General features: G+C 39.4%; 7 protein-coding genes across 12 annotated transcripts; 4 read left to right on the plus strand and 3 right to left on the minus strand.

Moving 5' to 3' along the window:
• The first annotated feature begins 8625 nt into the window (after positions 1–8625).
• RAB39A (RAB39A, member RAS oncogene family) lies at positions 8626–15411 on the plus strand. Its single transcript, XM_079303108.1, has 2 exons — positions 8626–9115; positions 14924–15411. Exons 1-2 carry the CDS (start codon positions 8793–8795, stop codon positions 15348–15350), a joined length of 750 nt encoding a protein of 249 aa, XP_079159234.1. The 5' UTR covers positions 8626–8792; the 3' UTR covers positions 15351–15411.
• An 8913-nt stretch (positions 15412–24324) lies between these two features.
• CUL5 (cullin 5) lies at positions 24325–56276 on the plus strand. The gene is made up of 19 exons (XM_079298723.1): positions 24325–24704; positions 32112–32221; positions 34519–34618; positions 35974–36150; positions 36924–37065; positions 38087–38232; positions 38310–38390; positions 39583–39676; positions 42957–43087; positions 43848–43955; positions 44539–44603; positions 46582–46714; positions 47236–47367; positions 48014–48137; positions 48877–49052; positions 49169–49330; positions 49981–50099; positions 51373–51496; positions 52621–56276. The coding sequence occupies exons 1-19, from the start codon at positions 24681–24683 to the stop codon at positions 52813–52815; spliced, it is 2343 nt and encodes a 780-aa protein (XP_079154849.1). The 5' UTR covers positions 24325–24680; the 3' UTR covers positions 52816–56276.
• Positions 56277–59392: 3116 nt separating this feature from the next.
• Positions 59393–72861, plus strand: ACAT1 (acetyl-CoA acetyltransferase 1). The gene is made up of 12 exons (XM_079298752.1): positions 59393–59502; positions 61339–61386; positions 63665–63782; positions 64560–64655; positions 65710–65810; positions 67408–67551; positions 69261–69411; positions 69926–70021; positions 70693–70806; positions 71184–71248; positions 71898–72055; positions 72488–72861. The coding sequence occupies exons 1-12, from the start codon at positions 59443–59445 to the stop codon at positions 72606–72608; spliced, it is 1272 nt and encodes a 423-aa protein (XP_079154878.1). The 5' UTR covers positions 59393–59442; the 3' UTR covers positions 72609–72861.
• Positions 72862–74089: 1228 nt separating this feature from the next.
• On the minus strand, positions 74090–95449 carry NPAT (nuclear protein, coactivator of histone transcription). Of its 2 annotated transcripts, none has more exons than XM_079298691.1 (18): positions 95296–95449; positions 92129–92247; positions 90883–90943; positions 89392–89464; positions 88889–88932; positions 87946–88176; positions 87365–87449; positions 86222–86354; positions 85638–85729; positions 85467–85554; positions 83705–83801; positions 83154–83285; positions 80706–82409; positions 79303–79418; positions 79101–79209; positions 77997–78054; positions 75180–76320; positions 74090–74440 (listed from the first exon to the last, which is right to left on the minus strand). In XM_079298691.1, exons 1-18 carry the CDS (start codon positions 95330–95332, stop codon positions 74363–74365), a joined length of 4398 nt encoding a protein of 1465 aa, XP_079154817.1. In that variant the 5' UTR covers positions 95333–95449; the 3' UTR covers positions 74090–74362. The 2 variants fall into 2 exon arrangements, with proteins under 2 accessions (XP_079154817.1, XP_079154816.1); XM_079298690.1 differs by having other exon boundaries at positions 79044–79209.
• An 8-nt stretch (positions 95450–95457) lies between these two features.
• Positions 95458–151287, plus strand: ATM (ATM serine/threonine kinase). Of its 3 annotated transcripts, none has more exons than XM_079298647.1 (63): positions 95458–95551; positions 97295–97395; positions 97481–97593; positions 98792–98937; positions 99352–99516; positions 99969–100134; positions 100400–100638; positions 101399–101562; positions 101800–101969; positions 102514–102885; positions 103402–103596; positions 103935–104030; positions 104503–104728; positions 104861–104992; positions 105697–105822; positions 105945–106034; positions 106966–107134; positions 107777–107976; positions 108540–108622; positions 108721–108879; positions 109317–109392; positions 109531–109661; positions 110020–110140; positions 111226–111402; positions 112132–112301; positions 112531–112777; positions 113358–113476; positions 114739–114865; positions 116085–116284; positions 117518–117692; positions 119207–119371; positions 119622–119754; positions 121616–121711; positions 122413–122584; positions 123012–123153; positions 123800–123976; positions 124330–124498; positions 125986–126073; positions 126420–126575; positions 127301–127409; positions 128204–128292; positions 128387–128489; positions 129559–129707; positions 130693–130797; positions 131303–131422; positions 132684–132918; positions 134278–134445; positions 136433–136552; positions 137882–138099; positions 138803–139010; positions 139521–139634; positions 140044–140202; positions 141342–141480; positions 141861–141943; positions 143193–143333; positions 144200–144316; positions 145449–145598; positions 146306–146471; positions 147683–147769; positions 147847–147961; positions 149478–149541; positions 150217–150353; positions 150478–151287. In XM_079298647.1, the coding sequence occupies exons 2-63, from the start codon at positions 97324–97326 to the stop codon at positions 150659–150661; spliced, it is 9204 nt and encodes a 3067-aa protein (XP_079154773.1). In that variant the 5' UTR covers positions 95458–95551; positions 97295–97323; the 3' UTR covers positions 150662–151287. The 3 variants fall into 3 exon arrangements, with proteins under 3 accessions (XP_079154773.1, XP_079154774.1, XP_079154775.1); XM_079298648.1 differs by having other exon boundaries at positions 150481–151287; XM_079298649.1 differs by lacking the exons at positions 95458–95551; positions 97295–97395; positions 97481–97593; positions 98792–98937; positions 100400–100638 and having other exon boundaries at positions 99380–99516.
• A 14628-nt stretch (positions 151288–165915) lies between these two features.
• On the minus strand, positions 165916–179464 carry POGLUT3 (protein O-glucosyltransferase 3). The gene is made up of 8 exons (XM_079298737.1): positions 179107–179464; positions 174313–174510; positions 173814–174100; positions 172839–173055; positions 171295–171491; positions 170157–170351; positions 169054–169158; positions 165916–168205 (listed from the first exon to the last, which is right to left on the minus strand). The coding sequence occupies exons 1-8, from the start codon at positions 179333–179335 to the stop codon at positions 168080–168082; spliced, it is 1554 nt and encodes a 517-aa protein (XP_079154863.1). The 5' UTR covers positions 179336–179464; the 3' UTR covers positions 165916–168079.
• A 4232-nt stretch (positions 179465–183696) lies between these two features.
• EXPH5 (exophilin 5) lies at positions 183697–218770 on the minus strand. 3 transcript variants are annotated; one of them, XM_079298665.1, is made up of 7 exons: positions 218550–218770; positions 202026–202183; positions 197983–198054; positions 197736–197880; positions 193110–193158; positions 191380–191506; positions 183697–189819 (listed from the first exon to the last, which is right to left on the minus strand). In XM_079298665.1, the coding sequence occupies exons 1-7, from the start codon at positions 218666–218668 to the stop codon at positions 184514–184516; spliced, it is 5976 nt and encodes a 1991-aa protein (XP_079154791.1). In that variant the 5' UTR covers positions 218669–218770; the 3' UTR covers positions 183697–184513. The 3 variants fall into 3 exon arrangements, with proteins under 3 accessions (XP_079154791.1, XP_079154792.1, XP_079154793.1); XM_079298666.1 differs by lacking the exon at positions 197983–198054; XM_079298667.1 differs by lacking the exons at positions 197736–197880; positions 197983–198054; positions 202026–202183; positions 218550–218770 and adding an exon at positions 195761–197416.
• Positions 218771–244035: the final 25265 nt, after the last annotated feature.

Genomic DNA, 244035 nt, shown 5'->3' on the forward strand with positions numbered 1-244035 from the left:
ACTATGGATCTTCCCAGTAACTGCCCCTGGCTGCTGCTGTCTCCCCCTCACTCAAAAGCAGAGTCATAAACCTGCAGATGGGTCTCAGATTGGCCACTGACCTCACAGCCTCTCCAGTGCTTGGTTTGACCTCTTGGTCCCTCCAAGAGCCAACTGTCAGACCACTCTGGTCTCCCTGGTTTCCAGCCTAGACCCATGGCTTCTCCATTTTATGGCTTCCAAGCCTCCTCACCAACTAATCCAGCTTGATATTTGCAGGTGTGCACACTGATACACATCCCTTCACAGCACACAGTCTTGTCCAAAAATGCAGCATCCTCTCTCGATACAAATTTATTTCATCTGCAGTTGCTCAAATCATACCTCTCAGGTGGGCTGTTACAAAGATCACTAGAACAGGAGTTACAGCATCCAGTAGTGGTTTTTTTTCCTTGTCACTTCATGTTTCTTGCCCTTTTCAATTGCTGCAGTTTGGATTCCTCCCCCAGACTGTAGTTCCCTCAGTGTAGTACCTGCTCCTGCAGGGATGCCTTCATGGATTGCAGTCATCTCAGGATGTCTTCTTGTGTGTCATCATTTGTACCCTCACAAATCTCCCAGCAGTGGCTCCTCTTTCTTAAATGTGTTTCACACATGCTTCTGTACTTGGTTCAGGTTTTGGCTTGTGGTGTGTTGGTGGTATGCTGCCAAGGCAGCTGGAACCAGCAGTGGCTGAAGGGCACACCTTCTCCCACACAGCTCGCCCCTGTAGCCCCTCTGCTGCCGAAACTCTGCCTGCTATGCACTGTAGCACAGTGTAGCATTTTCTTTCAGCTTGAGGCAACTCACAATCTTTCGAGTTAGGAGCTGTACTTAGAAGCATTCTCAGCCTCATCTCAGGTTTCCCCAGCCTTCCACTGCCCTCCAGTGGGTAGTGCTGCTTGTCAGCTTTGTCTGCTGTAGCATATATGGCAGCTTTAAGGGGTTTCCTTTCCTTCCACACCACATCCTTAAGCAAACAGAAAAAGAGCAACATGCATGTGAGTGACAGTGTTTCAGGTTTGAACACTGAGAATCCCTAAAGGGCTTTGATTAATTCCTGCAAAATCAGAGAGCTTTTCTTTTGAACCCAGACACATTCTGGGGCATAAGAACTAGAGGCGTGAGAGTAAAGATGCTCAAATTATATTTGAGAGATCCCAGAGAGGTGTTAGGGTGAGGTTTTGATATGTTGATAATAGGTTTTCTTTCCATTCCTGGTGTCAGAAGGTCTGCTGAATTCTGTTTCAATTCACAGTGTGTTTTACCCGAGATGAGGAGCAGGATTTCACTGATGGAAGGCTTGTCTGTATTTCTTTCTAAGGAGCTGTCTACTCTGGGATACAGGCATATTTCTGACAGTAACATTAACTGATTCAAGAGGAATAGCAGAAGTGAAACCCTCTTGGGAGGATGGTCAGGAGCTAATTCTTAACTGGACTGCAAACAAACCCTCATGGTAAACACCCTTCTTCCCTCTGCACACCTGTCCCCTCTCCTTTTGTTCTCCCATTCCCCCACACCATGCAGTGCACTCAGTCCCTTCAGTGAGGCAACGGCCAGTGCAGACACTGGGATCAGTGTTTAGTGGTTCCTCCATCAGCAGCAGTCCCTTTAGAGTCATGCCTGGTGGGCCCTGCTCAGGCATGGTTTTTGCTATACTCCTGGTCATTTTTTCCTTCCCTGCTGGTGCTTCCTGCCCTTTCTAAAACAGATGTTTCAGAGGTGCTGAAAACCCATCTGGTGGCTCAGTGCCACTAAGAATCTTGGCTAATGTGCTCAGCTGTGGCCTGTGGTGGGTCAGGAGGAGACTGTGTCCAGTATGTCTATGACTTTCCCACAGAAGCTCATCCCTATAGTCCCTTCCCCAATCTGCTGAGTATGTTCAGTAGACATTTTACAAATTATATGACTTCCCTGTGCCATGGGAGAGATGATGCAGTGAAGTGGAGCAGTTGGGCAGGCTGGCATTGTGGTTTCATTCACAGGATCCTCATTCTGCAGGAGACATGATGCAATCCTGAAGGGAGCATGGGTGGGTCAGTGTGGTTGTTCCTGCCATGCTGTGGTATCCTAGCACAGGAAGATGGGTGGGTCTTGCATTTTCCTCACTCATTTCAGCTCCCTGAGCTCAGAGGCTACAGAAATAATCCTGCATGCTGGAGCAAAGTCATAGGGCTTCCCTCCCCAGAGTCATTTTTCAGTTCCCTCCAGTTACCCCAGTACCCTTCCATGTCCTTACTTATAGGATTGGTTAGACAGTACCTCACTGATGATTACACCACTTGTTTTCTGATTTGTTGTTTTCCAGTTCTTGCTTCAGTTACTTCTGTATGCTTTCCCACTTCCTGATGATCATTGGTATAGGTTGGCTATATGTATCCTTGAGCACACCAAAGCCACCCCCCACCAGGAATGGAGCCCTGGCAAAGACCCCAGCCACTGCTATCCTTCAGCACAAGCATACTGACCAGTAACCTATTTACATAGGTCCAGCTCCTTTTGTCTTCTTTCTTCTCTATTTTTTCATACTCATTCCTCCCAGGTCCAGTTTGATCTTTCCTTCTCCTGTCTTTGATTTTTCCTGTAAACATACCATAGTTAGTCTTGTACAACTCCAAAATATTCTTTCCAACTTCCCATGGCAAGTCCTATGGTCCTGTAGGCAGTAATTCTCTCTGAGTCTATAAAGACATTGATGGGGAGTGTCTTCAGTTGAGTCAGCTGGGGTGCCACCCCCAACCCCCAGGACTGGTGACTTCCCTGTTCCAGTTCCTGCCAGGAGCTCATTCAGCTCTGGTGCAGTTACTGTCATTGTGTCTCTGCTCCTTTGTGTTCATGGGAATGAGCCTTTAGTCACATAACCTAATCTTTACCTAATACATGAATGCTGTACTCATTTAGGTTCACTTCTTGAAGTTCTTTGAGGTAAAAAGTCCCTGAACAGATAGTAGTCTAAATCTGACCCCTTCTGATGATTGCCCTAACTGTGAAAATTTTGTCCACTAATTTCTGCTAATTTCCTTCTACAAACATCTTCTTTATTCTAAATATTCTCATGTGAGGCATGCTTTTTGAGCAGAGACACAGCCTCTTAAGTTTATAAGAAATTTTACTCACTTTTAAAAGGCTTTAAATTCCTGTGGAGAGAGGACCTGTTCTACAGGCAATCAGTCTACCTCCAGAGGACACAAGATGGGACTTCAACTAGAAGCATAAGGGATGGTGTTCTGGGAGAAAGACCACGGGTCCTTCTTCCAATTGCAAAACCTAAGACAAGCCTTTACACCAGAGGTAGGAGTGCAGGACAGCTGTTGCTGCTATTTGAATAAAAGCTATCTCTGCTCTACACCAGGCATCCCATGGTCACGAGGACACGAGGTGTGACACACAGTTTGCATGAGTGGACAGGTAAGTGGGTAATGATGATTCCTGATCTGCATACATTCCTGATCCCACACAGATCAGAGTTTCAGCCCTGCCAGTCCTACACTGGTAATCCCAGAAGTCACTCATTCTTACTGGTTGACCTGCTGGTCTATGGATGATAGTTTAGTTTCCATGTATTGCAGTTCTTGTGCTTCAGCTCCTGCATGGTATTAGATGACCACGTGTGGTGTTGCTCCCAAAGGACTGTCACTTAAACAATTTCATGCCTTTCATATTAAATCTTTGATACAAGGTAGCAATGGCTCTGCTAATCACACTTGAACCTGAGGCCAAGGATCTTGATTTCCTCCATCCCAGAAGCAAATTAATTGTTCCCACCAGAGTTTCTATTACCCTCCATCTAAGCAATGTATAAGAGAAGAAACATTGCCTGTGCTACCAGTTCATGCTGGATTCATCAGTTCAAACTTGGTAGATGTTATCACAGTTTATTTGTCTGGGCAATTCTTCCACATAGGCTAAACTCAGCAGAACTTACCATACAGGGAAGTTCTTTGTTTAATATTTGCCAGCAGTGCAGCAAGATTTGTTTGCCTGTCCTAAATTATCTCAGCAATCACATTTATGAAGGCAATTAAAAATAAAACACCTTTTAAGAAATTATCACAGATTGCATCTGACCAAAAGTAGGACTCTGTGAAAAACAGATGACCATGATAGTGGGCCATGACCTGTAGGATTCCTTCAGATATGCAGTGCTAACAGAAGAAAGTACCTCCTTCATCAACGTGCCCAAAGGGTCCATGGCACAAATCCCAGACAAAGAGCATTCTTTGTTAGTGGAAATCTATATTGTTTCACACACCAGTATTTCCGAAACAGAAAAGAAATATAGGAGACAGACTTTATCAGAGCAAAAGATGAAAGAATCCTAGAAGGAATCATTCCAAGTGGCAAATGGAAAACTGAGGCACGAGAACAAATAATTCATTTGTTTAGTGTCGTAGAATAAATTTCCATTTGGGGTTTGGTTCTTAATCTCACCTAAAGGCAATCTAATCCTTCCTAAATACAGGTTCTCAGGCAGTTTAGGCATTATCTCTGAAGTGTCAATGAGCATGAATTCACTTTAGTATTTTAGTGGAGCAGGTTACATGTTCCTGTATTTTCCTGACACTTTACTGAGTTAGATGTGCTTCTGTAACTGTGAATGTCTAAGATGCCATCTCATCTAAGATGCCATCTCAGATGTCTAAAATGGCAAGATTTTCAGAGCTAAATACCTTCTGTTGCTCCTGGAATACACAGATGTTTGGGAGGGAGATACACTTTTTGTAGTACATCTTATCTAGGCATGGCAAAGATCAAGATGTGAGTCATTGCTCTGAGTATAACATAATATTCTGAACATTTTGAGGGAGGAGATAGTTGGCCAAGAGGGCTGAGACAGTGATGGCCCTATAGTTCAGGTAGACACTGTTAAACAGTGTGGAACACAGAGAGCTTAAGAGTTGATGAGATGTGAGGAAGAGTATAAAAATATCTAATGTTATAAAGCATTTGTTGAGTAAATACCCAGTCCTTGATTTTTAGTACTCTGTTAAGTTAGGAATTTTTTTTTCCCCAGGCTTGTCTTTGAAATTATGTTGTAGGTACTTCTGGAAGATCAGGTCTGAACAGTTAGGAGAAGTTTTTCCTGTCCCAGGTGGGTGTTTCTCCTCTTCACTGAAACTGCCTCTGTGACTTAATTCAGCTGTGGGGTAGTTTCATTTGCATCATCTCCACAGAGCCATTTAATGCCTCACAAAGTGGACCTGAATGTAGATATTTATTTACATATTCATTTATTTTTCTATAAGTCCATTCATGGATTCTGATCATTCAGTTGGGAAAGCTGGTGTTTTCCTGAGGTTTGTACAATGTTTTTCTATGTACATATTTATCTCAAAACATAAGGATCACCCTCATCAAACAAGGATATCTTCTGAGAAGTTGTCATTTAAGACATATCCTTCCCACCATAATGTGAGACCTAGCTGGCTTGATAACATCTTAGAGGAAGGAAAGTCACTGCTCATTAGTAGGGAGTATCCCACCTCCAGTACTATTCTATCAAAAGAAAAGAGCTTGCAGCAAAAAAAAAAAAAAAAAAAATCAATAGTTTGCATCTATTGAAACTTGCTCTGTGAAAAAATGAACAGCTGTACCAGCCTCCAGACTAATAGCTTAGGCAATTAACACAGGCATGGATGGCATCTTTCTTCCAGACTGGTCCCTCAGTTCTCTTACATCCTTGGGTGGCAGCGGAAGGTGTAGTTTCTCAGTCACAGGGGTTGAAAATCAATTGCTTTTATCTGTGCTTCTCTAAATTTCTGTGTAAGCATATGAGCATGTTCTTCAGGAGTGTTGTGCTCTATGTAGTCACCTATCCAGTTACCACCACTGGAGAAAAATCCATGCCAGGTCAAAAATCTAACAACAAATGAGGAATTTTTAGATTGAAACATCTTGGATTTCCAGCTTAGTGCAGTCATAATGGCAATAATGGAGAAGATTTGGCAGCTTGGGGTTGTTTGGCTCTTTTATTTTTCCACAGAATTTAGGTTTGATTTACCCTGCCTGGGAAGAGCAGATTGAAGCTGCCAATGTACAAGAGACAGAAACTGAAAGAAAGTCAGATTCGTGTTGCTGCCTTAACCACTCTGATCTAACCTTCTCAACTCTTCAAAACAGCAGTTTCTGATTGCTTCTTCTGACTGCTGGTCTGAGATCTCTGTGAGAAGTGCATGCTCTCAAGGCCTCTGCACTCACTGGTAAATGAACAAAAACTGAGTGACTTGGCCATAAAATTCACCCACCATGTTCACTTCAAAACAGACAATACAAATGCAGGTTCTTTAAGTAGCATTTATCATATGACACTCAAATGATCACAAATGAAAATAGAAGTTTTTGCTTTAGATATGTATATACCACAGCCTTTCTACAATGACAAGCTTAGCTAGACAGACCAGACTGTGGAATCCTGATAATACTTGGAGATATATTTAGCTCAACTGTAAATGCCCTAGGCAAATTGACTTTACTCACCTAATGGGAATTAAATGAGCTGTATAACTCAGTGTGGGGTTCTTCCAGCCCAGATGTGCAAAGGACAGCAATCTGCTGTGCGTCTGATCTAGGTATTATACAGTGAAATTTTTCAGTTTTCACATTTGGCAAGTCTCAGAGCTACTGATATCATGTACCTTTGAATCTCTGTTTCATATGTGAATACTTCTTGTATATAAGTGCCACTTTTTTCAGAACACTTAGGAAAGATTCACAGGAATCACTTGAAATCATGTCCAATGAATGACTGCAAGAAATGTACTGATTTCAGCCTTATGAGGGTTCATTTATCATTATTAACACAGTTTTACTTTAATTGTTACTTAAAGGAGCAACTAGTCAAGTACGAGCTGTGCTCAGATTGTTTTAAGAAGAGCTGGTGAAAGTACACGGGAGAAATGTACAGAAGTCAGAAGGGAACACAGTCCGAGACACATGCAGACTCAGAATCACTATTACCCAGGAACTGACTGGACAGCCTGAAAGGTCCCTGGAGAGAAAAGATTCTTGGAGCAGTTGGCATCTTGCAGCTTCAGCTCAGCATGCTTAGCAAGATAAATCCCTCTGGCAGCTCCTGGCTGAGCCTTTTACAGCTTCTGGACTGCCAGGCCACATCTTTGCCAGTAGGTTCTGAGGTCATCTGGATCTGCTCCCCAGGGCCAGCCACTCATTCATATCCCAGACAAACTCATTTATGAGCTAGCAGACATCATCTCCCGAGCAGTGCATGCAACCCCTCTTTTGAATCCTGCCCTTAGTCTCACTCATGCTCTCTGTGGAGTTGCAAGATCTACCTATGAAGGAAATGTACCTGTCTCACAGTGGTGACCAAGTAGCATGTTACAGTACCAACACCAGACTCAGGCAAAGAGAATACTTGTAGCAGCAAATTGTCCCAAAGACTTACAGAAGAAATGTGGTTTCACATATGCCTCAAACCAGCCACAGGTGCTTAGGGGTTTATGTGTGTTTGTGTCCAACATGGACATGTTGGAAAAAAGAAATTTCTCCCATCTTCTCTCCCTGTCGTTTTCACTGTCAAAGTGCCTATTCATATCAGTATCCACTTTCTGCTGACCTTCTGCCAGCAACAACCTACGTCCCAGCTATCCCAGCCTACTCAGCTGGGTTTTCAGGCTCACTGCCCACAGCTCCCTCACTCCAGCCCAAACTACAGAAGAAGCTGATGCAATTCTGTTTACCAGAAGTCCAACAATTTCCTTTTATTTAGCTCTAATGCCCTTACCAGCCATCTGAGGACTGTTGGTGTTTATTATCCCATGTGGTTCTGAGACTCAAAATTAATCTGAGGAATCTATTGCTCAACAGATTTATCATAACAGATAGTCAGCTGAAGATCCCAGAAGAGCAAAGAAAATTTCTTCTGACACAATTCTTCTATTACTTTGGGTAAAGGCACTTTCACCAAGGCCAAATACACGCAGTTTGTTCCACTGGGAAATGAAGAGTGTATGTCCCTGTCATTTCCAGTATCATGTCCTTTCTCTAGGCAGCTTTTATGATTCTCTCTGGGGATATCTAGATTGCTAGCTCTCCTTTTCCTTTTGCCACTTTCTCAGCTCATCACTGCAATCTGGCACTTGTTCCTCTCTGTTGGCCTGCCCAGCTCCCACCTCAGTGGACACTTTCACCCGGTTCCACCACACTCCCCCAGTGTTTCCTTTCTGCTCCCGATTCTTTACAAAAGTCATGGTTTAACAGTCTCTCCCGAATTTTGCATGCCGGCCTGGTGCCCTGCCCCAGCAGCCGCCTTGTCCCGGCCCAACCCTGCACTTGTTGCCCCGAGGGGAGCTGGACGCTGGGCCCGGGCCGTGGCCGCAGGGCAGCGCTCCCTCGGCGCTCGGTGCGGCGGAGGAGGGCCCTGTGTGTGCCGCGCACATGACGGCACGGCGGGAGGGCGGCCCCGGCGGGCGGCTCGGCCGCGCCACCGCCCAGGGGCGGCGGAGGAGAACCCAGCGCACCGGCGGCAGGGCCGGGGCGGCGGGAGCGGCGGGGGCAGAGGGGGCAGAACGAGCAGCAGCGCCACGGAGCCGCGGCCGGAGCGGGGCAGCAGCGCGGTGCTGAAGGGACAGCGCCCGCCCCGCCCCGCCCGGGCAGCCGGCGGGGATCGAGGCGCGGAGCCCCGGGAGCGGGGCGGGGGTACCTGGCTGCCGGCCCCCGCCCGGAGCGGAGGGCGGTCGGGTCCGTCCTGCCCCCGCGGGAGCGGCGCCCCGGGCCCCGCGCAGCGCCCGCCGCCGCCGCCCGCCGCGCCGATGCCGGGCGTGGGGGCGATCGGGGCGCGGTGCAGGCACCGGCCGCGCAGGAGCCCCCGGAAAAGCCCCAAGGCGGAGCCGGGCCAGGCCGGGGCCGCCATGGACGCGGCCATCTGGATCTACCAGTTCCGGCTGATCGTGCTGGGCGACTCCACCGTGGGCAAGTCCTGCCTCTTGCACCGCTTCACCGAGGGCCGCTTCCCGGGGCCGCTGCACTCCGACCCCACCGTGGGGGTGGACTTCTTCTCCCGGCTGGTGGAGATCGAGCCCGGCAAGAGGGTCAAGCTGCAGCTTTGGGACACGGCGGGGCAGGAGCGGTTCAGGTACAGGACCTGAGATCTTACCCACACCCCCTCCCGACCACTCCCCAAATCTGCCGACCTCCGGGCACGCCCTGCTCCCCTCCCGGCCTTATACCCTCCTCATCCGGCACATCTCCGGCCCCAAAGACTTTGCCTTACCCCCCTCCCAGCACATTTCCCTGCACCCTTTTGGTTGCTGTGCCCCAAACAGTCCTCCACCCCATTGTTTGCCGGTGGTCCTAGCCCTATGGCCCACCATCCTTCTTGCCCCACTGCCCACAAGTTCCTTCCCAGGAGTTTCCTTCCTCACCCTTTCCCTTCAGACACACCAGGGAACAGCTACCCTTCTCCTCCCAGCTCTCACTGTACGGTAACAAGTGGCCTTACCCTGTTTCTTCTCCCCCCCTCATCTTTCCCCTGAAGTCCTGCTACAAGAGGCCTCTGCCTAACTCTGCATTTCTTACTTTGTCATCACCTCCAAACTCATCCTCCTCTGCAGTATTTCACTCTGCCATTAACTCTCCCATGCAATCTGGAGACCAAGCCACCTCCCAGCTCTTCCTCCTTCCAACCCAACAGTGCAGCTGTGGCAGCGTGGAAGCCACTGGGCAGCCAGCTAGAGTCCCTTATTAGTGTTTTATTTGCCTTCTGCACCCGCTGTGCACTTATTGTTGTCAGGAGTCTTCGCTACTACTGCTACCATTTATAATGTAGCTAAAGTAGCTCAAATGCTGCAGTCAGTATTAAGTATTCTCTTTTCTCCCCTGTGTTACAAACAGTAGCAAAACTACCCTCTTTTCCTCCTTAGAAAAGTCTCAGTCATTTCCCAGTTTTACAAGTTGATACTGTCACTCCCTCATTTTTGTGTCTCACTGTTGTATCTGTAGTGCTTGTCACTTCAGCAAGTTGTGCATGGATTTTAGTTTGGACTTCGGGTTCAATAGATATGAAATATGGCACAGGCAAACGCATAGCTCATCTCCATGTACATGACCCACACACCTGTTGTTACTGGAATGCTAGCAGGAGGATTGAAATGGGTCCCTTCACTGGCCAGAATCAATTCCTCCGGGCTCCGTCTTCTGTTGCAACCGTTGTGCGGATTCCCACACCCAGCTGAAAAGGTGGGATTGCACTGTTTTACTGGGGGACAGCAACTTTTTTTTTTTCCTTTGTAATAAGCATTAGAGTGAAACAACAACTTTCCTGGATTTGCCTGCATCACAACTTCAGATGTATTTTTGCAGGTAGGGTTCTGAAGGGTTAGCAAAGAAATTAACAGTGTTAATGGAAAGCTCTTAGCATTTTTCACCCTCTTTGTGCATTCCAGACAGAATGTAGAGTACTTGTACATAAGGGACTAAGAGTGTATAACCTCTTTATTTTGAATTTGCTGACAAATAGCCAGGATGGCCAATGACAAGACACTGAAAGAAATGCAAATGCACAGAATCTTGCATACATTTAAAATCAAATTAGGGCAATCCTTTAACACCGGAATGCTCAGGGAATATATACTGATGAGTCATGCAGTCAGCTGCTCTTAAATTTACCTCTGTGTTTTTTCTAATACTCAGAAGATACAACCTGAAGAAAGTAGCTTTAAATATTTGTGATTGTTTTTCTGCTAAGAGTTTCTTGTCAGTTGGTATACTTGTGGGTATCATAATGTTTATGGTAAAGTCTGTTTCACGTTTAGTCAAATAAATTATAAATATTTTGCTCCATTACACCACAGGTTACAATGTTGAATTCTGTTCTCTGCTAGTGGAGAACACTACAGATCACAAGCAAAGACAATCTTAGGGAAGAGCTAACTACTCCGAAAAGTTATCTAATACTGGGGAACACCAAGCAGTTTGCAGTTCTGATTTCCAGTTCTGATCTGGCTCTCTTGCATTGGGATTTTAAAAGAGGTAAAATCTGTCTTTAAAGCTCCCTGGGGAGTTCCCTGCATGCAGGACAAACTACTGGCTGCATAATAACCCCTTTCTTTTGGTCCCAGGTATTAGGGACATTCCCAGGGGAGGAGGAAGGTGTGACACACCTGCCATCACACTCTCTTGAAAGATATCATGTACTTCCTTGGAGGAATTGTTTGGGAAAATTTCTTACATGTCTCTAGCTCTGTATTTGAACTGGATTTCACGTATTGACTTAGAAATCATCTTTAACGTGCTCTGAAATAGTAGCTATTGAATATATTTACTTTTACATCAGTCAGGCATCACTAAGGAGAATCTCCCATTGTCTGAAGTGTCACATGTACAGTAACAACATAATCAGTAACACTTTTAATATCTTACTAGAGCAAGAACCTACAGACTTGCTTAGTATAGACTCAGGTCTGTAATGCAGATTAATATAAGTGAAAGGCACATCCTCAGTTTCTTTCTGTCTTCAGATCAGTCATTTAGAGCAATCTGCTACTTTGTCTGTTTTGCATCATCTACTTTGCTATGGTCTTTGTTCATTTAATTTTCCCCTATTTAAATCCTTAATATATAAATCCTTGAATATAAAATTTAAATATATTTAAATTCTGAAACCTCCAATGCCATAAAATGCTTGGTAGTGGTGCTAAGACTGAGAGTTCATTTCAGTAGGGGCAAAATATGGTGGGGATGGTTCCATTAAACCACTTTTTAGTAGAGCAGGATATTAGATACATTCTGTTTGTAGAACATCTTGAAAATAAAACACTATCCTATTATTTTTCACTAAGCAATATGGACTTTCAAAATTAATACCATTACAATGTAGTCTTTAGTCATAGTATAAAAATAACTCCTCAAAATTAGATAAAGCTTTTAGTGAAAGTTTGGTCCATCTGGTAAAGATCAGTAAGATCATAACAAAAAAGAAATACTGTGACTGACTTAAAGCCTCCCTAAAACCATAGTCTGATATGATTATACAAAGAATCATAGAATATCCTGAGTTGGAAGAGACCCACATGGATCATCCAAAGTCCAAATCCTGGCCCTTCACTGGATGACCCCAAGAATCACACTGTGTGCCTGAGAACATTGTCCTAGTGCTTCTCAAACTCTGCCAGGCTGGTGCTGTGGCCACTTCCCTGAGGAGCCTGGTCCAGTGCCCAAATACCCTCTGGGTGAAGAACCTTTCCCCAATATCCAACCTGAACCTCCCCTGACACAGCTCAGGCCATTCCCTCAGGTCCTGTCACTGTCACCACAGAGAAGAGATCAGTGCCTGCCCCTCCTCTTCCCCTCACAAGGAAGCTGCAGACTGCAGTGGGGTCTGTCCTCAGTCTCCTCCAGGCTGAACACACCAAGTGACCTCAGCCACTCTTCACATGGCTTCCCCTGGAGGCTTTTCATATTTGCTGCCCCCTTTGGACACTCTCTCTAGTTCAATGTCTTTAATGTCTGTCTTTCACCCAAAATTACCCCCAGCACTGGAGGTGAGGCTGCCCCAGCTCAGAGCAGAGCAGGACAATCCCCTCCCTTGCCCAGCTGGCCATGCTGTGCCTGATGCTCCCCAGGACAGGGCTGGCTCTCCTGGCTGCTGACTCATGAAATGTAAAAGCACTGGGACAGGTGTGGGGAAATGGTGGCATCACCACCCCTGAAGTTATTTAAAAGATGTGTAGGTGTGCCCACTCAAAGAAGTGGTAGAGTGGTGGACTGTGCAGTGCTGAGTTAACAATCATTGTCAATGATCTTAAAGATTTTTCCCAGCCTAAAAGATTCTGTGGTTCTATAGTCCTTTTCTCAGATTTTAGAAAACCACCTAACGATATTGTATGCACCAAGGTTTCTTTACAAATTTTGTATTGCTTTTTTAAAAATATTCTCCAATATATTTACCCAGCTTTTGTGATGTACAGCATGAAGTTACTTTTTAGGATACTTTTTAGCCTTCTCCATTAAAAGCAATGCGTACGCATAATTCAATATAATAGCTTAGATCATCAGTTACTGTAAATTAGCACATCTCTGCAGAAGGGACTTGCAAGAGATGAGGGCACTGGCTGCTGTGTATAAGCATCCAAAAACACACGAAGGACTGTGTTTCAGCACTCCGGTTCATAGATACACGATATAGCATTTTTTCATGTAGAAATACTTGGCAGATGATGCATTGCATTTTCAATACTAACCTACTTTCTTTCCTGGCTAATGCATTTCTTTGTTTTCAAGGTTTGGGTGGGGGTAGGGTTGTTTGGGTTTTTTTTTAATGAAAGTAGGTTGTATTGGCTCTCACTTCTCCATATCAAATTGCATTTTTGGCATCCACATTTGCTGGTACTGGAAGTACCTGAATTATTTTTCTGCCTTCATTTTTGTTTGCAGACACTCTAGAGGAAAAAAATGGTTAAGGAAACTAGAAGCAGATCCTTATGGCACCTTTATTGAATACTTCACAAAATGTGACACCCCTCACTTCAAGTCTTAAGAAATTTTATGATACAGTGTGCCATTTTTCATATCCAGATCTTTTAAACTTATCTGAGGTTAAGATCATCCTGTTGCCTTCACATTCAGTGAGACACTACATGGACTCTATTGCTGTGAATGTAGAAAAGATCTTTTAAAGTATTAGGAGAAACAGTCCCTCCCTCTTATCTAAGTAAAACCATTTCAAATGCCGTTTGCTGTGGCTAAATTAATTTAGATATGCCAAGAAATCTAAGTCTTCTTTATCTGTGCACTTAGCTATCTGTAAAAGGACTATTGCTGCTAATCATACTTCTGTGTTCAAAGTGTTATCAAAAACTCCATGAAGTGTGATGAACCGAGAATTGGAAGGAGCTGCTGTTATAGAAAGGTGTGCTGTTGTGTACAGTTCATCTTGCTTCCTAGTTATATATTTATGCCAGCACCTAGTGCTTTTGTATATTCCTTGGTAGGGTGTCACTTCCTTTAAAATCTCTCTTCTCACCTTCTCCATTCTCGACTACAGCTCATGATTAGAGACTTAACATAATTGATTAGTTCCTGTATCTTTCACACACTCTCTCTCTACATTGTAGCTTTTTTCCTTATTCTAGAGCACATTAATTTTTTTTTGCAACCAGAAGATGAGTTTCCTACTTCCAAAATCCCTTCCAGTGAATGTTCTAGACCTTAGACGGCTCAAAAGTAGAAAATAACTCTTGCCAGCCCCCATGCAAAAAAATTGTATATTTATAAAATATAAAGAGGTTTTGAACCTCTGTGTGAGAGAGATGCTGGAGGAAGATGAGTCCCTTACCTGTAACAAGTGTGTGTTTGCCAAGTTCACTCAAAACTTTTGGACAGCTTTGTTCAGGAAGTTTCCTTTCTCTACCTGCTACCTGTTGACTTCTGCAAGCACAAAGAGTTATGATTGTCTATACAAACATTCTTTTAAAGAATCTTTCTGCAAGGAATGCAAAAGGATACGCTTGAACATTGGCAAGTTTGGGCTCCAGGTTTCTTGACATATGTGTACATATTTCAGTCTAAAAAAATTGATTAGAACAAAGTGAAGTGCATGTTTATCTGAAGCTGAAGGACTCAGACTTTACACCAAAAGTATATGTCTTCTGTGAACCTGTCCCACAGTTTGCTAATAAAGACCACTTTACAGAATAATTTAGCATTCAATATTTGCCCTAGAAGTTTTGGGTTCAGAAATGTTTAAAAAGTGAATTTTGAATGTAGGAAAAAAAATAGTAGTCTAGTAGATAAATCAATAAATTTCAATCAGCTTTAAAAAAGAAAAGTTATTTAATAAAACTTATAAAAGACAAAAACACATTGCCATATGGAAAAGTAATTGCTTTATGAATAAAGTGAAAATGCAATTTAATTTTCCTTTTTCTTTTTTTCCCCTTCATAGATCAATAACACGCTCTTATTATCGCAATTCTGTGGGTGGTCTATTAGTATTTGACATCACAAATCGACGATCTTTTGAACATGTGAAGGACTGGCTGGAAGAAGCAAAAATGCACGTGCAGCCCTTTCAGATTGTGTTCCTGTTAGTGGGACACAAATGTGACTTAGTGTCACAGCGCGAGGTTACAAGAGAAGAAGCTGAAAAACTGTCATCTGACTGTGGTATGAAATATATAGAAACTTCAGCAAAAGATGCCACAAATGTTGAGGAGTCCTTTACAATTCTTACACGAGACATCTATGAACTTGTGAAAAATGGAGAAATCTCCATACAAGATGGATGGGAAGGTGTCAAGAGCGGCTTTGTTCCAAACGTTGTACATTCATCAGAAGAAGCTGTAAAGCCCAGGAGACAGTGCACCTGCTGAGTTTGAAGCATGCCAAAGAGCCCATGGGGTGTTTAGAAGATGATGCCAATCTAAATGGCAACAGCAAAAAAAAAAAGAAACAATATTAGATCATGGCTTAGCTGAATCACAGAACAGTAATTTGGTTTTGTATCCTTCTGTCTAGGTTATAATCCGTAACACTTTAAGTGCTTTTTTTTCTTTGCAGAGTACAATAACTTTATATGATCTCCAGGAAAATAAATTGTATATTGCTAAAGGGAAAACTAATTCTATAGCAAGACATTGAGAAAGTGCAATAATCATCTTGATGACATCCTCGCTTTGTATTTTGAATATTGTTTAAAATCAAGTCTTGTTAGAGGAGGATCAGATGAGCTCATTACTTGTGTTCATCCTGCCTTAGCATTGGACAAGAAAATATTATACCTTATAATTTTTTAATGTGATTCTTTATTCAAGTTCAGGGTTGCTAATGACCATTAATGTTAGAATGCTGTAGAATTTGATAATAAAAATACGTCTTAGGAAAGCAAACTGAAACAATAGTGAACACTTTTGATATGACAATGGATACAAGCCTTACTAAAGAAAAAGAATGTTTTAGAAAGATTATTTATTTGTATACAAAAAATGGGGAATAGAAACAATGAATTATTATTAAATATTTTCTGAATTGCCAATGAAACTAAACATAACATCACATATGATCCAGCTGTTATTTGAGTTGTATACAAAACAGCTTTCCCAACCACTGGAGTTACATTTCAGCAGCCAGATTCTTAGCTGGGTAAATGTCATCATCATACTGATACCTACGGAATTACATTAATTTATACAAACAAATTCCATATTAGCTTTAAAAAATAAACCTGCTTCTAACTAGAAGTAAAAATAGTTTAAAAGTGCTGCAACTCATGGGAACCCAGGCCTTAAATTTGAATAGAGAAAGGATAGTTTTATTTTTAGCCAGCAAATGTTAAACTGTTGTTTAAAAATGGAAGATTTTAAACTAAAACTGCTACAAATAGAGCATTTGGAGAGGAAAGAATTTCTAAAGCAATGCTCATCTACAGAGGGTAAAGTTAGAGACTTTCTATTCTAAGAAAGAAATCCGTAACAGCTTTTAATAACAGTAGAAGAAATCTGTGATCATGTAGCATTTTACTGAGCTTGGAGTCATCTTCCTACTTCTCTGAATATAACACACTAGCTTTATGCAAACTAGGTCTAGCACGTAAACACCAAATAAATCTATTTCTATTTTATTGTAGTAGTATGAAAGATGACTTGATCTCCAGAGTCAATAAGCATCTACAATTTATCTGGCATACTCATAACCACCAAACCTCAAGCCAGTTATCTTCATATAAAAGTGTGTCATCATGTACAATTCTCCTTCTTCAAGATCAGGCAAGAAGTCTATGTAATCTAATTTTCTTCTTCAACAAGCATACGATTGGTTTTCTCTCAGGTTACTTTTATATTCTTTCACAATCCTTTTTCAAATATTTTTTAGTATGGAGACAGGTTGTTTGGTTTCAGTTACTTTATACATTTAGGGCAACTAAAATCATTGACTTCAAAGGGAACTAAAAGTTTAAGGTTTTCTAAAGCTCAGAGTCTTACTTGCACTGAGGTGCAGTTACACTATCATGGAAGGATACAGAGGCCTTAATATAAACAGGAATCAGCCTTAATTCATTAGCAAATAGAACAGTTAATTCTAGTCTCAGCATGCCACAGAGTAATTGCTGTGAGCCCAATTCTCTATTAAACTAACATGTATTGACACCAAATCAACTTTGTTTGGAGGATATTTTAAGTATATACTTCAGTTCTTTAAAAAGTAAACATGACTACAGATGCCAAAAAGTACTGCAGACTCAGGCTGTGTGCATTTGACAGTGATTCTCTTATGATACGAGGCTTACATTGTGCATCTCAGAAGATCTCTTCGTTGTTTAATGAATTTATTTAATTAAATAAAACAGTGAATGGGGAGTTAACAGACCCAAAGTCTACCGCTGGTTCACTGTGTGTTTCTGAGAAAGGCATTTGCAGTTTTTGTGCCTCACCTTCTGTATCTCAAATACAGAGAAGACTGTTCTTCCTCAAATTCACAAAGACTGCTGAGACCAAATTAGTCTATATGATCTTCAGTCCTGGACTCTATCCTCTGTGTGCTACCTGCTTTTGAGTGTTTAGCACCATGGGATGTGGATACTGGTTTCTTTTGACATACCCAAATAACAATAATTTAAAAAATAAATTTAAACCGCCTTATAAGTGCCAGGTATTGCTGTGAATCTACATATCATTGCATATTTCATTATTTTTAGATTAAAATCTTATATCTTAAATTTTTCTTCCTAAATACTCTGGAGCCAGTGAGCTTTTCATTCTGTATGAAAAATGAGTTGTACTGGGGGAAAAGGACTGGGAGAAGAGGGGAGCATAGGGGAGGTATGCACAGAGAAATAAACAATCATCAGAACAGAGCCTTAATCTCTGTTGTCAATGTTGTACCTGTGGTGTCACATTTTTTACACTGGGAATAGAGCTTTTAAACAGATTCAGCTGTGTAAAGAACTTGGCAATGCAACTAGAAGTTCACTACATTTTGAAGTACTGTGCACATAGTTGTCTTATTTGTAATTCCTAAAAATGTGGATTAACATGTACTTTCAAACATTGTCTGTCTTTATGATATATTAAACCACTACTGTATCTTCTCACTACACACTTGCAGTTGATAGAAACGTCTGATAAACAGACAATTTCTTGAGATGCATAATTTTCTTTTCAGATGCTTTGCAACATGATATGTAAGTAACAGCTTGAATAAGCTGTAGAATGAGTTATAGTTCAGCGCATGTATATTCTTTTTCCCCCCAAGGAAACATGAATATTGACAACAGAATTAAATTCCCAGAAATTACAGAAATTAGATAACTCTTACTTGGTAGCCAAATTAAAAAAATAAAAAATATTTAATAGGAAAATACAAACTTTGCAAATTAAGATTTGGTCAATCCAAGTTAGGAAGTGGAAAATGTTGAAAAACCTTGACAAAGGTTTTATTTGGATTCACAGTCCTGAAAAATTAATGGATAAAAGTATTTTGGACTCCTAAAATGTTTAAGCTTTCATTGCTTTTATTTTAAGTTTGATAAAGAAGAGTAAATATCTTCATCTACTCATTAAAATACTTTACACATGAATTCTTAATATGTTTTGACTTGTTCATAATTGTATCTGTCCCATGTAAGAAGCAGAAACTATCTTCATACCTTAGGAATCAACCAAGGAAAAGATTTAGAGGTGGAAAATGTTTTGTTCATTTATGCCTTCAGTATGGAATAGACTCACCAATCTGACTTCAAACTGGTGGCTGTCTTGTGCTCACAGAAAGTGATGCAGGCTTGACTGAGCCCCAGGCATGCTGTGCTGCCCTGTGCTGAGATCCCTTCTGCCTCAGACGAGCAGTTAGTGGTACCCAAGCTGCCTGGCTGAAAGCGAGGGTGGGTGGATGCACCATGATCATGGATATTTCAGTCTCAGCACTTCAGCTCTCTTAGGGAGTACATGCTTCATTGCCCTCTTTTTACATAATTAACATCCAGAAAGACTGCTTTTTCCCCCACTGAAGATCCCAGCACAATGGGAGCTCCTTCAAATCTCCACCTTTGATTTTTACACAGAGCTGGCACAGCAATTTCAGCAGCCTTTATTCAGTCTTGAAGAAAAAGAATGAAGGCTGAGGGTTTATTCTCTACCTAGGCATGGAACCTTACCACAAACATGGTGGACTGTTTAGGAAATCATTAAGTATAAAGAAACAATTAACAGCAAAAATTTGCATTGCTCATTTCTCAGAATCTAGAGACTATCTTTCAAATAAGTAAATGAAATTAAAATTCTAAAATTCTAAAATTAAAATTCTAAAAGAGGAATCACCCATTGCCCACAGAGGCTATTGAGAGTAGCAGGCTCTTTGTGGATGGGTAGGTAAATCTTCATTTAAACTCAAACTGAGGAATTCAAAATCCCTATTCCAGGATGTTAGAACGGATCACTGTCTTTGAAAGCATCTAATTCATTTACTTCTCAGAGAAAGTAACATTTTAGGCTAGGCCTGAGTTATGCAGGGATAGATGCTCAGTGTGTAACCAGCAAAGAGATGACTGGAAGCAGTGCTGGGAGCCAGCTGCCAGCAGCCCCCAGCAGCCTCACAGGCTACAAGGGCAGCTCAAACTGAGATTAACTGATCACAGGCTGCCAAGAGCTCACCTTGCAGCTGAACAGCTTCTACAGAAAGGTAACAGTAAAAGTAAAAAACCCAAAATTTATGCACTGTAAAGGAAAGCAATGCCTAGGTAAAGAAACTGGCATTTCAGCTATAGTTCAATTACTGCCATTCCTCACTGCTGTGGCTTCAAATCTGTGCAATCTATGCAAACTGAGTTTTCCTGCTCCATGAAAATTGTGGAAGGACAAACCAAGCTTCCTTTACAATAAAGTCAGTCACCAGAGAGAGGGCTGCACAAGATATGGGTGGAAGGAGGACACACATCATTTCTGTCATCCCTGCACAGCCCTGGGGGAGAAGTGAGACTAACCAGTGCCAGAGCCTTTAAGACCCTGTAGAATATTCATCACTGCAGTGGGACTTGTGGGATGAAAGCAAGTGCCAAGGACCTGGAGTAAGCACAGAGATGCAGGCTACTGATTCCCTAACTGCAGCACTCCCTAAGGCTGGGTTACCTCTGTGGCACAGCTGCAGGAACATGTTGGGTATAGCTCTATGCTATGGCTACATTGCATAGTGTCTACATTGCATAAAGGCAAATGTCTACATTGCAGGATTTTTGCCCTTTCACCTTCTCCCCCATGTGGTTTCTTTACAGGAAGGGACTGCCAGAAGACAAATCTGGCACCAAGGTCTGACAGTAAGCAGGGCAACAGTTGACAATTTTAGTGGTAGTTGCTAAGTTTTAAGGTACTAAAAATGAGGGGAGGAATTGTGGAAAATATTCCAATCATAATCTTAGTAATAAAAACCTTTCAGGGCTGGCACTGCTCTGCAGCACTTTCGAGAATTGTCCATTTTGGTTAAGTTTTCAATGCCAAGGAAATAGTTCAGCCATTTAGTAATAATTTATATCAGTTTGTCATTTAAAAATAATTACTGCATATTATTCAGGGAGAAAAGTTTTCTCTGTGCAGATCATTTTAGTAATTTTGCTGACATGCAGCTTGTGTTGTATGTCTTAAATGAACGAGCTATGCCAGGACGTAACTTTAAAATGCACAAGTCTCAAATCCCATCAATCAGACCACTGAAATGCACAGTTCATTTTACTGGAATTTTTCTCTGCTCAATTCTCTGTGGAAAAGAGTCAGATTCTCAGAGAAACTTTTAAAACAAAAGAAAGGCAAAGATTACTGAGCACTGAAAAAGAGATGCATATGTGAACAAGTGTCAGAAAAGTAGAATATGTTTTTTCTTGCAGTATCCTCTTTCACTCTACCATGCTTCACAGCCCAACTGTAGCTCCCTGAGCACATAGTGAATAGAACAGTAAATTTCTAGCTGTCAAGAAACCACTGTGAGATCAAATCTAATTCCCCACAGCAGTTCTCCACAACTCTGTGCTTGGGCGAGAAACAATGGCCACATTTTGCCTAATGCATACCATGTGCTTCTCTGTGTCCCAGGAGGAATTTGGCCCCAACAAAAACCCTCCTGCAGGTTCTGCCTGCAAAGTCACTCTGCACCACCCCACACCATCCTCAGTGACACTCAGGATAAAAAGTGTAAGGTTTTCCAGCAAGGAAACTATGAGGGAATAGCACCGCGGTCCAAGAAATACATCAGAGAAAAACAAACACCAGGGAGAGAGGTTATTTAAGCTGAAGGACAATGCTGGCATGAGAACAAAGGGATCATACTGAGATGCACAGGATAGGTGGTTCTGGTGACACTAAGATAGCAAAGCCTTGGGCTGCTTTAAGTGAAAGCAACAGTAATCTTTACTGCCACATGCAGGCAATTTCTCCAGAATGCCATTGTTATTAACTGAAAAGGTGATGTGGAGCCCAGATAGTAAACACCAGCATTGTTTGCTTACTTGCTGAAATGGAAGCAAGCACAGGAGAGGTTTGGTCCCTGACAGTGATACTTTTTTCAGCTACAGGTAGATGTCTGAGTGTTCTTGCCCTTTTTAAAGAATCGTCTTTGGTGACTCATGGCACATTTTGTGCAATGAGGTCATTGTGACAGTCCACAGCGGTGATAAACAAGAATTTTCCACTGAAAGAAAAACTGTAAGTTTTAGTATCCCTACTGAACATAACTAGTTTGATGGGAGAAGAGCTTAAAATGGACTAATCAAGCATCACATGTTTTTTCCTTTAATGGACTAAGGGACAATTAGAAGAAACTATGTTCATCTTATTGGTTCATCTTATTGGTTTCAGGGCATTAGAACAGATCATAAAAACACATATTTCTCTCTGATGCAACTCATTCAAAGCCTGGAATCTGTTTACTCCAAGACATCTAGAATATTATGATGGTATGAAATTCACTGATCATCCAAATCTTAATGAGCTGTTCCTTGCAAATCACTTTGAGGCAGTGCACATGTCTGGGATTGTCATTCCCTCTGCCTTTTACAGTCCATGCAAAGGATTAAAACTGTAGGCCAATGTAACACCAATCAATAATTAATATTTTCATTACCAGCAGAATTTAATAATAATTCATTTGCAATAGAATTAAAGCAAATACAACAGTATTGTATAACGCTGAGCACTGTCAAAGCAACCTGAAGTGGTAAAATACTATAAAACCTTAAGACTCATAGATGTCTTTACTTCCCAGAAAATTCATGCACAGATCTACAGGGAAAAAAACCAAACCAATTACAATTAATTTACTATGTAAAACATTTGCATGTAAACCATGCAAAATTAAATGTACACTATTTTTAGTATCAGTAAAAAGCATCAGTGTTTCCTTGTCTCTACTTCTCAGATGTTCAAGTTCTCTTTATTCCTGGCTAGCCTATTCACAATTACTGCACAAGAGCACATTTGGGCAGGATGCACAAACTCTCATACTCAGTACAGTCGTTGCTGACCCATCCAGGCCAGCAGCATAAATGTTACATAATATTTACCAGGTGCTTAAGGGGACTTAGAAAAGATCCCTGGTACGCTGGTGCTGCAGCATCCTGGATACTCCCACATTTTTGTGGCAACATTTGGTAAGTTTGGATGAAAAGTGCAAATACAGAGAAATCCATCATTTTCAAACACAGCATTTTAAAGCATTGTCCAACTTCATTTAGCTTCAATGCTGGTTAAGCAAAATTTGCAGTTATAGCATTCTAATTATTTGTGTTGTGGTTTTGTACTCTAAGCTTTTCATCAAAGGGACTTGAGATGAAATTGTCTATAGTAGTTCATTTTCTGGCTCTATGTATCAAAAGCAGTTATAAACATCATTGCATTGTGGCATTAATAGCAAACATATACTAAAAAAAGAAACTAATAGAAAACGAAACTAACAAAAAAAATCAAATACTTGGAAATGCTCGTGTTTTTTAAGGGTTTGGGCAAAAGAGAATGAATCAGTTCACAGAGTAATGGCTCACAGAAATGGCTGCTTCCATGTGACATTCCGTAGAGTGTTTACCTGTATCTCAGCTTCTCTGGTGCTTACATACCTGTAACAGGCTGGGTAGAGGAGAGGCTGAAGCACAAATGCACAGTGCACACATTTTACTGCCCCTGCTGGAGGCCTCCTAATTCACATTGCTGTAGAATACATGTGCAGTGGAAAGTGTATAATATAATTAGATCTATATTGCATAATTATGTACTACATGCAAAACTGTATAACCACATCCATTATGCATGCAATAAATACCATGTACTTAAATACTGATAGTATAGAACATATAATAACAGAAAAGAAAAAAAAATCATTAACTAATTGGAGCATTTGGAAGCTGGAAACCTTGTCAAAATAGGAGATTATTCAACATCTCACTTTCACTTCTCAATTAAAAGAAGGCCTTAATATAACTATCATCATTTATTCTTTTAATGAGGCTGCAGGCCACATTTGGTCAGCATTATCAAAACTTCCACAACAGTATACATACTCTTTAAATATTTTGTAACAGCTTTTCTTACACTTGAAGGTCCCTACCTCTGCAATATGAATTTATCTTCAAATCCCGTGCCCCAGGAGAGGTGAAGGGAGGGCTGCCATTGCTGGTGGCCAGTGGTGTGGCCGTCTGTGCCTCAGGAACAGGAAGCATCAGCTCTCAGGGCTCTGAACCTGTATGAAAACTTGGTGAAATTTACTTCAAGGTACATTTTTAGGCAAAGGCCAAACGTTTTAAGAGAAAAGTGAGATTCTGTTTTATATTAAAAAATCCTGACATTTTCCAAATCCTTCTCAAAATGTGCCTAAGCACGGACTTTTTCTACTAAATATTCCCTTGCGTTGGACTCCGAAGAACCTTGTGCGTCCCTTCCAACTCTGAAGATGCGGTGATGGAATCACAGAATGGGTCAGACTGGTAAGAACCACAGGGGATCATCTGGTCCAACCTCCTGCTCAAGCAGGGCCATCCTACAGCACACGATTGTGTCCACACTCTTGCTGAATTCTCCAGGGAGGGAGACTGCAATTTCTCTGGGCAAACTGTCCCAGTGCTCCGTCACCCTCACAGCAAAAGAAGTTCTTCCTCATGTTGAGGTGGAACATGTGTGCCCTACTGAGGAGAGCTTGGTCCACCCTGACACCCCTCCTTCAGTTAGTTAGTTAGTTAGTTAGTTAGTTAGTTAGTTAGTTAGTTAGTTAGTTAGTTCTGTGCTTACAAACCGCAGCGCCCCGTCCGGCGGGGCCGTGAGGGCAGCGGCGCCGGGGCGGGCGGCGCGGGCGGCGGGCCGGCAGGGGGCGCTGCAGGCGGGCCCGCAGCCGCGCTGGGCGGCGGGGCCGCTCCCGGCGCCGCATCATGTGGGCCCGGCCCCTTCCATGGAGCCGCGGCCGCCGAGCGCCGCCCGGGCGGACGCCGCCATGAGGCTCTGAGGGGCGGCTGCGTGCGGAGCACCCGGCCGGTCCCAGCGCTGCCGAGCTCCCCGAGCCTCGCCGCGGGACAGGGAAGCCCAACGCTGAGGCCGCCGCCGCCGCTGCTGCCGCCGCCGCGGGTCCGGCCGGGCGGGCGGGCGGCCCGGGGCCATGTAAAGCGGCAGCGGCCGGTGGGAGCCGAACCGAGCTCGAGCAGAGAAGCCGCCGCTGCCGGCCGGGGAGGCCCCGCAGTGGGGATCATGGCGACGTCTAATCTCTTAAAGGTGAGAGCGGGGCCCGGCCGAGCGCTGCGGGAGGAGGGGGGAGGCGGCGGGGCCGGGCGGCCCTGCGGGTGGCCGGGGCGGGCAGGGCGCTGGGGACGGGGCAGGGCCAGGGTCGGGCCGCGGGTGCCGCTGCCCGGAGTTGCCGCTGGCACGGCCCCCCCGCAGGTGAGCGGCCTTGGGCTGCCGGCCCGGCCCGGCCCGGCCCCGGCGGCGGCTGCTGCCAGCAGCGCGCTCCCTGCCCCCGGCTCTCGCTTCCCAAACGCGCCGCGTTGGGAAACAGCGTTGCGTCGCGCCGATAGACAGGGCACGGTGTCTTCTCTTTGTTTATTTAGGAAAATCCGGGCGTACGGAAAATGAGTTTTAAGTTAAACAAAGAGTTGGAAAATGTCTTCGCTGAGGGCAGGTGCCTTTAGTGGTGTGGCTGCCGTCTTCCAGTTTTTTTGTTAACTGCAGTTTTCCTGCAAAGGAAAACTCCTGGAGGCCTTTCGCTTACGTTAAGCAGCTTTGCTTCTGTAGTCGTATGTTTTCAAGCACTTTCCCGGCGTTTGATGTCAGATGTCAGTCACCCCAAGCTGCCGCAGGTTGGAACAGAAGATTTCAGTGGGACAGTCCGGTGTTTGAGCTCAGGACTGCCTGTCCTGATCTCTGCGGTATGTATGAGGAGGAGACTCTGTGTGGCCTTTGAGGCCATGCTAGCACAGGGAAGATGGGCCTGGCGTGAAACCAGTGTTATTAATGCCTCCTCTAAGTGTTTCTACAACACCGCTTAACTACCGTGCTAAGAGAGGCCTAGGGCAGGCCTCCTGCTTAACTTGAGGCGTTGATAATTGAATATATATGTAGATATAGGCATAAACATGTGTTCAGCACTCTGTATTATAGTTCAGTGTGGTCCTGAAGAAGTGCTGCTTGGATTTTTTTTTAACCTGACCTAATTTGGATGTATAAATCTAGCCTGAATCTGCTGGTTTTATTTATTGCTCTGAGACATTTAGTGTGAAGAAATGAGAAGTAATTTATAATTTATCCCCTTGTTTCTTCCTGATATTAAATAAAATCTCTATGTTAAAAAGATATGTTTAAAAAATCTTCCTTGAAATTGAAATGTAATTGAAAGTAATTTAAATTATTTCCTATATATTTTTGTGCCTTAAGAGGTTGCTAAATATTTAAGCAGATAATACTTAAAAATAATTTTAAAATTTAAAATTGAGGAACCCAAGAACACAGGCAAGAAAAAATTAGAAGAAATGCCTTTTTTTGTGGGAAACCATGTGCTCAGAGCCGGGCTCAGACAGTTTTATTCACTTGTTAGTGTTTTAGACAATCACTTTGTACATTTGAACATATTTCTTGAAAGTCTGACACGTGCTTTGATGGTACATGGTGGAGGGATAGCCCACAGTAGATAGGAGAAACAGGCCTGCAACTTCTGTCAGCATTGCACTTCAGCTGTTTGGAAAGAGCAGTAAGGAGTAAAAACAGAGGCCTTGGCTTGGTGAGGTGGCTCTTGCCAAACTGAAGTCTTTGTTAACTAGCCATGTTTTTGCCACTGGCCTTTGAGTCATCAATATTTGATATTGACAATAAGATAAATATGCACAGTGTTTTTTAAGAAAAAATGCTGCAGAGAGTTATCTTCTAAAATAGGCCCTTCTGGTCAATCAAAGTGTTATTAAGCACTTAGCTTACTAATTAGGGAGTTTTCCAGTGACAATCAACTATGATTCTCACTTTACAGAAAGAAAGATTGTACTGTGATTTGACTTTGTTTATAATGGCAGGATAAACCAGTGTGAGAATTAGAACTAGGTAAAGTCCTTTGTTTCCCAGTTCCACTCATCAGAGTTCTCTCCAAGAAGCAAACTGTTGATTCCAGGTCAGTGTTGCCTGGCAGTGCCTTGTGCCTTCTGAGTCTGTCCAACATACTTCTGCTTTCATCTTTAAGGCAAAAAAAAGCAATGTCTGGACACAGTAAAAATCCCAGGATAAGAAAGGAGACCTGTTAAAATCTTTTTCCCATATTTTTTCCAAATAAGCCTGCATAATCAAATCTAAGTTTGACAGGTCTTAGTTTTGCCAACGTGAACACGACCTGAGCATTTTCTTTTGTTTTCCTTCATCTGGTTCAGCTTTCTGAATAGTTGAGAAAATGAACTGAAATATTCCTTTCTAATTCTATTAACATATACTAGCTGAATCCAAATCTGACTGGCTGTCATAATTTTAGGGGGCATCTTTAAACTCCACTAGTGTTTAATTTTTCTAATTGTAAATTGATTTTTTTAGTGAGAAGCATATTCTTGGAGAGCCTTCTTTAAATGCAAAATTAGAATGACCAATCATGTTGAATCCTGGTGAGACAGAACAGCCTGTAATGTGATGGCAATGCTGCAGTACTTAGTAGGAGCCATTACAGGGTCAGCTGGTGCCTGCCCTACCTGTAGCAGAGCTGCTCCCCTCGTTGAGGCAGTGGCTTTCTGGTAGGTGACCAAGCCATTTCTGGCAGAGTCCCCTAGAGGTTTTTGTCTCAACACACATGACACTTTTAAAGTGAGGTACTTCTTTTCAGGGGCCCTGTAGGCCTTGTAACTTGTTCTCTTTGCAGTGATGATATCGTCTAAACCAATTCACCCATGTGACACTTGAGTTTTTCTGCAGTTTGCGGAGCAGAAAGCACCTCAGTTTATTGTAGGACAAAGAAAACCTGTAGCTGAATCTATGCTGGCAGATCTTGACACTATTGTAGAGCATTTATGGAGCTGCCAGCAAATGCAGGAGTCTATCCTTGCAAGATGAACTCCAGCGTGAGCCTGATATTAGGAAAGAAGCAGTGGAGGAAGCAAGAGTTTTTCCCTGTGCTTAAATGAAATGAGAATTACTGTTTACCTTTGCATCAGTTTCAACTGTTTGTCACTGACAACTAGAAACACATTTGAAGTTTTTGAATCTTTTGACTTGAAGTATATGTTTGCAGATCTGTATTTTAAGTTTCTCTGTTTTTTCCTGGGTATTTCCATTTAGGATATCCTTAAGAAGCCAGTGAGTGTTGCACGCTAGTTGGTTACATACAAAAGCTTTTCCTGTGGCTACTTTTCTGCTTTGAGTAGAAACTTGCTACAAGCATTACACTGATTTTTAGAGCTACGTGTAGCAGAGATTAATGAGACAGTGCTTGTTTCCATCTAGGACATCACATTTCCTACTCCATCCCTCTGTGAGCTGGCTTTAGTATAAACAGTGTCTGAAAACAATGAAATTGTAAAGGTGAAGATGTTACTCAGATGTACAGTAAGAACTAGAGAACACTACTTTCCTACAGTACTGTGTAGAGCATCTGGCAGAGACCAGGGCTGAATTTCCATGTGGCCTGAAACAAAGAGAGTACACAGCAAAGACAGTTCCAAAGAACTCTCTTTTGGGGTTCAGAGGGAGAGTAGCATGAGGTTTTGGTGTATTGCCTTGCCTTGTTGTATCTGTTATGTTTAAGTGCTTATGTGTAGAATTGAAGAACAGTGAAAAACATATTGTGTGAAGTAGTATGTATTTCAAGTAAAATGTAGTGTTAAAATGGAACTTTAAATCTTTATGAACAAATTTAATGAAGTAAATTTTAAAACAAAATATTTCGTAAGTGGAGTTATTTTTCAAAGCATTAAAATTTAAACACTAGAATGACTACTTAACCAGGCTGTGGCTGTCAGCTGTAGTCTGTGTTTTCAGAGAAGATTTGCTGAGTGGAGTAATTTTATTTCATCGAAGTTATGCCTTATTGTCCTGTTTACCTTTCCTTTGGAACTGTGGTTGGAAGCAAAGTAGGAAAGAAAAATTGCTCAGAAATTGCATGTGTGACTTTGGTAACAGCAAAGAATTGCCACTGTTTGACCTCCTCTTCTACTATAAAATCTGTTTTCTCTTGTGCACAAATAGAGATGGAATTAATGAGTGGGAATGATACACGGTGGGTGGTATTTAATGCCCCTTTCTTATTTAATTACTGTATAAAATTGTAATGTCATGGAATCGTAAATCTACCTAAATGATGTTGCTGTAATCTTTTTTGATTTCAGTAAATCTTTCCATACTGTCTCTCAGAGCATCCTTCTGAAAAAAATGTCCAGCCCACAGCTGGATGAACACTTCATGTGATGAGTGAGCAACTGGTTCATTCTAGGGAATTGGGTGATGTCAGACTGGAGACCTGTCACAAGTGGAGTTCCACAGGGCTCCGTCTTGGACCTTGTGCTCTTCAGCATCTTCATAAGTGACTTGCACACAGGACTGGAAGGGACACTGAGCAAGTTCCCAGATGATACAAAACCAGGAAGAGACACTGACTCCTTTGAAGGCAGGGAAGCTGTGCAGAGAGGCCTGGACAAATCAGAGGGCTGGCAATCACCAACCAGATGAAATTCAAGAAGGAAATGTGCCAGATTCTGCACCTGGGATGGTTCAACTCTGGATGTACAGACACACTGGGGAATGAGATGCTGGAGAGCAGAGCCATGGAAAGGGACCTGGGGGTCCTGGTCAGTGGCAAGTTGGGCATGAGGCAGCAGAGCCCTGGCAGCCAGGAGAGCCAGCCCTGTCCTGGGGGCATCAGGCACAGCATGGCCAGCTGGGCAAGGGAGGGGATTGTCCTGAGCTGGGGCAGCCTCACCTCAAGAGCTGGGAGCAGCTTTGGGTGACACAGTATAAAAGAGACACTGAACTATTGGAGAGTGTCCAAGGGAGGACAGCAAGGATGGTGAAGGGTCTTTGAAGGAAAGGACCCCCTTGTGGCTGAGTCACTTGGTGTGTTCAGCCTGGAGGAGACTGAGGACAGACCCCACTGCAGTCTGCAGCTTCCTTGTGAGGGGAAGAGGAGGGGCAGACACTGATCTCTTCTCTGTGGTGACAGTGACAGGACCTGAGGGAATGGCCTGAGCTGTGTCAGGGGAGGTTCAGGTTGAATATTCGGAAAAGGTTTTTCACCCAGAGGGTGTTTGGGCACTGGAACAGCTCCCCAGGGAAGTGGTCACAGCACCAGCCTGGCAGAATTCAAGAAGCATTTTTGGACAATGTTCTCAGGCATATAATGTAACTCTTGAGGATGGTCCTATGGAGGGCCAGGAATTGGACTTGTTGGGCCTTATGGGTCTCTTCCAACTCAGCTTATCCTATATTTCTGTGAATTGTTTATTGAACTTAAAGAATAATTGAGGAGAGTTTTTTATCCATTAATTTAGTTTCATCTTCTGCTTAATTAAAGAATAAAGAAGTAAATGTGGAAAAAATTACTCCTGCATATAGGAAACGAAGTTCTAAACTTCTTAAACTTCTCTAATGGGATTTCAGGATAAGCTTTATTTGAGGAATTATTTTTAAGTAGGCAGATACTGGTTACAAGTGGACATGTGGTTTTTTGAAGTTGAATTTTATTTGTGCTTCTTAGGATTAAGTAGGTAATCACAATCTAAATCATATAAACAGTTGTGTTTGCATCCTCCTCCTCCCCATGTCTTACAGTGAAATTAATCTTATTCACAAAGATAGAGCATTCAGGTTATCCAGCTCTGTTCAGGTGAAGAGCTGATTGCACTTCTCAAGAATTGCAGAACAGATTTTTTTTATCTGTTCTGAAAAACTTGAGCAGTCTGCGATGTTTCATTCAAAAGGAAGACTTTTGAGGAAGTTGTTTGTACTTTTTTTATAATTCCTTTTCTGGAACTTGTAACTGTTAAGTAGCTGATATTTTATGCTCATTATCCTTCAAAGGGAGACTTGGAACAGATGTATCTGCAAGTAGAAGCTAGCAATTTTCATGGGACTAGGAAAGATTAGAGCAATGCATCAAACATTAGGAAGTAATTGTAAAGCTGCCTCTGTATAGGGGAAACATTTAGTTGATGATTTTCAAACATGATGCATTCAATTTATTTTTCTTTTTTTGCAGTGGAAAAGAATAGATAAAACTGTCTCTGAATAGGCAAACAGTTGTATATTTTATTTTTTTATGTTGAAAGCTTTATGGACTTTATCAACAGAGGCTGATTCTATGGAAACTGTGTTCAGTACCTACCACAACACTGTGGGGCCTCCAGGTGCTGTGGCTGTAAATGGTTGCTGTGGTCCCTGTTGTATCTTTGTAGCTTGAAGATGAGGTATCATTGCACTTGAGAACACCAGGGGATATGATTGTCAAACTGTGCTTATTCTGAATACATAAGAATAGATTTAATTGTAAATTTCCATGTAGAAATTAATAAAAAGGAGGTGATTGAGGGAGCTTGGTGTGCTGTTTGTGCTTGTTTATCTGAAGAGGTGTTAGTTGCAGAAGAGTGCACTTACCAGAATTTCAAACAGACTGTATTAGTTGCTATTTGGAGAGAATTGTGTCCAATGTAGTATTTCTAGCCAAGACAATGATCTGTTCAAAAGTAAACAGTGTGCTGGAACATAACCCTGCCGATAACTCAACCAGTAGTCTTTCTGCCACAGAACTCTCAATCAGTGTATTCTTTTAATTCTTTTAATTTTAATTATTCTTTTAATAATTTGCTTAATTATATTAAGCAATTAATTATTAATGCTTAATTATATTTGCTTAATTATATTAAGCAAATAGAATCATAACGTGGTAGAACTACTGCTTTTCTCTCAAAGTTGTTGTATTGTTTGAGTTTTTTTAAATAATAGAAGTTAGTCTGAATACTGTTGTGAGATTTTTTGGAACAATCAGAATTATATGGGAGCACTTCATTTCTTTAGCTTTTCTCTTAATTTGTGTCATAAGTTTGAGAAATCCACCTTGGATTAGATTTTTCAGCATGGTGTAAATAATTTTTGTCTGCACCAGCGGTAGTTTTGGTCTTGTGGCCAGTTAACCCACAGGAAGGGAGTCTGTGATACAGCAGCTCCTGCGTTACTCTGCTTCCTTCCTCCCTCTTTGCTGCTGATGCCAAATGCACAGTGAGAGAAAAAAGGTACATGATAGCATCCATAATACCATCCTAACTTCTGTCTGCCATTTTGATCAGGGAAATCTATGCAAGGCAGGTTTGCAGCTGCCTCCTGACTTCTCCTGTAGGTATCTGGGTTGGAACAGTGGAGCTGCTCCAAGTGTCATCCATGTTGTCTGTGTATAACTCCACTGACAGCTGAAGAAAACTGGCCAGAGCTTTGCACTGTAGCTAAGGCAGTGATTAAATGAAGAAATTGGCAGTTTCTTTGAAACAAATAATAGCTCTGTCACTTCTTAAAGTAATACTTATTGTGAAAAGTGTTCAACTGTGGTCACGTAGCTTAAATGCTAGGTTATGAGGAACACCTGAGAAAATATTTTTATGTTAACTGTAGAAACTGCAATCCTTAAAGACAAAATAAGATACTGGTTTATTAACAATACTTTTTTGTTGTTTCTTTTAGAATAAAGGTTCACTTCAGTTTGAAGACAAATGGGATTCCATGCGCCCAATTGTTCTGAAACTTCTTCGTCAGGAGTCTGTCACGAAGCAGCAATGGTTTGATCTGTTTTCGTAAGTAATTTTTTTGTATTTTACTCCCTTCTGTATGATGGGAATACAGTTACTGAACTACTCCTGATACAGACAGAAATTATGTGAGAGATTGCGTGGAAACACAGTGCAAAAATACAAGTTTAAGTTTTATTAAGGAATAAGTGTACCAACATCACTGTAAGTGTGCAAAAGTAGAGCTTTGTTGAGATTCAGGTCTTTGGAAGTGGGATGAAGAAAGAACAGCAGAGCTTTTGACTTCAGCCGACCATAGTAAACAGCTTCTGTACTTGCCACAAACTTTTTGTTAGAATTAGAGAGAAAATGTTTACTGCTGTCTCAGTAAATTCATTTAAAGGCTGTTTGCTGAATGTTACATTATTCTGATTTGAATGGCTTTCTTCTAAAATAACTGAAGTAACAGGGTGGTGCAGTTTAACTGGTATAATTTGAATACTTTTTTATCCTAAGAATGAAATATAAGTTTTTAGACAATGTTGGTATTAATGTGCTTTCTATAAACCCTGCCATTTTCTTCCTTCCAAAAAGCACAAAGTTGCTTTTCCAGAAGTTTAGGTGATTATTTTTTTGTGGCATACATTGTGTGATTTTTGCAAATATGATATGGAAGCGAGTTACAAAAGAAGTATATCTAAAATAGTCTTTGTCTCAATGGAGTTGTTTGCCCTCAGTTACAGTAGTAACTTAAATCTGCAGACTCTTCTTTCTGTTTTTAAAATCTGTGACAACAGTAGGTTTTCTTTGAAATGGAGTCTTGTTGCACTCTGTCTTTATTGCTCTTTTTGATGAGGACAATGTAGTGACTCTTTTCACTTAGTTTAATGCACCTGTCACACTTTTCTGCCAGCCGAGAGGCAAGGTAATTTAACATGTGATGGGTTTTAGTATCTTATGATATCTCTGTTGTAGTAGTTGCCAGGGACGTGGTATAGTTAAGGTCAAAACTCAGTTCTAAATAATTGCTTTAATTTTTAATAACTAGTTCAATAATTCTTGACTGGAATTGAAACTTTATATTTGTTGTTTTTTCTTGTAACTGAGTTACTGAATAGAACTTAGGTAACTTTGGGGCTAGATTAAAGCTATGGAGGAAAGGATCCCACTTCCCTTGGTTTATATTTTTGGACAGTGTTCTTTGTTAAGATTTTTAATAAAAATGCAAAATCTGTAGGTGTCTTCTACATGCCCTTTGAATATAATTATCTGGTACTGCTTTTTTTTCACTGCTGTCAGGAAACAATGACATTCTAAATACAGTAACACCTTTTCTGCCTGTGAATGTTGTGTAAGTCTCACCAGTTAGAGGTTAGACCTCTGTAAACCTTGGGCCAGCACCTTCAATCTGTGTCAAAGGAACTTCTGAATTTTGTCTTTTCAGTTAAACTAAAAAAGCTGCTTTTGTGTTGAAATAAGTGTATTCATTTAATAGGAAACAAAGTAAAAGCTTTAGAGTATAGGGGTTCTTTTCTGCAGAGATGTGGCCTTAGTCCTGAAAGGTGGAAGAAAAACCAGAGGATGGTAATGAGTCAAAAAAGGCTTGTTAGGCCATGTTATATTTGATATATAGTTAGGAGTGTAACTTGCTTTATTTAGTCTTCAGTATGGAAGGAATAGGCCTTAAGATACACTTGCTGGGCTGTCAGGTAGGAAAAGTTTCATTTGAATGTTGATTAAAATGCAGAATTTTACTTTGCAGTGCTGTTTAGTAACTTTTCTCAGTGCATTTGAAAGTGGTAGCATTTGAAAATGTACCACTGTCATGAAATGTTTTGAGTGAGCTTATTAAGCTAATTAAATCGTCTTTTAAATTACCTGATCCCTTAGGGTTCAGATTTCTCACGAGGAAGACCTATTGCCTTTGTAGGATGTTCTAGTGCTTGGATTTTAAAACTGTCAGGGAAGGCTGCATGTTAATGATAACATTTTAGAATAGCATGGGTTGAATAGTAATGCTGTTACTGGCAAGTGATGTCTGTCTTTGTCAAAGAAAATATTTAAAATTTGCCCTTAATAGGGATTATTGAATAGGTACTGGGAACAGAATTGTCTTACACATCTTCTTGACCATAGTCTTGTCCTAAATATGTTGCAGTAACTTGCTTCCTTCTTAAAGCTTCAGTCTCTCTTCTGCAAACATGCTTTCTCCCATGTGTCACTGGATCTAGTTGTGTGTTGTTTAACAGTGACAGATTAGAAGTGTATTAATTTCTTAGACATGATGAAATTATGATTGTTTAGGCCTCATAGCATTAAATTTTGAGTAGCTTTTACTAAAAGGTGGATAAATTGTTTTCTAGAGATGTACATGCAGTTTGCTTGTGGGATGATAAAGGTCCAGCAAAAATCCATCAAGCTCTGAAGGAAGACATCCTTGATTTTATTAAACAGGCACAAGCAGTAAGTTCTTAATGTTTCATAACTTCTATCTGCATTGTTAGAAAAACAGCCAAATAATTCTTGACTTTCATTGAATTTAAGTGCATTGCTTTTTTGCTTGAAATTTTGTGATGTTCTGGAGACCATAATTGCCCTGAAAACTTCTGTTGACAAAGAGAAGAGCCTTGAGCACTTGCCTGGCTCATTGTTTTCTCAGCGTGCTTGAAGCTGGGATGGGCAGTGATTTCTGTGTTACAGTAAAAAAAAAACAACAAAAAAACCACAGCATTATTTTTCTTTATCTAACAGTACTTACAGAATTTTCTTCTACTTGAAAACTTCTAGAGGCAGAATTTTCCCTAAGAAATTAGTCTGTAAAAAAAAAATATATATACATATATATATGGCTTCAGTGCTATTTTGGCATGTTCATGGATGGCTTTAAAATAAGCCATATGTACAGTGTACACAAAATATCTGTGCTATCAACTCAGCAAGCTCAACTGTCCAGTTTTATGGGCTTCCCTCCAAACGAGTGACACTGTCAACAGACTCAAAGGAAATTCATGTGTTTGTAACACATACTACAGAAAACATCTTTTGCTATGAGGGATTTTAAAGAGGGAGTTGTGAAATTAAAAAAAAAGAAATTCTAAAGCATCATGTGACAAAGGTTTAGAAAGATTCTGTACACTTTTATTTTATCCTTTTAATTAAGTGATTTACACCACTAAGGCTTTGCTTCAAGGAAAATAGTTTTTTACAGAGGTCTTTGTATAACCAGGCCTATAAATGTTGCTTTTTAAGTTCCACAGCTTACCTGCTTACATGCATAAATGCAATGCTGAGCTGAAGCCTTTTGATGTGGTTTGTGTTGGCTGTTATTTGAGAGACAGTTTTTTGGGTTTTTTGGCATTATAATAGCCAGTGTGCAATGTAGCTAAGTTCTCAGGCTTTAATAAACTATACATGTAAACTATCTGTCTGGGTCTAATGAAAGATTAGTAGATGCCATTGAATCAAAACTTGTCACTGTATAGAACATAACACAGTCCTTATAGGCTTATGTTAATGATTTTTTTTTTATATGGTTGTACTAGCACATGACTTTAAAGGAGAAAAAAAAAAACGGTTAATTTAGAAAATTTGAACTTACTGAGTACTTTTTTCCTGGTGTCTTTCTTTGCCTTTTAGAAATGACCCATATGACATGGGTTAACTAGTAACTACTTCAAGATGACACTTCAATACGTACTTAGTCTGATATATCTATATATTTGAGTTTTATATGGGGAGTTATCTTCAATATAAACAAAGCCCATGTTTTGTGTATAAATTGACTTATAAATTCCCACTTCTGCTTGCCCCACCTGCAGAGAGTGCTGAGTCACCAGGATGACACAGCTCTACTCAAAGCCTACATCGTGGAGTGGCGCAAGTTCTTCACCCAGTGCGACATTTTGCCCAAGCCCTTCTGTCAGTTAGAGATCACTCTGATGGGCAAGCAGGGCAGCAACAAGAAGTCCAATGTGGAGGACAGCATTGTTCGAAAGGTGGGTGAGCTGTACTGCTAGAGAGCTTTGTTGCACAGCTGGCCTCAGTAACAGCACTGAGGGCATTCTGTAGCTCCAGATGAAATTGCACCAATCCTGTAATATGATGCAGCAGAATTAGTAGCAATCACCAGAAATAGTAAATCACACAATGGAGTACAAAGGGGCACATTGAGTGATGAGGATTTTGATAAGAGCCTCCATAACTAGTCTTAAAACTTTGCAGTGCTTAGATGAGATGAAGAGTTTTTTATGAAATACAGTGCATTACTTGCATACTGAACTTTCTTCTTGGATAAATGTAATGGAAAACCATCAGTCTTTTTCTTTATGTAATTGTGGTGTTAGTTGAGTTTTTAGTTTTGTCTAAGACTGTGCCTGCCAGATGGTAAATTATATTTGGGTGTTTGCCTCAAAAGTACCACCTGATATTGCAGCTCCTGACATGTTGTATTGTTGGGAGGGTTGCTTGACTGATTACCAAGAACTGTAGAAATAATAGAAAATTATAGAATGAATATTTGAATTCAAGACTGATTCCCTTAGCTGTCCAGTTACATAAGGTAAATTTAAAATGTGAGCTGAATATGGATTCTATAACAAGTTCAGAACAAGATCAAGTTCTGATGTGGCTGAACTGTGGTGTATGACCTGAAAATTACATTATAAATTCCTTGATTTCTGTTTCTGATGTCTTGTATTTCTTTTCACAAACTTAGGTGTGCATGTACCTTTCTGACAGGATTTTTTTTTTTTTTCTTCCTGATATGCAGCTCATGCTAGATACGTGGAATGAATCCATATTTTCAAATATAAAGAATAGACTTCAGGACAGTGCAATGAAGCTAGTTCATGCTGAAAGACTAGGAGAAGCTTTTGACTCCCAGCTCGTTATTGGAGTTCGAGAATCATATGGTATGGCTTCTTGCACACACTGATCTGTTGCCTCCTCACTTTAGTAAATGAATTTTCTTCATGGAGAGTTGGCAGTTGTGGTGGTAGGGTTGGAATTATCTCAGCATTTTGTATTGATTGTTTTGTTGTGCTTGTTTATACATTATACCAATTAAGTTTTGTTTATAGTCATTAGCTTCTAAGTGATTTCCCTGTGTATCTGTAGTTATTGCAAAATCAGTGTTTTCAAAGAGTAGGGTACTTTTTGAACTTTTGGGGTGGCACATATAACTTAGTCTCTACTCCTTCACATGCTGTTTCTGATTCTTTAGATGATTTGAAGAAGAAATGCTAAGCAGCCTACATTTAAGAATTTCAGTCTTTTGTTGCAGAACAGATCTGTGTTTCTGAAACTTTTGTGATATTTCACCTTTGCCTGCTACTTTTGAAAGCTTTCTAGCCTGTTGAACTAAACTAATATTTGCTAAGCCAGCTTTTTATAGAAGTCAAGTTCTAACTGTTTTTTAATGACTATTAATTTCTCTGTCAAGTTGAGAGGAAAGTGGAAACTCTTTTCCAAATATTACAAAGCACTGCAATAAGCTTGCTGTACCTATTCTTGTAAAACAGGGGAAAACTCTAAAGAGGGAGACATTGTGATTCCAGGAACACTTTCCAGGAAGCTTTTTGTTCCGTCAAGTGGAGAACTTTTCACTTTATTAGGCACTATTCTAAGCTTTTTTTATTCCTTCCTTACAATTTTGCAATTGTGTGTGTATTTATGGTTACCCAGTTTGAGTGTCTGAAGTGCTGGAGCTAAGTATGAAATTTTTTTCCAGTTTGCCATAGTTGATCTGAATGTTTCTGGAAACAAAGATTGGACAAATTTGGTTGCCTTTGTGATCAGAGTCCATTTATCAGATATTTCAAATTGCTCAAGTCATCCTTTTAATACGAGTCTCATTCTCTCATTGAAATTTGCTTATTATTAGCCACATAAATTTCCAAGACTTGGGAGTAAGTTTGGACTTTCTCTTTGCAGTTAACCTTTGTTCTAATCCTGAAGATAAACTTCAGATATATCGGGATAACTTTGAAAAAGCATATTTGGATTCAACAGAGAGATTTTATAGAACACAGGCTCCTTCTTATTTACAACAAAACGGTGTACAGAATTATATGAAATATGTAAGTAAAAAGCTCTGTTGTAACTTTGTACTGAACATGTTAGTACTCAAAATGATTGCTGTTCTACTTTTGCACAGGCAGATGCTAAACTAAAAGAAGAAGAGAAAAGAGCACTTCGATATTTAGAAACAAGACGTGAATGTAACTCTGTAGAAGCAGTGAGTATAATGTGTAAAAAAATTATGTATTTCATAGTTATATAGTGTTATATTGTGGTTTTTCATTTTATGTTACGGTATTATTTGATAGCAGTAAATTGAAACTGTTTATTTTTTGGTTTTTAGTCATAAATTATTTGTTGCAAAAACATGTATTACTTTCAATCTGGTAATCTACAATTTCTGCAAGTGTTTAATAGTACATTGTAGATCCAAAGTTAGAACTGAAGGGCAGGGTTTTGTTCTTTTATTAGTTTTTGTTCTTTCAGTTTGCGTTAGGTATGGTGGATTTGTTTTCCTATGGTTTAACAGTGGATGAGAATCATGTTTGAAAATAAACTGTCAAACTGTTGGGCAAGAAATTTCTCAGTGCTCATGTAGAACACCTGAAAGAGTTACTGTTCATTGCAATGAAATTTCATAAAAAATGTAATATATTTCCTCTTAGGTCATTTAATATATGGCCATTTAATATAAAAGATGGGGTTTCTTTTTTTCATTCCCCTTCTTCCCTCTTCAGCAGTTTTTTGCACAGTTCAGCTTCTAGAGGAAGATTTAACTGCAGTGAATATGTCGCAATTGTATGTGTTGAAATTAGTTCAGGAAACAGGTTATTTTAAATAAATACCTTTTAAATCTGACCATTGTTTTGAAGTGGATCAAAATGTGCTTTACACCTTTTGTTAAGCTGTGAGTCATTCACTTTACACAGGTATAAATTGTAGCCAGCATAAAGAGGCTGACAAAGGTGAGATGGTCCCAACACGTACAGGCAGTTTCTGTTCTAGACCTAATGCCTTGTTCAAGCCATCCAGCCTGGTCCAAATAGGGTATGCTGGAATGAGAACTATTCTTAGCTCTTGGATGTATACTTGGAGATGAAGTAGGGTAGTTACTGTTCCAAAAGTGGTGTCTCCCTTGAGAGAAAAGAGTCGACAGAAATACTAAGCTCATTGTTGGTGGGAGGACACTTTGCCACATTTACTAACCTAAACATTTTGAAGAAATATTGTTCCTGTTTAGAACAGTTTCTGTTCAAACTGCACATATATGAATCCATGAATTAGTTAATTATTTTACAGAGCTGATTGTTGAGAACAGGCTAGATTTTGTGTCATGGCAAGCTTGAGACACATCAGACTTCAGTGTTCAGATGGCTGCTTGAGCTAATCCTGTGTTTAATGTATTTCAGCTCATGGAGTGCTGCGTCAATGCCCTGGTGACATCTTTTAAAGAGACTATTTTAGCTGAATGCCAAGGCATGATCAAACGAAATGAAACAGAAAGTAAGTGGCTTCAAGAGCAGTGCAGGGTGAACCCTGCATGAACTGCATAAAAATAGATTTGTGTGTAGATATATCAAATTACTGTTTTTAATAGATGGTGGTAGTGTTCCATATAAAAATATTATTGCACATGAACAATCCCACAAAAATTACCATCATTGATTCATATTTTTTCCTATCACTTTTGAAATCTATATACATAATACTCTAATTTGAATGAGTGGATAGATCTAATCTTGCTTGAAGGAAAATAGTTTGTGCTTTTTTCTTTATTTTTTCCTACAATTACATGCATCATATTGACAAACTGGTAAATGCACCTTATGTCTTTACTTTCTCTTTGAGTACTCCAGATACAACACATTTCCTCTTTGTTTCACCCCACTACCTCTTTACACCTGAGAAAAAAATGAAACATTTCTTTATAAATTATTTTTTTCTGAAAGGGAGGGAGAAATTTTTCTTACTCTGATTATTGATGCAGGACCTGTAGGTCAAGTGAACCAAACCTCTGCAAGGTGTTCATGGGTTTTATAGCCAGTATATCAGTGTGAATATTGAAAGTTATCTCTGTGTGCCTTTCAAAAGTTTTCCAAAGTTTTTTTTAACTCTGCTGCTGAAGTTGAGAAGTTAGTGTGGTTCAGAAGTCTTATGTTGGTCCTGTATGATAAAGCAAACTAAATATGTCATTAAAATGTTATAATTCAGGTAGGAAAAAAAAGTCTGAAATCACAGATTAATTTTTCTTTGAAGTCTTGGTATTGTGCAGCCAGGGAATATTTACTTATGTCTGTGGAGGTATTCATTTCTATGGAAATGAGAGAACTGTTTTATGACTTAAAATATTTTAGAAAATACTTCTAAAGCCAGCATTTAAGAAAATATTTGACCTCAAAACTATGTCATACTGATCTGTTCATCTAGTAGCATGATTTCTGGCAATAGTCCAGAGCTAAATGTAGAAAGCAGTGAAATTTGTTAGGAGTATATATTACAGCCTTTGGGAGAATGCAGGAGGCTTATGTAAATGCAGAGCTTCAGAAGGGTTCATCTGCCAAAGGACCTTTCTTTAGAAAGCTGTTATATTCACACAGCCCTCTCTTGTGGCTGTGTCTGTCCTGTGGTAGTGCTTGCTTGCAGGGCACTTCCGTTCAGTCTGTAAGAACTGTTTCAAATGCTTCAGTGAAGGATGCAGGTGCAGATGGCTGAAAACTAATTAAAGACTGGAGCTATACATAGTAATATATACATCTGATAGTGTCCTCTGCTGTGCTTTGCTTATGCATCTGACTTTCTGATATTATCTGCCCCAAAGATTTCAGTGATGTTTTCCCGATTAAACAGCACTCACAAAAAAAGGGCTGTTTTAATGGGGATTTTTGGCTATGAGCTGGGCACATACTTTTGTTATATTAAGTAATATTTACATGCTGTGCAAAGACAGGAAGGAATAATGTTTTCCAACTGAAATCTATAAAAAAAATGTCATTGCTTGCAAACACTTCAGAATTGACTTTGTGTTTTTGTTTGCTTATAGTATTAGGGAAGGGAGGCCTAAATTTTCTTCTTGAAATGCCGCAGAAAGAAAAAGTATCCTTGGTTTTCATGAATACAGAATGAAAGGAGACTTTAAGTGCCCCAACAACTACAGCATTGATTTCTTTACTCTTCAGTGTCATGATGTATTCTGAGAGAAATTCCAGAAAAATACTCCTTTTGGTTTTGCTACTTGGAAATCTGTCTTTGAAGAATTTATGTCTTTTTGGATCCTGTAGTCTCAGGGATGCATCTGGAGTCTTCCTTTACCATTGATTATTAAGAGAAATCACTGATTTTTTTTTTTTTTTTAAGTACTTATGGCATCACTACTCTACAGAAACAAATGTGAAGTCCTTTAACATATCTTTTTGTTTCTTTTTTTGCCCTTTTTTCCATCTTACTCTTTTTAAAAGCCTAGATTAAAAGATCCAGTAAAAGTTGAGCTTTTTGGACTTTTTGTATGTAAAACTGTGCTGCCATTTGTTACAGGAGATCTAAATTGCACTGAGAATGCCTCCAACTACTTTTTTTTTCTGATTTCTGAAACATTGTCATTCAGCCCATTATGAGTTGCCTGTAGTGTCATTGCAAGTTCTTATTCAACATTGTTTGTAGTTTCCATTCCCTAATTTGCATTGTTATGTTCTAAAAGGATTTTTTTTCTTCTCTGTGCTTTTCTATTTGCTTCTGCAGCAGCTGTTGTGGTACAGATGATGGTAGCATATTTCATCCTCAGTGGTGTGGGATATTGGTGTTTGTTGCTGACAGAAGTAATGCAGAAGAGAAAGCAAAGGCAGGGCCTCTGACTTTTCCTTGTTCACAGTAGACCTAACATTGAGGAACTAAGCTAATCTATAAATTTTTTTCTATCAAAAAAGAATCAGAGTCCATTTGTTCTACTTCATGAAGCAAAGTCCTTTGCCATGCTGAGTTCAAATCCCTGCTCTCTTTGACCTGATGATCTGGTGACCTTAATCCCAGTGCTCTTTCTGGACAGCTTTGTCAAGATGATTATAGATATTTCAGTATACATATATATATATATATATATATATATATATATAATTTTTTTTAAATCAGTATTGAAATATCTTCAACAAGTATAGAAAAAGTATACAAATAAAGCACATCACTTTTTGAAGTTTTTCCTGGTAGCTTTCAGAAAAACTAAATAAACTCTTTGAGAAGAAGATTTCACTGTTTACATTAGTCAGTTTTGGTTACTTCAGAACTTTGCAAGCTTTTATAAAACAAAGTATTGTAAGTGATGTTGAAACATACACAAAGATAGGTGTGTTTGGCTTTAATTTAAAATTCAAAAATATCTTGAATCCATACAGTTTCCTGCATAAATTTCTGTAGGCTTCCAACTGAGAAACATTTTTGCAAAGGATTTGAAGGCAGTTAGAACCTGGACTTAATCCAAACTGGCATTGGTTCAGGGGGGTCTTATTCAAGCTTGTCATATATGCACTATATGTACTAGCATACTATATTAGATACTGTATGCATAAACAAGTATCACACTGCAATAAATATGTTTCTTGCCTTCAAAAGAATCTTCTTGTGGGACCAGAATTAGAACGGTACTTCAGACATTTTTCTTCTTAAGAGATGAATTGGATTATCTGTTCATCACATATTTAATGTTGCATTTGAGATATGCCTAGTAGAAATGCAGTATATTTGGGGTTTATGCAGGTCATTGACTGGTGGCTTCATCAGTATCTGTATCTTTCAGAGTTGCATTTAATGTTTTCACTGATGGATAAAGTTCCGAATGGCATAGAGCCTATGCTAAAGGATTTGGAAGAACATATTGTTAGTGCTGGACTTGCAGACATGGTAGCAGCTGCTGAAACTATTACTACTGTAAGTGTTTTGGGTTTTAGTGAAATAACAACAGGAAAACAACTTTGCAGAAGTTAAATATTCTCTCTTTGTGGGACAAATGCATGAATGGAAATAATTTTTAAAATTTTGTGGTTAGAAATTAAATTTTGTTCCACTGAAAGTTTGAAATGTCCTTAGGATAACTTTTTATTCTTTATGTTTTCAGTTGTGGCTTTAAAAAGTGAATTTAATTTTTGGTAAAGGTTATAAATCAAGTGCATGGCATGTTTATACAATACAGTTATGCTAGAATCCTAATTTAAAAAGCCTAATCAGTTTTTCAAGAATTATAACTTCTTGATAAAATTTGAAATACGCTTTCAAACAGAGTGGTTGTTCAGTGTGGAAATTACAAGGGTTTTTTTCCCACTGTATTTCTTCAGCTTTTTATCATATTTTTGTCTCTGGGTTCTAGGAGGCCTAGGTGTCTGCAGAAGTTAGGATGTGGCATGTGTCTTATTGATCCTTGAAAACATCCTTTAAAATAAAATGTTACTGTATAGTATTTGAAAGTTACAGATTTTTAATTATTTTTTTATATTGGAAATACTGTCCTGAAAGTCTGTGTTTAGGCCTACATGCTGTAGAACTCTTCAATCCAGAGACTAAAGATAGAGTGTAAATTCAGAGTATGCCGGGTTTTTAGAGTGCAGCATTTTTACAGATTAGGGAATTATGTGTATGTTCACATTGCATTCTGTGGAGCCTTGGTTTTTTTATTTGATTTTTGCCTCTTTAGGATTCTGAGAAGTATGTAGAGCAACTGCTCACGCTATTTAATCGGTTTAGCAAGTTGGTTAAAGAAGCTTTTCAAGATGATCCAAGATTTCTTACTGCCAGAGATAAGGTATGTGTTTCTGCTGGTCTTTTGTTCACTCTAAGAACTGTTGCAATTTCTATTATATCTCCAAAACCTTTCCCATTCACTGTTAAATTTAGAAGCTGCTATTACTATATTAAATATGCAGACTAAAATATTGATTAAACTTACTGCCAACTGAGGAGCTTTTAATTTCTGTTGTAGTGCTGCATTAAGTCACATATATTCAGCTTTCTAATGTTGTAGAGCAGATTAGAAGATGACATTTGTATTGAGAACCATAATGTCTGATTCAGCAATAATTTGTGTTTGGAATTTACTTTGTATTTGTTTCACGACTTCAGACATGCAACCTGTTTCATGTAATGCCTTGCTAAGTTGTTGTTTAAAGGAAACTAGTATGGTAGTGGAAAAGAGGAAAACATCAGTTTATTGGGAAATTGAGTCATAGAATTTGAACTCTCAAACTGAAAATAGAATCTGCAAGCTTTGGGCTAATAAAAAAATTTGAATTAATTCTATGGTACATTAGTGTAAAAAGAGATTAAATCTTTGCAATTCATATCAGAGAGAAATGGAATGAAGCACCAATAATCTAATTATTTTTCAGGCGTACAAAGCAGTTGTGAATGATGCTACAATATTTAAACTTGAATTGCCATTGAAGCAAAAGGGGTAAGCCATGTAAACTTTATGTGAATCAAGGTTTTTTAAATGTCTCTTCAAAAAGTAATGCTGTGTTTAAAAGGGCTTTGTGTTATTTGCATTGTGGAATTTCAGATTGCTTATTGACCTTTGGTAAGACTCTCTTTGTGTAGAAAGAGATCAGTGAATAGCAGCCTGGTTCAACTTAAATTTATTTGTAGTATTTGGGGATCTGTTCTTTTATATTGTGAGTCAGTTTGTTAGCTGAAATTCATACTGGCTTCCTGGATTATTAATTCCACAAACCTCAGCTGTATAACTGCCACAACTTCAGCAAAGGTCCTGGGGAAAAATGAGACAGTAATCTTCATGGGAATAACTGTGGCTGATTAAGGTGTAACCATCCACAAGCTGTTTTCCACCTCCTCTTGTGCCAGTTGTGAGTGTGACCTGTCCAGCTGTTGCATTTTTGTTTCAGTGCAGGATTAACCAGGTTAGTTTAAGCAACTTCCAGTAGATTAGGCAGACCTGCGTGACTCAAGAAGAAGGACCATGCTTACAGTGCCCGCTCTGCTAACTCAGCCAAGAGAAGGTAGCAGTCAGTTAATTGATTGTTAACATTTACCATGTGATGTGCCACTTGAGTAGGAATTTCTATGTGTTTAGGTGCTTGGGATTGCTTATATATAGTTTGTCATCTCGTTTACTATGGAAACAGTTTCCCTTTCCAATTGCTTCTAGTTAGGGGTGGATGGTTATAAATACGTGACCAGCATCTTGGTTTGCATTCTGGGTTTGGTTTTTTGGGCAAGCCTGAATAGGAATTAGTCTTTCTCCTTGTATTTATTTGGGGGAATGCTGTCACGAAAGACTGGATCCCTGCTTTCTATACTTTGCATAGATGTAGGTAAGGTAGAGGAGTTTCTTAGGTATCTTCTTACAGTTTCCTTTCCTCTGGGACCATCCCAATTGATACCTCATTCAAACTGTTTCACTCCTAAAGTGAACCTGGCATAGTGGATTGTTAGAAACCACTGTGATTGTGTCTTCTGTTCAGCATTTTTCTTCCTGAGCATTTTGAAGTTGTCTAGATATGCAGCCTGGTTTGAGCAAAATTAAACTTCATCTTGCTTAGTCTTCTGTAATAGCAAAAAGATTTGTGATCTGCTTGTACTTCAAATGGTCTTTAGGAGGGCAGAAGACACTAGCCTGCAGACTACTTCATGAATTAAGAAAAAGGACAAGTTGTCTGAAGAGTGTTAGTTCTGTCTATACTAATCAACGTGGGGATGAAATAAGGGACAAGAAAACTAGATTGCTGAGCTTGCTGTGGGCTCTTGAGTAGCAGTCAAGTTGGTGCCATCTGACTCTAGGAATAAGGATTGGTCCTTGCCATTTGGTTTTATTTACCATTCTAGACACAGGTTTGGAATGTGACCTGTGCTTGAAGAATTTTGAAGAACCACAGTCTGTCTACTCTAGTATCTTGTTCAACTTCAGTCTGCATTTAACCTCCTAGCTGTTAGTCCATCCTTTACAGCTGTGATGAATTAATATTATCCTGTTACTATGTGTTAGATGTGTTGAGTATTGTAGTCTGTGAAGTGTGGTACAGGAGGCTGTTCTTGAGTCCTTATTACAGCATACTGAAGAGATGAGTGAAACATTTCACTGTAGCATTTGTTAATTCTTTACTGGAATACTTCTTTCCACGCAATATTTTGTTGGGTTCAAAATATAGTTTCACCTGTATCCTTCATTGTTACAGTTCTTGTAACAAGGAATTAAAATTGTAATTAGTTGAAATAAGCTATAGAAGCTGTCTGAAAGTGTTTGGCAGTACTTATTCTTTCAAAAAGAAAGGATGTTATCCCTAATTTTTCATTAGTTTAACGAGGATACAAATTCACTGCCAGGATCCTTGCCAAGGGGATCAGGAGAGAGTGGTCTGTCTTGTTAACAATGTGACTACCCCAGAATAGCAGGATTCTGTTCTTCTTTTATCTAGTGTTGGATTGAAAACACAGCCAGAATCCAAATGCCCTGAGCTTCTTGCTAATTACTGTGACATGTTGCTAAGAAAAACACCACTAAGCAAAAAACTAACCTCTGAAGAAATTGAAGCGAAGCTGAAAGAAGTGGTATGTTTTTGCTTTCTAATTCTCAATTATTCTGAAGAATGAATTTGTTTAATTTATTTGTTTTATTTCCTGATGTGGGTCGAGGCCTTGATCTTCAAAAGCAGTTATGTGAGGTGTAATAGTAGGAAACAAGTTTATCATGTTATCAAGTGTGTGCTTAAATAATGTAAATCGTTCAGTGTTTCATGTGTTCTCTGTATATTGGTATATTAAATTAATGTCGCTATGAGACTGTAACATATTACAATAACATTTGTCTAGAAAGTAATACAAGAGATTTTTACTTACCAGTGTCAATGTCTTTTTTGATTTAAGATCATTTCTTGATGTTTGACAAATGAAGAAATTGAAGGTGTGATATTATGAAACATTCATTTCTGATGTCTATGATGGTATTAACACAGTTGCGCTTAAGGCAATGTCCAGTTGCCTTTCTCTAGTCATAGTCTACAGTGCCATTAGATCAGCATTCAAAGACTTGTCTGGGTGCAAATAAATACATTAAACTCTATTTTTGACAGCTTTTGGTACTTAAATATGTACAGAATAAAGATGTTTTCATGCGATATCACAAAGCTCACTTAACAAGACGTCTGATATTGGATATATCAGCTGATAGTGAAATTGAGGAGAATATGGTGGAATGGCTCAGAGTAAGTAGTGTCACATCTTTCTTTGGTCATGCCTCTCATCCTGTGCTTGTGATTAATTAATATTTCACGCTTGAATTTAAATATCCTTCTTGCTTAGGTGGGTTTTATCTTTAATAGGAGGCCATTCAGGGCATCTTATATTTCCCTTCTATCACAGTACTTTGTGAGAATAAAACTCTTTGGCTTGTCTCTAGCAGTGGCGGTGATAGATTTTAAAATATTTCACATACAGTTATCTAAAGATTTCATATATTCCATATGCAAATAAGAAAAATGCAGTGTAGTTGTTTAATTACATAAATAATTTGAGATCCATTCTAATTTTGAATTTTATGTAGATTAGAATATTATTTGCATGCCTTAAACATTCCTTCAAATATCAGAACTCACGGGTTCCTTAATGCATGCATATGTTCTTCAGCTCTTGAATTTCTTTAAAAGAATCATCGTATGCCCTTAAGGGATAACTACTTATGATCCATGCAAGAAACCCTTTATATTGCATTGCAGATTCACTATTACTGTCAAGTGATGATAGCAGTGTACTTCTTTGTGCTCTTAATTTATTCAAGCTTATTATTTTAAAAATAAAGCTTTTTGCTCATAGTTTTCTGTGTCACATTTACTGTTCTGTTTGTTTATGTAGGAAGTGGGAATGCCAGCAGACTATGTAAACAAGCTGGCTAGAATGTTCCAGGATATCAAAGTCTCTGAAGACCTGAACCAGGCCTTCAAAGAAATGCACAAAAATAATAAACTTGCTTTACCAGGTATTGTTTTCAAATAATTTGTTACTTTTTATTTCTCTTAGTGAAAAATAGCTCTGTGAAATCTTAGGTTAAAAATTATGTCAGCTGCAGGTTGAACAGTCTCCATGGCTGTGCACAATCCCTAGAATGGAAATGTCTATAGACTCTGCTTTCTCCAGCAGTTGATACTAGAGCTGTATCACTCTGCTGTGAGTTGTTACGGGTTTTGCTTGTGAGCAGTCTTGTAGATAGAGATTCCCTTCTCTTGTAGACAAATTGCAAGCAAGGGCTAGAATTGACTAGGTGAATGCCTGAACCGCCTCCTTTTATGCCCTCATCATTCTTCAAGTGCTCCATGCTGTGCTCCTCCTTTATCTGCCAGCAGGAGAGCTGGATGCATTCTGTGAAGAACTTAAATCATATTCTGAGATTGTTTCACTGATGAGAGAGGCTGAGGAACATTAGGTATTGAACCTACCATACTGAAAACCCTTGAGTAGTGCTTATAAGTATCAGCTGTAAAGCTGCACCAGAGTTTGAGGTCTGCGGCATCAAGCCAAAAACGCAGGTTTCAATCAGTGCTGCTGGCAGAAAACCAGTGGTGCGTAGAGTACCTAATGTTTAAGTAGGCAGACACCTTGCAACTGTCTGAAAATTCAGTCCTTGATAATTGTGTTGAGAGTTGGGAAAAACCCCAAAACATTATGGCTTATCTGTCTGTAATACCTGGAGATTCATATAATCCAACACCGTCTTACAGCTGACTCTGTGAATATTAAAATTTTAAATGCTGGCGCCTGGTCCCGAAGTTCTGAAAAAGTGTTTGTCTCGCTGCCCACGGAGTTAGAAGATCTCATCCCAGAGGTTGAAGAATTTTATAAAAAGAATCACAGTGGTAGAAAGCTCCACTGGCACCACCTCATGTCCAATGGAATTGTAAGTGTGTAGTTTTCATTGTATCAGTCTTAATGACTTCACTTTGTGTATTTATCACAGTGAGAAAGCTTGTGATCCAGACAGGCTTATAAGTAAAATTTTCATCCTCTTCACAGATAACATTTAAGAATGAGGTTGGCCAGTATGACTTGGAGGTAACTACATTTCAGCTGGCTGTGCTATTTGCGTGGAACCAAAGACCCAGAGAGAAGATCAGCTTTGAAAATCTTAAACTGGCAACTGAACTCCCTGATGCAGAACTTAGGAGGACTTTATGGGTATATCCCTTTCTCTTGAAACAGATTGCTTCTTGATTTTTGTACTCTGAAATACTGGATTAGTATTTTTAAAGCACTGTCTGGTAACACTTTGAAACTGAAATGTGAATGCCTTTCTTGGCAATTAATCAGTTGTAGTGCTGGCTCCTTGCACTACTGCTGAGCACACACAGCCTTTATATTAACATATTCTCTCTACCCAGTGTTACTTCACAAGTTTTTGGAAACTGCAAGAATTTTTTGACCATATGCTGCCTACAGCACAGAGTTATGATTCTCTTTTGTAAGTGGGTCTGGTCTAATTCTAGGAAATGAGTGGCAGCTGGTAAATACATGTTGCTTAAAAATAACTTCAGTTTTTGCTTTAGCAGACTTCTAATTATTTAGCTCACGAATAAAGAGAGAAATAATGTAAGTCAGACTTAACACCACTTCTGTAGCTGTGAGTTTGTGTATTTTACTACTTTGTATGATTTTGCCCATTTCAGAAGGTAAACTGAGTCTCCTCTCTGACTTTACTAGTTCCTAACAAGGCTACATGGTTCCTTCACTACAGTCAGCAGAATTATGGTTGTAGAAAGTAGTTGTTTCCATTTAGAAAGTCTGGTGTTTTATTTTCATTCTTTCTCCCCTTTCCCTTTTTTCTGTAGTCTCTTGTAGCATTTCCAAAGCTGAAACGTCAGGTTTTATTATATGAACCTCAAGTCAATTCACCCAAAGACTTTACAGAAGGAACCCTCTTCTCGGTGAACCAGGAGTTCAGTTTAATGTAAGATGATGTTTGAAAAGTAAAATAACAATTTCCTGTTTTATAACTAAAGGAATTCAGTTTTAACTTAATCTTTGTTCTTGAAAGTTCTCAAAATTAACGTAGACATGTGCTTTGCTGCTTTACCCTCACTTATTTTGATAATAGTCATGTAGGTGGTTGGACTAGATGACCTGCAGCAGCTCCTTCAAACAAATGTTTTTATAATTCTAATTTTTGGAAATTAAATTTCTTACACTTAGGGATGAGGTGCAAAATTGGAGGCTTTGTTGTGTCCCAGTTAGCAATAAGTCCATAAAATTTCATGGAAGACAGCCTGTAATCAGAGCACTAGTGCTGTATTGATTATTTATTACACACATATACAGAATTTCAGAAATAGACTGGTAAGTTAACAAAAAAAGGAAGTGAAACTTCTTAATAATATGGTGTGCTGTCAAGAGCCAGGAGTTTTGATGTGGTTCTCACCAGAGAGGAGTGTCTTTATTTCTGTGAGAATTGCAATACTCTTTTACTGGTGCTTTGAAAGCCTTTGAGCACAAGGTAATACAAAGAGAGAATGTCTTAAGGATTACATACTAGGTTCAGCATGGTTTACTTGCTTCTACCTGCCTCTGCTGTCAATGACTGATGAGAACTGGCTCCTTGCTAGGAACCTCAAATTTTGTGCCTCATTCTCAGCAGCAGCTGGACATCTGGGTCTGTGGAGAAAGAAATCAGTGATAAATCTGCTTTCCTGGGGCTTAGTTTGTTGTCCATGGCCATAATGCTTACTCCTGTCGTCAGGATTCTGAACTTTGGGAAATGATGAGGGGACATGACATGAGGCTGTAGAGAAAGTTTGTGGGTGATCACTGAAGAAGGCCAACACCTTTCTTCATTGCAGTAGCTGGGTTTTGTCCCAGATAGTTCTTTGATGGAATATCAACTAGCCAGATTTCCTGAACTTCATTGTAAAACCTTCCTCCAAAGATCCCAAAATTTATATAATTAAATTGAAATACATTTTTCTGAAATTCTCTTGTTTCAGCTGCTGGATTTCCTTGTAATGCTTGCTAGCATTATTTAGGTTTCATTGCACAGAGGCATTGGCATTGAATTTTGATCTGTCAGACAGCTCTCTCACTGCTGTATTGCTAATAACCTATAAGTATCTGATCTGTCATGGTACTTGTTACTGCTGTAATTTCACAGGAATTCTGTCATTGAAAGTGTTTCGGGTTTTGTGTTTCTTTTTGTTTATGCTCACTTTCGTGCTTACAACTTTTTTCAGAAAAAATGCTAAAGTTCAGAAAAGGGGCAAGATAAATTTGATTGGTCGATTGCAACTTACTACAGAGAGAATGCGGGAAGAGGAGAATGAAGGAATAGTCCAGCTAAGAATATTGCGAACCCAGGCAAGTAACCTGCCAGAGGAACACAAAACTCCCTTATTTCTTTTGTTGCATTATCATACTGTAATTTGTTGTATTATCATTACATACTGCCCATAGTCAGATGTTGGTGTATGAAACGGGTGCATTCGAATCCCAGGAAGTCACTTCTGTTGTATAACTCTGAATCCCTGTGAATACCTGATTTTGCATGTGTGTTTGTGCACTTGTAGTTTTTAGCCTCCTGTTCTGAAGTACCAGGCCATCATCCTCACAGAGGACAAAGCAGATATTAAGCAGGTGGTGAAGGTGTAACAGCATGGGGTGGGTGACAGCAGCAGGTTGGTTGACTGACACTGGCCACCACCATGAATAAACAGCATTGTTGATCTTGATATCTCTTTGGCCTGAAGAGAATAATCTCAGAGGTGGGATCATGCTGTAGTAACAGTACTGTGACTTCTCCTAAGAGGAAATGTTGAAAAGTGCATCTTAGCTGTACAAGCTGCAGCTTCCTGCTGTGTGGTTGATAGTCCTTCAGTCATCTACTACGTCTAATCTTTTGAGCTGACATTTTTATGAAAGTCTGAATTTTTTCTGGCATCAGGGATCAGCGCCTCCAATGGAGTCTCAAAAATCCCTTTTTACCTTCCAGTTTAAGGTCTGTTCTATCAGTCAGGTTGGATTGCAGGACATGCACATTGTGAGTTGTACCATCTGATGTAGCATATGATGTGACCATTCTGGCAACTAGGCTTAATGCCTAGTTGTACTTATAAAATGAGTGAGATGTTCTCAAGGTATATCACAAGTCACCTAGGAAACTGCAACGTCTGCTCAGGGAGTGAGTGAACGTTTGGTTTTAGTGAGTAATTCACACTCCAGATATAGGATTTAACTGCTCTTTTAACTGGAATTGTCTTATATCTTGCATCTTGCCAGTGCTTCATTCTCATCCTTTATCAGCTTCTTTACAAAAGCAGTTCTGTATAGGCTAAAAAATTCCGTGTATTTCTGATTTCTAAGGAAAAATACAGATTTCCTTGCTGTCTTGCCTTACCAGGAGCCTCCTATTAATGCTGTGTTTATTTTGTCACTTCACTCAGGCATTTAAAAATAATTTTTCTTTTTTTCTTGTCCCCCACCAGGAGGCTATCATCCAAATAATGAAGATGCGGAAGAAAATCACTAATGCCCAGCTTCAGACTGAACTGGTAGAAATATTGAAAAACATGTTCTTGCCACAAAAGAAAATGATAAAAGAGCAAATTGAATGGCTTATAGAGCACAAATATATCAGAAGAGATGAGTCAGATATCAACACCTTTATATACATGGCATAATTGGAGGACTCTGCGGGATGCTGAGAACATAAATGGAAAGGTGCTTGGACAGACAGCTGCAACAGTTTGTACTGCAGAAGGACTTGTTTTGACTTTCGTTACATATTAAAATCCCTGCCTTACCTTACAGAGGACTATATTTTGCCAATCTCATTCAGCTAGCATGATGGCATTCCCTTCATGTTGCACACTTTTAACAGCATGCTGTTTTGTGGGAAACTTGCATTCATGAAGAGCCCATTGTGAACTTTTTAAAGTAGATTTGATTTATACCCACCAGGAAGAATACAGGTTTGGGTTTTTAGATGACCAGTACTTGCACAAGGAAAAAATACTCAAATATTCATGCACTGAGGAACTGCTATTACTTTTGTTTTGAGTTTGTTTTTTGTTTGGTTTGGTTTTGGTTTTTGGGTTGTTTTTTTTTTTTTTTTTCTTTGTAATGCAATTAGGACTAGAAGTAGCACTTTCACTTTTGTGTTTTGGATCAACAGAGTAATGTACTGTCCATCTCTGATCCTTTTCATGTAATAACATTTGAGAGACACAAAAACATGCATCACAACTGATACGTATTTGTTACAGTTAAAACCTGTTGGCTAGAGCAGTGCTTCAATCTAGTAACTGGATTTTAATAATTGACACATTAAGTGACATAAAAGTAATTCCAAGTCATTGGTGATATTTTTTCCCTAAGCAAGAGATCATTGTTTTTAAATTGTTTCCTGTAAACAAGTACATACGTTGCTACCTTATTTGGACGGGTGATTTGCTATGTTCCTTTTTGACAAGGTAAAAGTTTCTTGAATGATACTTCACTCTAAAAGCAGTTTTCATGGGTGGGTTTGCTATAGGAACAGAAATATTAAGTGTATTTCTTTGTACATTTAATATTTATATCTCAAATATTTCAGTATGACTACATATATCAGGATGCATTAAAGAGTAATTTATGCACAACTCCCACAGAAAGAGAATAGCACTTGAAGATCTCTGTACTGTTTCCTCAGTGGTCACTTTTATATACATGCAAAGTTAATCCAATTGGACTAGTCAACATCTTTATATGAAAAACAAACCCTTTGCTTTTTATTTTGTAACTGGTTGTGTAGGAAATACACTATTAATGAAAATGATAAAACGCTAAGGAAAATACCTTGTTCAGTGTATGTAGAGAGAGTGCCAAACACACATCAGGAATCTCAATTTCTTCATGTTACCTCTTCCATTCTCAATCATCTGAAGTAGTCATTTGGCACTGCCCTACTCTCTGCTGTTCTGCAATGTCCCAGCGTGTACTGGAGCGATACCATGAGTCATAGGAGCAGAGTGCCTGTCTTAGGACAAAGGTAAGTTGCGCTTTATTCAGTTCTGTATGAATATTTCTTCTATAAATTACAAGTGTGTGAAGTTACTTTTTAATTAACCAGTTGAACTACAACATGTAAAGGCGTCATCTTCTTTGATTAAGTGGGGAAGAGGATACAATTAACTTTAGTCAAAAAAGAAAGCCTTCCAGTAAGTAAGAGGAGTTTTACTTTCACATGATTACAGTAAAGTATGCAGTAGGAGTGGTTTAAAAGCAAACTCTCCAAGAATGGCTGTTTGCACCCCTAAGCAGGCTGTGTGCTCTGTTACTAATGTAAATGCCAGTGTGACTGCCTGAGAACAATGTGTACTTGGACATCTGTTTGAGTAAGAAATTTTTGGTAGTGAGGGTTTCATGACCAAGAGATGGAAAAATCAAGGTCTGGCCAATTACAATTGATTGAAATCCTACAGCTTGTGTTACATGCTTCTATTGGTACTCAAAAGTAGATGCTGTTTAAAAATATTGCATCTTTTATGTTGCCCCTGTGGTGTTGCAATTCAGAATCAAAAGCAAGTGGTGCTCTGTGTAGTTAACCAATGAAACTATTTGAACATTAGAAAACAAAATTCTAATAAAAAACTTTGTGCTGCAAGACTTTCAGTCTTTGTAACTTGAAAGTAACAAATGCTTATCTTGGGATAACTGGGGAGAACATGACAGTCTGAGCACACTCTTCAACATGAAAAATTCCAACCCTTAACCAGAGAAGAACAAGTGAGAATTGGTCACATGGAAAGAGCTACCAAGGGGATAATGCTAATTTTGAAGCCATTGTTTAGATTTGAGAGAGAAGTTTGAGAGACAGCATCTCAGATACAGTGGTTTAGGAAACTGGAATGTATGCCAAAAGGAAAAGGTTGCTAAAAGCTAAGGAGCTACACATTCCCTCATCTAATAAATACTATACAACCTAATTGTTACCTATGGGTTTCTCAAAACCTGGGATGGAAATAGAATTGGTAATGTGCCTATGATATGACATAGTCATTTTTTCTTTGAATATATACCAGAAACAGATGTCGGGTTTTTTATGAAATCTGAGACAGACACCAGCAGATTTGTTAAAGATGCAGAATCACGTTTAGCATCCTTCATCAGGTCACTTCACCAATATGCACTTAAAAACTAGTATCACCTGGGGCACAGGGAGATACCTGGGGTAAGCTGTTCTTTTGGGGAGGGTAGAGTTCAGATCTAGATGAAAACTATTCTTCACTTGCAATATGGCAACAATGCACTTTTAAGGCTGCAATTTTTACCTATGAATATATATGTCCAAAGACCTAGCTTAAGGAGGTGCTGCATCTGAAAAACACGTTGCCACACACACTGCCACGGTGAATAGCTAAGGAATGAAATCTGGTGTAGAAGGGGTGGGGGGAAATCACTCTTAATGGGTTTAATTAAGAAATACTGTTAAATCTTTCTCTGGCCCAACAACTTGATGAGAATCTCAGTTTCAATTCTGAAGTCTTCCATTTTCCTCTTTCCACAGTTGGTGTCCCTAGCTTCTACTTTTACTCATTTATCTTTCGTTTGTTATGACTGTAATGCAGTTACTTTTCCAAATGACAATGTGACTTTCTCATTTTCATATTTTTAAAATGAATATTAACATTCTGAATGTTCACATCTTGCATTGATCTGCATTGGGATGCCATTGTCCTGTAAAGTGCAAATTTTAAAAATACAATTGGCAAAAAGATTTGATAGTTTTACAGAAAGATTTGCTATCTCAAACTGTTTTCTATTTTCATCTAAATGACTGGGATGCTATCTTTGTAATTCTTTAAGGTCATATTTGTGAAATAAACAATACATGAAAGCTTTCCTGTCATATACACTATATGTAGTCTGGAGTGTTGAGCGAACTCGAGTTCCTGAGTTGTAATAACTATCTCCGTATGGTATTTACAATTTTGAATGTGTGCCACTACCAAGATAATAATGCTGTACAATTTTGAATGGTGGTAGTTTCTGTATGGCAGTCCAGCTAAACTATTTTGATGTACTGCTTAATTTTTGAATTTTATTTTTTAAGTTGTATAATTTATTTTCTTGCAAAATAAAAATGTAATTTAAAAGACTACTTATTTAGCAAGGTATTTTGGTGTCTCACCCTACAAAATTTTAAAGTTTACTTCAGGTGCTGCTCCTAAAAAATGCCAGTGTATGAAATTTGCCTGACTTCAAGTCCCAACATCTGCTACGATCAGAGTAATTCAAAAAACAAAAGTGGAGACTTCAAATTCTTTTCTTAAGAAGTTTTACATACTTAGTTATATGTAGGGCTATTCAGTCTTCTGAATTCTATTTATAGATGAGCTATAGTCTTTCAGTTTCAGTGTAGGCCTGACATGCCTAAAGTGGCTGGCAGGTGCCTGATTTAGTTTATGGCATTTTTAAAAAAGGTTATATCTCTGTGCAGCTTACTGGGATGAACTTGGATTGCTGAATATTTTGGTTGATTTGTCCCTGAAGTTATTTACAGTGTGTGTCACTGAAAGTTACTGGTGTTGCCACCAGGACCTTCAAGTAGATGATCCTGCAGTAAACAGTGATGCTTGCCTGAAGGAGCGCTTTTAATGTAACAGTTTTTCTTCTCTGATTGTCCTTGCATTTTAATGAGAATCTTTTTACATTTCAACTCTTTAAGTGCACCAGCTAACATCAGTGTTTTGTGCTTTTCTTGTACTTGCAGGGTTTAGAACTATTTGTATGGAATAAACAGCTATTTTTTTAGTGACTGCTCAGTACTGTGCATGGCAATAGGCCAACTGGCTGTTCTTGTGGGCAGACTTTTAATGGCAGGTTGCCATTATTTCTAAACTTTTTTCCCTCTGTTAGGGCAATATGTAGTCTTTCACAATGGTTTTTCAGAAGTTGTTCTCTAGAAGCCACTTAGCACAAGAGGTCCTTGGCTGAATCAACTCCTACCCCTGTAAATTGATCACAGTTTAGGTAGAATCATTGACCTAAATACAAAAGACAAACCTGGTTCATTCTTCTGATAAAGTGAGGATGTGGCTTCATTTTCTTACTTGCTTTACCTGTCACATAGAATCATAGAATTGTTAATGCTGGAAAAGACCCTTGAGTCCAACCATTAACACTGCCAAGTGCACCTCTAAACCATGTCCCTGAGTGCCACATCTACACATTTTTTTAACAAAGTCCAGGGATGGTGACTTACTTCCCAGTTTTTTTTCTCCATGAAAAAAGTTTTCTTAATATCCCATCTAAACCTTCCTTGGCACTTTTTTTATTTTTGTTACTTGGTAGAAGAGACCAACCCCACCACCTTTGGCTACACCTTCCTTTCAGGTAGAGTGGTGGGGTCCCCCCTGAGCCTCCTTTTCTCCAGGCTAAACACCCCCAGCTCCCTCAGCTGCTCCTCACAGCACTTGTGCTCTTGATCCTCTCACTGAATATATCAACATCTCTACGTAGACATCGTGCCTGGCATTTGATCCTCATTTATTTTAGTGATGGAGATGCACTATGGAAATTCAGTTGGGTACTGTGCTTCAGCTCCTGCATGCAACCTCAAACACCTGTAATAGAGAGTGGCTGGAGGCACAACTGGCAGCAGCTGACTTTGAAATTAGTACTGCAGGAGTAAAGGCAAAATTTAAAAAGAGTTTTCTGTGTTTTGTTTTTAGCATTACTCATTTCTGAAAAGTATCCAACCTGGATGTTTTTGGTGTATGGTACATATGTATTTTCAGAGTAAAACCTTCAGTTCTTCCTGAGACAATATTTGTCAGTTCCTATGTTATCTCTGGTTTGTACTTGAAAACTCTGTCTCTAAATCCAAGGTCTAGACTAGACCACCTTAGAACATCAGCTGCCGAGAATGAAGGAAGCAAAGGAATGCTTCCCTTGCCAGTGCCTGTCCCAGTCAGACTCTTGCTGCATATCTGGTGAATCTTTGGTTATATGTGGAAAGCAAGAAGTGTTTTAAGTTTGAAAGCAAAGACAAAGTGAAATCCTCTCTCACAGGGAAATGAGTGAGATGTAGAACAGAAAATTGAAGTAGTTTTGACACATGCTAGATCTACAATGTGAAGATAAATAATAATAATAATACATTTTCTTTTTTCAAAGTCAAGGTAGCAAATGGATGTTAACAAGTTCAGAGAATGTCACTTATTTTGAACCTGTTCCTTTGAGATATAAAGCTCGAGACCGGGAAAGAACCAGGCTTTTCCTGGCCTAGTTCTGTGCCTGTTGGAGAGACAGTGAAGAGAAGCATTGTCAGGCAGGCAAACAGCTGAAGAGTTTTAGTGCTGGCCTTCGTCTAGACATCCAGAGACAAGAGAGTGTGAGGGGGGAAAGCAAAGTGCAGGAAAGATCGTGGAACTGGGGTGGGCGTCCTGAGACTCAGCTGGGGTTGAGCCGCCTTTCTCGGCCAGGTTTGAACTCTGAGATAACAATGCCAGGGGTTTATTTCCTGGCCAGGCAGGAAGGGGTTCAGGGGGGGTTCAGTCGCTGACTCTTCTGAAAACAGCACGCAGCTACAGCACAAGGGCATGCCAGACACAAAATGTCCCGGGCTCAGCTATACTCGGCACTTCCATCCCCAGCGACCTTGTCGTGCGCAGAGTCTTTCCGATACGGGATTAAATGTCCGCGGTCAGGTCAGCTTAACCTGGGCGGGAAGGGCGGAGCGCAGCCTCGGTGGCGGACAGGACGCACCCCCGGAGCTGCTTCTTTTCCCGCAGGGATCTTCCACGCTGTCTCCATACAGTTCGCTACCAGCGGATTTCCTTCTCGGCGGGCATCCCAGGCCGGCCCCCGCACCCCCTCGCCCGCCTGGCAGCACCGCCGGCGAGAGGAACCCCAGAATCCCTTCGGCTGGAAAAGATCTCCGGGATCATCGAATCCAACCTGTGGCCGAACCGGGCACTGAGTGCCACGCGCGCTCCTTCTTTAAACACATCCAAGGACGGCGGCTCCACGCCTTCCTTGCGGCCCATCCCGATGTCCAGCCACCCTTTCCTGAAGCAGTTCCCCGCGCTGTCCAGCCTGACGCGGCTCCCGGGAGCGGCGGCCCCGCGCACGCGGCAGCAGCGCCCCTCAGGCACCGCGCGCCCCGCGCCTCTGACGCCGCCACCCGCCTTCCGCGGCAGCCAATGGCAGGGGCGGGCGCGGCACCGCCCGCGCCAGCGGAGCCAATGGCAGCGCGCGGGGGGCGGGGCGCCGCCGGCGATAGGCGGGACAGCGGTGAAGGTGACGGGGGCGCCGGCGGGAACATGGCGGCGGCAGCGGGGGCGATGCTGTGCGGGCGGCGGCCGGCCGCGGGGCTGCTGCGGGTGAGGCGACCCGGGCCCCGATTTCCCTTCTCCTTCCCTGCGCAGCCCCCGCCCCGCCGCCGGGCCCGGGAAGGCTCTGCCAAGGTCACGCCGCCCCTGCGGCGGGGCGGCTGCGCCCCTTCCCCGCACCCTCGGGAAAAGCCCCGGGCGGGAGGCAGCCGAGCGGAGGGACCGGGTCCGGCCGGGTGAGGGTGAGGTGACGGCGCTGGAGGGTGAAGGGCGGCCTGTCCCGCCCCCGCGGCGCCGGGCCCCGCACTGAGCCCGCAGGGACCTTTATCCGCGATCCCGAGCGCGGCTTTTTCCGCTGCCAGCGCCGGGAATGCCGCGGCTGCCGAGCCCTGTCCGATGCCATAGGGGTGTCCTAGGGAGCAGCGCCCGCGGGCGGGTTGGCTGCGGTGATTAGGCGGTGCGGAGGTGTAAGATCGCAGCTGTAGGCGCTGTGTCTCGCTGGCGGTGGGATGCTGCTGCCCGCAGAGCCTGTGTGCCTGGAACTCTGCGGGTGCTGGCTGTGCCTGCCCTCCCTGGCGAGCAGAAGGAGCGCAGGTGGATCGCGTCCCGATTGCCATGTGCAAAGCTGGGAGTTGCGTTTTACCGCCTCTGGAACTGGAGCCTTCCTTCCCTTCCTTCCCTTCCTTCCCTTCCTTCCCTTCCTTCCTTCCCAACAGAGCATGAATACTCCTAGCAGATGCCAGTCGCACTTGGCAAACAATTGTCTGGTTTGTCCAGTTTCAACTTCAGGCCTGGTGCAGCAAGAGGATTTATGGTAGTATAGCTATTTACTTTGCTAGGCTGGTTAGGCTTTTTTTTTTGACACTAACCCTTGAAAGCACTGCTGTTAAAGCCCTGTGTGTAAGGGACATAATTCTGTCTCAGGGAGAAGTTTAATTTAAAACTTCCTGATGGCTGTTATAAACTTGAGCTGGGGACAAAAATCCCCAAACAAAAGAAAAACCAAACATCTAATTCCAAACATTTAAAAAATCAGCATTTTGTCAGTGGAAGGTTGGCAAATGAAGAGGAGAAACAGGCTAAATTTTCGTGTTCCAGACACCAACCAGAAGGCATTGTCTAATTTATAAAAATGGTGGTGTTCTTTAAGCAGTTGTTTTTAATTAGTATTTATGTAGCTGTAATTCAGTGATGGCCAGAAGTTCCCAGTGTGCTCAAATGTTGTCTAAGGAAATGGCTAAAGAAAGTGGTTTAATCTACTATTGGAAAGATTGTTCTGTTAATATATGAAACGATATCTACAGATATAATTTTATATCTTTGCACTGCTTAATTAGATTAAGCTACTGGCTGGTGAATTGGACTGTTCAGATAATGCCTTTTTCTTGGTTTTGTTTTATTGTCCTATCTGGGTGTGGTGTTCTGAATTTGTTATCTTCATTTTTGTTCATAAAACATCAAGGCAGTGGAAGTTGTAGAAGTGAACTGCCACTGTTTAAAAGCAATGGAGTTAATGGTAGGAATGAATGAACAAAGTCCAGGGAAGCAGACAGAAGAACTAGTAAACTTTTTCAAGATAACACCACTCACCCCTATCTTACACATATGCTGTAGGTCTACATAGCAGACTTGGACAAAATGGATTTGGTGTTGTTCTTGAAGGAGTATTTGTTTATTTTTCAGAAAACATTTTATCACAGATGTTATGGTGAGACTACACTTCTTTTTCAAAGGCATGTTATGATTTTTTTCATATTTTTGATAGATATGAATTTTATATATGACTGTTTTTAATACTGAATTCTATGGAAATGGGTATATTACATATTGAAACATCATAGTATTGGCTTTCTTGATGTGAGATTCTGAGGACTTTCTTATTTTCAGGCTCTGAAGTACACAAACCGTGGCTATGCATCACAGCGTACTTTAAATGTAAGTATAAAGCACTATCTGACCAATAAACTGCTACTTTAGGTTTGTTTATTAATCACTGACATTTTTAAGAAAGGCATCACTAAAAAATTGTCTTAAAGATGATGTCACTTGTGCCCAAGCCACGTTTTACTGCAAAATCTGAAATAAATCAGATTGCCATTTTTTTTTTGATTTGCTAAGTGTGGGACAAAATTAGAAGTGTGTCAGCTGGTGTAAGCTTCATATCAACCCAGAATGGGAAAAGACATCTGGTATCAACTGATCCCTTTGAAATTTTGTGTTATTTTGCAACTTGCTGTTACAGCATAAAAGATAACACAAGTTTGTTACTATCACTGAAGTCAATTATCTTGAAGGAGTTACAGTAATAGACAGCTTCTCATAGTTTTAAACAAGTATCATTTGTCTTTGGTTATTTTTTTTACTCGTGTTTTCTTTCTTTGTCAGTCTGTCTAAATAAAAAAGACAGACCCTGTAAAGCATTGTGGTTAATTTTCACTGAAACCAATACAACTGGAAGCAATCATTGCTGCTTCTTGACAGCTGCCAGGGGTATCCAGAGGTTTGACATGTGCATCTTTTTGGTGCCAGATTCTCATGCTGCTCTCACAGGGTTATCAGTGCACATTGATGTGGCACTAAAGCTAAGAGGCAAAATAAGAGTAAATTGTTTTTACTAGTAGTATAGGGCCAAAGATCATACCATGTCTTAAACTGCTGCTTATACCTTCTGCTGGCAGTTGAGCTTTTGAATTTATCCAGGGTTGGAGACTTCACAACCACTCTGGGTAACCTGTGCCAGAGTACAGTCACACTCTCAATGGAGAAGTGTTTCCTGATGTTCAGTGGGAGCTCCTTTGTGTCACACTTTGTGCCCACTGGGCACCACTGAGAAGAGTTTGGCTCCACCTTCTTTGCACTCTTTCTTCCAGTATTGCTACTCATGGTGAGGTGTCACTGTTGAGGTTCTCTGTGTGGCACTGCATCCCTCTGGTGCATCAGCCACTCCTCCAGTTTGGTGTCACCAGCAGATCTGCTGAGGGTGCACTGCACCATCATCCAGTTCATTAATGAGGCTGTTACACAGCACTGGCCCCAGCACTGACCCCTGGGCACAGCACTGCTGACTGGCCTCCAACCAGACTTTGTGCTCCATCACCACCCCCAGCCTGGCCTGTCAGCCCTTGTCTGTCCACCCCCCTGGCTGCTTGTCTAGCCTGTTCTCCATTAGCTTCTGGATGAGGATTTTATGGGAGGCAGTGGTGAAAGGCTCTCTGTATTCCAGGTAGACACTGTCTGCTCTCTGCTCCTCTAGCAAAGCAGGCACTTCACTGTAGAAGGCTGGCAGTTTGTCTGAGCATGGCCCGTGGTGAATCCGTGCTGATGACTCCTGATGATTTTCTTATTCATGCAAATGGTTTTTAGGATTAGTTGTTTCATCACCTTTCCAGGGATTAAGTGGGTCTGACTGACCTGTAGTTCCTGGGTATTCTCTCTTACCCTTCTTGAGGACTAGAGTAGTGCTTGGCTTTTCTCCAGTCCTTGGGCACCACTCATAATTGCTGTGGCCATTCCAACATTATTGAAAGAGACCTTGAAAAGTCACCTGCCAGCCCCCACAGAGCTCCTAGGGGCATCTGATCAGGATCCATGGATTTATGTATGTCCAGTTTGCTCTGACATGTTCCTCTTCCACCAAGGGTGCATCTTCCTTGCTCCACCCTTCCCCCAGTCTCTGGGGTTTCTGAAGGCTGGTCTAAGTACTGAAGGCTGAGGCAAAGAAGGCATTCAGTACTTCAGCCTTGTCCTTTGTCACCATGTCCCCTGTCCTGCTCAGCAGCTGGCCCATATTTTCCTTGCTTCTTAGGTGCTCATGGAAGCCCTCCATGTTGCTTTTGACATCCCTTGCCAGATTCAATTCTTGGCTTTTATGACCTCTTTGCTGCATGCTCAGGCTGTTTGGCAGATTCTCTGTCCCCATTTCCATCTTGATCTGTCCTTCCTGGAGAGCCTTATCCCTACATGGCAGCACTCCAGCCCTGTGAGCCATCTCACCACAGCTCTGTCATCCTAGGGTTGTAGTGCACACCAGTCTCCTTATGTTTACTCTCCATGCTGCATGCATTAATAAAGGTTATAGTGCTCTGAAACACTTGCAGGGTGAAAGAGAAGCTGTGACATCAATGAAATACATGTAGATACATTTAAAAAATACTGGTATGTGTGTGCAATTGTGAGAGAGATTGTGACTTTTACTTTGTTCTTCTGCACTTAGGAGGTGGTGATAGCAAGTGCTGTAAGGACCCCTATTGGATCTTTCCAAGGATCTCTTTCATCACTGCCAGCCACTAAACTTGGTTCCATTGCAATTAAGGGAGCAATTGACAGAGCAGGTATGTATACATATTTTTTTCCCTATGACTAAGAAAACCTCAAATGCCTCAGTGTCTCTTTTCAATGGCTTGACAATGAAAAAAACCTGCAGTGTCCTGGATATTTTTTTGCTTCTGTGGCATTTGTAAGTCTTCCACAAAAGCCATTTAAGTAAAGTTGACTGTCAGGCTTTGGTTCAATCTAAATTACCTGCTGCTTCCAATAGCAGAATGTAGCCTAGGAGTATCTGTGCTAGTCCAAATGTGATTGAACATGGTAACTGGATTTTTGGGATGTGTTTTTATGATGTGTGTAAGCTGATGCAAAGGCTACTTGCTGCTGAGACCAGTGGCCTTTCCTTTCCCTGGCCATTTTTTATGAGGGCTCATAGGCTTGAAGGCCAGCCTTGTCAGCCCTTTGATGGATTCAATGTAGCAAATTATTTTTTTTTTTTTAGGGATGAGTAGGGTTAGGAACTTGGACCCCAGGGCTGTTGCAAGAGATGCAGCAGGAGAGCAACCTCTTTTCTGTGGTGGCAACTTGCTGTGGCCTTGGCTTGCCCTTGCTAAACAAATAAACCTGTCTTTAGATATAATTCCAGCACAAAAAAAGTTTTGTGTATTTAACTATCCATGAAAATTGTGCATCTCAGGTGATTTGTGAGACTTGGAAATGTTGACTTCAGTGGAATAACTGCAGCTTGCTCTGCAGGATGACAAGGAGTTATCTTTTGGTAGAAAACTTCAATGGGAACCTTTGTCAAAAGGATCCTGGATCAAAACAATTCTGTTTTGTAGGAATCCCTGCAGAAGAAGTGAAAGAGGCCTATATGGGCAATGTCCTGCAGGCTGGACAAGGACAAGCTCCAGCAAGACAAGCAGTCTTGGGTGCAGGTATTCCTTTTCTTGGCACTGGGATTGAAGGTTTGCTGTCTTTATGTAGCTGTTGGGCTGTGAGTTAAAGCAGAGTGGTGGGCAGCCCTTTGTCAGGACAGTCTGTGGATGCTTTTTTCCCTGTGATGGGTGAAGAGTTCTTGTTGCACTCATGCAAGTGGGATGTTTCTGCCTAGGGATGCTGCTCTGAATGTTTCACAAAACAGACTTTTTTTTTCTTCAGTATATCATTATTCTGAATTCTTACTGATTAAGGAGTCTGAGTTTCCTTCAGCTCATGAATATGTACATCTCATCTTGCTGTGGAGTCTGGAGCTGACACTGGAAGCATTTACTGTATAATGTTAGCTGTAAGATGAAAGTTATTGGGTGCAGAAATTATTTTCTTTTCCCTTCCGCTGTGGGGGTGGGATGCATTACCTTAGCATGTTTCCAGAGAAGTCTGTAGGTCAGGGAAGGACTGTGTATTGTCTTGGATCTGTTCCTGTACATTTTTGAAGGAGAAGGAACTACTTCCATGTTAGGCAAAGTAATAAATAATAAATTCTTTCACAGAATTATATAGCTTCTTGAGTTGGAAGGGACCTAAAGGTCTCATTCCAACTGCCCTGCTAGTTGGAATGGGCAAGGACACCTTCCATTAGACCAGGGTGCTCAGAGCCCTGTGCAAACTTGCCTGGGGTCTGTCTTGTTAACAGTTGCAAAATTCTGCAGCTTATTTATGCTTTTTTCAGCCTTGAATGCTGCTTAGAGGCAGGGATTGGGGTTTTGGGAACAGGAACAGCTCTGGAGTCCCTTCCTTGATGTTCCATTTCCTGGCATTACCCCCTATCACAAGTCAGTTGTTGGAAGGGAAGAAACAACAGGGGTTTCCAAGAAGGATGGTAACTATGGAGAAGTGTAGATAAATTGCCCTGTCAGGCTAAATAGTACAAGCTGGACATCCTGGGCTTAGATAGAAATTGGGGCCATATGAAATGTTGCTGAAACACCAATAAAATACTAAAGTCTGCCCTTTAAATAACAGCTGTACAATCAACTTTTTTAAACTCAGGTCTGCCAATTGCCACTCCTACCACAACTGTCAATAAAGTGTGTGCTTCAGGAATGAAATCAATCATGATGGCAGCACAAAGCTTGATGTGTGGGAGTCAGGTATGTGCATTTTGTGCTGTTCTGTGGAAAAAAACACACAGTTAATGCTGTAGATTCTGTCCTACCAATGACTGTCCTCTTTGATTTGGGATTGTTTTGGCTTGTGATAACACAGCTAATTAGCAAGGGGTTTTTGGTTTTTTATTTTGTTTATACAACCCTAATTTTATAGTCATTTAAATATGTTTGAGTTCAAAACAGAAAAGAAAGTAAATACTGTTGTTGGAAAATTCAGATTTTCTTTAGAGCTGAGAAAACAAGGTAGATTGTTTGGGGGGTATTTACATAATATCTCTCTACTGCTCTATCCCCACCCCACCTATCAGTCCAATCCCCAAAATATAATTAAGGGAATTTTCAGGTTTCAGCTTTGAAAAGGTGAAAAAATTTTTATAGACTTAGTTTTTGGTGACTTGGCTTTCAGACAGTGTTAACACTGAAATGAATTAAATACACATATTCAAGCAATGTTGTTTCCAAGTACACTAAAGATCTTTCAGGCTCTTTTATTGTTTTAGAAGAAGCAGAATTTATTGTTGATGAATAAACTTTCATTAGAGAGCTTCATGAAGGAGAATTGCTCATCTCTGTCAACTTTCTTACAAGATTTTCTATAAAATGGGAAAAAATTCTGTCACTTGATGGGAGGATAGGAGAATGCATAATTTTCAGCAAGGCATTAAATGCTGTGCATCAAAGAATGTGGGAGAAGTGTGAATGTGAAAATCATTTCAGTTTTGTTTTTAATTCCACACCCAAAGCATTTTGGCAGCATCTTTGGTTCTTTGAAGTGAAAATATAATCAGTTCAATTATATGTATTTTTGGCTTTGAAAATAAGTGGCTCATAAGTGAGGAATACTTTTGTGTGTGGGTTTAGAACAAAAGTAAAGTATTTAAGTTTTGATGTCTCTTCTGTGGAAATCACAGTGTAACTGGAGTTAAGCAACTGCTTTATTGCTTTGGCCTTGCTGTGCAGAGAGCAGCACTTTGTCTGGGGCCTGCTGAAGTTGATGGAAATCTTGTCACCAGACTTTGAACCAGGCCCAGCATGTCTTTGTAAACAGCTACATTTGGATTTAGTCATTTATATCCAATGACTTCATGAGAGTGGTTGTGCCTTTGGTTGGCTTGACAGATGTAGGCCATGAGCTCTGAATAGAACTGGAGTTTTTAGCTGAATTAATCACACAAGCTGTGCTGCCAGTCTCAGCAGAAAGCAGAGACTCAGCCAGTTATTAGTCTCTTAGAACTATAAATTATGGTATTGGTTTGTTTTTCCTGGCTGTGGGCTGTGAGGTATCTGTGGTATGACAGTCAGTGATGGTTCCCAGTGGCTTGAGTCAGGGTACCATTATATAAACAATTGTATTGGCTCTCTCTCCAGGTCTTTCACTTTATGGAATTGAAATGCCTGGGATTCTTGTTCCTCTGATCTGCTGCTGCTTCCATATCCACTGCCTTTCCAATTTATCTGTCTTTTTAGTAGTTTTGTCTCCAGCCTTCTTTCTTTTCTTTATTACTTCATATCATGTTTCTGCCAGGGTGGATTAACTATCTTCAGTTGTCCCTGTTGTCCCTTTTTTTCCTTTGGGCAGGATGTCATGGTTGCTGGTGGCATGGAGAGCATGTCTAATGTTCCCTACACAATGAGCAGAGGGGCAACACCTTATGGAGGAGTAAAGCTGGAAGACCTGATAGTGAAAGATGGGCTGACAGATGCTTACAACCATATCCATATGGTAACTATTCCTGCACAGTGCTCATGCACCAACCATAGACAGACCTGGAGCAGATCTGCAGAGCTTGCTAATAGCTGAAACTGCTTCATCTAGCAAGCCTGGAAATGAGGAGGAAAAAGTCTTCCAGGTTTCCTGCAGTAGATGTAATGGAGGGACTGGACAAAAGACCAAAATAGCACAGCAGTTTGTGTGTTATAATTACCTGTCTCTGCAGTCTGAATAGCCTAAAGCAAGCATTAAGGGGAAAATTCCTTCTGCTACTGATAGGTTGCTGTTGCTCCATCTGAGGGAGGGAGCAATCAAGTTGCTTGGTGTCTTTGAGGATACCAGCAGGCTCATGTTTTTTCCTCCCCCAGAGTACATATCTCATATCTCCTGTGGGAAGGTTTGAGTCAGCTGGTGTGCTTACTCATCAGCAGGGTAACTTAAATTGGACAAACAAGGGCAAACTTTGGATGGGTTTGGAAAACAACTGACACAAAGATAGTCAAGAACAATCTCCAGGGAAGAAAAGTTTAAAAAGAGAATGGCTACTTTTGGCTTATGGATATTTCTGACCTTTACCAGTGGTAGTTCACAGCTGTAGGGCATTATTGCTTGATCAGTTGGTGTTCTTGGTTGGAAAACATGTCAAGAAGAATATTTAAGGTGGATTTGATGCAGACCTCACTTGTGTATGATTTATTCTTTTTGCACTCTAATGCTTAGGCTATGTGGGATTGTTGAAATTCATTCATATAAATAGATTTTGAAAGTGAGGATTTTATAGGAATCTAAAGGGTGGCTTTGATAGTTTCCTCATGTGGAGAAAAATTCTAGCAGTTGGTTATAATACACCAAATTTTAATAGATTGGGAAAGTATGTTGGAACCTTTTTTATCTGTCTTATAGCAGATGTAGGTTGTTTAGAAAGCCTTAACAGTCAGTGTTAGAACCTACAAGAAAGCTCATAGGATGGTTTTAGGAACTTACTCATCTGTGTTTTGGCAATAGCCTTGCTTGTGCTTTCAGATTTGAAGGCTTTAAATTCATTGATTACATGGAACTGAACTTGCTTGTTTGAAGAGCTGGAGGGACACAGTACTAAAGGGTTTTGTGTTGATTCATTGAGTTTTCTAATGAAGTGAGAGGTAGAAAAAGACTCTTCAAGGGGAAATCTTTCCGAGTGTATAATTACAATCATGATTTGCCTATATAAAAATGTCTTGGTTGTTTTGTTCTACTTATTTCATCCCAGTTATTAGAAAAAAGGGATACATACTTTTATTTCTAATTTTTACTTTTATTTCTATTTTTAGAGAATCTAAAGGCTGAGTAAGCCCTGTGTGTTGTCCTGTTCTTGTAATCTTTGGAATAGGCAAAGTAATAATAATGGAGTGAAAATACTAGGAAAAGGATGTGAACATGTGGTTCTGTAGCTGAACAGTGATCTTCAGTCTCTGAAGATGTCAGCCCTAAGCACTTTAAAACTTAATTTTGCATGCAGTTTTTTAATTAGAGGAAAAAGAGCCTTATAAACAAAGTTCCTCTGACTTTGACCATCTGGATCCAGAAAACATTTGCTAAATCTGACGATTATATTTCAAAACCAAAAGTTACAGTTTGTCCATGACTGTGTAAATCAGAAATGGATATAAAATAACAGTCACATTCAGTTCTGGAAATCTGCTGGTTGAGGTTTTTACCTAACAGGCCTGGTTTTCTCCAAGGGCAACTGTGCTGAGAACACTGCAAAGAAGTTCACTATTTCCAGAGAGGAGCAGGACACTTATGCCATAGGCTCTTACACCAAGAGCAAAACAGCCTGGGACTCAGGAGTACTGAAAAATGAAATAGTTCCTGTTACTATCTCAAAAAAAGGTATTGTGGAAAGGTGTGATGAGATTGTGTTTCTCATAGAAACCTGTAGCATTGTCTATGTTCAGTGCAAACTGTGTTGTTTAAACATGCAAATCTCAGGAATATTAATTTTGATCACCTAGAATTTTGTTAGGCAGACTTTCTGGTGAAGAGCAGTCAGTCATCTGGTTTTTGTTTTTCAATTTTTCTTTAGTGTTACACACCGTATCTTCTTTTATGTCTAAGTGAAAAATTAGCTATGAATTTAGTTATGGCTTAAGGACATCTATTTGTATCTATTTGTTTTAATTTGCATTAAATATATGCTTTATCCTTTTTGTTCAATCACTGGGAAGTATAAATGGATTTGCTGTAAATAAATTTGATTAAAGAGTAAGTTTTTTCAGTTTATGTATGCACATTTCTTGATGTGCATTTTCCATGCATTTGCACTCTTTTACCAAAATAAGTTACTTGTATAAGGCAGTATTTAGTCAACTGTTCTACAAAATACTAAACCAAATCTGAATTTCAGGGAAGCCAGATACAGAAGTGAAAGAAGATGAAGAATACAAACGTGTTGATTTCAGTAAAGTTCCAAAGCTGAAAGCTGTTTTCCAAAAAGAAAATGGTAAATATTGTTAAAAGAGCTGCCTAACTTTCTGCCAGTGCAAGGATGCTTTGTCAGGGTGGAGAGGACTGTTCACAAGAGCTCCAATGCCAACAACAGACCCTGTATTTTCAAATGACTGCTGAGATACAGAAACATGCTGCATAACAACATCAACTGGCTTGGACTAAAGATGGTCCAAGAACCTTAAACCAGTGAACACCTCTGTTTGGGACATTTACCTTGAAGAGTGAGAGATGGGTTTCTGTTTTGCTGTTGGTCTCTACCAAGTGTAAACTCTTGTTGCTGTGGAGCTGGAGTGGCTTTAGAGAGTTGCCATTGCTTCTTGAATCTGTAATTGATAAACCTTCCTGGCTCACTCCAAGCTGCCCTTCATTCACAACCCTTCCTGAGCTGGAATTCTGTAAAAATGCCAGCAATGTAGCTGCCATGGAAGGCATGATCTGAACTGGTACTGGGATAAGGATACAAATACCTGTGGCTGCATTTATGTCATCAAACAGGTATCAAAAAACAACTCATTTTTAGTTAACTCAGTGCAACAGGCTTCACCCAATGATTGAGACTTCATGTTCAATGAACTCAGGGAAAAACAATCCTTAACAGGATATTTGTGAGCTGTTTTGCATGGCACTTGCACCTCTGTCTAAGGAATGTTTTACCTTTTCTAGGAACAGTTACAGCTGCTAATGCCAGTACTCTGAATGATGGAGCAGCTGCTTTGGTGCTGATGACTACAGAGGCAGCCAAGAGACTGAAAGTCAAGCCTTTGGCACGGATAGTAGGTATGATTTTTCTTACCTCTAGGAAAGTCCTGGAAAATGCTGCCATAGTGTGCTCTCAAACTGGGAATCCTGCTTGGCTGGTTACCTGATATTAAGGCTTCATCTTCCCAGTCCAGTCCTTGAAATTTCAAGTGTTATACCAGCAGACTTTTGACCATAAATGGAATTTTCCATACAAAACAATAATAAAAATTAGAAAAATATTGCGTGGCTTACTTAGGGCACTACATTGTAGATGCAGCTATTTCATGGGCCATGATATTCAGAATTTTTCTTCCTTGGCAGTGTTTGCTGCTTGCAAAGAAAGCAAAATAATGTATCATAAAAATACAAGGTCTTTAACAGCTTTTGTGATTTTTTTTTTTTCCTTTTTTCAGCTTTTGCAGATGCTGCTGTTGATCCTATTGACTTTCCAATTGCACCTGCATACGCTGTTCCCAAGGTAAGAATAAAACTGAGTGGATTTTAGAAAAAAACAGAACAACTGGAATTCCCTAGCATTCCACTGCTGGTTCATCCCTTCTTGGTGGGTCTTCTTGAATTAGAATTGAAATTATAATGATGTCATAAATACAATGAACAGATGTTTTACAGAGAACTAAGGCTAGAATACAGATCTTCAGAATTAAAAAAAATTATCACACCTATTTTGAAAGAGAATGTTGTGTACTGCTTTTAGCAACTTTGGACATGTTTATACCTTTGAAGTTTTGCAGCTTGTGCAACCAAAAGACAAAATAAGTACAGTTATATAAGGATAGAGTTGTTCTAAAAGGAACGGAAGAGAATTGTATGGTGTGAGGCAGTACTGTGTCAGTTTAAATGCATTTACTGTAGCAGCAGTCTCAGTGTTGTGTGATGGAAATGCATCCTTGGCAAGGGCTGCTCTCCATTCCTTCTTTGGTGAAAACTCAAGTTTGTGGTTCAGTCCCTCAGTTTTGCTTTTTCCCATCTGACAAAAAGGTTCTTAAATGTGAATTTGTGAATCAGAGTAAGGGCAGCGTGAGTCACTGGCTTCAAGACAGACCTATTCTTTCTATAATTAGTTTCCTAATTTTTTCATAGTAGTAATTATTTTTTATTATTTCTAGATTCTAAGTGAAACAGGCCTGAAAAAAGAAGATATTGCAATGTGGGAAATCAATGAAGCATTCAGTGTCGTGGTGCTGGCCAATATTAAAATGCTGGGCATTGATCCACAAAAAGTAAATATTAATGGAGGTGCTGTCTCTCTTGGACATCCAATAGGGTAAGCAAAATGAACTCTGGGCTTTGCTCTGCACAGAGGCATTGTCTTATAGGTAAACGGGTTTTAAGCAAGTAAGAGTATGTTTGAATTTAATCACTATTATTGATTTGGTTGTGGGAGATGTGTTCCCTTCTTTGAAAGAGCTTTGCAGCATGTAGAGGTACTCCACAATATACAGGGTGACATAGAGGTGATTTCTTTCTCCCAAAGAAACTTTAGCTTTACACACACAAACAAAAACTCCATGTTGAAGAACCTTTGTGTATTCCTCTTATAGGTCAAGTACTTACTCTATATCACACATAACTGCAGAAAAAAGGATTGTTTCAGGTTTTTTTTGGTACTATATTCTGCCAACTGTGTAGGTCAAATTAAGAATTTCCTTTAAACTAAGCTGTGTTCTTTTGGTTGTTTTTTTTTTTTTATATTTAGAATGTCTGGAGCAAGAATTGTTGTTCACATGGCCCATGCTTTGAAACCAGGACAATATGGTCTTGCAGGAATCTGCAATGGAGGAGGAGGTGCTTCTGCAATACTGATACAGAAGATGTAGCCCAAGTACCATCAGAAACACAGCCTTAAATGCTCTGTGATCAAACTTATGAATGGTAGCTGTTACATCTTATTTATCAATCAGTGGATGAATTCTATAACTGCTATTCTAAAATTTCCTAAAGTATCAATGATTACTGATCCAGACACCGGCCTTTTATTGCTTTATCAGTGCAAGTTTTTATACAGTACAAATAAACAATGTCAAATTTTAATTTTGGCTTGAAACCTGACAATAAAGAATGTTAACTATGGCTCCCTCTGTTACTGACATACCATTTCTCAAAGGCCCTTGGAAAGGAATTCTCCTGCTGCTACTGGAAACAGCTGTTTTCTTCTAAAATTATTTGCTGTATTGACAGCAGCTTGGTGCTGAAGATACTTCTTTCCTATGACTGGATAATTCACATCTTCTGTAAGACCAGAGTGCCTGAGCTGTAACATTATGGTGGGTAGTAGATGCCCCAGGTCTCAAACAGCAAATTAATTTTAAATGTCACTATCACTATTAAGCAAGAAAACATTAAGCAAGATACACAAGTTTTTATTACAACAAAAATATTTATTCAAGCTGTAAATGCTATGCAGTATTTAGTTATTGGATGGGTTTAATATAAACATCTACTGCATAATCTTGGTTCCTTAGGAATCCTTGTATTGTATCTGAAACATTGCCCTGTTGCTGTACAGATCTCTTACAAGAAAACTTGCAATTTTATTTTTTTTTAAGACGTCAACAATTTAAGAACAAAGGAAGAAATACCAGTAGAGAAAATTCTGCAGTTTTGGAACGAGGTGTGCTCATTCAGCAAAATGTAGGCTGAGCTCCTCCTGCACCACTTTTAGAGTGTGTAATAGCTATAACAACCTCTATGTTAAACAGAAAAATCAGATGCTAATTTATCCATGTCTGGCTAAAAATTTGAGTTAGATAGTAGAACTTCTCAGCAGCATAAATGAAAGGTGGGGGAATTAACTTTTGCATTAGAACACACCTGCAGTTCTTGTTTAGCTGGTGCTTCAGTTGGGTATTCTTACCGAGGCATGACCCCACACAAATGTACATTGCTTGAAAACAGCTTTTGCATTCAAATGACATCCTATGCAGCAAATACTGTACAGAGAGGAGGCCTGTCCAAATTAAAGTTCTTGTCTGAGTGACTGGCTGGGAAAAGCTTCACCAGCTGAGAAACACTTCTTGAGGTTTTACTGGCCTTATGTTTAGCTATTGGTATTTTGGTTACTTATTGGTTATTTTTGTTACTTTTGCAAAGCCTAACAACATGGGATTGTTATGAAACAAGAGTGTGAGCACAAGCCAGTCAGAGCTGAATAAACAGAACACTGAGAAGTGCCCAAGGTAGCTGCCCCATCTTAGAGTGGTGAGTGACAAGCACCACCTTTTCACAGACCGGCTGAGCGCTTCGGAGGGGTAAGTAGAGAAAGCAGCAGAACACAGACAACGTGGTCTAACAGGAAATGTACAATCTTTCTTACATTTAATTTACACAAATTTACAGTTTTGCAATTTAAATGGCTCTATAATTATGCAAGTGCTTTTTCAAAAATAAACATACCAACTCAATGATATTTACACTTTGCAACCTGCTTCAGAAACAGCACAACTTTGCTATAAAGTGAAACTTCAGTGCACTGAAAGTGCAACTTGCCCTTTAGAGTCAACTTCTCTTCCCATGCAAAACCTCAGCATTGCTCCACTGAACTTCTGATGGCCCCACTTCGACTTCTTTTTGTTCATTCATCATAATGCAAAGACAACAAGAACTTGTCCACATCCATTCCTGCTGGAAAAGAATTTGGGAGCTTCTTTTTCTGTAGGGAAGGAAAGTAACAACTGTGTTAAATACAAAGAACCTGGGGGAACTGAAGAGCCTGCAAGCATTCCTTTCTTCCTCATCCTTCCAGCCACCCTATAGGTGTTGCTGCACAGATCTGCCCCAGGACTCAGATACTGCCATGTGCCCTTCACATCTGTTCCCACTCTATGGAATGGAGCATTTTCTAGTCTTGATGTTTCAGCAGCATGCTAATACTAAGTATGGGAATTACAAAGTTATACTTATTTTTTGTTATTTACATCCAAATACACCTTTTTGTGTCTCACACTTTGGCTATTTGCCCTTAAATATTCAAGTCAAAGGCACAGTGCTGCACACTACAGAGACTGGGAGTATCATTCATGGTACTAAACAAGGACACAAGAACAGCCTGAACTCTAGTAAGGCCTACTTTGAATTTGGCTTAACTCCTACATTCCACCTAGAAACTCAGAATTTAGAAACTCATTCATGTTTTAGGAGAAATAATGTAATTGTCATTGGTGCCTATTTAGAGAGTTAGCAGGAGTTACCTCTGTGTATGTGAAGACTAGACCAATCTTAAGAAAGCTTCGTTTAGAGTAGAATAAAGAGGCGGAAAAGCTGACTAATGTAAATAGGATGTCAGTTTTTTGCACTAGCATCCGTGAACCATTCCATTGCAAACAGTATACACAAAGATCCCTAATACACATTTCAAATTTTAATCAAAAGAAGCAGATGTTTGTACTTGCCTTGATTTTCTTCTTTTTTGATGGCGTTGGGGAGCTCTGAAGGTCTTTCCTACTTGCGGAACGAGGATTTCTCTCGCCCTCATTCAAGTCCTCCAGCTTCCTTTTCTTCACGGCGCCCCGCAGGGCCCTGAGCTGCTGGGTGTTGTCCTTGAGGGGGGTGGCGGCGCTGTTCCTGGCGATGGCGGCGCGCGACAGGATCATGAGGGTGTGCGCGGCCATGCTGACGCTGTTCTCGCTGCCCGTCTCGCTGGCGGGGCTGCAGGCCGGCAGGTCGGGCGTGGCGGGCGGCACCATGGCGCGGGGCGTGCCGCTCTCCTCGGGGAAGCGCCGGCACGTCGGGGTGCGGACGCCGTCCGCGGGGTCGTCCGCGTGCCTGTCCCCGACGCCAGACGGCGTCCGCGGTACCGGCAGCTCTCCGTTCTCGGCTGTCTTCCCAGCGGGGCTCTGCCACTGGGCCTCCTGCATCATCTCCCCGTGCTGTTTAGCCACCGGGCTGGAAGCCTTGGCAGGTTCGCGCTTCGCCTCCTTGGAGGACAAAGGAGCGGATGCCGATGATTTGCCGCTGCCGGCCCCGTTGGACAGCGAGCCCTGCTTCTTGTTCAGCTCTTGCACGGAAGGAACCGTCTTCTCATTCCACAAGGCAACGCTTTGTTGGCCGTTTGAGAGTTTGGCAGTGTCCTGGTTCTTCTGCTTTTCGTCGCTATCCCTTCGTAGCTCATTTTCTTTGTTTGCTGTCGCCTTGTGGAAAGGATCGGATGAAAGCCCTGCAGCTGCCGCCTTCCGCTCGGACTGTGGCTCCTTGGCAGATGCACCTCTGTTGCCACCAACTTCTGGCCTACACAGAATTCTGGGCAATGTTTTGTCTTTGTCTCTCTTTGGCACCTGTGCCTTAGCAGAGGAGGATGCAGCGTCAACAGCAAATAAAGTGTTTTCGTTTCTTTCCTTCTGGGATGAGCTCTTAGTAGCCTGAATTTGGCTGTTTCCTCCTGCAGTGGGTAGGAAGTTATCAAAGCAAAGCACTCTCCTGTGACTCTCACTCTGTCTTGAATTGGAGCTTGTGCTCTCTGCTGGTGCAACAGGTACGTTCTCTTCCACTTTCTTTCCTGGTTCTGCACTGGTAAGCTTGTCCCAATTTCCAGTCCTGAAAACAAGATGAAAACATTTCACTGGAGTTTTTATTCTTACTGGGCAAGTTCATTTCAGTTGGCTGCTACCCATCCCTCAAAAATTCTCTCTCCATCCTAAATACAACTATTTTATCAATACGTGATGACCAAGAGTAAGAAATGACAACTGCAGAAAGCTCAGAGAAGGCTTTCTTGGCCAAAAGGTATGAAACAGAGCCTGTACACAACTAGGGAGACTAGGGCTCTTCAGCCTGGAAAGAGAGATCACTGAGAAGAAATGCAACAAAGCTCTGTAAAGAAAGCCCACAAAAAGGAAACTATCTGCTGTACCTTCCAGTAATAAAACCAGGGGCATGAAATAACATTGGTTATTAGGTTCAAAACACAACAAGGAGGGCTGGACACTGTAGGTAACTAAACCTGGGAACTTTTTACCTTGGGATATTTGTGAATGCTGGTAGTTTACCTGACTTCAAAAAGAAACTGAGCATCATTCATCTTTCCTGTAATGCCCTCTCCCTGCACATAAACCTCTATGATTTCTAAGAGGAAAAGTCAAGTATTTGGGATGCTAACTTTGGTACCTTTGAAATGGTAGAGAAGGTCTGAGTGCTAGCAGTTTGTTTTATTGCCATGAAATTTGAGATGAGACAGAGAGTAGAAAGTGGAAATAAGAAATTACATCTCTTCACAGGGAAGATTTTGCTCTCTTTGCTATGCAAAACATACATCTAGAGATCAATAAAGACCAATTACAGTTAACAGAAAGCTGAATTACTGAAGTGGTATAATTCAAGATCCTGCTTCAGTGGTTTTTAAAAAATCAGTACTTTTTGCATGCATGTACAACTTGATATATAGTTTGGATTTTTTAATAAGGTGACTTTTATGCTCATGTTTTACCCCTTCCAACATTTTAAGTAGGTTTTTTTGAAGTATGTGCTATTTTTCCAATAAAAGATCATTTCACCTCTTATATTTAAATTGAACTTCTGATCTCCCCCTACACACTTTTGCTCATTCCAACATCCTTTTCTTTCAGAAGTCCATTAATGGTAAGGAGAGTTACTACTGCAGCCTTGCTTCCTTCTCTAATTTGCCCAACAGAAAACTAGTACCTACCCCAGTTAGAAATAAAGTTCATCAATATAAAGTTAGCATGCTGTTGTGCTTGCTATCTTTGCATTCAGTTCTCATTTTTTAAATGACCAAGCAGAGTTCTAATCCACATAGCTGAAACACAGAACCCATAGCAAAACCCAGTCTAATAAACTCTACTGGATCTGGGTCAGAGAATGGTAAAGGCAATGAGACTACACTACAAAACCATGGGTACCACTCATCTGAAAAGAAAAAACCCAAGGTTTTAGTCATTTAAATCTCCCAGTAAATGTAACAGGCAATTCTCCTAGTTTAGACTCTGCTCAAATCATTTTTATTTGACAGTTGAGACAGGAGACAATGAAGACAAAGCCATATAAAATTAATACAGGAACAGTAACAAGACAATTCTAGCATAGGCTGCACCAGTCCCTGCACTCATCTGTATCAATACTCCTAGCAGACAGGCAGCAGGAAATGTGGTACTGCTTATGGCACTACTAAAAAAAGTTCCTCTATACACCAATACTGGAGGAAGAAATCCATGATAGGCAAAAGAAAGCAAGTTTCAATACCTAGCAGTACTGACCTCTGTGTTCGAGGATTTGCATGGTTCAAAGGCTCAGCTACATTTGGTAACAGTTTTCCTGGAACAACAGATGAAATATTAATGAATGACAGGTAAATAATTTCACAGTTAGTACAATGACATTTCACCTGACAGAGAAACAATAAAGAAACAGCAACAAGCTCTGCAGTAATTTGCAACTTTAAACTTTACTGATTAGAAGACTAGCTAAGGTCTCCAACTAAGAACAAAGCAGCAGCTTGCTCTCTGCACTTAGACAATACACAGCTCTGGCAAGACAAAACAAACTATCCTGAACTTAAAAATACACAGTGGGGATTTCCAAGCAGAAGGAAATTAACACAGGGAACTCTCAACTATCCAGCAGCAAACCAGAATGCAAGCTACTATAAAATCCTACCTTTTATCTTGATTTGAAATTTCATTCTATTTTCATTTTTATGTGTAAGACTACTCTTCTTTAAAAAGGCAGATAGGCTGAAGCACAAGTTGTCCTTATAACTCAATGTTTCTATTTTCAATTATTTTTCTTTACCCCCTTCCCAACACTGAGAAATTAACATAACTCTAGTCTTGTTCCAATTAACTATTTAAAGATGCAAGGCCTCAATGAAAAGAATATACAGAAGCATATGCCTTAAAGACAAAAGGAAAATGGATAGTACAGTGCAATTTTATATAAACATGTAACATTTCTAATAAATGTTTTTCCTTACTAAATTTTTAAAACTGCTAACTCTTCTAGAATCTTCATTACTATGTGGCTAGTTGCAATGGCAGCAGCGAACTACTTAATACCACCAAGATGAAAAACAACCAGAAACATAAAGAAAAGTAAACTTTTAAAACTGCATGAGAGCCTTGAAACATTACATTTTGGAAATAAGCTTCATGCCAAAACTGAAATTATGTTTTATGTTGGAAGTTCTTTGTAAACTGAGCAAACAAAGTCACTAAATGCAGGTACAGACCTGTCTAAAGACAACCCAGCAGTTGCCAGGAAAAGAAGCAGAGATATTTATAAAACTTTTTTTACTTAGAACTGACTTGTTCTTAGACCCCTCTGCTTTTCTTCTGTCCCTCTCAAGAACGCAAGGCAGGCACCTGTATTAGTCTTGGTTCTTGCTCCAGAAATCTTCTGTGATTTGGGAGGGATGGGGAGCTTTGGAACACTTCCATTGCACACTGGATTAGCAACAGGCATGTGAAGAACCTTGAAAGAATCAAAATATTCTATTACAATTTACCAAAGCACTTCTTCTCACTCCAGCTTTAATTCTGAAAACCTTTATTTGCAACGTGCTACCTGGCAGGCAGGTGCTGAGAACGTATTTCCATTCTGTCCTACTACGGAGAGAGGGATCATTCCCACCATCCCTTGCAAAACTGGCTGCACTGGAGATGCAATGATGATGGCAGAACCTAAAAAATACCAAAGTGTTAAGATTGGACAGAAACTAAAAATACTTTTGTGAAAAGAAAAGCCTCAAGACAGGATTTCTTAAAAGTGTGTGTGGTCAAAACCTGCGGCAAGAAAAGCTCTGCATTTTTAGAAAAACTTCACTATCCTTGCTATAGTTCACTATTAGAAAATGGGGTAAGCACCAGTTTTATTTTTAGTTTATAAGTTTAGTTATTTTTTAGTTTATAGTTTTTAGTTAAAGTCTGCTTTCCTTTGTAAGAGGTAGTTCAAAATAAAGCTTCAAGTATGATAAACCTATCTCAAGGTCTAAACTTTAAATTAAGGTCACTTATAAAAACCAGTAAAAGTAACATTAAGTATCTTATTTAGCTGCCAATACACGGGGATTACAAAACATGGAAACTATTCTAGCACATTAATTGAAAAGTGGAAGAATATTTTCTGAAGTGAAAGAAAACTGTTCCTCTCTATGAAAAAAGCACTGAAGGTAACAGTTCCATAAAGAAATCCTTGTGACAGGAAAGGATGTCACCCTAAGACCTTGCACTGGTCTCTGACTGCACTGGCCTCTGACCTCAATGGAATGACTACACACAGAAATTCCAAGGTCACTCCAAAAAGTTCTTAGTTTTTGAAAGAAATCTAAATGACGGCTACAGCTGGTTTATAGCCATTTTTTTCATTTCAAAAAGCACTCAAATTTTTATTGCTGTAGTAATAAAAATGCTTGTTGCAGATTTTAAATCATGGAAAGAAATAATGTTATACCTTCATATTTACTTAAGCGTACTTCTAATGCAGATTAGGTTTTGAAAAATGAAACAAAACCAAGGAAGTGATTTGGGAAGGACTAGATACATCTACCCAGTTATCTACATGAAATATGGGCACCTATAACACAAAGCATTCAATTTATAACAGAAATTTTATTGAAATAAAATCCCTTTTTATTTAGCCAAAGTATTGGAATCCTTTCCAGTGTTAACCAAAACATGCTTCCTACATCTAACGCTGCTAAAATTATATAATTTAAGCTTCTGAAATATGAGGTTTTTTGTTTTGTTTTTTTTTCATTCAAAGCAGCCTGATCAATGACTTCTGCTAGTTTTATTTTATTTCTAAAATAAACTGATACACTAAAAACAAAGTAACTCCTGGACAATTTCAAGTGGCAGACAGAGCAGTTAAAAAATTGTTTACTTTTAATGCACTTAGGGGAAAAACAAAAATAACAAGACCATTGGATAAACACCACATTCCCAGTAGTTTTCTAATAATGAGATTACCCTGTGGGAAGTTTGGGGAGACAGTCTGGTTTGCTGGAAATGTATTGCTGGATCTGGGAGGAGTCCGCAACTGTTGTACAGCTGGAGCTTGGGAAGCCAGTGGCATAGAACTGCCAGGCAATACAACTACATTTGATGGTGTTACAGCTGCACCCAAGGTTGCTGGATCAGTCATACAGGTGGCTATGTAAAGGTTGCTTGAATTCCCAAAAGCTGTGCTTGTGGCTGGCATCAACTGTATAAATCCCCCTTCGTTGGAAAGATGAGTTGAACCTGCAACTGAAAAACCAGTGCAGTCTTCATTCTGAGTGTTAACTGAGGTTACCACAGGATCCTTAGGTCTAAGCACAAGAAGGTTCTGCTCTGCCACAGTTGAATCCACGTTTTTTTCAGCATCTTCTGAAGTCAGACATTTGGGCAGGCCTGCAGTTTTGGTTGGGGATTTGGCTGGAGATGACAATATTATAGTAGGCAAATTTTCTCCTGTGATGCTGGAAACAGCATTATTTAACTCTGTGTCTGATGCAATAAATGGATCATCACTGATGATGATCTTGAGGGACATTATATTAGAAGGATCAACATCCATTGGTTGACTACTAGAAGATACACTGGTTATACTTTTGGCCTCAGTACCTGACTCATCTGTTGAGCATGTAGTTTCAGGGAGAGGAGAGTGGCATATTTCAGAGGTAGTAAGATTGTTTTCAGTGGGTACTACAGAAATGTCTGTACATGCATTATCACCAGAAGAGAAATATAAATTATCAGTGTCTACTTTTGTAGAAGATAAAGGTTCTTGAATCTCCCCTTGTGTACCCTCTGTGTTTGACAGTCCTGAAGGAAGGTTAAAATCTTTCTTACAAGGCTCATCAAGTGTATGCTGATCATCTGAGTAAGTTTTGTCAGATGTATCAACAACTTCAAGCTGCAACTCTGTCTTGTCAAGATTCGTGATGTCTACTGCAGATCCCACAGCACAGTCTGCCTGTGTGCTCTGCTCCTGATGGTCAGAGGGGTGGCTGGAGTTCTCCTGTGAAACACCAGGCAAAGCAGCTGGATCACTGGTTACAGCCTGCTCTTTTCCTGCATCTGCTGATGGGCTAGAAATGGATGAGTTGTTTTGTCTCAGCTGTGCACTATGGCCAGGGCTCCCATCAGAAGGGCTTCCAGAAAGTCCTTTTTCAGACAGTGGTGGATTTGGTGATAATGGACATTTACTTCCAGAATCAGTTTTGTTTTCACTAGCTGTAGTATCCTCTGCCACTGAAATCAAAGGAATCTGTGGAGTACTAGAATGAACATATTCTAAACTAGGACTACTTTGAGAAGTATCACCTGGTGGGCCTTTTTCAATTTCCATAGCACTCTCACTTTCAGATACTAATGTAGATGACTCTTTTGTAACATAGGTGTCTGCACAGTGTTCATTACACTTGCTATCAGAACTCGGGCCCTTGTTAGGCTCAGTCAAACCAGACACCGAGTCAAAAGCAATTTCAAGCTCTCTAATATGTTCAGGGGTAATGGCTGTAAGTTCTTCAGTCTGCTTCCTTGGTCCACAGTTTGCATGCAACTGTTCACTGGCTGGATTTTCTGGATTTTTCTTAACCATATCATCATCATTAATGCTGGTCTTCAAGGCACATGATGCTTCTCCTAATTCAAAGCCTTTACAGGATAGTGGTTCTCTAGAATTATCACCTGTAAAAGATAGAATAAACTAGTTCCATAATTATTAGAACAGCTGATCCTTTTAGAGCATTTTAGAAATGCCTATCAGTTCAACAGAAAACTGTTCCACATGAAATTAAGGGGGAATAATGTCATTCATCCTTACATCCAAGTAGAATGGCACAGATATAAAACATATACACTAGATAATCTGGAGAATCAGTTTGTACATTACTAGTAAGTACACACATAACATGAATATCACTCGGGTTACTAAATCAGATTCCAAGAAGCACAAAAACCATCTCATGACAAAAACCTCTTGGCTCAACTTCTCATACACTTTCACTAAATACCTGCTACTCATGGATTATTATTAAGGATGGTGGAGACAGACTAATATGCTTTCTGTCCAGAGTAACACTCTTTTTGTGTATTAATTACATTACAGAATAGAGATAAAAGATCAATATGGTTAGATGTAAAATATTATCTTTATGTGTTCCACAACAGGTACTACAAAGTATGCATTTACTGATAGTCTGCTTGCATTAAGGGGCTTAACAAGCACAGCTTTTAAGTACACTGATAGGACCACTGTTAAATTTAATAGATTGAAACAGACCAGGTGTATCTGTATGCTCGTGCAATGTAAATGTTCACGTAGATATTACCAGTGAAAAGGGAAAATTCTGAAATGCATGAATTGTCTGAAAATATTTTCAGAATGAAAAGTTAACAGAGAAATCTTAGAGAGCAAAAACAAAAACCTACATCTGTTAGTTTCTTCTGTTCCTAAAGAGCTTCCAAATGTTTCCAGGCTATCCTCACCCACCAGGATTTCATTTTCTACTCCATTCCGACCAGAAATACCAGCTGGTAAGTTCTTGTTTACCTTGCTCTTTCCTATTTTCAAAATAAAGCATGAAGAATGATTAAATATGTAGTTTTCCACATACATGTCATCACTACCTTTTATATGAACCACAGTGTAAAGATCTTCTTATGGTTAATGTGAGGAAAATTTTACAACAGCAAACAAGTATGAACTATAATCCTTCAGACCTAAAAATAAAATCTAAAATAACAGCAATAAAACAATCACTAAGCCAGCACAAACCCATAATATCAGCCACAGGAACATGCTGTACTTTATAGCTGTGTATAAATGTATCTAAGAATCTCACTCTGTATTAAGGCATATCAATGCCATTTCTCTTGCAAGAGGCCTGCTGTATTCCTTTGCTTTGTTAAGCAATACTTGGGAAAACTCATCATTCAGGATGCTTTACAGTAACAGTACAACTGAGTGCAATGTAGCCTACCGTAATCAAACCAGTCAAACAGAGCCTGAAAAGCTGGATCTGATTCTGTCTGTTCCAGAATGTCCTGGATAGCCTCTTCTGACATATGAATTTCACCCTGAGAAAAGACATGATATACAGAACTGATAGTTACTTCCATAACTTAAAAAGAAAAACAGTCAAGAATTGTTTTCTTTTCAGATTGTTTTCAGTTCTATTACTTCTGCTCAGCACAAAAACACTAAGACTAATGCTGGGAACATTTCTGCCACAAATTTTACATCTGTTAAAAAAATCTTAGTGACAGAAGTTTAAGAGAGAAGGTTCCTCAAAAACCCAAACATTACCCCACCACATGTGTACTGGAGTATTCTTTGCATAGTGGCCAGCACTAACCAAAAAGCAGGACTAAATCTCAGGCTATACTGGAAGCTTATGCACATGGTATGGAAGCTGTAAACCTGTACAAGAAAACCACAGGTAAAAAAAATCCCCAAATTAATCCTAATTCCTTAGGTTTGAATATGTAATGTATCTAGAAGCCAACATTAAGCAAATGGAAGTTTTATTTCATATATCCATTACATGGTCTATTTTACAGCCTACAACTACTTCTTTGTGGAAGGCACTTGGAAAGCACTGCTACATGGGACAGTGACCTAAGGTTCCAGATTCAAAATGACTTCTGTGGCAGCCCAGGAATAAAATGAGTATCAAGTACACACTCAAGACAATAAAAATAAAGTTTCTGCTGCCTTTCTGGAGACCCTCTAAGCACTCTCCAACCTTTGATATGGTGGCTTCAAGGGTGAATATCCCATGCTATAGCCTTGATTTTATCACAGCAACTCCAAGCAAACCAAAAAGCTGCTTTGATTTATTTCTGTCCAGAAGAATGGAATACAGCTTTTTAGCTCTGTATTTTGACAACTGACCTAAAATCACCAAGCAACAAAAGAACAGCATTTATAAACCAGACATCTCTACTTCATGAACAAGGAACTGCCTCTACTCTTACATCTTTTTCATGAGGGCTATGAAGATTGTCATCTCCCTCATTAAAAGTCCTCTTTAATTTTGTGATTGCCAGCTTGAGGCTCATAGAAGAATGAACAACACTATAATTATGTTTAGTTTGTAGAAGAAGAACACACATTTTCTCCAAAAGCAAGAAAACACTAAATTTGAAGAAAAAGCATCATTACTTAGGCTCCACAAATAGTTTATCTTGCTACGCTAAATAGTCCATGCTTACTTGGAGCAAATCACAAAATCAGATCAGATTAAATGTATTTGGAGACAGCAAGGTATTTAAATTCTTTTTTCTTCCTTAAGGCTATTGATTACATCCCAGATTGAAATTGGTAGCCAATTACTGGTATGAAAGATTGAGTGAGAAGCAGGCAGCTGGTGCCTGAGACAGAATTCTTAAATCCAGTCTGAGTGTAAGGTTACCACCTAATTACTGCTAGAAGCAATCCCACTCCCTTGGCTTTGACCCTGCTGCATGCTTTGGACAGGCACTGTGAATGAATTCAGAATGCTAAACTGGCACAAAATGAGCTCCTGCAGAACACCAGTGTCTGGCCAGCTCAGCTCCTCAAACCTGCCCAGCCCCACACAATGCCAGAGTTCACACTCTGCAAGGGCAGCTTTGGAGCTGCTCCTGCACAGAGGGGAGCACCAGGGATACTCAGCTGCTTGTGCTGGCAAACAGAAACAAAAAGAAAGGACATGAAGAAGAGAGAACACCAGACAATGTGAACAGGCAATCTACACCTACCTGAAGTCCAAGGATTTCATCAATTGAAGTCTCCTGTTCTGTGGGACCACTGTCTGTCTGTTTAGGGGCCTGAGCAACACTGCCATCACTGCAACACATATGTCATTAGTTCAAAACTCAAAAATAAATCAAATAAGAATACATATGAAGTTTAGAAGATCCTTTTATTACCTCCCCAGGATTTTGTTAATGTTTTCAGCAAGCTTCTCCTGAAGAGACTTGTTGCTCAAGATTTTTTCTCTGGCATTTTCAATAACCAGTTGCTGGAAAACAGTTTTGAAGTGGTCAGGTCCCTATTTTTAACATCACTAAAAAAGAAGCATGAATTTCTGACTGACCAGTAAAAAATAATTAAAAAATCAATTCAAAGAGAGAAGACTTTTGTAACAGAGAGTCATATGTCACTGCACTACATTGCTATGAAAATCAACCCAAAACATTCCTGTACTTCTACCCTTCTAAGGTACAGCAAGGCTTATTCTGCCTTCAGATTTCCACTCTCTAAAGAACTACTGTGTTCTGACAGCCTAGAGGTATTTTAGCAAAGCAAATAAACCAAGAAAAAAAACCTTTACATAGCCATGTCAACTTTATGTACTTAGTACACACAAGAGCTAGTTCAAATACAAACCAATACATTTATCTTTCAAAGGTAATTTCTATAAGAACCAAGATGAACAATATGCTAAAGACTAGTACTCTTGAGTTTGAATTTGTTTCTTAAATGCAAATACCTTCTGTAGGCATATACTCACTGGGAAGTTACCATCAATTAATTCTTCTAAGGGCTCACTTTCTTTTTCTACTACTGCTTCTTCAGCATCTTGAGTACTTCTAGTTGCTGAAAGAGGTCCAGATGTTGCAGCACTTTTCCTCTTCTGAGATTCACTGAAACATTCCAGGAAATTTATGTTGTAGTTTATGAGAAAACTGCTAACAGTAGACCTAATGGTGAGTAAATCAAGTACTTCTCTTCCTTCTCAGTAAATAAAAGATCTTAATTGCCAGAAAATTAACTACATATTGGAAATGCAGAAAAGCTGGTACCTGTTTTATTATCTCTTATGCATCTATTGTGTCTGCCTTTGCAGAAATTATAAATTTAGAGATTGTGGGTAAACAGCCCAATGGCAAACTGAATCCCATGCCCACTATTCAGTATTTACTGCCTCTCCACTACATGTTACTCTAACTGGTGGTACCAGTTAATGAATCCTAATTAACTGCAACTCAAAATTAGATTTTGGTATTACCACTGAAAAAAAGGAGCACTTATTTTCAAAGAAGAAAACAAATATTAGGTTCTGTAAGAATTTAGATGATAAAGAGGAAATGTAATATTTTTATAGGAGACAGGTAGGCTCTTCTGAAAACATCTATCAGCAGTGGCACTAAAATTACTTACATAAAAAAAATCAAGACAGATTAGGAATTACTTGGGGAAAAATGTACATTTGAATCAGAGAATAAAAAATGTAAAACTAGTGTAAGACAAGTTTTTCACACAACTTCTAGTGCAAGTATTAATATTTTTCTGACAAAATGTACTCAACTCAATACTTTTGCATACATTCACATTTTTATCAATATTAAGAATTTTCATAACTGAAAAGGACATTTTTGAAGGAGTACCAAGTTTCACCTCTGAGATTATTTGCCTATGTCTAATAATGATGTAAAGACAGAGTGTACAGAAAGAAGCATAAGTAGCCTTCTCTACTGTTAAAATCTTTGACTTTCCTTTCCTTTGTGGAACATCAAACACTGGCCCCCCTCAGCAGATCTCACATTTGAAACGCTCCACCACTGAAGAAAATTTACACTAGAAGTTAGAACACTGTATCATTTCTACACAACTAAAAAAAACCACCCAAACACAAACCCATATCCCTGTTCACCTTTTTCGCCTTCCTGGAGAAAGCAAGTTTGAATGAAGCTTCCGTTCTTGTGATGTTGGAACTTGAATGTGTATGAGACCTCCTGCTTTATAGAGGGAAACAAACAAACAAACAAACAAAAAGTCATGATGCCAATACTTTTTCCAGTGACATTGTTAAAGCACTATGAGTTCTACACATTACTTACTATCTTCCAATCAATTCCTGGAAAGTCATACAAAATAATCAGGGAAATGAGGATCATTCCTTTTAAACATATCCTGAAACAGGTATCCCCTTACTCTGGATCATCCCTGTCTGATGAAACAAGTTATTTGGCTGAGGGTGAGAGCACAGAACAGAATAACCACCCATCAATGAACTTCTGATCTCTGAACTCACATTGGCAAGCAAGAATGCAAGAACCATTATTCTTCTGGGCATTTATTTTCTTCTAATCACCTGAACCAGTCTGGAGAGCAGGGGAACAAAGCATGAATTTCCTGGAACTTTCTGATGGAAGATGGTTAGCCCTGATTTTAGAAAACTTCCATCTACAGCCATATATAAAAAAAAGAGGCTTAAAAATTTTTGCAACTTACTGTTGATCTTGTTTTCTTGAGTTTGTGACTGGTTCACAAACAGTGTATTCAGCCTTGTCTGTGGCAAGCTTTGATTTATTGGTGGCCTGTGAATTACTTGAGGAGGTGCAACAGAAGAGGAGTTCTGTGGCCCTGACTGCTGGGCTACTGACAACAGTCCTGAGTTTGCAGGAGCTGACTGCTGAAGCATTCTCTGCCTTTTCATTTCTACAATTCCACTTCTTGTACGTACTGGAAACAAAGACAAGATGAAAAAATATGATAAAGAAATTTTAAAAGATTGATGATATTCACACAAAATCTATTTAAAAAAATTTAACAGAACACCACCCAATCCAGTGAATCTCAAATCTGGGAACAATCACTATATGTCACACTCTCTTATCTTATACAGTAAAAATACTACAGAGAAAAACATATTTTTAGGTAAACCAATTTTTCTTTGTTGATAGTTCATTTTCAGCTTTTGTAATGAAAGAAACAACTACAGATACAACAAGCATGTTTTTGTATTTTTGGCTGGATATATGTCTGTATACATAACAAATGCTACAAGACTGCAATATGTTTTTATGTTTCCCTTCTATAGAAATCCAACTGCATTAGAATTAGACTGCTATGTTTTCAGTTCATCTATGAACCACAAATTAAATCAGAAGTTTCAGGAGTGAAGTAGCAGTTTTTAAAGCTTTTAGCCATGTAAACTTTCAAAAAGGTTTTTTTTTTTTTTTTCAGCAGAGAAAATGCTATAATAAGACAATTTAAGCCCCTTGCAAAAAGCCCAGCTTTTCTTATTTTCCTTTCCTGATCATTACAGTAAACCAGACCACACTGAAGACAATAGATATGTTACTGATGGCTGTAGAAGGCACCTATTTTTTGCCAGAACAGATAATTTTAACATAAAACCTACTGATCCCATGGAAAGGACTCAGTTACTTACTCCTCTGATTAGAAGAAAATCTGAAATCTGAATTCTGCATGCTCCTAAAAAATAAAGCAAATGACAGAAATGAATGGAGCATAATGGAAGCACTCAGCTACACAATGTTACAGTACCTATCACATGGTTAATGTCAGTCTGGTCCTAACCAAACATTCCTTCAGAAAAATCCATTGATTGCTATTTTCATTGTTTTTAACAAAGGTCACAGATTCTTCAGCTTACTGTTTCTTTTTTGATCAAGTAACCACAAATGCTTCAGATTCTAAATGAGTCACAGTATATTGTTTTATTACAGGAAAGCCACATGCTCACACTAATGCCCTCCTTATCTGCTAGCCCCACCTTAAAATCTTCAAATGTCTGCTCAACTATTGACTCTCACATATCCATCTTTTTCACTGTCTCTAAGAGGAAACAAGAGAGCTAAACCATTCTCACACAATGATAAGGGGAGTTGGTCAACATAGGGACTTACTGTCTTGATTTCAAAACTACATTACCTGATCTGAGAAAGTGTATAGTCTAATTTTTTCCACAGAGATGACATCATTGCTGGAACTTCATTTGTTGTTTCTAAAACGAACCATAAAAAAGAAACTGATGTCCAAAACAGATATATGCTGAGAAAAATGTAAAATCACAAGCAAAGTAATAATTATGGAGTATTTCAGACATTGTCTAACTTTAGGAGCCTAGTTGCCTTCTTAATGTTCTATTAATTAAAGAGCTCCAACTCCTAATTTAAAGAATTTTGATTGATATACAGTTCTGGCTTTAAAGCCTTGATGAAACTGATTGAACGACTGTAATTCTCAGTGGAATTTACATATGGTGTTGACTCCTCAGTAAACACATGCTAACCTAACCCATGCTAACCACCCCAGCTCACTTCTGGAAATGGTATTCATATTCCCAAGTCACTTTTGTGCCTTTGAAAACTACAACCTGGCAGACAGGCCTTTAAAAGTAATATTTATTTTATGATATTGCCCAAACAGGTAAAAACATTTGGTCTTTTTGAAGCATAGGACATTAAAAGTGCGATAGAAAAGATAAGCAAACAGTTCAATTTACTGAGTTTTTCAAGATGCCAAGTACAAAGCATTGTGAAGGAAGTACGTCTGTGTCTTAGTTATAATTTCTGTCAAACCTAGTGTGAAAGGAAAAAATGTTCAGAAATGTTCCATATATGATTTTTAAAACAAAGCACGACTAAAATACGATCATAAAACAGATACCAAAAATCTGTAAGATTTGGCAACATTCAGAAGCTTGACAACTGATTTCAAAAACAGCAAATGCTCAAACTCTGTAGTATTCATGCAAAATATTAAGTAGTTCTGAAATTGTTTTAGTCTTTAAAATGAGACAAGAAATATTTCATGCCATAGGACTCCTCCTGATTATTTCACGGAATCACAGAATACCTCAAGTTGGAAGGGATCTGTAAGGATCATGGAGCCCAACTCCCTGCTCTTCACTGGGCTACCTAACTAAACCATGTGACTAAGAGCATTGTCCAGACTGCCCTCAAACTCTGACAGGGCTCTGTGCCATGACCACTTCCCTGGGCAGCCTGCTCCAGTGACTGACTACCCTGTCAGTGAAGAACCCTTTCCTAAGGTCCAATGTAAACCTCCCCTGACACAGCATTGCGTTTTCTCACATTCTGTCGCTGGTCACCCCTCCTACTGATAGTATAAACAAGAAACAGTATAATTTTACAAACATAAACCCATACATTTTACACATTTAATTATATCTTTATGCTTTTGAGTTATTGAAATGCTCACATGTGAAGTGAAAATATATGCTGCCATATGCAAACTAAGATAATGAATTACTTTTGTTCACTAGATATAGTGGCTATGTAATATGGTAACCTTCCAACTGTAGCCTAAATAGGGATTACTCTTAGACCATACAACTCTTCCCCAAGGACCTCACAACAGATACATAAAATAAAACAACACCTCATTCTGAAGGCTTACCTTTTGTTTTCATGGCTACATATTCATTAAGAATAGTTGTCAAGTTTTTTCCACACAGCGACTGGAAAAAAAAACCAACTGATCTTAGAATCCTCAGTAACAACGTGAAGGAACCTATATCTGAAGCAATATTTTAAAACAGTCACAGATTTTACCTTACATGTTTACTTGTCCTGTTAGTTTAGGTGACACAAAGACAATTAAGACTTTAAAGTTACCACTATCATCTGCTGTACCTTCCTGTCTTGTTTACTAGTGGGAACTCTACAAGACATGACAAATACAGCCCTTTATTGTAAGTACTTGAGCTGCAGTAAGAGTTTTGTCTTGGATACTATGATATCACTTTCCCATGAATAACAGGAAAAACATTTCTATTGAGAAAAGGATGATTATAAAAAAAGCTTTATTAATCTCAATAATCTATCTACATTTGAGTTTTCTAATTTTTGCTGGTCATAGCTTGGTTCTCAACTCCCTACCACAAAGGACAGATGACTAAACACTTGTAAATAAAATAAATTCAACAGTTTGTGTTGAAAAGATGCATCAAGAAGATGCACTTTGGCTTTCAGAAAAGACTTCCACAAATTTTGAATACTGTGGACAAAATTCCAGACCATGAAATTAACTAATATACTAGAATAATGAAACAAAAATCATGAAGAGGACACACATATAAACACTAAAATTTTGATACATAGCAGTACCTAAACCCCTAAATTTGCACAGTATAGGAATAACCCAAAATTTCACCTTTCATCCAGAACAATACAGATGATAATGAACAGAGAGGAGGCTGAACACAGTTTTTCTCAATAAAATTTGGTAGACTTAGATAAATCTGAGGTGCCTTACCTTAATATTTACAGTGTACCTGAAATGGAATATTACTGGCTGCCATGTCTAGAATAGGAAAGTGACCCTAAGTAGACTACAAAAGTAGCCCTGAAATCAATAAAACCCTTGTGACAACACCCTTCTGTAAATCAACCTCAAAGCTGTAAGGCAGACTAAGCTTAATATGCTGAAACCAATTTGCATATTTCACACTTAAATGTTTCTTAGTAACATTAAATACTAGAAACCAAATAACTGCTAATATCTCAGGATGAAAAAACAATAAACAAATCAAATATCACACATTTTAAGCAGCATTTGAGAATTGTTACACTGAGAAATCTCCAATATTGCTTTCCATGGATGCAAGACAATATAACTTTCTGCACTGCAAAAACAAACTCACCAGCAAGCAGGCTGGAATAAAACCATCCTCTGTACAGTGCTCTGCATATTCTTTCAAATCTGAGCTTTCCAGAATAAACTGATGGCAGGTAGCTTGAAGATTTTCCTGTTGCAAATAGCCTGCAACAAATCAGATGGAAAATTTTGCTATTTCATTCATTACTCTTGCTCAATAGGTATCAAAGTTGCATGCAGTGTTGGAATAATCAGAAAAAAATTTCTATGTAAGAAAAATAAAGTGATGTTATTTTGACAAAACGTATGTTCCTATCAGATATCTAACAGTTAAAACCCAGAAGAGCGAAAAATATAGATTGGAATTACACTATATTTACAAAGTACTCAAGACTGGAAGTGAGGCAATATGAACAAATTTTGGTTTATCTTTAGTACACACAAGAAAATAAAAGTTCTCGGCTCAGAAGGCTGACAAACCCTCATACAGGCTGAACCACCCTATTTGATACTTCAGTGGAAATCAACGATATTTTGTTAATAAAATGCACTGCTATGTAAAAGTAGCTCTCCACACATTGTACTGTTTCAAAATAGGTAAAACTTGTACAGCTGCTGCCAGAATGGATAAGATTTATCAAAAATATTGGCATTGTACAAAAATTAGTAACAGAAAGGGTTTTTTTTTCCCTCACAATAATTTTCATTTAGGATAGATGTACTAGATGCAAATTGTGTTCTCCACACCCTAAGCCTCAGTAGTTACCATCACAGAAAATGTACTGACAAAGTTTTATTTTCCAAAACTCTACTCCTCATCAAGTATGTTCTGCTTAAATTAAACCTTTTAATTCTGCTTTAATCTTCAAACACCTTAAACACTAAAAGAGAAACAGACCAATCTGAATGAAGGATTCTAAAACAAAGAACCACAAAGAAAGTTTCTTCTTTTTCACTCTTAGCAGAGCTTAGCATGGAACGTTTTAAAGATAAGATAAAACATGTGCCTAGTTATACAATGTAGAATACATATATCATTTATTTCAATGGATCCACCTCAGCTCATGAATGCCTGGAGAAAAATGTGGCCTTTAAGTTTAAATGAAAACAAGTACCTTTCAGCAGATCTGAGCATAGCTAAAGAAAACAAATTGTATTTCAAACATGCAAGCCCTTCTTCATGTCTTCAACAAGTGGGCAAACTTGAAAATTAAACACAGCCTGGGAATAACCACTGTGAATTTAATGACAATGTATGAGCAGGCCTATCTGACAGAAAACATTAGTGGTGCCTGTGGAAAGGAAAGGAATATCCTATTTAATTTTTCAAATACATTTTTCTAGAAGAACCTCAAGCCACAAGTGGCTGAAAGTGTATTTCTGGTACACACGATTGCATCTCGCTGTTGTCCAGGCTGAAGATGGGGTATTAGGCTCAGTGGAGCTCTGATCTGTGCTGGTATGACTGCTCTTACCATCAAAATTACCTGAACACTTACTCAAAAAGTTGCTGCTCTTCTTTCTTGAACCTACTACACAAGTATCACAAGGAGTGAATGAATGCCTGCAGCTGGGCACGTTTTACATACACCAATTTCCTGGTAATAAGGCATTCCAAAGGCTAAAAATGCCTGTGCAGCTGACCTAAAGTGCTTGTGCACACACTGTATAAAGACACAGCACATGGGGTCCCTAAGGTTGCCAAAATCAAATAAAAGGCACAAAAGGTGATGCATATTTTGAATGTATGGAAATAATTCAATATTTTGTTCTACCTTAAGAAATGCCTAACTTATAGTACACATTCACTCTATCAATGAGGAAAAGATAAATGTTAATATGCATTTTCCTGCATGTGAGTTCAGCTTATCATTTTAGTTTTGTTACATTAACAAATATTCATCAGCCTTCACAGCACCAGAAAGATTTGGGGGGAGACTAGGGGGAGAAATATGGAAGAGCTGCACTGGGAAGTCTGTTTACCTGCTGAAATTCAGAGGTGCCTCACAGAAGAGGAATCCCTATTAGAGAGCAGAAATGGCTACAAAGAACATCCTGTTCTACAACCTTAGGTTGCTCAGAGGTTTGCCAGACATGATGCACGCTCCACACCACAACAAACCCAAGATGGGATGGATCATTCTCAGCACACAGGATGTTGCCAAGACTGTGCACTACGTCTGCAAGTCTCTGGCAAGCACACGAGATAAGAGCTCTACCTGGAAACTTGTAACTTCACCAGTCTTGTTTGGAAGAGTGCAATGAGAGATCTCACTTGTATGATTTCAAATCTTCCTTTACAGGCCACAGAGTTTCTAAAAATCCTTTTACTTCATGGCAATAAAAAAACTGCATCTCTTATTAGTCCTTTTTCTCAAGACAGTAGCAAATATTTCAGGTAGCATTTAAAAATAAATTGCGCTGCGGGAACACTGAAGAAGAGATTCAGCTTCAATGGCTTTGGATTTCAAAAAACTGTGAACAAGTGAAAACTGAATTTCACAGGGCAAGCTGCCAGGAAATCTTGGCAACCTGTGCCAATAGGTACTTACATGTGGGACTGAAATATGTGGGTCGTATTTTTGCTTACCATCGATTTGTTCTCACCTTTGGCAGCATCTAAATAACCCAAAACATAAAGTAAAAATGCACTGTCTGCTGCCAATGTCCTGAACACAGCTTACGCTGTGCTTTCCACAGACTCTGACCACGCCTGAACTTTTAGTGCACACACAAAGGTGAGCGAAACACGGCCGGAAAGAAGAACCATCTGATCCTTAAGGCAGCTTTCCCTGGCATTTCGGGTCACCCCTGAACTCCTCCTGTAACGAGGTGTGTTTAGGCACGGCTCAGCAGCTCCCGGTCTGCAGGTGGGCACCGGAGAGCACCGCGTTTCCCGGGGCTCGCTAGAGCCCGAGCCCAAGCACGGCCGGGAGCGGCCTGGTCCCTCAGGACCCAATCCCTCAGGAGCGAGGTGCGCTCGCTCCCGGCAGAGCCGGGCAGGGGCGGCGTGCCCAGCCCGGGACTGCCCGCTACAAGCCCCGGCAGTGACAATCCCAGCCTGGCAGGACCAAGAGACGCTGCCGGGGGTCAAGGGCGGCTCCGCGTCCCGCCGCGCCTCGGGCGGCTGACAATGCCCGGCAGAGCCCTCCCGACGCGGCCGGCGGTCCGCGCCTCAGCCACGCATCCCTCCGTCGCTCCCGCCTCACTCACCCAGCACCAGCCGGGCCACGTCGGACGGCAGCAGCATGGCCCGCGGCGGAGCGGGGCACGGGCGGGCGCAGCTCGCCGAGCGCAGCCGGCCGCCCCGCCACCCAGGCGAAGGCGCGGAAACTCCGCCAGCCAGCGCCGCGCCCGGCCCCTTCCGCCGGAACCCGCTGCGGCCGCTCATCCGCTTCCAGGTCCGCCCGCCCCGCCGCTTCCACACGTGAGCCCGCGCCGGGAGCGGCGCTGCGTGCGCCCGGCCGAGGTGAGAGCCGGGCCGGGTCCGGTCCGGTCCGGGCGGGCCGGCTGCGGATGCTGAGGGGCGGCTCGCGGGCTGAGGGCGCCGGCGCGGGGGGCGGTGGCGGCCCGGGGCTGCCGGGGCCGCTGCTCGGCGCTGTGCCCGCTGTGCCGGGCGCCTGGCGGCGCCGCAGCCGGCTCCCCTCCGCCCTTCGCGGTGTTGGGCGGCCTGCCTTCCCCTGTGTCGTTTCTGCGCGGGTCAGGGCGGCCGTCATGTGGAAAACTAATCACTAGGAGAAGTACGTGCATTCATTCTTGGGAGTTTTTCACCGCCGCTATTATGGCTGTTGAAATACCAATGAGTACGAACGAGAGGGCTGTCTTCTTGAATGCGCAGGCCCTGTGGCTACAGTTTTGGATCAAGCACTTCAGAAACCACTGGTGTTCGAAAAGTTTCTTTCTGTTTCGTTTCCAGCAGCAAGCCTGCTGGGTTGTTTTGGTTGGTTTTTTTTTTTTTTTTTGTTGCCGTGCCCAACCACCAGAGGGACAGAGAGTGGTTGAGCACTGGCACAGGCTCTCCAGGGAAGAGCACACAGCACCAACCTGCCAGAGTGCAAGAGCTGCTTGGACAACACTTCCAGGCGTATGGTGTGATTCCTGTGTCCTGCACAGGGCCAGGAATTGGACTTAGGGGATCCTTGTGTGTCCCTTCCAGCTCAGGGTATTCCATGGTTCTTGAAGTTAGTAAAGGAACACTTAATTTAATTAAGTGCAGTTGTATAATATAGGTAGCCTTCACACTTGAAATGTTTTATTTTTCATATACATCCATCAATCACCAAATCTCTGATGATACTTAGTCCCAGCCTCATCTTGATTGAAGCCAAAGGAAATAAATGCAGTCTAAGGCAGTAGATATTTAAAATTTTATTTGTTTAAATGGCTGTTTTTATATTCTCATGTAAGCACTCAGGATGCAGTGCTGTGCATCATGAATGCCTGTTGCCCCTTGCTTGGTACAGCAGCAGCATATGTTTGGAGTTGCTTTCAGCTTGTGTGATCTGTCCTTTCCAAACAGGCTTCCTCTTGGGTCTGCTTTAAGGGTGTAAAAGTAGAAGCAGGGAACTTAAATAGAATGTCATGGTTGTGATCTGCAGCATCATAATTTTATGTAATGCAAGGTCTAGCTAATTCCAGCCACTGTCAAAGAAGAAGAAGTATAATTTTAAGTGATCACAGAGGGAAAGTTGTTTTTTCATATGACTGATACTTAATCATCCTTTGACACGTTGAGTCCCTGGGGATTTGTCAATAGATAGTGCATACCTATGAAAATGTGCAATGTGAGAGAGCATTTTCAATAGTGCTGCCTTATCCTAGCAGCATCAGGTTAAGAGAGCTACTGAAAGTTAGTGCTGCTTGCCAGAATGTATTTAGCTCTGTCATTCATACTATCATTGCACTCCCAGTTGTCTGCCCAGCTCTACTCAGTTAGCACTCATAGAAAGGGAGGAAGTCAGAGTTACATGAAAGGTTCTCTGCAGTTATTCTGTTAACTGTTGTCTGTGGGAACAGATCACATTCTTGACATAAAACTGCTTCAGTTTTGCAGCCAATATGACTGACCCACTCACAAATGAGCTTTTCAGTCATACATTGAACATCATGGTTCTGTTTGATACTGGACTTCCAGCATACTGCAATCCCATTGTTTTATTTTATTGACAGTGTGTTCAGTAATTACTGTTTCATCCATTTCTTCTGTGTGCAGATATAAATGACTCTTCTTTAAGCTGAACCATGAATTTTGCATTACACGATCTGCTCGATTGTTGTCGTCGCCTTGAGAATGAGAAAGCTGTGGAGCGAAGGGTAACAAGTTTTCTTTTGGGCAGTGTACCTCCAATAGCAATGAAGGGAATCATAAAAGATTATTCTTCCTGTAATATGTTTGCAGAAGGAAATTGAAAATTTCAAGCGACTTCTCCGTGATTCTGAAATAGTTCTCCAGCTGGACCGGAATTCTGATTCTAAGCAAGGAAAGCATCTCAACTGGGATGCTGTGTTCAGGTAGTCTATTGGTTTTGTTTGTGAATGGGCACAATTTTCTTAAAGGGGACATCATTCTTTTGTTTGTTAGGCCTATTTTAGTGCTTATCTTTCTGTATATTGATTTAGACTTCTTGTCAGATTATAAACAAGTAATTACTTACCTTAGTCTCCAAGGGAAGTAAGTTTAAAATGGCCAGTTACCACTTGCAGAAAACTGGTAGGAAACTCATCATTAATTGGGTAGATGCTTTTCCTTGCAAAAATAGTAGTTACTTTCTTTTACGGAAAATTTTTCTTCACCTCTGACTTTCAATGTATGGCTATTATGTGGATTATAGGTAGCTTTGTTAAAGTTTCTTGTGCTGCTGAATTCCTCCAGACACAGTAGAAGGACTCTGTCATGTTTGTAGAGGCTTTGGTACAATCTGCTTTACATGTACTTTAAGGTTGAACTAAGCATGAGTGTGATAAGTTCTTACAGCAGCTTCAAACTGCTAAATTTTCAAAATGAAAGTCCATGTGAATTATTACTTTTCATTGAACTGTGTCCTGTCTGCTTTCCATTATGTTTTTTAATTGGACAGCATTGAATAGGTTTTTTTTTCACAGGTGTACTAAAAGTTTCATAAAAATCACTTGATAAATTTTATATGTTGCTTTGAGACAGTTGCTGTGTATATTAGAAATATGCAGGAGGAATACAAAAATAGAGCCTCTAAACTGAATTCAAATAGTAGGCCAGAAAATCTACAGCACTTACAGTGACAAGTACAGTGAAAAGTTTAATTTATAGATCTAAAATATAATTAGTATATTAACTTTGAAAAAGAAAGAAATAAGACTGGAAGGCTTTCCCAATAAAAGCAATGACAAATACTACTTATTATTTTGTTTTATAATGTTGCAGCATAAGTAAAAAGACTTAGCAATGTTTTTTGTCCTAATTATAAGTTGTATGTTTATCATTGTGCAAAATTTAAAGGAAAATTTATTTCCTGCTCCAAGTTGCTTCTGGGTTGTCTTTAAAATTTGGATGTCCTTTTATAGGCTGTTTTCATCATGCTTGGACTGAGTATATTTCAGTTGATTTTAGTCTTTGGTAATTAGAATTGTGAGAAGAACAGGAACTGGCATTTTAGGTTAAAACAACATTTTCCTCTTTTACTTCAGTTATAAATGAGCAGATCGTTGGTTAATTTCTCTTTTATTTTTGAAGTGTCTTGCAGAAATACTTCCAGAAAGAACTTAAAAACTTGCAGCAGACAAAACCAAATGCATCAGCTTCAACCCAAACTACCAGACAGAAAAAGATGCAAGAAATTGGAAGCTTGGTTAAATATTTCATCAGATGTGCTAATAAACGTCAGTAATACACATTATCATATAGATACTGGTTTGGTTTGGTACTTTGCTGTCAACTTTGAATTTTTACTTAGAAGTTAAGTTACCACTGTAGAGTTCATCTCATTTGTTTCCAGATGTTTAAATATCTTAACGTGTATCAGTCGTTTCTGCTCCTTTTCTGCTCTTTTTGATGTTCACAGTGCCTTTTTCTAATTACTCAATGTGTCCATAACTGATATATCTTCCCATTGATAATTCATAGTTTAGAAACAGTTTAAGAAAATATTTCCTAATAGAACTGCTTCAGAACTGTAGGTTTTGTTGTTTTGTTTTTAAATTAAGTAACATTTACAAACAATTAATTACAGATTTATTTGGTAGAATTCGGATTAATTAAATAATTAAATAATCTTATGTTGTTTCTTTATGTAGGAGGACCCAGGCTGAAATGTCAGGAACTTCTGATTTATGTCGTGGAAGTTATAAGAGATCCAACAAGTTGTGCTGCTTATGGTTCTGACTGTAGTAGTATACTCCTAAAGGATATCCTTTCAGTAAGGAAATACTGGTGTGAGATATCCCAGCAGCAATGGTCAGGTAATATTTTTGAGCCTTCTAAGGAATGTCTTTTCCTTTTATAAAATAATGTCTTAGATGCATTTTAATTTGTTTGATACCATGCTGTGTGAGGTAGCAAACAAATAAATCAGAGGAAGTCAGACTTTAATCCATTAAATGAAACAAGTTGCTTTTATTAATGGAGGGCTATATAATCTACGTAAAGCTTATTATAACCTTTTCTACTGATTCCAGCCTATTGCTTGCTTACAATTCTTGGGGTACGTTAGAGAACTCAGTTTTTTTATTTATAAAATCAGGATTCTTCCTGTTGTTTTTCCTGTTGAAAGGATGAACATGAATTCCAGCTGTTGACCACAGAGTGGTGGTCTCTGTGTCTTTAATTCAGTATTTTGTGTCAAGATTTTTTAATGTAATCTTCTGTAATATATATGTTCATACTTCTCTGTATTTTTTAAATGTATTTGCAGAGTTGCTGACCCTGTATGGCCATTTATACCTCAAACCTTCTGGGAACATTAATAAAGTCTTAGTGGCTAGGATAATTCACACACTTACAAGAGGGTACTGCTTCCAAACTGATGGATTGTGTTCTGACATGCTGGTCTTCTTTTCAAAAGCAATGCAGTCTGCAAGGTATGTTGCAAGTGCTCATTTTGTATGCTAGAAAACTTACTTTAAGTATTCAGGATTAGACTTGAGTAATAATTCTTCAGATATGTTTTCTTCTGTCTTTGAATGTTAATGAAGGAATTTCTTTAAAATACTGATAATTTCTGCATTTGTTAGGTAAATACTGTTCTGAATGTTGTTACTTGCTAGAGTTTGCATTTAAACTATACTTACAAAAATAAGTAGGATTATTTATTTTGGAAGTTTGAGTGTTAGGTTTGTGTTACAGGCAGGAGAAGAATACTGCAGGCCTGGATCATATTGTTGGAGCTATGAATATCTTCTGCAACAAGTTTGCTGACAACTGTCGCATACAGATTTGCAAAATAGGGGAAGAAATTCTGCCTACAGTGCTTTACTTTTGGACTCAGTATCGACCAAAGGATTCCCTGAAAGAATCAATAATTGAGTTATTTCGTCTCCAAGTTCATATTCATCATCCAAAGGGTGCAAAAACTCAGGGAAGAGGTACCAAAAAAAGCTTTATTTTAATTTTTTTCCCCTGCATGTGATTATTTAAGTTATAGTGCCAACTCTGAATTTTGATACTGAGTCTTGGAAACATTAATGGTAGTGATTATTTGTCAGTAGTTTTATGCTATGGTTGATATTGAGTGAAAGTGAAAAGGAATTTTCAAATTGTATCCACTAGGAGCATATTAATTGTGTTAAGCCCTTTAAACGTTGGGACATCTTTTAATCAAAAGGCAGTTTTAATTGCTAAATGAAAATAGAAAGTCTTTGGGGAAATTAAATAATAATTTAGATTGGATTTAGATTGCCACATGTATTGGTGTCTTGTCAGGTCTGTTTAAACCCAGAAGCTACTACTGTCATTTAAGTCTGACTTACACTATAAGACTGCTCAGAGAATATAACTCAGTAATTATGTTTGTCATGGCCTGTTTTAGTTCTGGCATTTTCTTTATACTATGTACAAACCTATCCATTACCTTTAACTGTATTCTTTCCAGTTAGATGAATTATTGTTTATTAGAAACTTAATTCCTACCTTCATTCCTTCTGTATGCTGGTTAAGTTCTCTCTTAACTTTTCCCCTTTTTTACTTTATTCATTCTCCATTATAGAATTTGCTTTTCGGGCCTGCACTTGTTAAACTTTGTGTGCCTTACTCAGATTTTGGCTATATTTTGCATTGTCTGGTAGGTTTACATATTGTATCAAGTAGATGACACATGCTATCTTTTAATTGTTTTTGCATGTACAGGTGCTTATGACTTAGCAAAGTGGCAAAGCATCTTACATAACCTGTATGATCTGCTGGTGAATGAAATAAATCTCATCAGTAGCAGAGGGAAGTATTCTTCAGGCTCACGTAATATTGCTGTAAAGGAAAATTTAATTGAGTTAATGGCTGATATTTGTCATCAGGTAACATTTTTATTTAAATATAAGATTGACTGTATAATTACTGAGCTTTATGCTTTGCTGAAGTATTCATACCTTCTGTCTGTGTTCTGTTGTGTTTTGTTAGTTCTCTACAGTTTAAAAATGTATTACACAGTATTTCACTAGTATTTCTTGTTAGACTGTAAGCATTTCAGTCTTGTTGAAAATACTCCTGCTTTTTTAAAAATTTGCATACTTTTTAATTTCTTTTTGTGAAAGGTTTTTTCAGAGGGTACCAAAGTCCTTGAAATTACCCAGTCATATGCTGTTTCACAAAGAGAGTCTGGTGAGGACACGGCACCAAACAAGCGCAGGAGGATTGAGCTGAGCTGGGGAGTCATTCGAGACAACCTGCAAAGATCCCAGAAGGATTTTGATATCATACCTTGGTAATGACACCTTTGCATGAAAGAAGTGTCACTCCTGACATTTTTTGCATTTAACATTCTCCTGAATATGTTGTGCATTTAAGTTGGGTATCTGAACATACTGTTATTATATATATAAGCAGTGAACGTAGATTGTCAGAGCATTTGGGAAGTTGCTTTAAGCTGGCTGTCAGAGTACAGTAAATATTAAGAGCTTTACCATTTTGGACTAGTTCACACAGTTTTCTGTAATACCTGTCCTGGTAACTGTTCCAAGGCCTTACTTCTTACCTTGGACCTTGATTCAGGGGTATTTTGTTTGCCACGAGGAACCTCTGAACTGTAAGATATTTTTAGGGATGGTGAAGGTAGATGAGCAGTCTTTACAAGTGAAAATGGTAGAAATACTGAATCTTTAACTTTTGACCGTAAACAAATCAGCTCAGTACTGGAAAGGATAAATGAGAAATGGCAGTTGAAGAAGGGTTGGTTTGTTTATTCATTTACTTCTGAAAATGCAAATTTCTGTATGTTTGGTATTAATTGCTTCACTTTGTTTTTCAAGGTTACAGATTACAAGTCAGCTAATATCCAAGTATCCCATGAGTCTTCCTAACAGTGAGCTGCCTGCCTTACTCAATGTCCTTCACCAGTTACTGCCTCAGCAGCGCCGAGGAGAAAGAACCCCATATGTGCTGAAGTGCCTCACAGAGGTGGCTTTGTGTCAAAGCCAGAAAACTGATTTGAAAAGCACCCACAAGTTGGAGCTCCAGAGAATCTGGGCAAAGATCTGGACTCTGACCATTCGCAGTGTCAGCCTTCAGCAAATTGAAGTGGAGAGCTTTGGGCTGCTTGGAGCTATGATTCAAGGGAACCTTGTTGTAACAGATAAAGAACTCTGGAAGATATTTTCTGGAACTGCATGCAAACCTTCAAGGTAGAATGGAATCAAGAATGGTGTCTTGTGTCTGATTCACACTCCTCTTTACTGTGCAACCAAAACCATTGTGTTACTCAATGTTGTTGTTATTGTGACTGTATTTCTATTTAAGAACTGCACACATTTGTGTTACAAGCATTTGAAATGATCACAAATGCATAATAACACTGAAAGCAGAGGGAGAAGAGGCAAGATGTTCAAATTTAGAATAAACTAAAATTTCAAACGGACCAAAAATTTAAAGATCTGACTGACAGACAAATGTTGATTTTTTTGAAGTATGTTTTCTTCTGAAATAAATACTCTAACATAGTCTTTAAGATAGGTAGGAAATGTCTGTAATAGCCAAGAAAAATGAAAATGCAAAGATTTTCATGGAGTTGACCAGTATGCATGTTTAACTTGCTTATGTGTTGCTTCCTGTGCATGCAGAAACACTGACTTTGCTTTAGAATGCTTATCAAAAAATGCCATAGGGTTTCTCACAAATCCCCTGTTCCATTTTTGTTGCAGTTCTGCTGTATCTTGTTTATCATTAGTGATGTCTGCCTATTCAGTGCCAGAAAATATGGACATAGGAATGGAACAGAATAGTTCTGAAAGAAATCTGGGTTCTGTGCTAAGGGAGGCAATAATGAAATGGCTCCTGTCCAGCTATTTGGAAGAAGAAATAGAAGAATGTGCAGAGTTGCCTCCTGTGCTCCGCAGGTAAAGTTGTTGTGGCATAATTTTACATGTAAGCTCACTCTGTTACAAAATATTCTGCAGGGAAAAATGTATTATATAAGTGCAGAATTCTGTTATGTTAAAGCTTCAGCAGAGTCTGTAGGGTTTTTGAGCTTCCTGTAGAATGTCATTCTGGGGATGTAATTTGGTTATTTATCCATACCATAGCAGATATGTGACCTATGCATTAGAAATCTTCCGTGAAAACTTAAGGTTCTTTTAAGATACACTGTTAATATGGTTAATGTTTGAATGTGCTGCAGGAATCCCAAGAGCTTGTCTGACTGCAAGAAAATATGAAAACACTTTCTTTTTTACAGTGATTTTCCTCATCTTGTGTTACAAAACATTCTTGTGAGCCTTACAATGAAGAACTGCAGAGCCTCCATGATCTTTTTCCAAAATGGTGCTAAATGGTATGTTTTTAAATTATTCATTATAGTTACTTTCACCAATACTTTGGACTATATGCAGTTTTCTCTTAATAAGACTGAAATGTGTGTAACTTTATCTGATGCAAGATAAGACTTACCTATTAGAAGTTAAAAATACTAGTGTCGGGGGCTTTGTGGATTTTTGCTTCAGCTGTGTCAAGTAGGCTGAAGTCAGGGACCCTAACACAAAGCAAATGCTATTCCATAACTGCAGGAGAAGGTATGATCTGTGTGCAGGCTTCATGTTTCCTTACAGATCAGTTAGAGATAGAATAGTGATGTCCATTCCACAGTAAGGTCATGTCAGAAAGTAAAGGTCAACCAGGGTTTGGAAGCACAAAAATATAAAATATTTTATTTTGCTTTTGTATATTTCCTGTATTTAAATAATAGTATTTAAGACTTGTAAGTTACATACTCACTGCTACAGTAAAAATTATGTCTCTTCTTCAAGTGAGCAACATGTGCAAGGGAAAGAAGAAAACGATTTTTCTGATGTTGAGGAGCTGTACCTGCAGACTACATTTGATGAAATGGATATTTTCAGTAACTTTGCAGCAAAGGTTGCAGATAAAAATGTGACTGGTTCAAGACTTGCCATCAACCAAAATCTTAGGGAAACACTGGAAAACTGCCTTTTAGCAATGTCAGAAAAGCTTTTAAGCAGTTGTGGTCCTACGGTGAGTTAGAAATTGTTGTAACATCCTTACATTTGTGCTCCCAAACAATCTGTTTCCAAGGCAGAGTCTATGGATTCTGTATTTTGTGGTGATGGACTGCTGGTATTTATTTATACTGTGTGTTTGATTTAGTCTAAGGTTGTTACTGCTGAGCACCTTGTCCGATGTGTCAGTCTCTTGGTTGGTGTTCTGGGTTGCTATTGCTACACTGGTATTTTTAAAGAGGAGGATGCCTGTAAGTCAGCATTGTTCCAGAATGCTAAGGTAAGCAGTAATGCACTTGGGACCTATTAAAAATTAAATAAAGCATTGAATATAAGTTAATTCATAAAACTCTGTTCGTATTGACACATTTTCAGGGCACAGGTATCTCCTCAGGAAAAGCAGCTCAGAGAGGTTTAAATATGTTACTGCTGCTGAAAGAGAAGAGTCACTGAAATTCTGTCAGTACACCAATGCATGAGTTTTGCACTGGAGATTATTCAAAATATTGTTGCATTTCTGAGTCGCACCTTTCAAAAGAATGGAAGTAATGGACATCTAGACAAAGGATTAATTAAAGGATAACAAGTCTTTTCATTTATAGGTCTTTTATACAGGAATTTAAAATAATTTGATGGTTCAAACCTCTGTGAAGACAGCTATTGCTGTTACTTTTATTAGTAGTACTATCTGAGGTGGCTCCTTAAATACAGAAACCCAACCTTACACTTTATGGAGATATGCTGTATTTTTCTTTTGTGATGAAAATGCTAGTGTTTCAAGCATGTCTAAGCCATGGTTTTGTCACTTCTTGAGCAAAATGAGCACAACAAAAATCACCGGAAAAAATGTGGATTCATTGATACATGCTATGTATATCAAAGCTGTATGAATGAGAACCATTTGTCATTATGTGTGTACTGTGCAGGTGCCAGTGTATGAGGGCATTTCACTGAGGTTTTCTAACTGTGTTGTATTTTTACTAGTCTCTCATTCACTATGCCGGCGAAAGCATTTCCCAGTCTAAAAACAAACTACATGAAGATACACAGATCCACACACTGAGGACTTTGATAATGCAGTGTACAAAATGTTTGTGCAATTGTACCAAGGTAAAGTTTATAAAGAACTTTAAATTTCTTTCTTCGTTAATGAGATCAGGAAATTGAGTATCGTGCCTTCAATTCCTGAAAAAAATTAATTAACCTATTCTGTACACCTTGCTTCTTTACAGAACAGTGCTAATAAGAAGCTGTCTAATATATTCCTGCGTTTGTTAACATCAAAATTTATGAATGACCTGATAGATATTTGCAAAAATCTGGTAAGTGCATTCTGTCTATTTCTGAATGCAGTGCTTTTCTGTGAGAGGACTGCTTTTACAGCACAATGATCTGGAGGCAAACCAAATAAGATACATATTACTAAAAGAAGTAAGTCAGAATACATTGAGTTTTATAGAGAATTCTTATCCAGAAATGTTTCTGTTTTGCATTTGAATACAGGTTTAGGGTAAAAAGAAGAGCAGATGGGTAACATTTGATCAAGGTTCACATTAAAAACCAAATTTATGCTGTTTTTCATGGTTTTAATACTTTCTTACAGTAGAAGTATATACAAAAGAATTCTGTATCACATGACAGTTAACCTTAATGCAGTTGTAAAGGAGCGTGGGTTTTATTATGTGGGAATTAAATCTAATTGTAAGTTGCTCCTTTCCCACTGGGAAAAGTGGAAGTGTGGCACATCACTGTTTAGCACAATTCTTAAAACTTGTCTTTGGCACATTGTGCTGTAGTCAGGTCTAGGAAGACAAATTCCTGCTTTTCAGATGAGGTAGAGCTGGGGGTTTTTCTGTGTGTTAACTTGCCATCTGGTAGGGAAAGTAGTGATTAGTTTGCCCTCAGAAAGTCACATGCCTCCTTTTTATTTCTCCATAGTAATGAGGTATGGTGAGGTGTTGATGAGTCTTACAGAGAGAACTGTTTTTAGAAACTAACACTGTCCTTGGCAGAATCTAAAACACAGAAATCAGCATCTGCCTAAGGAAGCTTCTATCCTGAAGAAAATAGTTCAGACCATGTATAGAAAACAGGTTTATCACAAAGAATGAAATTAATCAATTCTGTGCCACTCTTACTGTCTTCACTTGTTCTAGTTCACTGGAAAAATGCAGTATCTCTCCTTGTGCTTTGTCTGTGGTGTTTCTTCTGTCCCTAAAAGCAAACTTTTAAAGGATATGGTGTTTTTGTCAGATGACAGTTACTGGAAAGCCAGGTGTACTGGGAAAAGGGGATTTCAGGAATGATCCTGAGGAGAGTATAATGGAAGTAGATAACCTGGCGTCTGATGATATGTTTGATGATCATTCAGTGTCTGACATCAGCGATACAAATGAATCTGGTGACATGCAAACTGTAACAGGTAGGTCTTCTCTGCCTCCAAAACTGCTTCCAGAAGCTTGTTTTTGCAAATATCTCTTTGCTTGAAAGATACTGAGATACAAAATTGTGCTACTTTATTAGTAGTTGAACCAGGTAGTGGTTGAACCATGTACTTTCTAAGTATTAACAATTTTCATCAATGTTTTAAAAATGTTCATGAGGAGTTGGAGCTCATTAGAAAGGAGTAGTTTATTTTTCATTTTATAAATCAAATCATGCAAGAGACACTAAAATTTTCAAAGTCAGAAGTTTTGACAAAGCAAAGACTAGAAAATATGTCTATAGAGTACTTGCCTCTAATTATATTGTGCTTAGTTTTCTTGAAAATAGTCCTATTTAACTTTTCTCCTTCTCCTAATTAATAATTCTTGACAATGTCTGGACCTTCAGAGGGGCAGGAGCATGAATCTATCTGTTCATTCCTGTTAAGAGTTACAAGTATTGATGTTACCTTTTGTTTTAAATTCTTACATAAATGCCCTAATTGTTCAATAGCAAATGGATATGGAAGTTGCTTGTACTCTACCTTTTTTGAGAACTTCCATTAGTTTTGTAAAGACCTAAAATGTTACCACATCTTCTCTTTGGAGAAGCATTTCTTACATGAAAATCTTATTTCCAGGTGCTTTGAGCCCATTAGCTGAAGAACAGTTGACAAAGCAGGATTTACTTCTCCTTGAGATTGTGAGGTTCTTATGTATTAGTGTAACTACAGTCCAAGTTCAGACCCTGAGCTTCCGAGCCTCTGATATTCGGAGGAGGCTGCTAATGCTGACTGAAGGCAGTGTCTATGACAGCACTAAGCCTCTGCATCTGCAAATGGTGAGTGTGAGGGACTTTTACAGCACCCCACTTCTGTAAATGTACTGGTACCAAACTTGCATGGTCTTCTCGATTATACATTGTCTTTCTCCTGTTATCAGTCCCCTGGGAAGACTTAAAATGGCTACATTTGGTTTTTTTGAAGAGTGTTGTACTCAGGAAAACAGCAGTTCAAATTTGTAAGTCAGAAAACGAAGAGTTGAGAAAAATGCATATCTTGCCTTTATAATTAATTATTTGTTAAAGAACTAGAAATACTCTCTGTAGTAGAATGCTTAGTTTACAAAGGAAATTTTTTTTACTGCCAGAACTAAAAGTTTGATGGTCTGTATGACTATGTGACGGTGTTTGCATGAAAAGATGACCAGTCTAACATGCTATAGCAGATGATGGGTGTCTTCCTGCATGGCTTTTTATAAACACAAAAAAAGTTTCCTAATTTTTCTTTTTGTCTACTTCTTTTTCTAAGTACTTTTTGTTTTTTTGTTTTCCTAAGTACTTTTAATGTTTTCCATTTTGGTTTTATTTGGGATTTTTTTCCATTTGTTTTTTTCATTCCACAGTACTTGATCCTGTTGAAGGAGCTCCCTGCTGAAGGACACCTCTTGCCTGCAGTTGATGTTGATATGCTTCTTAAGCCTCTTTCGTAAGAAAGAAACTATTCAGCATGTTTTACATCTGTTTCAGGGGATTTGGTGGCTTTTTGAAGAATTTTTTTCTTTTTTTTCTTTTTTTTCTTTACAGTGCTGTTTGTTCTTTGTATCGTCGAGATCAAGAAGTTTGTAAAGTAATCCTAAATAATTTGCTCCCTATAGCAGTAGGGCTGGCCCAGTTTGATGAACATGCTGCTGAAGAGGCAGGGACTGCCAAAGGACAGTTTTTGACAGTTGTTGAAGCCTTTTGGTATGTTATTTAAAGTAGGAGTCTGTTGGACGTAAAACTTTTCATTTTTAGTTTTTTTCTTTGCTGTCAGTTAGAAGACTGTAATGTTGTTTGTGTGTACTGTGAAATTTTTATGCATTTAACTTTTCAGATCTTCTGTCATGCTATATTTGTAGTAAAAAATAATCCTTAAAGTAGTACTAGAATAATAAATGGCACACTCTTGTATATAAACAGAGACTGATTCTATGATGGATTGCATCAGTAATTATAACAAATGATAACTTGAGCAATCTAAAAAGAATATTGTTTGCAATTACCAATAAAAATGTCAAATCCTCCCAAACATGCCCAAGGAGCACAAAGGAGTCAGCTGTGAGCAGCAGAAACTAACTTGCTAGACTGTTTCTCAAAATTGTGGGCAACTTTTTCCATTAATTGAGTATTCCTTGTTGTAGGCATTTGTCTCAAGGAGGGAAATGCATAGCATCAGTAAGAGTGGCTCTTTTAAACTGCATGAAAGCCCTGCTTGAGGTAATCCCAGATTTTCTGACATTCATTAGCATACTAAATATTTATTTAAGACATAGTTAAAAACAATGTCTAAACATCTTTTGCATATTGCAGTTTATCTTTTATAGATTTTTAAATCACAATGTTCATTTTCTTCAGGTTGATCCCTATTGCAAGTGGGCAATCCTTCATGTGAAAAATAAAGATGTACCTGTGAGTGATGCTTTCCCACATTTCCTTGCAGACAGCCACCATCAAGTTCGCATTCTTGCTGCAAAGTCAATTACCAGGTGATAATGTAGATATTTTTTTCTGTTTATAAGAATAATGCTTAATTTCACTTAATTGGATGACACTTCTGCTACTGCATAGCTGCTGTTTTCAATACTTCTGGAACTTCAATCTTGACAATATAAAAGCCTGCCAAATTTTGTTGAAGTGTTCAAACTTTGCATTTCAGTTATTCTGTGATGTGAGAGATCGATATATATAGAGAAACTGCTCTATAAGAAAGTAAAGAAAAATCTATATCAGGCAATTAAGACAAAAATAATTATATTCAGAAAATCAGAATCTTACTGATCTGAACAGCATATAGTACTTCTGTAGTGTTATGCTAATAATTATTGGGGGTTTTTTTTCTGTAAGTTTGTTTCAAGATGTAAAACACAGAGATTCATCTGGAATGTCAAGACCTCTTCCCCTGAAGCTCCAGCAAAAGGCTTTTGAGAATGCATACCTCAGAGTTCAGGAAGGAATGAGAAATCTGGTACCAACATCTATTTATTTTGCTAGTTTTGATCTTTTCAATAGAATTACCTTTAACATCATCATGTTTAGTTTTCTGAAAACATTAATTCTTCTGGACTTCTGGGAATCTGAGCTGGGGAAAGAAAGTGATAATCAGGAAATTCCTTTCATATCAAGTCATTCACAGTTTTGCTGGCATTAAGAGCTTGTAAATTTGTAAACTGTGTGTTTCAGATTGCTCTTTTGTATCATACTATTAATTGTTGCAAGTTCAGTGCTGTAACACTTAAGAATCATAGACTAACATAGCCTCAGTAATCTAGAAAATGTATAAATAATAAGTGGCAATGTTAACTGAATGATGTGTTTACACAGCATAAAACCAGATTTGTATATTTTGGAAAGATCATGTTTCCAGGGGTATTAGACCAGTGGTTTTCACAAAACTGAGATTTGCTTGGGATTTTAAACTATTCAGAAGAAGCTTGAAATGAAGGAAAAGTTGCACTCTAGTGCAGTGACTGGAAATACAATGGTGTGGTGTAGTATCGTGGAATTTCTGCCATTTTTCTTTTAGTGTCTTTCACTCTTTCTCCTTCCTTGCTACCATGCTAAGTCATCTGCTTCATCTGCATTTTCCCTTTTTTTCTGTCATGCTGTTACCTACCTGCATGTTATCTCTCTTCCCTTTGTCAGCTGTGTTGTAGCCTGGCCTTGCAGCTGAGGCCTCATCTCTGCCATCTTTTTCATCCCTATGTATTGTCACCTCCCTCTCTGTGTCATCTTCTGGTTTCTGTGTTGCTTTGAGTCCTTGTTCTGTCCCCTCAGCTTGGTGGTGTCTGTTAGCTTCTCCCCTTTCATTGCAGTTTCTTGTAACTTATTTAAACTCATGACTTGTCAACACAATGCCTTAGTAGGGAGAGAACTGCATTTAAATGGCAAGGCAGTTCTTCCCTATATGCATCAAGGAGTAAGAAAGGGGGACTTGACTTGTTCAGGAGTATTTATGTCAGTGCCCTTAATTTTAAATTATTTATGCTGATTTATTAACTGGGAAATTGCTTTAACAGAATATTTGCTCAAAGTCTTCATTTCTTATTGAAGGTCAGGGGTGATGCAAGTCCTGAAGATCTTTTGGACAAACAGAGTAATGGAAAAGCAGTTTTGTTGATGCTTATAACCATGGTTCTGTGCTGCAGCCCAGTGTGTGAAAAGCAAGCTCTGTTTGCTATTTGCCAGTCTGTGAAAGAGAATGGATTAGAGCCTCACCTTGTGAAAAAGGCAAGTCTGACATTTCATTTGATATTTAGGTTATACATTAAGGTTAAGATTGGAAGACTACAAAATGTTTTCCTCAGTATCAAAATTTGTTAAATATTGTAAAGGTACAACTAATGTGGTACTTTTATAACTGAATTAATTTGTCTTTATATTTAATGACTTATATAGAAATAATGAAATCATGAAAGGCAATTTTAATTGTAAATCTTGTATATTCAAAGCAGAGATCTGAAAATAGACTTTTATACATTGAATATTGCAGATCTCACTTAAAAAAATCATTCTACCCAGTGGAAGCAAGTTTTCTTATGTAGAAAATATGTAAAATAAATGCAGTGTACTGGAAGATGGTATGTGTCTTGTGGAATTCTATTTTGGAGTTTACAAGAGTATACTGAACTAATTGCTGTTTATACTTCAGCCTTTCATGTCAGTAATTTTTTAAGTGCACATGTTCCTTTTATCCTTTCTTTCTATTCACTGCTTCCTGGTTTTGCACACAGTTTGTACCCTGCAAAATGGGCCCTCCTTTCTTAACTTACATGGATTAGTTGTAGTTTCTTGATGCACTCTCCTGAGATATGGCAGCACAAATAATAAAATTGCTTAGGCTAAACACAAATATTCATTAAAAGGTTGGGGGTACACATGGTGGTGTGATATTGTCAGTTTGCCATGATACCATGTTCTCTTTATGCTGTTTTTGCAATCTTAATTCATGCATTTCAGGTTTTGAAAAAAGTGTCTGATATTTTTGGCTATAAAAGTATAGAAGACTTCATGACATCACATTTAGACTATTTGGTGATGGAGTGGCTGAAAATGAATGACAGTGGATATAGCCTGTCTGCTTTTCCTTATGTTCTTCTGAACTATACTAGCCTTGAGGAATTTTATAGGTAGGTTGCTATGTGATGAAATAATTATTTAAATTTTATGTACAATTGTGACACAGGATCTCAACTTGCTTAGTGTAGCAGATAAGATATGTTTTTGTGTAGCAGTAGCTAAGCAATGATTGTAAGTTTAGTTACACAGTAGAGGAATGGTATTTACTATATGATGCTCAAGATTTTATAAAAAAAAAGTTATTTATGGACATTTTGGAAATGTATTTACTACATGTAGGTCTTGTTACAAAGTTTTGGTTCCACACCTGGTTATTAGAAGTCAGTTTGAAGATGTGAAATCACTTGCCAACACGATTGAAAAAGACTGGAGACAAGTTCTGGCAGACTGTTTTCCAAAGTTACTTGTCAATATCCTCCCGTACTTTGCCTATCAAAGCCATGGAAAGAGTGAAGTAGCAGAGCAAAGAGAAATGGCTTCTAAAGTCTATGACATGCTTAAGGATGAAAACTGCTTAGGAAAACAGGTATATCCATTTAAAATGTGTAAATACAGTTCTATGGTGTTTAACAGACCAGAAAGAAATATTTGTATGTTATGTAAATAGTTCAAATTTATAGTTGCAAAAGTAGTATTTAATAAATGCAAACTAGCCATGTTTTTACCCCAAGGATTTCAAGGAGCTATTCAATAGAAACTTTTAGGCAGACAGTTGACTGAAGCATAATTTTTTTCTTAATGCAATACATTTTTTTTACCATTCATTGTACAACCCTGAGTTTCTCTGTTGTATATCTATCACATTTTCCTCTTAAAATATTTTGTAAATGCTTTATGAGGAGCCATCTTCTCCAGAGTCAGACTCTATGCTCAGAAGTAGTAGTAAATGGAAACTTTTTTTTTTTCTATATAGTGTAGGAAAGCAGATTATTCTCCCTGTGAGCTGTAGATAAGCTTAACCAGGCTTAATTTATGAATGAATTGCATGTCATGCATGATGGAACAGGTAGAGAATCTAGACAAGAAGTAGGCTTTCTCAGAAGCCAGAGAAATCTTTCTGGCTGAAGTACCATTTTCTAATTAAAATGCTATTTTTCTTCTTGTAGCAAATGGACAACTTGTCTCACAGTAACTTGCCAGAGATTGTGGTTGAGCTGCTGATGACATTACATGAACCAGCTGCTACCACAGTCGAGGAAGGGTCTCATCTAAGTAAATACATAAGGTATGTGCTTGCAGATTTTCTAAATGCTGGGTGTGTTTGTATAACACCGTGCATTAAAATGTGCCCTTCAGGCATAAGAAGAGGTAGCCCTGAATCTGAGAGGGTTTATTGTTGCTTGTAATGATATATCATAGTCACACCCTCTCAGGTAGCTAAGCCCCAGGATCAGGAAGGAGAAGCTCTGTAATATTGCAGCTAATGGAAGGAATGAACAGTGGGCTAGGGAATGCTGTTGTGTGTTGATGAGCTGGACTGTTGTGGCACTGCCAGTTGAGATAAATCTAAATCTGAACTACCCTCTGTAAAATTGGTCAGGTTTTAGTCTCTGAATTAAAGTAATTCTTTTAATGGTCTTTAATAACTAGAAGTCATGGAGAGCTAAAGTGAAATGTCTATTAGTGGTTCTTGCAGTGGCCGCTCTTGTCTTTGGTAAGGAGATCAGTTAAGCAATGCCAAATAAACAAATTCCTAATTAATAGAAATAGCCTAGTGCCATAAATGTCTCCATGTTTATTAGTTTTTCAGTCTTTGTTGTTGTCCTAAAGTATCCCTGTTTGCATAATAATTTTCCAGATTTTTATGTTCAGATACAAACATTTTGTAAAGTTGTTGAAGAAGATACCTATATTGTAAAAATAGTAAGTTGAAAGAATCCAAAACATTTCTCTGAAAATCTGCCAAAAATTAAATGGCTGAGAATTGAAGAACTCTTAAAAGAATTTTTTTACAGTGAGTTTATTAACAAACTGTGTTGTCTTCTTGTAAACAAAGCTCTTCTTTTAAAGAAGGAAATTATAAGAATAAAAGTGATGAAACTTAGATTATGCATTTTTGTTACTACCATGATACGTTTATTTTCTTTTTGAGGTCCCAGAAAAATTCACAACCCTGTTTTTCATCAACCAAATTGTTCCCACAATTAAAAAATGCAAAAGATTTACCCATTAATTGTAATGATAAATAGATTTTTGTACTAAGTACTTTAGATGAGACAAATGTGTGGGGTTTTAACAATATTATCTTTCAAAAAAGAAAGTAAAAGAATGTTAAGAAAGTGCAGTTTTGAAAGCTACCGTAGAGGAACAACAAGCAGCTACAAAATAAGGTGCATGTTACTTTTCTGGATGCTTTTGATCCTTCTTGCTGAAAGAAGAAAATATTTTCTAGGAATTTAAGTGTTTCTTCATTAAGGATTACTGTACTAAATACAAGTGGTTTGATTTTTGAGAAGAAAAATATCAATCTCTTTTTTATTCGTTCAGGGAACTGGATCCTGCTCCTAATCCTCCTCATTTTCCATCTTATGTGATTAAGGCAACCTTGGACTATATTAGCAGCTGTCATAAAAGCAAATTAAAAAGTATTGTAGCAGTTCTTTCTAAAAGCCCTGTAAGTATGTAATTATGATTTTCTTTTGCTGTAGAATGTGAAATTTTGATTATGGGTACCCTTTAGTTAAATTAGACATTTTCATCATTTCTATATGAGGAAAACACAACCTTAGACCCTTTTCTGTTCATTTGTTTGCCTTCTGAAATGGAAGATGTCCTAAATTCAGGGACAGAGTTATATGCATTATATAATTATATTACTTTATTAATTATGATATTATAGGGATAATATGTCTTATATAAATAATATGTCTTATGTAAGTATGTAAATTATGTAATTATCTGCATTATATAATACATGTAAAGTAGAGAGGATTATGTTAAAGGTTGAGGAAATCTCTGTGTACAGACACAGTTTAGAATGTGACATTTGTCACATATCTGAAGAATGTTCTAAGATAATTATATTTTGTCAATTTTAACTAAATACAGCCTACTATTAAAATGTAAAATTTACTTACTTTTACTGACGGTGTGAAAATTTATACTCAGGGATATTTTTTGACACTTGATTTTCATTTGTTAAAGGCAAATATGAAGACAGAAAATTATGCAGCTTTGCAATAAATTATAAGTGTACTAGTGTCTTCTAACTTTGTTCCTTAGAAATGTATCTGTTTAAAGTTGTGCTGTTTTATTGCATATGTTGTCAACAACTTCATTTGTTTACTCTAAATCATCTAAAAATAGGAAAAAACCAACTTTTCTGAACTGTGTTTTATCTAAATCTCTTGAGTGTAAAAGTTAATGTTGCCAGCCAGTGGAATAAGTTTTTTTAAAATGCTACACAACCTGCCTAGTGTTTTTTAAGTTTACAGTTTTAACAGTTGCAGCCTGTAGTGTTGTGTTCTGTGAAATAGTGCATCTTGCACACATGTTTATTATGTTTGGAAAAATATAGGTTGAATTCGTACCTAATGGTTTCATGGGTTTTAATTGATGTTTCTCTGTTAATAGACATTGCCATAATTGTTTGGCTTTCTGAAAAATGTAGCATTTCTCATGTGGGGGGAAATAAAATAAGGAAAATGAAGAGGTACATGGCTTGTAGTTCTGTTTGGAGAATTGATTTCTCTGTAGGTCTTTTGTTTGTTTAAAGCAATAAAAATAATGGAGCTTTTTCGCCTATGTTAGGTTTTAAGTTTTTAAGGTTTTTTTTTTAATATCTGTACTGACATTCTGAATAATTATTTTGCTCATATTTTATTCATTTTTAGGATTCATTCCAGAAAATCCTTCTAGCTCTTTGTAAGCATGCATCAGATACAAAAAACATGTATAAGAAACACAGAGTTCTTACAATCTATCACTTGTTTGTTGGTCTGTTACTTAAAGAGATCAAAGACAGTTTAGGAGGAGCCTGGGCTTTTGTCCTTAGAGATGTAATTTACACCCTGATTCACCACATCAATAGCAGGTAAACAAAGTAGTTACCTTTAGTTCTTCCTGTCTGAGCTCCCTTGCTCCTGTAACTTTACATTCTGATATTGCTAGCAGTTGTTAATTAATCTGTGAAATTAGTTCTAGTTTTCTAAAATTAAAAATTAAGTTGCTATTCTTTCATAATCTCAGAATTTAAATTTAGAACTTGTACTAAAATATGGAATGTGCTAGCCTTGTGTTTAGATGTTTGCTGTACTGCAGGTTTTGTATGTGTAATATGCTATCAAATTGTAGAAACAAGCAGAGTTAGGCAATTTTGATGACAAGGTGTTTAGGAGTTTAAAGCATATGAGAGAAAGATTCAAAATGTGGAGTTAAATGCAAAGTAAGCACATGTCAAATAAAATATGCCTGTTGAGTTAATAAGAGTGTAGAAATTTACATTCTCACCACAAAGTACCTATAGCAAAGTGAGAATTGGTACACGTTGTCTTAGCTTTAGGATTCTTACCTTTCACGTAAGATGACTACACATCTTTTCTTACTTGAGCTTTAACTTTGGATTTCCCAGACAGTTATTAGCCTACATGTCTCTGAGTTTATGTATAAATTGATTTCTTGGCTGGTTTGTAGCATTTTGTACCCAGAAATGTTGAAGAGATGTGTGTATTCTATATTAAATGCCATTATTATGGCATTACTCTTGTTATGTTGAAGACTGAACTGGGGTGGAGGCCACTGATGCACTGAAGAGCAGCACTTCTTTTCAGAGGGACCTCAGAATTCTGCTCAACAAAACCCTGATGATCTGAATTTGAAACTGATCCTGCTTCAGGGAGGCAGCTGGACTAGATAATCTCTATACAGGTGTCCTGTATAGCCATACTTTTTTTTTAAACTAATGATCATTTTAGATAGAGGAGGATTCAGAGAGCATGTTTTCCATTTTGTTCTGCTTCTGTCAAGATTGTCCTGATAAATTATAGCTTAAAACCCTTTAGAGTTTTTTTTTTTCTTTTTGGTATGTATTTTTTAACAAGATTTTATGCCATTTCCTAAAGTAATCAGTCAAGTTCACTGTGTTTCAGTTTGTCTGTGTCTCCTGAGCTAAGCCTTTAGAGCTGGTTGATGCAGTTGATAAATTTTAAAGTTTAGAATCAATTCCTCCTGATTTTCTTTTCCTTTTCCCTTATTATTACTTGATATGTAAAATGTTGAGACAATGACAATTTGTATTTCTTGAATTTTGGTTTGTTTCCTCTGACAGACCCGTCATAGTCAGAGACATATCGGTGCGCAGCTTTTCCCTCTGCTGTGATCTTCTTCATCATGTGTGCCACACTGCAGTTACATGTTGCAGTGATGCTCTGGAGACCCACCTTCATGTTATTGTAGGATCCCTGATACCTCTTGCCATGGACCAGCCTCAGGTTCAGGAACAGGTAGTTTTGTGATGCTGCTTATTCCTTACCTGCTAGTTTTCCAGTTCATGTTCACTGTTCTTAAGGTTCTATCTATACTCATGTTCAATTTTGGTTAGTTTTTACTATGCTTTGGAGATTTATATAAAAATTATTGTTTTGGATGTAATACCATGCCTTTAATAAATGCAGTTTTGCCAAATAGCACATCAAATTGCTAAGCAACTCCTTAAAAAACTCTGTGGATGATTTAATGGGAAATATGATGAAAACTTTTGGTACAAGAGGATATCTGAAGGACAAAGAGGAAATGTGTGAGAATAGGTGTGAGAAGTTCAGCTGTTTATTTAATGAATGATCATTAAAAGTAAATGTAGTACATAAGTATTAGGAAGGAAACAAAGCTGTTTCTGTTGTGTAACAAACGTTGTTTCCCCTCTGGTATTGTTTTTTATGTGCATTGTGCTGGGGGTGAAGATAAAGAGGATTCAGAGACTTGTAGTTAGTAGCTACAGGTGAGAAGAGTGTGCCTGTTGCACTTCAGTCCTCATGTTGCCTTCTGGCTTAATCTGATTCCATTGTACCATAGGCATTTCAGTGGTTGCACTGTAGCCCTACACTGCCTGCTGACCCAGCTGAAAATAACCTGGCAATCTTGTTTCACAGCTTCCTGACTGTGATCAGGTTTACAATATGTCTGTGTAAACAGTTGCACATGCCACATCTGCAAAGGCCACCTGTCTGGGTATCCCTGAGCAGGAACAAAGTGAGGAGGACAGAAATTTCTCTGAATTGGAACTGATATCAAATGTGAATCCTTCTCATATCATACTCCTGCAGGGATGCCCACCCTCTAGTGATCACTGTTCAGTTTCTTCTTTTTATTTTTTCTTCTAGCATTGAATGAGGGCTAGTTGATATTTTCAGGTAAATACCCTCATCATTTGGGTTTAAAACACCTCAAAGGTGCTTGGATTGAATATCCAGTTATATTGATTTTTAAGTGAAGAATAAAAGCAATGTTTTTCCTAAGAAATATGGTACCTCTTTGACATTTATTCAAGTTCTAGATATGTTGTTATACAAATTCTGCCAGAGCTCAGTTATTTGGGTAGTGAGGTTTGATATATAGGCATTTCTCTAAATTCCAAATTACCACCACTTCAATGAGAACAGTAAAGTCCTAGTTACACCAGAACTGTTTGGTTGCAGTGAATTGTTAAGTCATTGTGAATATCATAGAGATTATATTGGACATCATTTGAAATCAGTTTCATCAAAAGACAGAACAAAACCACAGGCTTGGATAGTAAAACCTTTGATTTCTGGAGGAGGAGGAGCAAAAATTCCTCACCATTTTGGAATCTATCTGTGATTTTTCCAAGCCTCTAAACATCTTACAGCTTTTAACAGTGTAAATAAATTATCTTACTATTTAATAAAACTTAGAGAAATACAAAATTTATAACCTGAATAAGAAATACGGCTCAAAAATGTTCATCTGTCTTTTTTGGTTTGCATTTACTTTTTTTCAGGTCCTAGGCTTGTTGAAGTACCTGGTGATAGATAATAAGGATAATGAAAGTCTGTACCAAGCAATCAAGTGCTTAGATCCTTTTCCTGAATACCCAGCTTTTAAAGATCTGCGAGCAACTCAACAGAAAATAAAATACAGTAGAGGACCATATTCTCTTTTGGAGGTAATTGCATTTTAAAATACATCTCAGGCATAGTGTTTTTTGTAATGCAAATTTTCCACAGAAGAATAATTTTCTAACTACAGTTAAAGTTTAAATGAGATGTGGATTCTTATTATCGGCAGTTTTAGCCATGGACTTGTAGGTCTCCATTTTTACTTTTCATCCACATTGTGAACTTGCTGATAGCCACTTCTTTACCTGAAGCCTTTATTTGTATGCTATGTGTGCTTAATCTAGTGTTGTTTCGCAGGAAATTAATCACTTTCTCTCAGTTGGGGTTTGTGATTCACTGCCCTTAACACGGCTTGAAGGACTGTATGATTTACGCAAAAAGTTGGAACAATATAAGGATCAGATGAAGGATCTCCTGAAAATTTTCCAGGGTACTGATACCTGATTGTGTTTTATTTATTTTCTACCTGATTTTAGGTGTTTAGTGATGTACTCTATTCTAATTTGACATGGAATGGTTTGGGGTTTTTTGTATCTTTAACAGGGTAATTATATTATATTTGACATGCAAAGTAGATTGACATTTACGGTTCATGTAACATGAAAAATATCTTTAGCAAAGTGCATTATAAATAAATAGATAAGGTGCTACATGGCAGAGAGGATTAAATACCATTCAAGCTTTTGGCATGGGTCATGTATAATCATGAGTGACCAGGATAATGTAGAAGTATATTGATTTGTGGTAGCTTAATGCATTTTCATGTACATGAATCTCCCTACTGTCTTAAATGAAACAAAGCTTCAATTAATTGAAGACATGTTAGAAAGTAAAACTCTCAGAATAAATAGTAGGATTTGTTTAGTTGGATTTTGACACATCCCAGGATTGTGTTTCAGCCCTCAGTCCAGACCTGGTTACTTCCTAATTTGGTTTTCAGATAATTGTGCCAGACCATTTAAATTTTCTCCTCTGCTTTAAGTTTTCATCAGCTTGTGTACATTGCAGAAAGATGAAAATAGATAATGTGATTAATTGTAAACAAGTACAAAGTAAAATTTGGATAAGAATTGTAATGCCAAATGTAAGGTCATGGTGTACGTGCATTTTGTCCCCCACGTCCTGTATATCATTTACAATTTTACAAATAAGTCTCTTTTGAATAGACTTAGTGAAATGACAACAAGCTTGTGTGGAACAACTTCCATCAGAGGAGAGCCTGGTGAGATTGGAAAAGAGATTGAAAGGAGTAGATAGAGCTGTATGAACTGGTGAAAGGAATGATGAATCGTAGTAGGCAGTAGTTGCCACTTCTATCACAATACAAAGACAGAGCAGTTATACAAGGGAAACCATGTAATTCTTAAAAATATATTCACCATGGCACTTAATACTATTTACTATGGAGATTAACAACATAGCTTACCTTAAAAGGAGTTGGACATATTTTATAGAGATTAGGTATGAAGATGTGCTCAGGCAAAACCTGAGAGGTACTTTCTCTTGCTTTGCTAGAGATGGGCTGGCAAGGCTTTGCCTTGCTTTTTTGCCTTGTAATAAAATTCTGTTAAACACTTACAATGTATTCTGTGTATTCAGTTTTCTAAAGATGTCAACAAAGTCTGATTCCAGGTTTGCACTCCAGTCAGGACTTTTAAAAGTACTGCTTTCCTGGGTTTTTTCTTCCTTACACTGACAAATCATCATATTTTTTCCTAGACCATTTTGTTTCGAATGTTTATTTTTAAAAAAGACCTCAGGCAGAGAGCAAATATATAAAGAAATACTCATCTTGAGAGTTTGTAATTTGGTGAAATTAGTTTGGCAACTGAAAGCTAATCAAATTCTTAGAAATTCCTGTCAGAAAGCCTAATTTTGAGGTATTCCTTGGATTCAGATTTAGAACGGAATGATGAATTAGCTTAAGGGCTGTTAGTGGAGCCACATATTATGACTTCACTATTTCAAATAGCACTCTTACACCAACTTATGCTAATATTTCATATATTTAATTATCATTTTTTGCATAAAAACACTGAAAAATAATAGCATAAGTGCATTCTAGTTTTGGGGATTCTTTGGCTTATTCAAATGCACAGACATTTTTCCAAGCCATGATGAATAAGAAAAATCAGTAATTTAGTTGATGTACTGTTTAATACCATCTTGCTTCAACATTAATAATGCATATTGATATTTGTAGGTAAAAGTCACTAAAGCAATGTTTTCTTCTAATAATACTTCTAAATATACTGACATGCTTGGCATCTGTTTTTCTTTCTGAATGATAGAAAAGCCAGAAGATTCTGTAGTAGTGAAACTGGTGGTGAGCTTACTGCAGCTGTCCCAGGTGGCAGTTAACCACACAGGAGAAAAAGCAGTGCTGGGTAAGTTAATTAGTCCCACAGGCAAATTATGGCTGTCATTGCAAACACCAGATTGAAACTGTGATTGTTCTCAGTGTTACTTCCCACTGTGATTTCCACTTCAGCACACCAACACAGAGTGTGAAGGAAAGAGGAGGGAAATAGATTTTGTTTTCATTCTGATGAACATTTAACATCCCTTGTTAAAAATTATTTTTTGAGGTTGGTTTTGCTTTGCTTTATTTTATCATTTTTCAATAGTTCTGTATTTTAATAAAATACTTTGTCTGGAAAGCAAATGAGGAACACATTTATATGTAAAATGTAGACTAATTCTTACTGAGTTTGTAGTCTACTGTTTGGGCTCACACAGACTACTGTTTGTATTTACCATACCTTTAGGGGTTGAAAATGAGTGATTCTGGCCTTTTGCTTTTTCCAGTTTCTAGCAGAAGCAAACATAAAATACATATCTGATGTGAGCTGGAAAATCCAGAGCCATAGGCACTCCTGGAAAATTGAGTTAAAAAGCATAATTGTAGTATTTATGAGTCTCAGGCTGCAAAATTTGTTCACTTTATGATTTTAATAATAAAGCTTCTTAAGTGATTATAAACATTTGCTGATTCTTACCCCATAAGAGTGTCAGTTTTCTCAGGGTGAGACCTGATCTTAGTGTGCATAAGACTACAGAAAGACTGTAAAACTACATGTATTTGCAGAGGCTGTTGGAAGTTGCTTGGGAGAAATAGGTCCCATGGATTTCTCCACCACAGCTCTTCAGCGTGCTGAAAATGCACTGGATTCTAGAGCAGCAGATTTACTTGAAGATAGAAAACTTCAGTGTGTCTTTATAATGTTAATTCAAATAAACACTGCTTTAACAGATAATTGGTGAGTATACTTAATTAATTAGTTAACTTAAAAGCAAAATAGGAGCCATTAAGTTCTGTGTTGTTCACATCACCTCAGAGTAACTCTCTGAAAGTGTTAGAAGGGTCACATCTGTTAGTGTCCAACCATGTGCTTCTCCAGGGCTCAGGTTATTTACCCAGTCAATCTTAGATGTTTCCTAGAAATTCTAGGAAAATTAGAAAGAGGATGTAGATCAGGTAGTGGGATGCAAGCCAGAGAGTCTCCTCTGTGCTGTAGAGGATAGCAGTGCTAGGGAGTGAATACTCAGGCTTTGTTTTGTAATAAAATATGCCATTGCACCATTGGTTGTGGAGTTATTTGTCTTGTGTACTTCCAAAGGTGATTTTGAAAATTAAATACCTGAATTAAGTTAATAATAGCAATGTTATATATGTTCTTTTTTCAGTATTGATGTTAGAGCTGCTGCTGTTTCATGTTTGAAAAACATATTAGCCACCAAGTCTGGCAATGAATTTTGGGAAGTTTATAAAAGTAAAGCTGACCCCATGTTAATCTATCTACAGCCTTTCAGAACATCTAGGAAAAAGGTACTTCTGGTAAATCTTGTATACATGGCATATGCAGTAGAGAAAAGAGAAATAAATATATTTTAAAAAAAGAAGTAAATTTGAAAATATATTTGAGATAGGCTTTGATAAATGACAAGTTTGGTGTCTATATAATGGCAAGTCTGATAGCTTTTGTAATTCTGGTTTTTGTTTCTATTTTACCAGTTGCAGCTTTCCCTTCACATAGGAAATTACTAGTTTGACATTAGAAAGCTGTGCACTTTAATTTAGACAGACAATTTTTTATTTCCTAATTAAGAATGTTATACATTCTTTCTCAACATTGCAGTGTTATTTGATGCAAAAAATGGTGAAAAATAAGCCAGAAAAAAGTAGATAATTAACCATAAATCAGACATTCCCTAATTTTCAATCTTTTTATTAGTAAATTAAATGTGATCCCTAATGCGACCTTGTTGATGTCACCTGTAAAATTTTATTTTTAATACTTTCAGATTTCCTTAGAAAACTTTACATTTGCATGAACAAAATTTATGTTGTTAATATTGTTAATCAGCTGAAGGACCAATAATAGTTAATATGTTTTAATGTGTGCATTGCAGTATGGATTTTTAAAATGCCATAGCATTTTTTTATATTTGCAATATGTATATTTTCCTTGCAGTTTTTTGTAGTATCTGCTAATGATATGGAGGCTCCTTTAGAAAGATTGGATGACACAAACCTGTGGATTCCTCTGGGAGAAAGTCATGAGACCTGGATCAAGCATCTGACTAGTTCAATACTGGACAGTGGAGGTGTGAAAAATGAAGTTCTCCAGTTAATGAAACCACTGTGTGAGGTGAGCTAAATCATGCATTTGTACTTGGATGTGTGCTGTGATGCACAAATCATACAATTACTCATCTTGATGGTAAATGGTAATTTCTGCTGTTAAATAATTTAGGGTCTTAATGATCATATATTGCAGGTACTCATGAAATGTACTCTAAAATGCAGGGTTTGAGAGATAATTGCAAACATGGGTAAACTTCATATGGCTGCTTTAAGTGAATACCAGCAAAGCCCTGGTTTGTGTGTTTTTTCTCAAGCATTACATGTTTGTTTGGGCAATTGTGAGTTTGGTTGTAACCTGAGAAAGACAACTAAAAAGCATTTCTTACTTAGCAGCTGCTGTGTATTATTGTTTTCTAGGTGAAAACAGACTTGTGTCAAACTTTGCTTCCATACCTGATTCATGATATCCTTCTTCATGACTCAGATGAATCTTGGCGAAATCTTTTGTCACTTCATATCCAGAAGTTTTTTACAGCCTGTTGCAAATTTGCCTCATCTAGTAGATCTACTCCAAATTCTGATTCAGGTAATGCCATAATATTTTTGTTTCAGCTAAAAAGAGGAATTCTGGTTGTGAAAAAGTTATCTTCTGATATCAAATGTATGATGTGCACTTGTAGGCAGGCAGAATTTAGAAGCTTCTGCCAAGCTGATCTTTTTTGATGGAGATACCAGTTCAATGGTACCAGAGAGCAAATGATGGAAGCCCCTTCAAACACTGTGATTCCCAGAAGCACAATCACTTAGTTTGGAGGAGACTTCTGAGATCATTGAGTCCAACTTGTGGCTGAGCACCATCTCCAGGGAAAGTGACTCTCCCACCTCCCTGGGCAGCCCATTCCAGTATCTAATCACCCTTCCTATGAAAATTCTTCCCACAAAGAATTCTATGCAAGGGATACGTACTGAGGCAATAGTTGAAAAAAAAAAAAAAAGAAAGAAAAGATAAATAGGAGCTTTAAATGGAGTTCTCCAGATGGAAAACTGACCCAGTAACAGGAAAAAAAACAAACCAAAAACCAAACATGCCAAACATGGAGAGGTATGCAGCCCATTTTATGAGTGATTGTTTACAGAGGTGCAGTAGCTGACAGAGCAAAGATATGTTACTTCTAAATTTGGATTCATATGTCATCAGTATTTGAAGCAAAAAAATTAATGTCTGGTGTGAAACTAGCATTTTCCTCAAGTAGAAACTGTTGCCCTGTGAAAACAAGAAGAAACCTCTTCCTAGAAAACGTAGATAATTTTAATTCCAATCCATCAGGATCCAAACTTCAAAAAAACAAGCAGTTAGACATGGGAGAGTTAAATGCTTCTGAACAGGTTTATTTCTGTTGAAACACACAAATTTCCCAGGCTTTAGTTTTCTTTAGGGGAAACTGCTACTTCTGCATCCTACTGTAATGTAATAGTGGTTAAACCTTTGCCTGTGTGTTCCCTATTTCTTGCTTCTTGTAATTGGTAATTCAAAAATGACCAGGGCAAAGAAGAAGTTCTTAATCCAATCACCAGAACATAACCTGTAGCCATCTGATTTTTATTTTAATCCAAAGCAACACATGGAAACATAGATTCTTTGAAACTATGTGTGGAAAGTAGGGGGGTTTGTGTCACCATACACACTCGAAATTCTGCAATCAAGTAATTTAATGAGAAGTATTTCTGTGACTTTGGAATAACTTACACAGCAGAAGCCTAATGGGAGAGGTCTGTTACAGAGCTTTTTAAAATGGTATTAGTTCATGTCTGAATTCTGTGAGAAAAAATAGAATCCATAAACTAATAATACAAATATAATTTCATAAAATTATGATGTCAATATACTATGACAATAACATCATGTAAGGAGAAGAAATACATTTTACACACATGGCAAACTATTAATTTAATTTTGGAAATGCAATTCAAGGAATTTTTTGAGTTATTTTCTTGATTGACCTTTATATTTTGTAAATGGATATGTTATGACTAAAGTTAATTATATCCTTTCCTTTGAAAAATGCATCCCAGAGCAAGAAGCCCATAATTTTAGAAGTTTGGATAAAGTATCTCGACGAGCCATGCTTGCTGTTGTTGATTACTTGAGAAGACAAAAGAGGTAAATTCAAGCTTTTCAAAACATTGCCTTAATTCAATTGTGACTGTTCAAAGATCTGTTAATACTGTAGATTAAAGAAAAAGAACATGGTAGGGAATATGTTGATTAAAAGAAAAAATATAGTGGTGACCTTGCATTTGTTACAGAGTTGGTGTGGCTGCTGTTCTAACTATGCTGAAGGAATTTTCTAAAACCCTTTTGTCTGATAAACTTCTTGTGGTGTGGGTTTTCCAGGGGCTAAGATAAAGTTAGCCTTTGGAAAACTTTATAGTTAATACTGCATTTATTTTGTTTAATGCTAGAGAAAAAGTCTGTTACAGCAGTATTAAAGTCTTTATTTAATCAGATCTGTTTCAGGTACAGTTTTTGAGGACAGCTTTTGGCTAGATCTGAATTATCTGGAGGTTGCTATAGCAGCACAGTCATGTGCTGCTCATTTCACAGCCTTGCTCTACTCAGAAATCTACGCAGACAAGATAAATAGAGACAAGCAGCAAGAAAGGTAGGAGTGCTGTTTCCTGACAGTTCTGGCAAAATGGATCATGTTTTGTGAGTCCCAGCAGTGTTTTGGTTTTAGTTTATGAAAAGGCAAGGAAGCTTTAAAAATATTCCATAGGTATGCATATGGACTTGGAAAATATTTCCAGTCCTTGAATGTGATCCAAGCCTCAAAATAGCATCATATTGACTTGTAATCAGAAACTTTTCACAAGAGGGGAAAGAAATCCCAGAATCATGACCAGAATTGTGTGAATAGAGCTAAATGATCCTTGCAGGAACTTTCTTCCATGACAGACAATTGTCTTTGTTTTCTGGTCTAGCAAGATCAAAGTATGGAACTAGTTTAAATTTTGTGAGAAACTTCTGTAAGGTAGTGAAAATATAACAAAAGTTTGATTGTACGCACATATGTGAACTAATTGCTTTTCTTTTTAGAAGTAAGAACACTCCAGGCATTCACAAAAGCAAATTGATTTCATAAAAGATTAGCAATTACAAGGTGTGCATGGGGGGGGGGGTTCTCCAAAACATCTTGGTGTTAAAATCTCTTGATGTTGAAATTTGCAGCTGAAGTGATCACTTCCTCATTCTGACGGAGAGCCATACTGAATAACCTGGGGATATGACAGTCCTGTGTTTATTGTTTGTGCTCCTTATTTCTTGAGTGTTATCTCAGAATTACTTTAGTTCTCTATATGAAATTTCATAGTGAAACATTTCTTTTAGATCTTCTTTTAAGGCAGCTAAGAGTTTGACGTTTGAAGAGGAAAGTCAAAAAACACCTATTTCTACTTTGAATGAAAAAAGTAAAGAAGAAACTGGCCTAAGTTTACAGGTACCTGTGTGTGCTTGCTAATCTGAATGCAAACCTTCTCATACAATTCTGATTAACAGTACATTTTATCTGAGCTGAGGGTAGATCTAGTTGAATTCAGAAAATGTGTTTTAAAGTTCTCCTCATACTTTAATTCAAAGTCAACTCAGTTGCCTTCCAGACAAATTAAATTGAGTATTTGTTCACCTGAAACACTAACTAACTGGCAGGTTTTAAATCACAGCAAAGCAGGCTTTGTTTGCCGAATGAACTGACTTCAGGATAGTAGCTAGCCAAATATTTTTCAGTTTCTTTTGTCATATACAAATTGTGACACATATTCATTGCAAATCAGCAAGTGATGTAGAAGCTGTAATTATCAAAACCAAAGTAGTGTTATCTCCCTCAGGTTTATTTGACATATCAAATATGATCCAGTAGCCCTGTCTACTCTCTCATATTTTTTCCATAGTTCATTATTCCTGAACTGTGCATGTGTCATTTTTAAGATGTGTTGCTTAGCTGGTGTGTCTGAAGCTCATTCAGTATTATTGACTTCTGCTTTTCAGCTAGCCCACTTAAGGCCCAGTTCTAGATCTTTTAAAAATAAATTAGCATTGAAAGTAGGCCTGAAGAGTTTTGCTAGACTACAGAACATTTTTTCCCAGTCATGATAGCAGGCTCAGGTGCTACATAAAGAAAAATAAAGTAGTGATGTTATCTGTGAAAACATTTATAGATGGATATGATTTGTATAAAACTAGCTTGAGCTGGTTCCAAAAAAATAGTTCTTTGTTTTGTGGTGCATGTTCTAGGACCTTCTCATGGACATCTATAGAAGCATTGGAGAACCTGACAGTCTTTATGGCTGTGGTGGAGGAAGAATGTTACAGCCATTGGCACGGTAAAATTTATTCATGTTCTTATGTTCTTTAAAGGCATTGCTTTCTTTTACTAGTGAGGAACTTAAATTGAAAACTTTTTTTCACTTACAACAGGATAAGAACATATGAGCATGAAGCAGTATGGGAGAAAGCCCTTGTAACATATGACCTTGAGACAAGCCTCTCTCCATCTACTCGCCAGGCAGGAATAATAGAGGTAATATTATTTTATAAGAGGAAATAAGTCTAAGAAGTGATATTCATCATATTGACTCATTTGTAGTGAGTCCAAAATGGTTTCAGGATCTCTTTGTAAAGTGATCTCTTCATTAAGCCTAGCCCATTGTCATAGGCATCCAAACTGGGTAGTGGAAGACAAGTCAGTATTTGTTCTGAAAACATTAAGGTTCTTAGTCCCCTTGTCACTCACCATAATCCCCATCATGGGTAATGAATTTTGTGAAATACTTAAAAATAAGTAGAGTCAACATGGCCAATTCATAAAATGACAGGGTGTAGAAAGTAATGTAATTGTTATTTTTGCTATCTCCTTTAAACCTCTTCATTGTGGAACTATGGTTTTTCTGATACAGTAGATAAAAAGAATTAATGTTATTTTGAACCATTAAAATAAATTGCCACTTTTAGCCTAAAAATGTTTTTACCTGTTCTATAGGTACATATATGTTTTTACCTGTTTACCTCTATACCACAGAGGAATATGTGTTTTCCCTAATTTAATTTTCCTATGGTAATTTTAATTTCTTACTGCAAATCATTTAGTATCACTGTTAAAATTTTGGTGTGTTTGTCCTTCATAGTGGCTTGACATGTCATCTGATTAATTGGTCACAATTATAAAGACATTATGTCCTTCAAACAGATAGGAGTTATAGGAAATCTTTTCAAATCCTTATCAGGAGAAAGGTCATTAAGAAGTAAAAATTATTTACTTACTTAAAATTTATATACTTGCCACCCGGGAATAATGAAATGGAAAAATGAGCTAGTGAAAAATGAGATAGTTAATGTGAAGCACGGTGTGAAAATTTATTTCAAAGAATGCCAGCCACAGGTAATAAAACCATTTTTCTGGAGCTGCAGATATCAATAGTGTGATTGGTAGTCTTATTAAAAAGTTTTCATTTTATGTGTAGAATTTAGAAATAGTTATGGTCCTGTCTTTCCTGCAAAAAGTTTCCAAAAGTGAAACAAAGCCATTTAACAATAGCAGTTCTGTTTAATAAAGGAGAAAAATCAATTTTGAGCAATTTTCTTAATTCCAGGCTTTGCAGAATTTTGGGCTTTGCCACACTCTTTCCATGTACTTAAAAGGGCTGGAACATGAAAACACTGAGTGGTGTGCAGAACTCCAGGAAATACGCTACCAGGCAGCATGGAGGAATATGCAGTGGAGCCACATCTCTTGTGTCAAGTAAACCATCTTATCTTTTTGCTAGTTCCTTGAGCAAAAGGCAATAGGGTCAGATCCAACTAAAAAAAGACAAGATTAGAATATAGTTTCTGTGAAGCAGGTCACCTAATTAATCTTAATCATTGAATTGAAAAGCAATGTTTTTCACCACTTTTTGTTTTCCTGAGAAATTGTACACAGGTGATTCTGCTTTTTGATTGTCTGTAACACTAAACTGAAATTTTCCATTTTTGACTCATATAGTAGTTGTATCTTAAGTATGAGAGAGGGATAGCTTTTAGTATCTAATTTATAAGAAAATAGGGAAAATATTACTCAGTAAGCCACAAGAGATTATCAAGTCCTGGATAAGCAAACACCAGCATTGATTAATGTCTACTCCCTCATAAGGATTAACATCCTGGAGGATACTGCTGGATGCCTGGCAGCAGTTATTTGAGGTGACTGGCATCTAGTGTGAACTCTGTCCTTCCTTAGTACAGCTGCTTCATTGCACAGTTCAGGAGGAATATAAAATAGACTCATGTTTTGGCAAAATCAAAAAAAAAAAAAAAGTCACATGATGGGATCTTCAATAGCTCCTTCTACATCAATTTTTAGTAGTCAGGAGACTCTTACAGCAGGATAGGGAACATACTCTTTATGTGTTCATTTCTCTTCTCCTGCACAATCTTAAGATCATTGTTTAGACACACGTGGAGAACTTCACAAACAGGCTGTTTGAAGGGCAAATGCCATGCCATAATCAGAACAAACTTTGTATAGGTGAGATAGAACACGATTCAAGAACAGCTTGAATTTATAAAACATAAAATTAATTTAAAAATGTAACGCATCACTTTATTGTTTTTGTAATGCAAAACAGCAACCTATCCAACTGCAGAAAATGTACAACTGAAAATATTTGTCCCACAACCAAAATTGACTTCTTTATAGAGAAAACATACAGTTTTAATTTTATTCTATGTTGCCTTTTATTTGTTAGAGATAAAGCAGGAAGTCCAGGGTACCATGAATCATTGTATGATGCTCTTCAGTGTTTACGAGATAAGGAATTCTCTGCTTTCCATGACAGTCTTAAAGATGCCAGGTAACAAATTCTATGCAAATACTGTGATGTTAGAGAGAGATATGGAGACAATGTGTGTGTTTGTAGTCACAGGTTATGTATGAAAGACTATGTTGGGCTTAGATAAAGACTCATGCATAGAATAAAAACCACTTCCAGGCTGACAGCTCTAAGTTTTTTTAACTTCAGTTTGTCATCTGTGCATATGTAATTTGTGTGCTAGTTGGAGATACATTTCCTGTGCACATCTCTTGCTTTGTGGACATCTTCATGGTTTCCAGTGCTGAATGCTCTTCTTTAGCTGAGCTATCACATAGATTTTGGAGTTTCTGTGTGCTTACTGTATTTTCATTTATTGACAAAATTAATTTTTTTTTTTTATTTTAATGGTAATACAAAGTAACTCTAAACAGAATAATTTGGCTGTTTAAATTCTGTTCACTGTATGGAAATATATTATGGATATTTGGAATGACTTACTGATATTAAATTAAAATAATCTACTATTTTTCTATTAAATCCATAGAGTGAATGAAGTAGAAGAGCTGTGCAAGGGAAGTCTTGAGTCTGTTTATTCATTATATCCAACCCTTTGCAGACTACAGCTAATTGGAGAGTTGGAAAATGCAGGTCTGCTGTTCTCCAGGTGATTTCTTAAGATTGTTTCACACCACTATCTCAATTTTCAGGATTTTTAGTAATCAAGCATAGCGCAGAACTTAATATGACCTCAACAGATTTTATTCATCAACATCTCAAACTTCATATTGAAAATGACAAGGATTTTAGCTTCACTACGTTAAGACAATTTCAGATTCTCTTTATTTCCAGGCTGGCTTAATTTACAGCCTAGTTTGAGTTATTTGATATCAGCCAATACTCTGTTTTAAATAATTGTTTTCTTCGTGTTGAGTTCCCTCATACTCTGTTATGGGCTGATGTTTGGACTGGCTCCTCTCCTTGCTTCCCCCGTGCAGCTGCCGGTCCCTCCCTCGGATGGTTTTATCTAGGCTGGTGTTTTCCGGCTCTCTCTCTCTTGCTGCGCTTCGGTTGTGGGCTGTGTCTTGCTCTCTGCCGTCTGCTCAGCTGTGACCCCCTCCCCTGGCTTCTTTGGCCGTTTTTTCCCTTTTCCCCTTTATTAACAAAAATACAAAAGAAACACTCCCCCAACCCAAACCCAGATGAGACGAACCCAGCCGGTCCTCGCCGGGGAGAGCGGCAGAGCCTCCCAAGCCGACCTCCAGCAGCAGCCCCCGAAGTCCAGATCCTTGTCCTCCGGAGTCGGTGCAAATCCCTGGAGCAGGGAGAAGGGAGAGAGGGGGAGGGGCAGCTGGGAGCAGGCCCAAAGCAAGCCCAAGACAAGCTAAAGCGAGCCTAAGACAAGCAAAAGCAAACCCAAGACAAACCAACACGGGGCACAGACAAAACAGCTGGGGGAAAAGGGAAAAAAACCAGCCAAAGCAGCCAGGGGAGGGGGTCACAGCTGAGCAGACGGCAGAGAGCAAGACACAGCCCACAACCGAAGCGCAGCAAGAGAGAGAGAGCCGGAAAACACCAGCCTAGATAAAACCATCCGAGGGAGGGAACGGCAGCTGCACGGGGGAAGCAAGGAGAGGAGCCAGTCCAAACATCAGCCCATAACATACTCCAAGGTAACAGTCATATCTCCTAGCTTCTGTGTTACTCAAGTAGCTGAGTCTTCCTCTTCTAGTTTCTTTTTTAAAAACATTTTCCATTTCTGTAATGACATCCATAGCTTTACTGGAAGCTGTGTCAATTTGAATAATTTTCTTCATGGACCTCTACTACCATCAATATTGTTCCTAAATACTTTTTACTCATCATGCATTTCACTGATATTTAGTGAGAATTAATAACAAGTCTTTTTTTTTTGGGACCAATTGCAGATCTGTTACTACTCAACAACTGAATGATGTTTATTTGAAATGGCAGAGACAGTCCCAGCTTCTCAAAGACAGCGACTTCCATTTCCAGGAACCTGTCATGGCTCTGCGCACCGTAATTTTGGAAATCTTGCTTGAAAAAGAGAGTGAAAATACTAAAAGAGAATGTATTAAAGACCTCCTAACCAAACATTTAGTGGAGCTCTCTAGATTGGCAAGAACTGCTAAAAATACTCAGGTAACAAATTTCAGGAAGAATCAGAAACAGCCATTTAGTTTTTTTCATTTATAAAAGAACTTCATTTTTAACACTACTAATGATTAACTGTATTCTAAGTTTGTTCAATAAATCAATTAATCTGAGACTTAAATTATATAAAATTTATTAATAAATTGTATTTATGGGTATGTTTTTTGGATTTTGTCCATAGGTGTAAGCCACTGAATGAGGTAGATAGTACAAAAAATGATATTTTTAGTCAAGAATGCTCTTCTAGGTCTGTTTCTAATTTTGCTGCAGTTTTATCCAGCTTTCACTTGCATCATATGTTGTAGTATTCCAGGATAAAACTGCAGGGATAACTTCATTGCATTTTTGTATTTAATGTTATCTTCAAAGTTTCATACTCTCAAAACACTGTTGCACTGTGGTGAATCTATTTCAGTGAATGACTTACTGGGATTTGCAGTATCGGTGTTTTTTTCAGTAGCTGATGTATTTAAGGTCCAGAGTCAGCCTTGTCTTGTTCTGAGTGGTGCATCTGGATGAGTAACTCCACAAGAATTTACAGAGTAACAGTATCCTCCAAGGACCTCTACAGAAAATAGCTCCAGCTAACAGTTTAACACTTCACATATGTGAAACTAAATTGAACTTGTATTTCAACAAGGTTGTAACTCTTTTTGTGAATAGTTATGAAAAACTGTAGAAGAAGTTCAGTAGAAAAACTGTCTTTGATTTCATGAATTTGCAGAGGCACTTTACTCAGTGCCTCTGAAGCTGTGTGGGGAATGATTTCAGACATTTTTGTCTCATGCCTGCCCAGCTACAAACACTGTGGCATTGAGTGTCCTGTAAAAGCCTCAAGTTCGTTAAAAACGTTGTTTGCTCCTTGTGCTGTCATAGTGGTACTAAGTAGTGAGGATGCTACTTTACCAGTGATCTATGTGAAGATTTAGGCATCCAAAAGAATTAGTGTATGATGGTGCCATCTTTAAAATTAGTTTTCTGTGGTCTGTAATAATGTATGTAAAGCATGTAATAAAGTCATAATAATTGCCAAGTTGTAAATCTATTAATTCAGTAGGTACTGACTATAGAATTTCTCTACCTCCAATTTAAAATGTTAAACAAAGATGCTTTATTTTAGAGTTTGAGAAGTTGATTCCAGTCTATTTTTGTTGCAAATCAGGATTTTTTGCAAGTGTATAGAAAAATAACTTCATATCTTTACTGCAAATAGATTCTTAGCATTGTATGGGCAAACTGTGCTGCACAAATAGAGAAAATGGAGACGGAATCTTAAAACAAAACTTGCTGTGAGATACAGGTATTTTACTTAAAAGAATTGTTCATGGTAATTTTTTTCAATTTCAGCTTCCAGAAAGAGCTATGTTTCAAATCAAACAACACAATCCAAATGGAAATGGAGTTTGTGAATGGCAACTTGAAGAAGCTCAGGTTTTCTGGGCTAAAAAGGAAGAGAGTCTGGCACTGAATATACTTAAAACGATGATAAAAAAATTAGATGCAGATTGGATTCAGGTATGTGTTACCTAATGTATAAACTTATGGGAATTAAATTTTTTAAGATGCTGATTCCACATTCAGAAGTTTTCCCATAGAAGAAAATTAAAAGCCCATCTGCAGTATTAAATACTAGTAGGATTTGTACTTTCAAAATGTATGAAGACAAAAAAACTTTTGTTAGCAAATCTTTTTGTGGGTTTTCAAAGTCAGTCTATAAGATTGGCAAATGTGATATCAAATTGGCAAATGTTATTCGTAGCCCAACACTAAACCATGTCCCTAAGCACCACATGTACATGTCTTTAAAATCCTTTTTAAATAGGGATGGTGACTCTACCACTTTCTTCGACAGCCTGTTCCAATGTTTGACAATCCTTTTAGTGATTAATATCCAATCTAAACGTCCTCTGGAGCAATTTAAGGCCATTTCCTCTTGTCCTACTGCTTGTTAACTGGGAGAAGTGGCTCACCCCCACCTCACTGCCCCCTCCTTCCAGGCAGCTGCAGAGTGATGGGTCCCCCCTGAGCCTCCTTTTCTCCAGGCTGAACACCCCCAGCTCCCTCAGCTGCTCCTCACAGCACTTGTGCTCCAGACCCTTCCCCAGCTCCGTGTCCCTTCTCTGGACACGCTCCAGCCCCTCAGTGTTTTTCTGGCAGTGAGGGGCCAGAGCTGAGCACAGCATTGGAGCTGTGGCCTCAGCAGTGCCCAGGGCAGGGGGACGGTCACTGCCCTGCTCCTGCTGCCACACCACTGCTGGCCCAGGCCAGGATGCCACTGGCCTTCTTGGACACCTGGGCACACCCTGGATCATGTTCAGCTGCTCTCTGCCAGCACCCCCAGGTCCTTTTCTGCCAGGCAGCTTCCCTGACACTGGCTGGGGTTGCTGTGACCTGGCACTTACTTTGTTGAACCTCATAGAGTTGACCTTGGCCCATCAAGCCTTTACAGATCCCTCAGGATGATGTTTCTTAAAATATGGTCTACAAATACTTGACTAGAACTTAATTTTTTGTATCACTGTGGTAAAAATGCCTTTATGTCCATAACTTTATGTTTACCTGTGATGGCGTTCTTTGAGAATTTCTGGAGGATGAAAGACATTTGCTTTGAATTGAATGTAGATTCTTAAACAATATCACATTTCACAAAAGCTGGATTATTTTGGGCCAATTTCTCTATACATACCAGAGCAAAATCAAAGGTAGCTGCTCTTTTGATTTCTGTAATCTCTTCATGAATCAGTTGATGAGGCCCTCCAAAAATTTAGTCCTTCCTTGTATGTACCTTGTCCATGTAAGGAGGATTTGTGTTTTCACAGCCTGTGATGTTCACATAGGTATTTCACAGTCAGTGTTGCCATCTTGGTCACATGGTCTTTAATATGTACCCTGTATTAGAAGTATTTTACAGAGTTATCCTATTCTAAAGTTATAGCTGAACATCCAGTCTGGAGACAAGTCCTTTGGAAACCTGCTCCATTGTCTTCTCGAAACACTTTTGATCAAATGTCCATGTGGAAGTCTGGCTGAGGAATTTGATGGTCACACATGATTATTGTGGTTCCTGACTGTTACCTATGGAGTTGTCTATGGTACTTCAGACTGAATAGGGATATTATAAAATACAATTCTGAAAACATGCTGTGAATTTTAAAAAATTTTATTACATTTTGTTACTGGTCTATTCTGCTTTTGATTGTTCAAACTATCAGGTATTTTAAAATGTTCCTTTAAACTTCTTAAAACTTCTTTAGATTTCTTAAATGTTTATTTCACTCTCCTTTAGCATTACATAGAATGTGAATGTGATGTAAGATTATTGACTACTGTAGATGTGTATGGAAAATACTCTGTAGATGCATTTTGTGTAATACGCCTCAGTGATTGAATTCTATTCAGACTTTAAAAGCTTTGGAAATTGCCTGCCTAGTATATAAAAGATATTTTTGTTCAATGCCTCCCTCTCTTTAATTTTTTCTTCCCGAAACTTGCTTTTTCAAAGGTGGAGAAAGATCCTCACCTGAAATTGATGTATACAGAGTGTCTGAGACTCTGTGGAACCTGGTTAGCAGAAACATGCTTGGAGAACCCTACAGTCATCATGCAGAAATACTTAGAAAAGGTGCATCCAGTCTTTGAAGTACAATCTTTGAGATAATGCTGTGTCAAAATACAGTGTTAAAATGTCAAGTAGATTTTTCAGTGCAGTCCTTATTTTTCTATATTGAAAATACTGTTTCTTATATAAATGTTACAGTTTCACGTTGTATTGTGTAGCACTGTAACTTTGTTAAGTGTTCAGAATATGGCTTTGTAGAAATCACAGTGTAAGGTCTTTTGTTGCCTTAGAAGTGCAGTGATTACAGCTACTAGTCTATAGTTTCCCTTTCCTGTTCCCTATCCCTACTTCTTCCTTCTCGGGACAGATTATTCAGTTTTTCAGTATGCCCATTGTACCACAGAATCAGGTTGGAAAACACCTCTGTGGCCATGGAGTCCAGCCTGATCCAACACCACCATGTCAGCCAGGCCACAGCACTGACTGCCTCGTCCAGTCTTTCCTTTAACACCTCCAGGGATGGTGACTCCAACACCTGCCTGGGTACCCCACTCCTGTGTCTGATTACTCTTTCTGTAAAGAAATTCTTCCTAATGTCCAACCTGAGCCCCCTTTGGTGCAGCTTAAGGTTCAGGTTATGTCCTCTTGTCCTACCACTTGTTACTTGGGAGAAGAATCTGACCCCTCAACCTGGCTACAGCCTCCTTTCAAGGACTTGTAGACAGTACTAAGGTCACCCCGAGATGCTCCAACATCTTTTTCTAGTATTTCAAAATACTGTAAATTTTTTGTTTTAAACTCTTAGCCAGCAATACAAATGTATTAATATTTCTTCAGTCTGCATTTCTTTAGTCTGCATTTCTTTATTTCATACTAATTTGATAAACTCAACATAGTTGCCCTTTCTCTGTTGCTGTCTATATGCTTTCTTCACTCTGATGATTTGAATCCATTACTTTCATATATAATTTCCTTTACTCTTGGCACTTTTTGGACTGTCATCCATTTTTTCTCACCGTCTTGTGATACAAAGCTGTAAGACTATTTTAGAACTTCATGTCTCTGTAAATGATAGATAAGCATGGAAAAATCCTGTATGGCTATTAAAGCTGTTTCATACAGGATAATAATTTTTGACTGTTTGTACCAAAATGTTTCTCAAAGATTAAATTCACTTAGGAGAAAAATATTAAGCGTGTTACATTTATTTTATATGCATATTTATTCACTCTATTCAAGCAGATGACCCTGCCTGAGCAGGGAGGAAGTTGAAAAAGATGAGTTCCCCATGTTCCTTCTAGCCCATTTTTCTGTGATAATAGAGTCTCATCAAGTGTTAAGCAACTATTTATCTAATGATTAACCTTACCATTATTGTAATTTCTCCTTTAGGCTGTGGAAATTGCTGCAAGCCACAGTGGAGACAGCAGTGATGAGCTGAAGAAAGGAAAGATGAAGGCTTTCCTATCCTTGGCTCGTTTCTCTGATAACCAGTACCAGCGAATTGAGAATTACATGAAATCCTCAGAGTTTGAAAATAAGCAGGCCCTGCTGAAGAAGGCCAAGGAGGAGGTTGGTCTCATCAGGGAGCGTAGAGTTCAGACCAACAGGTGAGCATTCACATGGAGACTGGATACTGGGGAGCTGTCACAGCCTCCAGCTCTACTCTCGGGTAACAGGTATAGCATGGGTCACATCTCTACAGCTGCATTTTCCCTTCTCCACAAAGCAGTGCCCAGATCCATGGTGCTTGTTGTGAATGGTTTCTCAGCTGTGCCTGGACATGGTCTGTGTGTGTGATGGATAGCATGAGCCAAAACTAAGCCAGGGACACTGGATGATCATGGCCTGGAATTCATGTTTATTCTCTGGATCTATTCAGTTCATTTGACAAAAATGTTACATAGTGTAAATAAATGAGTTGGGATTTTTCTCTATTGCACATTTAGTGAGAGAGTAGAATTAAATTTAATGCAGAGTTCTTAAGGATTTAGTAAGAGCAACTGCAAGTGAGCAGAAAAGGATGAACTTCAGCTGCTAGAAAATGAAGTCTTTACAAATGATCTGCACTGGATATTCACATTTATAACAATATTGAGATTAAATCAAGAAGAGAGAAGACAGGAAGTTTTCTTAGAGCAGTGGGTCTGTGTGCACATGCAGCAAAGGAGTATGTTTCTTAATTATTTATTTTACTGTGCTTGTACAGAACAATTTTAAAAATGTTAAATTTGTAAATGAGAGGTAGGGAAGCCTGGCTGTAAGTTCTTTCAGAGATAATTAGTTGTTTAAACATGCCATCTGTTCTTGCAGATACACAGTGAAGGTTCAGCGAGAGCTGGAGCTGGATGAAGGGGCAATACAAGCCCTGACCGAGGATCGTAAACGCTTCTTGTGCAAAGCAGTGGAGAACTACATCAGCTGTTTGCTGAGTGGAGAAGAACATGATATGTGGATATTCCGACTCTGTTCCCTATGGCTTGAGAATTCTGCAGTTGATAGAGTCAATGAAATGATGACGGTATGTGTTTGCTCCGTTTCTTTTCCTAATGCTTGGACAAATAAATATCCATCTTTCTTCTCCTTCTCCTGTATTTCTAGAAGATGAATTATGTAGCTCCTTAACTTTTCACAAAAACTTGATTTTTTCAGTTGTCACTGCTTATCAATTAGTTTTTCGTCAGTGAGATCTGTAGTTCTCAATGCATTTTAATTTAACTTGAATTAGATTAAACATATCTCATGTGGTCACTTTGTTCTTCACGTACCTTGGAATTTTCTTGAACATCTTAGGTACATTATTCTTGTTCATATTATATATACTTTTAGGTGAAAGCCATGAAAGATAGAATAGAAAGTAGTACTTCTCCTATGAAGGACTTGCAGCATTTAGGAGACACAGGCCAAGATGATGTGATGCTCACTGAATTACTGCTTCATCACACAACTGTGATTTTTCTTCATTTATAAAAAATACATTCTATGATTACAGTTTTTGCACAGCTCTCTAACTGAGTTTTCTCTGCTACAGAAAAATGCACAGAAGATCCCTTCATACAAGTTCTTGCCTCTGATGTACCAGCTGGCTGCTCGGATGGGAACTAAGATGATGGGTGGTTTGGGATTTCATGAAGTTCTGAATAATGTAATTTTGCTTTTCTTATCTAAGGCTATCTTGATGGGCTTGGTAGTGCCTATTTCTAAACAATATCCCCATTCCTCTGAGCAGTTACAGCTAAACAAGTTACGTAGGTGATAAGGGTGTATCAAAAATGAGTGATCCCAAATCAGTATGATGGGGGAAGAGGATTGGGGACTTGTCTCATTTCTTAACTTAAAAAATCAACTTCATGGATTTTCTTGTAGTATTAGAGTAGTTTTACGCAGCTATAGAAATCTACTTTGAATGTTTTTTAAGTTATGGGAATGCTTTTTAAGTATTACTTTTTACTTCATCTTAGGAATCTTAGAAATTCAAAAGAATTGACAATGTTAATTAAGTATTTTTTTTGCCTTCTGTTTTCAATAATGGCATCTTTTCCTTTTGTTGGCAGCTAATGTCTCGAATTTCACTGGATCATCCACATCATACTTTGTTTATAATATTAGCTTTGGCTAATGCTAACAAAGATGAACTCCTCACAAAACCAGATGAAATAAGAAGAAATAAGTTAACTAAAAATACACCAAAAGAGATCTCCCAGCTTGATGTGGTGACTACAAAAACTTCTATTAATCACATTCAATCCTACAATTTTGTTAAAAAATGAAAAAGAATACCATGTAAAAGCATATTTTAGTATAGAGCTCATTAGCAGACTTCTGTTAAGGAGCAGTAGGGGGGAAACAGTTCTTTTAATAATTAAACCCCCCCTTTTGTGCATACATAGGTAATTACTATTGAAAGAAATCATTATAGAGTTGAACAAAATATGGTTAATGTTTTGTGCCGCAAATAACGCTGATTATAGCAGACTCTTGATAAAAGTTATAAAAGTTCCTGATGTATCATTCTTTAAAAGGCATTTTAGATGCAGGAAAGACTTGAGTGGCTTTATTGTTGGAAGTAAATACTGAATAGGGTATTTTTTTGCTTTCAGTGGTAACGTGTTCCATCTAAGCAATTTGCCATGTGCAGTGTATCTTTTGGTCCTTGATATGTTACAAGCCATGCTGATAAGCAATACTGAGCTGTGGTTTCATGTTAGTGTTGTTGCTTCATTTTTGTTTAACCTTTCATCCTGCATCTAAACTATTGCCCCTTCTTTCCTCCATCATTGTATGTCTGCATGGTTGGTTGTCATTGTCCTCTTGTCCCCTACACTGATACATTTTTTTCACCATATTTTTATGTGGCTTTTTTTTTTTTCATCTTTCTCTCACATCTGTAGTTCTTTTGTGATCCCCCCCTTAGGAGTGGGATTATGCTAAAACTGTCTTAGAGCCAGGCACAGAAGGAATGCATGCTCAGGTTTCTGTCTTTTGCATACAAGATTTTTTTCTTCAGCAGAAATGCAATAACAGAAGCAGGCAGATGGTGGAAGAACATCTAAAAACCTGCCTGTCCTTTTTTCTGAAGAACTTTTGCATGTCTTTTGCATTTTGTCTGGACAGGTTTGCTCCCTCTCCATCACCAATAATATTTTACATTACTTATTATCTCAGATTAGACAGCACAGAATTTTTTTCTTAAAATTATTTCAGGTCATGTCACAAAGGGCTGTCCAATGCTGCAGTTTGCTCTGTTTTCATAGGACATATTTCAATTGTATTTGACTGCATGTTATGATGCATCTTTAGTATTAAAAAGTGTGGTTTACAAGATCTGATTTTTTCCTTTGGGGTTTTTTAGGACAGAATGGAAGCTGCTAGCACTATAATGAATATCGTAAGGAAAAGAAGAGGTGCTATGGTTAGAGACATTGAAGCACTTTGTGATGCTTACATCACATTAGCAAATTTAGATTCTAGTCCATGGAAATCTCAAAGAAGTAAGTACTGGGAAACCTGTTTTTGTTTTAAGAATGAAGATAGCTTTTCTCAGATTAAAAAGTGTACTTCTAAATAATGATGTTTAGTTAAAAGAGGTACTTTAATTTAGATAAAAGATTATATATTTGCATAGTGTCCTATTTTTGATAGATATTGAATGCAGTCTGAATTAAAAGTCATAGTAATTACTTGCACTGTAGGGCTCAGACCCTTAGTATGAAACTCCAGAAATCACCAGTTGTCCTGTGTTCATCTTTATCAGCTCAGTAAAAGTATGCAGTGAGGTTTTAGGTCCCAAAAACAATTTGAGCTGGTTTTGTCAATTCAGATGTATTTTTATAGCTCTGCATTTAAAAGTATTAATTCCTCTTAATTGCAGAAGGAATAAGTATTCCAGCTGACCAGCCAATTCTTAGACTGAAAAACTTGGAGGATGTTGCTGTTCCTACCATGGAAATTAAGGTGACTGAAGTTGAAAAAATATGCACTATGATACCATCATCATAGAATCATAGAATCATCTTCAGGCTTTTGTAATGACAGTCATCTCTTCATCCAATTCCCATAGTTTTTACAGGTCCACCTATGGGGATACTTTCTTTTCATGTGGGAGGTGCAGGGTGAGATGATTTCCTTAGAAAACCTTGATCCCAAGTGTTATGTCTGCTGGATAATGATTTATTGTAGAAAGACAGCTTTGCCTCTGTTACCTCTGAGTAGTGTCTATCAAAAGGTGATACCTTAGTGAGCTACTAACACACACAGGAGATTTTAGAGTGTGAATCTCGTGTTATAGGTGCTAGCTCAGAGTTTCAGAGAGGCACTGCATGTCACAAAAGGTGTGAGAATCAACAGACTTGCCTCTTCTGCTTTGACCATTCAGTAATGGGGAGCAATCCATTCCCATTGGATAAGCAGTTGGCTGGATGGGTGCACAGGCACTCACCTCTTGATGCCACATGATCCACCTGGGAAACTGTGCAGTTTCAGGAGTTGCTTTTTGGGCCAGTGTCTGAATTTGAATGTTGCAAAGCCAGAATTCCTCATGTTGAAATCCCTCAGGTTATGTCTATAAAGCTGAATAAGTAAAGAAAGGCTTTAAGGTGTTTGACTTCAGAGGCCAGAAGTTGCCACCCATGCTAAATAACATCTGACTGTCGGGCTCTGGTTGGCCCCAGGTGTTGCTCCTTTGTACAACTGGATTCTTCTTTTCTTTCCTTTCTTCTCCAGTACAGACTGACTGAGATGGCTGCAGGTCTGTGATGTAGCCTCCTGGGGCAGTATTGCTCTGGAGCATGTGGATACAGGGTGGCTGAGGTACAGATTCTGTACCCTACAGCAGGTTTGGGATTGTAGATTGGGTCCATTTGCAGCCTAGTCTAAGCCTAATGCTCCCCAGCCATATGTGAGCAGTTTCTTGGGACAATGCTGGCTGGCACAGGCTAACACTGTGTCACAGCTTGTTTAGTGGAAGTCTGCAGTGCCACATCCCCTCTACCAATGAGCTGAACAAGGAGGAATAAAAAAAAAATCCTTTGCTCAGCATATTTTCGTAGCCTTTGTGGTATTATTCTTGTAGTTGATGGAGTGCTCATATTAATGTTTAGCATATAGTCTGCTAATGAGGTTTGCAAACAACTTATTACTGCTTTGTCTGAGTGAAATGGAGGTAATATTTACATTCATTTGAAACATTAATTTTTAATTTCAGGTGGATCCCACAGGACAATATGAAAATTTGGTCACAATAAATTCTTTCAAGCGAGAATTTCGTTTAGCAGGAGGCATGAATCTGCCTAAAATAGTAGATTGTGTAGGATCAGATGGTAAAGAAAGGAGACAGCTGGTTAAGGTGGGTTCTGTCAGTTGTAACATCTCAGAGACTTGGCATGCTGCAATTTTATCTTTTAAGTTCTCCTGTTAGTTTTCTCATGTATCATTTCTGTACCATGAGCAGACTTTTCACACTTCACTGTCAGCTCTCTCAGTTGAGGAATGCTATAATAAATGAAATTGCAAAGTATTGAAAAGTAATATAATATAAATAATAAGTAATGATATTAAATATGTTTGTAATTCTTTTTCAGCAGTGCGTGTAATTAATATCTAGTAGCTTACCTGACAACTACCAGGCTTGCCTGGTCATGTCTCAGCTGGTGGCCTCAAGTGTACTGTAAATGAAAACCATCAAATCTTATGTTAAATACCTCCTTTCTTCTTTCCCATATAGAAAAAGTATTTGCAAATCAGAGACAATCAAAAGCATGCTCATAGAAATAAAAATCTATTAAAAAATTTATTTCTCCTTAGACTGAGCTGATTTCATTCTCTCTCTGATTGAAAACATTGGGCAGTTGCTGGGAGAATTCTGTTTTGCTGCTAAGTATGGGTTAGTTTTGAAAGCTTTAAAGAGAAGCCTGAGTCACTAGATCTGCATCCAGCAATCAGAACTGCAGTGCCAACTGATGCTGCTTCACTGTGTGCTGGGTTGCTAAAGAGAAAGATGATAATTTAAGTTAATGATGGTTCTGTTTAAGCAGCTGAGTGCTAACAGAAAATACAGAGAAAAACAACTGTTAATTACATTTTGTTGCAAGTGATTATTGTGGAAAAGTAACTTGTGTTTTGTGCAATTTTTAAATTCTTGTTTTTAACTTGCTGAGCAAGAAATGGATGCTGAGAAGTGTTTTTTAACTGCTTTTTCTGTTTATGCTGAAGGGGCGTGATGACTTGAGACAAGATGCTGTCATGCAACAAGTTTTCCAGATGTGCAATACATTGCTCCAGCAAAACACTGAAACACGAAAGAGGAAATTAAATATCCGAAGATACAAGGTAACCCTGAACAGCTGTGGCAGCAGAGAAATGAATATTGCCCCCATCTCCTTTTTTTAACCCAAAAGCAATATAAAAGGATTTTTATTTATGTGCTATTAAAATAGTCACTGTGCCTTAAGGTATGGAATAAACAATATATTTATTACAATTTAATTTTTTTCAAATCATTAAAATAAATTTCTTGATCCCCAATATATATTTATGTACTCTTCAAAGATTTCTTTATATGAATGTGTAATTGAAAAGAAATTAGGTAATGCACTGTCATTAAATTTGAGTTGCTAGTCATTAAACTTGAACATACATGTTTGTTTATGAATTCTCATTAATTTGCCTTGTGATATTCCTTAATAATTAATTTTAGTTTTGCACTATTCCTTATATTGAATTCAGAAGTCCCATCTAGGGTCTTTTATGCAGAATTTCAACTGGGTTTTTTTGGAATTGGGAATATGATTCCAAATCATATTGGAATTGGGAATAAGAATTGCAATAAATTCTTACTGTGAATGCAGAAAATGTACTTAAACAGGAATTTTTCCTTCCTCCTCTTTTATGTACTTGGGATTCTAATAATAGCTGTGAAGGTGACCTCTGAATAAGTGCTCTCAAAGTATAAGCTCTTTCACAAATGAGAAATGTGCACTCTGAATCTCTAAAGGTGCTTATCTGAATTGCTAGTGTGGTTTTAAGAATTCTGAGATGGAGTTAGTGTCTCATTTTTTGAATAATTTTCAAGTAACTCTCAGGTTTCTATGTGTGTAAAAATGAGCAAGGAAAAATAGAGTGGGTGTTGCATTACAGATAAAGAGACTTTCATAAGAAAAGAAAATTGAAGAAAATAGGCAGCAGTAGCTAATCATTAGGTTGTGCTGATATGTCTAGTGGCAGGTTCTCTGGGCTAGGAAAAAATTGTAATTATTAGATAGAAAAAAATCTGAGTGGATTTTTATATATGTATATGTGTGCATTTAGAAGATATGTTATGGTCAGCTGCGTGGTTTTGCCTTCTTTGTCTTTTTAAACAAACAGAAATGTGCACCCAGGCTCTGCAGGGTGTGTATTCATAGTTTAGTGCATGTAATCCTTCCCCATATGTAACCTCCCCACTGTGGTTTTGCTTTTCCAGGTGGTTCCCCTTTCCCAGAGAAGTGGAGTTCTGGAGTGGTGCTCAGGAACAACTCCCATTGGAGAGTTCCTTGTGAATGCTGAAGAAGGAGCTCACAAGAGATACAGGCCAAAGGACTACTCCAGTTATCAGTGTCATAAAATAATGCTGGTGAGTCCAAATAACTTTAAATAAACACCCCCAAAAAACCTGATTCATAATATTTACTGGGGAGTGGGGTGTAGGAATTTACAGAGAACTATGTACTGTACTTTTGGTATATCTAATAATGAATATGACCAGTGGCATGGAATGAATATGTACCCAGACTTGCAGTTCAGTTCTACAGATCACCTCACCATCAGTTTGCAGACAATATCATATAATATATACCCATAATTGTGCAAGAATGTATTTCCTTTCAAATTGCTATAGTAGTAACAGAATAGAAGTATATTTAGTTTTGGTTTTGTAGAGCTTTTGCATGGGAATGATTGAGAATGACTTTCTCACTGTGACATGAGGCCAGCAGTTAAGCAGAGGTACCAGAACAGGGTGCAAAGAAAGGAAGTGTCTCCCAACCAAGATCCATTTACCTCCACATGCCTATAAAATAAATACATCCATCTGCTGTATCAAGGAAATAGGAACATGGTTTTTGCCACTTCTTTTAGCTTCTGAGTTGTGTATGAAAATAGAATTGTTTAGTCAAACAGATAAGTGCATTAATAATTGCTGCAAAAAATGACAATAATTTTTATCTAAGAAAGAGAATTGAGACAGCATTGGATGGAGGGGAGGTGGATAGAAAGAAAGGAAGAGGCCATTTCCTTCTGGAGCAGTTAGTCATGGGTAAAACATTTCTTATGTGTTTAAAGGATGCCCAAAAGAAGCATTCTGAAGAGAAATACAGAATTTTCATGGAAATCTGTGAGAAGTTTCAACCTGTGTTCCGGTATTTCTGCATGGAGAAATTCCTGGACCCAGCTGTGTGGTTTGAGAAGCGACTGGCGTACACTCGCAGTGTGGCAACATCTTCCATAGGTATTGGATTATTTACAGTGGCTTTTCAGGTTACCCAGCCAAAGAGTTGATACCATGTCAGACAAGCTGGCTCTCCTGCTTTTGTCACATGTCAGAAAAGGCATAGAGGGCAAAAAAGGCCAGCAAGAGCATCAGCATTATTCTTGTCATTTAAGATTTCTGATTTGTTCCTCCACGACCCCCATTTTTGCTGCAGAAGGAAGAATGAAATTCTGTGTTTCTTTGTTTATACGGTGGTTTGTTTTCTTAGATTCTGGTAGTTTGCTTGTTTTGGGTTTTTTTCCTGACTTTATTTCTGTTGTTTTGGTTTAACATTCATTCATTTCATGTGTAGCCTTTGATGCTTTAGCTGAATTGAAAAAGTCAGTCTTTTACTGTCTTTGTACTGGCATTATTATCCACGGATCAAATGGCTATTTAAGCTCTGGGACATTCCCTTTGCTTTCCCTGTCATAATAAAGAAAAAGAAGAAGAAATGTACGTACTCAGTTCTATACCAAGTTTCTGGAAGACATGTCTTAGTATATTGTGTACATTGCAGTAGATCCCATTTTAGAAGGTAACATGTTCATGCACTCCCTTTTTACTGAAAAAAAGAAGTAAATCTGCAGTTTTGTACAATTCAGATGAAAGATTTTTGTAGGAAATGCTACTGCTGTCCATGTCCATCAGCTAATAAAAACAGTAACAGGTGCAAACTGCAGTAAGGGAAATGTAGTTTAGATATTTTTTCTACATTTAAGGACAGTAAAGCACTGAAATAGGCTTACATGAAAGATCTTATAATTTGGATCACTGGAGATTTTTAAAACTTGGACAAAAGTTGTTTTGTTGGGGGTGGTTTGCTAATGGTAGTAATAATAAGAATTATAATAATAATAACCTGATTTTCTGATGCACTTGCTTTTAATTTTCAGATGCAATATTATTTGATAAACTTTGATCTACAAGTAGAAATGGGGAAGAAATCTGTGGAGTAGATAAAACAATGCACATCTGTATGAGAATAATCTTTTTGCAGTTTCATTCAGTCAACATTTTCTTTTTGGATTTGTGGAATGGCATTTGCTCTTTCCTTGGGCGAGATGTATCTGTGGAGGAAATGTTCTTGCTTATAATTTTTTTTAACCTGTTACAATTACACCAATAATGTTTCTTAGGCTTTCTGTGGTTTTTATGACATGGTTTCAACACTTACATTTTTGTTTCAGTTGGCTACATTCTTGGTCTTGGAGACAGACATGTTCAGAATATCTTGATAGATGAGCAAACAGCAGAACTGGTTCATATTGATCTGGGTAAGTAGGACAGCAAGAGAACCTTTTTTTTTTTTTTTTTACTTTTTTTTTTTAACTTTTATTATCCCTTCATTTAGGGGTTGCTTTTGAGCAAGGCAAAATCCTTCCCACACCAGAGACTGTTCCCTTCAGGTTAACCAGGGACATTGTGGATGGAATGGGCATCACCGGCGTGGAAGGGGTCTTCAGAAGGTGAGTGCTCCTGAATTGCACAGGGATAAGGAGGCAGCAGAGTACTTCCAGCTTTGGGTTTGTTACATGTTTAATGGTTCTGATGCTTGAGAGGAGCCTCAGATTTCTGCTGCTAACACCTAAACCTAAATGCTGACATGTAACTCCTATGCTTGTATTTATATAACCAGCTGCAAGTTCATTTTTGTTGCTCAGTGTTTCATACTGTTCACTTGCTGATGGTTTATTGTCACCCTCTTCTGGAATTCAGGAGGGCTCAGTGTTTCCAAAGGCTCCATTGCTAAGTGTTGATTCAGAATGACTTTTTTTTTTTTTTTTTTTTTCAGAACTGTGTATTTCTTTCAGAGCAATACTACATATTTAGAGCTGATGGTTATCTTTGAACCAATTTGTTTTGACTCCTGATTTCTGTTTAGTTTTATGTATGTAATTTGGAGTCTTTTTCCCCTTTTGGATCATATATTTTGTATTACTTTGCAAGTGCAAAATCTAAATTCTATAATAGATCTGGACTGCAAAACAGAAGAATCCCAAATGAGTTGAATTTCTGTCAACCTCCATCCTACCTTCTGTGAATGACCCAAGGGATTCCTAAATAGCAGGATATTTCTAATTCCAGACTTGGATGATATTCATGAAGTATTACTTGTAACCCCCAAATTTCATGTCTTTAAAAAAGCACAGAGTGTAGGTGTTGCCTTTCTAAGGCAGCAATTAAGGTTAATAAGTAATTCCTAGTACACCTTTGTCCCATAAAGGAGCAGTCACTGCCACTTCTAGTCTAAAGATGATGCTGTCAAATTTACAGTTTGGAATTGCTTCTGAAACCATGATGCAGAAATACATGAATTGTTGGGCTCCAGCTGAAGTAAATAAGAATATCAAAGGCAATGGTGCAGATGCTGATTCTGCCTCAGCCAGCCTGATTTGTGCTTAACAGTACAGTGGTAAACAAGTCCTTGGCTGTGAGCTTGTTCAGTTAACTTTGGTGTGTGTGTTCTCATTCTGAGGGAGACAGGAGGCTAAATCCCTCTTTCACAGGAGTACCATAGGATAGTTTGGCATTCTTTCCAGGAGCTTAGTTTGCTTGGGAGTGAATGTGGGTAACCACTATCAAAACTCATTGTGGGGAAATTCCAGAAACTGCTTATGGTCTAGCTACTGGATCTGCTCATTTCATGGAAAACAGCCATACCAAGATTCTCCAATGTTTTCATCCAGCCAAGCAATTCTGCCATCATGGCATTGTTAACTTAGTGGTTAACTCTGCATATCAAAATACTTAAGACAGTGAAACAGGTCATCCCTTTCCACAGAGAAATAATAATCAGTGAACTACACAGTCTTCTCTTGGTTTTACAGGTCTAAATTTCTGGTTTTTCCCCAAGTGAAAAAAATCAGAGATGTTACTCCTATGTTAAAAATTAAACTTTGAGTACAAATATCATTATTTAAATTACAAAAATACCATTTCATTTACCAAAAAGAACCTAAAATACTGTAAAATATTTTCTAGATGCTGTGAGAAAACAATGGCTGTTATGAGAAATTCTCAAGAAGCTTTGTTGACTATTGTAGAGGTAAGCATTCTTTCATTCTTTTGGACAGTAAACCTGCCAGAATATCTTCCTTTTCTTGTCTTTGTATGTATCACTGCACCATATACTCATTCAGGGTGTTTTGTACTGAGTTAGAACATAGTGGTGTTGGTCAGATTTGTTAATTCATATAATCTTTGATAAAGTTATAATCAGTTTGCATTTTCTGTGGGAGCTGTTTCCTTCAGGCAGTTTTGTCTCTTCAACACCTACATGTTTCTAGCCATAGTGCAGCATTCCCAGCAGGAGTAATCCTGATTGAATTAAATCCTCTTTGCATAAGTCACAGAGAAGAGAATTAAACTGATTTTTGAAAGCAGGTTATACTGTGCATTAAAAGCTAATGATTCCCTTTAATGCCTGGCAGTGTATTAAAAAATTACCTATTCATTTCTGAGGTGAGACTGATGGCAAAACTTTGTGAAGTATGAACAACACAAATACCTGCAAGTGGTCAGAGGAAGTTTTGTTGTTGGATCATTTACGAAGCTATTTAGCCCAATTCTACTGATTAAAAAAAAAAAAAAAAAAGAAAACCAGAACAAAACACTCACCTTCCTACTGTTATGGTTAGTGTGAGCATTTCCAACAGTACTAGGGCACTGAACTAGCTGCAATTAATAGTTTAAATTAAAAAGAGGTTTATTTACTGTGTAGGTGCTACTCTATGATCCTCTTTTCGACTGGACCATGAACCCCCTGAAAGCTTTGTATTTGCAGCAGAGGCCAGAGGATGAGGCTGACATGAGCTCTACACTTGGTACTGATCCACAAGAACCTAAAAGAAAAGCCAGGTGCAAGATTTTTTTCTTCCCTCCTCTTGGTGCATTGTTGCCTTGCTTTGTGGTTTTCTCACTGGATGTTTGTTGTTCAGGACCCATGACTAGAGCACTTGTTTTCCTTTTTTTATTCTGCCAGCAGTGACGACCAGAGTTTTAACAAGGTGGCTGAGCGTGTTCTGATGAGACTTCAGGAGAAGCTGAAGGGTGTTGAGGAGGGAACAGTGCTCAGTGTGGGAGGGCAGGTGAACCTCCTCATACAACAGGCCATGGACCCTAAAAACCTGAGCCGTCTCTTTCCTGGATGGAAACCCTGGGTATGACCTGGAAGAAGGATCCAGCACACTTTTAGAAGAGACCTAGTTTTTTTTGCACCAAGCATTTTAACATTTCAAACTGGTATTTCACAAAATTTACATCAGGAGCAACCATGATGCCTTCCTTTTACTATTAGCATTTGGTGGATGGTTTGAGTTTTCTTTCAATAACCTGTTAGTGAGAAGCATTTTTTGTTTTGCACTGCTGTGAATGTTCTTGTGATCCACGAGGACTTTGTTTGGGTAGACTGGATGTGTTGTGTTCTTAAAACATGAGATTCATCACTGTTGTGTATCTGCTAAAATGCTGGACTCTTGTATCTGGTAATCTTTGATCTGTATCTGTGTAGAATGGATGATCCAAAAACCAGGAGTCATGACTACATTTCCCAAAGTGGGTTATACTCTAATTCCACTATGAAAGAAAAGAAAACCAGAGAACCTCATCTGGAATAAATCAAGGGTTTTTTAGGTTGGGGTTTTTTAAGCTTAGTTGAATGGATACTTCTGTATAGATGACAACTTTAGGTCAAGTATAATATGGCTGCTTTTTTGTTCCTGATGTAAATTAAATTCTGCTGCTACTTTATATTATTCTAATAGCATAAAACAATAAAAAAATATTTAGCTTTTGTTTCTCTGACTTCCTTGACAAGACATTGACTATACAATGAAACTTAGCATATTGGAAATGTCTGTAAAGCAAACAGTCATTGTGTCTGCAGTAAACACCTCTCAGAAACATTGAAGTTGTATTCTGAACACAAAAATCTCATTCTGAGTGCATGTGGTTTTACAGAAGACATTGGTCCTTTTGAAAGTAAAAGATTGGGTAGTCAGTGAATATGGATAATCAGATAATCCATTCTAATAAGGGTCTAACTTGCATAGTGAATAAATCTTCCCAAAGCATCTTCATATTTAAAAATATATATAAAGGTTGGTGTACCCTTACATTATCTTAGTTTACATTTCATGCATTTTTACAGCAGTATAAATGAAGAACTCCTGTTCCAATCAGCATTCAGTGGGCTTTCATTTGTATGGTGCTCCCATAACTTTTGTGCTGTGCCTTTATTTTATAAGATATTGTCTACACAGCAAAATGAGTCTGTTGTAGTATGTTTTCATGGAGCTGACAAATTCCTGTTGATCATTGCAACCAAAAGCACAGCCTGGCTTTTTTTGTGGGGAGGAAATCCTGTCCAGGGGTACAGTGATCTTTTGTTCTCTGAAAATTAAAGTAACTGACAGAGCCTGTGCTCTTTACATGAAATTTAAAAGACACTTAGGAAAGGGAGAAATGTCCTATCAAGCAATGGCAGATAGGAAAGGACTAAAAAAAGAGTCCTTAAAGTATTTTTCTTCACCACAGACTGTCCTGGGGTGATCTGTGTTACTGTATTCCATATCTGCACACAAAAATTGTTACTGTATCTTATTAATAATTTTGTAGTATTTTTGTACATTATATCCTCAGTAAAGGGAGAGCAGATCTTGCTTTTTTTTCCCTGTGATTTTTTTTTCTATCTAGATACAGTGCTTTTAGACTCTCACCAAAGTTGTTAACACTTCCATACAAAACCCAGTTTTGCCTCCACATACACTTTCCCCACTTACCTCTGTCTGTGGTAGAGTCTATGAGATTTCCCATAGAGACAGCTTCTGATTTCTAGAAGACCAAATGTTTATTTTAAGTGTTTCTCAAGCCACTGCAGAGAAAATAATGTCTTTGGAAACTATCCAAAAAGTGCTCCATACAGAATTCAGACTATATAAAATAAACAACTAATAAAGTAGTTGTGCTATTCATGATCCACCTGGAAATTCCAGACACCTTCCAGTCATCATACCCCTGAGCTTAGCTTTGCCTGGACTCTACTGTTGGATTTGGGCCCATCAAGCCAAAGGAAAAGCTGAATTTACATAGTTGTACCATAGCTGAAGCCTGTGGTGTGCATAGCATACCTTCCCAACCCACTGTCCTGTTCTTCAAGGGAATTTTAACTTCTTACCAGCAAGGTCACACATCATAAATGTTATCAACACAATCATTGTTACACATTGTTAGTTTATGTTTTTTCTTCAAGTCTCCAGCCCTGCTTCCAAGCCAAACATGCCATGGAAGTTCTGGATAACACTTATCAGTAATCAAGATGTTTTGCCTAAATGAGTGCTTCTTATGGGCAGCTCCCAAAACAAATGCTTTCATGGAGGAGAGACTCTTGGAGTGGCCTGACCTGTGTTCAGGCAGCTGGCACATAAGGCTAGACCAGTACTCCTTGGTTAAGATTTTCATTCCACAAAGTTTGCCAAGATACCTGAAATAACTCACACATAATGTAAGTCTTTAATTGGAAAAGAATATCCCCTCACTCAAAAATTAAAAGTTAAGTCAGTTACTCTAATCAGACAGAAAAAAGGAAGCAATGTCTCACCAATCTCCCTTAGCATCTCTTACTCCATTTCTCCTCACATTGGTTTGCATTTCCTTTTCCTACCAGACTCTGTCTGCACCCACAGACCAGTGTATATAAAGGCTGTGGGGCCAAACCCCATGCAGTGCTCTCCACTGTCCCTTGAGCATCCTGTTTCTGAAATGAGCTCTGATAAACTAGAGCTGAGCAAAAGCCAAGGGGTGCTGCCCAGAGCTGAGCCCCTGGAGTAGGTGATGACTGAGCAGTGTGGAGCATGGGGGATCCAGCTTGCTTCACCATGGCCCTGGGGCTCCCTAACCCCTTTATTATTTAGCAATAAAGGCAAAGACTGGAGTTAAGCAAAATCCAAGGTGAATTCCATGGTTCTTTAGGGCTTAGGGCTGATGCTGCAGACAAGCTCTGTGGTTTGGCTTCATCTTCCCTAAAAGCAATATTGACAAAAATATAGTGACAAAACATCCCCTCCTGAGGAACTTCTGTGTTGTCACCTGCCAGAAGTAAAGCAAACAGCCTTGGACAGAGACAACACAATCACAGTTTAGAGGGGATTACTTTACAGGCAAAATTTGTGTAAATGTTACTGAAAAAGATTAAAGATTCTGGAAATAGGAGCTGAAAATAAAAGATCACTTTGTAACAACTTCAGCTTTCAGTATAATGTTTGAGCATTAATTCAGCAACCTATTGTGCAGAAGCCTTGTGCTGTGCTCTGAAGAAATGCATTCTGAAAAACTAAATTACTGCAAGTGCATTTTGAGCAGAATGTTGGCATTGGAGTTTATAAACAGAGTCCATTATAAAAGCAGCTGACATTTGTTTTTTCAGTCAGCTCTACTTGTGCTGCAGAAATGGAGATATAAGCAAATTAAATTTCCCTAAGATAGTGCATCTAACAAAGTAGTTTCTGTAATTATGAGACATGTCTGATATCTATTCTCTGGGGTTCGAGGTTTTTTTTTTTTTTTTTTAGTTAATAATTTCCACTTCACATTGTTCCATTGTTTAAAATACATAATTTCTCACAAAATGAGTTTGTTGACCAATTTTTTTTCTAGACAGCAGTGTGAGTCCTAAATTACACCAAACCATTTCGATCATCCCAGTGTAGAGGAAAGGAGAATCTGACTCTCAATGTGATTTTGTTTTGGTTTTTAGACTTGCCTCATTACCCTAATCAGTTGATTATGTTAACACACCTATGCATTGCATAATGTGTGAGTAGAGCATACACACTAAGAGCCCCTTGGCTATGTCAAAACACAGAAACTGATGCCCTATCAGCACACAGCTGTCCTACCAGTGTAATTAAAACCAGTTTTGAATCAATTTATTTAGGTTTGTGAAAAGCACAGCGGGTGCAAACCTCCATGTGACACACATCTCATTATAATTATCTCTTATCTGTTCCCCTTAATTCTGTCTTTTACACACAAGGCATCATAAAGCACTGACAATACACGAGGTATTGAGTTGAGGCAGGCATTATGTGCAAAAAGATAAACACAGACCTTTGAGCCTCTGCTTCTCCTCAGGATATGCAAGGATTACTGAAAGCAAAAGTGTCCTGTCATCATTCAGTTCCAAATTACCAGTTTTACTCTATGTAAAACATGGAAATCAGCTTGTGGGCTCCCTGTTTCTCACTGTTCTTCTCAACCACTTTTCTTCTCACTCCTACACTATTTTTTGAGCCTTTGTTCTAATGGTTATAAAATATATTTTTTTTTAATTTCAAAAGCCTTACTGAATGTGGCTCTCAGCCTGTCCCTCCCCTACTTCTTTCAATGTTTTCTGGTTTCATTACAGCATCTGCATTACAGTTGTAGCTGAGGGGTCTTTTTGTAGCTTGTTGCTGTGAAAGAACTACTCATCTCTTAATTACAGGCATGCTTTAAGCTTTTAAAGTTAAATATTGCTTTAAGCTTTTAAAGTTAAATATTGCTTTAAGAAATTGCATGTCTATAAAACCATTTTAAGAAAGTAATAGGATTGTATTAAAAATATTTTTACATTTCTATTGTATTTTGCAGTTACTCTTTATTAGAAATATGAGTATCTCAGTACAGAAGTGATCCAATTGACTATACACCAAGGAGTTTAATGGATTTCTTAGCTGGAGGAGGAGGCTGTTACAACATGTTCTCTATATAAAATAAGTAATTTACTTTTATTGCTGGCTGTCACAATGCATTTAACATATCCAATTTATGAATAACTCATTATTTTTATATTTGTCTTCCAAGTCTCTCTATGAGGTAACTAGAGTTTACTGAAAATGCATTGTCATCCACTAAGAAGAAAATCAGAGCTCCCTTGTAGAATTGCTCAATTTTTTTATGATCAGAAAGTGATTTATCCTTGCAGATTAATACAAGCCAGATGTTTTTCTTGAGAGATTCATGACACCACTCCCATGTATTGATGTGTGGCTTTTGCCAGTTTGTTGGGGTTTTTTACAAGAACACGCTATTTCCTAATATTGGAAGTGTTAAATAGAAGGAAAGTGGTGCAAAGGACTGCATTTGCAGCCATTGATGATTTTTTTTCTCTTCAAAAAGTAAAGTCAGAACCAAAACAAAACTTAATTCTAAAATAATTAAGTGCAGTGCAGTGGTGTTACCATCTTGCTTAACAAAACTTTATGCCAACAATAAAACATAATAAAACCAGTTAAATCCTTAGCTATTTCAAAAGTATAGATGTGCCTAATATTTAATTTTCCTTGTGTATAATTGAATTGAGGTGACATGAGGCAAAGTTAAATGAGGAAGAGGTTTGAGACAGAAACCAAGTCATTATAGAAGGAAACCAGAAATTTAGTAAAAATGCCAGATATCTGGGCAATAAACTAGCTTCCTTCCAGCAATTTCAGGTGAGGTAGCCACAATACCTGTTAAATACCCCAAAAGCATTATTCATTTACATAGGACTATGATTTTTCAAGTTATTTACATACCAAAAATCAAGAGACAAACATTTTATGCCTAAATCAGAGCAGACACACATACTAAGATATTTCAAGTAAAAATAACATTTAATTTAAGCACTTCATACCTTTTTTCCAGTCTCCCTATAGCATCCAAGTCAGAAGCCAACACACCAGAGTTTCCCTCTCTGGCTACCAGAGCTGGAAAGGTCCTTCCCCAGAGCAATTTTAAAACAGCCAAGACATTAATTGCCCTGCAGAGATCCCAGTTTCTTCCTGCTAATTACACAAGAAACTTCAACAACTCTTGGTCCTTGCTGATGTCTCTCTGCCAAGGGACCAAAGACAGGTGAAATAAATCTGGCCACTAAAAGTCTGCCATAAGAATCAGAATCAGGTGCAGCTGAAATCAACAGAAAAACTGAGATTGAGCTGAAAAAAAAATAAAAAAAAAAAAAATCTGTGGTTTAGTAAGAGCAAAACCCCCACTAATCTCTAGGTCAATAACACTGACAAGTGGTTAGCACTACAGAGATTATTGTGGATTTAGGAATCTAGTTTTATCCACTTTGACTTGCTTTGCTGAGCACATTCAATGAATGCAAATATTCTTAGTGCTTTCCTGCAGTGGCAATTTTGTGCCTCCAGAATGAATATTACAGAAAATACTCCATATGGTAAAGTGATGCTTGTACCTAGCCTGATTTTGATGACAATGTCTGCTGCAACACCTAGCAACTCTGTCTGTAAGTGGAAAGATAATGATCTGTAATGCTTGCATCCTACAGAGAAATTAGGTCAGAAAGTACATTACTGTGAATATTCTGTTTCAATTACTTGGCAGTACTTGCAGAAACAGGCTCTTGATCAGGTTTAGGCCCTTTAGTAGAGAAACTAGAAAACTTGCAAGGCATAGTGAGGTTTCTAGCAGGCAGACAAAGCTGCTTAAAGAATACACCATCTATAGCCTCCCAAGAATAAGCAAAGGAAGTCAACTTGGCCTATAAATATTTTTATAATTGTCAAGCAGCTTTCAAGTGGCTTGTAAGAAATGAATTCCAGTCCATCATAATTAATTTTCAAAGACAACTGCCTTCTGTGTGCTTAGTTTCTTAGGTTCTTCCTTCCCTTTAGTTTTGTCTTTACTTTGATGTTCAGCTTTGTTTTCCCTTGGATCAGTTTCAGTTGTTTTCAGCCTCACAGTGCATCCGTAACTGTGGGACCCAGAAAAGACTGGGGGCAATCAAAAATAACTGTCTGATTTAAATTGCTGTAATGAGCCTTATTTTACAACCCTGTGCCACGACTCTGAAGCAGTGAGACAGCCAGCAGTGGAACCCAGCAAGCCTCTAGTAGAATTTATTTTGTCTTGCACTGCAGTCCCTCTCTTGTACAGCCCTCATCTGAGGGTAGATGCTCCTCACCAGAAGAAAAAGATCTGTTCCTCTGAAACCAGCAAGTTCTTTATTATAAAGGAATATATGGGCATCCTGTGGAAGAGTGCACATATGTAAGAAATAGTCTTTGTAACTTACAGTTGTGGAAAAAAGTTGTGAGCAGATTTTCCTGTTCCAACTTCAGAGAATTTAACAACTTGAAGTGAACTTGAACTAATGAAGAACTTGAACTAATAAATAATAATGTAAAGGAAACTGAGCATATTTTTAGAAGACATAGTTTATTTTTATATTAGAATAAGCTAATAGTGAAAAAGCTTTTAGAGAGAAGTGTGTATCAGTATAAAGTACAGTCCCACATTCACTATATAGAAAGTAGGCTGAAATAAAGCATCTAAATCCCTAAATTTATTTTTCCTGAAATAACCCCTAGATGAAACTCAGCTCTTTCCCCGCACCTTAGAATTTACAGAGATTCTCTGGAAAACAATGTTTGAGTCCTACACAATTTTCTTTCTTTTTTTTTTTTTTTTTCTTTTTTAGGTCATCATATCCATATCTTTCTTTAATTCTTTTCTAGCTGTAAGTAACTACTTGTGATCCTTGAAGAATTCTTTCCCCCCTCCTCCTTTTTAAGTAGTAAGAGAGGATATGAGTATGATTGATGAATTAGAGTCATCTGGTGGACAAGCAAGCATGTAGGACAGGTCCTCACTTCTGGAAGAGTGACCTCCCTAAGTGCATGACCCTGAATTAAAAACAAAGGACATGCACAGAAGGAAAAAAGCAGGAATAACACAAGGCAAAGCAGTCAGGAACAGGTTTATGAATGGCCTTTCACAAGAGCTGGTCCAGAAAACAGACTGGGGTACAATGAGAGAGCAGAACGGAGATGAGAGGTGAACCTGAGGCTGAACAGGATACCAGGGAAAGTCTGGAACAGTTCTGTGATCATCCTTGAGGCCAGGATACACATGATTTTGGGCTCTCAGGCACATGGTGTGACTCTTGGGATGTCCTGGGCAGGGCCAGGAGCTGGACTCGATGATCCTTGTGGGTCCCTTCCTTGTGGGCAGCGTTCATGAAGATCACAGAAAGCCATCCCTGAACAATGAAACTACCCCCATTTAATATTCCTGAGCCCACAAATCCTTCCACAGAGCTTGCTTCCCCCTCTGCCTGACACTCAGGTGTAAGCTGCAGCACAAGCTGAAACTCCTGCCATGGCTTGACAAACATGCTTCCCACCAGCTGGGAATGAGCAGAGAAATCTGCCTTTTTCTTTGAGGAAGGATCAGGCCAGGAGGAGGGGGTGACTCACAGGGAGCTGGCACTCCCACAGCAATCCCTGTCTGCTCCAGCCTGGGGCGTCTGCTGCCTGCCAGGGAGTGACTCTTGGTAATTTAAAAAAAAATAAATTATATTTGTTTAGTATGATACCTCTCTTACTGAATTGTTCTACAGTTTAATTTAAAGTTGCATCAAGAACATTAAAGAAGGTGAGTAACCTCCCTGTCAGAATATCCAATTACTTAAAGAATAATAGAAGAAGAAAACAATACCTACTGCCAGCAAAGTAGATTTTGTGACTGATTTCAATGATAGTTGAAGACAGGCAAATGAATCTCCCAACAGATTCATTTTTAAATGGATATGTATGTCCATTTGTATTTTTATGTAATGTCCATCAGTTTGTAAGTAAGTAGAATCTCTGTTTCTTAAATCAGAGATTACCAGATATGCAAATAAACACATTTATTTCAGTCAGATATGGTAGCAGCACATGTACTACTTTGACTTCCTTAGTCAATAAAGTGAAGAGCTGAGAGATGACAATCACATTCACACTGTTGATCCAGCCCCAGGTAACAGGAATTTTTAAATGTCTCAGAGAAAGAAGAAACTTCATTTAATTTTCATTTACTAATTCTTCTTATAATGTAGCATATTATCCTGCATTATTTACTTTATCACAGGCAAAAAAAAACCTCAAATCAAACCCTAAAGTTTTTTGGTTGTTTTTTTTTTTAAATTTTAAAATAAACCTCTTATATATGGTTAGTGCTGTTAAATCAGCTAGATGGAAAAAAATCAGGTAAATAAAAGAGGAGAATGCCTGTACTGATTAAGCCAGGAGATACTGTTCCACAAAATCTTCTGCCTTTTATATAACAAAGAGTTTCAAAATCCTTGATTGAAGAACAGGACATAAAGCACAAGAGAAAACACACCCGAGATTTTCTGATGATATTGCAACTTGATTTCAAAGACAAAGACTTTGAAACAGTGATCAAAAAGCTGTGAAAGTAATATAAAGTCTGTTTGAAAGCAGCCCAACTACACTCACAAGATAGCTTTTGAAACTACTCAGGCCAGTTTTAAGAGCCAGCTCTTGCCAGAGGCCTTCATCCCCATCAGTACTCCAAATTAAGACTTATTACAGAAAGCAATTACATGTAATTTAACATTGAATTAAAATGCAAAGCTGAATCCAGACAAAGCATTAGTCTGACAATATAGGGAGAACACAAATGTAGGTGCAGTATTATACAAATAAGGAGCTATAACTATAAATAGAGAGGACCCTGTAATAGGCATTGGTTTAACTGAAAACACAGGAGCTGATTTCCCTGCTGTGAGTCACTGCTTGATGCTGGGAAGTGCCAGGACAGCTGTCACAGCTCTCAGCCCTTGAGATATCAGCCAAGGGAACACCTGCTGGCTCCATGACGGGAGCAAGCGTTCCTGGGAAGTTGAAACACTGATTTTGTAACTCATGATTTGTTTTCTTTGCTTGCTTTCTTTCCCAAAGGAAAATGGGCCTCTGCAATTAGTGAACTACTGATCCATCATGAGTTGATGATTTTTTTAAGAAGGGGAAGAGAAGAAATTTTATAGATTGAGATTGAACTCAACATATAATTATTTTGTGTGAAAGAGAGCCTTAGCCTAGTCTGTCTTCTTTTCAGCCAACCACTTTTAACTTAGAGCACTATCAAGATATTTTTATTGAATCAGAAAACATTTATTTCCCACACAATTGATGAGTATGGAAAATTTTAATCATTTATTTACTTGGCATAATGTAGCATAGTGATAAACTTCAAGAAGTCCAAAATTACTAATATTCTTAATTACCACAGCTTTGCAGTAAAAGCCAGACCATTTTAAGTGAGAAGTCCCAGCAAATGTCTGAATTTTTTCTTACTTATCAAATTGGGTTACTTAAGTGACCAGTGTCATAATGTATTTTTGTTTTTTCTATAGAATTAAGCATTTTTCAGGAACAGACCATTTTGCTCTCAGAAACAAGTAGAAGACTACAATCTGATATGATGCAATTTTCAAGGGCCAATTTAATGAGTTCAGAGGGTTGTGTTGATGTTGCCTCTGTTGCCCTGAAAATGATAGTTTATCATCCCCATTCAATGGGCTCTTCAGATCTGGGCAAAGTTTATTAAAATTTTACTTGATGATGTAACCATGAGAAATAAATCTAACTGACAAGGGACTAAATTTAATTTCCATAGCTCTAACAGTTATGCATATAATTTACTTGCTTTAGGGTTTTAGCTAGTCTTGACAAATTCAAGGGAATTGATTGAGGGGACAAATTGTTAAGCTATCAAGTTCTTACAAAAAGGAGACTGCTTAGCTAAATTTAGATGTCCTGTGTCTTAACCCTAAAGATAAGCAAGCCAATTTTTCATTTGTCAATGAACAGTAGGTGCTTTTCCCTTAATTTTTCCATTGGATCAGGTACTTTCAATAACTTATCTATTGTTACAAGTCTGAATGCACTCAGCAAAACTCCACTGCTGTTTACTCTAATGGCACCAGAGTCTGGCCTTTCTGTGTGAACATAATTTGTATTCCCCATCAAAAGTGATTTCTAAGTGGCCTCCTTAACAAGATAATCCATCAAAGAACTGGTGACAACAGCACCTAGTAACCTACTTAAGAAATCCAGTTTGACAACAATTGGGCATTATTGCATGTCATCAAGGCAGGGTGTAACTTGATATTAAATATAGCAAACACATTTGACAGTATCATAGCTGCTTCAGAAGGATAAAGGTGGTGACTTCTGAGCAGAAGAACTGTTTGGCTTTGGGGTAATACCAACTTGGGGCTGGAATGGAGACAAAATCTACTGCATATGAGGGTAGTTCATACCAAATTCAATCATCACCAGATTCAAGCAAATGCTTGAGTTTGTGGATGGTACTCAGAGCTGGGTGTCCATGAAGGACTCCCTGAAGACTTTCATGATTCATATGACAGGCATATGATGGTAGAGGAGACCTAGAGGAGACCTCATTCTTAAGTGAACATTTTGATTTGAGACAACATTTTATCACAGGCAAACTTGCTGTCCCACGGGTAATCAGAATTTGGAAACTATTTCACAAGAAATACTGAGAAATATTCTGCATCTTATCTATGTACTACCTATATTTAAGTATTGCCAAATACTTACAGTTGTTAGAAAGTAATAATCTATGTGATCTCTACCACCTTTAAATGCTTGAGTTTTTTAAAGAGTCAAAAGTTAATTTAGTACAAATCAGGTATTTAAAATGTACATTTCAGGTTGAGTTACAGGAAGTTTGGGATCATTGTGACTGTTGGTTGCCTTACAGACACAAATCTTTCAGAGAATAGAGGAAATACCAAAGTATAAATAAGATGGAATGGTTGTAGTGGTGTGAAAAGGCATGCTGGAATTTGTCAGGAAGGATTAGTCCACATTTAAAGTACCTCTGTTCCTAAGGAGAAGAAAGCAAAACTTATTGGCAGAGATGCAGCTTCTATCAGTAACATACATTCCTGACATTTTCTAAATAACTCACCTTGCCAAAAAGCCTAAATAAACTTAAGGACATTTGGCAGAATGAGTTTAATCTCTTCACTACAGAATTTTGCTTGAGTGCTTATGTCAGAGGTATAATGTCTTATTGATTCTTCTGTATCTTATGTATTAGCAAATAAAATCTTACTGTATAATCTAGGACCTTATTTTCACTGTTTTGAATTATCTGTCTTGGAGTTCACTATCAGTGTAGAGTAATACAGGATAGTCTGCTCCTGAAATATCCCTTCAAACTCATTCTGTTTAAAGAGTTCAGTTCACACTCTGCCTTCAATGCAAAGAATATTCCAATATACCGTAACAGGCATCTTTTTAGAAAGAGTAACAACTTCTACCTGCAGAGTGGTTTTTGTTTGGTTTGGGATAATAACGTTTCTTTTCTTCATTCATTAATAAAATGAATTGTGCTGACAATAAAATGAATTGTGCTACCTTCTTCCTGAGTTAAAAGATGATGGCCCTAAGCAAAAAAAAAAAAAAAAAAAAAAAAAAAAAATCATCATCTGGAAGCAAACTCAGTTTTCATTCTAAACTATTTCACTCTGAGAGCAGATTTCCATGTTAAAGTTAGTAAGATATTCAAATACCTTTCTGTTGCAACAGAAAAATGTGGTGAGAGTAACATGCAAGATGAAATCAGGCATTGGACCTGCAGGATATTAATGTGGTAGCAACCATTCTGGTTTATCGTGGTATCAGTATGAGAGGGCAGATCTCTGCAGCTGGAGAGGTGAAACAGCTTGGCTGGGCATTTTGGGCCACAAAGAACAGCTGAAAGTGTGGCTACCATTGACCCAAAGATAGGCAAAACCATCTGCTCATGGTAAATGACCTCTGAGTCTCAGAACTCCAGGGGAAGCTGAGGTTTGACAAGCACAGCTGAATTCATTCAGACATTCTTTCAGCCAGGTTCCATCCAGGATAATGTACTTTGTGGGGTTTCAGCAGGAAGGTTATCAAGTTTCACATGTCTTGTATGGGTTGGCCCTTCTGGCACTCTGCTGAGCTGTCTTGAGTCTCTCCACTCTACACTGTGAACCTGTGCTACAGATGGATGACCCTGACTGATTTTTTTAGTGCTGGGAGTGAGATAGGAATATGTCGTGCTTGTTCATCAGTGGCCTACAGAGTATGCTGGCATTTAAGCATATGCATAACTTATAAATACATTCATAGTCTCATTGACTGCTTAAAACCAATTACTTTGATGGTTCATAACTATATTCTCAATATTTTACAACTGTCTCTTACCTGTGAAGTATATACTCAGCTTCTTGAAAGAGCAGGTCTTGCACTTTCAATCCAGGCCTGTAATGCCACATCAATGTGTCTCACTTCTGTCAAATCTTCTGTGAACTGCATGACTAGGATATATTGTGATAATGTATTTTGCTAAGGTAAATTATTATATTATACATATTAATACTATAAAAGTGTAATTAGTATGTAACTTTATAGCCTTACAAGCCAATACAAAAATGTGTGCAAAACTTTCTCAGTATTATCAAGGGAGACATAATCATGGTTAGTGTCAAAAGTGTCAGCACAGAAAGGCTACATTGCCTCTTGGAGACACTCAAGACCTGGGTTCATCCTTCTGCTATGTGACTAGATAAATACTTGCTGTATGACTGAAATGTAGTTCACAGAATAATGAACATCTGGAGGTTGCACAGACCAAGCTTCATCTCCTTGGGGATAGCAGTTAAGGATTCTTTTTCCCTTATCTAATTGAAATTTTCCATGATGCAGCTTGTGTCTGTTGTTAGGATTTCTGCTGTATCCTTCTGAGAAGTCTTCTTGGTCATTCAGCTTGTCCTCATACACCATGTGCCCCATTGCCTTTATCACCCTGGTGGTCCATGTCCAATGTATTTCTTGTACAGGGGAGTCCAAAACTGAATATGGGACTCCAGCTGCAAGCTCACAACTGCCTAGCAGGTGGGAAGAAACACCTGCTTTGACCTGCTGGCCACACTCCTGCTAGTACCTGCACCTCCTGCTTATCACTGCTCACATGATGGGACTCAATTAAGGAATGTGCTACAGATGTCTAAAATGACTTCAAACAAACATGCAAATAATCCTTTTTCCCTTATTCTCACAGCAAAATCCAAAATTATTACCATTAACTGTCTGCAGTATAGATTTTCCTATTAACAACTCAACACAGAAGCACTGTACTCAAAACTGAAGCATTATTACTCATATAGCCTCACCAAAATGCTATAAACCTCTCACAGGCAAAAAGATTCTAGCTGTTAAATCCTGTGAACTTAAATCTTGCACTTCATCACTGCCCTTACAGACAAAATCTTTGCAAAACTGCAGTGCTAAAGGAGCTGATAGTATCATAAGTTTATATAATGCTTCTTTTCCTTATTATAATTTCTTTGCAAGCTTCTCAGACGTGCTCCAACAGGTGATGTATGTTTTCCCTGTCAGCTCTCCTCCCTAACTAAATAATTTACTTTGTAATGTAATAAATGTGGGGCGTGTGCTTCCCGGTGTGGATGCTTGAATCTAACATTCCATCAGATGAGCTTTTATTATAGGGTTTTTCTTAATTATGAATCTACAAGGCAGGCCTGGCACAATTCTGTCACGAAACCAGTGTATTGATGATCTTCAGGTAAATGTAAAAAAATACAGTCTAAAAAATATATGAAACTGTATCTCCTTCATGTTCAACAGATCAATTCTCATTTTAGGATGAAATTGAGGTTGGCTATTTCCAAATGTGGGTGCTTAAACATATTAGAATATCCATATGATATAACACAAAAGCAGTGTTCACTATATGAAGCTATTGTTAAGGCTGAAGAAATCTGAAAATAAGAACCTTAGGTAAAGACTCTGCCAACATTTCTGGAAGTCAAATCCCTTCTCTGCGGATTCCTGTGTCTGAAAACATTGGCCCTGGGCTTTAGAACATACTATTTCAAACAAACCTGTCTCTGTCATCACTGGTAAATCCCTGACAAAAACAAGACAGGTTTTACTCTCTACTTAAAACTGAAATGACTATAGCAAAATTTAGTACTGTGGTACAGTAACAGTTTTTCAAAACTACCACCAACAAGAGACCTTTACACCTTTGAACAGTTCAAGAACTACCAGAGAGTAATACAAAGTCCAGTCTATGTATGCCACTTACAAATTCTGTTTAATGCATGTATTACACTTTACTTGCAAAACCAGGTTTTACCCAGGCCGATGGGTACCATCCTCTCATCAAACTCAAATAGATCTGACATCTTTTCTGGCCTGGTGGGGCAATTGTTACAATTGTTCTTCATTCCAATTTAAATTGCATGTAGTAGCACCAATGCAAAGAAGAGAGACTATGCCTATCTTCTTTTACCTTTGGAAGAGCTATAGTTATAAACTGAACAAGATTTTCTCAAATTACTATGGACTTGTAGTAAAAGTTCCACCATCTCTCTACTCTTTTTTAAATTACAGCAAGAAGATGAATGCAGTAGTATGTTAAGGGTAAGCTATAGCCTGTAAGCTATAAAAGCATCTGTAAGGCATTCTGTTGACAAACTAGTCTTTGCTTTGAAATGATGCTTATTACAAAAGCAAGGACTTTTTTTGGCAGAATTGTTTCCCTTTTCATGAGGGAAGAAAAGAGGGATAAAATATTCACATTTATTTATATTTGTAATTTAAATTTTATCTGATTCTTCTTTCAGTTTGAAAGACTTCTGTTTCAAGCTAGGCAAGTTTTCCTACATAGGTACTTCCAAAGAACCATGAAGTATGTGTCATGACTCTCTCTATTCTCTCCCATTTAAAAATATATATAAATGAATCACTTTTGGACTCTTGAAGTATGTGGAAAACTTTGTAGTTCAAATGCATACTGAGCACACCACCTCCATAAACACTGGTGAATATAAAAAGCACATGGCATAATGGGTAATTTCCCAAAATAAGACCATGTAATACAGTAAAAATGACTGTACACATAGAACAAAAGGGGAGCACATCCTCTGTCTTAAGTGTTAGCTTCAGCAATGGAACCCTGCTCCTGAACTTTGATGTAGAAAATTTTATGCCAGGTGAGTTGAATGTATATTTATAGCCTGAAGTTCTAAGACTGATTTTCATGCTAAATAAAAATACAACCACTGTAAATATGAGTGTTAGAAGCAGAACAAAGAGGATTATGACTAGAGCAACATGATACAGGTTTTTTCTTAACTGGCATAATGTAATAAACGACTGATGGACAGTTGCATTGACCTCTTTAGAAAGCTGAAGATATTTCCATATTTAGCATACTGCCTTTCTTCCAGTTCTAATGCAGAAATTTTATGTAATTTGCAGCGTAGAACCAAGAACAAAGCCTGCATGATGTGTAGAATACTAAATTTTGTGAACCAGGTCAATCAGACAAGTCCACTGTCTTGAATACATCTCCATTCTTTTTAGTGTAGGGAGAATTTGGTATCCATTAAAGATTTTATCTGACTATAGTGAGTCAGGAGCTGCTCAGGCAGGCTGCATTAGCCAAGACGAAAATACAGAAATGGGTGCTTGTAGGCACTGGCCTTGGTATTGGTGTCTCCTATTTATGAATTTTGAAGTAGACAAACTTGGGCAAAAAATTAATGGAGGTATTTGGAGCTGCATCTAGGACTAGGATTCTTCTTCTGCCCCATCCAAAGGCAGACTTTATCAGAAAGGTATGATCAGATCCTTCTGTCCTTATGAATTTTGCATTGCAAGCTTCACAGCTGCACATGAACTCCAGTGGAAGACATAAAAACCTCTTGTCCAATCTGGAGCTAAGGTACCCTCTGGAAAGAAAAGGCTTTGAATTAAACCAAGGAGGACAATCCACTTCCCAACTGCTTTACAAGGACTCTAACTTCTAGACTATTACAAAAAAGTTAAACCTAGGTGGTCTAAAACTCTGCTAAAAAATTGCAGATGTCATGTAGTCTAGAATATTGTAGACGGTATTGCTGAACTAAGACATGAGTGCTTTCCATGGCATGAAATTCCCAAGTGCTTTTGTGGATCTGTGCATTCACAGTCAGTCACTGCAAGGGAATAAGTCTTCAGGGGGCTGACTTGGCACCCAAAGCACTGTGATTGTGTATCAGAGTCTGTTTTAAAGTAGCATTTAATTCTGGTGATTCACAGCCAGGATGATGCTTATGAACATATTTTTCTAATCTCTCCCCCTCCTCTCCATTTTCCTCTAAAATTGATGAGTGTTGTATCATGTTGTCTGTTACCCGTCATAGACTGACCACAAAATAACCTGAAAGCATGATCAGATCTGATATCTGTAAATCTAAAATATTCATTTTCTTTGTGTAGTTCAAAAATTGCTTTGTATACAAGAAACAATCTAACACTGAGGTAAACTTTATGAAGAAATCATAACACTGTTTCAATGCATCACAAATGCTTCTCTAGAATAACTTGCACTGACTCATGGCAAGATCTTTTGTGGTGACTAGTTCCTCATAAAACTTGAGTAAATAGGTCCCATCTGGAACACGAGCAGCTCTGTGCTCTTCTTCCTGATGATGCAGTACATCAAACAAAACCCCCAGACAATCCCCACTGCAGCCTCAGTGGCTGTCTGGTGGTCATGGAGTCAAAACTGTGAGAACCAACACTGTAGATCAGAATGAGTGTGAAAAAGGGTATGAAAATACAAGGAGAATATATAACTAAGCATGTCTGCTACTGCATAAGAGTCTTAGATTTCACAGCTTAATTCCTGTTTTTGCATTTTAAGTGGGTAATCTTCTCCATCCAGTACAGTTATAGATCTTCCCTTAAAGGCTTTTTCCTGTGGCAGCTGCACACTGAGTCCCTGTCATCAGGCTGAGGTACAAGCTCCATTCCATCCCGTATTTCAGGTTTGCTGGCTTGGCGCTCGGCATATTTCTGAAATATGTAAACAACATTTAAGAATGCTGTAAGCACCAACATATAATTCATGAAGCAGAATTTTCCTCCTCCCTTCCACTCAGAAGCCTACCTTTATCCAGGCTCCTTATGTCATTGTTTACAACCTCTGCACATGGTGTCTTTGTAACATACCTACTAATAGGCTACACTGCCTCTGAAAACCTCCTTTCATGCTTCTGCCTATTATTATGGTAACTTGAACATTGTCATCATTTGTGCCTAACCACTTTATGCAGATAATGCATAAAAATGTCATTTTTGTACATGAACAGTTCCAAACTTTGTTAACCTGTATGTAGCTTGTGAAGCTGACATCTAATTTCACAGCAGTACAGGAAAAAAAAATCCATACTTTCAGAGAGGAGAAACTTCTTTCACTAGATATTTGCATTTTCTAAGGAAGAAATGACTACTTCATCCCCTACACTCTACTAGTCATACTTCTGGAACTTCTTTTCCATACATTAATTGTTTTGTAGTAGAGTAGCTCATGATGCAAGTGTGAGAAGTAGAAAGGGAAAAAGGAAGAAAACTGGATATACAGATTATCTCCTACAGATCTATTAGAAACTAAGTACCAAGTGACAATGAAAATAGGATTGACTGGGGATGGGGGCAAAAAATTTTCCAATTTTGTAAAACAACTATTATGTCAGGTAGCTTCTTTAATGAGAAAGCAGGGTTTAGCAAAGCTCTTCACACTGATCTCCCATGAATAATATGTACTATGTCTGCTATTGATCTAAGTAAGGACTGAATATGAAATTTGTAGCATTGGTAGCAGCAGATGGGAAGAGAGTAATAAAGTGATCTATTGTACTCACCTGGAGCACTTTATAATAGTAGCAGTAAAACCTGTGAGGCTGAAGTAATTCTCTTGCCATTAGTTGTCCTTCTTTAGCAATTTTTCTTGCTTCCTCATCATTTTCCTGGAAAATTCAGATGAAACAAATTAATAACAGAGCAATCAGTGAGTTACTCAAAGCCTGACTAGCATTAGATGTTTTATTAAATGAGCTATTCAAATCTGAAAATTTAATGCAATTACTGGTATATTGCAAAGGCATTATTAAAATTGCAGGTTTGTTTAAAAATACTCGATTGCTTTTATGGTCACTATTGCTACCTTAGGGCTATCAATAACAACTTTCATGATTAACTGTACTATTTTGAAAACTCAGTTGATTACTGCTCTACCATTTTGTCCAAGCCACAGGTCCCTTCAAAATCAGTTCTGATATCCCCCAGACCTACTTGGTTTTAGAGGATAAAACCATAGTTGTTGTCCTGTCCGATGCAATGAAATTCAATGTCTTCTTTTTAAAAATAACTGCATGAATTCATGTTCTTATTCTCAAGCTTTTTAGGTCTATACCTCAAAGCTTTTAGTAATCTCTTCTCATTCCTTAGGCAGAATTACAGAATTCTTGGAAGAGAAACTACTCCTGTATTTTTTTAACCTTACAAATGGTGCTTTCAATCACACAATTGCATCTGTTTGCTTACAGGATCCCAGCTTCTCACTCTGAGCACATTACAGAGAGCAGCACTTTTTTTTACATTCAAACAGAACATGCAACTTCAGCTCTAGTCAGGGCCTAAAAGAGCTATAGCATTAATTAAGTAGTATCTAGGAATCTGGTTGTTTCTTTCACAATTACCTTAGTCAGTGTACTAAGGCTCTGACTCATGAAGTCTTCTGCCATACCTAAAATGAACACTTAAGTATTGCCTTAAATAGAGATGGTTACATCAAATAAGGCCTTCCCATCTTGTACTAACAACAAAATGTACTTCCTTTAGTCCAGGATCTCAACAGCATGCATGCAAAACACTTATATATATATATACAAAAGAAGAAATTACTAAGAGAAATTATTTACATGTTTATTTATCACTTTGAACTTGAATCAATAATGGAACTTACCTTAGCCCATTTTATTTTCTCTAGCAAGTCCTCTAAGTTCCTCTTAACTGGAACATAATGTTTCCAAGGTTTTAATCCAATATAAAAGTGTTCATAGTACTGGGAATCTTGCTTCAATACCAGGCTGTCACCCAGCAAGAGGTATGGAAACCTGTAAGCTGCTACGGTGCCATCTACATTCACTTGGTATTTGTACTGCAGCATGTAGAGAGAGGAAAAAAAGGTGAAATGTTTTGTATCAGAATGAGAACACTGTATAAAGTATTATTTTAACAGGCAAGAAGCAATCATGTTTATAAAATTTCATCTTCAAACTTGTTTTAGCATTAAGCATGTGAAGTTTCATGGTCTTCTGGATAACACAATGGAAAAAAGGATTTGTTTTCACCACGAGGCTGACAGTCAAGAACCTTTGTGTCACATGAACTGCCTGATGGGTGTCCTACTGAAGTGTCCTGGGATAGAGCAAGGGCCACAGCAGGGAAAGAAAACTAATCTATACCTCAATTCAAATTCAGTAAATTTATTCTAACTTAACATTATTACATAGAATAATCTGAAAGGTATTATTATATAAAATAAGCTGAAACATTATACTAAAAGTAACCATGAATGTACTTGGCTGTTATAGCATTGCTGAAATATCAATCTTTGGAACAGAATTTCAATTGCTATATATTATAATGGCCTTATGCAGGACTCTGTCCCTTTTCTTTTTATATCTGTCTTGCAGAAGAATTTATATGCTAAAGTACAACAAAACCACTCATCAATTTTTCTGATTTGTCACTACAAAAACTCTGACATCCATAGTGTAGTTCCAATGGATGTAAGTTGTGTCCATAGTTTTCACACTTACCCCAAATAAAAGTGATGGTGAGAAATCCAATTTCTCAGTCTATTAAAAAATAAAAATAAGCCAAGATGTCTTAGTCTCTAAAGGTCTTTCTTGGCTTTCTCTACAAGTGTGTGTCAGACTAGGACATTGATTACAGGTGGTTTATCTACCCTGCATAGGTGCTCCACAGCAGCACAATTGTTTTGTTTACTGAAAAGAATTAACAAAACTAAGCCTTGTCTTTTCAGTTCGTAAGAACACAAGAGAAGAATTAATCCAAAACTGTAATTTGATTGCTACCTTAAAGAAGTCAAAGAAGCCCATCAGCTGAGCCTTCCCCAGCTCTTTTTCTTTTTCTCTAAAGAAGAAATATCCAGTTATTCCAGCATTTAATAGTTCTGGATTTTGCTTGGATAACTTGACAAGATGGAGACGCTCTTCTCGGCTGTCCCGACCTCTGAATAAAGCCTGCTCAGTTTTGTTTTCCCAGGAGGGGCCTGTGAGAAGTGAGTGATAAGGCAAAGCAAACAGCAGTGAAATGTTCTGGGTCTGTTCAATGCAAATAACAAACTTGGTTTGACAGTGGCATTGCACTTGGAGACATGGTTGGACAGGCACGGTTTCCCATAACCATTTATTAATCACAGGGTTAACTCCCAATTCTGTTTTGAATTTTGGAATGAGAAACTCTTAAAAGGAAAACCCAAGAATTGCTTTTCCACTCAACAATCTTGTACTTCAATAACCTCAACTATCTAGAAAGCTACATAAGGGATTATAATAAAATAAGGAAAATACTAATAATTAAAGCAATTCTCCATCCATAAAGCCTGCCACAATAACCAAATTTCTTCAGTAAAATCCAATTTTGTTACCCAGCAATTTAGTTAGAGAACCACTTAATGATGCCCTAAAAGAAAATAAATGGCTATGCTGTGTCCTCTAAACACTCAGCAAGAGTCTGAAAGACTTAATCTCTGCTTACTGCCTGCTTTTAAAAACATTAACTATGCCCTTCCTTACCTTTCTGCTGAAAATTTCCCTAAAGGACCTACTAAATTGAGTAGTCTCTTAGTGTCTCCTAATTGGAAAAGCAGCTATATTAAATAAGTAAACACACAATGCCTCAAACTAATCATTTAATTGAATATTTAATTTAAAAACTAATAAAGAAAAGAGGAACTGAGAACTAATTAAATAAAAAGAAATAACTTTCTACTCCAGTTTTACTCCTTAGGTATTGCTTATACCATTTGTTTGATCCCTAAGCACTCTTTAATTTCCTGAGGGGCAGGAAGACACCTGTCAGTAAAGCTGACTCTTCTTTCAAAGACAGAAAAGCAATTTGAGAGATCTCACTCTGAGGTATTTTTTCATATAGATAATGTGTTCTCATTTGAAAGAGGCTGCAGCACAGCCTTACTTCAGCTTACTTCTTTCAGGATTCAAATTAATTTTTTGCAAACAGAACACTGGGCTACAACGCAGTCAGGAAAAGGCTACTATTTGAATAGAAGAAACATATTTGAGTCCTTTACTGAGGAGAAAGGCCTTTAAATTGCATTTAGTGTTCCTTTGCCAGGTCACAGAAGGTATCTGCTGGATACCTTTAATGTAAAATTAACGTTTATTGCAAACTAGATTTGTTAAATTTTGGTTCTAAAATATAGTCCTGCTTAGTGGCAGCATTGAAAAGCATTAGCAATCTGTAAAGACTAAGCAGCTTGCATTCAGAAATGTCCTAGGGCACTTTGAACTGAAGACTTTAACACATTATTGGAATGCAACTTGCTTCTTCAATGGAAAATCATATTTTTGTTTTAAATCCACAGTTTCTAACTCACCTGTATTTCCCTGAATGGAAAGGAGATCATTGGTGACTCCACGCAGGGTTTCCAGAGTGGAGTGGGTTACATCATATGTTGGCAGGACAATATCTCTGGAATCCACAGAGCCACACCAGGAGATGACAGGTACAGGACCAGGTGTATCATTAGCCTTCCTATGCTCAACTGGCCAGTCTCCAACATTGAGATAAAACTCCACGTCAGGAAGGCGAACCTGAACCCAAGAATGGATAATAACACAGAGAAGTGTTTGTCATTCTTACATCCATTCCTCACCTCTCCCATGTCACACAGACTCAGTGCACCTAGTGGATAGTTCACAGATTTAGCTATGGTTAATATATGAATTCCAAGCTTCTGCCCTGCAAGCAAGTACAAAAGGAACACCCAGAGGCCACAAAACAGCTCGCAGCTGGGACTCAGCCCCTGGAGCTGTCCAAGCATTTTGATTACTGCCAGCACCAGCCCCCACTCAGTACTCCTAAAACACAGTGTTGTCTTGATGGAAAAAAAACCCAGTCAAATCTTACTTCAGGAATTATACATATGAAGATACAACAACAATTGCAGTACTGCCATATTTAACCTCGACAAGAGACAACTGAGAAGGGATCTTATCAGTGTTTACAAATATCCTAAGGGCAGATGTCAAGAGGATGAGGCCAGACTATTTCCAATGGTGCTCAGTGACAGGACAAGGAGAAATAGGCACATACTTAAATACAGGAAGTGCCATCTGAATATGAGGGAAAACTTCCTTACTGTGAGGATGATGGAGCCATGGAGCAGACTGCTCAGACAGGCTGTGGATATTCAAAACCCAGCCTGGAGGTGATCCTGTGCAACCAGTTCAGGGTGAACCTGCTTTGGCAGGGAGTTGGACTAGATGTTCTCCAGAGGTCCCTTCCCACCCCAACCACTCTGTGATTCTGTGATACTGCCCTAGCAGTCAGACAGGATCCAAACCGATACCTTCCTGGCCAGTGACAGGAACATTTCGTCGGAGAACATTTTGAAGTCTGTGTACTTCCCCAGGGAGCGCCGGTAGATGTGATTATCCAGGATAGTGTAGTGAACAAGAGCACCCCTTGTTTGGCTGAACTTGGCTGGGATTTCCTTAAGCATTCGCTGCAGGTCAATGGTGGGAAACGAAATGAAGTCTTCTGTAATCTGAGGTTCCTGGGATGGACAGGACATCATGTCCTGCCAGACCTCAGGGTCTTCTTCAGGACAGTCACAGTATTCATGATAAACTGGTTCTGTGGAAAACAAAGCACCCAGAGTCTGTATTTGTGATTCTACAGCACTCATAATTTATACGTTAATGGCTCCATTTCTGTGAACCTGCCAAGCACATGGGAGATTCTGAACTGTGTGAGCTGTCACAGCCACCACAGCCCAGGTATTGCAGCTTCAAATATATCCAAATTCAGAACTTTGAAAATTACATTATATCAAAAAATACCCTTACCTTTCAAAATATAAGGTGACTGAGCCACATGCTGATCACCATAAAGTATCTCAATTTTTAAGCCTCTTGTGACACTTCCATACATTCGATACCGCATAAGGAATGTACCATCATTTCTATCCAAAGGCCGAGGGGTGTAAATCCTGGTGACTTCCTTTGGAGAAAGTGCTTTAATTACCACTTTAAACTGCGTTTTCCCTGGCAAGAAGAAAATAAAACCAGACAAAATCACTTTAAGTTATTAGAATCACATCTATTAAATAAAGGTAAGAAGCCAATTCCACTGAATTAAGAACACAAAATTTAATTTATTTTTTGCTACAATTTTCAATTATACCAAGTTGGTAAAACTAGTTTCCAGTGAAGAAATATCATCCTACCAAATATTCTTAGCCGTTACATCCCTCTAAATGTAAAACCTGCAGGTGCAGATAAAAAGTCAAATATTTGATTACAAGACAGAAGGAAAAGCTAACAGTATTTTGAAGCTAAGATTAGGTTTTATTCTAAGTTTTCAATTTAGTGCTCTGAGGAACAATAATTTCCTCTGGAGTAAGAAAGTCAGGAAACCAAGTTAAAGTAACAGGAGAAAAGAATACTTGCCAGCTTGTGGAAAGGCAGTTGCAACATGCAGGAGTCACATACAAATTATTCAGGTTTGGGCTGCTGCTGACTGTCTTGCACATTTAAAGTTCCAGCTACTGAAAAGCAGGGATAAGAGAATGATAGTAGAGATGTTCCCTGGACATCTGTCTGACCTGTGCTTAAAGATCACCAGCATTTCATCATTAATGCACTAAGATATGGAAAAATTTATGGACAATATGAGTATTCATAAACATAAATCTATTATATTCTTTAATTCTATCACAGGTGGTCATTGTCAACTTTATTAATTAAAAAAAAGAGGGGGACAAATTATTCATGAGGTGTGACACACTAAGCATTGTGAACAGAATACAATGAATGCTACCACCAAGTAGTAGATAGAAATAAATTAAACTGAACAAATCCAGATAAAATCTAGATGTTACTAAAATCTGAATAGGTCCCAACAGCACTAAATGACTGAGATGTCAGTTAATTCTACATTTTGCATCCACAGATAAACACACTGATGTGGTAAGTACCAGTCTTAATGATCAATCATGTCTTCCTTAAATCACTGGATCTTGAAAGAATTAAAGTCAAATACTTTCAAGAACATTCAGATTAAATTACTCTCCCAAAGGAATGAACAGCTATGCTTCTAAAGGTCACTGCAAGTCAAAACCACCATTTTTAACTTGCTTCAAAGTAGCTGACTTTAACCAAGTACCCTCTCCCTATATCCAGTGCAAGTCATGAGGTTCACAAACAAAACAGCACTATCTTTGTCTCCTTGTACCCATTTTATTAAACAGCATTTTTACTGGGTATAGTGATTTCCTACTGAAGAAAAGTAAGTTTCAAAAGGAAATCACAAGTCAATTATTACTGAATTTTATATCCTTGTCCTCACCTACAGGAAATAACTACATGGATCTTTTTCCCTGCTGGTTATGCTCATCCTGCTCCAGACATGAGGAGCCCTTGATCTACCCAAAATACACATTAGTTTTAGCTGGTGGCACTTCAGAGATAGGAATCATCTGATAAGAGAGGTGATTGATAACAAAGCTCTCTGGGAAAATGCAAACTCCACTGAAAGTGAAGGGGAAGAAAAACGAGACTGAGTATTTAATGTAAGTACAGATAATTCACTGGAGACAACAGACTTCTTGTCTGTAATTTATAACATTCACTGTGTAATGGGGCCAAGGCTTCTACTGCATACTTAATCATAATAGCTTTTAGCTGATTTTTATTTTTTATTTGGAGGAAGTTACCATGGTACTTTCACTCATGGTTTTTTGTTTCTCTCAATCCAAAGGAATTATAAAAGAAAAATGTTGCCTTGTTGAATCAGCACTGCTAGTACCTCACTGTTACCCTGAAAACATGTCTGGGACAGCATTTTAAGTACAAAATAATTTTCCAGTACTGAAGAGAGACTGAAATAAAGACAGTCAATATGGGATACTTTAAGAACTCCAGATAATGACACCTGTTTTATAAATTCTTTTTCTTCTGTGCAGCTTGTAAAAGGGGTATGCCACACATGGAGGAACAAGTGACGAAATGGAGGGAAAGAGGGAAAAGGTAACAAGATATTGATTCAGGCAAATTGCTAGGGAAGAACAAAAAAACCTGGTCACCCTATTTCTGGAATGTATGCTGAAAAGAAGTTAAAAGATCTGAAAGGAAGATTTTTTGATTCAACTGTTTTACTGAAATTGCTGCTGGTTACTTTCACAGATGGAAATCACAACATCACTAAAGAGACACAAATTATTAGCCTATGGTTTCAGAGAGTTGGATGTAAGAGCACATATCCAGTAACAAACACAGGTCCTGTGTGTGACCATCACAAAAGCCCAGGGATGATCATGCATGGTCAACCAAAGACCCAAGGGGAGGTCCTGCAGTGCCCAGCTACAAAGGTGAGTGAGCTGAGATGTACAACTCTGGCAGCACTGGAATGAGAGCTGGAAGAAGCATGCCCTGTCTTTGAAAGCATTTGGTGAAACCTGCAAGAATACCTGGGAGGCCTTGAAAAAGATTTGTTAGATCACCTGAACAATAGTTAGCAGTTGATTTTATCACAGTCAATAGTATGTAAAGACATGGTTGGCAGTTCTTAAACCTAGGATAAAACCTAGCAGAAAAGAAGGATAAGGCAGTATCCAAGTATCCAAAGGAAAAAAATCTAAGCAATTTACTAAAATTACTCTAAAAGAAAGTTTTGATTTTCAGCAGGGATTTTCTTAATCTTTGAAATAATTTTTCTACAGGAAGAATGAATTCTGCATCATTTGACATCTTCCTACAGAGGCAGGTCAAACAGTTACAGCTTCTGGGTTGAAATTCCAGTGTAATGTGCAACGGTGCATATCAGTTCTGGTGAACAGACTTGACATTCAGGAGACAAATCTGGATTTAAAATCTACTAATTATGCTAGACAAGTTTTATAATAAAGTCTTGACCCACTTGACTGAAATTCTAATGCACACAAGAAACAGTTTGATTTGAACAAATTTCACAAATGTTATGCCTTAACCATAGTTCTGCTGCACTCATCATAGTGTTCCTGTTTTGCAATGGAGGTGACAATGTGGATTCTTTGCTATCTCAACAGGTATAATTTGAGATGTATTTACTTTATATTGGAGAGTGGTGTCTGAATAAATATTGTTAATTGTAATTCTTAATGACATTATACAGATTTGAACATTTTAAATCATTTGAGAACAGAAGTTTATAGTCAAGGTATCTATGAATACTTTAAACAGTGCTCACATACTGGAATATGATCAACTCTACCACTATTTTTTTAAGGATCCTTGGCACCCTCCTAAACAATTCTTGGCATGGGACAGCAGTTAGCAACTGCTGAGGCTGAGGCAACAGCTCTTCCCTGCTGGAAGCACACATGCTCTGCCTTTGACTGGAGGCCACAGCAGGTCATGGGATGAATGGAGATCACTCCATGCCAGGTGGCATTGGAAACTTTCCTGGGACACTGAATGTATTAACATAAATACGAACACACACGAGCACACTGCAATCAAAACTAGGTTCTCAGTACCCATGTCCTACCAGTTTATCTTGGAAGACTTACACCAGCATGAGAATCCAGCTGAACTTCACACCTTTTCACCTTTAGCAACCTGTTGTTTGAATCCAAGGCTCTCCCTGTGCAGCTGCTCTCAGCCTCCACTGTGCTGGCAGTGAGCATGCAGTCACATTCTGAGCTGCAACTACAAAACTGCTCTAACATCCAGCACCAAGCTGCAACAGCAGATGGAAAAAGTCCAGATCTGAAATATCTGAAGCATCCATGCTTCTGTCAGACTCTTTAATTCTGTAAGCAGCAGCTTTCTACTTAACAAGACATGAGAGACCATGCATACTTGATAGCTGCCCTCTCAGTACCATTTCTGTGGACAGCAAACAATACACAGCAAATTAAGTAGGCTTCTACTCTATGTAAATTAGCAACACAGGATTTCCTTTGGGGCTATCTCAGGCTTATCTTCATTATGGAATCTGTGACACAAAAGTAGTTTTTATTCTAGTTTTAAACTATTAATATAGAGTGTGTGGAGTTAACTTGCAGCAGCAATAGTTGACTGGCATCATACCACTGACCCAAACCCAATTCCCACCCTCAGGAGAAGCGTCTGGGGGTGATGGTTTATGCTTGTGCTGAGTAAACAACAAATGAAAATCACTCCTTAACGGTGCAGCAGCAGGATAACAGCCTAGAGGGCTCTGCTGACTGAGACAGAAATTTTATGCAACTGGTGTGTGTGCGGCATTGAAAACAATTACATTACCACTTCCCAACAATGCACTGGGATTTTATATCCACTAGCTGCAGGAACAATGGTTCTTTCTCAGCTTACTGGTTCTTTGCTGCAGATTCCACACAGTTTAGAGCGTGGTGAGAGCAGAGGAGGCACTGGGCAGCAGCAGGAGGACGCAGAGTCTGACCATGTGCTTCGCTTGCCATGCTGCGTGTCCCGGGGGGCAGCCCGGGAACAGCGCTGGCACAGCCACGGCACGGAAAGGAAGGGAAGAAGGAAGGAAAGAAGGAAGAAGGGGGAGCGGGGAAGGGGTGGGCACCTCCAGCCAGGTTCTGCGGCGAAACCGCAGCCCGGGGCAGGGTCTCCATTCCGCAGCCCTGCCCTCCCGGAGCACACGATCGGTACCTGGCGGGGAGCGGGAGAAGTTGCGTCCGGCCGCGCTGACCGCCTGGATGTAGAAGTAGCGCACGGGCACGGTGAGCCCCGCCTGCAGCCCGGGGCCCCAGGCCAGGCTCCGCTCGGCGCTGACCGGCTCCGCGGGCTCCTCCGCCGCCCGCAGCAGCGGCCCCGCGGCGCCCAGCAGCACCAGAAGCACCAGCAGCCCGCGGCTGCCCACGGCCCCCGCGGCCGCCATCGCCCTGCGGCCCCACCGAGCGGGGTCCGGGGCCTCCTCGGCCTGCGCGGCCCCCGCCCGCTCCCCGCCCCGCGGGGCGGCCCGACGGGCCGGGGCCGGGCAGGGCCGGAGGGAGGCGAAGGGAGGGCCGCGCTGTCCCCGGGCGGCTGAACCAGCGCCGCCTTTCCTCGCTCTCCTTCTCTGGCCGTGTCCCCAGGGAGGTGGGGGGTGAGCGGCTGACCCGGCCAGGGCGGCCCGTGTGCGCCCGGACCGTGCCCTGCCCGCGGGGCTCAGGCTCGGAGCCGGGCGCTTGCCCAGAGCCGCTGGGGCAGCGGGCAGCGGGCTCGGACCCGCTGCTTTTCCGGTCCCCAGAGGTTTTCCTCCCTGTGGGCCGCGCTGGAGAGCAGGACCTCTCCCCCAAAGAACCTGTGGTTACCTGTGGTTTAGGATGCAACTCAGCCGGCAGCTGAACAGCTGAACAGAATTTAAATGGGAAAAAAATTGTCTTTCCCTATAGCTTACTGTTACTGCCTTGTGTCAGATGATGTACAGAGATTGCTGTGAAAGGGAAAAAAAGCCCAAAAGCCTGACATAATTAAAAGTTCCTCACTGTTTTTAGAATTTCCCATGGCAATTGTATTTCAAGTGCTGCTGGTGGCCCTCATCAGTGCTGTGATGCTTGGGGAGGGAGAAAAAGAGATCCCAGTACTCAAGAAAATGTAGCAACAAAGTAATTTTAGTTATTTAAAATGTTGGGATTCAAGTAAAGAGGGTAAAACTCCAATGATTCATCTCCTAAGGTTGTTTTATCATTTTTACCATGTGCTGCTACGAGGAAGTATTTCAAGGTATGAGTAGATGGGAGGGTTTGCAAGGCTGTAGGAGTATTAAATCAAGCTTCTGGGCAAGCCTGGATTTTCACATGCAAAGCAATGAGAGCACAAATGAATTCTGTCTGGTTTTGAATAACATGAACTTCAAGTCTGCATACAGACCATGAAAAACAGGTTCCTTGAAGGGGGAATTATCAAGTCTGGTTTCCTCCTTGCTTTTGTCATTAGTCTCTTCAATTCCCTCACTTCAGACAGCCACAGATCTCCAGTGGCATTCCATGGGCGATACTCCCAACAGGTGAGAGAAAACCTGAGTAGTGTTGCAGGGTACAGGGCAGGGCTGAGGTCAGGCAGGGACATCTATCTGCAGGACAGAGGAGCAGAGATGGAGACCAGTGACCTGTGCCATCAGTGGGGCAGGACTGATGGCCCCAGGCTGGGCTGAAGTGGTGTCATGAGCCATGGCAGGAGAGCAGGGGCAGCCCTGAGAAGGTGGGGGGATTCAGGACCTTGATGGTGCTCTTGGCCCCTGTCCCTGGGATGGAGCCATCCCTGTTCGGGTATGGACTGGGAGCAGCTCTGAGGGACCCTGGGGATCCATGGAGAGACATGGGCCACCATGAGCCCGGGCAGTAACAGTGGCCAGCAGCAGCCTGGGCTGAGTGAACAAGGGCAGAGACGAGGTCGAGGGGAGTCATTATCCACCTCCACTCAGTACTTGTTAGACCACACCTAGATCCACATCCAGCCTTGCACTCCCCAGTACAAGACATCAATAAACTGGATCAAATCCAGGGGAAGCCACTGAGATGGCAGAGCTGGAGCACCGGCCCTGTGAGAGGAAACTGGGGCAGCTGGACTTGTTAAGCCTGTTAAGAGATACCTTCGATGAGGGGGTGGACCTCACAGAAGCCCCCAGGAAGATCATGAGATCTTGCAGGCAGAAGGATGAAAAATAACTGGCATGAGTTGAAAAGAGAAATGGTCACCCCGTAACTTCACCATGGTGGCTGAGGCACAGTTTGGCCAGAGAGGCTGTCCAGTCCCCATATTCAGATATTTTCAATCCTCAACTGGATGAAACCTTAAGAAGCCAGCCCTAACCTGCTGTGAGCAGGAGGCTGGACCAGAGACCTGAGGTCACACCCAACCTGACTTATCCTTTGATGAAACCATGAAATTTCTGTCCTTCTTTCAAATGTCATCAAGATGGTAGAATGCTCAGAGATCATCTGGCTACATGCATCACCTACTGGGTGTACCAATGTCTAGACAGAAAAACCACCTTAGTTCATAAACCATGTTTCCTTCTGAAGCCAGGCTGAAGGACTGCATCACTGAGCTCAGGTACCACAAACACTGGCTGTAGTAATTAAGGCTGAAGGACCATGATGAGTCTCTCACTATTACACTGCACGTGGCAGCCAGGTTTCACTCAGGCCTAATTGCAGCTGAAGGGATTTCCACGTGGAGCTCATCACCTTGTAAAACTACTCATCAAACCCTACCCTTGGCCCCTATGTGGAGTATTGGCACCTCAAGGCAAGTTGTAGGCAGCACATCCTGCCTGTGCAGGAGACAGGCCAGAGCCTGGCAGCTGATGTGACCGCTGGCTACAGCTGCAAGGTGGACCAAGGCTGCCTGCCCTGCTCAACCCATGGCTTTGTTGGCCATCAGCACCCTGAAGATGCTGGCAACCATATTAAGATGCTGGATTTTTTTTTTCTTATTGTCTACTGCATTTGCATCATGTGAAAAACAGATGCAGTACCAATACATTTTTTAATGTAACTGCACACTTTATTTCAAACAAATAGTTTTAAATGTGAAGATCCTGTAAATTATCAATATTTATAGAATAAAATTTTGCCAGAGAAAATCTTGGAAAAGTGGAAGTGTCAAAATTTGGCTGTGCTAAACTGAATGGAACTGATTGCTATTCAAAAGGTATTTCTCCCTATGTTTTCATGTAATTGACTGTTAGAATACTGTTATTCAGTGTAAATTTTACTTTACAGATCCTCAGCAGACTGCAGTCTTCCACAACTGATTTACAATCAAAAGCAGTTTTTACTTGATTACATTAAATCAAGCCACCTGGTTTCCTGTTACACACAGCATAGCAAATGAAAAAAGAAAAAAAGCCTGTAAGGTGACCACCTAATCCAACTACTGTTGAATGGGTAAAAAATATTTAAAAATAAAAATGGTATTCTAAACCATCCACGTCTAGTCAAGAAGAACTGTATGACCATTTATGTCCTTTGTACATATTTATTTTATTATTCTTTACCTTATATAGGCTGGTAAATGCCACATTTTTTGATTAATTTATTTTGCAGAAATGTACAACAGCAGAAATTCCTCACAGATACTCAGCTGATTTTATTGTCTTACTCTACAGAATCCTGTACACACAGAGAATAGATTAATTCACAGAAAAACATAATTTCTTCTTAGAATACCACATTTTACAAGACTGCAATTATACAGCAATAATTTCCTTCCAGCATTGCCTATGTCAGCATATTCTTGTATCTTTGTGAAACAGGCATGTCTTAGAGATCAATTTTGACTATAAATATACAGTTTATGTTAGTCCTTCTATGTACAATAAAAGACAAATTACCCAGCAGAAAGTAATAATACTTATATATCAGTACAGATTTGAACTACAGACCCACTTCTTTAACGAAGCTTACAGTATGAAAAAATAAGGATACCTTTACCTACTATAATATCTTTTAGTGTAATATCTTTAGTTTCTTAGCAGTCAGTGATACAAGCATTGCTTGTTTTGTGTAAAATATATTATTTTAAAATACCAGTACACTGTCCTTCAAGTTAGAAAAATATATTTATGTCCTACAGAAATTTTATTGGATTAAAAAGCATATAAAAATATGGACCATCATTTCAGACCATATATGAAATTAGAAACAAAGTAGAAGAAAATGTGTAATTATTTAAAGATATCTTTTCTGGCTTAGTGAGGCACTTCTGATTTTTCATTAAAAAAGAACAAAGCTTAGTTAGAAATTTAATGGCCAGGGACAACTTTTGGCTACTGAGTAATAATACTACATTATTGTTGTGGCTGAAGAAGAGCCAATGGCACATGTTTACACCCATTCAGTTTAGAGGATAAAGAGTACTGTGGTCACAGCAGGAACAGGTGAAAAACACCAAAAAGGGATGGTAATTTAACAAAGGGCAAAGAGCCTTTCTTAGTGGTGTTATTTACTTTGCATGTGAAAAGCTACCAGTCTGTACAGAGCAGTGGGGCCCCAGCCAAGTGCCCTCTCAGGCTGCCCCAGTGCTGCTGCCCTGAAGGAGCCCAGTGCCTGCAGGTGCCTCAGCCTGAGACCAGCCAAGCACAGGCAGCTTCAGAACTTTGGGACCTCACAAACTGTTTTGGTTATCCTCTCTCTGCTAGGACAACTAGGACAATTCAACCTATGAGGTTAATACAGGAAATCAACAGGCTAAATCTTTCTGTATTTCAAACTGTTAGAAGTGTCTAACCTTCAATCCAAATTAACCTGTTTCAAGTCAAAGGCAGAAATCTGACCAATTATGTAAACTGTAACCAAAACTGTGCTTCCATGTCTGAAAAGCAGATTTCCATGCTCAGCTGTCTTTCTTTTGGTCAGTTTCTTGGTGCTGTGCCCTGTGTTGAGCTTTTTCTCCTACATTAGAAGTACTTCACATTGCTCACTGCTCTTGCAATGCTGAAAAGTCCTGGTGTGGAATCTGCCTCAACAGCAGAGCAGAACAAATGCCACCAGGGACATTGCTGCTACACTTCTCAGGAATGCAGAAAAAGAACATTCATACAGCAGAATACGCTGTAAAGATTTCAGAGGTTTCATTTTGTGAGGATATTTGTTCAGTGGGAAGGATTAGCTTTATCATTCTTGATAATGAGGAAGATCGGAGAAACAGCAAATTATCAGCAAAGTAACTTCTTGGTTTTCTGTTAAGTTCTGTAAGAAAAAGCAGCTCAAGCTAGAATTTGTCCATTCCAGCACTGCATAGCTGGCAGGAGCCTAACTACTGCTTGCTGACTCAGAGGAAAGCCATCCCTGGACTTACACTGCCCAAAGCTCCACAGCTGTTTACCTTCTATTATTTGGGGAAGGGATTTTTTAAACATTGTTTTTCCCTGCTAAGTGAAACAGGAAAGGTGAAGTCACACATTTAACACAGAAGTCAAATGCTCAGCTAATATAACATATGAACTCCCTTGAAACTAAGGAAGCTGTACCCATTTATAGCAGCACAAGAACGAGCTCAGCTTATTTGACATGTTTTTGCCTGCCCAGAAACTACCACGCTATTGTGTCCTCTCAGCACCACAGTCTCTTCATAGCTCTGATTCTTTATCTATCTCATCCAGGTAATACTCATCATCGGTGGTGGTATCACTGTCTGAGTCCGAGTAAGCGGCTGGGTCTTCCACGTGGGTATCAGTCAGCTCTCGGGGGGATGAAGCAGCTGATGACATTTTGCTCCCAGCAGAACTCGAGCTCAGAAGTCCAGCCCTGTTTATAGAAGAGCCCTCTGTATCCCTGAAAGCACTAGGGTTATTAAGAAGACACGGTCTCCATAATCGCCCCTCTGTGAGCGACCTCTTGATATTTTCCAGGAAAGCCAGTTGTTGCTCTTTGCCAAATATACCGAATTCCACAGACGGATACATTAAATTTCTAGTGCTGTAACATTTTTCATCGTCCGACGCCCAGTTTTCATTCTCATCACAAGACAACAGCTCTGAGTAAGATTTAAATCTCTTCCCATGTATGCCATCCTTGGGTAAAATATTGCTTCCTGAGGCAGAGATCTGGAGGGAATCCCGAGCACAAATGCCCTCGGAGAGGTGACGCTCGCGCTGGCTCTTCGCGTGGCCCTTGCGCAACTGATGGCTATTGAGGTTAGCGTTTTCTAAGCTGGTAGGCTGAGAGGTATTTTGACTCTCACCAAGCACTGTCTGGGAAGTCAAGTTTTGCTCTGGACGTGTGTCTGCCTGCAAGAAGCTATTTACATAGGTGTTAGAGTTTTTGTCAATTAAAAGTGTCGAGGGAGGAGTGCAGGACAAACTGCTAGTTCTTCCTTTCTCTTCGTCCACTGAGTATGAGGTAGTAGCACTGGGAGCAATGGGCTGGCTTTTGCTTTCTAACCCGAGATCAAGTGTTTGGGAATTCTTATTTCTTGTGGTTACTGCTTTATCTGGAAATAGGGTTGTGAGCCTTGGCCTATTTTCCACTTTCACTGCAGTTTTTTGAGGACTAATAGCTTCCTTCTGGGTGTATGAACTTGTAAAAGACTTTCTTTTGGTGTTAACAAGCAAAGAAGGATCATTCTGATTTTCAGTCTTCTTATTGTCAGCTGTTCTTGGTCTTGGAGTATTCTTGTCAGAGTTCAGACTGTGATTCTGATTTTCATTGTCCAACTCCAGGAATGGCTGGTGGGAATCCATTGAAATCAACGAGTCAGGGGACATGTTGTCTTCTAAAGAAGGAGCATTTCCATCATTCTGTGAAAAAATGTTACTTATGTGTGGTTTGGGGGGTAAATTTTTACTTGAAAATTTACGACTTGTTTTGTAAACAGCTGCCAATCTATTTTTAATTGAAGGTCTGTTTTTCCTTTTTTCTATATCTTTGACTTTGTCTCTTGCACAGTCAGAGAGAAGCTTGTTCTCCTCTTCTGCACTCTGTGTTACGTTCTGATCTTGTGTAACCCTGGGGACTTTAATGTTCAGGTTGCCCTCACTATGTCTCTCTAATTCCTGAAAACCACTGTAAACTTTACCCATATGAGAACTCTGTGAGTTTTGCTCTTTTTTAATTTTTGAATTCATTACTTCACCTGTATCTGTGCTAGCCACTTTGTCTAGCTGAAGTAATGGATCAGCACTGGAAGCTGTGCTTACCTCAGATGCTTTGCTTGGAGACTCTGGCAGCACTTTGCTACAAAAGTTTAAACCATTCTCTTTTTTTCTTGAGCTGTCAGCCCTTAATTGCAGTCCACTAAATTTGCTATTACACAGAGGGGTGGTTCGGTGTAGGACGTCTACTCTCTGTTTAATTTGGGAGCTGTCCCTGTACACATCTTCCACGGGAGTAAGTGGCACATCAGCATGCTCTGTGTTACCACTCCTTCCCAGGGAACTCTTCTCTCTGGAGCGGAGGAATAAACTGTTCAGATTTTTCTTGTTCACTTTTGGGGGCTGAGAGCAACTTTCAGAGCTTCCCTTCTGTACAATATTTTTATTTGTTGAATTAGAGTATAAAGGATTCTCTAAATGTCTGCCTGGCTTGGGAGGGGTTGATAAAGTGGACATTAGTGGTGTGGCTCTTTGTAAAATTTCCTTCTTTTCTTTTACATGTATTTCTGCCTTTTGGCTGCTTGAAGCAACAGAAATGGCTTTACCTGACTTAGCCATTATTTCAGTGGATTGTGAGCCACCAAAAGAAATGTCTTTTGTCACCACATCAGAAAGTACATTTTCTGCTAATGAAAGATATGCTGAATTATCATTCTTGTTAGGTACCACACTCACTGACTTCTCAGAGCTAGGGGATAAGTGAGAATTCTCTTCTTCACTATCAGCAGCAGTTCTTAAATTCTGAGGTTTGACCAGAACTGAAGATACTTGGTCAGAAGAATTTGAAGGCACCTCTTTTTCTGAAGTAGTAGGGGAAAAAGCATTTGCTACACTCACATGACCTTCATTTTTCTTGTTTTGTATTCTTGGTGACTGAGCATTTTCTTTGGGACAAGGTAGATCTGCATCCTCTGAATTATCTCTAAAGAGGCTACAAAATGTTTTTGAATGCCTCCGTGGTAGTGTGTAATAAATTGAAACTAGTTCATGATATTTCACATGATCTTCATCAACACAAACTGTAAAGGTGCTTGTGGTTTTATATTTCTGCAAAAAATTTCCCCCCTCCTTATAATCTGAAAACACAGAGGATTCTCTTCTACTTAGATGTTTACATCTGTCCGTCAGATCAACTGATGTGCTACTACTTTTTGAATCATTATTATTTTTGGTTAAAGGACTGTGGTAATCTATGTTACCTGTGGAAGCATTTAATGATCCTGATGTTAAAAAGGAACATTTTGGGTCTAAACAAGACATATCTCTTTGATTAGAATAAGAGGTGTCAGCTCTACGCAGAGTTTCAGACCTTAAACAATCGTATGTTGTTCTACTTTCTCTAGGCAAAGAGATGGGTGTCTCTGACATAATACTACCAGCAATGCTAGCTGATTTTCTAGGCAGAGTGTAATAAATAACAAGGGGGTCAGAAGATTTGGAGATGTTTCTGCCAGGGGAGCCAGTAATGCTGCAGCTACTGGCATGTCTTGGTGAGCTGTCTTGCTTGTGAAACCTTCTGATACAAGGTGAAGTACTCCTCATTTTTTCAATTCCTTTTTCAAGGCAAAAATAACTTAAACTATTTTCAGAGGTATTGGGGTCTCCATCAATGCTCTGCATATAAATATTTCCCGAATTTCCATTTCGTGGAGAACTAGTAGTGAATTGTCCATTACAGTCCTTAGTAACTAAAGTGCTTGCATTTTGCAGTGTTTTCTGTGAAATCTCTTTGCTAACACGGGTTCTACTCACGTCAGCTGTTTTCCTCCCTTCTGCTTGAGAGTCAGTAACAGTGCAATTTACTGAAGACCTAGTTAGTGTTCCTAAGCATTTAGCATTGTCTTTATGAGAAAGTGCTTGAGGAGAGTTTTGTGAGAAACTAGATGAGTGCTCAGGAGGACAGGACAACATGCCTTGACAGTTTGCTAATTTTTCAGTGGATAGAGCAGAAGTAACATTCAGTAGTGAGGACTGTCTCTTTGTAGTAGCTTTGTTAAGGGCTTCTGCACTCCAGTTATCCTGTTTGTTGCTCTCTCTTTGTGCTGCATAATATAGATTATGTTCCCATTCTTTCTGACTTGGAAGAAAAGGTTCCTTCCTGCTCCCATCAGCTGGCAAAATACAGGGAGGCTGACTGAACACACTGTTGGGTGGGCAATCATCTTCCTTCATTTCTACATTTCTTTTATCACTATTTGATGTATAAATTTTTGCGGTATCTCCTCTGGCAGTGGCTTGGGTTTGTCTCTTTGATGTCATTGTGTTAAAGAGAGATACATCTCTTTGCCACATGGCAGAAGCAGGGCTGGTAGAGGAAAAACTCCGTGCATTGATGTAGCTTGTGTCTGCTTGTTGAGGGACTGACTGTAACAGCATGCCTTCATCTGGCTCTTTCACACCTCCAGACATTTCCAGGTGTGTAAAGTCTGCCTTAGTACTCCTCTGGGTAACAACTGAATTCCTGTTCAGTCCTGTAGGTTTTGGTTGGTCCTTTGAATTAGGAAAGATTGACTCATCAGTTCTGATACCAGATGAAGAAACGGAAGAGTTACAACTTAGCCAAGGCTGACAGCTCTCACTGAATTCTGAAAAATTTCTGTTTGTATTTCTTGTCATCCTTTTGATACTTGTATTTTCTGGAGAGTACACATGAAAATCGTTCTGCAAGCGCTGTGAACCAAACTTGGCATTCTTTGTATGTGCCCACTGGTGGTCATTTAAATTAGCCATAAACACTTCAAAGCTGGCATCAGGGGAAATAAACACTTCATCACTGTAACACTGAGGAATATCAGCCCAAGAAGAATAGCTATCTTTTCTTCCATAAGAATTTTTTTGGCTTGCATATAACTTGCCATGACAAGAGGTATCTCTATAGTAGGATCTAGAGAGATTATTTTCTGATTTGTATAAAGGATAGTTTTCCCAATTATCAAAGGGCAACGGAGAAGTAGCTTTGTCAGGGCTACTAACTCTACTAAAGCAATTACTGCTTGAAATAGATCTTCTATAGTGGTGTTTTGAGTGGTAACTTGGGTATTTCTTGGTTTCTTGTAAAGACCTGGGATATCTAGCATGGTCTGTAGCATGGAACTCCATCAGTGATTGAGTTCTAAACATTGTTTCTGGAGTTTGTTCTGAGGAATCTGGTGTGTTGTTCCATACAATGGAAGACAGAGGAATCCTCTTTGGGTTCTGCCGACCAAACCTTGGTACAAAACCATTCTTGCTCTCCCTTGCCAACGGATGCTGTAAACTGGATGCCGACAGCTGATCAGAAGATACTGAGGATGGACATCTCCGCAGGGAACACACAGAGTAACTTCTGCCAGCTGTATCCCTGTTCACACAGCCCTTGTGCCTAAACCCGCTGCTCTGTGCCACGGAAGGCGGGTACAAGCTCCCTTCCGAAGACCGTCCGAAAGAAGCTGCCGACAGCCTCCTATGGCGCAGACGAGGATTCCCATCGGCCGCCTCGCCGTAGCTGCACTCTTCTTGAAAGGCTGCTTGGTGCCAGTTTATGTATGCACTGTGTAACTTCCTGGGTCTGATGAAAAGCTTGTGCTCATCTTTGGCCCTTAGTGTTCTCAGCCCATCTGGGAAAAATGTGCCAGGTGTGTCACTCCAGTCATTTCTCTGTTGGACCCTACTAGCAGAGTGCCTCTTTGAAGTAGGGAATGCGCTACTACTTTGGACATTTGATGCACTGCTAGTAGAAACTATCCTGTCCAAGGGGTCTTGGGTTTGTTCCTGGGCCAGCTGGTCATCCAGATCACTTAGAACTGCACAGGGAAAAAAAAAAAAAGATAATTGGTTTTGTTTTCTTTAATAATCTTCTCACCGCTTATGCTAAAAAGTTTTGTGTACTACATTAATAATCAGACCTGGCTTTAACAGGAGTCAGCTTCTCAGCATTCAAAACCCTTCCCAAACCACACATTCTTCCTCCATAGGACCTTTCAGCAGTCACCCATTATGACTACAAAAAAAAAAATGCTCTCCTCCATGACTGCTCTTTATGTAAATGTTAGTCTTTATGCTAGTTAAAAGAAGAACAAAACAATTGGAAGTCTGAGTTTGCACTCACACACTGTATACGTGTGTGTGTGTGCATAAACCTTCCAAATATAGTCTGTAGGCAAAAAAACCCCCCAAATGAATTCACTATGCCACCATGGACCTTTCTGTGTGTTCACAAAGCACAGTTATGATGTAACTATAAGAAAAAAGAATCCTGCAAACCATCAAACAAGCATATTCAGTAGTCTGGCATGTCCACTGTTTGTTTCATTCATAAAAGAAGTTCTCTTTTGAATTGCATGAGCACTGAAAATGGCATTTTCTGGATAAAAAAGGGTAATTAAATAGTTAGGAAGCTGTGATTCAATCTAGCAACAAATATGTGTTTATATAAATATATATGGGCAACCTCATGAACTGGAATTAAACACTGTTTGCAAGATATTCAGTCAAAAGACTGACAGCAATGTATTAAAACTATTTTTATTGTCAAAACCAATTATGCCTTTGCTAATTGTATTCTGCTATTTTCAAAATACCACACATAATATACAATGGATGTGATTGTTTTGTTACAGATTTTCCTAATCCACTTCAATACATAAGACTGAGTGATCAGTCATTACAGATCCATGCTAACAATACAAAAACATTAAGAAAACACTGATAAGATGTATAGTTGCAATAAAATCTGATCCAAAGGTACTAAAATCCTCCATTTTTTCCTAAGTTTCTCTTCAGCACACAAAAATGAAGACTCCTGAGAAATTCAGAACAAGAAAAAAGATGAGTTGTTTCTGAATCTTCCATTGGGAGGATATGAACCAAGCTAAAAAAGAACCTTGAACTTTTGACTGGGGGTATAAAAAGGCTCCCAGAAAACTAACTGAGGCCGTAATGCCTCTTGCTTCTGTGGTTTGTGGCTTTACAGTTTATAAAACCATGCCCAGTAATTAATCATTATCAAAATTATGCATGCAGGAAACTGGGATAGAATCCTCACATAACCATATGTCTGCATCTAAAGGGTGCAGTATGGGCTCCTGGAAGAAACAGCAGAGAGAACTGTGCACAATCACATGGGATTCTCCTGAACTGTAATAGTATGAGATGAAATGCATTCTGAGAGTGGTCACTGACATCTCCTGAAGTCAGTGTTGGAGTAGACATTCTGCTGTCAGACAAAGACAACAAAAAGTAGCCACTCTGCCAGAAATGAGCAATGTTTTACAGCCTGTGCTTTTGCAGAAAATTTTCTCAAACCACAGTTGCTTCTGGTAACAATATTATCAGACAATACCAAAATAAGGATACACACTTACCACTGAAAATCTCCTTCTCTAGCTGTTCATCCCATTCCAGTGTACTTTTCTCCACTGTTTCATTTTGCTTTGTATCAAAAGAATGACTTCTTGTTTCAGTTGACATTGGGGAATTACACATTTCAGCCTGTTAAAAACAGTAAGGTAACCTGGTTTCAGTTCTACATATGGGTTCTAATCACATTTCACACCTCACATCACAAATGTGTCACAAGTCCCAGAGGTGAGCAAACTCTGTCAGTCCATTAAATAATGTATTATTAAAATACTCAACTGAGGGTTGTAAAATTGCATGCATTTTATAGACTTCTACACATATAATAAGGGGAATTACTCATCTTCCCCTCATCCTGTAGCGTGTTTTGGATAAGGGCATAGTTTACTTATTTTGTCCAAATGTATCCTTACTGCACTGTATCTCTCAATTTAGTTTACCACAATCCCTTCTTCCTTGACCAGTGTATTTTAAAATTCACACACTGATCTCCGAACAGAGATTTAATAATTTAACACTACAGTCAGTTTTCTTATTGCAAGACAGCAATTAGTGGTAAAAGTGGGGAAAATGTCATCCTATTCCCCATCTGTGTTTGGATTACATGTTAAACTGAGAGGTTCTATCCCACCCATATTTCTCTCAGCTCACAGTCTCAGATGGTGGAAATGCAGGCAAACTGTTTAACTGCTGAATTATTTTAGCTGAAACTCTTCCTCTTTTTTTTTTCAAAAAACCCCACCCTACTACTTTTTTGTTTGCCATATTAATAATATTTTACTCTTCTAGCTATAATATAGCTTTATATAATATGTTTATATAACATGTTTATATAACAGACAAGATTCTCTGATAAGATCTTTGCTCAGTCATATATTAATATAGATTATCCCATTGTTTTTGAAATATGAGAGAAGGGAGGTGGCCAGTTTACATCCTCTGTGCCTTTGATTATACACTGTATACCTTCTTAGTCCCCTCTGTGGTTATACCACCCAATTGAAGATGAGGAAAAACATGTTAGTAACACAGGGTAATAAAGTAATTAAGATAGAAAATATAATCCTTGGAAGAAAATCTGCTATTTCAACAGCATGAACTTCAATTACATCAGAAATAAATCTGTTGTTTTATCCTTAAAATGAGCTTGGGGTTATAAAATGGAACATCCATCCATCCATGCACCCACCCATCCATCCATCCATCCATCCATCCATCCATCCATCCATCCATCCATCCATCCATCCATCCATCCAAAAAAAAAAAAAAAAAATTCCTACTTCAAAATTTACATTTACATGGTAACTCTCTGCATGGAAAGTTTGCACAGGAGGTTCTAGCGTACTGCCTGTCCAAGCCAGCTTCTCTTTTTCATCCTTGTACAAATAAAATGAAACAAAGTAAATACACAAGATTATTGTTTAGTGTGAGTTTTGATCTATTTACAGGTTGGTTACAGTTGCCAAGATACATGAAGGTCTTGACCTAGGAAAAGATCCATGCAATTATTCTGTCATTATGAGAGAACTGAAATCTGGCAGAGCCAGAATTAGGACCTAGCTAAGAAAGTTTAGGATTTTAACAGGCAAGCACAGATATTTTACTCAGTATTTAAAACTAGAATGGCAAGAATACTGTTTAAACAGATGTTAAAGCAGCAGCCTACACCAAAGGGACTAGTTTTTGAAAAGTCTGTATTTAAACATTGCAGACAGTAAATTGATAAGCTACTTACCGTTGCCATTTCTTCCACTTTTGAGGATGGGCTAGCAGAACTCTCATATCTGTAGGCAGAGGGATTTAAATGTTGACTTTGAAAAGGAACTTGATGTATTTCATCAGGTAGTGAATATCCAGCAACTTCCCATTTCAACAACTTTTGAGAAGCATCTGAGGAAAACTTGCTCTATTAAAGAATTCATCCTTACCATTCCCCTTTGCCAAAATCCTGCAAAAATAAAGTGCTGGGAAAATGAACCATTCGGTCTGGCCTTGTCAGCTTACAAACTTCATAACTGCACAGCCAAAAATGAACTCAACCTATTAACATCTCAGTGTCTGCAACAGCCATAAAGTAGTTGTTTCAATCCAGCATTATGGTAGGATGGCATTCATTCTTTTTCCAAACAACAATAATTTAGTGGGTACTACTCATAGCCTAAGTTATATACTTGTTAATCTCTGAGTGGTTTGCATCTGCAATTCTATGGTTTTTCTCTTCCATTTCACCCTGCTCTGCTGCAGAGCTGTGCTCTGTCCCTGCAAAGGAGGAGAGACAGACAGCTGATTGGTTTTGGTGTGAACTTTGGAACTTGCTGCTGCTCACCCCAAACAGCCTTTATTTACCAATTTTTAAGACATGGTAGAAGGTTCATCTGCCTTCCTAGGCTATTCAAGGCTGCAAGGGCTTGGCAGAGAATGGCTCGAGTGCCGTAACACAGTGGTTAGAGCAAGCCGAGAAGCCCTGGACTCTGTTTGATGGGGTGACTTGCAGAAAAATACAGAATAAACCCAAAAAACAAGAACAGGACTAGACTTCACTAAGTCTATTTGAGTCTGCAGATCCTTGTATTACAACTAAGCAAACCCAGTTCCTTCAAAAGCCCTGAAGGAAATGTTGTTCAGCCTGTGCTTATTGCCAGTTCTTCCTTGTCTCAGAAACTGCTTTTTCCCAGGAAGTTAATTCTTGGGAGAAAATGAGGTAGGGAAAGATGGTTCTGCTCAGTCCTGTTTGTCTCAAAGTTTTTTTGAATGACCTTGTTCTTAGGCTCTTAAAAGCTCCCTGTGCTCAGGTAGACTACTTTATTGTGCTTCAACAGCAAGTATAAACCGGCTTGCTGGCAAGTTCTTTGTGGCCCAGCCTTTCCTCCTGAAGTGCTTTGTCATTTGTTTGCAATGTGCTTGCAGGCAGGGAAGAACAGTTGAAAGGTGCAATTTGTTTTTGCTTCTGTAATTGTGAACTGTAAAACCAGGATTCCTCTCTGACATGGGGTCCAACTGAAACCAAACAAGCCTGTTGACTTCAGCGGGTTTAGGATTTGGCCAGACAGTCTGAATCTGAAATTCTTAATTTTTCCTCGTAGCTCTGAATAAAAACAGACATTAAATCAGGGGGTTACCTCTCCCTTTGAATTAAGTTTACAGAACCAGAACTCAGAAACGTATGTAGCTTTTCCTTTAAACTTAAAAAAGTTGTGTTCTAATGCTTCTAAAACAAAATAAGAACGAAACTCGTGTTTCAGAGCTTTTACAATGATTTCCTGCAAAATTAAGTTCAGTAAAATCCTGTGGCTTAGCAAGTTACCTTCATTTTGCTTATATGCATAACAAAAATGCAAAAGCTTTGTTAGAAGCTTTCTTCTTCAGCTTTACTGTGCAAAGCCACTCTTTGGCAAAGCCCAAGAGCACAAAGCTCTCCCCACTTGATGCTGTATTAATTGCAATGAACCTACATGAAGTAGACATGTTAGTTAGAAATGTCAGTTAGAAAAGTCTTCTGATAGTCTAGGCAAAATTTAAATTTTCATTTGCACCTCTGGCACTATTCTAAATTCATCTGTGTCTTTACTGCCATGGTTCTCTCTGAAATAACTGATCACTGCATCCTGCTTTATTTTTCTCACAGCTACTTTTTACTGATTGGGTTATTTTAATAATTTTTCCCTATGCCAATCTCTCAATTTCCCAAACTGCCTTATTATTTTCTATGAACTGTTTTAAATTTTCCAGCATTTCAAAATTAAAGTTTTTCTTACTTTCAGAGAAATATTGCTTTATTTTAGGAAAAAGTAATTCTGTTTCTTCTTTTGTTAATGACACTGAGCAATGTTTGCAATATTTTGCACATAATGCATATGCACATTCTTGTAGATATTGTCTATTATTCATAAACAGGAAAAAAATTAAATACATGTTCATGCTCAGAAATATTTGTCATCTGGAAAACACTCCTCATTATGAAAAGTGAGAAATTATATTTTATACTTTTCCACTTACATACATATGTATCTTTTTAATGACAATCAAATGTAAGATTAAAAGTAAAAGATGACTATCACTACTGGCAACAATAATAAAAATCCATTAATTAAAATCTGCTGCAAATTAGTATTTTCACAGATGCAAGGCACCTGTCTTCCCCAGGCTACCACCAAGCTGTCTAACATTAGTATAATACATTTTCTTCAATACTATTCTTCTCAGTACTACATAAGAACACAACTAAAAACCAAACACACAGCTCATATATGCTGAGAACACAATAAAACAGCAGTTTTGTCCAGGATGAATCACACTTACATATTAGAAAAGAGTAAGGATGAATTCAAGAAACTTTGAACCGAAAGTGCTCCAACATTTCCCTGCCTTCAGACTACAGTTACAAACCTTTTATGAGCATCTTCTGCATCTCCGAGTAAGCGCCCTCCTTCCTGCAGCATCCATGATTTGTTCTCACCGTAAAAAACCACCCAGCTGACGAAACTGCCTCTCCAGGACTGAAAGGACCCTCTAACCAGCCATTAATGTTTATCCATTGAAAAGCTTCTGCCAGGCAGGCTTAGAGGATTTACAGCGCCGCGTCCTAGAGTGTTTCGCTAGCTCTCCAAAATAACTCTAGCTGGTGAGAGGCAGATTATTTCTGTGCTTTGCCTATGCATAAAGCAAACCACATGCCACGGCAACACCTAGAAGAGGGTGGGGGAAGTTTTCAACAGAGAGGCGTGACTAGAAAATGTAGCAATCAGCTCAGTTACACGTCAGGATTGACTTGTTTATTTTTCAAGTTGTGCTCGGTCAGAAATCAAAGGCACCTGCGCCTGAGATACGATACATTTTCCATGGAAAAGCCAGATAAACACATATGAGAAAAGCTGATGTAATGAGTAGGAATGGTTTGGGGTTTTTGCCTTCTTAAATTAAGAAATAATTTCAGTGCTTAGATTCTACAGCAAAACCTTGACCTTCGTGTGTGCATTGGCTACCTCACTGTGCACCAGGATAAAGCATCCTTGAAACCTGATTCTCAGTTACACAAGTGTCCCTTTATTCTTCAGGGAAGTCCGTGGCCCAGTGTTTCTGTGTTCCAGGATGAGGGGCATTACCAGGTCACACAAGAGAGGAAGGAGAAGATGACAGGTACAGAGCAGTGTTAACACTGCATATTCTTTTTCTATGTTGTGTTGTTATGTAAGAGAATTGTTACCAGTGAACATCCACAAAGCTAACCTCACAGCCTCCACTCAAACCTCTCCTTAAATCTGCTGCTTTGATACAAACACTCCACAATAGCAAGCTGCTCTGTTACAATCTACGTATCAGACTAATCAGAATTTCTTTAGAGGCTTGCACTCCCTGTCGTTGTTTCTTACAGCTGTTCCTTGTTTTACCATCATGCCAGCAGGGAGCCCCAGGCACAGACCAGAATACCAGTCTGGGACTGACTGAGTAAAAATCAGCTTTTTGTACCAAAGATCTTGCACCTCTATACTTAGATTTCACAGCACTGCACAGTGCAGCTCTAACCTGTGATTGCCAGTCCCAAGCACTACCATAAGATGCACACAGGAACAGTAAGACTTCATTCACACGTTGCTGACATACAGCCATACAGGACAAAAGTTAGGAGAGAACAGGCAGCCTAACCAGCCTGACTGTAGCTCCCCCCCCACCTTTCCCTCCAAACAGCAGCTTCAGCCCTGGGAATGGCCAAGGAAAAGGATGCTCTTCAAACAGCTGCTCCACAGCTGCACATGAGACCATCTTTGGTACAGATCCAAAAACCAAGGCAAACCAAAGTCCTGAAACCAAAGCATTGACAAAGCACAGAAGGCAGAAGCACCAAGAGCCGTCCGGTTTTCCAGGCTGGAGCTAAAGCTGCAGGGCTGCCTCTGAACTGCCTGGGGCTAGAAATGGTGGGAACTGATGCAGCAGAGCTGCCTGGGGCTGCTGCTCTCTGCCATGACTTGGAAAAGCTATGCTTTCCTATTGTCTCAGCCATAGGGCACCAGATCCCCAAGCACCTTACCCCGTGCCCTCTTGAGAGGGAATTAATCAGAATGCTGCTGCTCCTAAGTCTAGAGGTCTTTCATATACTTTAAATCTTTATGCAAAACCTGAACAAAAGAGTTTTAGCCAAGATACTCTACCTACTTCTTTTGACTTAGTCCTCTTCTGACACAATACAGATAATCTCTAATTACAGGACCAAGTAAAATCCCAACATTCCCAATGAGGTAAAAAGCAGGAGACTGGAAAAATAATTTAACAAAGTTTTCTAAAACTAGAATTTTGTTCTAAAACACAGAACAATTCACTGACTTTTTTAAAGCTGGAAATAATGTATGTTCTGATTATAGCTCACCGTGGTTGCTTCTGAGTCTGGGTTTTCCTTGATTTTCTAAAGGAGGAAAGCCAAGCAAAAGGTGATCTGAACCCCAGAAAGGAAGCTGCAGTGTTCTTCTGTGCTTGAGGATTTGTGCGGGACGACATTTTTATTTCTTTATGATCTAAAAATGTAATAAAAAGTAGATTTGTTTCAAGCTCTTAATTCATACAGTATTAAAATATACGTAAAAGTTATGTCCTCATAAAAAATTTATTTTGCTTACCTTTTATGTCAGGAAAATCCAGTTTTGACATTTTTGGACAGACTATGTGGCATACTGGTTTATAATGACTAACTAGAAGACAGAGAAAGATAAACAGGTTCAAAGTTTCAAAAGGTATGATTGATTTTGGGTGATGCACGTGAGATACATGAGGCTGATTTTCACAAAGTAATCAGCGCTCAATCACTTGGAAATCATACCTCTTTTAAAATACAGGCAAATCAACCATTTGAAAAGTAAGGTACCCACTATCATTACTCTCTTTTGTGACAACCCAGAATATACAATGACCTCACTGACTGTAATGTAACTGCATGACACTAACTCAGACTAAGGTGCCCTCTGTATCATAGAATTCCTTACAATGGGATTCCTGTGGCCACTGGAGTGCCTTTTTTTTTTTTTTCCTGCTACAAACTGCATATCACATCTTTATTTTCAATGCAAGATAACATGAAGGATTTCTTTGGGAAAGTTATGACTTGTTTTTTTGAAACAGAACATAAACTCAGTCTGCCTGTAAAAGCAGCTGGCATTTGGTGGGAAGATGAGGATGAATATTGCTTATAGATTAGGGAAACTGCAGGATCTGCACCACAACACAGTGAAATGGAGGGTATAAGGAAACACAAAGTCACTTAGGAATAAGACATTACATTTTTTTTACCATTTAAAGCAATGCATGCCTAAAACAATACAACAGCTTTAAAATGGTTTATCTAATGACTGTAGGAGAAAGCAAACCCAGGAATTAGAGCAAAGTGCCATTTATAACAGTAGCAAGGAGCAGCATTTTAGACATTGTTCAAAATGAAGTGAATAATTCATACCAGGTGATTTAAATCCTGTGTGTTACACACGGCTTTCCCTCCAGTTACAATCTCTGTGAACTTCAAAATGCTGTATTCTTTACCCCTTTCAGAGCCTAATCTCTTGGCATTGACTTGACAGTACAGGTGACATCAAGAGAGTCTTAATAGCACTCTGCCATAGCCAGGATGGTCTAGAGATGTAGACACAACAAGGCTTGCAGGTAGAAGTAGTACCTTTTATTTAGCCAACTTATACTGTTGGAAATATCAGATGAGCCTCTGAGGCACACAAGCCCTTCTTCAGATCTGAAATAGAAACAGGTGCTTTCAAAGTTAAATACCAGAGAACAATTACACAGAGTTTAGTCAGTTGACCATCTCTGAAAGAGAGTTGGTAGCTGAGGACTAGAGAGGATGTTTGGGGAAAAGGGTCAGGACAGACTGAGATGTGTTCTGTGCAGGTTTGTAGTATCAGGAAAACGTTTAAGGTTTCACTTTTCTTTTGAAATACATGACTCTGCTTCCAGTTGCTATGAACCACAAATAGGAAGAGCTCAATGAAAAACATACAAAGGTGTGAATGGAATAAAAGCATATATTAGCCATGAGAATTATCTAGACAGAAGACAAAGGTACAGAATACCATGCTTTTTATAGAGGCACCATGTTTCTTCTGCATGTTCATTTTGGATGGGCATCAGAACCTGTGAAATGAGATCTCAAGAAATTGCTTCCTGGTCAGGCCAACTTTTCAGGCTTTGGCACTCACCCTGATAATAAGCACTGGCATGCCTTTAGCCCAGTGTTACCAGAAAAAGGTTTCCACTGGTATATTCAAGGCTTTCTCACCTAAACTCATCTACTTATTCCAAATGTCATTTAGCTGCTTTTAGTTCTTCAAGAAAACTAGGCAAAACCAAATTTTTTGTGCTGGTTTTGGCTGGTATAATTAATTTTTTCCACAGTTGTTTGCATGGGGTATGTTCTGCAGTTGTGCTGGAAGCAGTGTTGGTAACAGAGGGATGTTTTAGTCTCTGCTGAGCAGCTCTTACACAGAGTTAAGGCCTCTCCTGCCTCTCACCCCACGCTACAAGCAAGTAGGCTCAGTGTGCACGAGGAGCTGGGAGGGGACACAGCTGGGACAGCTGACCCCAGCTGGCCCAAGGGACATTCCAGACCATACAGCACTGTGCTCAGCATATTAAGCTGAGGGGAAAAGAAGGAAGGGAGGATGTTCAACTTGTTTGTGTCTGTCTTCTCAAGCAACCATTGTGTGTGATGGAGCCCAGCTTTCCTGGGGACAGCTGACCACCTGTCTGCCCACAGGAAGTGGTAACAATTCTTTAGTTTCTTTTTCATGTGCAAGGCTTATCCTTTACCTATGTAACTGCCTTTATCTTAACTCATGAGTTCTTTCACTTTTAGCCTCCTGTCTATCCTGATGGGGGTCAAGTGAATGAGCCACTGGGTGCTGCTTAGGTGATGGCTGGGTTAAACCACAAGAGTCCTTTAGGATGCTCAATGTAGGGCTCAAAGTGTTTGAGATAACAACAGAGCTCAGTGGAATGTGCTAGACTGAATTTGTCACTGCTCTTGCTGTTCAGCTATTGCTGACAGGCTCCTGTGCTTGCCATGGGGCTTGCTTGCCAGGCTGTAAATTAGAGCCTGGTGCTCCTTGGTGGAATGGTTATGTGCCATGGTTATGGTGTACCTCTGAAAGGACTGTGACCAGGAATAAGTCCATGGAATGTACACCTCGAAGCATCTGTGGCTGTGCATGTGGTCATGCTGGAGAACCTCAAAGTGTGTGGCCATAGACAAGACCAGGACAGAGCAAGTACTCCCCTGCAGGGACTGCAGCCATGGCTAAAGCCATGTTGGAATTGGTGCATTTCTGAAGGCATTGTGGCCCATGGAGGAGGCCATGCTGGAAAAGGTCCACCTAGGATGGTCTGGGGATGTGGATAAGTCCATGCTGCAGCAAGTACATTCCTGGAGAGACTGTGGCTCTACTTGGAGCAGGTATACCTCTGAGACACTGCACTATATGGGTAAGTCTAAGCTGGAGCAGAGGCAAGGTGAAGGCAGTGGAGTGGTTAATGAGGGTAAACTGGATAGTGTGGGACCTGAGCATAATGTAAATGGTATGGAATAAGGAGTAAAGAATGTGCTGGGTTTGGCTGTGATAATTATTGCCATGGTAGCTAATATGGGGCTATGGTCTGGATTTGTGCTGAGAGCAGTGTTGATAATTCAGGGATGTTTTCCTTACAGCTGAGCAGTAAGGCTCACACAGAGCCAAGGCTTTTCTGCTTCTTACCCCTCTCCATCAACAAGTGGAGTGGGGGTGCACAAGGAGGCAGGAGGGGACACAGCTGGCCCAGCTGACCTGGTGGATATCCCACACCATATGGCATCATACTCAGCATATAAAATCCAGGGGAAGAAGAGGGAATGGGGGATATTCACAGTGATGGCATTTGTCTCCTCAAGTCACTGTTACACTGATGGAGCCCTGGAGATGGCTGAACAGCCTGACTGTGGGGACTGCTGAATGAATGCCTTGCTTTGCTCACTTGTGTGGCTTTTGCTTTATCTATCACTGTCTTTACCCCAATTCACTTTTAGCCCTCCAGTTCTCACCCTGTCACACAGTGGGGGAGTGAGTGAGTGGCTCTGCAGTGCTTTGCTGCCAGCTGGGGTTAAACCACAACCTTTTTGTACAATGCAGACTTCACTGATTTGATTGGGAAACTACCACTGTATTTACTATAATTATAGCAATTTCATTTTGATTAATAAAGACATTTTTTACAGTAAGAACAATTAACCACTGGGACAGCCTCCTCAGGGACATGGTAGAGTCCCCATCACTAGAGATTTACAAGATGTGACTGCAAACAGTGCTAAATAATCTCATCCACGTTCCCTTTCCTATGAAAACTGGACCTGAAGATCTTCTGATGTCCTTCCACCCTGGGCCATACTATGATTCTAATTATGGCATAACAATATCAGGGATTTTCTGTTGTGAATCCCAGCCCTGCTTTTTACAGAACCTGCTTAAAGAAACATACCCATTTTGAAAATATACCTTTGGTAAAACTATGATATGAGAAGAAGCTCAGTGCAATTTCAGAAACTGCTTTACTATTACACTCTGATATGCTGTAAGACATTGGTTTGGTGATCATTATTATTTAGATAAGGAAGTGGACAAATGTAACTCACTGGTGTTTTTGCTCTTCCTTAGCTGGTGCTCTAATGGTGGTTTTAACATTCTATTGACATCAATGTAATTCTGAAATTTTCTTCTTTTTATTTCTTCAAACCATTCTCCAGTCACTCCCTGCAGCCCTTTTTCAGACTTCTTCCTCTTCAGAAGTTTGCTAAAAAGGAAAACAATAAGCCATTTTAGATATTACAGGCCCATCATTAGGAACTGTCCCTGTTGTTCATGAAAGTATTTACATATGTAGTATATCTCTACATATAATGACTTTTACAATGTCAGTGAGACATGATACATTCACAGCAATCACATAAAAGTTTTAGTGACAGCAACATTCTACAGTTTAACAAATGAGATTATGGGACCAGGTTAAGTGGATGACTAATATGTTTGCATTATTCTCTTCCTTGAGGAAGTGCATCTTTTTTCCTTGGAAGAATAAGTCAATCCATACGCATTCTAAAACTAATTGAAAGTAAGATTAAGTTGATCCAATAAGCAAATTAGAATAAACAATATTCTAAATAAGGCAATTTTTGAGATACTTATCCATTCATTTAAGTAAAAGCACTAACAAGGTTACTTTTGTTTTCTAGCACTAGATCACTGACACCCTGACAGTGAGGTGTCCACTACACATTTTCCATGCAAAGGAGAACAGTAAATTGTGAATTCAGCTAATAGATATTCATGGAACACGTTCAACAAGTTTATCACATTTTCCTCTTTCCTTGATGCATAGTGATTCTGCCTGTGCTCAATATGGATGGAGGCAACTAATAATGAATATGAATGTTCTGCCACACTGAGGTGCAGCCTGAGCAAGCTACACACATGTGGCTGCAACTGAAGAAGATAGTCAGTAGCAAGTTCAGGTTTTAGACCAAAAGGTCATAGGAATGAATTGTTTAGCTGGACAGAAAAGAAAGGTACAGTTGCAAGGGAAGGGGAGTAGTGCAGGGGATATGCAAAGTTACTTGTTTTCAAATTACATTACACTAGTGTTGAAAGTATAGATGCAAATACAGCAATTCCACACCCCAACTGATTCTGATGGTGACAGAACAAGACTTCATGCACAGCCTGGAGATGTAATACCAATGTTTGAGCAAGGCCCATGTGTGAATCTGCCCCCTTAATCAACAGTAAAAATCTGGGTCTAGCAATACAGATGCTCCCAGAGAACGTAAGTTAACTCATGTGAGACAATACTACTTCACAGAACAAACCTAAAAACCATCTGGTCTGGAAATGGATATATTTTGATCTGGATATAGAGTTCACTGTCCATACCAGCCCCTATCATGCATCTGGTGGCATCTGATGGACAGGAAGGCTGGAGGGAGACATTTTTGGGAAATGAGTATTTCTCTTGAAGAAGATTACACAGCTACACACACGAGAACTAGCCATTCCAAGTAAACTTATTACAAAGGCAAAAATGTTAATGATCGCAGATATTACCGCACCATGGGAGTGACTAAACACCGTAAATGCACTGTGCAGCCTGGAACGCAGCCTAACACTGATGTGCAGCAGGAGGGGATGAACAATGTGCTCTCAAGAGCCAACTGCATGACCTCACTCCTGTGGCCTTACCAAAGGGGATCCAAGACACTGGGAGGAGTAAAAGCACCGAGGGAAAGGCGTGAGCTGCTTGGGGAGTGCCTGCAGCCGCGGCGGCTGCCCGGGAAACAGCGCCTGGGCAGTTCTGCTGCAGTCCCGACAGCCGAGAGCATCTGCTGGGGTCATCCCCTGGCTGCCAGAAACCAGGGGGGCTGAATCTCCGCTCCGGGGGCAGGAGCCATGGGATCGCTCCCGGGGCAGGAGCCATGGCATCGCTCCTGGAGCAGGGGCCATGGGATCGCTCCCGGGGGAAGGGGCGATGGGATCGCTCCCGGGGCAGGACCCATGGGATCGCTCCCGGAGCAGGGGCGATGGGATCGCTCCCGGGGCAGGAGCCATGGCATCGCTCCTGGAGCAGGGGCCATGGGATCGCTCCCGGGGGAAGGGGCGATGGGATCGCTCCCGGGGCAGGACCCATGGGATCGCTCCCGGAGCAGGGGCGATGGGATCGCTCCCGGGGCAGGAGCCATGGCATCGCTCCTGGAGCAGGGGCCATGGGATCGCTCCCGGGGGAAGGGGCGATGGGATCGCTCCCGGGGCAGGACCCATGGGATCGCTCCTGGAGCAGGGGCCATGGGATCGCTCCCTGGGGAAGGGGCGATGGGATCGCTCCCGGGCAGGCGCAGCCGCTCCCTGGCGCCCCCCGGCGGCCGCAGCCCGCACCGCCCGCTCCCGCTCCCGCTCCCGCTCCCGCTCCCGCTCCCGCTCCCGCCGTGTCCCGGGGCAGCGCCCGCGGCCGGGAAGCGACGGGCCGAGCACGCAAACTGCCACTTGCTGCACATCTACGCATTCCAGAGCAAATGTTAAAACCCCGCAATCACCCTTGTATCGACCATACCAGGCATTGCACGAACATGCGTTAGTCTTTACTGGTGCATGCTTAGCATTGTATGTAGTCGTTATCTGTGAATATGATGCTTTTGAATTGTGCTGTCATGCCCAGCTCATCAAATAAATCCTTTAAACTGCTAGTGCATATTTGTATTTATGCACACACAGAGGCCCATATATGGAATCCTATGTATGTAGTTATTTGAGTAAAGAATAATAGTTAATGAGTATGATACACGATATGTAGTTGCAATACTGCAAGACTATTAAGTATTTCTCCTTTATGATGACTCGCAGCCAAACCACATCATTTCCCTACATAGCTGCTCTGTCAAGTTTACGTGCCCCCTCACGATACTAATGAAGGACAGTTGTGAGCCAGAAGGAAAGCCCATCTCAAGAAACAATTACAGCAGGAGATGGTATCTGCACTCAGTATTGCAATGAACCTGCCTCTGAGGCAGCACTATTGTTACCCGGATTGCACATTATGTATTGAGACACTGCACCTTAGGAGTGTCAAAACACCTATTGCCCTCTAAACCAAATGTACTAATCCTGCTTCCCAGTCTGCTCCATCTATCCTTACTCATCTGCCTACAGTTTCTTTGTACACTTGGAGCCACTACCTTTTGAGAGGAGACAACACCACTGTGACTGGGAAAAGTATCTATAAACTACTGTGGGATTGAAGGCAAATCCATTCCCAGGATTACTTACACAGACTGCTCCACAACCCAGTGCAGGCAGCAACCCTAAATGACCTCACAGGCTCATTATCTTTTCCCATCTATTATTCTACACAACATCTAAACTAATGAATCACTCAGGAGCAACTTCTTCACACTGTTTTTAAAGCTATCTCTTCCTTATTGGCGCAATGATTTCCTACAGACATCTCCATCTCTAAATGTTTGTATGTGCTGGACTTTCATGTGGGTTATCATAAATACTGTCAATAGATGTGTAGCCTCCCCTGCTACTTCCTGTTAGGATAATAAGGAGCTTTAATTGCTACTGTAAGAGGAAAGGCATTTTCCTTACCCATCTTCACTCTGAATATAAAGAGGAACACGTGTTCAAAGTAGTAGAAACTGGGTTGCTTAATAGGACATTTGGGGACAACACTGTTGTTTGCAGAGACACAGGATTCAATCCCATTTTTGCTAAAACAGAAATTGCTATTCCTATTGAATTTAGCAGAGAAGGGTTTGGCCCTCAAGGACTATTATCACACACCTCATAAGAAAACAACAACAAAATAAACAGCAACTACAAAGAATGAAGAATTGCATCAGGTGAAGAATAAGATCAAATTTGCTCCTTGGATCAAAGCTCTCAGTGTCTGAAAAGACAAGACTGAAAGGATTGCAGATAAAAATAGTGTTGAAAGCATTAGATAAAAATGCAAGGCAGATAACTTGCAGTAACCTAAACCAAGCTTTTTATTTTCCTCTGTTCACATTCAATGCTTTGTCAGGAGGAAAAGGCTAGATATGTTAAAAAACAATGCCTGAAGAACCTGTTCTTTGCTAATTTTTTTGTTACTTCAGCTTACCCCCTTCCCACCATTTTACACATGCTGCACTCCATCATTTCTATCAGCAGCTATTTTTCTAGAAAATTCTGCCTGTTGTCACAGCCACAAGTAGCTCTAAAACTCTGTTCTGGGATGACTTGCTGATGCTGAATTGTATCCCCATTCATCTGTTTAGCCCAGAAATAAGTTCTGCACATTTAAAACTAGATCTGAGAACGAAGGTGGGGGAGAAGGAAAAGCAGTGGACATTTTTTCACAGCTGTATTCAAACAGAGATAAGCAGTGCTCTTGAGTTCTCCACTCTGCAGACAGACAGGGAGTTTTCCCTCGCTCTTTTCGCTGGTTTTTCTCTCCTTAGCTGAGGCCAGAAGGTTTTTTTGAAACTATTCAGTCATTGTTTGGTCCAGGAGCACCAGGATAATCATCCAGGGACCCCCCAAACTGCACTGAGGCCGGGACACTGGACCCAGAGAGACTGAGAGAGAGCTGAGGATACACCCACAAAAAGGACTCTGAACCACAAAAGAGATTTGCCATCTCTTCAGAACAACGAGAGGTTCCATTGTTTAAAAGTTTTCATTTTCTCATGTTTGTGGATACTTTGTTAAATAAAGAGTTTTTTCCACTTTTCTTGAAGGAGATTTACCACCCCAACAGGTGGGAGGAAGGGCCGCTGAATTTTGCGCTTTAGTGAACATCCCTAGGAAGTCCCATTCCGAATTTGTCCCATCTAGGACAAATGCATATGCAAGTATATTTCTATTTTAATTTTATGAAATAATATAAAGGCATACTTCCAAGTCATTATCTTATTTAGAAAACAAAAAGGGAGAAAGAAGTATTACTGACAAAGGCAAAGGCTATTGCAGCTGAAGTAATAAAAAAAAAATAAAAATTACTATCTGTCACTTCCCAGAAACATATAATAACATTAACAACAACATTCTGGTTTCCAAGGTGCCAGATTAACCTGTGGTAGGTTAATCCTACCAGGAAGAAAAACAATGAGTCAACAGACTCTTTCCTAGCATGTCAGACACACAGCAAGTCTGTTTTCTAAGGCAGTCTTTATTCTTAGTAACTGGTATACTTTTCCTCACGTTAAAGCATGTTTTGTTTTTGTTTTTTTTTCTCTCTTACTGTTGCCTGTTTGTCTAATAAAAATGAACCAAGTCAGCCTCATTATTACATGTAAGACATTATGCACAAGTAGATGAATCACAGAGGAAAAAAGACTCCTGTGTTTTGGTTGCACATACTACAAGACAATACAAAAAGATCTAACTGAAAATTCACTTATTTTTTAATTTGATATTTGCAAAATTAAGCATTTCTGCAGTAATTCCCAGAAAAACCAAGGTCTCCTCTATTTTGATGAACAACATATGTTGCCGATAATGCTTGAATCTAACCTGCCCGGTCGTTGCCAATCAAATACCCAAATTTAATCTTCTTTTCCCCTGAAATAATAGTTTTCTATCTAAGTGTTCATCCTTTTCATCCTTCTGTCATTTTTGTTATTATGTATTAATTTTATAATGCCCATTAACCCACTAAGTTGTCCTCAGATATATTTATCTGAGTATGTGACCAATAGTACTAAAGATGTGCATGGGCAAGGAGGAAGTGGCACAGCAATGCAGAGCAGAGTGTGGGGTTCAGTGTCTGTGACTGAGCAGGACCCAAACACCAATAAATGCAGTGGAAGGATTTCCCTCCTGCAGCCTGCCCTGGTGCCTGCTCTGGAGAGCTGGAGTCCTCTAGTGGTGACACCCCTGCACGGAAAGGAGCAACTGGAAGTGCCAAAAAATATTCACCAGAGGGCAGGGGTGCCCAGCACTGAACTGTATGGCATATGGTTTCAATTTCACTTTAATGGTTGCATGAAGTTGCCAGCTCATATTTCTCCCTAAATATTTAGATTCCAAAAATGTGCAAAACCAAGAGACAGAAGGCAGAAGGTAAAAAGGGAATTAATGTCCCCCAGTTTTTCCTCCCAGACTGTACATTTAATAGGCAGAAACACAAAGATTCCACTTCAGCACATGAATTTGATATGCAGCCTGAAGTATCCTTTCAAATATCAAGTGGGGCTATATGAACAGATACCTGCAAACAGAAATATGATTTTGTCCTTAGAACACTTTTCTGAGAATAGGTATCAGATCCACACATTAAGGCCTGCTGTGTGTGTCAGGGATAAAGCCAGGGAATATGTGAGTTAGAGGCTGAACATCTTTTCTGCCCTTACTGAAGTTCTACCTTGTCTGCTTATGGAGAAAACCCCCCATTTCCACCTCTCCTCTTCTTAATTAAAAAGTAGAATGAATCACAAAATCTGGCATTATTACATTATCTCTATTCAACAAATTTATTCTTTTAAATTAAAGCTGATCATCTGCTTGGAGATAGCCTAATCCTGTGGCATTGTGTGCATTCATTACACACAGTCCATGAAGACAGTGAGACTATGAGCAAACACAGAACACTCCCAATGGACATTGAATATTCCTACTCTGTAAGTCACAATGACTTTTGGGTCTACAATTCCTTAACTTCAGCACCCTCTCCACAGAGACCACAAGTTACCTCTGTTTTCTCCAAAACATTAACTTCTCATATGAAACTATGTGAATTAGTATACTGACTTACTCTAGCTGCTGTTCTCCTTCATCAAGTCCAGCCCTCCTTTCCCCTTGAAGCTTTTGTCTGCTTTCCTGAGCAAGAACGACAGTTTCCTTTGAAATGGAAAACTAGGAAATGTTGTAAGGGCAAGAACAAAGGTTAATTCTCATGCTGACTACATAACTCCTCTCTCTTCTGGCAGCTCAGGAATCAGAAGCTTTCAGTGAAAGCTCTGAAATGAGAAGCGCAATGACTGCCTTCAAAAAGTTAAGTTTTCAAAACAGAGCATTGAAAACTGAGATCACGGGAGCTGAGGGTGATTAATCACGTATCTCAAGGTGCAACAGTGCCTCAAACCATTCCTTTTAACATGAAACTATTTCATGTTAATAGTGTTCATGTTTCAGGTTTATAGTGAAAACATAATTTCAGCTCTGCTGGAACAAGATGAAGAGTCTGTAAGAGCAGATCTTTTAGCTGTTGTACATACTCAGAAAATGAAAGCTTTTAGTCCTTTGGGCAGCTGCTCACTAAGAGCAAACGAGGTGGAACACCACTAGGAATGTCACAGCTGCTGGTGACTCTCCAGGCTGGGCTGACTCTCTGCTGTTCCCTTCACAGTGCATGCAAACAGGGGAAAGCTCTATTCTGTGAGTATTCTATTGATTAGTTACAATGTCTCTGTAGTCCAGAAAAAAGGGTGTTACTTTACTATGCTATTACTACTGGCATATGGTAATAACAAAGCATATCCATGAGGCAATGGAAAGAAAAGCCACCTATCATATTTAAAGTGTGTCACATAGCTTCTGAATGGCAGTAATTAATGTTTCTAACGAAATTACTTCATTAATAGGAATTTCTATTAATATTAATACATGCTAATAGAGGCAATGGATATAATTCTCCATGTAAAGATTCTGATTTACTTGCAGTTATAGATGTAGCCTCAGACCAAAAACACTGCATGCCAGGAAGAAGTTTTGAGCTCTTGAATTTCTGTCCTGGAAATATTCCATGGAAATGTAAGATGTGTATACCACATGTATACCACATGATGGGTTGAAAGGCAGAGGATCAGGTCTCTCAATACATCTGAAGCTAATGATTAACAGCAGACATATTTACTCTGCCAGGGTAGAGCTGCTAGTTGATTACAATCAGCTTTTATAAATACTGATAGCATGCAAAGGGACAGTTGTCTGTTGCAAGTAATTTACAGCTCAGTCATGTATTGTAAAGTTAACTGCCTTGACATACAATTCAGACTCTATTCCTCATGTTTTTGTTTGACTTTCTTTATGCAAAACCTTTCCTAACAAACAACATAAGAAAAACAGCCCCAAAAAACAAGAAACAAAACACGGGCCAGGTGAGAACTCTGAAAGAGGGGAACTGGTTTCAAATTAAGAGCAAATCCTCAGCTCTACAAGCAGGTTTGTGTATGATGTCTCATGGGTCAGCATTCTGAATCTGAGAGGCTCTGAAGAGGCTTAGACATTTGCTTGTACAGAGCTAAGCCTGAAACTCAGGGATCTCAAAATAGACCTTTGCAATCTCAGATAATTGTGCAGAGTCTCACATCAAGCAGGGTTTACAGCTCTGGACAACAGAAATGAGACAGGTCAGTGCACCTGCACACAGTTTATGTGTACTGGAACACTACAAAAGCCTCATTTGCATTGCTTTAAATTAAGGAAAGAGGTCATAAGAATTAATGAAAGCTTTAAAAGTTGACACAGTGGGTGTTTTTCATCTGGAAATGTAATGCTTATATACATGTATGTAATATATACTTCCACAGAGATCCTCTGTTATAGTAGCTTAGGCTCTCATAATTTATCACAACTCTTCCACTGGAAATTGAAATATTATAGTATAATAATACTTTAAAATATTATATTTACATGTGCATAATTTTACATATATTAAAGAACACACAAATATACACATATAAATATGTATTTAAGAACACAAAAGTCTATAATGAAGAAAGAGACTGCAGAGCACCCCAGACACACTTTTCCTGACTGCAGCTTTCTGCACTCAGACCCCTACTGATCTAAAAATCCAAAGACATGGCAAGCAGAAGTGTTACAGTTCCTTGATTATTCCAACAACAAAGTAAATTCAATGTAATTTATGTGCTATAAAGTGTAAACATGCTGTACTTTTCATTGTTTCCTCTTAGCTTTTGTGGTTTTGATGTGTTTGTTCACAATTAATATGGTACCAGTATATGGATTTATTTATTTATGAAGTAAGACTGAGAAAAGGAAGATAGTTTCAGGTAAGAGTTTAAAATAGACATTTAAATACAATTTATTATAGTTAACAGTGTAAACACAATATTATAGCTGCAAAGAAGGATTTGAAATACATTTCATGTGAACTTTTAGATGCATCATATCCTCAGAACAAATCCCATCTTTTTCCCTACCAGCTTTAATGAATTTCTTGCATTAAATATTTAAGTTGTGAATTTTTCAGGCTGCAAGCTCCAAGGAAATAAGTAATTTTTCAATTTAGAACAAGTACAGGAAGGACCAAACAGAGGTCAGGTCTTAGTTTTGATCCCAGCTGTTAGCCAGGCTGAGAGTAACATCTGTGGGAGGTGCAAGTGCTGCATGGATGGATGGTTTGGATGGATGTGGGAGTTTGAAGTTCATCAGGGACCAAATCCAGCCAAGCTCCAGCACCCTGGGCTTCCCTTTGGAAAGCAGGTGCTGCAGCCTTTGACAGGCCTATGTGGCACAGGAAACCTGAGCTGTGCCAGTGACATGGGGAGATAGCCAGCCACTCTGAACAAGAACCAGATGTGTTTCTGAGAAACACCTTTTTTAACAATTTATTATTTCTGAAATGCCAGCACTTGAAGGTGTTGGGACATAGTGTGCAGAAGCTGTCAGCATGAGAAAATCATTCTCTCATACAGGCACCTCAGTGATTCTCTGCTTGTTTAGTATGGAAAGCAGTCCTCTACCTAACAGCAATTTCCAATTCCAGCTATTGTCAATCATTAATTTAACTTCTGCACTTGAATTGTGGAGGAGACAGAGGGTGTTGAGAATATAGAGACATTACTATTGGAAAGGTTAAACCTGGGAATTATGCAGACTTCTTACAAGGTGCACAAGGCTGTAATTGGGTCACAAGATCATGGAAAACCTAAAAAAATTGGACTGTTCTGCATTAGCTATTCCAGAATAAATCCCCATATTGACTGACTTCAATAGTGCTTGCTTGCTCTGTTGTATCTGACCTATTTATTCTTGAAACCTGGTCAATTTATCTATATAGACAGAGTTCAATAAATTCTACTTTTACCGTTAAGCTTGGACTTGGAAAATATCTGCCAATGACTTAACAGTAAGACTTTGCTTAAATCTCATCAATTTTGAAATTGATCTTACCATCACCATCCTACTAGTGACATCAGTAAATGAGCTCAATAATAACAAATATAATCTTTGTGATTTTCACTTTTGCACCATTTGGTCACTTGAAAATGCAAACATTAGTCTTAGTAGTGTGAAAGACCTGACACAAGGGCTGTGTTTGAATGAGCATGGGTGAAAGTGCCCTGAAAATGTCCTTCCCACTCCTGTGGGTCTAGCTGCCTGTGAGGAAACACTGTGAGGAAAAAACTTGATATGCAACTTACCAATTGCATTTGGTCACAGTACTCCCACTCAAACAAGGGAAGTCCCAAAATGGGATTCTTGCCATAGTAATTGTTCACCAAACCAAGTAAAGGTTTTAAAATCCCAGTCTTCCCTGCCATTTTTGCTTCTATTGGCCCTTCTTTAGCATATTAGCCCTTCAGGGCTTCAAGGACCTATATTCATTAGTGTTTACAAACCACTAAACACACCGGTGGCACAGTATCAGTGGTTTATAATAATAGTATCTCCTCCACAAACAAGGCACAACAGAACACTAGTGCCCTGAAACATTCCCGGGTGGAGTATCTCTTATGAAAGAATTTCTTTATTAATGCTTTGTGTTCAGGGAGGGAGCTCCACTGGAACAACAATATACCCAAGCAATGCTGTCCTGGTATCCTGTCTGCTCTCCTCACCCATGCTCATGTATTTTGGAGCCCATTTTAAAAATTCTTTGTAATTATGAGGAGTTGAGCCCCAAATCTAGATCTCTAACCAAGAAGTTATTCTTGGTCTCCAAGGAGGTAAAAAGGACTACTTTTGTGAATATGACAAAATAAAGCCTGCAATGGCAGACCCCTCAAACTGTAAGCAAGACAATATATTGAAACACCAAGTATGAATAAGCTCCAATACATACAAAACTGAGTATGTCCCCACTTCTGCAACAAACCTTTCTTCCAAGAGAAGAAGGTGAAAAAATTTTAAAGAAATTTGAGAAAATAAAATCTATTTTTATTTCTTTTTATTTCACTGGGATTTTATTCCCACCTTCGATTGCCAGACCTATGAGAGCAAATGGAATTACATGGAAGAAATGACCTCAGTAAATGATCTGCTGTAAGGCAGTAAGAACAGCTGTGTGCCTGTAACAAGTAACTAAGTCCCAATGATTTATTGTAGAGACTGTCCAGAACACTCTAAGGAGGAGATTCATCTTTCCCACAACACTCAAATGTTATTAATGGGTCAGCAAGAGTGGAGCACTGAGTGACTGTACCTCCCAATTAATTTTATATGCTTTTCATCTTCAAATTTGAGGGTAAATTGAAATAAACCTTTGTTTTGCTGTCGTCTATTCTCATCATCATCTGCAAAATTAATCTATTACCCCCCCCACCCCCCCCAAAAGCATAAACCAACCTGGAAAAGAGCAAAAAAATTAACCTAAATATAATGAGTGCTCTCCTCTCCCAAAAGCTTAATTTCCCTTTCCTTTTTTTTCAGTTCCTATTCATAGACAGTAACTGATGTGGCAGATATGTTCTAGAGCTGGCAACTAATTTTTTGCATTCTTCCTACTGCAAAAAAAGAAAAAAAAAATCCTTGAATAATACATGCATAATTAGTTCTCAAAACATGATCTGGAAAGGAAATCGCTGTTAGGGAAGGTAGGTTCATTTCCCCATTCTGTGGTTCAGTCTCTCAGTTGTTTTCAATATCTCATTCGAAAGTGAAGATAACAGTATTTCCCTTTTTCTCAAGGATTAATAAACAAAAACAGCACAAGACAATTGCCTGCATTCATAATAGAAGCATTATATAAAACAGCCAAGACCCCTAAATAAAATTATTAAAGAATCCAGAGCTTTTGTGCCCTTTTACATGTATTTTCTATTTTTCCATAGCTCTTCTACTCTATCTTCCAACTGTTCATTTTTTGGACAACCTGCAACTGTACCAGCTACCTCTTCCCATGCCACATCCCCCTACCTGCTGCCTCTTTTAAGTGGAAGTCTCCATGTCTCCTGGCTCTTCTCATCTCAGCTGCTTTCTTGGGGCCTTGATGCAGTTCCAGGGGTGGAGGTGCATCTCAGCACCCAGTGCTCAGGCACTGTGAGACATCAGAGACCCAAAGCTGACTGGAATGACACCTGCTTGGGCACTGCCTGCCTCTCCACACTCTGCAGAGGGAGGAGCTGCCTTGGAGATAAAAGGCATTAGCTCCACCTCTGCATCCCAGAGCTTCTGCCCTAACGCTGCTGACACTTCCTACAGGGACTGGCAGCTCCTCTGCTACCTGCCAGGCTCTGAAGAGCTGTCCTGAAGAGGTGGATGCAGTCAGCCTCTCTTCACCCTGCCCATTTGCTTCATCAGTAAAGGACAGAAAAGAGAAGCACCTACAGGTTTGTTAAGCCTTTGGGAGCTGTATGTGCAAATATTAGCTTCTTTTTTTTTCATTGCTGTCCCCAGCAGCTGCAGAACAAAGCTTAAGAGGATGAGCTGGGTGCATCCTGAAGTCTTGAAAACATAAGTTAAATAGTATCTTGAATGTTTTTATGATTTTCAGGCCTATTCCATTACACACAGAAAGCTGATCTGTGGTATTAACAACTGTGCAAGCATTCATTGTGTTCTTATGGAAACTGAATTGTTGGGCAGCCATCTGATCATGATACTGCACTGTGAATATGCTGTACTCCTCTCTGTCTTCTCCTGGGCACCTCATTGTACCTGAACTATTTGTGACAAGGAACCTCTTTGCACAAGTATCTGTCAAATCATCAGTTTCATTAACCAGGATTATTAAATAACATTTCAGGACGTTGAGTTCAACTTCTGCCTTAATACTGCAGATGCTATTATGGAAAAATGCATGTATATTGATACAAAAACCCTAAATTCCACCTGTCTTCATTGCTAACACTTACAATGAATGAAACTGGATTGGATGAGTAAAGAAATCTGAAGGCAAGTGTTACTCTTCAAAACTAGTATGTATTTTTCTTTTACATTATTAAATACGTGATTAATAAGTTTCTGAAGTATTTTTGGTATACATGGCCGTGAACAGGCATATGAGTTATACCAAAGCTGACTGTTGCTGCTTCTCTGAACTTGTTTCAAGGAGAAGGAGGCAGGTACAGCTGGTTGGAGGTGGCTGCTCAGAGGTACTGCTGACAGGAGCCACGAGAGGGCACTGGGAGGAGAGAACAGGCCAAATAGTGCAGTCCTGGGAACCACCAGGCCAGGACACAGCACAAGCTCTGCTCCCTGCCCATAGCAAGAATAAATTAAGGTCCAAAAGGACATACAGTTCATTTCTGTATAAAAGCAAAAGCTACACTGAGAGGTGTCCCAGGCCAGGCTTAGAGGTCTGAAGGCTGCCAAGGGAGCCAAGAAAGGGCCAGTGGTACCCAGAGAATGTGCTGGGGCATCAGGAGCAACAGGATGCACCAATAGAGCTGGGAACTGCACAGATGTGCACAACTGACAACCCAACTCACACGTTCCTGCTCTACACAAAGGCTACAAGGAGAAAGGGAGATGAGAGAGGCGGTATAAAACAACCTTTCCCCAGGAAATATCCCCATTATACACTTCATTTCACAAAGGCATGGCTGACTGCATGAAGAGAGATCCAGTTCTACCCAGTGTTGGTAAGAAACAAGAAAAGAGAAAAAATGCATTTGTCAGAAAACAGTTGCAAGCTCAACACTTTTGAGGAAGTCACAATAAACCACAGAGAACACCAGAATTCATCTTCTGATTTTATTTCCTATTTCATCTTTCAAAATTAACTGGTTAATTTTGTTAAATGGTGCTAACATTTTTCAATATAACGAATGTAGTTTGCTCCTTCTTTTTTGGATTCTAGAGTTATATCTGGGAATTTCAATTTCTCATTGATCTTTTAAGAGACTGGCAGACAGCTATGTGCTTGCTTGTGTGATATCAAACAGTATGGACAAGACCAGTGCAGTCATTAGAACCTGACTGGTCTGCCAGCAAATGCTTCATTCCCTCTGTCAATCCAGTCTAGATTGGTCTATACAGGAACCGGCTATATTGTAAATACAGATAGTCACGGAAAAATGTTACCAATTTGTTACTGACCACCGGTTGTTATTTATTTGCTCTCTGGCCCTGCCCAGCTCCAGCTAGCTCTTTCCAAAACCATGCTCAAGAGTATTTTGAAGGGCAACTCACTTCACTAACTTTGTGCAAAAAGAGTAGTCTTAATGAAATTATTCCTTCCATTCCACAGTGTCTCCTATATGCCTTGTTTGATTGACAGCATCAATCAAATAGCTTCAAAATCACACTCTGAAAATATCCCAGGAGCAGGCTGCCATGGTTCTCAGGCACTCTTTTAAAACTTTTAAGCTGAAAAAAATGTCTATGAAGTTAATTATTAAAATAATAGTAATAAGAATCACAAGGAGGCAGGCATATGGGACAAAGGGGAACAAATGCAATTTTGTTCAGAGCCTCTGAAGCTCACTGTGGTCATATAGGAACTGCAAGATTTGGTCCTCCAGGGTGATCACTGTTATTACTTTGATTACAGTAGCACAGGGCATCACCTCACAGACTGGAACCTGTCTGCTCCTGATGGGAGTCTTCTGGCCTGAAGAGCTTACAGTCTAAATAAGACCAGGTAGACAAGTGGAGTGAGAAAGAAAGTACTTTTATTGGGTCCATGAGAGATTAGGAAGCTTGCCCAAGGACACATACCTTTGACAGATCCAGAGTTTAACCTAGATTTTCAGTATGGTGCCTTGGTCATAAATGCTTCACCTACCTTCTGCTCACTTGTGAATGCCTCTTCAGCTGAAACTGACTACATTTTAAATTAAATTTAAATAGACTACATCTCTGTAATGCATCACCAGAAACATCCTGTTAGACCATGTTTATTTTGACAGCTTTCACATAGAGAACATTTTCTGTTTACAAAATCCTAAATGCACAGATGAAGAAACAAATACAAATTTGGGGGCAGGTGAAAGCCTCAAGCTCAAGAGCAGACTACTGCTTCACAAGGCTCTCTGCAGCATTGGAAGTTTCAATGAATTTGCTTCAGCTTTTGGACTAAAGACTTTAGAGTTAAAACTTACAGCTCCCCAGCTATATAATTCCCTATATCCAGCAAAATTGTCTTTTTGGGAGGGTAATAATAAGACACATGGAACAGAAATTAATCAGAATAAAAAAAGTAATACCAAATTATGGAAGAAATAAACTGCCAAACTTAACACAGTCCAGCTTCACATGCCACAGAAAACCAATACAAGTCTTAGATGCAAGTCATTGTTGACACAAAATATTTAACCATGCTCATCATAAAATCCACTTCACTGAAATAAAAAAATCACGGTACAAAAATCCACTTGACGCAAACGTTACTCATTAACATTCCCTCTATATCGTACATGAAAGCATTACTTGTGAGAAGTGACCACTTGCGAATCTGAGAGGACGCTGCCTCTCACTTCACAATGTGCCAAAAGTCATACCTGCGGGAAGAAATTATCACCCTTAATAAGAAACGGTTCATTTTCCAGCCTGATTTCTATTAATTCCTCACCTTCGCTTTCACTATCAACACAAATAGCTTTGATGATTGCACAAAGGAGATATATGAACTAGAAGCAAGGTCGAGGTCTCCTGTATCTTGATAAGGCAGAGAGAATTCAATTAAGTCACTTTCAAGAGTCTTGTGATCTAACTTTTAGGCAGGTGAGTGCCTGACTTTGTTTCCAAAAGCTGCCGGGATCGACTCAAAAGCCGCAGAGCAGCCGCGTTTCCCTGCAAGGTCCGGCACAACTTCCCCGTCGCCGCGGTCTCCCGGGTACCGGTGTTTATCCCACACCCCTGCCAGCGGCACGGCGAAGCACAGAAGCGCCTCCTCCTCCTCCCCGGGGAAGGAGAGGTGCCACGGAGAGCCGCAGCCGTGACTCAGAGCCGTCTCTGTCACAACACGCATTTCCCAAACGTCCCGATGCTCCAGGTGCCCGGCCGGGCGGCTCCGGCGGCAGCCAGCGCTGGCGGGAGGCACTGGCGCTCCCCGATGTCCCGGCAGCACCGCCGGGAGCTCAGCTCTCTCTGTCCCGGCATTAGTGCAGGAGCTCAGCTCTCCCTGTCCCGGCAGCACCGTCGGGAGCTCAGCTTTCCCTGTCCCGGCATTAGTGCAGGAGCTCAGCTTTCCCTGTCCCGACATTAGTGCAGGAGCTCAGCTCTCCCTGTCCCGGCAGGACCGCAGGAGCTCAGCTTTCCCTGTCCCGGCATTAGTGCCGGAACTCAGCTTTCCCTGTCCCGGCAGGACCGCAGGAGTTCAGCTCTCCGTGCCCCGCATCCCCGGGCGGCGCAGACCCTTCCCCGCGGGGCGCCTTTCCCGCTCTCCATCCCCTTTCCAGCTCTCCCCGGGCTGGGGCAGTGCGCCCTCCGCGAACCCGTTCCGCGCCCTCCGCCTCCGCGACGCGCCCCGGCAGGACGGCGGTGAAAGCCGGTACCTGACTCTGTCCTTCTCCGCCCGCCGGAGCTCCGCGTCCCTCTGCAGCACCTGGAAAATCGCCCTGGCTTCCTCCTCGTTCAGAAAGCTGAGATCTGGCCCCTGGGGCGCTGCGGTCATGGCTCGGCTCAGCGGCGGGCGGGCAGCGCCGAGCCCCGCGCAGCGCGCAGCCCCAGCGGCATGGCACCGCGGGACGCGCCGGGCCCGAACCGCCACAGCGGAGCGGCCCCGCTCGGAACCGCCCCGGTGCGGGCAGGGCAGGGCAGCGCCCTCCGGAGCGATCGCAGCGCAGCCCGGCGGGGCGGGGCGGGGCAGGGCAGGGCAGGGAGGAGCGGGGAGGCGGCACCGCCGCCGGTCCGGAGCCGGAGCCGGATCCAGAGGCGGTGTTGGTGTCGCAGTGGCCGCTCGCCCCGTGCTCGTGTCCCGCCGGCGGCGGCCCCGGCTCAGCCGGTGATGCGCTGAGCGCTCGGCGCGGTGTTTGCTTTGGCGCTGCTCGGAGCACACACCCGCACGGGGCAGCCCCGCCGCGTCTCTGCCCGGCTCCCCGCGGCACCCAGTGCGGCCCCGCCGCTCCGCCCGGGAGCCGCTCGGGCCCCGCAGCCCCTCCGCGGAGCTTTGCGGAGTGCATGCAAAACGGCAACTTTTTCACGAGGGAGCAGCGGGACAGTGTTTCCTATTTACTCTCCTTCAAAGATTTCCTGAAGAAATAGTAGAGAGCTATTCTTGTTCTTAACCTGGGAGTTATAATCACATCTTGGAAGTAATTTCATCCTGATTCCATTCTAACAGCTCTAATGCAGCTCAGCTCTGTGTTGGTGGGAGCACCATAAATTGCTGTGTCTCTCTAATGTACGTGTCTGACTAGTTTGCTGTATTAGTTGAAAACTTTGTAAAAGGTCCTTTGGAATTTTTCCATCGAAGAAGAACTTTATTTAGGGCTGAACTGCAGATGGAGAAGGAAAATCATTCCGAATTATTTCGGGTTGAGAAAGTTGGGGCTCTTCAGCCTGGAAGAGATTTGTTGTGGAGACCTTGTAACAACCATTCAATATATGAAGGTGCCTACAGGGAAGCCAGAGAGAGGAGACTCTTCCTTAGGAGCTGTAGTGGTAGGACAAGGAGTAATGGGTGCAAACTGAAAGAGGTGACATGTAGGAGAGATGAAATTTATGTTAGATATCAGGAAGAATATTTTTTTTACTGTGGGAGTAGTGAGGTATGGGAACAGGTTGCTCAGGGTGGTCCTGGATGCCCCAGTCCTGGCAGTGTTCAAGGCCAGGTTGGACAGGGCTTTGAGCAACCTGGTCTAGTGGGAGGTCCTGCCTATGGGTGGGGGTTGGGACTAGATGATCTTTAAGGCTCCTCCCAAACCCTTAATATTCTCTGATTCTATGAAAGAAAACACAATTTTAGTTATGGCAAAGTGATCAGAGGAAGAAGGCAGAGCAGAGTGCAGCAGGAGCTGGGCTGTGATGCACACAGCCACCTTCCCACCCTGCTGCAGGAAAATGTTTCCCCACTAGGGAGTTGAGTGGTGCAAGTGGAAATAATGGCCTTAGAGCACAGCAGGAATAATAGGTTGCAGAAAGTTCCTTGTTTTGGCAGAGCTTCTGGCATCATTTGTCTGACCCAAAGAGAAACTTAGCTGATTCCTGGTAACCAAACAGCAGAAGCAAGACTGTGAGACAATTGATGAAAATGTAAAAAAACGAACAATGAAGAATTATGATGTGGAGAAGGCAGTGAGAAAAGGCAGTGGATTTTTGATAACTCTGTCATTGGAGATGCTTCTGGGTGAAGTCCAAGCATTTCTAAGTTGTTTCTTAAAGTGCAAGAGCCGCAGCTGTCCCCGGTGCACGAGGTGAACTTCCCTCTAAGAGTAAAGGTCCTGTCCTTCCCATTCCATTGCATCGAGCACAACAGAGTGACTCTCAGCAGCAGAAGCTGAGTGCATGAAGTTCTCTCAATTCAGGCAGTGAATTAGACATCACTCTCCCTTTCTGACTGGCACCTGCAGGATATGGAAAGCAATTGCTCACTGTGCTTCTGCTTCATGCTGGATCTGCTCCCAGAGCTGGGGCAGAACATGGTGCAAACTTACAAGATATCCCTGCTCTTTGCAGGGGATTGGACTAGATGACCTGTAAAAGTCCCTTCCAAACCAAACCATTCTGTGATTCTATGGTGAAAAATGAATCCATACATACAGAATACATAGGAAGGCTGTGCCTTTTCTTGTGGTTTTGCAAAGGAAATTATGTATTACTGTTCTTAAAAAGAAAGGGGGACATTTTCCCACAAATTTGGTGACTATAATTGTATCTGTCCTGCATGTAAGTAAAAAATGGACTTATATTTCTATGTTTCTGTCATTCTTTTTCTTCATTTCTAGAAATCAGATTAGTTGGTGTATTTTTCTTCCCATCATTAAAATATTTGTTGGCATATTTTTAGTGCAGAGGGAAACAGGGACAGGATGTTCATTTAATGTATAAGCAATGTATAGTTTTCAGGTGATAAGAAAAATGTTTTTTGTTGTGTAAAAGCAATGGAATTGTTTAGAAGAATGACAAGTACATACACTAATGGCTTTAGAAGGATGCTACAAGACTTCACAATGATAATTATTCCAATGACTTTTGTCCAGAATATTTAGAGATTTGGGCATAACCATTTGTATAATAAGAAGATCTTTACACAGCACCTTTGGTATGTCACATAAGCATTACAAAATGTTTGTGGGATCAGGAAAAGAAACAGCTCCTATCTATGGAGTCTTTTAACAGAAATTTATTTTGTGAAAAATAACCACTTTTCCAAATGTCTTTTCATTACTCCACCTCACTTACAGTTTATGTCTTCTCCATATATGGGTCATGATGGAAAGAAAACACTGCCTGTATTCCAGTATTTAGAGTCCTTATGTGCTTTAATTGTGCTACACCTTACATATGGTGCAAAGCACCTTATGTGCTTTAATTTCTGCTCCATAGACCTAAGATAAGGTACATGCTTTAAATTTTTTCCATGTTTTTTTTTGCTAACAGTTGTTCCAGGAAAATACAGAAGTGTTTCTTGTAAATAAGCAGTGTTTTCAGGATTAAAAACCTGAAACAGAGGGCCCAAATAACACATGAGAGGCTGCAGACATGAGACATCATTAGTAATGTTAATTGCCAATGCCACTAAAGAGGATGCTGACACACATACCTTAATTATAGGGCAGATTCTTCAAAAATTGCGTTTCACAAATACTGCTGTAGTAATGGGTGTTGCTAACTCCACTTATTCTCAATGGAGGAATTCAAGGTGTAGCGTTCTGGAAAGCCAGAAGCTTTGATTCTGAAAGTTGGTCTGTACCTAGAGAATTGAGAGGAATGTGCAGAAGGGTTGGTCAAATCTTGTAGCAATTGGCCTTGAGCCATGTATCAGCCTTGAGGCTTGAAAGAACTGTAAGGTCTTGTCTGTTCCTGTTGCACTAATTACTATCTAAATTGTCAGCCAGATTAGGAAGGCTGGTTTAATTAACTCCCTGCATTAAGTGAGGATGGCTTCCTGACAAGGCAAAGAATAAATATGAAGCATCTTTCATTTCAAATGTACTAAATCTGCCTATTGTTTCTGGAATAAATATTTCTAACACTAGAAATAGGCTAGGTGAAAAATACAGTGCCTCTCCTCTGTTTAACAAGCCCATTGTTTCTACCTCCATTTATTCTAATAGTCATCATTTATTGATGTATGTTAACATCTGGAGATCCTCTGAGTTTCAGGGGACATGGATGCTTGCAGTGTATGGTTCCCACTGCCACAGGTCAGAAACTCCACTGAGCAGTGGGTGTCCTCTAGGATCTTTCACTGGGCCCTCAACTCCCAATTTAAAGGAGCTTTGGGCTTTCATTCAGGCATTTCAGCTGTGAAATGGTGCACTTTAAAGACTGCCTGGACATCAACATCCAAATGCTGTTTGTGATTTTGTAGCTGTTTGTGTGCTGCACAGCCTCTTGTGAGGCAAGGATGGAGCCAAGACCAGACTGAGCAGGCTGTGGGGCACAGACCATCACTGACCACCCTGTAAATGCCACAGGCAGCAGATCTGCTCTCACAGGGACAGCCAGTCCTCAAGGTACACTGTGTTCCCAAGCCACATCTTGCAGCCTGTGTGGCTGCAGACTGCTTCTTTTCACAATCTCCTCAAGCACTTCCTCTTGCTGAGTCTGTCATTCATCTGGTTCTTTTTTCCTCCCCATCCCTGGAGTGTGGGCTGCTCCCTTCCCCCACTTTTAGACTGCTCTGCTCTCACAGCACACTGCCTCACCTTACAAGTACTGCTTGCTGCTGCTGCCTCTTGCTCCAAGGCTTTCCTACCCTGTACATTGCCAATATGGACTCCCCAGTTTGTTTCCTGTGCAGGGTTGTTTCTGCTGAAATAGACTTGTTGATCCCTTGGAATGACATAAGGACATCATAGCAAAATATGATCTGGCTTTGCTGACCAGAAGAAGGTGATAGTGATGTCCCAAAAGCATATTAGTATTGCACAGCAGGAAGGAAAGGTGGTCATGGGAGAGATCTCTGCAATGGTGGCTGCAGTCTGACTCTGGCACTTTGTGACACTACCTTCTGCGTATTTGGTGCTGCTTTGGGAAATGAATCCATGACACCCCTTTGTCTTGCTTTTTCCTTATGTCTGTCTGTTCTTCTTCCTTATTTTTAGAATTCAGTTAATCGCTAATTTCATTTGTAATACTTGCTGGGACTGCACTTTCTCTGGACTGGAGATAAGGGAATATTGTGAGTAGGATCCCTCACAGGGCAAGACTGATTGGGCTTGTAGGGTGTTGCTGCAGAGGGCTGTGACCCAGAGAGGCAGATGAAGCAGATTGCTGCCTTTAGAGCTCTGGAGTATAAAACTACTGCTTGAAATGGGAGGGCAAACATATTTGGTTGAAATTATGCAGGGTTTCTGCTTTATTATAGGTCTGATGCCTTGACTGTCAGAGCCATAGGTTGGCTAGTACTCCATATAACATCTACTCTCTTGGCAGAAACTAGGTAACCTTCTCTTCCTCCTTAACTAATATGTGCGTAAACATAATCACCAGAGGCCAATACCTGGGACACAGCCGAATTATACATTTAATATATTTAGGTCATATGCCAGTGCATGCAACCTATTAAGACAGGCTTGAGTAAAGGTACAAAGAACCAGGCATGACTAAACAACAAGGAAGAGATGTCATCAGAAGCAAGAAGACAACCTCTAAAACACTATCGTCATATCCAAATGAGGAAAACAGAAAAATTCATAAATCCTGGCTAAAGTATTTTTAAAAAATGAAAAAAAAAAAAAAGAAAGAAAAAATTAGCTGGGAGGAACAACTTGCTGAAGATCTCTAAACAGGGACTAAGCCCTTCTTCAGCACATCAAGAAGCTCATCAGGGAGTCTGTAAGGCTGATCAATGACTGCTCTATAAAAGAAGCACTATGGAAGACTCAGTATGACTTCTAAAAAGAACTCCTATTTGACAGTGCTCTTTTTGAAGGATGGCAGCAAATATTTGGACAAAGCCAAATTGACGTAATCTGCTTGTACTTTTGAAGACATTTCATAGTACTATCATCAACAACTTCCAAGGAAACTTAGTAGTTTATGAGATTAAATAAAAGGTCATTTTATGGGTCAATAACAGGTTACAACTAGGGAAATAGAGGGTAAGAGGGCAGGTTACTTATTATAGTGGAAGGTCAGTGGTAACAACTGGTCACAACCACTGGTAACCACTGATTTTCTCAAAGCTCTGTGCACACTCTTAGGTGACCTGGAAATGAGCAGTGAGGTGAGGCAGTTTGCTGTTGTGGTGGGAAAGTTTGTGATATGAAGACATTCAGGGTAATAAGGACAAAGGCATACTGTGAGGGACCACAAGAGGCTTTTGTAAAACAGAATAACTAAGAAACACAGTGAAAAAAAATCCTGGCTTCACTTACAAGCAGCTTTCACCAGTAAGCAATGGACTCTGAGCTGACTATTACCATTTGGATTCAAGGTATTTATGACATGGATAACTTGTAAAAACATCAGAAAAGGAACTCAAATATTGGAATTGATTAGAAAAGGAAAAAAACTCCATAGTTTTCTTACAGCTTATATATGAATATGGAATGAGTATGGAACAGAGATTATATTACATATTCCTAAACTATATGAACATAGACTTCTGCATATATATTCTGATTATAAATTCATATATATTTTCCATGTTAATGAGAGAATTAGAATATGGAGTTCTATATATTCTATATTTCTATGTGTTATAGAAATGGTGGTAAAGAATTTGGCATTTCCTCAAGTACAAGAATGAGGGGTCATCATTCTGGATTCCAGACCCTTGGCTGCAATCAGGAATATGTGTTTCACGTGGCTATGGAGGGCTCCTTGTCTTAGATAAGAAGTTCCTGAGGATTCCTCTTCTCTTATGCCTTCTGGCCAGCTGTTGTGCTAATGTGATCATGACCAGCTGCCATGAGATTTTGTAGGAGTGGCTGTCCTCAAGCAGTTTTTGAATATTTACTGCTGGAAGTTGTAACCTTAGGAGCCAACAGATCCCCTCTTGATACCAAACTATTCTTCATCATCACAGTCTTAAAAATTTTGCAGTTCACCAGCAGCAGCTAAAAGAGGAGTGTCAGAGTGGAAGCAGAGTGGTGCCAAGATATGAGGGCATAAATGTGGATGGATGAGGCTGCTCTGTATGATGGGACAGCTTTATAGGGTTAGGAGTAGATCAGTTCAAATGACTTGTGCATTTTTTCATCCAAACTTTTTTCAGGAATTAAATTCAAACTCAAAACTTCTCTAGCTGTACCTTAATTTGTTATCAAGCCAACTTTCATGCTTATGCTAGATTCAGGTTTATGTGAACCAGAACATGAAAAACACAGGCAAGGCATGCAAATTCAAGTCAAATCTCATATGACAGTGAAGACATACTCAAATGTCTCTGTGCTTCCCTCTGCATGTGCTGTTACACAAAAGCTAGCCCACATCTGACTGCTGCATCTGGCCTGGTTTTGGCTGGGATGGATAGATAACTTTCTTCTTAGTAACTGACACCTTGTGCTTTGGATTTAGCATGATGGCACATTGATGTCTTCAGGCTTCTAAGTACTGTTTCCACCAAGTCAAGGGCTTTTCAGCTTTTCAGCTTCTCATGCCCTGCCAGCAAGAAGGCTGAAGGGGCACAAAAAGTTGGGAGGAGACAGAACCAGAGACTGAAGGGATACTCAGTACCATATGACATCATGCTGTATATAAATTAGGGCAAAAGTTGGTCAGGGGCTGCTCTTGGGAAATGGCTGGGCATCACTTGGTAAGTGGTAAACAGCTGCATTGTGTATCACTTGTTTTGTATATTCTAATTCCTGTTATTATGGTAATCAACACTATTATTATTTACTTCCTCTTTTGTCCCACTAAATTGTTTTTATCTGAACCTACAAGTTTTTTCACTTTTACTCTTCTGATTTTGTGCCTCAGGGAGTCAGCTTATTTGCTGGATGGGGTTAAAGCAGGACAGCATTTGGACCACCAAGCCCAAAGAGTTCTGGTTAGTAGCTGAAAGTCTAACTGGTAGCCAGTTAGGAGTGGTATTCTTCTGCATTATATTGTGATCCTGGTGGTATTTAACTTCTTCATTAATGACCAGATTGATGAAATGGAATGCATCTCCATCAAATGGTGGGGAAAAGATGGCATGCTGGAAGGCAGGGCAGTTATTCAGGGGGATCTCAACAGGCTAGAGAAATAGCCTGACAGAAACTTCTTGATGTACAAAAAGGCAAATTTAAAAAAAAATAATCAAACAAAAAAGCCAGATAAAAAGACAAGTAAAGCCTCATGTAAAGCTCTGTGATACAATGCAACTGTACAGTTTGACAGGCTAGAACAGAATCTTTTGGGAAAGGACCTGGGGGGTCATGGTGAACAGCCCAAACATGAGCAAGCAATGTGCCCTTGCAGCAACAAAGCCCAACTACATTATTAAGAGTGTAGCCAGCAGGCCAGGGAAAATGACTTCCTTGGGAACTCAAGAGGCTGCATCTGGAATTTTGTGTCCAGTTTCTGACTCCCAAATACAAGAAACATTAGTACATGGGGAAAAGTCCAATAGAGGAGCATAAAGCTGATCAGAGGGCTGTAGCCTGTGTCACACAAGTAGAGGTGAGGTAAATGGGTTTGTTCAGTCTGAATAAAAGGTTATGAACATTTACTTGTGTACAACTTTTTAGTGGATGGTTGCAGATCTCCTTGGACTTCCAACATGAAAGGACAAGTAAGAATGGACATAAATTCCATGAAAATATTCTAATTCAACATGTTTTTAAAAAATCTTGGATTTATTTAAAGATTATTTGGTTCAGCTCCCCTAGCCATGGGCAGGGGATTCACTAAATCAAATTACTCAAAACCTCACCCTGCCTGACTGTGAACACTTCCAATGATGGAATCATGGCTGATCCAACACTATAACAGGTTGTCTAGGAAAGTTGCAAATGTGTAAAAGTGGGGAAGGCACTGAGCATCTAACAAGTTGAATGTCCCAGATTCCATCTAGATTACTTCACACTTCTGTGATTCTAAGTATTTTATAGCATACATGTCACATTTAACTCCTCAAAACAACAATTATCAGAGACAGAAAATGCTTCTGTGTACTGACTGCAAGGTGTAAATGCAACCCATCATGAGGAAGTTTCATCATATATATCAGGTCATCTTTTATTAGAGACTAATAACCAGATTATCAGAGAGAGTCACTACCAGCAACTGTGATTAGTGTCCTTAGAATGTAATGATTTCCAGTGCTGGGTGGAGAAGAAAGGTAATAAATTTTACAAAAATTATTAGTTTAATTTTCATTTAATTAAGAAAATTAAAATAAATTAATCACAATAAAAAAGTCTCACAATCTGGAATGAAGTTGCATAACATAAAATCTTAATTATATCTTTAGTAAAATTGTTTTTTGATCTAAAACCATATCACACTCTGTTTAAACCCTGAAACACGTACAATTATTAATGTCCCAGAGAAAATTCTGGCTTTATTTACATGCTCTGTCTTGGAGAACAAGCTGGAGCAACTATGATATAGCTAAATCAGAATGCCTCTGTGAATATGCCAGGAGAAATTAATATAACTTGTGACACGAAATGGTGAAGGGGAAGGAGTAGCACATTCACATCGTGTTTTTTAAATATCAGTCACTTTTGATGTTGGTCAGTTACAAATATAGCAAATCAGAAGAATAAAAAGTACTATTGAGTAAAAAACATTTTACCCTTGCTTTGTGTACAGCAATTAAGTTCCATCTGAAAGATCAGGTAAAATATCCATTTGTGCTTCAGTTCCACTGCCTAGCTCATCTGCATACACTGATGATGAGTGTAAATACCTTCATCTGCCAAAGAAAGTAATCATTTTACTAAATGTAAACACTTTTGTTGCAGACAGCTCCCTTTAAATGAATTAGCCTAATTACTTTTATTTTCAATGAAGAAGACCAAATGGTTATAGTACACAATTTATCTCATTCTAAAGTAGACATTTAAATAGGTCAGATGAATCATGCCTTAAAAGAGGCTGTTTCTCTCCATTGAGTATAAAGGGAGTCTGGCATGACTAGCTCCAAATTGTAAACTGTATACATCTTAAGTTAGGTGAGAGGAATCTCATCCCACCTGTTTGTGCACTTAATAAAAGAAGAATACCAATACAGTATAAAATTGAACAAACTGTCCCCAGGCTTTGAAACAAGTTGTTTTAATCTTGAAGCAATCTAGTTCTTAATTTAAGGTTTGGTTTAACTCCCACTGAAGTCCATAGCTGTATGTTTTAAGGGGAATTTAATGAGTCTTGTCAATTACTGCTGTTCACTCTCTAATCAAGTATACTTAATTAAATTCAAGGGGAAATAGATACCCAATGCTTAATGAGAAACAATATTCTATAAATACAGGTTATATTTTGAACAGGAGTTTTTTGTAAATTAGTTCTCTCCCCTTCCATCTTACAAATTAAATAAATCAGTATAGATAAATCCTTAGTGATAACTCTCTTTAATAATTCTAATTCAAGTAGCATCAGGAAATACATATGTTTTTCCCTTCCATGGGATTATTAGCTCTTTAATTTCCACCTGGAATGTATTAAACAAAGTCCAGCAAGATGTTATCACTCTGTTTAAGTGACACATCTGAAACTTGTTTGCAGAGCTCCTCAGTGCTGGACCCCCAATAACAATAGGCGCATTGTACTGTTTGTAACACGGGGTGCAATGAAGTTGCACTGATAGAAACTTTCAGGCTCTACTCTCAGAGATGGAAATGAACGGCTATTCAAATGAAACCACTGAACATTTACCATGCAGCCTGGGTGTGGTTCCAGTCCTGGTCTCAGCGTGGGGAAACAGGGGGCATGCATTACATAACTGTGACCGTGGCATGGAACACAGGGGCTTTTGCTGGGAGACATGAAACCAGATTTGTGTTCTCTCTTCTCCTTGATGGAATCATGCTAAACACCTAACTGGCTTCACAGCTCATAGATTTGATGTCCAGGTGGTTTGGAGGAGGTCTTGAAGGAGGAGAGGGAGGCAACTCTGTGAAAGGAAAGAGCTAGCACCTGAGTGAGATTTACAAAACCCTAGAGGTAAATGCTACACATCGACTATCTAATTCAGTTTCTATTTCTACCTGTAAATCTGCTTCCGAGTAGCACATGTTTGAGAAGACAGAGCATTACCAGGAGCTGGGTGAGGGAGAGGAGGCTGCCTTGCTTTGGCTCTCTGCTGAGAACTGTTTGTTACACGTTCCCCAGACAACTCTTGTTTGGCAGCCCTTGATGCAAAGGCAAAAGAGGTCAGCTTGGAAGGATTTAAAACATATTAAAAACTGAAGTAGCAACTCTGCATATTAAATAACAGGATTAAATTCAAAGAAATGGATCAGTACAGAGGGGCTGAAAATGAAGAACTCTCCAGTGCACTTGGCAGTGAATGAAGAGGATTTAAGTTGGTGGGGAAATAGAAACAACTTCAGAACATTAGAAACAATGATACAAAATTGAATGCTTTTCTTTTATTTAGCCTACCCCATTCTTGTGGTATGGGATTTTCTGCTAAACAAGTAGCTCTCCTGTAAACTAGCTCTGCTGTTTCATTCCCAGCTTTCATCCACACAAGATCCTGGCTACCTTTATTGTGGTCCCTAATCCAGCCACTTATGAATAGCTGGTCTGTGTAAGCCTGTAAGGGAGAACTGTGTGTCTGCAGAGCTCTTCAGTGGGGAGCAGTGGAGATGATAGCCTGTAATGTTAGCAGGGTAACTTCAGCCCCTTTGGTACTCTCCTTCTGGGTAAATCTGAGCTTGAATTGTTCTAATTGTGTCAACCTGTATTTAAAATCATTTGGTGCAGATTGAGTAAAACCCTGGGTCCTGAAGGGATGCAGAATTAAGAAGTTTTTCCTGTTCCAATTGAAGTAACTACATTGGTAGTTTTCTTGTAAATTATCACTTTTTTAATACAGGCTATACAGACTTTGTATTTCACACTGGGAAGAATGTGAAGTTTCTGTGCATTAAAAAGTGACCGTGCTATGAAATCCACTACTCATTTTTTCATGAGGAACAATGAAAAACAGAAATTGTATCAGTACTCCACTGGGAAGGCATTAGAAGCTAAACACAGACACACACATATAAGTTAAAATTATATTCAAGTATACAGTCAAGTTATATTGATATAACTGCCACACTTTCTGGTATTTTTTGGTACACCAACCACTGACATGCTGAAAAAATTTATATTTGTTCTCATTTTCCTGTAATACAATCTATACATTTTGCCTTATACTGGTCTATTTCATCAGATTAAAGAATCACACACAAGTTTTACAACACTATAAAGATAGGATGAGTCTGATTTCTTTAATTACTTGCCAAAAAAATGCTAGTAAAAGTAATTTTGATGTCACAAGAGATATCAAAGTAACTTAACCAGTTCTAACATCTTGTTTTATTTACAAGCTTACAAGATCTACATAGAACCTTCTTTCTTAAGAGCAAAAGAAAAATACAGAACCAAGATGGCACAGCCTTAGTAATGGCTTGGCTTTAAAGGCAAAGGGATTTATGAGATGCACATGTTCAGTAAACAATAACATTTATGTACTTGTCTGGGTTTGATGGTGGAAAAGTTGCCACAGGGTTGGCATGGCAACAGACATTACCAAATCCATGGGATTGCACAACAATGATTTTGTGCCATATATAGAGTGGAAATGCTACCTGCTCTCATGGGCCAATTTGGAATGACTTGCCTACCCTGCAGGCCCTTGTACCAGCCCCATGGCAGTATAGAGATCCTTATATAGTGGTGCTAATCTTCTACTGGTTAATGATTCTCAGTCATTCTCTTCTCCTGAGTTTGGGCTTTGGGAGTCAGTGGGCCCTGGGTCATGGTCAGTCTGCCACTATCAGAATTACCTTTCCCAGGCTGAGGCTGATTCAGCACAGTTGCTGAGTTGGTTTTATTAATTTTTTCCTTATCATGTCAGCCCACAGATTCTGCATTCTTTGTGTCTACAATCAGTGGTACACTCTTATTCTCATGCTTTAGTAATCTCCCCCTGGATCTGAGATAATTGAAACTTGTCAAGACCTAAACTTTAACAATTCAGTCCTACCAACAACTAATTTGTCCTTCTAACACCCAGATATGTCTTAGAGCTTGTTAGCTGCTATCTGTTTCATGGATTAAATTTTCTTTCTTGTTGGTTAGGCTTACAATTACACAAAGATCAAACACCAAAGAACATACTTTCTTGAGAAAATTGTATATATGCCACATTTTGCCACACTGGGACACCTGACAGCTTCTTTTGGGGATCAGTTGCTGCCTGAGGAAATAAAAAATGGCACTTATAGAATTGACTACTGTAATCTGGCAGAATGGACTACCTAAGTGCTGTAGCACATTGAAAAGTGACATGTTGCATTACCTGTGTGACACACTATTACTCAACAACAGCAGCAGCTGCCTGCAGCGGGACAAATAATTAATATGGAGGCAGTTTGGAGCTGCCTATCACCCTTAACTTCTCTCCCCTGTATGGACAGCCTCTGGTAATAGTATCTACAGTTTGAGTGATCTTAAATTTCATGATCTTGTTAGGAGCTGGATATGCTGTCCAGAGGATAGGGATGAGAAGACTGGTAATGTAAAAGCAGACAGTTTCTATGGAGGAGCTGAGTCCTGCTGCACACAACAGCAAAAAATTTTCCTCTCTCCTTCATTTCTTTGGCACTGTGATGCTTGGTAGAAGATGCTCAAAAAGGAGGGAAAAAAAAATCATTTGCCTTTGCAATTAGCACTTGCCATGCATGATTAAGCCAGAGTACCAGAAATACTTTTTCATTCAAATAACTCCTCATTCAAGGTGAGAGGCAAAACCAGTTCTTCCTCCATGTCCTAATGGGGACACGTGTACCTGTTTTCCATCAGCTCTGATGGCAAAGGACAGATTTGTATTCATTCAGGACAACAAAAAGACTTTGTCAGCCAAGGCAAAATAGTTTGTGTGCTGTAGTGGCTGACCTTGAGCCTAGACATAGTTCCTGGCTCACTTCTCCCAAGAGGAATGAGGGAGAGACTTGGAAGTGCAAAAGCTGAAAACCTGGATTGAGATAAAGAGCTTAATATGTGAAGAAAATCTATTGGTGGAAGCAAAGCAGAATAAATAACTAATTCACTACTTTCCATTGGCAGAATATGTCCAGCTGCTTCCTGGGAAGCAGGATCTCACCACATGTAACACTTACTTGTGATGACAAATGCTTTAACCACAAACATCTCTCCCACTGATTTCATTGTTAAGCACAATGTTTTATGGCATGGAAAATGCCATCGGTCTGGGTAATCTGTCCTGGTTGTGTCTCCTCCCAGCTTCCTGTGTACCCCCAGATTATTTGCTGAATAGATAATCGAGGGGCAGAATAGAGGCAAAAATCCAAACCAAAGCAAAGCAACAAACAAACAAACAAACAAACAAAAACCCAAACTGACCCTGGGGCTGTACAAACACTGATCAGCAACATCCAAAACTCTGGTGAGTTACTAACACTGTCTCAGTCCCAAAGAGGAAACACAGTAGGCTATAAAGAAGTTAACTCCATCCCAACCAGACCCAGTGCAAGAGCTGACCATGTTCTGCTGCTGCAAGAGCTGCTGTGAGAGGAGAGAGGAGAGAGGAGAGAGGAGAGGAGAGGAGAGGAGAGGAGAGGAGAGGAGAGGAGAGGAGAGGAGAGGAGAGGAGAGGAGAGGAGAGGAGAGGAGAGGAGAGGAGAGGAGAGGAGAGGAGAGGAGAGGAGAGGAGGAGGAGAGGAGAGGAGAGGAGAGGAGAGGAGAGGAGAGGAGAGGAGAGGAGAGGAGAGGAGAGGAGAGGAGAGGAGAGGAGAGGAGAGGAGAGGAGAGGAGAGGAGAGGAGAGGAGAGGAGAGGAGAGGAGAGGAGAGGAGAGGAGAGGAGAGGAGAGGAGAGGAGAGGAGAGGAGAGGAGAGGAGAGGAGAGGAGAGGAGCCCCTGTGCCAACAGACATATCCATGGGGAGCCTGATGTGTCTGGGGATGGTGCATCACTATAAATCTACAAATCAATTAAAAATCCATAGCTAGTTGATGGCTGCTTGATGCAGCCCATGTTCTCTCCTTGTCTCAAGCAGAGTGAGTTATAAAGGTATCTGTGTTCCTGTTCTGTTTGCATTCAAGATCCAACGCATCAAGCACTGTACCTTGATGGACTCAAGCTGTGTTCCACTGCTGGGAAAATGCATGGAGGAAGCTGTCAGGGAAGCACAGGGCCAGGGTGTGTGGAGGAGCCCCGTCCTGGGCATGGCTTCCCAGGCAGAGCCGGCAGAGGTGCTGTGCCAGGAGCAGGAGTGGCTCCACAGCAGCGGTGTGGAGAGGGGTGGGGCCCCAGGCATGGCTCCAGAGGTGAGCTGGGAACACACCAGGGCCAGGGTGGGGTGGAAGAGCAGCATGTGAGGTGGCTCCATGCCCAGAAAATTACAAAAGAGGGAACCAGGAAAGGACCGACAAAATGACCTTCTTACCTGGGAAACCTAATTACGGCTCCAGCGTGGGCTGTGGTGATACCTTGCAGGTGCAAGGTGAGGGTGGAAGCAACAGTGAGGGCTGAGGGTGGAACAAAACAGGCTATGAGGAAGGCAAATGTGTGGACAGATTGAGTAAGAGATAGGAAGATGCCAACTAAGCTTACTCTGATGTTAAAGCAAAATTTTAAATTGGAACTCGCAGCATGCAGACCAATAATCACCAGCATCAGTGACTAGGAGGGAGGGTCAGAGAGACTGATGGAAAGGGTGAGACAGCTGCAGATATCACTTGCACAGAGAGGCAATGCCTAATGTGACAAAGCCTTGTGTATGCTTGAGCCAGCAACATACTTGGAATAACTTTGAACTGGGAAAATACTTTTGGCTGGGTCAGTGATTTGTGTAGCGAAGGTAAAGTATTGACCCAGTTGTGTGAGGCTTCAGCTCCACTCCAGTGGATGATCAGACCAGAGTGACTCTCAGAATAGGGAGGGGGAATTTATTTGATTGCATGAGAACCACATAGAGTAGGTGTACAAAAGCAACCAGGAGATTAGAAAGAGCACTGGAGACATCTAGAACTGTGACCTGAAGGGCAAACCAAAAGAAAGAACAAGTCTTCATCACTGGTTTACAGCCCATTTCAAATATTTTACTGGATTTTTAATTCATATTTCTTAATGACATATAATTCTCTGTTATTGCTCTCTTAGAAGGACATACTTCTCATTTAACAAAAAATAGTCAGCATCAAGTTGTTTTCATGCCTATATTCCACTACGAGAATACACCAGTAAAATCTATAGTTGCAATTAAATATAAATCAAAAATTTTGGACTCAGACCTGTCTGGAAAAAGAGTTTAGGCTTCTGAATGTGGAGACTACCCTCCTGCTGTTGTGTATTATTATTGTATTTAGGAAACAGGACTTTGGGTAGATGATTTGCACAATCAGGATATGCAGAGATAAAGCAGGTGTTTTCCTTCTAGTGAAAACAATCCAACAAAATAACCCTGAATACTCTAACTGCCTGAGCTAAGGGTAAAAGCAGTTTATGTATACTGAGGTATTTGCAAATTGGCTTAATAGCTTGTTAAATAGAGACCTACTTAACCATATGCTTAATATCAATAATTTGTTAGTTACTTCATGAAAGAAGATCTTGTTCTGCTGCAAAGTGACTGTCAATTGCAAGTATTGTTAATAACAATACCAGTGCATTATATTCATGTGGTGATAACCTAAACTATTCTTCAAAGTACAAGGCAATGGAGCCATCGAGGATTTTTCTTATCTTCTATCTATTCCTCAGTTCCCTGAATATTACTATTTCACTCCTTCCTCCTGAACTATCTTCCTGATAAAGAGATAAACCCCATATTTCCAGTGCAACTGCATATATTTACTGAGTTTCTGGATGATTTGAATGTCTTTATTCAGTGTTCTTCCAGTCCATTTTTTCCCATAATGTTTATGTGCATCTGTAGGAAGAGTTTGTTTCTCTGTCACCATTACACATAGAAGCCCTTGCAGAATGCTAATGAAATAAATTTATCTCACTAAATGGGACATCAAGGCAGGGATCCATTTAAACAGTCATGCATGATGGTACTTCAACAGATGTAGAGCTGTAATATATCAATCTACATATCCTAGTATGTAGCTGTGCTCTGGATAAGTGGCAAATGAGATAAAAAACTATTGTGGTATCTTAGAAAACACAGAGCAACTTCACTACTCTAATCTGAAGCTCTTGGAATATAAAAAAAGACAACTAAATAAGTGCAAAAATAATTGTAAAATTATTTAAAAACAAACCAGCATATGGCATTGGGTTTGAAGGATCCATTATCTAAGAAAGAAAAATTCGGTTTTGTTTATTTTGAAACTCGGGAGAAGAAAGGAATGTATATATTACCAGTTCTCATCTCTTTATAAGTCCCAAAATCACACCTTGAGTCAGAAGAGAGGTTTGTAAAGGCATGCAAATGTATATGACAAACACAGCTTTTATGTCTTTACTGTGCACTGAAAAAATGTCATAATCTGTTCTGTCTCTTTTTTTTTTTTTTCATTTTTCTTTTGTTTGTTTGTTTGTTTGTTTGTTTCGGTATTTACATCCTGCAGAAGCAAAATGATATGGCTAAGTGATCAGGATAATAAAACATAAGCTTATGTTCAGATAATGGTCTCTTGCTTTTGAAGAAAATCATGAAGTAAACCTAAGAAAGTTAATTTGAAGTAAATCTAAACCATTATTGGAGCAAAATTTACACCTTGTTAAGGTTAATCCTAGACCTCAGAATGTGCAAGGAGATCAAGCTTCAAGGTTTCCAGGGCAGCTTCTCTCTCTCTCTAACAGGAAGAAGTTAACCCAACACAGGAATATCAAATGAGCTTGTTGAGACACTTCATAAGTAATACACTGTTAATGCTACTTGCACATTTGAGCTTCTAGAGACAACAGAAATGGTCATAAATATACAGTGGAGACTTTTAAAAATCTGCAGCTCATAGCAAACTTAGCTGTTCACAAGAGTTTTATTACTCTGAGTACAGCTGCTTCCTGGCAGAAGTGCTAAAATGTCTCTGTGAACCCATGCTCTTCCACTCTCCCTTGTAGTGCCCAGCTGCCAAAAATCAGGGAAATGCACTGAATCCCATCATTTTTTGTGCAAGCAGGGAGGGTTTCAGACCAGGTACTGTAAGGACATATTTGCCTGAACTCCTTGGATACATGCTTTGTACAGTAGATATGTGATATTCATAATGAGTTTGACTGTCAGTTCACAATATGGCTAGCCTGTAATTCCTTTAAAAGGTGCAATTTACTGTGTTTATCACAGGATTATCTGGTAGGAGCTGTTGATTCCCCTGAAGGCAGGGAGGCTGTGCAGAGAGGCCTGGACAAATCAGAGAGCTGAGCAATCACCAACCAGACAAAGTTCAAGAAGGAAATGTGCCAGATTCTGCACCTGGGATGCTTCAACTCTGGATGTACAGACACACTGGGGAATGAGATCCTGGAGAGCAGAGCCATGGAAAGGGATCTGGGGGTCCTGGTCAGTGGCAAGTTGGGCATGAGGCAGCAGAGCCCTGGCAGCCAGGAGAGCCAGCCCTGTCCTGGGGGGCATCAGGCACAGCATGGCCAGCTGGGCAAGGGAGGGGATTGTCCTGCTCTGCTCTGAGCTGGGGCAGCCTCACCTCCAGAGCTGGGGACACCTTTGTGTGACACAGTATAAAATAGACACTAAACTATTGGAGAGTGTCCAAGGGAGGGCAGCAAGGATGGTGAAGGGTCTTGAGGAGAAGCCATGTGAGGAGTGGCTGAGTCACTTGGTGTGTTCAGCCTGGAGGAGACTGAGGACAGACCCCACTGCAGTTACAGCTTCCTTGTGAGGGGAAGAGGAGGGGCAGGCACTGATCTCTTCTCTGTGGTGACAGTGACAGGACCTGAGGGAATGACCTGAGCTGTGTCAGGGGAGGTTTAGGTTGGGTATTGGGTAAAGATTCTTCACCCAAAGGATGTTTGGGCACTGGACCAGGCTCCCCAGGGAAGTGGTCACAGCACCAGCCTGGCAGAGATCAAGAAGTGTTTGGACAACACTGTGAGACACATGGTGTGACTCTTAAGAATAATGCTGTGCAGGACCAGAGTTGGACTCAATGCTTTGGGTTCCTTCCAACTCAGCTTATGCTGTGATTGTGTGATTCTGTGATTTATAAAGGGTTTTCTGGCTGTCTAGGAAGAGCATGTTTTTCAGGGGCTTATTTTTCACTACATTTTTTGTAATTTGAATTTATGTCTTCACGAATTACAATGTATTTCCAAGGTCTTTACTTTGCAAAGCACATTTTTCCAATCTGTACTGTCTAAGAACTGACACAGAATGTTTTCATCCAGTAGAAGGATCTTGGGGGACCTTAGAAAATGTAGTTACCTGTATATTCCAACATACAGCAGTTGCCTTACCAGCCTCAGAATCTTGAGGACTCAGAACAGCTTTTAGAGATCCATCTATAACATCAAAATGCTTTTCCTGCTGCATTTGTTGCCAATTGAACCTCTCCCTGGAGCAGCAGTAATTGCATTTTTTGCAGAAAGGCATCCACGAACAGGAAGTTTCTCTTTAATATTACTGCAAGGAATGGGGTGGAGTGATTTGAATGAAGATGTAAAATAGTTGTTATCAAGAGTGAAGATCAAAGAGAAGGTGATGAATGGGCGGTTTCGGTTGTTATTGCTTTTGAGAGGCGACTGAAGGGAAAACAAAGCGAAACACACACATAAATTGCTGTCAGTAAGTTAAAGGTATTGGTCTGGATCCTTAGCACGCCAAGTTCACTCACTCTGCAGTGTTTAAAACAATTCAACATTAAAGAAAAGAAACCTTTTTATTCTTTTCTGTAAGAACATAAATAGTAACTCAAATGCCTCTTCCTTTTCCCTGAATTTAAACTGAAATCCCTCACTGTGTATCCTGGCTTTTCTCCTCTGATTTCTGGTTTCTTTTCAAGCATGTCTCTTGTTATCTTTCTGTCTCATTCAATAGCATAATATGCCATATTCTGCTGATATATATTCTGATATCCATTTTTTTGTGGCCCAACAGGCAGTAAGCACAGATTTACACTGAAACAGAATAACAATAATAAATGATAGGGAAAAACCCAGAAGCTTTTTGTCAATCCAAATTTTAATCCATATTGTTGTCTTCTGAACCTATCCACACTATCCCAAGCAAGAGGCAATGCCAGGTGAAAAAAACATTTTTGCCAGGATGTGCTTCTGTGAACACTTAATGTGATTAGACGTGCTCTTTAAAGTTTTATTTATCCCTAAAAGGAGCTACCTTCTTCCCATGTCTGGAGCATTGCAATCAAAATAAAACCTAAGCCTCTAGTATATCTACACCAAAACTCCAACGAGGACTAGATTTCAAGTTTTTTGCAGTACTTGCATTGCTGTATTTAAAAGGAAGCAAGTGGTCTGGGCTTCTTCTCAGAGAGGCTAAGTACTCAGATGTTTTCTGCTTCATTTACCCTTTCTGTGCAGTGAAAGTGCTATTGTTTCTCCAATGTCAGAAGGCTGGATGCTTTGGAAACTCCAAACTGACCAATAGAGACTGATGTGAGTGAATGCATGCACTTTTCCTCTGTGCCAGATGAGGAAAGCCAAAGCACAGTGTACTCCCTTTGAAATTTACTGAGTGACACAGCAGTATAAATTCTTCATAGCCTATTTCCAGTCTGGGGCAGAAAGTTGAGCACTGTTACCATTAAATCTCAACATGCAGCCATCCAGCTGGACAACACTCATACACATGACAGAATGGTACACAGCAATAGCATGGGGGCTTGTGTTGCTTTTGCTTTCAGTCACTCCTGTTGGTGCCTTACAGGATAGCTTGTAGCTGAACAGATATAGAAGGCCTAAACAAGAATCTTATGATAGAAACAGTTTCATCATAACACTCAAATTTTTTGGGTAGTGAAAAATCAACTAGGGAGCTGTCATTGTGCATATGAAATTGGAACAGTTTTTCTCATGTATTATTTCCCCTTTAATTACATTGAGTTTTAACTGATGTTTTATTATGTAGCTAGTTATTCTACAGTCTTCACAAAAAATCCTTTGACACAATAGAACATACTGTGGAATAGTGAGCCAGGAGTGCAGAGTGAGAGTGAGGCAGGCAAGGACAGTGTGCCCTGGCAAGGCACAATGCCACAGTGCCTGAGCAGGGCAAGCAGAGCAGGTCCTGTGGTGGTCACCCAGCTCAGCCACATGCCAGTGACCACCAGACACACAAGTTTGTGGTGATCCAAGGTCTAAGGCCAAGCCATGTCTCCTCTGGAAGCCATGAATTTGAGCTCTGTGGTAGGAATTTTTTTCTGCCAAACCTTACTGAGTGGCAGAGCCTGTTAGCTTAGACTGGGTGGCTGTGACTCTCAAGCTCCTGAATGTGGCAGGAGCCAAACCTCTGTAGAGCTGTGTGGAGCTTTTATGGGTTTTGTGTTTGTTTCTATGAGTCGTTGAACCTGTCTGAAACAGAGATGCTAATTTCATTAAAGAATACTGAACATTTTCTGAACTGGATCCAAAAAGTAGCCACTGAAAGATCTGTTAGATTTGTTTAGGCTTTAAGTTTGCGTGTGAATCAACCACATTTGCTGAAACAACTTGTTTCCTGAGTGTTATTATTGATGGTGATTTAAAGGATTGCTAAATGAAGTGAAACTGGAATACTAAACTGCTGAGAAGCTCAGTGAAGCTTTTTATGTCCATATCTTCGCATGCCTCTTATTGAGTCTTCACATTTGACAAATATTGAACTCTTTGGGGAGGGATAGGGGTCAGTCAGCTCCAGCTTGTCGGCACTTTAATGTCCTGTCTACATGTAATGTTCCAGTATAGTGAGTGGAAATCCACAGCTAATGGACTCTGGAGGGGGATTCAGATGTCTCAAAATGAGTCAAATAGCTCTACAGTCTCTAGTGGGATTGAACATAAGCATTCAATGTTCTACAGAACATTGCACAGAAGCACAAGGCTGGCACATATAATGTGGGGTATGTGGGAGATCTGTGCCCTTCTGGAAAAGCAGCTGGAGCTCAGGCAGGATGCCTTACAGCACCTCAGATGGCAACTCAGCAATTGAAGCAAGCCCCTCGATTCAGATACCTATGTATGCATATATCTGTGATCTGGAGCTGAATCTCACACCTGAGATTTGATTGTTAAGGAATTTTAAATCATCATGTTCATTGGCCAAACAAAAGTAGATAGAATCTCTCATGAAAAATGTTGTTTTTCTTAACATATTTCCTGTTTTTGCTTTTTCCCATGTTCTGACAACCATAGGAAGTACTGAAATGTTCTTCTAAGATTCAGAAATCCAGCTATTCAGGCACGTCTTTACACTGTCATCAAGGACTGGTCTTTGGTAGGGAACTGTAGACAAATCTGCACATCATCACCACATCCTGAGAGAAACCCTTCTACCCTTTCCTTGCATTTGTGATAGTGAAGATGAGGAGATACAGCACAGCAGCTTTTCTGTCTCCAGTTTTTAGAATGCTGTGATCACTCTGTAGTTTGGAGGTCACGTGCTTCTCATGCTATAGTGACAGTAACCTTTACATCTGAGCTGTGACAGCCCCTTCTACTTGAGAAATCCAATGCAACTGAATTAATAAAGCATGAAGATAAATTTATTTTTTATGAGACTTTGCAGTTATTTAAGGGATGAATTTGGTTTGACAACTTTACAGTTCATGCAGCTGTTGCCCATACAGGTCCACACAGGACTCCTACAAATATAGGGATTGTAAGCAGGAATGGTTGAGTAGTAGGGACATGGGCATGGGTCCAGTCTCACCTCTTGCAGGGTAGTTTATCTTCAGTTTTCTTCTGCCTTCCCACATTACCTCTCTGTGACTGACTCCCAGTCTAGGTCTCTTCTCTCAAATTTGTCTCATGACCCATCACTGATATATGAAATAAATGAGTATAAGCATTTGAAACAAATTTGAAACTTCTACAGCCAGAAACATGCAGACAGATAGGGTAGGCTGGGTGGCCTACACTTCTCAGCCACAAAAATACATGTTATTAAATGATCATAAACAGGGAGGAAATGTACACTTTAGACTTAAGCAATACAACTGGTGAATAAACTAGAGGATCAAAATAATAAACTATGACTCTTTCTCCAAATGCAAGAACAATCAAGCACATGAAAACAAGGATAAGGCATAAGTGCCTGTTGCATAAAGGTGCTGTGCCTTTTTTTACATATCTAACAGGCCAAATGTATTTTACTATGCTAATGATCTGGGGAAAACAATGCATTAATTGTCTCCTGAAATTATTCTGAAACACAGAAAGGCCAAGAACTGTGCTAAATGAAAATGCTTTTTTTTTTTTTTTCTATGGAGTGCCTTTATAATTAAAGGTAGCATTTAAGTATGTCATTTTTACATTAAGCTTCAGTAGCACCACGATTCTGTTTGAGGAATGGCATTCTTCCAAAATGTGTGATCACCTTAAAGGTTAACTCATCTTTTATAATTTAATTTGTCAAGTCTGTATCTCAGTCAGGAAATCAGCTCAGTTGTGAAAGAACTGTTGAGCATGCTCCAGATTAAATGCATGTTTATGGAGCTCCCTGCATTGGAATAACTGCCTGTGCCCTGGGACAGTAGAGAGGACCCAGCTGTCATGAAAAGACAGGCTTGATTATTCAATGGTCCTTCTCAGGGGGGTGTGCCTGTTATGACTCCAGTTTATTACTCATTTTGATTTCTCCAGGTCTGTCACGGCCCCTAGTGGCTCAGAGACACCCAGACACCACCATGGGCTGGCACCCCCAGCCTGGAGAAGGGTGAAGTGCTGCAGGGCAAACTGTGGCAAGGGGAGAAGTGATGGGGCCTGGGAAGCCTGGGTGTGTTCAACAGCTCCGTGAGCCAAAACAAGTTCCAGCAAATCCCATCATATAGTTCTTGCAAGATTGGTCATGCTTATAATTTTCAATAAAAACATTTTTGTTGACTTAGAGGAAAAACGTTTTGATTTTGTATTTGTTTTAACATTAATCTTGTGTCTTTATTTAAAGAAACCTATATATCATGACATTTTGAAGAGGCAGATGGTTTAATTTAAAGACTGAAAGTATGACACAGTAAGCAATTAATTTTAAAAATTACTTTCTGTTTTATAGTTTATCTTGTCTGACAATCTGAGTGAAAGCTTTTCTTCTTGTCTGTGGAATCGTTCTTGTTGATCAGAGTTTACTTCACAACTCTCTCAAAGTTCATGTGGGCTTTCATTGGCTAAAAATTCATTCTGTGGGCTCTTCAGGCTAAATCATGAATATTAGAAGTCCTATAGAAAGCAAAAAGTCCTCTGGCATTCCAGGAGAAATGTGTTTATGCCATTACAGTTATGGAATCTTTAGCTTTTGGAGCCTACATAAACCCAAATTCCTGTAATTTATATGCTTGGTAAAAGCATTTTTTAAAATTCAATTCCCCAAGAAGAAATGCATCTGCAAATTCATATTTGTTTCATTGTTGGGAAACAGCTGTTCATAATTGATAGGAAAATACAAAATCTCAATTACACCACACAATATTCTTGGTAATAACTGACTCTTCATCCATCACAACTAACCCATTTGCTCAGAACAGGAATTATTGAAACAGTGTTTCTACCATGTTTTTGAAAATCCAGTGTAACTTTCAACTTCAAAAATATAATTTCTTGGTAGCCTCTATTATAGGCTACCAATTATATTACCTCTATTATAGGGCTATTCAATACAGAAAAAAAACAATTCTATGGGTTTTTAAATTTTTTTTTCTCCACCCTGTCTCTTTTATTCATTGCTCTTCATTCCCAAACACCTACTGTGACTCCTTTTTAGATTTGCTTACCCTGGGTCTGCATGAGAGTATTGAAATTTCTGTTCTAAACTGACAGCATTGATTTTTTTTTTCTCAGCTTGCAGTACTCAGACTAATACCTCTTGGCTAAGCTGAAATGGAGTCCTGAGACCATGGGCAGAAGTTGGGAGAGACCCTGGGAGATGATTAGCAGGGACAATAAAATCTAATAGTGACCTCAGGGCCCTGATATCTACTCTAACATCCATTTCTTTGAACAATTCTGTCCATTACACCTAATAATGCTCATTTTAAAGTAATTTTTCTTTTTTCAAGTGAGATTGTAATTTTTCTGTGTCATATTGTACATTCTTTGGACGGATAAAATTTCATAATAATGTCTGATAGGAACATTACCTTTGTTAAAAATAACTTACAAATCTGACTGCCATTTCCAATCTTTTTCCAAACTGTTCTGAAGCTACATCATAGTAGTGCAAATATTACATTGAAGATCTATCCTTTCACTGTGGGTGTCTCATTCAGGGACAGTCAGGCAGAATATTCTCACATGCTTTCTCTCAAATCTCCTGAAACACTGCAAGTAAGCCTTGGAAGATAAGGGTGTTGGAGCCATTGAGGAAATTCTCCTAGCATGTGGTTGTTTTGTTGAGAAGGGCTGTAGTGGTATTTTGCTGACAAATGGTCCCTCTGGGATCACTTCCTCTGGTTTGCTGACTACTTCTTTACCTACATGATTAAAACTGAGGATGAGGTCTGATGGCCATAATCAGGGTCAGATACAGTCACTGATGACTGTATCTGCATGTTCAAAGTGACAAAGCAGGACAGAGGACAAGCTAGGAAGTCATTCTGCAGCTCTGGGTCCCAGCCAGTGGGGTCTATGGCCAAGGACAGGCATGG

Source organism: Erithacus rubecula, assembly GCF_903797595.1.
Source record: "Erithacus rubecula genome assembly, chromosome: 1".
Lineage (NCBI taxonomy): Eukaryota > Metazoa > Chordata > Aves > Passeriformes > Muscicapidae > Erithacus > Erithacus rubecula.

What these genes read in the sequence shown, in the direction of transcription:
- NPAT (XM_079298690.1), bottom strand. Translation starts at nt 95,332, where the DNA reads ATGCTGCTGCCGTCCGACGTGGCCCGGCTGGTGCTGG. An exon ending in AACAGAAGAAACTAACAGAT is followed by an intron (nt 82,410 to 83,153) that starts GTAGGTTTTTGT and finishes TATCTTTTACAG; the next exon opens with GTGATAATTCTAGAGAACCA. An exon ending in GCAAATCCTCGAACACAGAG is followed by an intron (nt 76,321 to 77,996) that starts GTCAGTACTGCT and finishes TCTTGTTTTCAG; the next exon opens with GACTGGAAATTGGGACAAGC.
- POGLUT3 (XM_079298737.1), bottom strand. Translation starts at nt 179,335, where the DNA reads ATGGCGGCCGCGGGGGCCGTGGGCAGCCGCGGGCTGCTGGTGCTTCTG. An exon ending in GTCACCTTATATTTTGAAAG is followed by an intron (nt 174,101 to 174,312) that starts GTAAGGGTATTT and finishes TGTTTTCCACAG; the next exon opens with AACCAGTTTATCATGAATAC. An exon ending in ACTATTATAAAGTGCTCCAG is followed by an intron (nt 168,206 to 169,053) that starts GTGAGTACAATA and finishes TACATATTTCAG; the next exon opens with AAATATGCCGAGCGCCAAGC.
- ATM (XM_079298647.1), top strand. Translation starts at nt 97,324, where the DNA reads ATGAATTTTGCATTACACGATCTGCTCGATTGTTGTCGTCGCCTTGAG. An exon ending in AGCCTCACCTTGTGAAAAAG is followed by an intron (nt 111,403 to 112,131) that starts GCAAGTCTGACA and finishes CATGCATTTCAG; the next exon opens with GTTTTGAAAAAAGTGTCTGA. An exon ending in GCCAGGCAGGAATAATAGAG is followed by an intron (nt 128,490 to 129,558) that starts GTAATATTATTT and finishes TCTTAATTCCAG; the next exon opens with GCTTTGCAGAATTTTGGGCT.
- ACAT1 (XM_079298752.1), top strand. Translation starts at nt 59,443, where the DNA reads ATGGCGGCGGCAGCGGGGGCGATGCTGTGCGGGCGGCGGCCGGCCGCG. An exon ending in GCCTTTGGCACGGATAGTAG is followed by an intron (nt 70,807 to 71,183) that starts GTATGATTTTTC and finishes TCCTTTTTTCAG; the next exon opens with CTTTTGCAGATGCTGCTGTT. An exon ending in TCTCTTGGACATCCAATAGG is followed by an intron (nt 72,056 to 72,487) that starts GTAAGCAAAATG and finishes TTTTATATTTAG; the next exon opens with AATGTCTGGAGCAAGAATTG.
- RAB39A (XM_079303108.1), top strand. Translation starts at nt 8,793, where the DNA reads ATGCCGGGCGTGGGGGCGATCGGGGCGCGGTGCAGGCACCGGCCGCGC. An exon ending in GCGGGGCAGGAGCGGTTCAG is followed by an intron (nt 9,116 to 14,923) that starts GTACAGGACCTG and finishes TCCCCTTCATAG; the next exon opens with ATCAATAACACGCTCTTATT.
- CUL5 (XM_079298723.1), top strand. Translation starts at nt 24,681, where the DNA reads ATGGCGACGTCTAATCTCTTAAAG. An exon ending in TGGAGTTCGAGAATCATATG is followed by an intron (nt 37,066 to 38,086) that starts GTATGGCTTCTT and finishes TTCTCTTTGCAG; the next exon opens with TTAACCTTTGTTCTAATCCT. An exon ending in TAATAAACTTGCTTTACCAG is followed by an intron (nt 48,138 to 48,876) that starts GTATTGTTTTCA and finishes ACCGTCTTACAG; the next exon opens with CTGACTCTGTGAATATTAAA.
- EXPH5 (XM_079298665.1), bottom strand. Translation starts at nt 218,668, where the DNA reads ATGACCGCAGCGCCCCAGGGGCCAGATCTCAGCTTTCTGAACGAGGAG. An exon ending in GCGGAGAAGGACAGAGTCAG is followed by an intron (nt 202,184 to 218,549) that starts GTACCGGCTTTC and finishes TTTCCTTTTTAG; the next exon opens with CAAACTTCTGAAGAGGAAGA. An exon ending in AAGGAAGAGCAAAAACACCA is followed by an intron (nt 198,055 to 202,025) that starts GTGAGTTACATT and finishes TCTGTCTTCTAG; the next exon opens with TTAGTCATTATAAACCAGTA.